This window comes from Leiobunum rupestre, chromosome 8 (genome assembly GCF_980474605.1).
Source record: "Leiobunum rupestre chromosome 8, qqLeiRupe1.1.hap1, whole genome shotgun sequence".
Taxonomy (NCBI): Eukaryota; Metazoa; Arthropoda; class Arachnida; order Opiliones; family Sclerosomatidae; genus Leiobunum; species Leiobunum rupestre.
Window position 1 is genome coordinate 11,126,997 of NC_143391.1, and position 263,640 is coordinate 11,390,636.

Sequence of the window (263,640 nt, forward strand, 5' to 3'; positions counted from 1 at the left end):
TTCCCTTTAAGCAGATTCAGCCACTTATTAGTTTTCCTCGTATCATTTTTGGTTTCCCTTTAAGCAGATTCTGCCACTTAGCTTTCCTCGTGTAATTTTTGGTTTCCCTTTAAGCAGATTCTGCCAATTAGCTTTCCTCGTGTCATTTTTGTTTCCCTTTAAACAGATTCAGCCACTAATTAGTTTTCCTCGTGTCATTTTCGGTTTCCCTTTAAGCAGATTCTGCCACTTATCTTTCCTCGTGTCATTTTTGGTTTCCCTTTCAGCAGATTCTGCCACTTAGTGTTCCTCGTGTGATTTTCGGTTTCCCTTTAAGTAGATTCTGCCACTTAGTTTTCCTCGTGTCATTTTCGGTTTCCCTTTAAGCAGATTCTGCCACTTAGTTTTCCTTCTGTCATTTTTGGTTTCACTTTAAGCAGATTCTGCCCCTTAGCTTTCCTCGTTTCATTTTTGGTTTTCCTATAAGCAGATTCAGCCACTAATTAGTTTTCCTCGTGTCATTTTCGGTTTCCCTTTAAGCAGATTCTGCCAGGTTAGCTTTCCTCGTGTAATTTTTGGTTTCCCTTTATGCAGATTCAGCCACTTATTAGTTTTCCTCGTATCATTTTCGGTTTCCCTTTAAGCAGATTCTGCCACTTAGCTTTCCTCGTGTCATTTTTGGTTTCCCTTTAAGCAGATTCTGCCAATTAGCTTTCCTCGTGTCATTTTTGTTTCCCTTTAAACAGATTCAGCCACTAATTAGTTTTCCTCGTGTCATTTTCGGTTTCCCTTTAAGCAGATTCTGCCACTTATCTTTCCTCGTGTCATTTTTGGTTTCCCTTTCAGCAGATTCTGCCACTTAGTTTTCCTCGTGTCATTTTTGTTTCCCTTTAAGCAGATTCTGCCACTTAGCTTTCCTCGTGTCATTTTCGGTTTCCCTTTAAGCAGATTCAGCCACTAATTAGTTTTCCTCGTGTCATTTTCGGTTTCCCTTTAAGTAGATTCTGCCACTTAGTTTTCCTCGTGTCATTTTCGGTTTCCCTTTAAGCAGATTATCTCACTTAGCTTTCCTCGTGTCATTTTCGGTTTTCCTTTAAGCAGATTCTGCCACTTAGTTTTCCTTCTGTCATTTTTGGTTTCCCTTTAAGCAGATTCTGCCACTTAGCTTTCCTCGTGTCATTTTCGGTTTCCCTTTAAGCAGATTCTGCCACTTATCTTTCCTCGTGTCATTTTTGGTTTCCCTTTAAGCAGATTCTGCCGCTATTAGGTTTCCTCGTGTCAATTTTGGTTACCCTTTAAGCAGATTCAGCCACTAATTAGTTTTCCTCGTGTCATTTTTGGTTTCCCTTTAAGCAGATTCAGCCACTAATTAGTTTTACTCGTGTCATTTTCGGTTTCCCTTTAAGCAGATTCTGCCACTTAGTTTTCCTCGTGTCATTTTCGGTTTCCCTTTAAGCAGATTCTGCCACTTAGCTTTCCTCGTGTCATTTTTGGTTTCCCTTTAAGCAGATTCTGCCAATTAGCTTTCCTAGTGTCATTTTTGTTTCCCTTTAAACAGATTCAGCCACTAATTTGTTTTCCTCGTGTCATTTTCGGTTTCCCTTTAAGCAGATTCTGCCACTTAGCTTTCCTCGTGTCATTTTCGGTTTCCCTTTAAGCAGATTCAGCCACTAATTAGTTTTCCTCGTGTCATTTTCGGTTTCCCTTTAAGTAGATTCTGCCACTTAGGTTTCCTCGTGTCATTTTTGGTTTCCCTTTAAGCAGATTCTGCCCCTTAGCTTTCCTCGTGTCATTTTCGGTTTCCCTTTAAGCAGATTCTGCCACTTAGCTTTCCTCGGTCATTTTCGGTTTCCCTTTAAGCAGATTCTGCCACTTAGTTTTCCTTCTGTCATTTTTGGTTTCCCTTTAAGCAGATTCTTCCCCTTAGCTTTCCTCGTGTCATTTTCGGTTCCCTTTAAGCAGATTCTGCCACTTATCTTTCCTCGTAACATTTTTGGTTTCCCTTTAAGCAGATTCAGCCACTAATTAGTTTTCCTCGTGTCATTTTCGGTTTCCCTTTAAGCAGATTCTGCCACTTAGCTTTCCTCGTGTCATTTTTGGTTTCCCTTTAAGCAGATTCAGCCACTAATTAGTTTTCCTCGTGTCATTTTCGGTTTCCCTTTAAGCAGATTCTGCCACTTAGCTTTCCTCGTGTCATTTTCGGTTTCCCTTTAAGCAGATTCAGCCACTAATTAGTTTTCCTCGCGTCATTTTCGGTTTCCCTTTAAGCAGATTCTGCCACTTAGCTTTCCTCGTGTCATTTTTGTTTCCCTTTAAACAGATTCAGCCACTAATTAGTTTTCCTCGTGTCATTTTCGGTTTCCCTTTAAGCAGATTCTGCCACTTAGTTTTCCTTTTGTCATTTTCGATTTCCCTTTAAGTATATTCTGCCACTTAGATTTCCTCGTGTCATTTTTGGTTTCCCTTTAAGCAGATTCAGCCACTAATTAGTTTTCCTCGTGTCATTTTCGGTTTCCCTTTAAGTAGATTCTGCCACTTAGTTTTCCTCGTGTCATTTTCGGTTTCCCTTTAAGCAGATTCTGCCACTTAGCTTTCCTCGTGTCATTTTTGGTTTCCCTTTAAGCAGATTCTGCCAATTAGCTTTCCTAGTGTCATTTTTGTTTCCCTTTAAACAGATTCAGCCACTGATTTGTTTTCCTCGTGTCATTTTCGGTTTCCCTTTAAGCAGATTCAGCCACTAATTAGTTTTCCTCGTGTCATTTTTGGTTTCCCTTTAAGCAGATTCAGCCACTAATTAGTTTTACTCGTGTCATTTTCGGTTTCCCTTTAAGCAGATTCTGCCACTTAGTTTTCCTCGTGTCATTTTCGGTTTCCCTTTAAGCAGATTCTGCCACTTAGCTTTCCTCGTGTCATTTTTGGTTTCCCTTTAAGCAGATTCTGCCAATTAGCTTTCCTAGTGTCATTTTTGTTTCCCTTTAAACAGATTCAGCCACTAATTTGTTTTCCTCGTGTCATTTTCGGTTTCCCTTTAAGCAGATTCTGCCACTTAGCTTTCCTCGTGTCATTTTCGGTTTCCCTTTAAGCAGATTCAGCCACTAATTAGTTTTCCTCGTGTCATTTTCGGTTTCCCTTTAAGTAGATTCTGCCACTTAGGTTTCCTCGTGTCATTTTTGGTTTCCCTTTAAGCAGATTCTGCCCCTTAGCTTTCCTCGTGTCATTTTCGGTTTCCCTTTAAGCAGATTCTGCCACTTAGCTTTCCTCGGTCATTTTCGGTTTCCCTTTAAGCAGATTCTGCCACTTAGTTTTCCTTCTGTCATTTTTGGTTTCCCTTTAAGCAGATTCTTCCCCTTAGCTTTCCTCGTGTCTATTTCGGTTCCCTTTAAGCAGATTCTGCCACTTATCTTTCCTCGTAACATTTTTGGTTTCCCTTTAAGCAGATTCAGCCACTAATTAGTTTTCCTCGTGTCATTTTCGGTTTCCCTTTAAGCAGATTCTGCCACTTAGCTTTCCTCGTGTCATTTTTGGTTTCCCTTTAAGCAGATTCAGCCACTAATTAGTTTTCCTCGTGTCATTTTCGGTTTCCCTTTAAGCAGATTCTGCCACTTAGCTTTCCTCGTGTCATTTTCGGTTTCCCTTTAAGCAGATTCAGCCACTAATTAGTTTTCCTCGCGTCATTTTCGGTTTCCCTTTAAGCAGATTCTGCCACTTAGCTTTCCTCGTGTCATTTTTGTTTCCCTTTAAACAGATTCAGCCACTAATTAGTTTTCCTCGTGTCATTTTCGGTTTCCCTTTAAGCAGATTCTGCCACTTAGTTTTCCTTTTGTCATTTTCGATTTCCCTTTAAGTATATTCTGCCACTTAGATTTCCTCGTGTCATTTTTGGTTTCCCTTTAAGCAGATTCAGCCACTAATTAGTTTTCCTCGTGTCATTTTCGGTTTCCCTTTAAGTAGATTCTGCCACTTAGTTTTCCTCGTGTCATTTTCGGTTTCCCTTTAAGCAGATTCTGCCACTTAGCTTTCCTCGTGTCATTTTTGGTTTCCCTTTAAGCAGATTCTGCCAATTAGCTTTCCTAGTGTCATTTTTGTTTCCCTTTAAACAGATTCAGCCACTGATTTGTTTTCCTCGTGTCATTTTCGGTTTCCCTTTAAGCAGATTCTGCCACTTAGCTTTCCTCGTGTCATTTTCGGTTTCCCTTTAAGCAGATTCTGCCACTTAGTTTTCCTTCTGTCATTTTTGGTTTCACTTTAAGCAGATTCTGCCCCTTAGCTTTCCTCGTGTCATTTTTGGTTTCCCTTTCAGCAGATTCTGCCACTTAGTTTTCCTCGTGTCATTTTTGTTTCCCTTTAAGCAGATTCTGCCACTTAGCTTTCCTCGTGTCATTTTCGGTTTCCCTTTAAGTAGATTCTGCCACTTAGTTTTCCTCGTGTCATTTTCGGTTTCCCTTTAAGCAGATTCTGCCACTTAGTTTTCCTTCTGTCATTTTTGGTTTCACTTTAAGTAGATTCTGCCCCTTAGCTTTCCTCGTGTCATTTTCGGTTTCCCTTTAAGCAGATTCTGCCACTTAGCTTTCCTCGTGTCATTTTTGGTTTCCCTTTAAGCAGATTCTGCCACTTAGTTTTCCTTCTGTCATTTTTGGTTTCCCTATAAGCAGATTCAGCCACTAATTAGTTTTCCTCGTGTCTTTTTCGGTTTCCCTTTAAGCAGATTCTGCCACTTAGCTTTCCTCGTGTAATTTTTGGTTTCCCTTTAAGCAGATTCAGCCACTTATTAGTTTTCCTCGTATCATTTTTGGTTTCCCTTTAAGCAGATTCTGCCACTTAGTTTTCCTTCTGTCATTTTTGGTTTCCCTATAAGCAGATTCAGCCACTAATTAGTTTTCCTCGTGTCATTTTCGGTTTCCCTTTAAGCAGATTCTGCCACTTATCTTTCCTCGTGTCATTTTTGGTTTCCCTTTCAGCAGATTCTGCCACTTAGTGTTCCTCGTGTGATTTTCGGTTTCCCTTTAAGTAGATTCTGCCACTTAGTTTTCCTCGTGTCATTTTCGGTTTCCCTTTAAGCAGATTCTGCCACTTAGTTTTCCTTCTGTCATTTTTGGTTTCACTTTAAGCAGATTCTGCCCCTTAGCTTTCCTCGTGTCATTTTCGGTTTCCCTTTAAGCAGATTCTGCCCCTTAGCTTTCCTCGTGTCATTTTCGGTTTCCCTTTAAGCAGATTCTGCCACTTAGCTTTCCTCGTGTCATTTTCGTTTTCCCTTTAAGCAGATTCTGCCACTTAGTTTTCCTTCTGTCATTTTTGTTTCCCTTTAAACAGATTCAGCCACTAATTAGTTTTCCTCGTGTCATTTTCGGTTTCCCTTTAAGCAGATTCTGCCACTTATCTTTCCTCGTGTCATTTTTGGTTTCCCTTTCAGCAGATTCTGCCACTTAGTGTTCCTCGTGTGATTTTCGGTTTCCCTTTAAGTAGATTCTGCCACTTAGTTTTCCTCGTGTCATTTTCGGTTTCCCTTTAAGCAGATTCTGCCACTTAGTTTTCCTTCTGTCATTTTTGGTTTCACTTTAAGCAGATTCTGCCCCTTAGCTTTCCTCGTGTCATTTTCGGTTTCCCTTTAAGCAGATTCTGCCCCTTAGCTTTCCTCGTGTCATTTTCGGTTTCCCTTTAAGCAGATTCTGCCACTTAGCTTTCCTCGTGTCATTTTCGTTTTCCCTTTAAGCAGATTCTGCCACTTAGTTTTCCTTCTGTCATTTTTGGTTTCACTTTAAGCAGATTCTGCCCCTTAGCTTTCCTCGTTTCATTTTTGGTTTTCCTATAAGCAGATTCAGCCACTAATTAGTTTTCCTCGTGTCATTTTCGGTTTCCCTTTAAGCAGATTCTGCCAGGTTAGCTTTCCTCGTGTAATTTTTGGTTTCCCTTTATGCAGATTCAGCCACTTATTAGTTTTCCTCGTATCATTTTCGGTTTCCCTTTAAGCAGATTCTGCCACTTAGCTTTCCTCGTGTCATTTTTGGTTTCCCTTTAAGCAGATTCTGCCAATTAGCTTTCCTCGTGTCATTTTTGTTTCCCTTTAAACAGATTCAGCCACTAATTAGTTTTCCTCGTGTCATTTTCGGTTTCCCTTTAAGCAGATTCTGCCACTTATCTTTCCTCGTGTCATTTTTGGTTTCCCTTTCAGCAGATTCTGCCACTTAGTTTTCCTCGTGTCATTTTTGTTTCCCTTTAAGCAGATTCTGCCACTTAGCTTTCCTCGTGTCATTTTCGGTTTCCCTTTAAGCAGATTCAGCCACTAATTAGTTTTCCTCGTGTCATTTTCGGTTTCCCTTTAAGTAGATTCTGCCACTTAGTTTTCCTCGTGTCATTTTCGGTTTCCCTTTAAGCAGATTATCTCACTTAGCTTTCCTCGTGTCATTTTCGGTTTTCCTTTAAGCAGATTCTGCCACTTAGTTTTCCTTCTGTCATTTTTGGTTTCCCTTTAAGCAGATTCTGCCACTTAGCTTTCCTCGTGTCATTTTCGGTTTCCCTTTAAGCAGATTCTGCCACTTATCTTTCCTCGTGTCATTTTTGGTTTCCCTTTAAGCAGATTCTGCCGCTATTAGGTTTCCTCGTGTCAATTTTGGTTACCCTTTAAGCAGATTCAGCCACTAATTAGTTTTCCTCGTGTCATTTTTGGTTTCCCTTTAAGCAGATTCAGCCACTAATTAGTTTTACTCGTGTCATTTTCGGTTTCCCTTTAAGCAGATTCTGCCACTTAGTTTTCCTCGTGTCATTTTCGGTTTCCCTTTAAGCAGATTCTGCCACTTAGCTTTCCTCGTGTCATTTTTGGTTTCCCTTTAAGCAGATTCTGCCAATTAGCTTTCCTAGTGTCATTTTTGTTTCCCTTTAAACAGATTCAGCCACTAATTAGTTTTCCTCGTGTCATTTTCGGTTTCCCTTTAAGTAGATTCTGCCACTTAGGTTTCCTCGTGTCATTTTTGGTTTCCCTTTAAGCAGATTCTGCCCCTTAGCTTTCCTCGTGTCATTTTCGGTTTCCCTTTAAGCAGATTCTGCCACTTAGCTTTCCTCGGTCATTTTCGGTTTCCCTTTAAGCAGATTCTGCCACTTAGTTTTCCTTCTGTCATTTTTGGTTTCCCTTTAAGCAGATTCTTCCCCTTAGCTTTCCTCGTGTCATTTTCGGTTCCCTTTAAGCAGATTCTGCCACTTATCTTTCCTCGTAACATTTTTGGTTTCCCTTTAAGCAGATTCAGCCACTAATTAGTTTTCCTCGTGTCATTTTCGGTTTCCCTTTAAGCAGATTCTGCCACTTAGCTTTCCTCGTGTCATTTTTGGTTTCCCTTTAAGCAGATTCAGCCACTAATTAGTTTTCCTCGCGTCATTTTCGGTTTCCCTTTAAGCAGATTCTGCCACTTAGCTTTCCTCGTGTCATTTTTGTTTCCCTTTAAACAGATTCAGCCACTAATTAGTTTTCCTCGTGTCATTTTCGGTTTCCCTTTAAGCAGATTCTGCCACTTAGCTTTCCTCGTGTCATTTTCGGTTTCCCTTTAAGCAGATTCAGCCAATTAGCTTTCCTCGTGTCATTTTTGTTTCCCTTTAAACAGATTCAGCCACTAATTAGTTTTCCTCGCGTCATTTTCGGTTTCCCTTTAAGCAGATTCTGCCACTTAGCTTTCCTCGTGTCATTTTTGGTTTCCCTTTAAGCAGGTTCAGCCACTAATTAGTTTTCCACGTGTCATTTTCGGTTTCCCATTAAACAGATTCTGCCACTTAGCTTTCCTCGTGTCATTTTTGGTTTCCCTTTAAGCAGATTCAGCCACTAATTAGTTTTCCTCGTGTCATTTTCGGTTTCCCTTTAAGTAGATTCTGCCACTTAGTTTTCCTCGTGTCATTTTCGGTTTCCCTTTAAGCAGATTCAGCCACTAATTAGTTTTCCTCGTGTCATTTTTGGTTTCCCTTTAAGCAGATTCTGCCACTTAGCTTTCCTCGTGTCATTTTTGGTTTCCCTTTAAGCAGATTCAGCCACTAATTAGTTTTCCTCGTGTCATTTTTGGTTTCCCTTTAAGCAGATTCTGCCACTTAGCTTTCCTCGTGTCATTTTCGGTTTCCCTTTAAGCAGATTCTGCCACTTAGTTTTCCTTCTGTCATTTTTGGTTTCCCTTTAAGCAGATTCAGCCCCTTAGCTTTCCTCGTGTCATTTTCAGTTTCCCTTTAAGCAGATTCTGCCACTTAGCTTTCCTCGTGTCATTTTCGGTTTCCCTTTAAGCAGATTCTGCCACTTAGTTTTCCTTCTGTCATTTTTGGTTTCCCTTTAAGCAGATTCAGCCCCTTAGCTTTCCTCGTGTCATTTTCAGTTTCCCTTTAAGCAGATTCTGCCACTTATCTTTCCTCGTGTCATTTTTGGTTTCCCTTTAAGCAGATTCAGCCACTAATTAGTTTTCCTCGTGTCATTTTCGGTTTCCCTTTAAGTAGATTAACAATTGCCTCTATTTTTGGACGGAAGCGCTGGATTGGGCTACAGCGCCACCAAGTGTTTCCGAATGGAATAATAGAATATGCCATTACATCGTACAAAGTTTGGATTTCTTTAAAGCCCCCTTCATATTCTTAGTCCATGGTGTATTCCTATTCTTTTAGTTATCTTGCTTATTTAACGACATTGTGGTTTCTCAAACACGGTTTTATAGCCCTTTTAATACTTTCTTCTTAAGTTGGTTTAAGTATTACTGAAAGTTTTTTTTAATTTCGCAAATAGCGTTTCCGTCAAAAGAGTTTAATCCTAAGACAATCATGAGTAGATTATTTTGCAGGGGCTCGTTTCTCTTGGGTGATAGTTAAAGTGTAGCTTAGTAAATCTTAACGGCTTGTATTCTTCTTTACTTTGAACAATTTGGTTCTTATTGTGAAACAAATTTTCGTATTTTTGGGTGAACTTCGATATAATCAGGACTTGACCTTCACTCGCCAAGAAAATCAATAGATCTAGTTGCTGTTAGCGTCGAAATGAAATAAAAAAACATCCTTTAGGATCGAGGAGAGAGGGTGAGAAAGAGAGAAGGGAAAGCGCTCCAGATTGTGAAGGTAGCGGGACCGTGGCTTCTTGGATGAGATATGCCGCGCTAGTCTAAGTTGTTCTTGCACTAGGGGCAGTTATCCTGGCTTAGAAGACGCGGCGCGTCTGGCGCACGCTTTGAAAGATGAAAGCCCTAATGACCCGATTCGGCGGCGATTCGTGTTCCTCCAAAAGAGACCAGGATGTGGAACGCTGCCTCCATTCACCAAATAAATCAGCCGCCTTGTTACACTCCTTTACTTTGGGCCAAAGAAGGGCTAATTACCGAAACCCTCCGTAACTCGCCACTCTTTGACCAGAGTTTCGGAAGTATAATCTATATAGGATCGCTGGTTCGCGTTTTTTGCTCAGTCAGTCAGGTGATTAGCCCTTTTCGCACAATCTAATATATCATTTAACTAAGTTTGTGATTCGAGCTCTATAGGTTTCCTCTTTTCAATCGCTCTTTGCATGTTGTACTTGAGAATTATCGCTATTGATTTTTTGTACCAAATTTAGTCTCTCTATGACCTTAGTTAGTCACATATTTGTGCATTTATACGTGATTCAGTCTAACTTTGACCTGTAGCCACGGTCAAAATGTGGTTTGAAACCAGTTTCAAGGCGAAGTTCCCTCAATATTATGGTTCAAAACTGCCATTCCAAACCAATTTAAACGGGCTTTTAAGGTATACCCAATTTAGTCTAACTTTAACCCTAGTTAGTTAAAAAAATTGTATTTATACATGCTTTTGCCTAACTTTATTTGGTCCAATATTTGTGTATTTATACCAGATTAAGTCTGACTTTGATCACAGCAGATCACATATTTGTGCATTTATACCCTATTTATTATGATTGGACCTTAGTTATTCACATATTTGTGTACAAATACGCTATTTAAAATGAATCGACCTTAGTTATTCACATATTTGTGTATTTATACGCTATTTAAAATGATTGGACCTTAGTTATTTGCATATTTGTGTATTTATACGCTATTTAATATAATTTGACATTAGTTATTTACATATTTTTGTATTTATTCACGATTTAGTCTGACTTTGACCTTAGTTAGACATATGTACTTGCGATTTATTCGATCTATGATCATAGCTAATCACATATTTACGTTGAAATTATCAACTGGTATGATTTCCATAGCAACAAACGATACGGTATGAGAATCCCATTTATTGGGCAGATGGTTCTTGAAATACAGAATATTGCGTTGTGACCACGTTATTTTCGTCGATAAACGTTTTTTTTTCCCTGGGCAGAGTTATACAAATTGAGCAAATTTAATCTAAGCTTCGTTCTTAATTAGTTGGCCCCAATTTCATATTGTTAGATGGTCTGCAAGCATTCCCCCAATTAAAACGCTCGTAATTCAATTATTTCGGACGAGAAAACGCTAATTATATATTCTGAGTAAAACCTTGCTCGTTTTGGCTGCCGCCAGCGGCCAATTCCGAATCTAATTCCACTTCCCCGATACTAATCGGGGCATTGCTCGCTCCGGATTTCAAATCATTCCAGGCCCCTTTCCATTTTGTCGCCCCCTTGTTCAGTTACTGTTTTTCTAAATACGAAAGGTAGGCCACCTTTTCTTTTGTAAAAACGCCACGACGCAAAATTTCCCCGTTAAGCCTTTGGCAAAAAAAATAGCGACGATGAGTGTCGACACAAAACAAAATGTGAAAAGCTTTGTTTTCACTAGCACGCGTAATAATGTATTTCTCGCTACGCGCAAAATAACGTTTGCAAGCCCCAAAGTGACGTGCCTTTACGCATACTGGTGGAAACCAAGGCTTAGGCGAAACGGTAATATTTTGTGTCCAAGTTTTGGATTTTTTTCCTTAGTGAAATATATCTTTCATATTTTTATTCCGCAGAACATTAGGGGTCATACAAAACCTTAAGTTTATTGTATTACAAGATCAAGCGATACAGTTTATAGTATACGATTTGGTATCTTTTCCGAATTTCTTAATATCCGAAGGGTGTTGTTCCCATCTCCGAAAAATAATTGCTTTTTGCACTCCTTATTTACGTTATTTTTTAATTCACATCTATGTACTAAATCTTGCATAGTATAGTAAGGAATATTAATACAAATATATTTTTCGAATATTAGAATAGACGAATAATATTGAAGCCTAACTTCAACTAACGTAATCTAACTCAACCCAAACTAAACTATAATTAAAATAAATAAAACCAACCTAACTTAATCCAACTTAGCCCATCTTAAGCTAACCTATTTTAATCAATATTATTGTAATCCAACTTAACCAACTCAATTTAGCCAAAGCCAACTTAACCCAACCCAACCTAACCCGACCCAACACAAACTAACCTTATCTATCCTAACCTAACCCAACTCAATCTAGCCCAAGCCAATTTAACCCAACCTAAACCCGACGCAACATAAGCTAAACTTATCTATCGTAACCCAACCCATCCTAACCCATCCCAACCTCACCAAATCTAACCCAACCTAATCTAAAGAAAACTAACGTAACGCAGCCCAACATATTCTAATGCAACCAACCCCAATCTAACCGAATGTAATCAAACCAATTCAAACCCAACATACCGAAACTTATCTAATATAACCCAGCGCAGCATAATCTAACCTAACAGAAACCTCATTTAAGACAACATTGTAATACCTAACCAAATTTAAACCTACTTAACCCAACCCGGAACTAGGACGGTTCGGTGCAGGAAAATTGGCTGCTGGAATATTCGTTGCCGGAAAATTCGGTGATAGGAATATTCGCTGACAGAATATTAGGTGCGCTTTGAGCGGAAAATTCGGTGCTTCAAAAACCAATTAATCTAAAATTAGCTCTTATCATGACGTTAAATAACTATAAAAAATAATTCAATAACTATAAAAAAAATAAGTCAATAACTATAAAAAAATAAGTCAATAACTATAAAAAATAATTCAATAACCAAAAATAAATAACTCGATAACTATAAAAAATTATTCAATAACTATAAAAAAATTTCAATGACTATAAAAATAATTCAATAACTATAAAAAAGTTTTCAATAACTATAAAAAAATTTTCAATAACTATAAAAAATTATTCAATAACAAAAATAAATAATTCAATAACAAAATTAAATAATTCAATAACTATAAAAAATTATTCAATAATTATATACAAATATGCAATAACAAAAATAAATAATTCAATAACTATAAAACGTATTACACTGACGGATAATTTTCAGTTCTTATCATGGCCCAAATAGCCTGCTATCATCCAAGCTTGTGGAAATTTCTCAATGCATTACAAAGGGAAGAGGCTATTTCGGTAATGAGGCTTCTACAATTGCGAACGAGCTTAATTGAACCAGTGAATATCGTCTACCCGAAATGTTCTGAACGTTTGAAAATCTTGGTAAACCGATTAGACGACGCATCGTGTATTGAAACGAACCATGCATCTTTTTGAAATTTTTTGTTATTTAAAAATGAAAATAAAATTGAGTTTCGAGCATTTGCAACATTTGGAATAATGCTACTACCCCATATTCCATACTATAATTATTGAGATTTCGAATTCTCCTAAATGACCAACTTTGTAACGTGTAAATTTTGTAGTTCACCACGAGATAAATCTAAAATAGACTTACCACAGTGGTACAATATAACTATGGCGGATAACTTATATTATTACAAAAAGTTTTTTTAAATTTTATTTTTATGATAAAAGCATGATTTTAATTACAGTTCTGTGTATTTTAAAATTTTAATTTTCAGTTATCACTAGTTGCAATTTCTCGTTCTATAAAACCATGTTCCAGAACCATTCCGTTAAGCAAGAACTAACGCTTTGACAACAATGCTCAACGGGAGATGTCGCCACTGCGTGGAAAGAAAGGCGCTGCTTTTAAAACCTTTATTTATTTGTTGCTAATTGTAGTATTATTATTATGTACTTCTAGTCAGGCTTATTTTTACAATAAAAAACTTGTACGTTACAAACTTTCCTATTTGCATACGCGAGAATTAATCTTGAGCATCATGTGTACTTTGAACAAGAGCCCTTGATCTCGCGCCACATTTACTTCTTTATTGTGTTCGTTTTTTGTATTTCACGCCCTTTTAGCTTCATTTAGGCCTTAGCTCTTTTTGGCCCCCAACCTTTGCTGACAACAACGAAAAATGTTCGAGACAGAGAACGAGGCTTAATGTTTCTTGGTTGTTGACTTAAAGCCTGATTGCAAAGCATCTTCTATTTCGGTCATTTTCGACCCCCCCCCCCCCCCCCGCTCGATCTAACTTGGCCAAAAGCGACAACGTTGCGAGTAAATTAACAACCACCCTCTTCCCTTTCTGAACTTTCTAGCTCGCAATCAGATCAATGTTTGCCGAAAATCTTTATTACACTCAAAAACTAAAAATCCTTCGGTACAGGTCCAATTCAAATACAACGGCGATCCCGTGAAATGAAAAAGAATAAAAAGGGTTCCGTGCATAATTTGTAATTGGTCCCCCTATTTAGTAGATATAGAATTCGAAAATTAGGTTATTTAAAGTAAGCAAAATCTGGGAATCCAGTGACGTTATTGGAAAGCTTAAAGGGCCAAAGAATCATTTGAATTATGAGTTGAGCTCAAACGTGTTTTGAGACGCGCGAAGGTATCCCTGAGTCACGTGATGGACGGGGAGGAGCTACCCAAAATTTGGTCCGAATTTTTCAAACAATCTTTAGTTACCCTGTAACGTTTCAACTTGAGCTAACGAAACGTCTGTAAAGCATTATTCAAGCCTATAGACATTCCCGTTCGAACGTCGAGTGCTTATACTCTTTAATATAAAATTACTAACTAATAAACTGTCTAAAATACTGTCTAAAATTGTCTAAAAAAACTTCTGTATTTTTCCATTACCAGCTCGCAATCTCATTAGCTAACGTTGAACACACGCAAAAAACAAAATTGAGGAGAAAATTAGAATCACGCCAGATAAGCTGTCTCCAAAAACCTATTTGGGGAATTTCTTTTCAGACACTCGCTTTCATTGTGGAACTACGTTCTCATAAATCTAAAATAGGCCTTCAGCATCCCATCTTATTTCGAGCAACGCTCGAAGAGCTTAAGTCAGTTTAATTCATTCGCGGATAAAATTTACAAATCATACGGAGATACTTGTATACAAACTAAACAAGTTTCAAAGAAATACGAATTTCTCCATTATTCGGTTTTTCGTATTTATCACTTTCGGGGGTCCCACCGTATGACACGAGAGTATACTTACACTCTCTTAGAAAAACGTGCGTTTGAAGTTTTCGAGACAAAACGAATAGTTTATCGCGGAGGGGAGTGGCTGTTAGTACGCGGTTTCTGGAAAACCATCCTTCTTACGGAGACCCAGAAAAATGACTCTTTTGTCAAACCGGCCAACAAAGTTTTTGCCTAAAGGCCGTATTCTCTTCTCGCTGTTTTCAATCGATATGTAGTACGAGATATCCATCTTCTATATTTTCTTACTCGAATATTTAGTATGGGAATTTTGAAGTACCCCTTTTTAGGAACTATATTTAAATATACTCTGCATGTTCCTCAAATATTTGCCGCGACCTCTTTATCACACTGACAAGTTAGGACTTTTTTAAACTTTTTAAAAAGTGTTTTTTTAAAGTATCAGGTTTATTGTGAGACCCCTTTACCGTTAATTGTGTTTATGTTTGTTACAGTTAAAACAGTGTAACACACCTGAGAGCGTTTTGAAATAATCTTGATCTTTCAATAATTTTCTACCTTTCGCGTTAGTCTGGGAAGCGAGTAATTCTCCACATCAAAAAATGTGCTCCAGATTTCTGATTTTCCGATATTTCCATTGTAGTGCGGTCTTTCCTGTGATTTATTTCGTTATTTTTAAAATATTTACAATATTATCTATATTTATAATATTTCTCACCTAGATCCGTACTTTCTCAAAATTTAAGATATTTATGTATATTTTCCAAAATTAAAATTTAAGATATTTATGTATATTTTCCAAAATTAAAATTTAAGATATTTATGTATATTTTCCAAAATTAAAATTTAAGATATTTATGTATATTTTCCAAAATTAAAATTTAAGATATTTATGTATATTTTCCAAAATTAAAATTTAAGATATTTATGTATATTTTCCAAAATTAAAATTTAAGATATTTATGTATATTTTCCAAAATTAAAATTTAAGATATTTATGTATATTTTCCAAAATTAAAATTTAAGATATTTATGTATATTTTCCAAAATTAAAATTTAAGATATTTATGTATATTTTCCAAAATTAAAATTTAAGATATTTATGTATATTTTCCAAAATAAAAATTTAAGATATTTATGTATATTTTCCAAAATTAAAATTTAAGATATTTATGTATATTTTCCAAAATTAAAATTTAAGATATTTATGTATATTTTCCAAAATTAAAATTTAAGATATTTATGTATATTTTCCAAAATTAAAATTTAAGATATTTATGTATATTTTCCAAAATTAAAATTTAAGATATTTATGTATATTTTCCAAAATTAAAATTTAAGATATTTATGTATATTTTCCAAAATTAAAATTTAAGATATTTATGTATATTTTCCAAAATTAAAATTTAAGAAATTTATGTATATTTTCCAAAATTAAAATTTAAGATATTTATGTATATTTTCCAAAATTAAAATTTAAGATATTTATGTATATTTTCCAAAATTAAAATTTAAGATATTTATGTATATTTTCCAAAATTAAAATTTAAGATATTTATGTATATTTTCCAAAATTAAAATTTAAGATATTTATGTATATTTTCCAAAATTAAAATTTTTCTCAATATTTATATTTTCCTTTTTTGTTCATATTAACAATATTTCTCACCTATTTCCATTCTTTCTTAATTTTTCGAAAACTTTCTGATATTTCTCGATTTACCCCAAAATTTTTAATTTTTCTTAATATTCATATTTCCTATATTTCTTAAAATTTATGATATTTCCCATATTTCTCAAAATTTAAGATATTTCCCATATTTCTCAATATTTATGATATTTCCCATATTTCTCAAAATTTACGATATTTCCCATATTTTTCAATATTTATGATATTTCCCATATTTCTCAAAATTTACCATATTTCCCATATTTCTCAAAATTTACGATATTTCCCATGTTCCTTAATATTAATGACATTTACCAGAAGAAATATTTCTGCGCATTTCTTGAGATTTTTTTATATTTTCCGTATTTCTTGAGATTTCTTATATTTTCCGTATTTCTTGAAATTTCTTATATTTTCCGTATTTCTCAAATTTCCTATATTTCTAATCATAATCTCTATTTGTACATTACATTTCGCGAAGCCAGCCAAACGTTTTACAGCTTAATATTGATTAAGGCTGCGAAATAATAAATCGAATGATTTAAGTTAGATATAAATTATTTTGTACGCGAGAAGTTTGTAAAAATTCACGAGATAATGCTTTTTAAATCGTTGACCTATATACGAAAGTTTTATTTTTCTATCTTGTGTCGGCGCTGGCTGTTTCCAGCCCGCTTCAACCGAGTAACGCGAGAGACCGATCTGTAGTTCGCACTCGATCCGAGTCGAGCTTCGCGGCTATAGAGAGCGCTGTACAGCAATATTGGCCTATCTACCGCACTCTCGTCAGCCGTCCGCCGCAGCGCCACCGAAACGATACGTAAGATGGTAAAGTCGCTCGACGGAAGAATTACCAATTATAATTTTCCATACAAAAACGGCTCTCGCGACCAAAATGGTCTCGTTTGGATATCAACAAATAATAGAACCGCAGTTATTAAGATAATAGCTTCACATCCAATATTGCGTTTACATAATTCTCATAACACGAGGATGGGAGAGAAAAGCGTTATATTTTATTCATGTCAGGTTGAAGTCTCTCGCGAGGGAAGTTGCGTAGTCGATGCGAGAATACTCCATTAGTAGCGCCACACTCGAAAAAAAAGCGAGCGGAGAACGCGTTATCCACTGACGTAATATTTTTCGCCGGAAACAGGATAGGGAAAATAAATTAAAGGGGGCTTCTTTACGTACGTTCCCTACCCCCCGCCAACCTCCTCTTTCGCCCGCGGCGCTGTTGTCCTAGCCGCCGTCCGTAGCGGACCCGAAAGCCACGGTTGGGGAGATGCTCCCAACACCGAAAGAAAACGGGGGAAGAGGGTAGGCCGAAATACGGGGCGAGAGAGAGAGAGAGAAGGGAATGTAGTACGGAGCAAAGAAAATAGCTTTCGCGTTGGGGAGCGCCCCGAGAATATCTTGGCCAAAGTTCCGCTTCGCAGCGCCACCCCGCGACGGAAAACCCAAGCGTGACTTGAACGGGATCCAACATCCCATACTTCGCTTCCTTCACCATCCACCGCGCATGACATTCGGCTCTCTTCCCTCCTCCGTTCACCGGGTTCGCGTCTTTTTGGTGTAGTGGCGTTTGCCCCCCTCCTGGTTTGCCCTCTTTCTCTCTCTCCGAACATCTCTGGCGGAGCTGTTTCCGCGCCAGCATCTTCCAGCGCCGCATCCTCGCGTTATCCCAGTCAGTATCGGGATTCTCTCTCTACGCGAGTATTTTAAGTCAGACTGAGCTTCTTTCGCCACCGCCCCAAAACATTGTACGTTTTTGCGGCCTCATTTTCCGCTCTCTTTTAGCCTTTGTTTTTCCGCCCGTTTTATCGAAGAATCCGGTTTTTGTAATATCTATCGCGTAACGGTATCTTTTCAACGTCACCCGGGTTTACCAAACTATTTATCCGTCGTGATTCGAGTAGCCTAAAGTTATGATCTGTCAAATTATGTTCGATCGGTCTAGATAGCGTATTCGGTGAGAGTTTCGGTTAAATATCTCTCCCAGCGAAAGTCCTCCGTCTTTTACTGGCCGCCGCGCGCGTCTATACTTTAGCCAGCGTCTCGGGCCTTTTTCGTCTTACAAGAAGCCGTTCTTTCCCGTCTCTTGGTTCCCATCGAGGCGATGATGATGTCGTGGGCCAGACTTTAGTGGACGAAAGAGGAGAAGAAGACGTTCTTCTTTAGCTAGGAAGGAGACCAGTGATGCTCCCCGCGTTAACCACCAGCAGCGGCAGTGGCGGAAAAAGGGCGTCCAGCGATGCGGCGGGAGGTCATGCCAGAGGCGGATCGCCGGGATGGAGATCGCCGCCGCCAGGATATCACTTGGGCAAATTCTGGTTTCTCTTGGTTTGCTCGCAATTTTGGATCTTGATGCCGACGGTGGCTCCACTGCCAAGCATTCTCCGAATTGGTGAGCACCCGTGTCTTTTCTACCAAGCGCCTTAATTACCACCCTACCCCGTTACATCGCTTAAGCTTGTCCTCTGATAGAAATCTTATTACCAAAGTCCAAAATTTCATCCAGTCACCAGGGACCAGTTTCACCCTTTTAGGGCTCACAGCGTAGGATGTTAACTTGCTTATAGACTCTTTCCTCGAATTTCAATTTATTAATTTTCGCTTGATCTCGTTTCGACCCTAAAGGCTTCTCGTAAATTAATTATTTTCTTTTGTTACTATCCCCTTTTTTCAATAACATATTTTTTAGTTCACGGTGTTGTTTTTGTCGAGGGTTAGTTTTTCAATTTAATTTAATTTCTTTTTACATTCTATCCGAAGTACGTAACATTTTTCTGGCGAGATATAGATCCATCCAGGTTATCAAATTGAAACACCTAACTTTACTGGTTCTATGTAGTTTTTAATGAAATTTATTTTCCCGCCAAATCGTGTAAGCATACATTGACTCACGGCACAAAATTTACCGCGTGTTGTACTCCACTTCGTCAATTTAATTAATTTGGATAACCATATTTTACAGATTTTAATCATTTTAAAAAGTCGCTGCGTGAAGTATTTAGCGGGAGCTTGCGAAGGTTCCAAGAAAATAAAATAATACTATAAAACGGCAGATTAATATTTATCTTTAAGAGTTATGTTATATACTGGTTCTAAAACTAAGTGGCTTTAAACCTAATAGAGTATTGTAAGGGTATCAAAGTACTTTTCTAGTTCCAAGCAGTATCATAGTAAATTCTGTAAGTCTATTTTGTAGGCCAGACGCCTGTAAAAGTGTTTCACACGCCGAACATAGGTGATCAGGGTGAATAATCCCGTCGGGCGCATCCATAATACAGGGTGTTCCGGATAAATATGTCATAAATCTTCGGGCGTGTTCTTTGAGTCCTAATTAGAGATATGAGCCGGTAAAATTACGGTAAATTTATCGAGTGGTTTTACCGGTAAATTTACCAATTATTTTCATAAAGCAAAAAACTTCAAATAAAAGAAGAAACAATTACATTTTACATTTAACCAGAAATCCAAATAATTTTCCTGTTAAAGGCTCCGAATTCCCGGCACTGTGATTTTACGTTCCATACATTTAAATGTTTTTCTAAGGAGTTATCTAGGAGGTTTCTCTAAGTTTAATGTAACCTAAGGCTATGGTAAAATTAAAATACTATTTTAATAATTATTGTGACATCAAACTATTATTTTGATTAAATAAAAAAGTTAATGGTAAATTTACCGGTAAATTTACCGTTTTTATTTTTACCGGTAAATTCACATCACTAGTCCTAATGACTCAAAAATGTCCTATGAACATGGGTCTTAAAATGATTTGTTTCAGAGTCTTAGGCCCACAAAAACAGGGCCTCAAAACAACGAAATAGCCAGTAATGTGAGTTGAGGTATTCAGTCTTGAACCCAATTGTTACCGTTTATTATTAATTTTTTTAACGGTGAAGCGAAAAACACGATAGCAAATTCCAAAAGTTCATTATTGAATTAGCAGAAGTGTGCTAAATCCTATAATGGTTCTATTATAAAACTCTGAAAGAAATCATTTAGGACCCATGTTCAAAGGAAATTTGTGACTCATTAGAACCCAAAGAAAACGCCTTCAAATTTATGACATACTTATCCATTACCCCTGTATATTAAAGCATGCAATACCCTTTTCTTTACTATTATATATTAATTATATATTAAATATATATATATATATATATACATATATATATATATACATATATATATATATACATATATATATATATACATATATATATATACATATATATATATATACATATATATATATACATATATATATATATCCTGTTATTGACTACTATCCATTGAATATAAAGACATAACTACACTATTCGTTTTCATAATTAATAGATAAGTCAAAAATTAATCAAACATCATACTCTACATAATGTATATTTTTAAAGAAGTTAAGCCAGTGCAAGACAACGCTTAAGGTGAACGTGTAGGAGTGTAGGAGTGTAGGAGTGTATTCTGTAGTTTTTTTACACACAGACAGTTTAGCCTGAGAGTTCTTTCTAGGTGTTTTCCAGCTAAACTCCTCTATTTACGAGATTTTTACATGGCGTTAATTTTAATGAATTTTCCCCAAGTTTAATCTAAATCGAAATCTTGTTTAGGGGCACCAGAGAACTAATCCAATTTCAACTAAAACGCTGTAAAAATATTCAGATAGCTCACATTTTCTCTAATTTGTTACGTATTTCATTATTTTTTAATGAATCCCCGTTCGCTATATAATTCAGAGTAAATGCGAGAGGAGGTTTGAACCGACTGCGAGAGAAAAGAATTGTCCATATATTTTCTATCCAAAGTGTTGGCATAAAAGAGAAGACTCGGCATCAAATTTTTATCGCGTCCCTGGAGCGTCCAGTGGCCTCGTTAAACGGGAGCCGGAGCAGGAGGGAGGGCTGAAGTTGGCAGGACATCGAGTCCCTAGGCGTTATGGAGCTAAGCTGGAGCCGCGCGATATTTGGCAAAAGTTTCTCCTGGCGAGGTGCGAGACTGGGATATTTAGTTTTGGGGGCCTGGCCGCCCGGAGAAGGCCTTATGTTTCGACTCCCGCGATGGTCCCCCTTTTATATTTGGCCAAAGGAAAATCAATAAGGCATTTGTGTCTGACGCCCGAAGGGAAATTCTCCTCACCTGCACCTTCGTAACAAGCGACTTCTATCTCTCTCGCTCCGGGTCCCCGTGCTCCCCGCGGATGTCACTATAAAGCTACTTTCGACCATCTCGGAGCAACTCCGTGACGCTACCGTCCAGCCTCTTTTCGGGCTTTTGAAAAGGAAGGATGGAACACCGTTACGGATTTTCGTCATTCGTCTAAAAGTTATACGTCAGCTTCTTTCGACGTCGACTATTTTAATCCGCCTAACAAAGTTAATGGGCCAATAACGTCCCACGGAAGAGCCCGTGGGGCGTGCCGAGTTGACGAATCACGTTGTCCTACTTCGGAGGGATAAGGACATCGAGGTCGTTCGTAGCGGACAAAGTGGACAAGCGCCGGGCCATCCCGGATGTGGTGTTGGGTGAATCCGGTTTGACGCGCTAATTAGACCAAGACCTCATCGTCCCTCCCGCAGGCTTTTGCCCCATCTCTACGGCTCTCCCGTTCTGGACCTCGCTACGGGGAGTCGTGGAATCTAGTTGGAATTGGACGGATAAAATTGGTGGACGATGATAAGAGAGGCAGCGCGTACGCAACCCATTTGTCTTTGTTCGAGTGGGGCCCGCTGCGTGAGCCTATATACTCTGGCGTCATTAAACTCGATTCTTGTCTCCCGCTTGAAACCAATTTTCACCCTGAGCGATCACGTTTCCTCTCCAATACGCCGTTAAGACTATTTCACTCATTCCATTCGAGATTTTTAGCTAACCAAACGGTTTTCTACTATTATCAGTTTACATGGAACAAATAGTTATTCATAGAAGGTGAAAATAAGGTTATATATCTAACCTATTTATTTATTACCCTGATTATCATGGAGCGAGCAATGCATGCTGAACTAAATTATACCAGATAAATCGTAATGATGTGTTTGGTTTACACAAAGATAATTTCAAATCGTACCCTAGATTCGAATTCCCATTGACGGTTTTGTTACGAAGCGTTTACCCTTTACCGGCACGTGACCTCAGAAAAATCGGGCTCCATCGGTTGCGGTAAGGCGCAAACCATGGAGCGAATTTTTTTCTGATTTCCAGGGGGAAGTGGGTAAACGCTATCGGCAACGCGCGAGAGAGTGATTTCACATCTAGGGTACGAGTTTAAATTATCTTTGGTTTACATCTCGATGGAAAATGGTACTATCGCGTAGTTCTCTTAAAAGGACTATAACCTTAGAAGGAAAGGTCTCACTTCCGCTAAATACAAACACGTATCGCGATTTAGTATTGGCTGAAGATAGGTTATACTCCCTTTAAAGGGGGTTATAGTATATAAATAAAAACTTGTTGAAGTTAACGGTAATAGTTAGTGTAGGGAGCTGTTGGCTCGTACGCGTGGCATGCAGGGCTTGCCACCACCCTCCTACGCATTGTAACCCGGCCATCTAAATTAAAGGCTTCAAAAGTCGCTTGATGACTTAGGCCTAAGGTGGTGCCTTGGGTATTAGCCTAGCTGATTATTATTATTTATATTTCAATAAAAGGGAACAGATCTATTTTTCGGAAACAAAGATTAGAAAAGTTTTCTTTAAATTTTGCTATTCGTCTTTGGGGATTTAAATCAAAAGATACTCGAAACGCAAATTTTGAACCACGAACAAAATACTTTTCCAAAAAAGTTCCAAAATTAAATCCGCTGTTATTTAAAACAATGAAAACATACTTCCTTCAAAGAGTCTTTATAAAAGAGTCTACAATGAGGAATTTTCGAAGTTAAAATATACATCTTTAATCGCTCTACGTTGTCAGAACGAGCGGAAATTTTTCACAATAGAAATAAAAGATGAGGAAGAGAAAAGCTTTCGAACGAGAAGACCCAAAAATAAATCCTTCGGAAATACTCCGGCGAGAATTTTATAGTCAACCTCCCTCCGCTTCTCATCGTGGGAGGGTCGTAAGGAGGGGGGAAGCGATAGTTCAGGGGCCCGCTGTCATACGAGAGCGCGAGAGGTGGTTAAGACAAAAAAATAGAAAGAAATTGATAATGTTAGGAAAGAGTCGACTTGTCACGTTCCTCTTTTATGTTTCCTCTCTCGGATGAATTGATTTTTCACCCCCCGAGCCTCGTCTCTAGGTTAGGCATTTTGTGGAAGCAATTTGGAAGTTGAGAACCGCCCTCGACAGCCCCCTCGTTCTATATATCCTTTCTATATAATTTGATACCACCCCTGACGCGGCGGCGGCGGACCAAAATCTTTTAGGCGTTATTACTCTACGCGATATGAAGTTTCGGGGTTTTTTGAGGGGGCTGGGGTTGGGGTTTCAGGAGGGGGTCTAGATACACCTCCCCGCCCTTTCACCCACGCATCATTGGAGATCTTTTCGCTACCTAGTTTTCTCGGTTTAAGTATTCTTTGCCCGACCGTTTGGTCACCCAGGGGAGACCGCCTTCCGAAAAAGGAAAAAAAAAAAGTCGGCGTCTCCCTTTCCAGGTCATTTCCAAGACCACGTTTAAAACCTTGTTAGACGCGCGAGGATCGGAGCCAAGGCTCGCCGCTATAAAATACGACATCTCTTCGCTAGTACACCTTTCCCGCGTATAGCAGAAGCGCGCGACTAGTTCGGCTTCCTTGATTTAGTACGAGTCATTTACTTCATGAGGTTTTCGCCCCTTTTTTTATAGTTTCGGAAACTCACTCTTTTCCCCACCCCCCGAACTGCGGTGTAACGCTGCCCCTGTAACGAAAAGGTTAATGTTAGAGTCGTTTCCGTGCCTTTGAGGTTGGCTAAAAACAGTGGTAACTTTTAACCCGGTTCGGACTAGGAAGAAACTTTCTTAAGTTACTGTAAAATTTTAAATGTCTAGAGTTTGATCTTAAGGGATTTGGTTCCTTCGCCATACAGCGATATAATTCGATTGGGTCTTTTAGGTTTTACGGTTTTGAAATGGTTGAATTTTCCCAAGTTTCATCGACGTTCTCACGTTCCGAGTTGTACGTATACTTAACAAAACGAGAAACACGTGGTCTCCTTCCCATTAAAAATCCACTCGGGCTTAAGTACTTTTGGAACACGTTCCCGCAACGCCAAATAAAAAATACCGCTAGTGAAATTCCATCCGCCATGTCAAGTTCTCATGAGAGTTATTCGTTCTCGATGCTCGCGCAGTTCCAATGTATGGATATAAGTGACTGGATATATGATTATCTTTATTAATAGCTTTTATCAACTCGCTTTGGTACAATTCCGTAGTACATTTCACGGATATATTCCAAAATAAAACCTTTTAGGAATGAGCGGGTTAAGCTTTTTTTTAAATCGTATTATTTACATTCTTTCATTCTTAAACAAATAGATCAAAGTTTGATCTTAACCTTTACTTAGATGGTATACGGTAAAACTTGATAGCGTCGCTTTAGCGAAAGAAACACGAGTGTATGTAAAAGTAAAGGGAGCGTGTTCCTTCAAAGTGATCACGTTTAAAAAAAATCCTTTTCCTCCTTCCATGAAATCCCGAATCCCGTTACTTCACTTTGGTTCGCTTTATTGGACGGATCTGTTTGTCCAAGGCTTATACGAGTTGAACGGCGTTCTATCGACGACCGGAAAGAGAGTGTATAAGAGCTTATACAAAAAGCGAAGAGAATTTACGTCAAAGGTTGATGGATTCTTCGTGGAACTCCCCTTCCCCTCTTTCCCTTTTCCTTTATAGACTCTCTCTCACTCACTCTCTTTGTCCCGTATATAACATCACGCAAATACACCTTGAATATACTATATATCTATCTTTTGTCGAGGGAAAGTACGTCTCTTCATTGAGTCTTCTTTTTGTTCTTCTCCTCGGGTGTCAGGTGGCCTTTTCGATAGCGAAGATGACGAACAAGAGTACGCCTTCCGCGTCGCAGTTGACCGTATCAATATGGACCCGACGGTTCTGCCTCAGTCTCGGCTTCTCGCCCAACCCGACAAGCTTAGTAAAGACGACAGTTTTCGAGCCACGAAGAAAGGTAAATAAACCATCTTTTCCTTTGTCATCTTATAAGCCTGATATTCATCGGATTCCTATCTTAAATCTTTTACGTGGTTTGGCAAATTGTTTTAGAAAGCTTCTCAGAATAGGGGTTCGTTTACGACTAAATATGGTACCGTGACAGCCATATTACTTATTACCAAAAGTAAATGAGCCGAAGATATCAGATTGCTATACTCGCCATGTTGGAGGCGTTTTCCTTATGAAGTTACATTTCGACCTTGAATTGGAAATTTTGCACGGCCCTAGGCCGTAAAATTTTTTGTTTTTATGAAACTATTTTTATACATCGAAATAACTATACCCACAATTCCCAAGTGCAATTAATCGCGTCAAAAGATGGGGATGGAAATTAGCTTTTATTTGACTCGATTTTCTTATCATTTTCATAAGGCAAACGCCATCCGATTATGAGCGCTATTTCGATAACTTCGGTTCATTTACTTCTATTATTACAAAGTGGAGGTTTTGGCTCATTGGTTTAAAAAAATATTCCGAAAATATGCAGTTTAGAATAACAATATGTTATGAGTCTATTATAACGATAATTTTTATGTAAACTGACTTGTTAATAAAATGTTGTAAATTTTCCATATTAAAAGGTTAGTTTCCACTAGCCCGTATAATCAGGTAATATCAAGAGTGCCTTCGGGTAATGAAGAATATGGAATTATAACAGTCCCCCATCCTCACGTTTTTTTAATTCTCAAAATGGTTATCGAAAGCAGCCGAGGTGGGGGTTGAGTTTAGAATATCGACCTTTCCATATTCTTGGTGTTTAAATTAATTAATTGTATTTGAATTAATAGTATTTTGTATATGCCAAAGTTGAGTAACTGGGCGTGGAAATTAAGCTTTAGAATCTACACTATTTTCGTTTTTGTATTTTCCATTCAATGTATTTCTTAAAACAAATTAACAAGTGGTTTTGAAATAACACTTAAACTAAAGGCCATATACCTGATTATGAAGTTCACTAACTCGCCGCAGCCAAATTCGGCGCTGTACCTAATTTTCAGGAAACGATGGAGAAGAATCTCCATTTTAACATCATTTTTACTCGAGAGCAAGTCCTATAGAAAATTAAAACGCTTTCAAAATGAAAATTGATCTAATGAGCAATTATTGAATTAAACACTCGCTTCGTGTCTGTTGGTAATTATTTTAAAATTGGAGACCAAACCGCGTTTTTATTGTTATTTATCGCTATCAACGTAACCTGGTTGTTATTCTACCGTTAAAAAGAGATAAATATTGCAATTAACTCAGTAAAAATTAAAAGGTTGTTAACTAATCCTTCTTCATATAAGCAAGAATGTATTTATTTATATTTAGGAAGAATGATTATGTTGCGACAATCGCCGTGCACGTTGAACGCCTTTCCCCTGCCTCGCGCGGGGGGAAATACAAAACGTCACCGGCGATTGATTTCCATCGCGTTATGTGACGTAAATTTTAAGCAGCCAATGAAATACCGGGACTATTCGTTTTATTTTAAGCGGAGGAGCGTACTGGGGGGACCAACGGGTGGATTGAGAGAAAGGCTAAAAACCGTCTCGACATAGACATTCTCCCTAGGTATAAATAAATGCATTCTTGATATAAGCGTATAAATTAAAATGGTTTTCCACGGTCAGAATTATAATGTAAACAAAAATAATCCTTCTAACCAATAAAGTAAATATTAACGGTCATTTATTTTTAGAAGAAATTTGATTTTTCAAAATTACATCAACTGGTTTCTTTAAGGAAGGTTCTCATCTTGATCCTCAAACAAAACGAATCAGTTTGAAATCCCAGTACCGTCCTATAGTTATTCCAATTTAACAAGTCATGGAAGAAAATTGTCCAAACTTCCCGCCTAACTCTCGTTAGATCCGCCAGAACGACGTCCAAAGAAAGCTGTTCTAAAAACCAACTATAACGGAAAGAGTTGTCGTGGGTGGTTGGGGACGCTCTTTCGGACTCTTTTCTCTTTTTGGAGAGGAACCAACGACTTTTGTAAGGGTCTTGGGCGGTCCATTTCTGGAAGCGTTGACAAGACGGAAAATGCCCTTTTCATTCAACTCGAGCATCTTTAATTCATGCAGTCCTCTTCTTTAATCCCACACGCTACCCGTTCCCGCCTTCTCTTTTCTCCGTATTCTAGTAGCCGTGGTAGGATCCGTTAGATGGGGCTAAAATCACCCTCGATAAAAAAAAGCCTCCCTAATGCTTCCCGGGCGCGCGTGCGGGCTGACCGAAAATGAGCGCCCGTGCGGAGGACGCTATCTTAAAGGCGCAACTTCGTAACGGCGTATCCGTCCATTACCACGGCGTTCGGCTGCGTAACGAGAGATATAAGAAAGAAACGACATCAGGAGGAAGTTAGAAAGAGTGAGAGAAGGGAATTGATCATTTGACGAGCTTCTTACATTAATGCAAGCAGAACTGAAAAAGAGGAAAATTTGGCCGGGGTCAGATACTCGGTTGAGCGAAAAAAAGAACCGCCTTCCTAATATTATACCGGACGTATCCCCCCCCCCCCAGCCCTCAGTACGAAGAGAAGAGAGAACCGTCGCCTTCTCCCCACCACTCTCAAATTATCTCTTAGGCCCTTTACCCTCCCGGAGATCTCCCAGAATAAGAATGCCAACTAAGGATCTCTCCTCTCTCTAGGCACAGCTCTCCTCTCTAACTCTCTCCCTCGCTAGTTTTTGCTCTCGCTCCTCTTTTTCATCTTCCTCTTCCTTCCCCTTTTAGCTGGCGACGTTTTTTTCACCAGTCGTGGGATTGTGGAATGCGGGCCGTATATTTCGTCGCTGTTCTTTTTCATCCCAATTGCGTATAGCTCCTATTCTCGAACGGACTTTTCTATGGGGGCCTCTGGTGGCGGCGGCGGTGGCGGTCGTCTCCGCGCGCCTCTACCGACAGTAATTGACAATTGGCCCGCCCGAGTTTTAGGGAATCTTCCGCTGTATGGGGGTTGAAGTTTAGGATGGTTGCTCCGTCTCCATCTCTCTCGATGCTCTCCTCCACCCCTCCTTAGCATTTCCCTCTCATTTATCGACGCGGGCCCCCAAACTTCCCGAAGACGCTTATACGGCGCGCTCCTTCATTCGAGCTCGCTGCTTCCGCTTCCTCACCCCTCTCCGGTGGACCGCTCGATATTCGGGACCCGATTCCGCGCCCCCCTCCCGACGTCTCTTCAGGGTATGTTAAATTTTAGAGGTTTCGGGTACCTCTATACTGGTACGTACCGAAATATCCTCTCGTAGCTCAAGCGGCCTGGCCTATTCGAATAACCCCTATTATCGGGTCCTTAGTGCTTAAAGGCGACTCCGATGAGCCTTAAGAAAACACAAAGCCTCTCAGAGTCGAGCCAGATCCTAGAAAATGCGAAAGCGGCCTGCCCGGGGCTAAATTTGTCATTCCATCCTCTACCGCGCTTATAATTCCGGAGCGGGCTTAATCATTTTGGCCGGGGGTTTCCGCCACCGCGAGTTTAAGTCGATTGAACGAAATATAGAAATGTAATTGGCGTTTCCATGGCGATTATCTCTCGATTTGGCGGACTGAGGGAGCTCTCCATAGAGGGCGCCGCGACGTTTCCCTCCAGGAGCGACGTCGTAGCGGCTATAGAGATATCCCTTCGCCGATGGAGGCCGACAGAGATGGGATAAGCGGCGATTTGGGTTTTGAGCCTCCTCAGTCTCCGACATTCATTGGAATATAATGGATAAATATCTCCCTTCCTCAATTAGTCGCGGGTGAATGACTTCGGCGCCGCTTCTTTGCTTTGAAACTAAATTTTCTAAACACCGCAGCCTGCCTTTGCAAAGATCGGACGCCGCGAATTAGCCCCGTCCTTTTCAATTACGATAATAAAGTTGAGACGCGATAACTGTTGACCATGTCATCCATTTATATTCTTTTGTTAATATTAGTCAAATATATTTATAACTTTTGATCGCGTAATTTTCTATAAATTAGTTCTCATTTTGTTTGTCCTTTATTATAGCTTCGTAATAGGAAAAAGTTAATATAAATCGGGAAACTCAACCTTTTATTCAACGAATTCCTCTAAAATTAAATTTAAATTTAAATTTGCAAAATCTATTTATAAGTGAAAACCCTTAACATCTGGGCTAAATAATTAGGTATCAAAAATTAAACTGGAGAAAATCAGAATTTGTCATTATTTTACTTTTTTCCTTTCAATTGTAAATTATAACGTTGTTATTTTAAAAGATTGTTAATTTTAAGACATTCATTAATAAGAAGTGTCAGGTTGGAAAACCAAACTGAAAACAGTTCCCTTACTTCTTTATATGTTTAGTTTCAGGAAAAGTTCAATTTCATCCCCATCACCGAGATAATCCTCTGAGGAATTTTCTTTGCAACTTTTTTTTCGGATCCAAGGCAACGAAGAGCCCCCTAATATATTCGTTTACTATATACCTATTCCGGGACATGCACGGGCCTTTCGCTAGACGAGGGATAAAGCAGGAGGAGGGGTGGTAAATTCAACCTTGGGAGTTTGAAATTGAGAATTCGAGGAAAAGTTAAACGATGGAGCGGAGCTCTAGCCCCGGCTGGCTATACACCCAAAGTAATTTGGGGATCTTGGTGATGCGGAGTATGAACGAGTAGCTCCTTACACATCCGTCGTCGGTGTTGCCAGCAAAAAGGCCTCGAACGATATTTGACCCTCGGGCTGGTAGCGGGGAAGACGGTAAAGTTGGCGTTGTTTCCCAACTAGATAGGCGGAATTCTTTAAAAACTAAGAAAAATAACCCTTTAAATTTGGAGGCGAGCTTAGTTCCTTCGGAGCGACTCGTTATGAGCGCGCAAAAAGAGGCTTTAAACTGGGCGAAAAAAATTTGCGGCCTAAATCCTCCATGATAAATGAACAGCGTCCTCAAGCCAGATGGATTCTTTCTCCGCCCTCATCTACCAACGACCAGCTTGTAAAGTTAGAAAGTCTTCCAGTGGATGTCCCTGTAAAGGATACGTTGTTGCATCTATCAGCTAGTGGCTTTATACTTCACAATTCTCTTTCGCCCGAACGCGTCTTAGCTACACCATCTTCCTATAAGGACAATATTTTATTAACCGAAATATAGGATTTATAAGGAGGAAAGATAAGGAGAGCCAACACAGCTAATTCCTTGAAAGGTGCTGGTAGCACTGCTTAAATTATTTAATCGGAAAGATAACGATACTCTCCCAATTTATCAAATATTCGCTAAGTGGAGTGGCGGAGTGGTTAGCACTTTCACCTCGCAGCAAGAGAAACCGGGTTCGATCCCAGCTTATGACATTCTGTGAAAACTCGGAACGATTCCTTAGCAAGTTCTCTCCTTACTCGTTTAAGGGGTTTTCACTCGAGCTCTTCGGTTTGCCCTTCCATAAAAACTTGTGGAGGTTAACGGTAATAGTTAGTGTAGGGAACTGTTGGCTCGCTGAGCATGAAGCGTTTGTCTCTACCTTCCTACGCATTGTAACCCGGTCACCTGATTCAATGGCTTATAAAGACGCTTGATGAATTGGGTATTAGCCTAGCTAATTATTATTATTATTATTTTAATTGCCATCATCACATAAATAAATATTAAAAAGAACAACTGACTGTAAAAATAGAAGGCGCTAGCTTCGCTTTTCAAAAAGCGCCTTTCACATTTGGCTCTCCTTATTATACCTTTCAAGATGTTGTAGGTAGTATTGCTTGGGAATTTTTATTTTTATGATATAGTGAAACAGAAGGTTGTTTTATTTTTGCCCCACTTCTTGGAATAATAATCCGTAAGGCTCGGCTGTTAAAATTTTAGATTTACGTCTGTAGAAAAGCATTCCGGAGTGGAGAGGATTAATATAAATAGGTTGCTGCCAAATTCGGTGGAATCCGAAATTTTCGGCTGAATTGAGCAGCCGTCTCTTTCAATCCGCTAATAACCTTTCTTTCCAGGAAAAGATTTTACGTTTCATTCAGGTATGCTTTATTACGTTTGAAAGCGCGTGCCCAAAAATTATAACATAAATTAAAGGCGAGCTATTTTTGATAGATATTAATTCCGGTGGCCAAGAGGGACTATAATGGAATCGCCGTCTTCCATCGTTGTCGGCCTGAAACCATTTTATTTCTCGAGCGGGCCAGCGCGGTTTCGGGGCTGGTATAATTTACTCCGGAATAATGAAGGGCCTCCGAACCCTACACCGCCGAGAGAGCCAGTTCCGCTAAGGGCGAAATCGCGATTCGGGCCTCGGCCAATCTAGCCGACAGCGTTAGTTACAATTGATTCCTTCAGAGACTATTATTGTAAATCAAATGTGGCACGACTAAGAGAGAGAGAGAGAGAGAGAGAGAAAGGAGGGGGCGCAGCAGTGCAGCAGTCACCTCTACTCTATCCATTTGTCCGGGATATGTACTGGTATTTAAGGGACGCCTTCGGTAACTGAGAGGGTTCAGAGCGAGAACTGAGAAATCGAAAAGAGAACATTTGGCTTCGAAACTCCTCGGATGGCTTTTAAAAAGGAAAGGGGTTCTCCGTGTAGGGAAGGCCCGGCATTGAGCTCTACGGCCGATTGACTTCGAAACTCGGACGGACAAAGCTAGAAACCCCTCCTCGTGTTCGTTTCAACCGTCGCTTTGCCGGGCTGGCCCGAGAAATCGTTCCCTTTACAGCAACAGCTTAGCCTATATATGTATATATATATAGGAAGTGACGTCGAACGGCGATCGACAATTCGTACTAGTAAACGCGTCCGCAGACTGCGCCGTCGTTCGCCTTCGACTAAGTTGCGAGTTGAGCATTGTCCGTATTATAGGGGATGGATGGAACGATGTGACGGGGGATAAAGAGGGGGAAAAGAAGACGGGGAGCGAAGCGGGAAATCGATCGAGCAGGGGCGTTTTCGGGCCTGTTGTTGGCAATATGAAGAATGCTTAGACCTACGCTTAGCTTAGCTTTTTCGCCCGTTATATTCCTATTGGGGATTTTTATACTCGTTCTAGGTTTTTTGGCTTTTTTTGCCGTAGAAAAATGTTTCGACGCAGTTCCACTAGACTGCGCTTGCGTTTTGCTGGCACCATTTCTGGGAAGGCTAAAAAATATATTTATTCTATATTACGGATTAAAGTTCTTACTTTTCCCTTAAAGATGTACGATAAATCGGCAATTTATTTTATTAATTTTATAAACTCGGAGAACATTTTTTACATTTACATTTAAAATATGCTTTTGTCTTTAATATTACGATCCATCGTTTGAAAGCAAATTAACCCTCATTTGCAATTGGTTTTATAAAAGCTTATTTTTTGGTCTTACAAAAGGATTCGTCGTAGAGGGCGCTGGGGTGGCCGGAAAGAGGGAGTCTGCGCGCATCGCCGCCTTTCCAGACGCAATGCCGCGGTTTCAAACTAGATTCTGGCGATCCTTCGAAAGCAGCGCCGCGAGGCGGCTAGGGGAGAAAGTCTAGACTTATTAAGGGAATTTCTAATTTTAAAACTGTATTTTTTCCCTGCCTCCCACCGGTTTTGATATCGCGAGTTGAAATCAGTTTCCTATAAGGTATTAAATTTCCATTTATAGATATTAGAGGCGAGCCATCTTTCTTTCCCTCTTCTCTTATCTGCCAGTTTTCCCGCGATAGTCCGGCGATAATATTTGAAGGAAATTAATTTTAACTCCGACCGAGTTGGCCGGTGTTCGAAAGCCGTACCATTATCACAGTAATGCGACTACTTTTTAGCGGTTTCACCACTCCCCTCTTTTCCCAATCCTTTTTAAAAATGTCTAGTTTATTCCAGGCTAAAAGCCGATCGATGTACCTCGTATACAAAGGCGGGTGAGGGGTGAAATCTATTAGGGCGAACTATTATTCGAGCCTTTTATTTTGTTTCCTGGGAATATTACGTATAAGAGGCATATTTTCTTTCCCAGAAGTTCTTTTGGCTTTTTGCCATCAATAGAAGAGCTCTCTAATATTTTTACTCGAGGAATTTTTACGCTCCTTCGCTCTTAATGAAATTTGCGGGGCTCCGGCCGAAAGCGCGCCGTTAGTCGCGAGAAGAAAATATTTTCCAGAATAACCTAGTTTTACCTCCGCGGGGCAAAGAAATTGTTATTCCCGCACCGCCGCTAAACGTCAGGAAATGGAACGTTAGTGTTTCGCTATTAGAGAAAAGAGGCCGCTCCGTTATAACCTATGAGGAACGAGCTGCTGCATTCTATTACCCTTTTCCGCGCTGTTCCGGGACAGGCGCCATCTCTCGATCCTCCCACGCGTGAACTCGCCTCTGTTTAGTTTTGAAAATAATCGGAAATTATTTACCATGCTCCGGGGTCTTAAAGCTCAAATGTCTCGTAACATCCCTGGTCGTTCGTAACGTCCAAAACATTTACGGCCAAGGTGACGACTCCTTTAGAAAATAAAACATTGCTTTTTACACACGTTTTAAACCATCGGTAAATCGACTATTTTAATTTTATGTGCTCTTTCGATAATTTTATATTGGTGATATTTTTTAATTTTTTATATTATATTTTATTTTATTATAGTTTAGTATTTTTTTAGATAAAACTATATGTATTCTAGAATTTGTCCAGTTATATTTTTTAATTAACTCAAAACAGTTAATTTTGATAATTTTTATAACAATTTTATGATACTTAAAATTTAATTGAAAATAGAAAACATTTACGCATGGAAGAGTATTTATTTTAAAAACCTTTAATTATTAAGGTTGTCTAAAAACTTAGTTAATAAAGAGCCACGAGCTCGAAAGCTCCTATGTTTTCAGACAACCTTAATAATTAAAGGTTTTTAAAATAAATACTCTTCCATGTGTAAATGTTTTCTATTTTCAATTAAATTTTAAGTTATATCTCAACCATGGAAAATAATAATTTTTTGTATACATAATTTTATGATAATACTGTAAGATAAATACGATTTGATTGTTCTAAAGTAATCACTTAACTGAATACCGATTTATCATTAATAACTAAAGGCTGTACTCGCAAGTCAGTTTCATATGCCTGTAATCGAAGTACAGAATTTCAGGAAGTGGCTAGGCCATTTGATAAATGGATGAAGTTGTTTTATTTTGTAAAATTTAGTAACATAAAATCTGTTCACGGTACCTTTCCAATGTAGATCCTTTATAATTTTATAAAAAAATATTTAAAATTGGCGTTCTAACAAGGAGGCTACCCGAGGTGATTATCACGGATTATGTTGAAACTCGGGGATTAGGTAGACCTCATAGTAGATGAAAATTACCAAAGGGAAAAGTTGCAATGGGCTTTAGTTTTCCCATGGCAATCGAAAATGTTTTTGATCTCTCAAAACGAAAAATCTCCATTTAAAAAAGCATGGGATTTTCTCGGTTTCACTTACTTAAAAAATTTAAAAATTAAATTTTCAAAACTTACCCCAAAAAGATGAATTTGACCTATTTTGGGTAAAATTGATCAATTTTGGTTAAATTTTAACAAAATTTGGGTAACCGAGAAAATATCATGCTTTTTTTAAATGGAGAGGTCAAAATCATTTTCGGTTGCCATAGGAAAACTAAAGGCCATTGGAACTTTTAAGTTTGGCAATTTTCATACAACCATAAGGTCTGCCGAATCCTCGAGTTTCAACAAAATCCGTGATAATCACCTCGGGTAGTCTCCTTGTAAGTCACACTTTAGCGAGCATCATCGATACTTATAGATCCTAAAGATTGGACGTTTTTATATTTTTTAATATATTCTCAACACTTTTAAAGACGTAAAAACGGTTATTATGTAATATGCTTGTTTTCTGGTCGACTACTGAATTAATTAAAAGATTAGGTTTAAAAGCGCCGATGCTCTAACTCACCTCTGCATGCTAGGTTAGAGATGATTTATTTGAGCCTTATTCACTCAATACAGGGCGATTCTAAGGGAGTCAATATCCAATATGGTGGCAGAAAACGTTACTAAACATTGATATGACTTCCACTTTTAAAACCAAAAATTAAGGACTTCTTTCGTTGCAAATAAATCGGGCCAGAAAAATTAAATATGTATTTTCGTAATGCTTTATGAACAAAAAACATAGTGCGAAGCGAAATTTATACTATAGCATGTTTTTAAAATTATTATATTGTGGAAAATAATTTACATATTCCTACGCAGTGTAATTTACATATTCCTACACAGTGAAATTTACATATTCCTACGCAGTGTAATTTACATATTCCTACGCAGAGAAAAATACATATTCCTACGCAGTGTAATTTACATATTCATACGCAGAGAAAAATACATATTCCTACGCAGTGTAATTTATATATTCCTACGCAGTGTAATTTACATATTCATACGCAGTGTAATTTACATATTCCTACGCAGTGTAATTTAATATTCCTACGCAATGTAATTTGAACATTTCACATAATTATTAAAAGAAAAATTCCCGGTAAAAATTGAATGGTTTTGTGGGTAATTATCACACAACAGTATCCAAATCCAGCCTTACGAGGTATCTTATAAACTTCTAGTCGCAAATAATACAAATTCGATAGTATTTGTACAAAAAGTCCGCAATTCTGACGGGCAACACTTCAGTCAGTGGAATACGCATTACCGTCTCTCATCGAAGGCTCCGGGCTGAACCGCGAGACCATCCTCGAGTCTATGATAAGCTTTATCTCCTTTTTAAAGGATTTGCTCGGCCATTTTACTTCTTCCATCGCGTCAGTCTCGACTCGAACCGAGCTTGAATAGCGGGAAAGCCAAAGCGCCCCTTCTCCTTCCAAGACGGAAAATTACCAATTCAAATTGGCAAAAGGGGGGCTAGGTATATATTTTGTAAGGCGGGAATCTGTATTTTGATGGCGCGAGAAATCCGCCTTTGCCGATAGAGGCAGGCGGCTGTTTTGGAAATGGGCCTACTCTCTCTAAACTCTTTATGATGAAGCATTTTCGCACTTCATCGGACTCTTCACAAACTCTTATTTTCTTCTCCGCGTATCATCCGCCCTCGAAGCTCTTTCGCGCTTCATATAGTTCGTTGTTCGCGGCTCTTTCTTCGAAAAAAAAAGGCGAAAAAAAAACCGATCAGGTCGATTATGCTAAATAGAAATAAAAAAGTAAACATGATATGGCAATTCTTTCGTGTAACCATCATTATTTTAAACCTTTTCGCTTTAGCCGCTCCATTTCTTTATCGATTTCTATATCAGCTGATTTTATTCGCGAAATACGGGCTGGAGATTGTGACATTTATCTAATCTCGTACATATCTTATAGCCCATACTCTTGCTAATCTACTTTAGTTAATACTTTTTAGTTTAGAATTGGAAGTATTGTATGAAATTAGCCCAAGTTTCGGGGTCTTTGACTACGTCGGTAAGCCGCGCACACGCTTCTTTATTTGATCTAAGTCTGGCCACAAGTACACTCTTAAAAACGATGGGTTAAATGATTTTGGTAATTTCATTTATAACTACTTTTTGAGTCAAAAATAACCCAAAAGTAGTTGAAAATCTTGAAACGCAAAATTTGGGTTAAACAAAATTAGGTTGTTTTTAAGATAATATAATAGCAACCCAAAATTGGGTCATACTATCAAATTTAAAGTTCCCACGCGCCAAAGACGATATGAGCATCGAAAATGTGTCCATCGAACTTGTAGTCTTTGGAAGACTGGAAATTAAAAAATGTTGCGCCATTCTTGCATCGTTTCCATGAGTGCTAGAAAGGATTCTGAATTTTTGATTCTAAAGGTTTATAGAATATTTTTAATTTAATTTACTATTTATAATTTAAATTTTTCCAATATTTTACATTTATTTTCTTATGTTGTTGATATTTCAGCGGAAGAACGTAATGAGCTCCCTTGTTTAAATTTATTGCAAATTGCCAAGGCCCTACGATATTCTTTCCAGTGTGATCAAATTTCTAAACCAAATTAATTGTTAATTTATAACCCAAAATTGAGTCATATATTAACCATATTTTGGGTAACTTATAAATTTAACCCAATATTTTTATGAGTGTACACTCTTAAAAATATTGGGTTGTTTTTGACCCAAATTGGGTTGAATTTTTACCCATTGTTGGGTCAGAATTTAACCAAACAAAATATTAGCTTGTTTTAGATTTCACCCAAAAAGGGTTATTTTCATAACGCTATTTTGGGTTAAATTTATAAGTTACCCAAATATGGATTGAACATTAGCCCGAAATATGGTTAATAAATGACTAAATTTTGGGTTATAATTTAACAATTAATTGGGTTGTTTTTGTTTACCCATTGTTGGGTCAGTATTTAACCAAACAAAATATTGGGTGGTTTCGTTTGCACCCAAAATTGATTATTTTAATAACGATATTTTGGGTTAAATTTATAAGTTTCCCAAAATATGGTTAATATATGACTCGATTTTGGGTTATAAATTAACAATTAATTTGGTTGTATAAAAGTATGTCTTGAAATTATAAACCTTCCAATTTTATTCTTTGTACCTGCATGTCCTGTTAAGATTTTTTTCTATGGGGATATAAAGATGCCTATAAATTGACCACTCATTCAATTTTGTTTCCACAAAAACATCCATTTATAAATTTGATCACACTTGAAAGAATATCGTAGGGCCTTGGCAATTTGCAATAAATTTAAACGTGGGAGCTCATTACGTTCTTCCACTGAAATATCAACACAACATAAAAAATAAATTTAAAATATTGGAAAATTTTAAATTATAAATAGTAAATAAAAATAAAAATAATCTATACCTTTAGAATCAAAAATTAAGAATCCTTTCAAGCACCCATGGAAACGATGCAAGAATGGCGCAAATTTTTAATTTCCAGTCTTCCAAAGACTACAAGTTCGATGGACACATTTTCGATGCTCATATCGTCTTTGGCGCGTGGGAACTTTGAGTTCGATATAGTATTTACCCAATTTTGGGTTGTTATTATATTATCTTAAGAACAACCTAATTTTGTTTAACCCAAATTTTGCGTTTCAAGATTTTCAACTACATTTGGGTTATTTTTGACTCAAAAAGTAGTTATAAATGAAATAACCAAAATCATTAACCCAACGTTTTTAAGAGTGTAACGTAGAGAAATAACATTGACACCGAACGATATGTGAGGAGTCGTACATTTGCATTTCGGACAACAGGATTTTGGATTATGGGAAGAAAATTCTTGGATTTTGGATTTGGGGATTTTTACCGCAATTTTCTACTGGATTTTGGTCAATGTCAAACCCCTCGACGACATCGGTACAACGTTAAGCCAGCGGTTCCCTTTTTTTGTGTGGAACCCTAAATTATCCACCTAATTTTGGCGGAACCCCAACTCCCTTTTTTACTCATCTTAAAAGACTCTTGACACTAACAAAGATGGCCGCGCTGCGAATTCTCGGAACCCCTGTGACCCTTCCACCTTTTGGGAACCACTGCGCTTAGCGATTGCGTAATTGGAAGTTACTGAACAGGAACGTCGTCACTCTTAGTTGGCAGAATCACCACCGGGTTAGGTTTCAAATACGAAAATAACTATTTACAGAAACGAAGAGTTATAATAGCCTCCAATTTAATGTTTCGTGATTCGATAATTCATAATATATATTTTTCCAAAGTAAGTTTTAATTTTTACTGTTGGAAGCTTTTAAATTTTCGCTAGACTTTGGCTTCTCCGTGAGAAAGGATGACGGAGCATATTTGTCAGGTCGAAAGACTAATAACAACTTGTGTCACTCCCTGGACACGTTATGGTTTATGTTGTTATTGGCGAAACAGGCAACCATTAAAAAAATATCTGTTATGTCTACTCTGGTGCTATTTTTAACGTTCACGTGGCGTTTTCCCACGCTTTAAGCCACTATATACCCGCACACTTCATTTAAGTCTAGACATAAGCATATACTCGGCTAGACTTACTCTCTTCTACACTCGGTATGAATAAGAGGCTTCAGCGTTGTAATATTATTAATAAAACGAGTCTTCTTTTCTATGGCGCAGTTTGTAACTTGCTGAGTATGGGCGTAGCGGGCATCTTCGGCCCTCTGTCAGACGTGACGAGTATGCACGTCCAGTCAATTTGTGACGCTTTGGATGTACCGCACGTGGAGACTCGCTGGGATTTTCAACTACAAAGAGATGACCTGTCCATCAATTTGTTTCCTCGTCCCTCCGTTCTGGCCAGGGCTTACGTCGAGCTCGTCAAAGTCTGGGGCTGGAGGAGCTTCTGCGTCGTCTACGAGGAACACGAAGGTAACTCGCCGAGGACTCTCTTCACGCCCTAGTACCCCGCGCGTTGAGGGCTTGTACCGTCAACAACCCTCTCGTCATTATAGCTCCTTGTTTATCTAATCAAACTTGTACGGAAGACCAGTTTTCCAGAATATCTCGTTAATTACCTATCTGAAAGCTAAACTCGAGTCCTCGGGGCTTATAAATCGAACTAAACTACGTTTAAAAGGCTTTTCCACGATAAAAATATCCAGTAACATTGACAGACTTAAATATAAAACGAGCTATATGACTCATATCTAGGAACCTAAAGAAAAGCCGTTATACCGCGTGTGGCGTAGGTGCCCTCGAGCGTCCAAGCGCGGAGAATATAGTGTTTGAAGGGTTTATTCAACGCGCTACAATTCTTTCGCCTTTAACGACCCTCGAGCCACTCTCGGCTGATGCCCCTTTTCAGTCTATTTCTCGAGGCAGATTCGACACGACCAGCCCCTTCTGTCCTGCCGTGAATTGGCTGTAAAACTCGATCCTTACGATGAGGCGTTTTTTGAAACGGAAGGACGCCTTCGAAACTCTTCTAGACTAACTTTTAATAGCTTTTAAAAGGGTCTTTTCCCTTTATATATATTACGTCCTCGGAGCGGAATTTAATTTGTTGGGCGACATATTTTAGCCCCTTTCCCCGGAGACAACCCCCCCCCCCCTCGCGTTCGCTTGACCCAAAATCTTTATAAAGCGTTCGGTCGGCTCTATTACTTTGCCCGTTCGATATGTTTCGCGGAAAAGTGAGGCTTCTTCGCCTCATCCCTAAAGCGTCGCTAATGGCCAGAGCTTCCTTCGTTGTGTCTAAAAATAAATTAATTTCCCCCTTACACAAAGGAAAACATTTCGGGCGCGTTGTTCTTTACGCTTCCTACGAAGTCTAGACTAAACTAATCTATAGTTTCGTAGATCCGAGCGCACCCTGTTCAATTTTAAAAACGCTTGTGAAAAAGGTACGTTAGTATATTGACCTTAAAAGTCATCAATGTCGAGTATATTCAAGGTACCTATGTGTATTTTCAAAGGTTGAGCTTTTTCTGTAATAATAAATTACGATATCGTACTCTTAGAGTGATTATTCCGTGGCTTCTAAAACTTCTTTGTTAGATATACGAGGCTCTATTCTTAATGATTGCACTTTGCAAATACTTAGAGCTCAGAAACTGGGAAATGACCAATTTAACCAACTTTGAAATGGAGTTGTTCCATTTACATTTTCCAAAAATCGATATTAACTTTTTTTACCTATCCATTATCGTAATAGAAAATTTTGGGGTAGCACTGCCAGTAGCCCCGTTGCGTAACTACGGTTGAAAAACTTTCGTTTATTATTTAAGGTGTAGTTCGCTTACAAGATTTTTTCAAAGAAGCCCAGCAAAACAATTGGAGAATTCACATGTATCAATTCACGCCGGGCGAACCATACCGGGACCTCTTCTGGAAAATCAAACGCACCAGCGAATCCAACTTCGTTATCGACGTTAAAAGGGAAAACATATACACCGTCCTTAAACACGTAAGTTCTATTGACTATCCATATTTGTGTCAGTTAATTGTTCGTGTCCGATGTAACAACATTCAAATTTATGAATATCGCGAATCTTGAACAAAAAATCGAGACAGGAAAATTTTAATCTTTGCGCTTTTTCTTCATTCGAATTTTTCGAATATTAACCAATTTTTTTTTAAACCATATTCTTAAATTTTCTTTTACATTAAATATTTAAAAATTTACTTTCAATTGAAACCGTTTGATTTTGTTATTTTAATATTTTCTTATTTCTTATAATTTATCTTATATGGAGCATTCGAAAGATTCGAGATTAAAGGATTCGTATGATTTGAGAACCTTTAAGGTTTCGGATTACGATAGCAGAAAATTTTGAATTCGTGTCACCTGTAGTTCATACTTTTCCACCCATATTTGCTAATAGTGGTATTTTCCCGAACCTTATCGTGTCTTTTTTCAGGGGGGTCCCTGATTCGTGAATGAGTGAAATGGGGAGTTAAAATTAAATAAATATATATAGAATCTACCGGAAAGTCAATAGCTTATGATATATTTGAAATTTTCTCAAACGTTTTCATTTAAATTGTGGGTCATGGTGACACTCGATCCCTCTTTGAATTATTTATTTCGAGGGTCCCAGCATTTATTTTAAGGGTCAATGACCCCCGGATTGCCCCTAATTGCTAGTCTGTTTCCACCAAGAAATGCTTTTATATTCAATTTTGGTAGGTCGCGATAGTATTTGTCCACACGAGGGTTAACCTTTTGGGATTCTCCAACGGCATTATTCTTGGTTTTTGTCGTCTATTACTTTTTCGCTTCTACTATTTCGTGTAAGATATTTAGAAAATAGGTTTTATATCAAAAGTCAAAATTTAGGCCAGAGATTCCAACAGTAGACCGGTTTCGCCCTTTTGGGGCTCATCAGTACTGTGTAGGAACTGTGTCTATCCTAGGAAATCTGCCGATATCAGTAAAACTAATAAACATTCAGAGGGAGCAGTCCATTGCAACTTATAGTGAAATTCTTCACCAATTATTGCATATAAAATTAAGATATTTATATCAAAAGTCAAAATTTAGGCCAGAGATTCCAACAGTAGACATATAGGGCACTCTGAATGTTTAAATAGGTTTTGTCTATCAAAATTATTTATATCATTTAGAAAAAAGCAAAAGGCTTTAGCCGCTATTTCGATTTTTTTTAAAAACTAAGCAGACCACGGGTCAAAGGTTTCAATGCTCGCGCATCGGTGTAGACACGAATAACCCAATTTCATTGTTTGAATTTCAAATAGCTGAATATCTTCAGAATATTGTACACCGTAAAAATCGATCATCTACCGAAAAGTTGCGTGTTTGGTCCTCCTAAAAGATTTACCTACTTTTCCTGTTCACACTGATTATTTAATTACCAATTAGTTGTACAAAATTAATGTTATAGAATCTGAACGCATCTTTATATAGCCCCTTTCGCAAACAAGCCCTCAATTCTTTCTTAAGTAGACTAGATTAGTAAGTCATTTCTATCTCAATTGATTAAATGTCCGTCTTTAACTTGGCAACGTAAATGGCTAGTCTCTGAAAAATAAAAGGCGGGTAGAACCGTCGAAAATTGAGTGGGAAATCGGGTGGCCAATTTAAATATTTTCCCATCCGTCAAAGCGCTAAAATGGCGATAAAGAACAACTTCGAACAATAGCCGAGGGTGTTTTTCCTCGGTTGTTTTTCGTGTTTTTGTCAGGTGGTGCGCCGAGGTTTTTCTTCGGTTAATCGATCAGTTCATTTTTCGATCGATACTACGGGGTGATCGATCAAAGTGACGTGTCTCGGTAAGTTGATGGCGGCGGAGGAGGACTGCAGTGACGCTTCCCCCCCCCCCCCTCGCAGCCATTGCCATTCTGGCTGGATCGGAGTGGGCCTCTATCTTAAGAATTTTCGTTTTGTCGCCATCTTCCGGTGACGTCGAATTTCCCACGAAGAGGAAGCGTCAACGCTCCAATATCTAGGTTAATTACAGCCAGCCATCCCCGATCTGCTCTTAGATAGGATGGAGTTATCACTCGGTATCGAGTGATTTCTTCTAAATGCTTTAGGCCTTACTTTCTGATACCCCTCGTCGTCCGCTTCCTTGCCTCCGACCACCGTCCACTATCGCCTTTCCAGACACGTATAAAGGAATGTTAGCTACTGTCCTTTTTCTTCTTTTTTTTCATTTCCCGGGGGTCCGGGGTAAAAACGTGATTAGGTTTCGAACGTCTTGCTCTATATAAAAATGAAGATACAACTCTATACTCTCGGGGACCTTTGCCATCTCTTTCATTTCAAAGTGAAGTATCGTCATTTTCCGCAAAGATGTATCTCGCTCCATTTACACTCCAAAAACAAATAGATCTCCCTTTCTCTTTACCCTTACTTCTTAGAGAGGGTCGTACAACAATTTTCTTTCTACCCATTACGGAGCTTTTTAATATTAGCGAATCGTTAGTGTTCGTATAAATTGTAAAATAACTTTAAAATATAATTCTGAATTTAAAATTTTACATTTTTACAATTTCATTTGAATAATAACACGATCATTTCAAATTATACGCTTTTTAACTCGCATAGTTATGAACAACTTATAATAATTATCTGTCAATTTATTCAGCTGGAAGCTTAGAAACTCTTTCGCAATATTCAGTATTTTAAATTATACACTAAATATTATTCGAACCTTAGAGCATATTCGACGTAAATATGATTTGGTATTAAAGATTTCAAATATATCATTCGAAAGTATAAACTTTGTCGAGCTAGTAAGCTTATAGAGCGCTCTGATTAACTTCTCTATTTTATTTTATACTTAAGGATTTATATATTTTTTAAAGAATTGCGCTTTGCTTTAGCTTGTGCGAGAAATATTACTTTTTTATCCTATTAAAATAATAGATTATAAGAAACGAAGTCTATACAGGTAGTTGTGTTTTATTTTTGAACATGCATGTCTTTGATAAGTATTAGCGTTGTTTTCGCTGCTATTAATTAAATATAAAATAATCCTATTTGGACCAGATGAAAAAATGTTCATCTATTCATTTCATTTTTTATCCCGTCTCTACTTTTTCGGGGTAATCTTCTCTAATGAGATTATTTCGTGTTAAAATGTGTACGTACCTATCTCCAAAAGTAACGTATTCCACTACCCACTACTCTCTAATGGTTGGTGCAGAGATAAGCTCGTATATTATATTACTATTCACACGAGCCAACATTTTGCCAAACATTGCGAGTCGCAAAGAGAGTTGCTCCATGTGACTGGAGAAAGAATTTACAAAATGTTGGCTACCTTTTGTGACAAAGGCTTAGCGAAATATATTGATATCTAATTCTTATAGTACACATCCTTTTAATTAAACAAATCTAAATCCACTTAACTTGACAAATAGCAGCAACCTTTGATACAGTGTGTAAACGAAATTGAAACGAAAACTGTGAAATGTTGACCTTTGAATTAGCCTTCATTTAGCACTATTGAAAAGGTTGAGACAAACGTTTCGGTATTACTTTACTTTATCCATCAACTTAGTAAGTATCCAACTCGCTGTATATATAACCAAGAGTGTCAGCTAAAATATTACGTAAATACATTAGCAGAAATATATTATTGATATTATAACTATTGAAAGTGCGCGTTTGTTTGGTGAGCCAGTTCCGGACAATTCTCAATTACAATTAGTGTGGGTGTGGCTCCACAACGGCAATTGATCTTCAATACCGTTAATCTCATTATATAGTATACTTATTGTTGATCCCAATATCATTTATAAATATTAATTTATGCATATTTTTGCCACTTAATAATTCGCGCAATTATTCCCCACAACCTGGGGCGTTCATTTCCAATGGGCACTCGGTTCGGTTTGTTCAGCGAAGTAGCGACGTTGTGTTTGACATAAGAGGGTCGGGCTTGATTCGAATTGCCTTGCCTCGAAGGAAACCTACTAATTAGTCATCATAAACTTGTCGCTCGAGTTTCGATGCACTCACTTTGTTCGTAACCGAAATGAGCCTTGACTATAATCTGACCCTTAAAACCTCGCGATATCCTAGGAAGACAGACGTGTTCTCGGGAATATTTCGTCTACGGTTTCCATTATGATTGTTATACTCCTTATCTTCAGTCAAACTTGTACTCTGGAACCTAATTAGTTGAACGAAAAGGCTTTCAATATATTTCCACAGAAGCGTAATTAAGGACCCGTATCGTGTTTTAATGAAAATACGGTTACCCGTATATTGTTTTATTAAAAAAAAACAAATTTCCAATATATTTAAACTATTTTTGAAGTGAAAGGAAGCGTTCAAAATAATATTATAATAAAATTATATAATAAATAAGGGACCATTCGTAAATTATGTAATGTGAAAATCACCAACTCTCCTAACAAAAGCAGTGGCGTCACCAGGATTTCCAAACTGGTGGCGCTTAAGACGTAAGCACTGGTCAGAGCCATCCTATTGAGTGATATGGGGGATGGGTTGGGGCTCCCAAAAAGGTTTGTAAGGTTTAAACATTGAAGCCGGCTAAGAAAACTGAAAATTTTTATGCCCATTTTTAAGTTCGAAGAAACATTTCGCCAAGTAAATTGTAAAAATTCTGAATTTTAGGAGCCGCTTTTCGGAAATTTTAGGTGGCGCTTCAGAAATTTAACAGGTGGCTCAAGCGCCGCCTAAAACACCCTAGCGACGCCACTGAACAAAAGCGATAAGACAAATACCAACGTAAAAATTAACTAAGGGATTTAGTTGAATCTGCGATGCAAGATAGTTTTTTTTAATTTTTTAGGATGATTTTCTTCCGCAATATTGGCGGTATTTTAAATTTTTAGCTCTAATATTGTATGGTTATGGTGTGTGGTTTTTTCCGTTTATTTTTGAATGAAATGGAGTAGATATCCGATTAGTTTTTAGGCGATTGTAGCGAACGTGGGCAGTTTGAAAACAGTCGCGTATACCTTGTGCACGTCAAATATGTTATAAATAATTCTTAGATGAAAGAGGTGCCGATTTATAATACTATATGTTAGAAAATAACTCATAAGTACGTCTCAGTGTAACCTTTCCATAGAAATAAAATTCAACGAGACCTTGTTTCACAAGGAAATGCCTGAGTCATGTGTCGTAGGGGATGAGCTATGTGAAATTCGTCTGTGAACCTTTAAAGGGGCTGTGGTCATCATAAATAATTCTTATACTTGGCTTATAATAGGCTAATGATGTTATTAAGCAGGTTGGTAAAGCAAAACTTTTTTAGAAGTGGTGAAATTATCGTTTGAAAGCCGTCATTTTGTTTGTTTGCGTGCCACACTAGCAAAAAACGTACCAGTAGGCTAGTGGAGTCAATAGGTCCCTCAATTTAAAAAACAAGTAAGTTCTGGCACTAAAATATGACTTGTTGCGTAACATTTTTTTAACCCCTGTAACATTAAACAAAACTATCCTCTCATCTTTACGTTATTTCATTTGCAAATGACCCCTAAAATGTTAAATATTAATAGATCAATCGGATAAGTAGATTTTTGAAAAAGCGAATTTTAGTTAAATAATACTAATAATAATAATTATAGCTAGGCTAATACCTTCTACCATCTAGCTTGTATTTGATAACTCCAATAAAACACTCGTTATGACGGAAAGTAGACGATGTAATTCGAAGTTTTTGTGGTTTTAGTCTAGGTATTTTCTTCTTCTTCCCGGTATCGAAACTCAACAGTGACCATTCCCCGCCAAGAGTAAAAGTCAATTTCGCCGCGATCAATAAGAAAAGGTGCCTCTATATGGTGCCATGTTCTTTCGGCTTATATCATTTACAACTATTTTCCCCGGAAAAGGACTGTGCTATAGCGATTCCAGCTAAGTCAAAACCCAGTACGCCCATTACTTGTATAGACGGTGGAGGGAGGAGTGGAGAACGCGAGCCGAAAAGAAGCGTAGGCTCGCGAACGCGGACTTGAAAGAAGCGTAAACTGGCGAACGCGGACTTGAAAGAAGTCGTTGAAACTGACTTATTGGATCTTACTCTTCCGCCTCTGTTACTAAACAGAACGAGAATTTGAGGTCTTTTTCGCCCCCCTCTTCTCCTTGTGCCCATGCAAAAGGAGAAAAGAGCTGTCGTTCCAGCAGTTTTTACTTACTTCTTATTTTTAGTAAAATGAGGTGAATATTATTGGTTTGTGAAGTATGGCCAGGTCAAATAAGGACGCGGAAATATTTACATTGTACTGGAGTAGTATAAGGGCTATGGTGAAAATGGCTTTATATAATACCAGAAGTAACATAATAACTATAAGTATGACAAATAACCTAGATTAGAAAGTAGCTGATTTACACAGCTATCGCGCAATCCAGGTTTCGTTCAGCACAGAGTCCCCTAGTGTCTAAAATATTCCCAAATATAAATATACTAATTCCAAGGACGATGTGTTTATTGCCGATTTTCTTCAAAGTCGGGCGTAATGTAGACCTATATGAAATTTTCCAAAAGTAGACGTTGCACTACCCATTCGATTTGCCATAGCAACCAAAAATGTTTTTGACCACTTAAAACCAAATTTCCATTTGAAAAAGCATGGGATTTTCTTGGTTTCACAGGGTCCTAGCTACGAAATTTTCCTTTAAAAAATTGAACATCACGAAATGGGTAATTTAGACCACATTTAGGTAAATTTCATCAAGTTTGAGTAAATTGGAATTTTTTGGGTAAAATTGTAAGATATTTTGGGTAAAATAAGGAAAGAATCTAATTTTTGTTTAAAGTGGTCAAAAACATTCATTGAAACCATAGGAAGTGTCATACTTATAATTATTATTTTACTTATGATAATACTGTAAAAAATGGTCGTAGTTATTCAGTAATCACCCTTTAATAACTTCTAAATCGTTCTGTAATCACTCTGTTATTATTTTGTAATAACCCTGTAAAAACTAGAGGATCATTCTGTAATCACTGCAGTGGCGAATTAAGGACCAGGCCTATGGGCCCCCACCAACGGCAAACAAAATTTGTTTACTGAAAAATCAGTGGACTTTTACTTCACTGGTTTTGTAGTTAAAATTTCACTCATTGATGAAATCAATCGATTTGTCACTGATTCGGTTTAAGGGAAAAACATATCAGGCTTGTTGCTTATTATTTGAAAAATCATTATTCCCGTGACATAAGCTCAGCTTCGGGACACGCGAGTTTTGAGTTTTTACGCTTTCCTTACATAGGCCTCCACCAACTTAGTGCCTAAGGGGCCCACCTTCAGTAAATGCGGCACTGACTCACTGTTATATATGGACTAGATAACTGTTCAAGTACCCCTGGCCATTCTTGTTTTATCGTTTTCCTTATGGCCGCAGCCATCTCTACCGTAATGCTTATCCATTTTGAGAAAGTTTGAGAAACGACCGTTGTTTACTAAGAGACCCTCGCCTTTTTATGAAACGAACTTTTCGATCCATGAGAACGGGTCGTTTGGGATCTAGTGATGATGCTTTCGGTGTTGCCACAAATATTATACGAGTAAATATAATATATTTTGCAAAGACGCGCACGATAATGAGATTTTCTCTTGCTATTTCGTCCTGTAATACGGATGTAGAGATAGAGTTTGTCAACCTGCCTTTTACGCAAGCTGATCCAAGCAGAATGAATTGTGTTTATGAAAAGCGTGTGGTCGTAGGCGGGGAATTAGTTGGGAAAAGGCGTGTTTTCTGGATACAAAGTCATAAGCGAGGAATAAAATGGGCTTATTACGCTGACTCTTCAATACGTAGGAACCTTAATATTAGACAAGATAAGCCAGCCCTCAAAAACGTGGACGGATAACTTCCCCTACACGTTTCCCTTACAGGTTTTCCCTACAGATTTCCCCATAAACGTTTCCCCATTACACGTTTCCCCTACACGTTTAACCATACACGTTTCCCCTACATGTTTAATTATTACACGTTTCTCCATTACATGTTTTCCCATACACGTGACCCCATTACACGTTTCCCCAACACGTTTAACCATACACGTTTCCCCTACTTGTTTAATTATTACACGTTTCTCCATTACACGTTTTCCCATACACGTGACCCCATTATACGTTTTCCCTACACGTTTAACCATACACGTTTCCCCTACATGTTTAATTATTACACGTTTCTCCATTACACGTTTCCCCATACACGTTTAACCATACACGTTTCCAATGCATGTTTAATTATTACAAGTTTCCCCATACACGTTTCCCCATACACGTTTCCCCTACACATTTAACCATACACGTTTCCCCTACATGTTTAATAATTACACGTTTCTCCATTACACGTTTCCCCATACACGTTTCCCCTACCCGTTTAACCATACACATTTCCCCCTACACGTTTCCCCCTACACGTTTCGCAATTACACGTTTCCCGATGACACGTTTCCCCATTACACGTTTCCCCTACACGTTTCTCCATTAAAAGTTTCCCCCTATACGTTTCCCCATTACACGTTTCCCCCAACACGTTTCGCCATTACACGTTTCCCGATGACACGTTTACCCTTCATTTTTTCCCATACACGTTTCCCCATACAGGTTTCCCCTACACGTTTCCCCTAAACGTTTAACCATACACGTTTAACCATACACGTTTAACCATACACGTTTCCCCATTAAAAGTTTCCCCCTACACGTTTCGCCATTACACGTTTCCCCTACACGTTTCCCCTACACGTTTAACCATACACGTTTCCCCTACATGTTTAATTATTACACGTTTCTCCATTACACGTGACCCCATTACACGTTTCCCCTACACGTTTAACCATACACGTTTCCCCATTAAAAGTTTCCCCCTACACGTTTCCCCATTACACGTTCCCCCTACACGTTTCGCCATTACCCGTTTCCCCCTACACGTTTCGCCATTACACGTTTCCCGATGACACGTTTACCCTACATGTTTTCCCATACACGTTTCCCCATACACGTTTCCCCTACACGTTTCCCCTACACGTTTAACCATACACGTTTCCCCTACATGTTTAATTATTACACGTTTCTGCATTACACGTGACCCCATTACACGTTTCCCCTACACGTTTCCCCTACACGTTTCCCCATTAAAAATTTCCCCCTATATACGTTTCCCCATTACACGTTTCACCATACACGTTTCCAATACATGTTTAATTATTACAAGTTTCCCCATACACGTTTCCCCTACACATTTAACCATACACGTTTCCCCTACATGTTTAATTATTACACGTTTCTGCATTACACGTGACCCCATTACACGTTTCCCCTACACGTTTCCCCTACACGTTTCCCCATTAAAAATTTCCCCCTATATACGTTTCCCCATTACACGTTTCACCATACACGTTTCCAATACATGTTTAATTATTACAAGTTTCCCCATACACGTTTCCCCTACACATTTAACCATACACGTTTCCCCTACATGTTTAATAATTACACTTTTCTCCATTACACTTTTCCCCATACACGTTTCCCCTACCCGTTTAACCATACACGTTTAACCATACACATTTCCCCCTACACGTTTCCCCCTACACGTTTCGCAATTACACGTTTCCCGATGACACGTTTCCCCATACACGTTTCCCCTACACGTTTCCCCATTAAAAGTTTCCCCCTATACGTTTCCCCATTACACGTTTCCCCCTACACGTTTCCCCCTACACGTTTCCCCCTACACGTTTCGCCATTACACGTTTCCCGATGACACGTTTACCCTACATTTTTTCCCATACACGTTTCCCCATACAGGTTTCCCCTACACGTTTCCCCTACACGTTTAACCATACACGTTTAACCATACACGTTTCCCCATTAAAAGTTTCCCCCTACACGTTTCCCCATTACACGTTTCCCCATTACACGTTTCCCCATTACACGTTTCCCGATGACACGTTTACCCTACATGTTTTCCCATGCACGTTTCCCCTACACGTTTAACCATACACGTTTCCCCATTAAAAGTTTCCCCCTACACGTTTCGCCATTACACGTTTCCCGATGACACGTTTCCCCATTACACATTTCCCAATTACACGTTTCCCAATTACACGTTTCCCCTAGACGTTTCCTCATACACGTTTCCCCTACACGTTTCCCCTACACGTTTCCCCTACACATTTAACCATACACGTTTAACCATACACGTTTAACCATACACGTTTCCCCTACACGTTTCCCCTACACGTTTAACCATACACGTTTCCCCTACACGTTTCCCCTACACGTTTCCCCATTAAACGTTTCCCCCTATACGTTTCCCTATTACACGTTCCCCCTACACGTTTCGCCATTACACGTTTCCCCCTACACGTTTCGCCATTACACGTTTCCCGATGACACCTTTACCCTACATGTTTTCCCATACACGTTATCCCATACACGTTTCCCCATACACGTTTCCCCTACACGTTTCCCCTACACGTTTAACCATACACGTTTAACCATACACGTTTCCCCATTAAAAGTTTCCCCCTACACGTTTCGCCATTACACGTTTCCCCCTACACGTTTCGCCATTACACGTTTCCCGATGACACGTTTACCCTACATGTTTTCCCATACACGTTTCCCCATACACGTTTCCCCTACACGTTTCCCCTACACGTTTAACCATACACGTTTAACCATACACGTTTCCCCATTAAAAGTTTCCCCCAACACGTTTCCCCATTACACGTTTCCCCCTACACGTTTCGCCATTACACGTTTCCCGATGACACGTTTCCCCATTACACATTTCCCAATTACACTTTTCCCAATTACACGTTTCCCCTAGACGTTTCCTCATACACGTTTTCTCATACTCGTTTCGCCTACACGTTTTATAGCACTGGCTTAACCAATCTATTTACTACGCTTATACGCGGTAAAAGAATACGAAAACGATGAAACATAGCAGCTGTTTCCAATTTCATTGGCAGCAAATTACGTCATCGGATTCGCGGTTGCTTGATAAAATACTTGGCGTGGTGAGAGGACTTTGAGCCAATGCAAAACGGGAACTGTTGTTACGTTTAGTTACACGTGTATAAAACATATTTTACCTCTTAATTTTTATGTATTTTACTTCCAGGTTCAACAAGTAGGCATGATGACTGAAAATCACAGTTACTTAATTACTTCTTTGGTAAGTACGCTAATATAGAGTTATTAAGTGTTATCTAATTTATTTGGTCGTGTATTTTACTTTTTGATCGCAATCAGGATCTGCATACGATCGATCTTGAAGACTTTAAATACGGGAAGACCAACATTACGGGTTTCAGACTAGTCGACGAGGACAGCGCCGAGATGCAAAACTTCCTTTCCAACTACAGCGCCCATGCCTCTCGCGCGGGCAAACGACCCGGATTGTCAAAAAAACTCAGGGTGAGTCAAGCTCTTTCATTATTTAAGTCTTATTCACACTAGCCAACATTTCTGCTAAGCATTGTTGGTCAACACGAGTTGCGAACTAAGCTGCTCTGAATGAAGAATTTTCACAACGTGTTGGAAATACAAACGCTTTTGTTCGTCAACTTTTGAAGAACGGTCGGTTTTTCTGACTTAGGCTTGGTGCCAATTATTTAGATCAAAGACTTTTAGTTAACTTTCTTTTGATCGCGCGAAACGATATAATAATATTAAAATGAAATGCCTTTACTAATATAAATTGATATATTTGGTAGTAGAATTTTTTAAGACCGATGAGTAATTTACTTCGTCGGTTAAAGTATGAAATCTCGACAACGAAGTCGCGGACTATTTTGCGAACCCAAGTCGAAAAGTATGCTCACCATCAAAGTTGGGAAAAAATGTTGGCTAGTGTAATTATGCCTTTACTGTTTTTGCTTGATACCAAGGCCAATATAATTTCTTAATTCAAAGAATTACTAATCTCATAAGCAAATTAATTAATGGCTGTCCGTTTTAATGGTAATTAGCCGAGGGACAGGTCACTTCCATTTTGGGTGCGTCTTAATCCTAGTAAAATGATTAAATCAGGGTAATCAAGATTAAGAAATCTAATCAAGATTTAATCAATCTAATCAAGATTTAATCAATCTAATCAAGATTTGAACGAGATTTAATCTTTCTAATTACAATTTTATCTTTATGATCACGATTTAATCATTTTAATCAGATTTAATCATTTTAATCACGATTTAAACATAATCGGTCAAATCGAGATTTTATAATTAAAATCAAAACCAAAGTACGATAATTTATTATTGGTTATTGATGGTTCTATCGCAATTGTGTTTGATTCTAGTTCTAATTTGTAATCGCGATTTAATAATACCAGGAGACATGACTATCATACTAATCAAGATTTAATCGGTTCAATCAGGTTTAAACATTTTTAAGCATTTTTAATAATTTAATCATGATTAACATTATAGTCATGATTAAACGTGATTTAATCAATATAATCATTATTAAATTGAATTTAATCAAAATAATCACGATTCAATCGAATTTAATCTTTCGAGGGGTGCGTCGTTAATCAAGGAAGTGACCTGCCCCTCGCAATTAGCTCAACTCATTTGAAATCAATTCTGAGCTCTGAAAATATTTAATTTTACCGATGACATAGATACGTTATATCAAGAACCTATTTAGGGTTCTGAGAACGTACAAGTGATTTTTTCAAAAGAGGCAAGGAGTATTATCTAAACCATACCAAAAATGGCTATTCGAATTGAGCCATCTCTCACGGACTGGTTTTCAAATATTTTGTTGAAGCAATAATTGGGAATCTACCAACTATTTTCCTATTTATGATTAACCCAATCAATAGAATCGTTATAATCAACTTTGATTAAAGTTGCACGACTTAAAGGGGAACGGTCAAGCTTTAACCAGTTAGATAGCCCTATAGCCCATTAAAAAATATTGAGTGGTAAATTTTTAATAAAATAAAGAAATTTCGGCAAATCGAAAAGCGCGCGTCCGCCGCGACACCTGGTGAGAAGTCGCTGAGACAGAAAAACTACGTAAAAGCGCGCGCTGCTGAAGACGCAAAAAATTTGTTTTGCACGTGTAAGAGACTTAAGCCTAAATTGCGCGATTTTAAAAGTTAGGATAGTTCGCAAATCGCTCATACGGGGTTAGGGGCGATGGCGGCAGCCCCTAAGATGGCGTCGAAAATTCAAACCCAAACACCTGGCGTTATTTTTCGTTTCAACATTTTGGGCCAAAAGCTATTTTTTTTTCAAGACAAAAAAGGTACGTGTTAGTATATTGAACTTCTTGTTTATCTTTAGATACGGAAATAAGCCCATATTTGGAGAAGCTTGGCCGTTCCCCTTTAAGGTAGAAGAAAAATCGAACTTTTTCCTAAGATCGCGTTATATAATTGGGAAAATGGATAGTTTCCTTTTGAGAGAAGAGATTAGGAGTACATCATGGCCCCTGTCCTGGCAGGTATTTGTTTTCAGTAACCTACATCAGTTTCCTGCTTATATCAATAAGCTCCTTTGCGGAAATTACCTAGTGGATAAAAACGGAATTGGCCCTATTGGTCCGTAGCCGTGGTAGTGCCCTGACTCCTGAGGAAGATTACGCTCGTAATAATTAGTCAAACAATGTTGAGGACGAAATGCTAGGTTACTTCTGGTTAAGGAAGCTTGGAAATCCAAGCCTTACACGTGTTTCTCAAGACCAGCCGTCCATTCATTCGCAGTTTATCCTACCCGCTCGTTTCCCGGACAAGTGGGAGGAGGTTAGACGGTGTACGTCGAGCTTAAGAGTCTAATTAAAAAGCTATTACCCTCCGCTGGATTAGCGAGGTAATGGATGCCGCGCCGGAGAATTTGATTTTTCAAAAAGTACCGGCTCCTAATACGGCATCCCGTCGCGTATCCAGAGTATATATAGTCATCGAGGAGGAAATGAAATCTCTTCTCGGATGTAAGCGGGCCGCCATCGGTTGTAGGGAATAACTTCCATCCAGCTCAAGGAAATCCCGCTTCGTAAGAGGATTAAGGCGCGAGTTGAAAAGAGGGACTACGTGAGCCGCAGCTAGTGTTGGAAGGGATCGAAATTGGAATGCAAATTGCGTCTCAAGGTGTCCCTCGGAGATAGCGGATCGAAGCCAGCCACTGCAACGTCGATCGAAACGCTGAGAGAACATTCTTTTCTGGATCCCCCGTGTTCCGATTCCGCTTTCTATACGCTTTCATTTCCGGTCGAGGCTTCAATTTCGCCAACCGAGATATGTTGGCGCCCCCCCCCCCCCCGCCATACCCGTCATCCTTCTTCCTCCCCTAGCGCTTCTTTTTCTCATTCCCCATCTTCCATCTTTTATCCCCTTCCTCTCTTCTCTTCCCTCTCCGGTGCCTTATATCCGAATTCTCATCGATTTCTCATTGAAGAATTTGTAGAATTTCAACTATTTCTTTACCAACTTTTTAGGCCTCTATCTCTCGTGTAAACTGCGCTCAGCGCGTGGGAAGACTGTCTTTTTACACCGCTATTATTATTTGTTAGTAGCGGATGGTAGTGGCACCGCGCTAATCAAAGTTTTCCGTGGCTGGAAAGCTTTTCAAATACCTTTTCATCGTCTCCCGAGCCGGATGCGATTCCTCAATTGTGAACCGATTGGAATTTAAGCAATGTCCTTTCATTCTTTATAATGGTTATCCAACCTCCATTTTAATGTTTGGACAATACAATTTATTTCATTCACCCGATTTGTACGTCGAGTGATCAACAGATAATACCCGTTTATACGAAGAGTTTTTATTGCTCTAAATCAAGTTAAAGGGGGACGGCCAAGCTTTTCCAAATATGGCCTTATTTCCGTATCCAAAGATTAACAAGACGTTCAATATACTAACACGTAACTTTTTTGTCTTGAAAAAATAGCTTTTGGCCCAAAAAGTTGAAACGAAAAATAACGCCAGGTGTTTGGGTTTGAATTTTCGCCGCCATCTTAGGGGCTGCCACAGGCGCCCCTAACCCCGTATGAGCGATTTGCGAACTATCCTAACTTTAAAATTTAGGCTTAAGTCTCTTATAACTGGAACGCGCCGCGCGTGCGAAACAAATTTTTAACGTCTTCAGCAGCGCGCGCTTTTACGTTGTTTTTCTGTCTCACCGACTTCTCACCAGGTGTCGCGGCGGACGCGCGCTTTTCGATTTCCCGAAATTTCTTTATTTTATTAAAAATTAACCACTCAATATTTTTTGATGCGGTTTTCGCCATAAATTTTAGTTTTTAATGGGCTATAGGGCTATCTAACTGGTTAAAGCTTAACCGTTCCCCTTTAAAGTGGAATTTGCACATTTACAAGCGTTATATAGTCTAGTTTTCTTTTGTAAGGTGTCACCAGTGACGTTCCGATATGGGTGACGCTCAAAGCAAAAAACTGATTACTTACTTTAAATATAATATTTCGTGGTTCAAAAGGTCGTCACCCCTTGACAGTGGCACCTGGTACAACCTAGGAGCAACAGACACAAAGATAACGCAGCTAGCCTTTACCCTGAGCGTTTTACGGAAAGGGCGAAGACAATTTTCCTCTTCAGGCGGCAGCAGGCGCTGAAGCGTCTAAGCAATGAAAACTGTACACAAGAAAATGCACGACTTTTGACCGATGGCGATCTCTTTGTTTGGGGTGCTGTGTTTGTTGCTCCTAGGTACAATCTCCCCGCTGCAACCGGTTGGTACGCTTTTTGGGTTCCACTTTCTGTGGCCCTAACATTGTGTCACTTTTAAAATTTTCGTATAAAAAATAAAAAATGGATACACAGCCAAGCCAAGTTCGGCTTTTAACTTTTTAATTAAATAAGATTTTCTAGAAATAAAAAAAAATTATACAATACTTAATATCGCTTCAAAGTTCAGAAAAGTCAATTTATAGATAACTCAAAGTAAACCCGTTAAAGAGAATAAATTTAAAAATTATAAAAGGTAATATCACTCCAGAAATTAAAAATTATGAACGTTAATATCACTTCACAAATTAAAAATTAATAGCTGAATTTGTTTCCTTCAAAGATTTTATTAAGAATATATCCCTTTTTAACCGTAGATGGATATAAATACATTTACAAGTTTAAAAGTGCCAATTAAAACTACGTTTTGTGAAGAATGAAACACTTAGCTATATTTTATCTCGTCAAATAAAATGAATTTACAAAGTTGAACTATAAATGAAATAAGTGAATATTATTTGTCGGAAATTTTAGCCTCTTCCATTAAAAGGAGGACAGTATTTATTTAGTATATTTCGCCGCGCGTAGGTCGTGACTCGATTTCAATCTCGCAGATTAGTTCAAGAATAAGCTCGATTCTTTTCGCCTGTTCCGGGATTTCAAAGGGTAGTAAGAAGTGTAACCCTTTGACGTAATTTTACTCCAATTCCGTCATGGTGAATAGTAAAATCGCCGGGGTAAAAAGATTTAGAAATATTAATTGGACACTAAATATCTTTCTATGAAACTGAGGAATATTTTACAGAACGCTGTAATTTTCACCCATGAAACAGGCGAATATTTCGTTTTCGGATAAAAAAAATTACACTTTTAGTCCGAGAACAGGCTCAGGCGAAGTCTCCATATTTTTACTTATCTCTATGGTGGTGTATGAATACTTTTTGTCTACCTCTGAGCAATTTACGGACAACTTAGAGCTACAGTTTTGGTAGAAGTGAACATAAACTTAAATAGTGATGTAGCTTCCAGCGGCCATCTGTTATTCTGTCTAACAGTACCAAGAATTTTTCAACTTTATAAAAATCAGATTAACTCATTTTTTAAACCACATATAGATAACAGTTGCTGGTTGACAGTTATGTGGATAAACTTTAACTAAATTTATAGTGTTTCTTATCCGAGATATCAATTTAGAAAGTATATAAAAGGTAATGCTTTTTAGAAAAGCCGGTTTTGCCTAAAATTTAACACCCATATTCTAAAGGTTTTCTATAACTTACTAATAAGACAACGTTATATTGTTCTAAAAACTGTAGCGGATAACTGATTGATTAACCAATTTTTAAACTTAAAAAGGTGCTCAATTAAGAAATTCAGACAGATTTGATCTGATGAGACAAGAGGAAGAGAGTATGAATAGGTTTCTCTGCTATGGAATCTTTATAAAACCAAATATAATATTATAATATAGATTCGAGTTCTGAGAGCTTTTTGATTGACGGTCCTATCACGGCCAACTTTGATGACGCACCGTTCGTGTAACAGCGCGCCATTAAAGTTGGCCGTGGTCTTATCTTTAGTCGCTTACCATGGTAACTATGGAGTTCATATTTTCGGAGTTCCAACAGGAAGTTGGTAATGGCTATTGACTACTCGCGAACAGTTATTTCGAATCTAGGGTACTAAGTTCATATTATCTTTGATAAAACAAGAGTATAAGAATCAAATACAGATAATCCTTAACAGATAAACGAAAATTAATAGCTGTCCGGTTTGGCAGTTATTCGTGACGTTGTATTTTGCCCACCACGTGCTTTCTTATGAAAACCAACAATCTTGAATTTTTTGCGCCTGTGCAGTGTGCACGTGTTTCGACCAAATAATCCATTTTAACGAAACGACGACTTGTTTCTTTGCTTCGGATTCACGAAAAATTAGTCTGATTTGGACCTCATAATGTTTTAAAATGTTAGGCTTAATCTTTTCCATTAAGACCATTTATATTAAAGGCATTTAAATAAATAAAATATCTGTCCTCACTTTTTCTTTTTATTACATTTTGGAAAATAAACATCATTAAAGTACATGAAAAATAAATTACATCCTAATCCTTTTAAATACAACTATTGGCAATTTAAAATGCCATATTTTTGTCGGTTTTGACTGAAACCTAGTGGCCAAAATTATTGACCTAAAATGCTAGAAATTAATTGAAGAAATTTACCATGCTTGGGCTTTTATAACGATGCTATAAAATAATATGAATACAAAGTAGAAATATAAAATATTGATATCACGTCACAAGACAGAGCTTCACACGCAAGCTTAAAAAAAGTTAATTCTTATTGACTCTTTACTATCTAAAAGTACGAGACAGTGACGGTAAACGTATATAAAACCAATACCTACGTTATTAATAACGTAGGCATTGGTTTTATAGCGTATGGTTTGAGCTTTGTCCAGTATTACTTCACCTGATAAAATAAATTGTATAGCTTACAGTCCATAAAGATGTTTTCTTATTTAAAAACATTTAATCCCCCTGTTACAGTTTTAGTAAATATCTAATAAATTTGTCCAACATGAGCTTGCGAATATCATCGGCATTGTAAGAAGATAAATGCTTCCCTCGTAACGGATATATTATATATTTCTAGTAAACGTTAATTTATAATATAATATTAATAATTAATAAGTTATTTAATTTTATGTAAATATCCTAATCAGTGGCGTTAAGGCCGACTATGCAAAATGAAGTCATTTTTTCAAAAACCAAATCGAAGAAGTGAATCGGAAAACTTCTGAAATTTTAGGTCGCGCTTCAGAAATTTTTCACGTGGTTCAAGCACCGCCTAATACACCCTATCAACGCCACTAATCATATAATTTCTTTAAGGTTTTCCTTATTATCTTGTAATCAGTGTTGAGGTCTTCTTCCTGTCAATGAACTACAAATGAAATCAATGTTAGTTAAAATAGAAAATAGTGTTTCAATTGCTAAAGAACGTGTCGCTAAAAGACAAACAATGCGCGTAACCTATCGAGTAAGCGTAGTTTTGTTAACGAATGTTTTTCCCTCTCTTCTTTAGACGGAAACTGCTCTCATCTACGACGCCGTGCAGATGTTTGCCAAAGCTATCCAGGAGCTAGAAAAAAGTCGAACTATTGACTTTCCTCCGATCCAATGTGACGCTGGAATTCGGGGCTCCGACGGAACGAGCATACTCAACTTCATGAAATCGGTAAGTTGCCCACGAGTCTCTCATCCCGAGTAACTACATAATTCATTCCGAGCAAAACCGGATTCGACGCGCCCTATAGACCAGATCTCCCTCCGGGGTTGTCAGGCACGCGGCCCTGTTCAAGCACTCGTTCGATAAATGACTTACAAGATCCGAGAATTTAGTCTCTATAGCGTGATACCATTAGATTCCCGATTGCTCTAAGCCAACCTGGTTTTCGCTGAGCACCCCTCAACCCGCTCTCCAAAACGTTATATGAATGTATTCATTCTACCATGAATATCTATCTGTATCAATACCCTTAATAAACTGTGGGTCAAGTATGGGCGGAAGCCTACGCGTTTTAAACCAATGAAGAAACACGTGAAAGTGACGAAAACGTTGGCCGAAGAACGCTTCTACGAAAGGTTCCCGGGGTTTGGTTAACCGTTGAAGAAACTCGCTTGTAATTCTTGGAAAATTGACGGATTTTGAAATTACGTTTTAGAGCGCGACACTACAGGCACACAGCCTTCTTTGCGTGCTTTTTTGACCATAACATGTAGAGGTATTTTCACGCGCAAAATGAATTTTAAAAGCCGTAAATTACCTGCACAAGTAAGAAATTTGTTCATTACCATTCGCAAAGGTGCGTAATATTTATATTTGCACTTATTTTTACACAATCGACAAGATGTGTATTGAAATTTTACGAAATAAATATTTCGCTAATCCTTGCAATAAAACTTAGCCAGTTTCTAAAATTTGCGAAACAAAATCGATACGAGAATGAAGCCCCTCCAATGTTTGAACCAATGCAATATATATACACCTCTCTCGTACGAAGTAACGAAAGAACAATGTATAAATGCTATTATCATTGGTTAAAGAATTAGGTATATCATGAATGTATTAACTTCTACAATATATATACCTAATTCTTTAACGAATGATAATATAATTTATACATTGCTTTTTGTTACTTTACCATGGAGATATACCAACTCACGGTTAACTGAGTGTATTTCAACGTCAAATTTGTAACAGTTATACAATATTAACTATATTAAGTTAATTTGTGAATACGTGTGAAAACTAAAGAGAGCATTAATTTATCGTTATCGGAATCCATCTATATATTTAATGAAACCCAAGAACGAACGAAGTCCATTCCATCTCTTAAGTCGAAACATCGATTTCGTTATATTCGGTAAACAAGCCATGTAGCGTCGTATGTCGTATAAAGGCCTTATGGTGCCTAAATGAAAGCGGGAAGGGGGAAGAGTGAGTTTAGCTAGCTGGCTCGTGTCTTTTCTGTCGACCTAAACGCTGGAATTGGAAACTTTAATTAATTCTGGAGAATGGCAGTCGCGAAACGATAGGAGCGCGTTCAACGTAGAAGCATCAAGATGGGGCTGAACAACATCCAAAAATGGGTGGTAGGGTGCGGGAAGGGCCCGAAATGGCTCGAAGGACGTTTCGATTTTGCCTTCCCACCTCGCGCGTCCCACTGCGCCATTCTCAAAGGGAAAGAGAGAGCTGAAATTCGCTAGCCCCGACCTTTCGTCGTTTTCAAATTCGAGAGACAAACAAAAATTGTGAAACATTTAATTTTCAAGGAATATTTAGCTCCCACTCACGAGATTCCTAAATCGCCTTTCATTAAAATCTAATTAAAGATTATGCTGAACTAAACTGTTGTTTGACTAGGGCGAGGAAGATTTAGAGTAAACGAAGTAAACATTAATGTGTTGTCGCAGTTGCACTCGTCAAAATAAATTGGACACCGCCTACTGGTTTCATGAAATAATGAACTAAGGATATACGCTTCGCTAGGGTCTTCTAGCCTTCGCTAATAGAAGCAATTAAGGAATTTTTTCAAACGTAGCGTTATTTTTATCATGTTCGTACGAGGTTTTGCCAAACATCCATTTATTAACAGGATATTTTACAAGAAACGACGAAATGATTTCCTCGCAAAGTAATTGAGATTGTAAACTAAAATTTTGTTCACTCTAAACTCCGCTGAAAAGTAAAAAGACCGAAAACTTGGGAGCACGAAACTAAAATTTATTAGATAATATATTCAGTGCTATGGTCAAAAGGCTTTCAAGGTGAAAATAGATTTTAAGTCTTGAGTCTTAAGTTGTCTTTTCGCGCAATCCGAATGTAAAAAGTATTGAAACGAAAAGTTTGTTATTTCAGAACATTTCCCTTACACATAAAAACTCCTTGGCTTTTCTCCTAAATGTTAACAAATAAAGCTTTGTCACGACTTAAAGTACTTGGGCTGTTTAAGCTAAGAACGATGTTTCATTCACTCTGGTAATACATAATTCGTGACACAGGTCAAAATTCTAATTCGAACTTGACCACGACTTTCATACGGCATTGGTATTTGCATAGGGTATGGCATAAACTATATCAGGCCAGTGAGAAATACACCTATATTTAAAGGTTGGTAAGAATGTCCACCCACCCTGCAGAATTGAAATTTATATGAAACCCGATCTGTGGTGTTCTAGTTTTCGGTATATCTGATTTCAGGTGACGTGTAACGGAAAAGCAGAGGCACGAAAGACCAGAGTCTTCGTATAAATTCCTATTCCGCGGTGTGGGTCGATATTTTTATTCATCTTTTAATATATTTTACCTTCGTCACTGAACGTAAGACATAGAGTTCCACCTATAAACGAAAATTTTACGCAAATCAGTAAAATAGTTGTTAAGAGAAAGCTTTGAAGGAAAATTACCTTAAATGTCATAAATGTTTCAAAATTATATGTTTGAGATTTACGAAAAATTAAGCTAATGCTTAGAATGAACACTAGCGTTTTACTTTGATATTGGCCTACACTGCAAATAAATCGTTCACCTTTAGATCACTATTGTACACATTGGAAGCACATACATGTGATCTGTATATGTTCTACAAAGTGTTCCCATGTGTGCTTTTACGATCTCTGAGTGTTCACTCTTTTGAAAATATCGCTTATAAGTGATCTCGTTTCACCTATCCGTGATCTTAAAGTAATCGGGGTGCACTTAAAGAACGCATAACACATTAAGAACACTAGTAGCAATGGTTTGGTACACTAAATTATCACTTTGAGAACACCACGTTGTAAAATTTGCTACACCATATAATCTCTTTTCGAACACTTTAAATTTATATAATGCAAATTGGAACACTATGCGTAACATCTAATAGTTTATATATATCCTCTTAGCAGACGCTAAAGCTTGAGTGTCGCTGCGCCACCTAGTCTCATTTTGGTAGCGAATTGAAATTTCATACTTTTGTTTTATCCCCATTCGCTACTGAAAACTTTAGTTATTCCCCCTTTCGGCGGCCATCCAAAACATGTAGAGGATACAAATACGCAATGAAGTCCAAGCTACGAGAGCAGGGGACTTAGAAGACGATTGATACACGGTCATCCCACTTAGCAGAAGCTAAGCTTAAGCTTCTGCGTCGCTGGCGCCACCTAGGTTCGTTTCAGTATGGCTAACACACTTATTTTCAAACACGGACAGTAGGCGTTGACTCTTATTCCTGTTTTTCCACGCACGGCGTCTATAGGCCCCGTGCATGAAAAGAGTAGATACAAGTAAATTCAAAATCGTCTGCTTAACTTTTAATTTATCCAAGGACTATAGTGTAAACTTAATAAAGCAGATGAAAATGAGAGCCACATGTGGTATTTTCCCTCACTGCGGATAGCTATAATGTGGCCAGATATCTAATCTACGCCAGGGGCCTATTACTTTTAAATATTTATTTCCTAACACGGTGAGTAGGAGACAATATCGATAAAACCAAGATTGTTTTTAACAAATTCTCAAAATGTAATAAAGTTTTACATTTAACTAAAACTAAACCTTGACGTTGATAAATTTTACTGAACACTGAAAATTAGAATCTATAACAGCTCTTTTCGTGCTTGACCAAAATAATGCACTACATCAGCCCATTTGTAGAAGTGCCGTTCAATATTAGAGCACTAAAAGATCACCTGCGCAACAAAATTGGTTCACCTGTTCACTTATAGAAATAAGGAACCACTGCTGTTTAAGTGTTCTACTGTGTTTCCTGTGTGTTCTTTAATTGAACAAGTGAGCCAATTTTGTTGCGCAGGTGATCTTTTAGTGCTCTATTTCGAACTATTTCTGAAACACTTTCAGAATGCCAAAAAAGTACTACAAGATCACTCAGGAACACTAAAAACACACCTAAGAACACTTAAACAGTAGTGTTCTCTTATGTGTTTCCTAAGTGTGTTTTAAGTAAGCAAGTGAGCCAATTTTGTTGCGCTGGTGATCTTTTAGTGATCTACCTGTACACACTTTTGAATTGCTTAAAGAACGTATTATTCACGCTTGTAGATCACTACAGTACACTAGTTACACACACGAAGTACTATGTTCCAAATGTGATCTCTTGGTGTATAGTGATCCGATTTTGTTGCGCACTTTTAGCGTGCTTTTAGTGATTTACTAGTGAAACTTTTTTGCAGTGTACGTCAAATAGTCCAGAAGATAATACTTGATAAATATAACTTCACCATTTAGAGCCATAATCTCAATTTAATAATTTTTTATATTTAGATTAGATGACTTCCCTATATTACAAAAATTGTACCTTTGGGGATAACAGTGTGTTTTGTCGTCTGCGTTTCGTTTTGAATTTAAAACCATGAGGCAAACAACTAGAGCTCGGGGAACAGATAAATTAACCGCCAAAATTTCGATTAATCCTAAACATTTCTGTTAACTGTTTATTTATGGATATTATTCGGGCTATAAAACGATTTAATATGCAAAAAAATAAGTTTTTATTCCGAAAATTTTCGGCTATTGATTTAAAAAAAACCGAGCTTTACAAACAACGTCTCAAAGATTGAGTCTGAAATAACTAAATTTCATTGGTCGAAATCCTAATTGTTGAATATAACCACATAAATTGATCAGCTAAAGCCCAGTTCACACTATACAATTAATTGGGCCACTTAATTGAAACCAGCTAATTGTAAGCATAAAATTGTACAGTGTGAACAGAAAAATTGTAACCACTGTTCCAACTTTTTCTGTTCACACTGTACAATTTTCTTGCTTACAATTAGTTGGTTTCAATTAAGTGGCCCAATTAATTGTATAGTGTGAACTGGGCTTTAGAATTCGGATACACTTGGTGACCAAACTAGTTGTCTTTTAAACGACTCTTATAAATCCAATATATAAAAGGTTTCACGCATTGTCTGCCGTTCTTTAAGTTGCGATAAAGGTTTGAATTAACTTTTCGTTTTCAGACTACTATTCGTGGGTTGACTGGTGACGTCATGTTTGACTTGCAAGGTTACCGCTCTCATTTCTTCTTGGATTTAATGTTTCTAACGTCGAACGGCCTGACCAAAGTAAGAGTGCGAAATTCTAGCATGAACTTGCAATTCCGCAAACACTATCGATGTTGCGATAGATAGTTATATATCGCGTCTAATTTGGAAAAACTAATAGGCAATTTCTATTCACGGATAGATTGGAACTTGGAACTCTGAAACTGGTTTAAACATAACCAGTAACATTACCTCGGATTACTACACCTTCTTGCTGCGAAACAAGACCTTAATCGTAACCACGGCACTGGTAAGCTCAAATTTCACTATTTAATTATCCGTAATATTCCGTAACCATCGATCGGATTATATAACGTTATGAATTTCGTAAGAACATGCCGATAGAAAAGACGGTCCAACGTATATCATCACCATACGATCTTCTTATTTGACAATATTGACATAACCCGCACCATCACCCTTTGGAGAGAAAAAAAGCTATTAGAAAGAGCTTTCCGCCCACAACTACTTTGCGGCGTAAGATTGGGGAGGGAAGGTGATAAATATTTGCGTAGGCAGGTAGGCAACTTCCACGCCTGAGACCATCAACACGCCGATATAATGAAGGGGGCTTTGCAACGTCTAACGCGGCTCTCTTATTCGGTTTACTCGAGAAACTCGTAAATAATCCTTAGCCTTTATCCAATCAAGGTTCAAATGGCGCCTCTATCTGACGGGTTCAGACAAGCGTTCTCAAATATTTGACCACCAGCGTGGCGTACAGTAGGTGACTTGACGCGTAACCCTCTTTCGCCTTGTACGTTGAGATGACGAGAGTGTAGGTACACCGATGAATCAGGACGATTAAGGGAAGAAAGGATTCGGCCAGCCTCGGTTAATGAGTATAGATGCGGAAGAAATTGTAAGCGCCCTTCCGGATTATTGGAATGGTTTTTACGAGGTTTGAAGCTTAATATTGACGCCATCGGCGCAAGGCTGCAAGCAGAAACAGGCTGTATCGTATCGGCCTACGTACGCCGGTAATAAAGTACCGTAATGACCCGCGCGGAAGTTTCGATATGGCTCTTAATTCCCCCAATGGGATTTCTCTTTTGCCACTGCCTCGATTTCTTCTTGCCACCCTACCGACCAACCTCTTCTTCCCGTACATATGTATATATATATACCAGAGAATATGTTTCCCCGTAAAAACAATAAAGGCCCGACGAAGATAAGCCGATTCGTTTTGCGTCTCTCCCTTTCACTCTCCGTTTTCCTCTCCTCGAAGGAGAGCAATCGTTCTCCATAAGCGGGAAGACGAATAAGAAGAGAGAGTGGCGGCGTGTAGACCTCTCTCTCTCTCTCTCTCTCTCTCTCTCTCTCTCTCTCTCTCTCTCTCTCTCTCTCTCTCTCTCTCTCTCTCTCTCTCTCTCTCTCTCTCTCGTATGCTTTTGTGCTCTGGAATTGATCACCGGTCTGGCTAATGGCTAAAACTCCTTTTCGAAGAGAATGAAGAAGAGCGGAGAAGGAAGAAGGGGCGGGAAAGGGGTAAGAAGGACGAGAAAAAAATCATATTCCGGTGGAAAACGTTCAGCGGAAGCCTAAAAGAAGGCGGCGTATAACCATTATGGCCAAGATGAATGAAGAAATGGCGAAAGACGGTTAAATGATCCAAACTATTCATTCCGGGAACAGCACTCGCCCCTTCCTCCTTCGACTTGAATCATTTCCACGTTTCGCTTTATCGTGGACCTTAGTTAAAGGACGGACCTCAGGGCCGCCGGGGCCGAATTGAGGTTTTCTTTATTGGTTGAGTTGATTGGCCGCTGAACGATTGAAAATTTTCCAAATTGATAAGTTAGATGGTCTTTTGTAATTTCAAAGAGGACATCAGTCTCCATTCACGTTCAATTTGGAGCTGTTTAAAAAGAGCTAGGAGATACCGGTTCGCAAAATTACTCGAGCTTGTATTTCGACGATATAATTTCATTATTATTTTGGATGGTTATTAAGCTCATTATAAATCAAGAAACTAGCTCCCGAATCTGTGTCGGACACAACCTGTTTTAATCCGAAAGTAGCGGATCTAAACGATTCAGTTCCCCACTTTCGGGAACGCTAATAGATTACCAGGGTAGAAATATATGCCCTTGAGATAATGCGATTCTTTAATGGGCCGGCCATAAACGAGAAATCTTTCTTCGCGGCAGACTGTTCTAAATTGGTTCTCTAACGGTTGATAGCCATTCAATTTTTCCCGAAATTTGGCTCCCACTGTTCTTGGTAATAAAAAAATGTCTTCAAATTCAACGTAATAATGGAATCCAATTAACGTTTGCCAACCTCATTGCCGAGCAGACGAGTTTTCGACTTGATATAGGTCAATTCACTAGAAGAAATTTAATGAGAAATTACAAAACAAAGGAAGATTAAAATCACTTTTTTTCTTCACTTCTCGAACACTCTTTTACGGCAGTTTTTGGCCTTTTCGCGCGTGAATGGCGCTCATTTTCTTCTTAAAAAAGGCCGTTTATCTCTCGAGGGCGGAAACGGAAAGGGATCTAAATTAGTTTTTACCGCTCATTGTTCGCGATTACCTAATGCTCCGTAGATTAAACTTAGCCCCGGATCGGTTCCGCGTAAAATGTCAAAAGATCATCTTTAGCTCCGCATTCTTAAATGGGGCTTAAGTTTCCGTTGTAAAAACGTTTTTGCGCGAGCAGGGCTTTGGTACGTTTGTTCATTGCGGTACATGTATTTCGTATAAAAGGACCAACGATTACGGACTTTGGTTATGCTAAATCTCTAATCAGTTACGTCGGTACTTGCAAAGCCAGTGGCTCGTACACCTATTATACAGATCCCTCGTCCGTATCTCGACTGCGTAAATGCATTTATTTTAATGACGCCAGCGACGTTTTGACGCTGTATACGTTGACGATATCAAGACGCGTGTTTGGTTCATTGTCTCTCCCGTCTCTTTTCACAGAGTGACCCCTACACTATGCTCCGCGATTCAGCCGGTAAATTGACGGGAAACGAGCGATACGAGGGCTACAGCGTTGACCTGATAGACGAAGTCTCTAAGATTCTGGGATTTACGTACATTTTCAAAGAGGTGGACGATAGAAGCTACGGGAAAAAAGGTCCCAATGGAACCTGGAGCGGAATGATTGGAGAAGTTGTCAACGGGGTGCGTTCTCTTCAACTTTCTGTCAATCTTACCCTTTCTTTGTTTATATTGCACGCGTAGTTAATTGCTCGTTCGCGCTTTAATAAGCGACGTGTGACGGCTTTTTGACGCAATCTCTCGTCACTTTTACGCGTCCCTGGCAGACAGCCGATGTGGCCATCGCCGATTTAACCATAACGTCGATTCGGGAAGAGGCAGTCGACTTCACGATGCCATTTATGAACACTGGAATCAGCATTCTCTTCAAAAAGCCGACGCAGAAGGTCACCAGGCTCTTTTCTTTCCTCTCGCCGTTCTCGATGGAGGTCTGGATTTACGTCATCGGAGCGTACATCGGCGTCAGCGTCATCCTCTTCTTGGTCGGCCGGATGAGCCCCTACGAATGGGACAACCCTCACCCTTGTCGCCAAGAGAATCAAGTCCTGGAGAACAACTTCAACCTGATGAACAGCATGTGGTTCACCATCGGGTCCCTTATGCAGCAGGGATCCGATTTAGCACCCAAGTAAATGACGCCAGCCATATCAGTCGCAAATACAAACACTCTCTTTTTTCACTGTTGACTCTAAAAGCCTTTTCACACTACACGATGTTTTACAAAACTTTCTATTCCACAAATTGAACTAAAATCGGGTTGGACCTTCTTTCTTTATTTTAAGATTAGACCTTGGAAAAACGTTAAAAACGAACAGTAACGTATTTTATGTTTAATCAATTGAAGTCATTAGATTTCCAATTGAGATCATATCTCTCAAAAATAAATAAAAATATTATTAGATGACGATATTACATATATTAGCACGATTTTAATTACAATTAGCTTAATTGTCATTGTATTATTGCCACAGTGGATTTCATTTTATGGAATTTAGCATGGATTTAATTCATATTAATCAATTAAATTTAAAATGTTGGGTCACGTAGAATGGTCATACTATCCAATTATTTTAAATAATCTAACCACCAAAAATTCGTGTAGTGTGAAAAGAGCTAAATTTTTTTAATCATATAAATCCTTTTAATCCGTTCATTAACCCGACGATATTTTCTTCGTGGCATTATTTCCGCAGGGCCATGTCAACCCGGACGGTGGCTGGCATCTGGTATTTCTTTACCTTGATCATGATTTCTTCGTACACCGCCAATTTGGCCGCTTTCTTGACGGTCGAGAAGACCGTTTACCCGATCGAGAGCGCCGAGGATCTTTCCAAACAGGAAAAGATCGAATACGGCTGCTTGGGTGGAGGATCGACCGAACAATTTTTCAAAGTGAGCCTTATCCCACCGTCCTCTCCTCTTGTTCTTCTCTCATTTAATCGATCAATATTACCATTTAAATCCGGAGCCGTACTCGTCACGATGGCCTACTTTCTGACAAATTCCCCTTTAGGCGCCTGTTCCGCCAACTCGCGCAATTTGAGCACTCACACCAATTCAAATTGTCATACGCGTTCTAGTTTTTGATCATTTTATTTCTTACTTTCGCGTACGGTTGCCATAAATAAAATAAGGGCTCCCTAAAAAGCAAAATGAGATTCCCGAGAAAGTTCCAATTTGACGGAAGGAGGTATTCCCAAAGCGCCTGCCGGTAAGAGCAAAAATTTAAGAGAAGATGAAAGCCTAGAAAACAAATTTTTCTTGAAAATATTTCACTCCTATTTTCATAAGCGCGGCTGGGCTCGGTAAATACGATTTTTTTTTGGCTACACCAAACACCCACGCTTCGCGTCGCCTCCTTTTCTTTGAAGTTAGTTGCTGGAAGTGTTTATGAGCTGAATAACAGAGATAAAATTGAATTTCTTGTTTGGATTTTGGTGTTTTTAGACCATATACTGGGAAACCATTTCCTTTTTGCGCTATACGAAATCTTCGGAGGTTTATACGTACCAAAATTCAAATTGCACGTTTTTACTCGTTCCAACTGATATTGGAAAACTATATTTAAGTAGAACCGTATTAACGCGCTTCCTTCTGTGTTTACGTTGACACGAAGCCTTTAGGAAAAACAACGTCGTTCAACGTTCGTACTCGATAAATTTAGATGAATTTAGATCTTTCGATTAAACTTTAAGCATTTGAGTTTCCGATAAGCCGGAGTCTAATTATCGGAAAATGTTCGCCAAATTCTCCGTTTGTTTAGCGAAAGTCCGAAACTCCTCTCCATTCTTTATTCTATTACATTCTTGGTCATTTCGACTGACACTTTGGCTAGATGGCGATTTGGCACTTCCATTGACATTTCTCGAACTACTTAATGGTTATGGAGTTGGAAACTCGGCGACTTTTCTAGAGTGAGGGCGATAGACTGTCTTTGTTCGCGGCAATTTCCGACAAACAAAATCCCCATCGCTTCTAGATTCTCCAGACTCCGAGCTATATTTTGTTTGAAGAGAAAAGAGCGGCTTCGATCGGAATCGACTCCGAAACTCTTCCTTCCTTCCGCTTTCTCTTTCGATAAATCAGTCATTACTCGTCGATATCCGTTCTTTTTCAGCCCGCATCGGCCGACACTTAGATACGCCGAATATACGTTTCCGCTTTCAACTTATTTACATCGCTTATTTCCAGCTCGATCCACTCTGGCGTATCGCGAACTCCACGAAGATTTCGCCGGAAACCGTTCCCTCTCGATTTTGCTATTCTATTACTAAACTTTTTTTTATAAAGGCCATAATACTCCACGCTACTACCTTTCGGGGAGATCCTTTACCGTTAAGATTCTAGCGAAGAAAATGCGCGGAATGTGGCCGATATAAGTCTGTTTTCACCGCGTTACTAGAGAATAAGTAGGCCCCGCAGACTTCTCCCACGAGGAAAACGAAATCCTACCGAAGACGCGAAGAGCGGATCGATTCTTTAGTCACGCGAAAAGATTCACCGTCGGCTTAGTTTCGTCTTCCAGTTAGACACCGCTCCCAATCGTCAGTTTTACACCCTTACCATTGTACCTTTCCCGTTGCGGAGTTGCTACGGTCTACTACTAAGTTAGTTGCCTAAAAAGCTATACATCGTATAGTTCCTTCGAAATTTCATATCCCCGTTAGACGTTCTTCCCGAACGTCTATTTTCCACTCTCAACTCTCGCGCGTTTCCGGTTGCAGAGATGGTAAGGTCCACTGCTACGTTAGTCGTCTAAGAGACTATATATCGTGGAAAAATGGAGCTTCTATCTTCCCGTTGCTAAGGACGTTTTGCGGGAAATGATCAACTGACTGAGTATCAGTTTCGACGCAAGAATCCAAATGGTTCGGAGTTTTCCGTCGGGGTCTCCCTCTTTTCAAAAATGCCGGTGGGTCGGGATGTTGGAGGGCGAGGTGAGAAATGTTGTTGGTGAAAAATGATCTTCCTACGATGCGGAACGAAACGCTTCTACTTAATACCCATTTTCCCTTCCCCTTACGGTTTGCCATTTATAGTACGGCTCTCATTCGTCTAGGAGCCCCTTTCCGCGCCTTTTTTTATTTTTCCCTTTTATAAATTTGCTATCACTCCCCTGTTTTGTGCCGTCATGCCAGCGACCCCTTATTCCTCTAAATCGTTTCTTCCTAAGTACCAGAAGCAGACTGTCGAACGGAACTTTAGAGGCCTATTTCTGCTCGTTATTGTTTTTGAGTGATGGGTTCTTTGCCCGAGGGGGGGGCAATTCCGTTCTCGTATAGTCGAATTTACGACGATTGTATTTGGCCTAGGACTCTCAAATCCCCACGTACATGCGCATGTGGAAATTCATGGAGAAGAACAAGGACGTCTTCACCAGCTCCAACGAGGAAGGCCAGAAACGAGTTTTGGCCGGGGGCTACGCTTTCCTGATGGAATCCGCCAGTATCGAGTATCGAGTCGAAAGAAATTGTAATCTTACTCAGATTGGAGGTCTTTTGGACTCAAAAGCCTACGGAATAGCCACTCGGAAGAGTATGAACTTCTTTGTTGTTTTGCACGAGCATGTCCGTTTCGCGTAGCGCGATATCGTCGTACGCTAACGATCTTTGTCGTCTCGGGTGGGGTGGTGAAGATTCCGAATACCGGACGCCTCTGTCCAGCGCAATTCTGAAGCTTCAGGAGAACGGGATCTTGCATGATCTGAAAGAGAAATGGTGGAAGCAGAAGAAGGGAGGCGGCCAGTGCTCGGACGACTCGAAGAAGACGTCGAGCATCGTGACGGAGCTGGGCTTGGGCAACGTAGGCGGTGTCTTCGTCGTCCTTCTGTGCGGTCTCTTGTTGGCCATTATCGTGGCCGTCATGGAATTCCTATGGAAGGCCAGAAAACGGGCCTCAGAAGATAAAGTAAGAGCTGTAAGACCTCTTTTATCAGCTTACAGTGTGAGTACAAAATGTTCAGCCTTATCTCTTGATCTCCTCGAGTAGTTTTTTAGCAATTTGTGCCGCTCCTCGTGCATCCGTACCGCATCCGTTTGTGAGCGATATCTCCTTTGCAAGATTTATTTGATGTATATACACCGGCCATACTCTTGATATTAGCCGCCATCTGGTCTGCGGGTTTTAGGGGGTAGAGAGTGAAAGCCCCTTTCCCAATCTATTCAGTAGCGTGATCATTTTTCACTTGATTCCTTTGATCACTTTGATATCGATTGAAATCGGAGTAGTTTACGACTAAATGCCTCTTCGAACGATAAACTACGGATTAAGGGAATTATATTAAGCAACGTGGTTCAAAATCCGCGAAATTCTTTCGAAGAAGTATTTAAATTTTCAATTAGTGGTTGCCGAAAGTTTGTATTTGGAAATGGTTTGACTTTGTTTGAAATTTTCCCGTTTGGTTTTCCTCTGGGCACTTTGAAGTGTCCATTCGAAAGGTGTTTCTCATCACGTAACTGCTATTTCCAAACGTTATTCTTCGAGATGACGTTTTGCAGTTGAGCTTTAAATTATCGAATCCAACGAGCGAAACACCTTTCGAGCATCCTTTCTCGTGACATAAGTCGAACTAACTCGAGATTTTCTTGTCTGCTATCTTTTTTTCAAGGAGCCCCTCTGCAAAGAAATGTTCCGGGAGCTGAAATTCGCCCTGTCGTGCCGAAGTTCGACCAAACCAGCCCGCAAAGTCGACTCGGACAGCAACGGCGACTATCGCATCTCAACTTTACCCAGTTTTTCGACGGATTATTGATGACGTATCTACGCGGATTAAAAAGCGCGATACATATATAGAGAAGGTTTACCGCCAAAATTCGAAAGTATGACGCGAGAGAAAGGCGGGAAAGACGCATCAGTCACTAATTCCCCGAATATTCATATTCAAAATAATGGTGCTTTTATACGTATAAATAGAAAAAATTTAAAATACGCGTATACTTTCGTATACGTTCCAACGAGGTTCAAATACAGCTCACAGTTTTAGCGTATTTACCTTATAGAGATATTTATTCGTTTGGGGGGAAATGGATTTACAAATGAGGCCCAATTAGAATTGTTTCGGAGAAGGGAGATGGTAATCTCGTTAATCGCGTACAACTTTCCCCAAATTATCGCCGATGTAAATCTCCCCCACCCCTCATTTTTATTAATAATTACTCGATCTATTTTTTTCTATATCTTCGATTGTTGACGAAATGCAACTTCGGGGTGTTATACGCCATGATCCTTATCATTCCCGCGTATGAATAATATAAGGGTTGTACGGATAAGACGAAACGAAACAAGATTTTACTATATCACGTAATCGCGCTCTTAAAATCTGTAAAACACACTAACGTAACTTAACGGTTCTCTTCTAACTAGTTTGTAGCCGCGATTGTGGGAGTTTTAAACCGTAACGGTTATAGGATGAAGCTTATAAATCAGGTCAATTCGCTCGCTTTGTTTCAAAGGGTAGTTCACTAATACCTTTATACCAACCATTGGTGTGTTTTTCGAACCAAACGCGTAATCGAGTATTATTATTGCGTTGCATTATTTTAAACGTTTGTCGCCATTCGACTATTTCCCCACTGTTGAGATAATATCGAAATAGCAGCGGAATTGGAAAATACACCAATGGGATACCCCCTTTTATCGCTTAGGATATAGATTTAATATCACACTATTAAGTTTCTAATATATATAGATGACAAAGTCTTAACATTTAGTTTGTATAAAAGAAACTTTAGAATGCAATTGTATATTTTGAAATTATTTTTACTTAGTTGGGTTTTGTTTTCGTATATTTACAAAAGTTATACGTTCGGTTGAGTTTTCTATTTATAACCCCTCCTGACTCCCTAGATTTACGAGTAATATTTTTTATGGTCAGAACCCGGGTAAATACAAACAATATATAAATACGCGAATTTCTATGTAAGTAAAAAAACAAATATGTATATTTATCTCTTAAGATAAATAATCGAAGGTTCGAAGGTTTTTAATTTATAAAAAGCCTTAAGTAAAATCTATAAATCTTCTTAAAAACAATGTTAAGAATTCAATATCGTATATGACTCTTTTTCTTAACAAAAAAAGAACTAAAATTTTGCTCCAATTTAATTTTTAAAATCTTCATCAAATTATCGTTAGTGCAAAAAAACACAAAAACACCTAATAGAATCTTCTTGTCTATAATATCTATCGAACGTTTTATTATTGTTTCTGAAACATACCGTAATGCCAAGAATTATATAAATACTTGTATGTATAGAATTATATTTAAATGAAAAACTTTGAAAAATAACCCACCATCTTCACTTCAACAATATTTCTTGGCTTACCGCGCAGCCAGTAATATACCAGTTGTTGGAAGACAAGCTTTTAACCAAAAATCAAGAACTGGAACACATCCGTCCATATATGAAAAAAAACTTTAAAATAAACGTACAATTTCCAGACTGTAAAGACGTCAAAAAAGCTCATTCTATTACGATACTGAACATTCGATGTTTTATGGTGGGAAAGCTCGAATATTAATATATTTACTTCGATGGGGGGAAATAAACTATAATAACCAAAAACAAGTGTCAAAAAAATAACAACAATGTGTGTAGGAATTTTTGTGCCAAAAGCCACAAGTCTTGTCTCGTATAAATTACGTTTCTAAGTAGAAGGGAAATTTTACGTAATTTATTACTTTAGAGGGTTCAAATGTTTCGGGAATTATGAATAACAATAATATAATGGTTCATAAATTACTGGGAAAGTAATAAAATAAAAATGTTCCAGCTTTGGTTTATATGCCATTACGATGGATAACTATATAAAATCTCTACTCGTAATTTCGAGACAGAGACAAAAATGGTTGTAGACTTTTAATATTACTTTCTTGCGTATTAGGAACGGATGGTGGTATAAGGTAACCTATTATCAATATTTGAAGAGCCAAATAAAAGAATAAAATTTGTTGCGTTCTTTTTAATAATACAATGTCTGTTCCTTTATATTCACTTCAATTGGTTGTACTAAACCGGATCAGGCCTCCCTCATTTGCATGTATTAAACAGTATCAGGCTTCTTTCAGTGGTATTAAACTGGATCAGGCTTCATTTGGTTGTATTAAACTGGATCAGGCTTCATTTGGTTGTATTAAACTGGATCAGGCTTCATTTGGTTGTATTAAACTGGATCAGGCTTCATTTGGTTGTATTAAACTGGATCAGGCTTCATTTGGTTGTATTAAACTGGATCAGGCTTCATTTGGTTGTATTAAACTGGATCAGGCTTCATTTGGTTGTATTAAACTGGATCAGGCTTCATTTGGTTGTATTAAACTGGATCAGGCTTCATTTGGTTGTATTTAACTGGATCAGGCTTCATTTGGTTGTATTACACTGATCGGGCTTCATTTGGTAGTATTAATCTGATCGGGCATCATTTGGTGGTATTAAACTACATCAGGCGTCATTTGGTGGTATTAAACTGGTTAAGGCTTCATTTGGTTGTATTAAACTGGACCAGGATCGCTAATGAATAAACCGTCTAAAATCTAACAAATTTTAAAATAATTTGGGATAAAACGTTTCATTTGAATTGAGTACGATTTGGATTGGTGGTCGTCGTTGTCCTTGCGCATTCTGTAAGTTTATATTTGTATTACATGGATAGAATGTATTCGGGCTTATTGATTGGACTTTAATACGTTTAGTTTATTGAGCTGTATACGAGAGGCATGATGCTTTATCATATTTTTTGCCCTATTTATGATTGACCTTATAAAGGTGATTGCCGGTGTTAGAGTAATATATTCATTGATTCCAATTTAGTCTAATCATGTATCGACGGTACATGTATTCCAAATTTTACTTGGTATTTTTTCTCAACTATTAACATGATAACATTTCTGGAAAACGTTTAAGATCCCATTGCGTTTAAATTTAAAATCCGATCCAACATACAATCTTTAGAAAGGTTAACGTGTTTAATTTCTAATGTTTTTGATTCTACGTAATTGCTTTTACCAAAGTTCTATCGGTCGGAATATTTTTACTTAAAAGGATTAAAAACTCACCAGCACTTTATTTATTACGTGAAGCGTAACGTACCAATGGTTCCCATTTTTTATTGGTCAATATATGTTTGTGGTCCTTACTTTTAAGAGCTAGGGCTATGTAAGGTTATCGGTAAATATTGACCTAACTTAAATTAACGAAAACAATGCGAAAACTAGGCCTAGAAATCGATTCGCTTGTTTCACAGGTAAGGGAGAAGAATCCAAATGACGTAATGCGTAGTCAATGAAATTGGGAACCGTTGCTTCTCTTTTTTTCTGTGGAATTGTTCTTTCTGGCTACAGAATTACGAAAACGTGACGCTTTGTTGTAATACGTGATGAAACATCTAAATTTACATTTGATTAAACAATTATTTATAAATTGGATTTAAAATATGATAAACAGCTGGTAACTGTTTTAAAACCAACTTAACATTTTATAATATACTCGCTTAATGTATTTAAAATTGATTAGCATAATTAACAATTAACGCTATTAACAAAACTAGTCTCTAATTCATCTTTAGTCGCAAAATCCTATTCTTCGGTATTTTCTACTAAAAACTGTGATATCTGGCCTTGGTATAAGGAGAAAATCAATTCCTTTTAAATCCTTTAGAGTTGTAAGTTGGAAAATTTTCCGTGGAAAATAACCGAGGCCTTTGTTCCGTATTTTTCCGGGGAAAAAAAGGTTTTAATTCCATGATTAGACTAATATTGTTCGCAAATTTCAATTTCGCGGAATTTTTTCCTCTTTTTGTCAAATCCAAAAGTAAAACTAAACCTCTAGACTAATCTAGAATAAAAACCCTTATATAGTAATATATGTTCCATTTTTTTATTTTTCGGATTTACGGAAATATTTCCGCATTTAATTTTTCCGAAAAATTAACAACTCTAAATTCCTTGAGAACTTATATTTCTTATAAGGAAGGGAGATTTCACCGGTTTAAAATCTTCATCGTATAAAAAATTCCAACTTTTATTTTTACATTTTCTGTACAATATGGCCGAAGGTGTCACTCTTATAATTCGTGAAATAATTTACTACTACGGGCCGATTCCTTAACTCGCGACAAAATAAGCGAAAAAATATGTAATGCTAAATAGGAAGAACAATATTTTTGAAACGAACGAGTTGGTATAAAATATCTTTAGAGGACTAACATCCCTTTTGTCGGAATGACGTTCTAGCAATAGACATTTGATATAAATTCCACATCACACGCACGCTTCTCCAACACACTATGTTTTAGTATGTTTTTATATAAGCAAAATATACGCGCATTTTTTATTGAAAGAGAATGTTTCTTCTTAAAAAGGTCTTCATTATAATTGGCACAGGGTTTTGTTTTATTTTTCTTTTGTGAAACACGTCCTGGAATGTTTTTTTTATCGGGAATATAGATATTTATATATATATAAGGAGGAAAAAATTGTCAATTGGGAATATAGTTTCAAAACGAGCTGCCTCTTGGGTGTTTTCACTTCGATCAGATTATCTTCCAAATCGAAAGCTTATATTTTTTTATAATTTTATAATCGGAAACAATTTATATCGAAATTTCTACATAAATACTACAATTTTTTTTTATCTCGTCACTTTTAAAAATATCAGATGAATTTACCATTTTTACTTTACTCTAAAATCAATAATTTTAACCAGTATTTTTAATTTAAACAATGTTTAAAATCATTTCAATCACGCGACTTTAAATTATATAAAATATATTTTACTTTTATTTTAAAACATTGATACTCTAAATGTAAGCTTTATTAATCTTAACCCGCTGAATCCCGAAAAGTAGTTGGTATACGAAATACAATTGCGCAGACCTTCTGCCACGGCGTAACCAGGCAACGTGTTTATTGATTTTCGAGTAAAACCATAGACTAAGAAAACCATAGTAAATCCATCTTTACGTATATTCCTTAAAATTAAATAATATAGATTCAAATGGAAGAATAACGGTTATTTAATTTTTGCGTGCTCTTTTCTTTGAAATGGTGAAGTATATAGAATGGAGCGATTCTCGGCAATTAGAAGTTCTTTTTCTCCTTTTTCGTTTTCGCTCAACCCGGAACGAGCTTCGTTAAGAGTTCAAAGACATTTGACGCGCTTCAAGTCGAATTAAGATTCTGAACAGTCGAAGTGAATGGGTGATTTCCGCAGCTCGATCATCTGCATAATGCCGTTTTCTTGGGGGATGTCCAAGGGTGCCGGCACGTAGGTGGTTCCGGGAATGCACTTTGAGCAATGTCTTCTCAGCGCCGGCCTTTGACGCGAGGCGCGGCATCGAGCGGCGAAGCGAAGCTCCTCCGCCATCTCTGAACAGATAGATTGCTGGGTGGAACAAAATATGAGATTCTGCGTTCATTAGAATTTTTCTTACCATTACCATTACTTGTATGTTCACACGAGGGAGGACGATTAAAGGCTAACCCTTTTGGCCTATTAGGCTAGATGGGCTTAGCTAACTCTTTCGTTATCCACATTTGCACCTTGTTCTAAAGGAAATCAATACATTCCATTCGCCAGTCGTCGATCGATATCGCGTTTTTGTGGCAAATAACTTTGCGCTTATAGATATATATTCTACGCTCGCCAGCGAGCTCAACAAGTGGTTGAACGTCTTTTTTTTTCGATTCGTTAATACGTTTATAGCCCCACCATTAAGTCAAAGATATTGCCTCTAATTAAAACGTTATTACGGCGCCCTTATGAAAATTTTCTTGGGTTTTCTATAGAATATCATTAAGTGGTTTAAGGGGTAGTAAAGGTTTCTAAGTCTAGTGAAAAATTCTAGAGAATTTCTATAGACATTTTTAAAGACATTTCTTACTACAAGCTTAGTAAAATATTTCTATAGATTTCTTTAGAAAAATCTTTAGAAAATATTTTTAGGGCGTGAATTTTTTCTTTTGGTAGAAAAAACTAAGATATTTCATAATTTACCTTAATTACAATTTTGTGTTATTTTTATTGTGTTCTAAATGAAGTAAGTCTATTATCTTTGAAATGTTTAAAACGTTTTTCGGTAATATATTCGCTACACAGAATTGCGAATATTTGATAGCAATTGTCTAAAAATGGGAACCGATTGCATTGTTTTATAAGTTAGGTAAACCAAAAAACGGCAGCTTTTCTAGTTAATTTCCTTCTAGAACACAATTTATTAGAGCGAGAGCGTGTTCACTAATATTTCTAAAGATATTCTTTAGAAAAATATATGGGTATTTATAGAGAAAAACTTTATAAAATTCTATAGGAAAACCCAATATTTTTCTTTAGAAAAAGGGGCCAATATTCCGAAATATTCTTTAGAAAAATCTAAAGGAATTCTTTAAAAATTTATATTTAAATTTCCTTTAGAAAACCCAAGAAAATTTTCATAAGGGGGGGGCTCAATCATATTTTCATACGGGTATATTCGTAATGTTAAAGAAAGTGCTTATTTTACCCTATCTGATTGAGCGTTTCTTCTGGAGTTCCAACAGAATTCCATGATGGCCGTGAATACCGCGATGGCCAGTCCGCATAGGAGTACGACGAAGACTCCGCCGATGTTGTCCACTCCCAAAGCGTTGGCCTTTCCGTCTTTGGCTTTGTCGTCTCGGGTGCAGGACACTCCGGGGCTCTTCCACCATTTGTTGTACAGCATTTGAATCACTCCCTTCTCTTGAAGGTCGAGTATGGCCAGAGATATTCGGTCTCTCCACGGTGATCCTGCCAATGAATGACCGTTAGTGTAAAGGAAGCCGCGTAATGCGAGCAAATGCGTCGTTAAATACCAAATAATTAGGTCTATAATCTTGGGATATTATTGGAGTTGGCGGTTCTCCAACTGCATTGCACGTGACGTTTCTAATTGTTCGAGTAATTAGTTTTCGTGATACTTTTTGATTAATCAGACTTAGGCGGGTGGCTTCGGTGGGTGTATACATACATTGGTAATTACCCTGATTTATATAGCATTAACGGTTCTATACCCAAATAAGGGAAAAGAGAGCGGTCATTTATTGATTTGGACGGAAGGAAATAACAACCATTCAGTTCTAGGGAGAGTATGAAAAGATCCAAAATGTGTGAACAACAGAGTTTCGCCATCAATTTCAGAATCAAAGCTCTCGATAAAGAATTAGCTACAAATATTTAATCGTTCTAAAAACAGTTTCTTTATTTCAGCGCCATCTTTCGTTGCGCATTGTAGTCGTAACGTAGGCTTTGGTCTAACGAAATGAAGCTGGTCCAAAAACGGGCACTGTACTAAATATCTTTTGTCACGGAAACAAAATTGTAACTATAACTAACTGAAAAGTAAAACGTTGTAATATACATAATTACAATTATCACGAAAATAAAGTTTTAAGGAACAAATTTAGCCTGGTCACATTGTGTAACAAAAGCAGCGTTATTAAGTTCCACGACGATATTCCGTTGTTACTCGATTTGACATACATCTCTCTCGAAGGATGTTTATTCTAAACTTCGGATGCTGTTGACTTTGTGTACGCGCTAACGCGCAACAAACCGAAACGAAATGAACGGAAAACTCCTGGAGGGCTTAGAGAGACCTCTGTAAACTTGTAATTGGAGATTAACCTTGGTTTACGTAAACAATGAGATGACGCTAATTATTTATTCAATTTATCACTCTCTCCGTTGGTACCCCTGACTTTATAAATAAAAGTAAAAGTTGAAATGTTTTCAAGGAACCGCGGCTTAAACGAGTCTCCTAATTCTAAACTGTCGATATTTTCAGAATCACCTAATTTCTTCCTGAGTTATTGAGTTTTCCATATTCTGTACAAAAATTTTAGTTTTAGCTTTTACAAAGAAAATTATTCTATCGTAGAAAAGTTAGTTTAGAACAGATGTTATAGTAGCGAGCGTCGCTATTTCGATCCATCACTGTGGAAACGCCATCTCGCGAGCCTAGCGGAGAACAATTACCTCCATAATCGATACGAGTCTTTCCTTAGTCGCGGGGTCTTTCTCACTACCACTTTATTATTGAGCTAGCTAGACTATTTAATTAAAAGGAGGACGGACCTATCTTCGTTTAGGCCATTCAAAATGGCCAAAGAAAGGAGAGCCCAGCGCCAACGACGCTTCGGATAAATTTTAATTAACGATTCGCCCGAGTCAAGCGAAAACTAAAAGATCTATATTTTTACCGGTTTTTACCGCCATCATTTTTCATCCTTTTCATCCTGAGAAATAGCGTTTTATTCAATTAAGTCTAGGAACAGCCGGAACAGGGTCAAAGGGGACCGACCAATATAGGGCTTGGAGGGATCGCTTAAAGAGATTTGTCTTACCCATTGGCGTGGCGATGCCGTAACCTTTGGAATCCAAGAGACCACCGACTTGCGTCAAGTTACAGTTCCTCTGCACCATGTAGTCCAGCATGGTGGATTCCATCAAAAAGGCGTAGTTGCCATCCAAAACACGTTTGACGCCCTCGTTGTACGAGTTGACGAACACGGAAGGCCTTCCTTCCATGTAACGCCACATTTTCTGGTACGTCTCGATCTTCGAGTCCTGTCCACAATGATCGAATAAATGATAGGAACCAACGAATTAACGCGCCCATTTTTGAATATGCCTTTTAGCGGGCCTTCCTTTAATATCAATCAATATGTAAACACACGACTTTAGAGCTTTTTCGGGTTTAAGATCTCGAATGTGGTGTGAAATTTAGAAAAGTAATTTTTTACGTATACCTTGGGTCAATTTATACCAAGTGCTTTATCGCGTAAATTTGGTTTTTATTAATAAAAGGATTACAAGGAACCGTCTTCAGCCTTGCATTTTCTTTGAAGCGGCGCTGCCTACGTTATTATTAAGGCCGGTACACTAGAGATATCATAAAGGCCTAGGTATTCTTCTGCCAGTCACCCTTTAAATTCACTTTCCTTCCAAACAAATACCCTGGTGGTAGGCCAAAGTGTTCCGCTGTTGGCCTACCACCAGGGTATTTGTTTGGAAGGAAAGTAAATTTAAAGGGTGATAGGAAGAAGAAAACTTAGACCTTTAAGTTCAATTCTGCAATTCTGGCTTCTAGGCTCTCTCGTATTCGGACCCCATTGCATAGGCAACAAGGAGGTTTCAATAGTCAAGACCCACCAAAAAAAATATAACGCTTCAAATGTTAAACTATTGCACTAAATAAAATTCGTAATTTCCTTTTTTTAGCTTCGTTTAAGAAGTTAAATTCTCACAATTTAAAAAAAAAGAAAGGTGATGACACAGTTCATTAATTTAAATTGTTTCAATATAAATTGTTGTTTTATCTCAATGCTTGAGCCTATTTTTGGAAACCCCTTATTAAGTGTACAGATCTGAGTCATTGAAAGGACCACACCTACATTTGAAAACATTATGCCCGGATATACCACGTGGTAGCAGATTCGATCATATTCTGGAAACAAGAGCGTGAAACTGGTTAAATTCAAACACTTCTGTGTCCTTTTGTCGGGAGGCTTGCTTGCAACTACCCTTTTTAATAACGTAATCAACGGTAGCGATAAGAAATTTGAAATAAAAATAGGAAATGAAATAACGAGCCAACGATGTGAGATACTTAGCACGATATTAATTTTGAAATCATAGGAATTAGGAAAGCCAACGAAAATATTTAAAACCCGTATATTTTCTATGTGAAATCTTAAATTCAAGCCACCTTACGAAATCAAGCCTCATTGAAAATATTATTTAAAAATAGTATGGGTTACATTGTTGAATTTTATTCCCGAAATTTATTTTTAGTCTTAACATACAGTAGTAGTTCTATCGTAGATCACCTAAATCCTATTATATCATCCTTAATATAAATTTAAAGTTTCCTAGTTGTAGCGAAACATGCAGACAACTGACGTCAAATTTCCGAGAACTTACGCTAAAGGTTAATCTTCTATTAAATTATTAAGGGCAAGGGAGTGACGTTAAAGTATTGCTTAAATCTTCAAGAAAGAGGTCGAGTTTGAAAAAGAATGGTTTTTCCGAGTCATTTCTTCGCTAGCTAAAGCATTCGCGCTCGGAAGAAAAGCCCTCTTTAAGTGGACAATCCACTTGGCAATTTTTTTTGCCGCTTGAATGGAAATTTCCATTTAAGAGTTTCTATTCACGTCGTCCTATTCCCAGAACTTGGAAAAGAAAAGTATTTTCTCAAAGCATATTGACATTAATGAAAAGCTTTACTTCAAAAATTAATTAAAAACTTACACAACCGCGTAGAGTTCGTTGTTAGATAGGCTGCGTGTAGCCCCGAAATACATTGTAGTATGAACCACGTTTTTATTAAATGTTTTTAATTAATAGACCAATACACGTTTGATAAGGGATAGCATTATTTCACAGGGGTAACGCCATCGACGGTTGATTTTTAAATACCCAGTCTAACCAGATGGCACCGATAGCCGTTGATATTTTAAATAATCTAAAAACAGTGAAATTTATTAAATTTTTTGTGCTTCTTTTACATATAAATTTTTTTCCGAGTTGAACTTTCGTTCATAAGCTCTGTGCGTTGTTTTAATTCAGAAGTATAGCCACTTACCAACAAAGATTTAAATCGACTATGTGAAAGCTGACTGCAAGGTCAGCGTTAGGGCAATGCGAGTGAGGGCCCCGCACTTTGCAGCACTTTCCGGGGGCCCCAATTTCACTGTCAAACTATTTTTGGTCTCCTATTTCATCTCTTGCTGCCTAGGGCCCGGCACACAGAGCCGTATATAGGGGTATTGTTGCCCTTGCCGAATTGAGAACTTGGCACTCTCTCATATCGTTAAATATACACAAGGCAGAACTAAGGTAACTTTATCCAGTAAAACCTTAAAAGAGCACTCACCGATAGCACCATTCCGGAAATGCAAAGAGGAAATGTAGTGAAAAGGGGGGAAAGTCCTCGGACCTGGCAGAGAAAGAGCTAACAAACTCGCCTCTTAAGAGCCTACACTCTAAAAACTAAGGGTTTAAATTTAAACCATTAATGTGTATAAACTTTTTGTCCAAAATCCAATCCATCGAAGGATTTCATAAAAACCATTCTAAATTTAATTGGTTTAGTTCTAAACCATTTATATTTCCTGAGAATTTAACATTTATTTATTTGGTTTAATTTTAAACCATTACTGTAGCAATATAAAACGATTTATTTGATATTAGAGTTTAATAATGGCTTGTATATAAACCATTTTAAATATATTTATATGCTACTACAAATACCACAAATGTTTAAAGTTATACTCTTACTAATATGGCGAGATACCTTTACTGCGCTTCCAATAGCAGCTTAATGGTTTGTATTTGAACTCTTACTATACTGCCGGGAGACCTTTACTGCGCTTCCAATAGCAGCTTAATGGTTTGAATTTGAACTCTTACTAATATGGCGAGATACCTTTACTGCGCTTCCAATAGCAGCTTAATGGTTTGAATTTGAACTCTTACTATACTGCCGGGAGACCTTTACTGCGCTTCCAACAGCAGCTTAATGGTTTGAATTTGAACTCTTACTATACTGCTGGGAGACCTTTACTGCGCTTCCAATAGCAGCTTAATGGTTTGAAGTTAAACTCTTAGTATACTGCCGGGAGACCTTTACTGCGCTTTTGAAAACACAGTAATGGTTGTTCTGTTAGCATTATTTACCAGAAAACATATAGTAGATTGTACCCTAATTATTATTTAAATGTATATACCCAATTTAAAATACCGACCCCAATTGAGACAATTACCCAAAATTTGATATTTCCCCAAATTTAACCAGCTTTGTTTAAAAAAAAATTTAATAATTTCATAAGGGGACCCTTAGAATCTTCGATTTTGCCATGTTAATTTACATGGAGAAATATAATATTTTAGTTGTCAAAAACGTTTTCAGTTGCCATGGTAAAACTAAATCCCATCGCATTTTTCCCTTTGCGGTTTTTTAAGTTACATGAAGGTCTACTTAATCCCTAAATTTAAACAAAATCGGTGAGTTACACCTCGGGTAGTCTCCTTGCTAGTGTAAGGTAGGTGATGCTAATATAAACAACTTTAATCCTTATTATAATTAAATTTAATCCATTTAAATACAGAAACCTAAATTTAATAATTAACAAAAGAGGTAGGCTTATGTTAACCTAACGCTGCCACTAGAGGTGTCAACGAGCCGAGCAAACTCGCGAGGGCTCGCAACTCGACACGCTCAAAGTGTATCGAACCGAGTCGAGCTAAGAATAAATGAGTCGAGTGTCGAAGCGAGCAAAAACGTATCGAGTCGAGTTCTAGAGCTCGCTCGTTAATCAGCAGAAAACGAACCGTGTCACGAACCGAGCCTATGTCACATCGAGCGATCAACGAGTCGAGCTAGTTTCTTGGCGAGCGAGCAACGAGTCGAGCTAGTTTCGTGGCGAACAAGCAACGAGTCGAGCTAGTTTCGTGGCGAACAAGCAACGAGTCGAGCTAGTTTCCTGGCGAACGCATCGAAGTACGAGCTAAAAAGTTGGGCCCTGAAACGAATCAAGTGTCCTCACTTGAAAAAACCATTGGCTCGCTATTTAATAGCTCGAAAGCTTACTTTCTAAGGTTAAAGGAACGCATATCGTAACACCTTTCTAAAAATGGATATTAGGTTCATATTATTCTGTATTATATTTGAGGCATTCAAGGACGTTCTTTGGGGGTGGGTGCAACCAGGTGGTTGCTCAGAGATAATCATTAATGGTGATGAATATATAAAACTTTTTGTACATTATAGTTTGCCTTTATTTTAAACCTAGACAATAAACCGTTTAAACAAATGTGTTTTCCTGGAGCACTAAATTAAATGTATTCATTTCATTAGTGTAGCTTGCCTAAGCTAGGGTCGGACTTTGTACGTAAAGACTCAGGTGAAAGTTGCTGTAGTCAGCAGTAGGGTTTCAAACTGGGGCGGCAAAACTGCTTCTTGAGACCAGGGAAAAAGGGTGATCGCTAATTCGGCCTATAGGTCAGTGTGGTCTTGAATTTAGCGGCCTTAATTGACGTTTCTGTACATAACAAAGACCTTTAACGGTCTTATATCCTAACACGATTTACACAGTAATAGTTGATTGTTAAAATTATATTTAGACTTGGACAGTTCCTTTTTATTTTACTTATTGAAAACATTTTCTATGCATTTTTTTGTGGATTTCTACATTGCCTCATTGACTTGAACGTTACGCGTTAACTGTGCTTTTACTCGGTCTGCATTTGCACTGATTTAAAGTTCTAAATGTTTGTTGTTATTCATCAGTTCACTTTGAAATCACCCTTAAAGCTCATTCTAACTATCCAACTTTAGTCAGCTGACGAAATTAGGCAGACTAGTCAGCCTGACTTATTTTGCATTCACTCTAACCAACTGACACGTTTACATTACCCGCCTTGTTCGTCCGACAAAAATCTTTAAAGTTGTCAGCTGACTATTTGGATAGTGTGGATGGGCCTTTAAACTGTCTAGTTCGACGATAAGTTTTACTTTATTTTTTGGTGCTAGAATAAAAATTGTAAATAGCATTCTCGAGTGGTGACCAAGGTTTCAATTAAAATAGCCGCATTTATTATTGTTCGGGTAATTAATTTTAAAACATAAATTGACGGATTTTAAGTGGTTATTTATTTTCATAAACTCGCTCGGTACAACTATGTATTTTACACAAGTCGAACAGAACAATTTAAATCGGAAACTATTTTGAGCGAATATACAACTGTGTATATACACAGCCTTTTATTAGTTTTAGTGATATCGGTAGTTTTTCGAGAAAAGCCAGAAATCCTACACAGTACTGATGAACCACAAAAGGGCGAAACCGGTTTACGGTTGGATTCTCCGGCTGAAGTTTTGACTTTTAGACATTTTGAGCGAGTTATGCGGCGAGCGAGTCTTAAACGAGTCGAGCGCGACTAAAATAGGGTTCAGCGAGCTAAAACGCCACCCGAGTCGAACTCGAGCCGCGTCAGTTTTTTTCGAGCCTTTGTCGAACCGATCCATAAACGAGCTGAGCACATATCAAGTCGAGCCTAAGTCGAGCCTAAACCGAGTCGAGCCAAAGCCGAGTCGATCCTAAGCCGAGTCGAGCCTAAACCGAGTCGAGCCTAAACCGAGTCGAGCCTAAACCGAGTCGAGCCTAAACCGAGTCGAGCCTATACCGAGTCGAGCCTAAGCTGAGTTGAGCCTAAGCCGAGTCGAGCCTAAACCGAGTCTAGCCTAAACCGAGTCGAGCCTAAACCAAGCCGAGCCTAAACCGAGTCGAGCCTAAACCGAGTCGAGCTCGAAACTCGACTCTGCTCGCTCATTGACACCTCTAGCCGCCACCCACGATCCTTCAACGAATGTAGAAATCAAAATGCCACGGACATTAGGGAAAACTCAAGGGGGAGGATGCTGACGAAACATTTCAAGAAGGGGGGGGGACGAAGCTTCGATAAATAAAATTTCAAAAGGGGGATGCTGATGGAGGTCTTCTTCGTTTCGCCAAATCGACCTCGATTATACATTAACTATAAGCTATATTTGAATTAACATTTTCATTAGTTACGAAGAATGTTTTAATCACCCTGTACACTTAGAACACATTTACGTACAAAAAAAGCCTCACCAAGGAAAAACGTCAAAATTTACTTATTATATTATATTACTTTTGATAATACAGTATCCATACATTTAAATTTGTAACGCTTGTGGCATAACTATACAGTTTTCGTTTACTTATCTGTGTCATTACCATATAGTTTTCGTTTACTTATCTGTGTCATAACCATATAGTTTTCGTTTACTTATCTGTGTCATAACCATATAGTTTTCGTTTACTTATCTGTGTCATAACCATACAGTTATCGTATGCTTATTGTTGTTATGTTACTTTTGGTAATACGATACCATATGCACATCCTTCAATCCAACCATCACCTACTTAGAAATATAACTTTTGTAACGTCTGTGGCATAACCATACAGTTTTCGTATATAAAAGCCGGTACACATTCATCAATGGGAAAGATTTACCTCTGGTCATACGTTGAAAGTGACGCATAATGTTTCGATAAGTGCCACACTTACTTGTTATTTCTGGTCATACTTAATGGTCATGCTTTCAATGAAATTCAAATATTCCAGCATGCGTAAAAAAATCCACGTTTAACGCGAAATGACTAATTATTTAACTTTTTTTCTACGTGAGGCGCCACAAACAGGCGAAGTTTGTCCAATGCCGACCTTCTTTATAATTTCATTTTTCTCTCGATGGTTACCCAATAGTGGAAGAATAGTTTAGCCTCCCACCATTATACCGTGTTAATAGCACAATAATAGTTTATTTCTAATATAGTAGGAGTTTAACTATAAACCATTATGGTGTTTTCAACTTTATAGTAAAGGTTCCCCGCTGTTATATTAAAGGCTTACTTTTAAATCAGTATAGTGCTTTCAACAGCACAGTAAGGGTTACCCAATATTGGAAGAATAGTTTAGCTTCCCACCATTATGCTGATTTAAAGAGCACAATAATGGTTTATTTCAAATATAATAAGAGTTTAACTATAAACCATTATGGTGTTTTCAACTTTATAGTAAAGGTTTTCTGCCAGTATATTAAAGGCTTACTTTTAAACCAGTATAGTGCTTTCAACAGCACAGTAAGGGTTACCCAATATTGGAAGAATAGTTTAGCTTCCCACCATTATGCTGATTTAAATAGCACAATAATGGTTTATTTCAAATATAATAAGAGTTTAACTATAAACCATTATGGTGTTTTCAACTTTATAGTAAAGGTTTTCTGCCAGTATATTAAAGGCTTACTTTTAAACCAGTATAGTGCTTTCAACAGCACAGTAAGGGTTACCCAATATTGGAATAATAGTTTAGCTTCCCACCATTATGCTGATTTAAATAGCACAATAATGGTTTATTTCAAATATAATAAGAGTTTAACTATAAACCGTTATGGTGTTTTCAACTTTATAGTAAAGGTTTTCTGCCAGTATATTAAAGGCTTACTTTTAAACCAGTATAGTGCTTTCAACAGCACAGTAAGGGTTACCCAATATTGGAAGAATAGTTTAGCTTCCCACCATTATGCTGATTTAAATAGCACAATAATGGTTTATTTCAAATATAATAAGAGTTTATCTATAAAAGATTATGGTGTTTTCAACTTTATAGTAAAGGTTTCCTGCCAGTATATTAAAGGCTTACTTCAAAACCAGTATAGTGTTTTCAGCAGCACACTAAGGGTAACCCAAAAATGGAAGAATAGTTAAGCTTCCCACCATTATGCTGACTTAAATATCACAATAATGGTTTATTTCAAATATAAAAAGAGTTTACCTATAAAGCATTATGGTGTTTTCAACTTTATAGTAAAGGTTTCCTGCCAGTATATTAAAGGCTTACTTCAAAACCAGTATAGTGTTTTCAGCAGCACACTAAGGGTAACCCAAAAATGGAAGAATAGTTAAGCTTCCCACCATTATGCTGACTTAAATATCACAATAATGGTTTATTTCAAATATAAAAAGAGTTTACCTATAAAGCATTATGGTGTTTTCAACAGTATAATAAAGGCTTCCTGCTAGTATATTAAAGGCTTAAATTTAAACCAATATAGTGCTTTCAGCAGCACACTAAAGGCTACCCAATAATGGAAGAATTTTAACTATATTTATGGTTTAGAACCAGTACAGCAGGTAGTCCATTTATGGTTTAAAGTTGGTTTAATTATTTACAAACCATTATACATCCATAATTTTCGTCATTAATGGTATACAATTTCCATTTAAACCAATTATATGCCATATTTAAACCTGTAATTTTTAGAGTGTACTACGAACAGAGCCCACCCGCTCGTGCTTCGTCAAAACTTGACTAAATAATTTTCCAAATGGCCAGGAATAAATGAAGATATATTTAAAGAATAGATAACGGACGAGCATCGAAAATGAGCTGCCTTCCTTAGACAGATTATATCAACTTTGGAAAGCTGTCTAAAGTCCCAAAATTATTACGAAATGAATGGTCCTTTTGATCAGGAAAAGTCTTAAGTCCAGTTTCGTGAGAGGGCACATGGACCGAAGTTGCGGTCCTAGCTTGTAGCACTGGGTGAAAACTCGGAACAACTCCTTCCGAGTTGAGTTTGCAAGTAATATCCCTGTCTACTAAAGGGGTTTTCCGTCGTGTTCTTCCGTTTCTACTTTCCATAAAAACTCGCGGAAGTCTTAAAGCAATAGCTAGTGCAGGGATGCTAGTGGTTATCAGTGGCAGGGCCAGACACAACTCTCCCACGCGGTTTATATCCTGTATCGCTGTTTATAGGGCCTCAGGATTTTTGCAGGCTAGAAACATAGCTTTCTCCAGAAAAACTTAATGACCATATCCAAGATTTCCTATCTCTCGCGTAGTGCCCCTATGATGACACCAACACTTTAATGGATGTAGTTCCCAGGGTTAAGTCGTCGCTCCCCGTGGCCTCGGGATTTTCCACACCTCAAAACTCACTCTTCCGGCTTTATTGTTGTCGTAGTCCTGTGTATCAGAACTTATAAACTAAATCCTTCCAGACTTCATATTTATCTCTGGTGACCAGATTTTTCGGTCTTCAGCGATGGGAATTTCTAACAAGTGTCGAATTTAACATCTTTGGATTACCGGCGGTATTAAAAAGCGTGGGAAGAGCCTCTCGTAGATATGTTGCTAAAATTCTTGTTCTATCTGATCGTGAAAAGGTGAGGCTCCTCATGGTAGGCTCCAAAGAGGCCGGTACTTGTCTCAATGCCCTTCCATCGCCATCATAAGGAACTCATTTAAGCGATGACTCCTTTCGCATTGTCGGTCGTAGAATGGCTGCTCGTATCTGTGTGCCACACACGTGTAACTGCGGCACCCGGGTCGATTCTTATGGCACACATTGGCATAGTTACAAAAAGGCGCCGGTCAACTTTTTTGTCTTGGCAGTGAATAACATCTTGAAAAGCGCATTAGTGTTAAAATAAAATAAATAAATAATAATCAGCTAGACTAATACCCAAGGCAACACCTTAGGCCTAAGTCATCATGCGACTTTTGAAGCCCTTAATTCAGGTGGCCGGGTTACAATGCGTAGGAGGGTGGTGGCAAGCCCTGCATGCCACGAGATCGAGCCAACAGCTCCCTACACTAACTATTACCCTCGTTCCTTGAGTCCCTGGGCTTTCGTGAGCCGACAGAAAACGGGCAGATGACTTAACACTAAATTTATCTATAGCCCATTTGATTGCTAAACATTCACATTCTGTGACGGAATAGTTACGTTCCACCTCATTTAAGGCTCGACTAGCGTACTGTTTACCATCAACCGTCTGATTAAGAATACCGCCTAAACCCGAGTTTGAGGCGTCGGTATAAACGTCAAAGGGTTTAGTATAATCGGGTTGAACTAAAATTGGGGCTGAAGTAAGAGAATTTTTCAGGGTGTCAAAAGCTGTTTCATGCGCGGGGATCCATTGCCAAACCGCGTCTTTATGTAAAAGAGAGTGAAGAGGTTCCGCGATGGCGGTGAATTTTCGTGTGAACCGTCAGTAATAAGAAGCGACGCCTAAAAAACCACGCAATTGTTTTAAGGTTTTAGGAGAGCCTTTATCGCGAATAGCGGAAGTTTTAGCGGGGTCTACCGTCACACCTTTTTCATTTACGATATGCCCTAAAATAAGAGCTTCGGTTTTGCAAAAGTGGGTCTTACTAGCTTTAATTGTTAAACCAGCGTCGCCAAGGTTGGTAAACACTTTTCTAAGGGTAACCATACGCTCGTTAAAAGTTGACGAAATAATAATTATATCGTCAAGATAGGCGCTAACGCCCTCGTGACCTAAAGGAGCTAATAAATTATAGACCATTCGCTGAAAGGTCGCTAGAGCCGTGAAGAGGCCAAACATGAGCACCTCGGGGCGGAAAAGTCCCCTGTGCGTAACAAAAGCTGCCTTACCACGACTCTGGACATCAAGCGGAATTTGCCAATAACCGGAATTCATGTCCAGGGTTTTTAAGAAATCGAGGATATTGTCGATTCGAGGTAAGGGGTAAGAATCTTTTCTTGTTAAATTATTCAAATGGGTATAATCAATGCAAAGACGCACACCACCATCTTTCTTACCTACAAGTATACAGGGGAATTACAGGGTTCGATTAAATCTTCTTCGAGCATTTGGTTGATTATGTCGTAAATTTGATTACGCTTATGGGGGGTGTAAAGATATGGGGCGCGAGAAACTGGGTACGCGTCACCGGTATCTATATAGAGCGTTATAGTATTAGTAATGCCAGGGGTTTTGGAAAAAAGGTGTTTAAATTCGTAAACAAGGGCTTCCAGAACGCTAGTACGCTCCTCGTCAGTGATTTGTTCCAATGCAAGAGCTTTCTTAATGTCAGCTTCGTCGATTTCACAATCGACCGCGGAAACGCTAACCCAGGCTGAGGGGTGATCTAAAAAGTGACGACAGAAATATTGTTTCTTCGAGGGAGAGGAAAGTAAAGTAACACTCATTTCGGAACAATCTATAACCATACTCAAGGATTATAACAAATCCATACATAAAATACACGGAAATATTACATTTTCGACAAAGTAGACTATATGCGTTGTCTCCTTCCCTGGAAGACTAATGTTGGCGGTCCCATTACCAATAGAAGTAACCCGAGTTTTATTTGCTAAATTAATTCCTAATTTAACGCGTTTACTTTTATTGTGGATACTATTTAAAACTATTTCTCTAAATTTCTCGTCTATAAGAGTATAAGTTGAGCCTGGATCCACAAGAGCGAGACAAGGAGAATTATTAATGGAAATTTCTAATTTGGCTATAGTGGGCATTTTAGAATTTGGAATATTTCCACTTGGGAATCCGGCGCTACACGATGGGGATTTTAGTTTTGTCGCGGTGCAATAATAGGCGGGATTGACTATTTTGCTGAATTTCTGAACTGTCTGAACTGCTGAATTTAGAAGGAAACCTTCTATACATCCTATTACCTGAACTTTTTGACTATTTTGCTTAATGCTGAATTTCTGAACTCGAAATTTCAAATCGCTTCATTTCGGATTCTGTACGGTTTCTTTTCGGTTCTTTCTGAACTTTTTGACTATTTTGCTGAATGATAAATTTTTGAACTGTCTGAACTTCTTGACTATTTTGCTGAATGCGTTGTTGAAATTTTGAGTTAAGAAATTCAGCATTCAGCAAAATAATCAAAAATTTCAGACAGTTCAGATAATAGGATAATTCAGCAGTTCGGATAGTTCAGAACTTCAGCAAAATAGTCAATCCCATAATAGGCAGGTTGTTATGGGAGGCTCCCGGTGCCCCGTTTCCCGAAATGCGCGGGGGAGGTTGTTGAGCTGGTGTGCTAATTTGGTGTGCTAATTTGGGCAAGCGGGCCGGTTATGATTTGGCTCACCACAATGGTGGCATACGACGCCTCCACTACGGGGGCGATTAAAATGAGTGTTTCGCGCTTGAAAATTACTCTTGTTTCTAGTAAAGGTATTTTGGGGTTGATAAGTAGCACTATTTACAAAGGTTCAGTTATGATTATTCCCGCGGTATTGGGCATTCCCAGCGCCGTTAAGAGAATGGGAAATAGCTTGGGCCTTGCAATGGTCTTGATAATAGCCGCGGTCCCCACAACGAAAGCAAACAACATTTTTATGCGTTTTCGGGGCCTGTGTTTTGCAATGGTCGTTCCCCTACGGGAGGCTTTTGCCTGCTCGACTAAATCAGCCGTCACCACCCGGTCGCGCTGTGAATTTCAACGTCGCGAGGGCAACCCTAAGATCCGCGCTTACATTTCTTCGTATACACCTAATCTATGCTTCAACTGATAATGGAGTGGTCAATTCAGCCCCACTCTGACCTTAACCTAGGCTAAGGCGAAGAAGCCTAGTATTCGGGGTTGGAGAGTCGGTACATGTTGAAGGCGGTAGTAATTGTAACCCTTGGCTCTTTCGGTTGGGGTGGCTTGGTGCTGGCTCACGCCATTGGACACAAAATTAGCCAAGTTACCGGTGTGCCGAGATATGTTGAATTATTAATCCAAAGAGTCGGCGTTGCTGTTCAGCGATGTAACGTCGCTTCAATATTAAACAATTTATTATAATTTTTACTTAGGTTTACTATTTGTTTACTGTATACACACTAAGAATCAGAAGAACTTAGGTGTAACTTACATTTTGACCTTTATTAAAACCATACAGTTGAGTTAGCGCCAAATTTGAGTTGCTTGAAGTGGCGTAACTAGGCCAATTCCACCCAATGTGGTGCATTTAAGTCCACGCAATTGATATGGGCCGACAAGCTCGGCCACCCACCAACGGGTGAACTGTTAGTGACGTAATTTTAAAAGGGTCCCATTTTTCCTCTTTGCATTGGGGACCAATCTACGCCACTAGTTGCTGGTCAACATCATCTATTCACTGATTAAATTTCTCTAATAAATACAGTACATCATATAAGTGAATATTTAAGCGCTTAGATAATGTCTGAATGACAATCAGTTTTAGATTTTAGACTGAAAAATGGCGCCCCTTGCTATCCAGCAGTCGCCAGCCCCGCCAAGGCCTTGCTACCGCTTTGCCCGCACACTGTAACGCCAGGCCTGGCTGCCTGATTATTCAGGAATATCTCTGTCAACCTAGAAACATTTAAATCCTAAAGTCGGAAATTATTTTATTTGACAGTTATTAAACCAGATGACGCTAATTTGTCTATAGTTTTATAGAAAACATCAGTTTTAGTTTTTATTTTGGTAATAAATTAGTATTTATTCCTTTCCTGCCAGATCGTTTCAAATGGGGCCATCTATTATTCAAAATAGAATTAAAATAAAAGCTTATTTTTATTTATTTGTAAGCTATTTGAGATTTAGTCTATTGCTTACGTCTTTGAAGCAAAACCATGGCAACGCCAGTGCATTCTGTATAGCTCAATGTTTCTTAAATAATGATAACTAAACTCAAGATTTAGGAAAATAACGCGATTCTTTTAATCATTTTACACCCTGGTGAAGCTATCGTTGATTCTCGTTAAACTCCAGGCTCAGGGAAGGTTAAAAGAAAGAACGGCTTTTCTACCCTCTTCCACTCACTGATTATTTAATTTTGATAAAAACGATTTAATGATCTTGGTCGCTGTTTTCTTAAAACGCTCTACCTCGAGCGAGCTCTCCTTCAACGGCGCTGCCACCTTCAATTTCCCCTTCTTGATCCTAATGTGAAAAACATGTAAGTCCCCCGGACTTAATCTTTTCGCCGCCTCGAGCTAACCTCGAAAAGCTTTTGCATGTTTTTCAATAAATTTGCATCTGATTTTCCGAAACATTTAAAGTTTCTTTTTAAGTTAGTTTCTGGCATCTCGCTCTTTCTGGCATCGTGAGCCCTTCGCGTATCATTGCCCCCGTAATTTACTTAACGAATCCTTCGATCCGCGTTAGGTCCGTGCCATCCCTGTAAATAAGTTAAGAGGTCGTAGAAAAGCGCCTCTCACGGATAAGCTAAATTAATGGGATTTGTTTGTTCGCGACGAGCGTACGAAAAAAGGGGCCAATTTCATTGGATTTTTATTTCGATTATTTTTTTACCAAGACGCGGATGATCCAAAAAGGCCGGAATGATTAATAGTGGCGTTACATTCCTCGGCCAAAAATGCGAAATAACGAAGTCGGTTTTCGAGATAGAAAGGAGTCTATCGGTGGACGTTCGCGCTCGAAAATCGATGACCGCAGCGTGACTGCTAAACAAAATATCGCTATTGTTAAATTCTTATCGAATTGACTAAAAGTATTAGACGCGAAAGAAATGATAAAAAAGTATTTGGAAGGGCATCGGGTGTACGTGGAAAGACTGCTAAAACTACTCGTATTTATCGTATTTCCTCGCCAGCGTTATTCGACGCTCCCGATACGGGCTGCCGAGATATGAATTTTGTATTAGGTTCTCCGATTACCACTTGTATCGTATTCGCGTTACTTGATGTAGAAATTGAAGATATTTGATGGCGTTATATGAAACGCTTCGATTTTCCTCCGGACCGTCATTTGCTAATTCGAAGGAACCACACGTAACTGTTGAGGAAACTTGTGAAACGTGGTTTGATTTTGAAATGATTTTTGGTTCCATTTCTTTGCATTGTTCCTGGGTTAATTCAGCACTAACTACTACGACCTCTTTTTAATCATACATGGAGCCGGAATTATACAAAAATAAATGGATATATGTAATAAATTTCGTTTTGGTTAACACTATTGCTCGCACATTAGTACGCGAAGCCTCATAATCTTACACAAAGTAATTAACATCGTTATCAAAGTCACGTAGAGCTCACGTTACACCTTAAACCAAGGAAGTCTGGGTAATGTTTATAGCTATTTAATTTTCCCCTTTGGAAAACTTCCCTCCCCCAAGTCTAAGCAAGTTGGTTCGTAATTTCCTATTTTCCATCAAGCCCCAATCTCGCGTAGTTATTTTTGAAAAGACATTTCAATACTTTGGGCACCCAGATCGCTGTTTATAGATATTAGAGGCGAGGGAAGGGACGTTACCCTGAAGAAAGTCATGGTGGATCCTCCTTCCAAGGTGCCGTAGGCGATCTTGTTTTGCTCGGCCAAGTCCTCGACGCTTTCGATGGGAGTGATCATTCGTTCGACTGTCAGGAAAGCGGCCAAGTTGGCCGTATATGACGAGATGATGATGAGTGTGAAGAACCACCAGATGGCACCGATGATTCGCGTTGACGTGGCCTTGGGATTGACGTCGCAACCTAATCGGAAAACGAGCGACTTAGGCAACGGCATTTGTCATCGGAAAAGGACCCCTCCCTCTACAACTCGCCTTTGAATCGAGCAACCGAAACAAACCATTCAACCCCTCCCCCGAAAACCTGAAAGATTGTTTATCATTGCGGCTATTATTCGACGGCCAGAGAAGACGAGTCCTTTATCTTTTCTCATCGCACGCGCGCGTTCTTATTGATGAGGCCGTGTCCGACCTCGCGTCTTGCCCCGCGGTGCTTGGTCTCTCTAACTTAATAAAGTGTCGGTTCGTGCCTCCAAAGTTATCATCTCCGATTCTCTATCTCGTTCATTACGAAAGCCATACAAGGAGGCTCCCCCTCCAGGATGATATCGGATTACGCAGCTTGGATATATTCCGGGAAAAATGGATTTATGACCATCTTGATTATTTGTTACAAGCCCGGGATAGTATAGAAATTAATCACTTAACAACCCGTATATTGTCGAAACTCTTCGGTTATATCAGGAATTTATTTACGTTTCGATAAGAATAAGCTACCAGCAATATTTCATTGGACTTATTTTAATTTTTATGGGTGGAGCTTAGTATTACGTCATAGGGTAATCAAAATATTATATTATTTTGAATGTGGAACTAATAAAGACAATAACAAATAAATCAATATAAGTTTAACCAATTTTAACCGTTATTAGAAGACGGACCTTTGGCTTTGGTACTTAAAAATGTTAGCGTTTCGTAATTATGTAATACCTGTTACAATTTTCACTATTGGCAATTAAATCAATATTTAAGTCTTTAAAACCCGCGTTACGTAAAACTGATTTAATGAAACGTTGAGACAGTGTCGTAGCCAGAAATTCGTCAAGGGGGGTCGAAGTATGTAATGTTAAGAGGGGGTCGAGAAGTGGGTGGCAATTTAGTACAGTCAAAGGTAGGCCGAAGAGAGGGGGTCTAGACCCGGAATCCCCCCCCTTGCCTACGCCACAGCGTAAAGATAAATCCAGAGTTACCGGAAAACGGTTCTGTCGAAGGCGCGATATTTATCTAGTTAGACAACTTTCACTATGGCTCTGTAGTTTGTAGATGGCGTTCAAAAGGTAAAATTAAAAATAACGGACTGGGCTAGAGAGTACTTCATTCCAGCCGGACCCTATGTTACTTGTTTCAATCCAAACGCAAATATGGTTTGGTTTATATAGTATATAAAAGAGGTAGAGTAAAGATTCGTGCCTTGATGCATCAGAGTGACGATGGTGAACCAGAAGCTGTTAGCCAGACTGAATTGATTCTCGACGACGTCGTTTTCGTTGACGCAGGGATGCGGGTTGCGCCATTCGTAAGGGCTGAAGCGAGCCACGATGAACATGGTGGAGCTAACTAGAATGTAAGCGGCCAGAATGTACAGCCAGATGTCGACGGCCAAGGGACTCATGAACGAGAATAATCGGACGGGGAGACTCTTGGGAATCTTGAAGAGAATCCCGATGCCCAGGTTCATGAACGGCTTCGTGAAATGAATGACGCTCTCTCGGGCGTAGTTGATGGTCATCGGCGCCACCGCCAAGTCGGCGTTCTACGACAAAATGAAGAAAACAAACTCGTTATACGAGCTCACTGGAAAAACTTATTATTCGGAGAAATCTCGCTCGCCGGTCGTAAGCCTCGTTGGCTTTAGTGGTACGTGGTTTCTGGTAAACCGACTTTATATTATCTCGTTAAAAGTTTGGCACGAAATTTTTACGTAATTATAGAAGACGACTAAACTCGGAGGCAACTCGTTAAAAGAACTTCTACGAAGAGCGCTTTAATCGCGTACACGACCGTAACGAGTTCCAAAATTCAACCGTAGTTAAATGTAACTCGTTTTAAGATGAAAGTTGGCTTTATAACGCTAGTATAGCAACACGTTTAAAAGAAACCCAATGGGTTGTTTTCGAGTACCTCGTAAGAGTAGTCTCTGTTTTATTATCTACATTATCTCCGGGAAATAGATGTGAAATGTTAGTGTTTGTTTAATGGAGTCGTACGCCAGGCTGGTTCTCTTTATAGGAGCTGGATAACGCGGCCTATTTTCGACGCGAAAGCCGCAATCCAGCGTAAAGGAAATTAATTACGACACATACGGAAGAGCGGGAGCGAGAGAGACAGGAAAGAAAAAGTGCTCGATGGATTTGGGGAGGGTGGCCGGAATGTTCCGGAACAGCGGCGCTCGGTTAACACCTCAACATCGATTTCTGGAATTTTTATCCGCCCCGGGGAAGGAATGTCCTAAGATAACGCGAAACGCCGAGTGAAAGAGAGAGCGGATTGCGCGGGGAGGAACCGACAAAGTAATCGGAGCGAGCGGTACGGTTTCTTCCGGAGAATCAGGGGATGTCTTCTGTCGTCTCTCTCGCTTATTCCCGAAAGTCATACGGTTTTGAGTTACCCCGGGCCGCCGTCACCCAACCTAATCGGACCAGGATTAGAAGAGATGTTTTTTCGGGGCTCGGATAATTTCCTGTTACGGTTCCCTTCCGATCGACTAAAAGGAAGCCGCGGCTTTTGTTTGAGCGCGCGGCGGAGGGAGGGAGGGAACGCCGGACCTTGTCGATGATCTCTCGAACGAGTCCATTCCACTCGCGTGTCGTCGTGTTTTCGGCTCCGAATTTGCTGTCCGGTACCAAATAGAGTTCGTAGTTGAAATTCAAGAGTTCGGCGATCGCTTTCAAGAGGTCGATGCAGAAACCCTCGAAGCGGGCGTTCCCCGTTAGGTTGCTCTTCACCATCACGTACGGGTTTGCCTGTAAACGACCAATGAAAATCAACTGATACCTTTAGCGTTGAACCAATTTATAAATCAACCGCGACTCCTTAACGACCAGACGATAATCGAAGCTTACGAATAGACAACTATCATTAGTTTCGAATGTTTCCTAGGATAATAATAGGCAATCATAGACTATCCACTCTTAAAAAAGGGTGTATTTTCAAACCTTTAAGGGTTTTTTCTTGTCCCATATTTAACACCTTAACAAGTTTATTCTACACCTTAAAAAGCAGTTTTCCTTCTAGGGTGTTTATTTACACTGTTTGGGGTGCTTATGTCCTCCGTTTTGGTTCCTTTGTTAACAGTTTGTGGTATAAAACTATTCCCTTCAGGGTTATTATCTACTTCCTCTAGGGTACAAGACCACTCCTTTTAGGGTACCAAACGACTCCCTTCAGGGTGTTACACTACCCCCTTCAGGGTTCTACAATACTCCCTTAAGGGTGCTACAATACTCCCTTTAAAGTGTTAAAATACTCCTTTTAGGGTACTAAACTACTGCCTTAAGGGAGCTACACCCTTACGAGGTGTTAAATCACCTTATTTACGGGGTAATATAACACCATTTATACACCTTTTCAAGTGTTTAATTTGGGACAATAAAAATCCCTTTAGGACGTTTAAATGAACATTAAAGGGTGTTTTTTTACAGATATTTCACCCTTAATATACCATTAAAACACCCTTTTTTTAAGAGTGTATGGCTTCTTGTAATATCCACCTAACAAAGTTACTTGAACCATTAAAAAATTCACTAGACTGGGGTACTCTTAAAACAAAACCCTAAAAGGCATATTTGATAAAACAAATTTATTGTATTTGATTTAACTTTAGGACTCGTACGAGTTACAAAGATGTGTAACAGATTGGGTACTTAATTTTGTTTAAAAAGAGGTCCTCGCTTCCCTCTCCAGGGAAGATCGAGGGTAATAAATTAGAGGTGCTTAAAAAGAAAGAGAAACCCACGCGTATTATCGTGACCGCTTCCATCCACTTAGCCTTGTAGAGTGTCGTAGCCCCACGCGTAAGCGATTGACTCTACCAAAAAAGCGAGAAAAAATGGGACAAAAGTCCCCTTTCAAGGAGCGATTTGCTCACCATCAACCACTTCCGATTCTCAGACATCGAAGGCATAATAAATAAAACTAACGAAAATGGACCCCAGCGTATGTGGGTCAATAGGGGTCTACTCGATAGTGGGGGTGGGGGAGAAATGTCGAATGGGGGACATGACCACCAGTCCACCACTCATTTGTCTCTTCAAAATAAACTCTGACCTAAAAGCTATTCCTCTTAACGTCCTTTAAGCCCGCCCGTTTATTCTTTATCCCAGCCGCTCCTAAATTACTGTCTTACCAACACGATCAACTTCTGATTCGACGAAACGGCTCGACGTGAATAGTTGGAAGCCCACTGAAATTTCGGAACGTATCCGTGACTTATGTTCTTTTGCCAGAGATAACACTCGCGCGGTAAGGAGTTGCGTTTGGGGGGTTACTAGTATTAATGAGAGCTTCTTTTGTTACAAATCCAAATTGGCCAAACCCACGTAGAAGAATTTCGAACGCTTGGTTTGAGGGGGTGAGCAATTACCTCTAGTCGCTATATATTGATTTAGCAGAAACACATCATTACAGAGGAACGTGATCGGCCTTTGGCTTATCGTGGCTTAAGCCTTACAAATTCTTGATAGATAAAAGTATTTTTTTAAAGTGGCTTTTCTTTGGTTCAAAGATTTTTAATCCGTTTTACCTTAAAACTAAAGTTATTAGGAGATAAAATCCGTATATTCTAGGTTCCATTGAAATTGAAATGCTTTTAAATGATCTCGAGAACACGTGACTCACAGAGAAAATATAAAAATATAATTGCTGGAAAGTCTTGTAACATTTCCGCTTTGATAGGGGCTTCTGTGTAAGAATTTGTGGTCTATTTCATATTTCCAAAATGCAATTATTGATTAGTATAAAAAGATATATATATTTTAGCAAAAGAAAAATAATTTAATATAAAAATTATAGAAAGTAATTTTGTAAACCATTAAAAATTAAAAATTTGCCTAATTAAGGAACCACTTTTTCAATTCAAATCCAAGACTTTCTCCCCAACTTGGTTTTACTAAAAGTAGCTTACGGAGAATTCGTCGTAAGCCTAATTTATTTGAAACCTGCTTTATTATTTTTTTTTGGCTTTCAACGTTTTCAGTCAAAAGTTAAAAAAAACTGCATGTTCTGCTCTATCAACCGTATTAAAAATCTTTTTTTTAAATCAAACAAACTCTTGAAAGTATCCGTAAAAATCATTTCTAGGGCTCATGACTACGGGACTTCTCCGTCGGGATTTCGCAACATTTCAAAACTTCTCACGCATGGTCTAGCGTAACGGCTACTCTTATTATATGTTATTTTTCCCTTTCTAAAGACGCGGGGGAACTTTCTGGTTCAATCCGAAGCGGTTTATATTCGTTTCTATGTTTTTCTCGGAAATTAATCTATACTGAGCTGAAGCTGGGGATTTTTCAAAAAGCGCCTAGCCAGAGAAATAAGAAATTCTAAAACAAATTGATTGAGGGACCCCCATCTCCAATTTTTATCCTCCTTTTACTTTTGATTCTGATTCGGTTTCCTTTTTTTCATTTCTGGCGGCGCTATCTTTGCGTGCGCAGCTATAGTTCCTTTTTGATACGATTCTTTTCAGTTTTTCCCGAGGCGAATTTTGCGGGTTAATATGGAAAGTATAGCGCTTGTATAGATCTAGCTGCTTAGATTAAAATATATCGGACTGGGAAATAGGTTAGTCGTGCTTTCGGTCGGCAAAAAAAGCAGCGACGAATAGATTGCTTGCCTTGAGTTATCTTTGATTATCGTGAAAGATTTTTCCTGGCTACGATAACATTTCTTGTAATTATCTTCTGTCCCTTTAGAACGAAAAAATATTGCCCCTATCGTCGCACCTGGACCATAAGGAATACCGAGAGGACCTCGGGGGAGCTCATCATTTGTTTCTTATCTCGACCCTCCAATCAGTCCAATCGAAAGAAAGCAAATAAATGAATACTAAAAATAATATACCATATTATCCTTCCTATTATTTTTAAAGATTTTAATTTAATTTTTAATTTTTTTTTAGGTTTTATCCTTTTATTTTCAAAACATTTGGCCTACATACGCCTGTAGAAGTATTCAACACGCCCCACACCGATGTTCAGGGACAAGCTACCTACCGGGGTTTTGACCTATATTAGTTTAGTCAGGAAACTATATAGGTATACACTTGGAATGTCTAAGGAAGATTTTTACGGCCGTGATGAAGCTCGTAGAAATGGGCGTGTCTTGAAGCGGGAAAACTCACGAGAAAAACTCTATCGCCTCGCTACCCTAATTCGACGAAAACTCGTCATTAAGCCTAATCATGGTTATTATATTATTAGCTTACCTGATTATCTCTTTTATAACCATACAAATACCTGAAATTAGGTATCACTACGCTTCTTTCGCGAAGAACATTATAATTACTTCAAAATATTAAGTACGATAACAAATTGAGGTTTTTAAATCCATTGTTTTATAAGCCTTTTTTGAACGGGAAGATCGCCTATTTGTTACCATGACGACGCATTCTTTTCGCGTCAAACCTCGAGCCAATGAATTTGAAATGTCATGTTACGTCTTACACTTGACGTAGTTAAGCCCCGCCTTTTTCTCGACGCGCTTTCGTATCACCGTCCCAATGGAACCTTAGACATTCCAAGTGTATACCTCTATAGTTTCCTGGTTTAGTTTATCTCGAAAACGTACCTCGATGGTAGTAACTTTAAGGGATATGTTCAAGGCTCCAAATTCTTGAAAGGCGGCGTAGTTGGTGATATTTAATCCTTTTCCTTTGTGCCATTCACCAACCTGTATCAAAATAAAACGCTATAAATAAACGTTTCTTTTCCCGTCCTTGGGCTGGAGAAAAGGCGCCGGAATCTGTAGAATTTCGCCTGGATTGTAATTGTTAGGCATATATATCTATATTCTCGGCGTGGTGAAATTCCAACGTAGTACACCAGCGTAGCTTTTCAAACTCATTTATTAAGCGTTAATGCATTCTGCGGATTCTGGTCTCGGAATAATACGTTAACTATTTTTAATTTTTTTACTTTTTCCATTTCGTGCCTTCTTAATTTCAGTAAATCTAATTTGAAGGAGCTTCTGCGACCCTCTTTCAAATGAATCTTGCCAGTCAGTCCGTAGAATTCCACCTGAAAGGGGGATGAAATAGAGAGACCAATTTAGAGGGTGTGATAAAAGGATCTATTTATACGGTGGGAGACCTCTCGTAATAGACGGAGTGCGAGCCAGATTTGGGCCGCGTACGATTTAGATTTATGGAAAATCTTTACGGGCTCGTAACGCCTTTCGCTGGTATGTTTTTAATCATTGAGCGGCGCCTTTACATCGGCCGTATTTATTTATTTATAGGTTTCGGTGGCCAGTGTATCGAAGTCCCATCGGATTGGGCGGTTGACGGGGACTTGTTTTGAAAGGCGATTAAAACGAAGTTAAGCCTCGGAGATTTGAGTCGAAGCCTCATTAGGGCTGACTCCGTCGCTATACGAGAGATCTCGGTGCCGTGAATAGAGATAGGCCCTTGGAATGACGGGCTAAATGGAGGAGAGAGAGAAGCCATCGAAGCGAGCTTCTCACCGAATTGATGAAATTAAAAAGGCTACTTCCGCCGGTCCACGGGACTTCCTCGTCGCAAGAGGCATTAACGGGTCTTAGCGCCGAACTACGTTGTAAACCGTCGAGTCCCCAAGCGTAAGTTAGGACTGAGTCGTACATTAACGCTGGTTCAGTCTGTTCTCGTCCGTTTGCGAAAGAGAGACGGGGTCAAAATGGGACGACTGGAAAGGATTTAACCCCCCGAAGACTAGCGTCCCGGGTTTAGAGCCAAAGGCGGGAAAAAACACCCACGCGAACGACTTTATACTTTATCGCATTAATCAACGCTTCGTTAATTAGTTTCGAGTCGTTTGAATTTATCGCCCTTGACTCTACGGATATTCCTATAATAAGAACCACGCCAGAGCCGACTTACTTTAATGACGTGGGTTTTGTTGAGAATATGTTGTCCGATTGGCTGGAATATCTCCATATCGCGAAGTATTTGCTTGACGGAAGAGTTGGAAGTGTCTACTAGACGATAGGCGGTTATATTTACAAAATTATACAAAAAGTCTTCCAAGTTGAAAACTTCGATATCCTAAAATATCACAATTTATTATTAAGATCCTCAAAGGCTGGATTTTACTATAAGGTAAAAACGGCGCAACGGTGAGCCTTTGCGCAAAAAAATCCCTCATTGTATTTTTATTATTTACACTCACCGTCGTGGCGTTTTTTCTCTATTGAAAACCAGCCTTTATTCGATATTTCATCGGTTAAAGATCCAAATAACTCGATACTTACAAACGTCACGAAATGATAATAATATTTGTAGTCGTTCATTTGAACTTGTAATATCTGTGTGGATTAGGTTTTCGGGGAAAGAGGAGGAGTTGGTAAAGAAAATATAGTTGATCAATGACGCGCTCCCCGACGAAGGCGATCCGGAAAAAGGAATCGGGGGCTGTTGATACGGATCTTACCGATCTTAAAAAACGCGGCAGGTTATCTGGTTTGGTGTCTACTATGATGCTATAAATTCCCCTGGCTTTGACGTCGCGAAGAATATCTCTGAAGCTGTCCGCCGACGTCTTGCGGAAGAGGAAATGAATGTTCTTCGGTAAGGGTTGACGTACCAACTCTTGAAGACAAATGAGAGCTGCGCCAGGAATTGAAGGAAGACGTGGCGGAAGATATATCGGCGGCGGCGGAAAGAGGAGCGACGGGATTAGGAGGAGGGTTTAAAGAGAAAATCGGCCGTGTTAAAGACTCGTTCGACGCTAATTTCTTATTAAGTCGGGTTTCCCCGACCACCGTTTTTATCGGAGCGTCGGAGGAACCACTCGATCGCTCACCGGCGTCGTCCTCGTACAAAACGGCGATGCGAGTCCAATTGAGGAAAGTCACCAAGTCGAGCAGCGCCCTTCCGAGCACTTGAGGACTAGGATGGAGGTTGATGGAAAACTCTTTGATGTCCGGCTCTATGTCTAGTCTCATCTCTATGTGAGGAATGTCTAACGCGTCGCACAGCGACTGAATGTGATTGGCTAAGAGTGGGTCTTGAGGCCCGAAAATTGCGCTGGAGCCACCGTTGATTTGAATACAAGCTGCGTTCGAAAGAGAAAAACGGATTAATCACTCGTAACACTCGAGTTCGATATACACTGACATTTTAGATATAATACGAATATCGAGGGTAGCTTAAACGAATCTGTTCCATTGCGCCAAATCCCATTCGACCGAAAAAGCCACACTTTGACGGATTTAAGATTCGGTCTAATGGGATTGTCCCATTCGACCGAAAAACCCGCACTTCTCCGGGTTTAGGATTCGGTTTTATCCGTTTCAGCATCTGTCAGAACAGCATGCAGTGTTACCTAACCTAACCTAACCTAACCCAACCTAACCTAATGGAGTACAAAGAAAAACTATTTTTTTGCGGTCGCTCAATTGTGAATATGGCGTCGGTTGATTAGAAAAATACAAAACCCGCCTCTGGGCTAATTTCATCAAAAACATTGGCGGAATTCGGTCTAATGTGAATTCGGTCGAATGGGATTCGGCGCAATGGGAAGATACCGCTTAAAAGTACCCGAAATGGCGCGCTTACTGATAAGTCGGATAAATAACATTACGTTTTAGGTATGATCATAGGCAATCTAAAAGGTTGACCAATTTTTGATTCTTAGGTTGGGATATTTTATCGCGCGACATTTGAATTCACCACGAGCGTCTTCATTCCCAAACAGCTATACTCTCTCGAATGTTGAGTAGTCGGCGGCGTTCGCTTTGACTGCAAACGTGGCAATTTGCATCCCGAATTCGGACCGCCGATTTAACGACATTACGCTACTCGGACCCCTTGGCTGTTCCAAAGTCGGTTTACGGGGAGGGGTGAGCTAAAAGATTAAGGTCTCGAATCTTGCCTAGATAGGCGCGGTGGTCAGCGATGTTTGAAACGTCCCTGCTAAGGTTTTATCCCTTAGCCACGGAGCGCGCCGCCTACGAGGCGAAGCTAATGGTCCGAGTAAAACGGAATGGCCGGAAGCCAAAAAGGAAGTGAAAAAGACATTTAACTGAAAACTACGGAAATCTCTCTCTCTCTCTTCGCCGAAGATTCCCTCCTTTTTATAAAAGCTAAGCATTTTCTTTGGTTCTTCTGACTCGGATCTGGCTTAACTCGGGAAGAATTGGCAGAAGGAATCTTTATTCTCATTCGGCAGATGCGATTCGAGAAGGCTCTAATAGGGATTCCCAGGTGGGCGCGCTATTATAAGCCGAGAGTTCCATTTTAATCCGAGGGCGGGTGGGCATCCGCTCGATACTCCCTCGCGAATAATTTATATCCGAGTTTTCAGTGACACCGCGCGAGCGCCTTTTCCCCAAATTAATCGTGTTAGCCGATATTTAAACCCCCTTTTCGGGTACGCGAACGATCTCGGCCTTTCGGCGCACCCTTCTCTCGGGAAACTCTCCTCCGATTTATATTTGAGACGTTTGTAGAACACGCGTCTTTTGTCATCTTAAACGACGCCTTTCCTTACCACCGCCGCCGCCAACACCGGTTCACCACCTCCGAGTCCGACGCTATTAGGCCGGCCCGCGCGCTCTGGAACGTAGAAGGCCCGGTTTCTATTACTCCGAATTAACTTTGGCATTTGAGAATCGATTTCCGTTAATGCGCCGTGGTCTATACGTTTGACGGTTTCTGGAGCGGTCCGCTTGAATGTGCAGCGAGCTTTAATTTCCCTCGAAAGACCCAATCCGAGACGCGGGATCACCTTCATTAGACTCGCTTCCAAAGCACTCCTAATTTCGGATTCCACTCGTTGTTCGAGTATAAAATTCTTTCGGAAAAGACTATATATATATATATATATATATAAACGCTAATTCGATTTGGTTCCTTTGGAAAACTGAAACCACCTGTAACAGTTTTCGAATATTAATTATATCTACGCCACACGCGCCACCAAATGGATTTTTCTCAGGGAATGTCTTAAGGATAACTCTTTTCTATTCCTCGAGATCTCTCTCCCTAAAGAACTCCGCGAAGCCCACTTAAAATCGCGTAACACACCGTATACTGGCGAGTTGAGGCAAACCGCGAATTTGTGTAATGGCCGTCTACTCGAACCGTAAAGTTGACTAGCTCGTCGTAACACTCCGGAACGTATCCGGTGCCCCTTCAAGACTGGATACGAATCCGGGAGTATCGGAAGGCCTGGCGAATACGTTAAGGAATCGCTCCGGTGGCTTAAGAAAGAGACGTCGAGAGAACGAAAGAAGCCTAGGAGAGGAATGTTTAGCTAACCCGAAAAGTACTTGAATCGGAAAATCGCGTCACGTCTCTAGCAGCCTGCCAAGCCCTTCTCTTTTTTCGTCTCCCAGCACCACGAGCTCTTTATTTTCTTCTCCCCTCAGTCGTCCATTCTACTCGGGCCGTCGTACGGCGCAGCGTCTTCGCCTCTCCTCGCTTTATACGCTTTCTGTTTCCAACACGTTCTGGCGATATAGCTTCTTTCGCGGCGAAAATCACCGGACCAACGCTATTCCGTCTTTTCGGAGCGGTCAGCGTGAAATTTCGCTTCCCTCTTTCCTTATTTTGGCTTTCGCTATTTTTATTTCTCTTTTATATTCACCGCGAAACAATTGTTATTCGTAGGCCCAAAGAATAACAGTTTTAAGTTGTTTCCATTTACGTTATTGTTCAGACCCGCGCCACGGGAACTCGCGTCAATCCAACGATAGCTTTTCTTTCTTATTCGAATTAACAGAGGGATCGCTTTAGGAAGTGAGATTTTAGATTAAAATTGGTTAATAATTCATATTTTAAATCTCTTTTAAAATGCACCAAGATAAATCAAGAGGCAACTGTTTTTTTCAAACTAGGTACGTTTTGACAGGTTCTAAAGTAATTTATTATAGATACGGGGTGTTTCAAACAGTGGCGTAGCGTGTATTTCTTCCGCCCGGGGCAGACCCTAAATTTGCTGCCCCCTATTTTCGCAACTAAGCAAAAAATCGGTGAAAATTCTGTGGCACTCTGTTGCTCTGTTGATTGTTAAAGGATTCAAGTCGTTTAAAAATTAAAATTTTATTCTGCGTGTTTTTTGCAACGCGATTTTTTTATTGCAATGGTGAATAATAAATTTGTACCTCTTGTTCGATTGCCAAGATACCCAGATTTGTTAATCTCGACGTGCACATTGTAGACTTTTAATAATTTCTCATCACTTTTTCGGTCCACGATCTCGGCCAGCCGCGTTCGTTTCAATTTCCCAGGCCACTGGCCGCCCCCTACATTTAAGCCGCCCGGGGCCATGGCCCCCTTTTCCCCTCCCACGCTACGCCACTGGTTTCAAATGGTTATGTAAAAATTTTAAGGAATTGAGAAGTATGCCTGTTTTTTCCCATTTTCCTACGATGAGTTAAAAAAAGCGCCAGAGAGCTTCAAAGTGTGGCCTACTAGCCCCTGGAAGTAGGCCAAAACAAGCGCAAAACTGAGTGAGCGAAATGATTTTGGAGTATGTGTATTTTGCTTTCACGCGATAGCTGTTACTAAGATTCTATAATTGATAAACCTGTCGTTGAGTTAGGCATTGGTGTAATTATGTAACATATTTTTTTAAACAGGTTTTGAGCAGGTAACATTTGTTACCATTTTAAATAAAACACATGTAAAATATTTTTTTGTACAGAAAAGGCTTCGTATAAAATATATATTTTATAAATTTTAATAATAATCTTCTTCAACGTTTGACAAAGATCTTAGTGTAGTTTCAACAAGTCAAGCAATAAAATTTGGTAATTTTATACAATATTTCAACTAAATCAGCTTGAATTCAATTACGCTGTAGAAAATTTTAATAAATAATTATTTTATCGAGTCTTTACATGGTTACATTTTATAAATATGAGCCCATAACGCTGCCCACCTTTATTAATTTAAAATTACCTGCTAATGTAAATATTTTACGATATATTTTTTTAATATTACCTGAACTATTTTAAGTACCTCTATCACTTATTTTTAATGTTTTATAAACTGAAAATGGAATATTTAAAAAAGAGTAAGCGTATATTTGGCTTTACACATTTGGTACTGCAATAGGAAATAAAATAAAAAATTAATAGAAACCGGAAAAAAAAATATTCACCTTTGGAATCACGATATTGTTTTTAATTTCACGGTAACATTTTAGCTTCCCGTTGAGTTTTTAATTTGAACCATTTGAATCCCAGAGCCGTGGCCCGTCGTTTAAGCGAAATTGAGTTCTGGGGGGAAAATATAATCAATTTCTGGCCGACGAAAATGGAAAACTTTCTAATTAACATTTTCTTTGAAATCGCCGCGTGCTGCGCCTGGTTCGACTCCCTCCGTCCCTAATTGAATTTTCTCTCTGTCGATCCATTTCTCTCTCGCAAGATTTCTATTAAGAAAAGAGCCGCAAATTGCGATTCGTCAGATGAGAGCCTCGCCTCGCCGCTCAAAAATCTCTTCCGTCTGTCTTCAGTGGGAAAGATTTTAATTTGAAACTGAGAAAAAAATGCTCTAAACACAGAACCTTTCTTATATTTGCTCAGTGTTTCGCTTTTATTTCGATTCAAGAAATTAAAAACAGTCTTCACTATAAAATAAACACGTTTATATTTATCATGAATTCGTTAAAGTATTTAGTCATTTAGACGGGCGCTCTTGATTTAGGTCATCAAAATTGACGAAACAAACAACACACGAAAATGGGTTTTATTTACACGGTTGCACTCGAAACTCTGAAGTCTTATTTTAAAATCAAACAATATACGTATATATTATAATCAATAATTTATTCGGTGAAAAAAATATTATGCGGTATACCGCAGCAACTTCCACCAATTTCATCTTGTGATTCCGAGACGAAAAACCATTTCTACCGAGAAGGGGCGAAACCACTCTGTTATTATTGTTAAGTTTATACTGACGAGGAGACGACCCGAGGTGATAATCACCGATTTTGTTCAAACTCGGGTATAGTGTACACCTCCATGTCCCTTAAATAACCTGCAAGGGAAAAGTTGCGACGGGCTTTCGTTTAGCCATGGCCACCGAAAACGTTTTTGACAACATGATTTCGGATTATTCTATTGAAAATAACATGGGAATCTGAAGGATTTTTAGGGTCCCCCCCCCCCCCTGTGAAACCTTTTAAAAATTGAAAAATTTCGAAAATTTCAAAACCGTTAAAAATACATTTAAATTAATTTTAAAAATTTAATTTAATCAAGTTTAAGTGCAATTTGGTCAATTGGGGGACCCTTAAAATTCTTCAGATTCCCATGTTATTTTCAATGGAAATAATTCCAAATCATGTTGTCAAAAACGTTTTCAGTTGCCATGGCAAAACGAAAGCCCGTCGCAACTTTTCCCTTGCAGGTTTTTCAAGTTACACGGAGGTGTAAATTATACCCGACTTTGAACAAAATCGGTGATTATCACCTTGGGTCATCTCCTTGTGAGTGAATAAGGAACCAATATCTTGAGCTAACTTTGAAGGAACCTTAACTTTTTATTATCCGTTACATTCTGCCGCTTCTTTGGCGGGCTTCTCTTTATCACGTGTTCTTACCGTTATCATTTATACAAACAATAATACTGTAAGAGCCACCTGTCATATACATAGCAATGATGAAGTGAATATCTCCTCTTTGTAGTGCCAGTTCGTTTCATTAAAGGCGTTAACGAATGCGAATATCTTGGCCAACCATCTTGCGTGAACGTCAGTAAAGATTTCATATCAACATCGTGTTGAATTTTAGCCTTCATTCCAGCTTCACGGGAAGCAGACAATGTAGTTAAAGAGTGTAGAGCTGTGAAAGCGCCTTCGTGATATGAGGTGTCAACATCATTGGTCTGTGATGGCGCTCTTGAGACGGCATCATACATTTTAGGACCCGGATCAAAAACCAGTTGAGGGTCATATCGAACGAGGTGAAGTAGAAGGCACTGTAGCCGAGGAGATAGTGCATGAAATGAACGCTTGACTATAGCCACTAAGGGTTTATGACCCTGATGTAGAAGTTGAAATATTCATGGGCATAAACAATGGCTTAAAGGTAAAGTATATTGTAGTCAATAGAGAGCTTTTGGCAGTGAGACGAATTTGCCAAAAACTGAGGAAACATCTAGGACTGTAAAAATGGTGCAGCGGTGGGGAGCTTGAGATGAGAGTGCAGTAGGAATTCATTTAGGTAACGCAGATCCAGGCAAGTTCGTATAGTGCCATCAGGTTTAGGAACAATGACCACAGCATGAACCCAGTCAGTGGGCTCAGTGACAGCTTTGAAAATTTGCAGTTTCATCCAACGTTGAAGTTAAAATCGCAGGGGCTCACAATAAGCAAACGAAACACTTCGAATAGGAGCCGCAACCGGTACAGCGTTTGGTTTTAGTTTATTGTCATAAAGTCCCGGGAGACAGCCCACTGTTTCAAAGTCAGCTTGGAATTCATCGATGAGGCTTTGTGGAGTGTCACTAGTTTTTTCATAAATTTGCATATCCACAGGTAAAAGTTCAATGGAGTTGTGGAACAGTTTGTGGTATGAACTTTGAGATGAGACACTATCAATTCGCGTGACTAGCCCCAGAACAGCTGATGTGTCACACAGTAGCGGCGCTAAGGTTTTTTCACGGGTGGGCTAAATATTTTGTGGCCCCTAAGAATTTTGTGGCCCTTACCATTTTAGTTACCCCTTATAATTTGGTGGCAGCTGTGGCTTGCCCTCCAATATGTCTCTTATAGCTTCTACATATTTAAAAATTTGAAAATTTAACTCAAAGTATAAATTGCACTCTCTCTTTTTTTACTAAACTAGACAACAACCAACAAAGGATTGTCTCTTAACCTATTAGATAAATCTCTATTTATAGAGAGCAAGGCTAAATTTGTTAATCGATTTTCTTAAAATGATTCGAGTCTATTAAGTGTACTAAAACTACGCTCTGAAATAGTATTAGCAACAGGTATGCATAATACAATTTGGAAATATTTTACGAGATCTGGGAATGCCTGCTCGTATGTCAATAAATATTTATAGCAATCGGAAAAATTTTGCAAATTTTGAGGTTTAAGATATTCATTGGTTTCAAGCTGCGTTTGCAAACTTTCTGTGTTTATGTTTTCACCGCTTTTGGTACTAAATAACATTTTAGCAACGTTGACCTGATTGTTCAGAGACTCCATTTCAAAATTAAATCTTTTGTAGTTTTGACAAAACGCAGTAATTTTTTCAACGTTCAAAAACTCGCTCGAATTTGGGTCTGATGCGCAAAGTTCTTCATAAATAGAACAATTTTCTAACAATCTTTTTTTCATTTCTAATACGAATCTATCTAAAATTTCAAAATAAGTTGCTTTAAGTTGGTCACCAATAGTTTTGAACTCCGTTTCCCGACTTCCTATAGTACCCGTTATTATGGTACCTTTTAACCTTTTGTTTTGAATAATTTTTCTTTTCATGGGTACTTCGACGGAACTATTCTTTTCTGGTACTGGAATTTGATCGAATCTTTCGAATTTCGGTCTGTTTCTAACTTTTTTATTGTGGCACCGCAAATTGCTATGGCTTGAGTTATAACTACTTTTGGATTTTGCAAATATTCAGAAAACACATTTGTTACGCCTAAAATCTCATCTAATGCTACGACCATTAATAAAATGCTGAAATTTTGAAGCTGGGAATGGTACCCTCTACATTCGGCTGCTTCCTCAGATTTGCCACTTTCAATTAAGTTTTATAAAGCTAAAACTACAGCATTATATCTACTGGACCATCTAGTGTCACAACTCTGGGGTAATTTTAATATTACATCGTATTCAAGCTCTTTTTGGGCCTCTTGAAAATACTCACTTCGAAGTGACGAATTACTTTGAAATGTATAAATTGCCTGTAACAAACCAAGTGTTTCACGAATTATTGGTACATTCTTACAGGTATCCACCAAAACTAAATTTAGGCGATGGGCGTAACAGTGCACATATGGACACATCCCACCCACAGCATCCTTAATCCTAATGTTCACTCCCGACTTACTTCCACTCATTACACTCGCTCCGTCATATGTTTGCGCTGCACAGTTTGATATTTTTAACCCATTTGATAAAAGAATATTAATAATCGCGGAAGGTAAAGATTCAGCGTCAAATTTATGTAAATCAACAAAAGACAAAAACCTTTCAAGAACCTCTCCCTTAGTGGTGGTAAATCGAACACAAACACTTAGTTGTTCTACACCGCCTTTGTCCCTAGTTTCGTCAGCAATTATTGCGTAAAAACCACCCGAATCATTAATATCCTGAATAATCATTCTTTGAACAAGTGCACCACTAGTGTTAATAAGCTCGTTTTGTATTGATCCGTGGGTATATTTTGCTACATTGGGCATGCTATCTACTTTTTTCTTTAAGTCAGGTGAAATGCGCTTTAACAATTCTAGGATTTGTTTGAGCTAAGGCTCACGCTGGTTATACAAAGCGGGAACGAAATACTGATTGTGTACGAAATACTAATCGTTGATAACCGAAATTTTTTTTAACTCGGAAGATACAGAAGACACCATGTTAAGTTTATACCCAATATCTTGAGCTAACTTTGAAGTGACCTTTACTTTTTATTATCCGTTACATTCTGCCGCTTCTTTGGCGGGCGTCTCTTTATCACGTGTTCTTACGTCATATATCATGTGACAATTATCACAGGCTAATTTTCGTTAGAATATATACCTGAGTTGTATGTAAAACCTCAAATAAAGATGTCGGTTAAGGCCATGAAGTATGTGTACGCTTTCCGTCAAATAATTAAGTTGTCAAATATGCTTGGGTATAAATATTTGAAGGGGATAACTCGTAAAGGAAAGCTAGACTTTTGGAAGTTGAACTGAGATTAATTAGGTAAATTAAAAATCAATGTTTGCCTCATTTCTTTTAAGACTATTCTTTAAAGAAAAAACGCTCATTACTTCGAAGTTGAAAAAAGGGTAATTTTTTAATACAGCTGAGTGGGAAGAAGGGGACTTTCGTTAATTATTTCTTAGAAGCGCTTCCTCTGACTCATTCCGCAACTTAATTAAACCTCTCAGATATGCCGCTAAGTTTGTTTACGCTCCGATGAATCTGGCATCTCTCGCTTCTTTCTATTCGTTTAGATCTCATCCCTCATTACCGTTTGCGCTATCTTCATCGTGCCTCCCCCAAAAGCAACCCAGCCAGCGTCGCTGTTGAGAAATAGTTATCTTTTAGGACAAATCGTAAGACTTCTAAATTCATCTGAATCGTTTGTAATTTTGTTTGCGTTATATTTTATTATTCTTCCAATCTTCGCGATAAATCATTTGAGTCCTTGTTAAGACAATACCCAAAAATCTATAAAGCTCAAAGATGTTAAATGTTTAAAGAACGGAGAATTAAGATGGCTCGAAACGACCATAATAAAAAGAAGAACCGTAAACGTTTCGATTTCGTTTAGATGGGAAAACAAGCTGCATTTAGGCGTGACATCTGGTAGCGTATATACGTGAATTCTGTTACGAAAATGTCCATTTACCGCGAGACAATTCCCGTAAAAAACATTGGCGAAAGTTCTAAGCAGAGAGAGAAAGAGAGATCAGAGCGGCCTCCGCTGTTGAAGTAGCGCGGACGTATCTGGGCTGGCCGGTCAAGGCGATCGACCGAGAGAGAACGTATAGTGAAAATCTTAAAGGGGCCAGAGTGGAAATGTCCTTTTTCTCTGGCGGGATATTGGGGCAAAAGGAATTTTCGTCGTCGGCGAGGAGGAAGAAGGGGAAAGAGTTGGCGTAACTGCTCGCGGAACCTAATCGAATCCGTTGTCAGGTGAGCCATCTTCATTAAGAACGTGGCCCTTTCAGAGATCTCCCGGCCTCATCGCGGTCCCTCCCAAACCTTGTTGCGAGCCGGCGATGTCTTCTCGGTCATCCTCCATCCATTCTTTGACCTCCACCGCTAACCATCTTCATCCCGGATTCTTTGGCTGAATGTTTTCGTCTCGCTTGTTTCCTCTAATAGACCTTCGATTTCGTGTATAAAAATGACTGAACATGTCCGATGGAACTATTATTAATCGACAATAAGTATTCGTTGCTCCAGTATTTTACAGATATTTCGCGTTCATATCAATCTAGTGTGGTAAGTCAGGAAAGTTTCCGGAAAAGGACCTAGGCCTTTTTTCCGGAAAATTTTCCGTATTTTTCCGATAAAAATAAAAAAGTTTACATTCCATGATTAGTCTAATATATTTTTTGCAAATTTAAATAAAGAGGCATTTTCGCCTAATTTTTTCGAACCTAAAAGTAAAACTAAACCTTTAGACTAGTTTAAACTGGTTAACAATGTAACACTACTAATGTTTTGTAGTATGTTTACTGTTATTAGACATTTTATATCGATAAAAAGATAAATTCATTAAAAACCCTTAAAAAGTAATTTATGTTTAAATTTTTTATATTTCCGATTTGCGGAAATTTTTCTGGAAATTTTTCCGCATTTTATTTTTCCGGAAAATTAACAACTCTATATCAATCTCTTGGATTTACATTCATTTAGGAGTTAACGTTTATGTTATTTTATTCCCAAAAATGTCCATTAGTCCAAATAAAGCGTTTCAATACCACTTTAAAATGATAAAAGGACACCGTTTTCGCTTTGACAAAGATATACCTATTAGGGAAAATTTCGTCTTTGTCGTCGCTTTCGTTGATGTTATGAAAATGGACATTAGGAAGTGTCTTTCTGTTGAAGAAAAGGAGCTTCCTTATTGCTCACTCTCTGACGATGTCGTTCCGTTTTGTATTTTAAATTTGTTTTCCAGGCGTGAAATCCTTTAAATTTGTTTACTACATAAAATTGTAATTGTAGGGAAATATAGAACGCGCGTGCCAAAGGCGTAGTAAGGAGCTTCTGGTAGCTCGGGCATCTTTGTTCGTGATTAACGAGCATTTAGCGTCTTTTAGGGCAGCCATTAATAAGGATCGGCCCGCTCATTAATTACTTCCCACACGTTTTTATTCAACTCTAGCCGCGGCTTAAGCCCTTCACTCGCCGCTCAGACGACCGCTGCCCATCCAAAGGTTTATTGCCAAAAAGAAGTTTAATCAAACTAACCAGCCGCGAATAAGCTTCACTCGTTCTGAAAGAAAAACTTTGCAAATCCTCGCTTCGGGCTAATTTTTACAAATTGAACAAATATTTTTTACCTCTAGAAAATTAACTGCGCTACTCTAAAACATTTAAACGTATATGAAAACAATTATTGCTGTAACTAGGAGGGTTGAGTTTACGTTTAATAGTACTATAGTTAAATATCATGTGAGTGTAGCGAAAATAATTCATATCTCAAACACATCTATAATTTATCAGGATTATAACATAAGAAACATAATAATACTAAGTATGACACTTCTTATTGATTTAATGCTAATTTTCTGACCGAACCTTTTTCCGACACTGACATTCTCGTCAAGCTCCGACTTGGACTTGCACTTGTTATCGTCCTAGTATATTTCGCCTTAGGCATATTTAAACATTTGGAGGCTCTGCGCTGAGAACTAAACCTATATTCGGTGATAATCTTTCCTAATTGACATACATATTGTTATTATATTACTTATGGTTGTAATTATATTGTATTAAAAATTTAATTAAAGGTAAATATGTTTATAATATAATTATATTAGCTGGTTTTCCCGTCCTACGTCTGTCCAAGCAGAAGTGGAAAATATATGATTGAAACAGATCAACGCCGATGTTAAGAAACTATAAGAAGGAATTAATGAGGTAGAATATAAACTTGAGATAAACTAACTAAATTCTAAAAATAATTGTTAAATAAGACTAAAGTACGAAATATGCCTCGTGCGCAGTTTAAATTTTGATCATATGTATCGCCGCCTATCGTTAAAAAAGTCATCTGCTATATCTTAACATATTTAGTTTACGGATATTAAGGCCGATGGCGCTATATTTCCTTAGCTTGAAGCTTATATAAGGTTCAATTGGATTTGATAGTGATAAAAGATCACTGCACTTTTACAGATTGATGACGTCAACGCCTATTGAGTCATCCGTCCTGGATTATATTCTTTATCCCACGATATGTAGATTTGAGTTAGTTCTCTATACTTCATACAAGCTCTTTGGAATTAATAGGTTTTTCTATAAAGTTCTTCTTGTTTTAATGTTTATTTTACGTCAAGAAGCACGTGTTAGATTCACCAGGAATTATGGATTTTCTACTGTGCGTGCTACAGTTATTCTAATAAAGCTCGGTCTTGTGACGTAAGAGAAATATTTGGTATATATTTGTATTTTTAGTCCAATTTATAGAAACTAGGAGTAACAAACACAGCACCCCAAACAAGAAGAACGCAACCCGTCAAAATTTTAGAAGTCTTAGCCTAGTAATAATAATAATCAGCTAAGCTAATACCCAAGGCACCACCTTAAGCCTAAGTCATCTAGTGACTTTTAATGCCTTTAAACAGGTGACCGGTTTATAATGCGTAGGAGGGTGGTGGCAAGCCCTTCATGCCACCTAGGAGCAACAAACACAAGTAGAACGCAGCTAGCCTTTAAACACGCTAATGCAATGTTGAGTACAAATTTCATTGGGCCGGCCTTTACGCTGAACGTTTTACGGAACGAGGGAAGACAATTTCCAAATTTTACCCTTCCGACGGCAGCAGGAGCTAAAGCATTTAGACAAGGAAAAACGTACACAAGGAAATGCACGACTTTTGACGGGTTGCGTTCTCCTTGTGTGAGGTGCTGTGTTTGTGGCTCCTAAATGCCACGCGAACCAACAGTTCCCTACACTCACTATTACCGTTAACCTCGTGTTGAGAGAGTGGACATAATTTAGTGGGATTTGTAAATAGGCATTTCCATAAAATAACATGGTCCTCTTGTTTACTGTTTTTCCCCCACTTCTACAATGCTTCCCCAGCTGTCCCACTAAAGAGAGCTAATGAACTCGTCCGTAGGCCTCACTGCACTATCTCAAGACAAGCTAGGCAGTCGTAGCGCATTTATGGAAAGGGCTATTCAAAGTTAGAGCTCTCTCAGTCCTCTAACGAGAGAAGTTAATAAGAACTACCTGTGGGCTGTAATGCAATGAATGATGAAACACGTGAAAAAGTAGAAAAGTCTATAATGAAATGGGGAAAAAAGACACACTTTAAACAAATTTTAAGAAATTCTTTGAGCCAGTGGCGGATTCATATGGGGGTACAGAGGGCGCCCCCCCCCCCTTGACGCTTAAGCATGTGACTTGATGATTTGTATTACACCCATAGCTCAAGATGTCTTTTAGCGCCCCCCGCCTGAGTTTTTTCTGTATCCGCTACTGCTTGGAACATAAAATAACGATGTGAAATTTGGACCAGATAGATCTTCGAGGCAAAAACGACTTAACAATTAAATTTAAAAAATTCCAACGGTAAACCGGTTAGCTATATTTGGGGCTCATCAGTACCGTGTGGGCAATCTGGCATGCGACTAACACAAAGAAAAGAGAAGCTAAGTCTAATCATTAGGCCTATAATTTTCAAAACTATCGGTGGAAATTCTATTTGGTCCGAGTTTCGAGTCCTTATTTTATGCTCGAAAATCTATTGGTACGAGTAAGTTTTGTAATTTCTTTAAATTTGATTAGTTTAGCTTTATCATTCTATAGCGAGACAGACACAGAAGACGTCGGAAATCGAAAATAGATTTGTAATAAATTATATGAGTCTAATTGTGTATATATTATGATATTATTGAGTATATTGAATTGAAGGGAATTGAGTATGAAGTATGATTGTATTCTGTTATATTAAATTGTAGGTAAGTTACATGGAACGAAATTGTGAAATAAATTAAATTGAAGGTAAATGAGTATTGAGTAGATATTTAAAAGCGTATATAATGATAAACCTTTTAAAATATCAATAATTCTGGAAACTCCTGAAACGCTGAGTTTCCAGTAAAACTTAGTTTACAGATGGAATAAGCCTTTATGGAAATAGTATGGATAGTTGCGTAAATCTTTCAGCTATGGTTAACTATTCAATTATACTATGCTTTGTTATAAATAAGCGATGTATAATATAAAAAACTTTCCAACATTTGGTCGCAATTTCACAGAATTTTAACAATAAATTATATATATATATTTATATTATTTATTGATTGATATTCATTTGTGGATTTATAAAAGGCCTCGGCTCGAAACATCTCCAATAAATAAAATAAAAGTGTTTATACCATAAGAGTTTCTCCAGTTGGATTTTATAATTTATTATTAAAATTCTGTGAAACTGCGACCAAATGTTAGAAAGTTTTTTGTATTATACCAATAATACCAAGGTACTTAATAAGTTTAATATTTAGTTTTAACAACATTTGAATGAAAGAGAAAAATTACGACGAAATCGAAACATAAAATTTGATATTTTCCCTTTTAATTGTATTGATATTTGTAAAGAAATATTTGCATTCCTCAAACTGTCGGTGAAAGTAAGAATCTTCAACTTGAACGTTTTCATATTTTCCTATTTTAATTAGTTTATTCGGTTGAATAATTAATGCACCCTTTGGCGTTGATTTCCAGCGGCAGGTTCAACTTAAATTTCTTAAACTTACTTAAAAAAATAAAAATAAAGTAATTGAAATTAAATATTGAACTAGATGAAATATAAATAATGCGCGCTTGTTAAATTGCATACGTAAAATTCGTATTGGAAATTTATTTTTGTGTTTATAATATAAAGACATTGTTTCAAGTCGTTATCCGTAAATTTTACATTGCTTGACCTTTAATCTAATATATCGGAGGTAAAAATGAAAAATTCGAGGTTCGTCACGACATTTATCGCATTTTCATCTAACAATTAAAAAAGTGTTTAGCGAAATAGGTTTCGAAATGTCGTCACGGACGAAGCTCCATCTAGTCCAAGAGCCCATGACAAAATAAGCATGTGATAAGGTACACGATGGGTCAAGGTATTTTTTTAATTAGGTTAGTGATTTGTAACAAAGAACTGTTTGTCTTACGGGTCAAAGTAGGGGCTTTCCGGAAATACGAACCACATGACGTCACTTCCGGTAACTTTGAAAATTGATATGACCTGATATTGGTATCATTCAATTGGTCTCAACGTGCTCTTACGAAATATCGCTAAATTTACCTTCAAAACTGAACCAAACGGCGTATAAGACTAAAAAAGTAATTTTGTCTTATACATGTAAATTTGGGAGGGGCTCGAAATTAGTTTTTTAATCTTATACGCCTCTTGGTTCAGATTTGAATGTTAATTTAGCGATATTTGGTAAGAGCACGTTGAGATCAATCGAATGATACCAATATCAGGTCATATCAATTTTCAAGGTCACCGGAAGTGACGTCACGTGGTTCGTATTTCCGGAAAGCCCAAACTTGGACGCGTAAGACAAACAGTTCTTTGTTACAAATCACTAGCCTAATTTAAAAATACCTTGACCCATCGTGTACCTTATCACATGCTTATTTTGTCATGGGCTCTTGGACTAATCGGAGTAAACGGCGAGGAAGGCTCACTTCGAGCAAAAGTGACGTTCGTAAGCGGCGCAATTTGGAAAGCGTTATCCGTCGAATCGAAGCAAAGGGTCCCCCAAAACGCCTTCTCATTACACCCCGAGGACATCTTCAAAGGCATCGTTTGAACACTGGCCCTTGACGTCTAGTTTATTAAGTAGAGAGATGATTTATATATTACAATTAGGGCCGGATTATTGTCGCGAGCCAAATTTCTCCCGAACCTTTTAAGACGTTGCTCGCTGTCACTGATGGGGCGCGCTCTTTAATAACCCCTCATTTATAAAATGTTTCGTAATAAACAGACGTGAGTAATGACGCGGAACGCTTATTAATTGAAGCTTTTACTAAGATGACCGTTAGACGCTATCTCGGCCCGCTTTCGAGAACGAGGCGGATGATGATGGGCCCATTGGCCCGGAGAAAAGAAACATCCCTATACGAGATGCGAAGCCGCTAAAGCCCATCCAGGACCTTACATGTAGATTAAGTCGACGTTTTTCCTTCTTTCTCGGAGCCGTACAAAGAAAGGGGGCACCCAGAAAGTTTTTAATAGATGATCCATTGCTCCGAAACTTTTCCTACGAGTTAGGCCACCACTCGCCGAAAATACCGGAAGCTCTCGTTCCCTCCAAAGTGGCGCGACTAACTAACCACAAAGAGGAAACTCCTTTCTTCCTGCTGTCTCTCGGCAGTTAGCGATCTTTGTTGTACTCGGGAAGGGGTTCTTTTCCATTTAAGCTCGCTTTTCCTCTAAAGCGAGGCGTTCACCCTTAAAGATGAAGGGTACGAAATGGCTCGCGGGAAATAAACTTTCGGCAACACTGTCACCGTAAACCGTACGTTTTGATGGCGCTCAAATACCGTGATCTAAATTTAATGGGTCAAATCCCGAAGCGAGGCGGTGAATGGTGCACGCCAAGGAGACGCGGCCGTCGACTTCTACTCTATACCTTCTATCGGGCCATTATGTCAAACTTTTGGGATATTTTTTTTTTTATTTCTCTTCCTATGGCTTTGAAAACAAATAAGGTGGCTTTTCTATGAAGAGGCCGGTGCGTCGCGAAATGACGCGAATAGAATCAAGATTAATGATACGGCTCTTGTTTTGCACTTCGTCTATTCCCGCAAGCTTTAACATTGCAGCGTCTCTTTTTACAAGTAGATTTCTTTTCCTACAGTTACATCGTTCAGCGTAAGAGTTTTTTTTTGCTTTTACTATGTCTAGCTCTTTCGCGAAAAAAAACGCGGCGGTATGTAGCGAAGGAATGCAAAACGAACATCTGGACTCGAACTACAACCCCCATAGAATATATACTACTTTCTTCTTCCTTCGAATGTATGTTCTGTATTTTTTTTCCTTACTAGAAAACTGTATTTCACCCCTGGCGACGCCGAGAGGCACCTGTCCCCGGGCTTCTTGATATTTTCCATCCGGGATCTCATTTCCGAGTTTCTTTTATCTTCTTCTTCTATTTATTTTTTTCTAAGAATTCTAGGGTTATTTTTCAAAGCCTTAGAATTATTCTTCGTAGCCAGGGAGTTATATACTATTCTAATTTTCTATCGTTGACGGAGAATTTCGCTTAAATTAATTTTCCGCCATGATTTATGGTAGAGTGCGAAATACCACGCTTGTTATAAAAACATGACTTGAGTTTTGAAAATATTCCCTTTGGTATTTGATAAAAATATGAATAATTTACATTTGCAATCCGTAACCTTAAGAGTTAGGTCTTTGGCTTGATATAATTTCATTTTCCTTATTCACTATTAAAAGAGGTTGGAATTAAAAGCTTATTTCGTATTAACTGAAATGGAATGTAGATTCGGTACAAGATAGTAGAGTAGGTATGATCTCGGAGAATAATTCTCATTTTATAGATGAAAGTAATTATCCGAATAGTAGTTCAGATCCCCAAAAAAAAACGGTTTTTCGAGGAAATTCTCATTTTAATTCTTCATCCTAGCATAAAGTATTTCACCCTTCCTTAAATTTTACTTTACATTTAGTCTTTTTTAGTCCGAATGGATGGATAAATACCCAGACATTATAGAGAAAAGAGCGATACTTTACCGTAGGGAAAGGCTGTCCTTCGAGATCTGGGCATATACGAAGAATTCATACGTTCACTGTGTAGGCGGGCGACGCGGGTATAAAAATTGTACTTTTTAGTACTATTTTAGTGGTCTCTTTTGAGTGCCATGGTCTCGTGTAAAAAAATGCTAGAACTAAAACACGGTCGGGTGGCTGAACGCGAAATAAAGAGAAGGACGTCCGAGAGATGGCGCTGGGCGGAATCTTTTCTTAAAATGGGTCGGGCTCGGACACGCGTGCAAGTTGGAAGAGGGGGGAAGACTTTTCTATCCATTGTTCGACGTTAACGTTTCGCTTCCAGCGTCTGCCTTCTTTTCCCATCTTTCTTCATCCCTGTTCTCTCTCTCTCTCTCTCTCTCTCTCTCGCGTCATCTTCATCCTTTCCCGCCTTCCCAGAAAAGAAGAATTTCAAAACTTGGCTATGCATGACTTGTTGACGACATGCTAGTTTTTTGCCGGGTTCCGACGGGAAGAAAAGTTTTTATTCTATTTCCTTTTTTTCTGTTTAGGCCATCTTCCCATAGAGGGTATTATATAGTATTGGAATCGTTCTATTTTCGCTCCCTGGCTTTTGGCTGTCGCGATGTCTTGATAGCGCGATATGCATAAAAAAGCGGCCTGGGTTGACCGAGAAATAGTTCAGATAACGAAAGGGGTAAAAATCGGCCCCAAAAAATATGGGTGGCCGAACTAGAATGGTTTCTTTTCTTTTCTTTTTCGACGTAATTTCCTTTTACGACTGACTCCCTATGTTTGGCTCCGCACCATCCGTAGACACTGAACTGGAATGAAATAGCCCCAGTGATGAGAAATGACACGGACCAGACGTTTATCGCCCTCCTAAATTTAAACTCGGCCGACTTTCATCCGAAAAATTCGTTTATATTGATCAGATAAATGCGAGGCGTTTTTATCATCAATTCTGTTTTGTTAGGCACTGAATTTTACATGTTTTTAAATTTATGCGATTCCCTGGGAAGCACGTGGAAGTCTGAATTTCACGACTCTACTTACCTCGTTGGGCGATTAACGCGATTCTTTAAGCGGCCTAACTAGCTTTGGCTTAAGATGGGGGGTCCAAGAGTTTATGCCAGGCCATCCTAGGCAGAGAGCAATAGAGTTACTCTCTAAGACTAATATTGTTACGATATTTTGGGGACAAATAATTAGTAGGTATAATGTAAATAGTAAAATATAGGCCTATATCATACAGTTTCATAACATCTGGGAAAGAGTGTAATTGGTGAAGCTCGCTTGTTTCCGCTCTTGGTCAGCGGGTTTTTACCAGATAATATCACCTCATTTCTTAACAAAAGAAAGAAAGCCAAGGGTTTAAAATGTTTCTTTGTGTAGGACTATTTTGAAATGTATCGGGAAAGTTGGTTAGGTTCATTATATTGTATTTCGCGGAATTCCCTGGGATGGTAGTGACGTAGTTTTGGAAAGTTCTGGAAAGCAACGGACAAGAGTGTGTCGTGTGGTGGTGCAAGATAAAAAGTGAAAGAATCGAAGGACGCAAAAGTTGGAGTTTGGACATCCGATAAGAAGCTCGTCTTCCCGAGAAGTACTCCAACGACCAGAAGCTGGAAGTGTACGCCCCGCAGTCGCGAATAATTTAAATTAGTGCCGGCGAAAGCAGTGAAATACCGGACGATGTAATCTACCTCGCCGATGGAACGCCTCGTCCAGCCACCAGCTACGCTCCGTTGACGGGATTGACCCTGCCCTTACCAAAATTAAGACTGTATTTGTTGGTTTTAAAAAGACTGCCACAGTCCCAAATACATCCTTAAGTCAGATGTAATTCGTACATACTTTTATACTAAATTTAGATTTATTTTCGGTTGCACGATAGATATCAATTAAAGTATTAACTAAGTTTGTATAAACAAACTTCGCTAAGACGTTTTTAAATCTGCCACATTCCCAAGTACATCCTTAATTAAGTTTTTATTAAGTCTTAGATTTAAAATTTTATATTTACCAAACAAGTTCGCAAAAATAAAACTTGTCGAAGACTTTTTTGAAACTGTAAAATACAACCTTATTTAAGATTTATTTCAGCTCTGGGAGAGTCTTATTTAAGACTCCTAATAACGGTTAATTTCAGTTTAATTTAAGCCTGATATTCCTCCTCTAAATTTAGGCTTGTTTAAGATTAAATTTAAGCGTAAATTACTAGGGTTATTTTAAACTTATTACTAGCTGCCAATATAATATTAATTGTATTCTCAATTTTATGCAAAATAATGCATATTTTAGTCTCAACTTAAACTGCAAAAATAATGCATATGTAAGTCTCAATTTCAACTGCAAAAATAATGCATATGTAAGTCTCAATTTCAACTGTAAAAATAATGAATGTGTTAGTGTCAATTTAAACTGCATAAATAATGCACATTGTAATCTCAAATTTAACTGCCAAACTATTGCATATTTTAGTCTCAATTAACACCGCAAAAATGATAGCAAATCTGGCCTTCATTTAAATAATAATTTAATTTAATATCTTTCTAAATATTAGCTTCAAATCTATAAATGTATGTGTTGATAGCTTGAAAGCACATTTATTTCCTACCAAATTAGATACTCATTTAGAATAACTATAACAGTGGACTTAGAGCCAATAAAACCACACTCTTCAAGCCGTGAAACAATGTCGGTGAAATAACCTGCTATGCAAAACGGTCTCCAAATCAATGAGTGAACCAGCGCCGTCCATGGGAGCGGGATTTGATGGTCATCAGGGAGTCACGTTGCGGTTCTTCGCCTAGCACCTCAGGCCTCTCGACGCAACTACGTTTGGGACCTCAATAAGGTCAAAGGACGCCGACGTCAAATGGACTACACGAAGCCATAAGTATCGTTTCGAACTTCTTCGCCAATACGGTAACCGTAATTAAAACTTCGCGCCAGCCCTTCGGGTTAATTATGTTAATTTGTTTACTCGCGCAATAATTATCGCTTGCACTGGCCAGAATGCAATACTGTGTTGTTTAAGTTAGCTCATATGTTTTGGCCAGGATTAATTTTAAGTTAGTTTCAATGTTGGTTAGGATTAATTCGTTTAAAAATAAATATCTTAATTTCTTTGGTAATCTCTAATCCGTTTGGTTATTTCTTATATCGCTAAATAAAACCCCTAGACAATTTTAATTTTAATTTAAACAAAAACCCCTAGACAACTTTAATTTTAATTTAAGTATAATTTAAGTAAAACCCCTAGATACCATTTTAATATCTTAGGACCCTCACTAACCCCATCATAGAAGTTAAACGAGTACCCGGGCAATTTAATTTAATTGTAGCATAAAGGGTTGTATGTTGTATTTAAGTTTTGTTTTAAGGCCGTAATTAAGTCCCTAATATTTTTACGCTACAACAGCTGTGATTACTATGCGGCTCAAAGGTTTGAGCATCTCGGTATGCACCGGTTGGATACGTATGACTTCTTCAACATCCCCGCCAAGATGATTCTTAGCTTTGTGTCGTAAATAGGACATTTTACTTAAAGTCACAATCGACCTAGGGCCGAAGTACGCGGCTTTCCGCCCCTTTCAATAATAGTAATAATAATAAAAACTATATAACGTGCCTCGCGTGACCCTCACCAGCGAACCTCGCAACCCTTAATTGCATCGATTTGGAAATTCTAATTGAAACCATTAGCTATAGCTATCAGAGCTTGGTCTAACGCACTTAGTAGTCAGTATGTACGAAATGCGCTGTCAATCCCTTGACCCCATTGGGTTTTGTTTAAAAAAACTGTCTTCGCGGCGAGGAAATAGTAAATACGCTATCTGAGAGGGCATTAAGGGAGTGATTGGTGTATTTTCCACATTGATTCATGATGCTGGTTTTTGAAAAAGTGTATATAGAAACGTCACCTCACGGGTTTATTTATGATTCGACCATATCCGCTACAGATCATTAATATCTGATAATGGCGAAAAAGCGACACTGCGGCCCGCGACTATTGCTGGCTTCGCGTACGAGAGACTGACAACTGAGCAGGAGGGATTTTGAAAGATGGTTTTTCAGGCTGTGTCGCGGAGAAGAAACCTTTTCTTTCGCGAAAGAGACCATCATCCGTTATAGACCCACTTACCGGCCTATCAAATAGTTTGTTTTGCCACCGAGTACTAAAAAACCTCCTTATAAACTGACACTATATACTCTAAATGAGTTTCGTAGTGCTTCAAGATTAGAGAAAGGGTTTTAGATCCGTTCGGAATGCCCGTTTTTGATATGACGAAATGTGGCTTCATTTAATCTCCACTTCTTAAGAAGTCTGGAGCTTTCTTAATTCCGAATGATAACATTTCTAGGGGAAAGGAAAGTAAGCTTTGGAATTTTCCCTGGACTCTTATGGTTATCGCACTTCCGCTAATCAACAGATTAGAATTGAAGAATTGCCCCTTAATTCCACGTTAATTGTACCCGCTATCAGTGCTCTGGTCGCCAAAGATTCCCCGCTTCAGTGACGTGGCCAGGGAGGAGGGGTATCTGTCCCTCGAGATTTATGTGGTACGAGTTGAATTTTGATTAAGAAATGGTTTAGTAAATTTCGTTACATATAAGAGGTACCGATCTACCGTGTCTACAAATTATTTCATCTTTTAATATCTGTTGAAACGTTTTTATATTTCGGTTAAAGTATTTAGGCCACCAGTAAAATTAAATCTGTGGATAGCAAATACTACACCATGTATCATTTCTTACAATTATTAATTAATATTAAAAAAAATAATCATCCGTCAGATAGCGACATTTTAAAACCTTTTTAGCATGCGGTCGGGTTACAAGGCGTAGGAGGGTGGTGAAAATCTCTTAATGATACGCGAGCCAACAGCTCCCTACACTAACTATTACCGTTAACCGAGCTACAAGTTTTATTGAAGTGGGAAACCAAAGAACTTGAGGAAAAACTGCTTTATCTTGCAATCTCAACGCGGAATAAGATGTTCCTAGTTTTCACCGAGACCTGATTGGGTTTATTCATTTTAAAGTGAGCGATTTCTTGATCGCGTGACTATAGACTTTAACTGACCGCGCATAATTAAATTTATTCTTAATCATTTTTCGAAATTCCAGTAGCTGTAAACAAAATGATCCACCATTGAAATTTCTTAATTATGGGTGATAAATTCTGTAATATACGGAGATGTTCCTTACCCTGTTCAACTTTAATTGGGTATGTCGTGTAACTCTATTTTATTCGCGAAATTGATCTTTGCAAGCTTATTTTCAAAATAGGTTCATTCATTTTTGCTTCACGTTCGCCGAGTTAATTTACCGTATCTCGTTTAACTCGTTAATTCGGGAAGTCTCGGCATTATTTTTTGAGAACATCCACTAGATCTCCCTCAAACTATCTTGGCAACAACAAAACCAAGTAAACGGCACGATCTCGAGGGCCATTCCGTTTATTAATAGGAGCTGCACCGAGGGTTAGGAGATTTCCTCCATTTAAAATGTTTTTTCCCTTCATGGTTGACGAATTTCAAACGAGCAATTTTCTAGCTCTCTCGCAAGTACCCTTTTTAATCCGACGAAGCTTAATTTATCCTTCTCGACTTGAGTGAAAAGACAATCACCATGATTACCCAGCTACCACCTAATTCAACAATAGAAAAGCACCCCTTCCTAATAACATTGCAACGTTAAATAATTTAATGAGAATTGTTTAATAAATTCGACTCTGTCGAGTGTCGATGGAAGAAATTTAACGCGTAAATCCGCTATCAGTAAATGCCACTTCAAATACATTTTAATTATATTTAATTTCATATTTCAGATTACACAACGTATCGCTAGGACTGTTCACGAGCCGAGCTGAGTGAGCTTTTTGATAGCTCGGCTCGACTCGACTATAGCAACCTCTGGTGTATGAACCAGAGGTTCATAATAAGTATCCCTTACCAAAATGGGAGTCTTACTTTAGTCGCCAATTAGTCTCAATGTAGGATCAAGGATTTTTTAGTATTATGTAAGCTTTAAAAACTGAGACCAGAATTGTGGGTCCTAAATAAAATCTATTTTAGTCTCAATAAAAGAGTTTTATTATTATATATTGAAATGAAACTCATTTTAGTCTCAGTTAGGAAGACTCATTTCTGGAGACTTGAAAGAAGTTTATTTGAGAGTTAATTATGAGTTACAATATTATATTAAAATAAGAGTTATTTAAGACTTCACTTTAGTATCATATGGGGAGACTAATTTTTGGGGACTCGAAAGAGGCTTAATTGAGAGTTGATTATTAGTTACAATATTATATTAAAATAAGAGTTATTTAATCGTAGATGTTTAATTTGGCCATGGTTAGAATACTGATTAATTGGAAAAGTATATACGACGACGGATACTTCATGGCGTGTTTAAAATAAATTAAGAATAATTGTTTTATAAAAACATATTTTCTTTTATTTACATTGCGAGCTTTCGGGTACGAGACCCCTTGTCAAGCGTCATCACTCAGACGATTATACGGCTAGAGTATAATCGTCTGAGTGATGACGCTTGACAAGGGGTCTCGTACCCGAAAGCTCGCAATGTAAATAAAAGAAAATATGTTTTTATAAAACAATTATTCTTAATTTATTTTAAACACGCCATGAAGTATCCGTCGTCGTATATACTTTTCCAATTAATCAAGAGTTATTTAAGACTTCACTTTAGTATCATATGGGGAGACTAATTGTTTTGGACTTGAAAGAGGCTTAATTGAGAGTTGATTATGAGTTATAATATTAGATAATAATAAGAGTCATTTAAGACTTCACTTTAGTCTCATATTTGAAGACTCATATTTGGGGACTTGAAAGAGACTTAATTGAGAGTTTACTATGGGTTAGAATTTTAGATTAAAATAAGAGTCATTTAAGACTTCACTTAAGTAACATATGGGGAGACTAATTTTTGGGAACTTGAAAGAGGCTTAATTGAGAGTTGATTATGGGTTAGAATTTTAGATTAAAATAAGAGTCATTTAAGACTTCACTTTAGTCTCATATTTGAAAACTAATTTTTTGGGACTTGAAAGAGACTTAATTGAGAGTTTACTATGGGTTAGAATTTTAGATTAAAATAAGAGTCATTTAAGACTTCACTTAAGTCTCATATGGGGAGATTCATTTCTGGGGACTTGAGCGTTGCTTAGAGGTAACAATTTGAAGTGAAACTAAAAGTAATCGTAAATTTCATGTTAAACTTACGACTGGATCCTCTTATCTAGCTATTTTTGTCGTGTCATCTAAAATGAGTTTCGCTCACGTGCCGCGCAATTTATATAAAGAAATGTACATTTGCCCAAACAATACACCAAATATTTCATATGATCTACTGTACTATACTTTTAAATTATACTTTTAAAATTATATTGTAGTAAAGTCCAAACAACTGATCTGATTATGAGTTCAACTATACTGATCACTTAAGATTAATATTAAACAGGTAATGGATTTTCAACTTGAATCTGGAAGCTTGGTTACAAAATGGTCATACGGGATTGGCTGGCTTTATTTGGTTAAGCTAAACTTACTTGAAACCCTCACATACTTAAAATTAAAAAAAATTTAATGAAATAACAGTTTAAAATTTTTAAGTCTATTTACTAAATAATATACTTGAAATTCTTAAAATAGGACATTTCATTTCAAGTAAAATTATTTCTAAGTACGAGTGTGTAAAACAAATGAACTGGGTGAAAAATAGCCTAGCATCTAGCGCCATCCTTGAAGCCTGAAGATTTTAAAACTTGCAATCCAGCATGGCAGCTGAACAAAGTAGTTCATTATAAAATTAAATATTTAGAATGTAATTTTGTTTTTTCAAAGGACGCCCGAACGTAAAAACTACCTGCTATATAGCGATCGCCATGCAATAATTGGTGAAGAATTTCACTATAGATTGCAGTGAACTGCTCACATACAGGACACCCTGGATGTATATTAGTTTTACTGATATTGGCAGATTTCCAATTATTGCTAGAGTTAACCCTTACCAAAATCGTGACTGTCACATTTAGGCTTAAAAAGGTTTTATTTAAAGCTGCTACAGTTCCTAATACAGCCTCAAATTAGATTTAATTCATACTTATTCTGAGACTAATGAGAGTCTTAATTACGGTTGCAAAAATCTTGTAAAATCAAGTTTTAAATAAGTATGCAAGAATCAACACATTTAAGACTTAATTAAAGCTGCTACAGTTCCAAATACATCCTTATTGGTTACTTATTTCATACTTGTTTTGAGTTTAAATCAAGTCAAAGACTTGATTTAAACTCAAAACAAGTATGAAATAAGGATTGATGTATTTGGAACTGTGTCTTTAAGACTTGATTTAGACTCGAAACAAGTATGAAATAAGTAATAAATAAGGATGTATTTGGAACTGTCTCAGCTTAAATTAAGTCTTAAATGTGTTTATTCTTGTATGCTTATTTAAAACTTGATTTTACAAGATTTTTGCACCGTAATTAAGACTCAGAATAAGTATGAATTAAATCTGATTTAAGGCTGTATTTGGAACTGTGGCAGCTTTAAATAAAACTTTTTTAAGTTTAAAAGTGACAGTCACGATTTTGGTAAGGGATTCCATTTTTCATTGGTTTGGAGTTATGTTGAAGAACTACTTCAATAACTTCATTATCCTAGACATTTAAGAGATTAATTTCTCAAATTAAACAATTTTAACCAATATCGAATACGCTGGCGTATTTTTATCGTTTTAAGGTATTAGTTTAATGGGATTGCGAGGTTTTATTAGGCGGTCGAAATCCTTTTGAGAGCGAGGCCTCCTCTTGCAGCGCGAAGTGCCCTCTCGTCTTACGGTATTCGTTACATTACTCTTCATTAGTCGGTAATCGGGAAAAGCCCGCGTCTCTTAGGTCATATTCGTTTTGGGTCATCCGCGGCTCCGTCGACGTACCAAAGCCCGAGAAGCGCTGCCCTATTTCGACGCAGGCGGCGATTGGACTGCTGAAAGAGGAGTGTAATCCCAGTAGGTCCGAGTTCACGAGAAAACAATGGTTTCCGCTCCCCCCTCTCCTCGCCCCGTTTTCTGTTGTTTTTTTTTCCTTCCTTACCCCTCCTTTTACCTCTCCGGCGCTTCGCCTTCTTCGACTTCGATGGCGTTTGTTTCTAGTGACGACAGATGCCGGGTGTCCTGAGGGACAAACCCTCGCTGCGACCGAAAAGCTATTAATTAGGTTTTGTCGTCCGCCAACCAAAACTAACACGACCCCAGCTAAAAGAATTTTTGCTCCGTCACCTATCAACTAAGGATTATGCGAAAGCCCACTTTGAGTTTGTTTTAGTCGGTTTTATAGCTTCGTTGTTTGGGAACTCTTTATTCGATGATACTATTTATTCATTGGAGATCTAGGACGTCTAAGAACTATTTATCGGTGGGCTTCCATTTTACGGCTTTGATTACGCAAAGACCATCTATCTCAAGAGGGACATGTATCGCTGGTAGTAATTTAAATGTTTTTATGTCTCGAATGCGATGCGCCTTTCTCAACAGTGCGCCATATCACGGCAAGTAGAGGCACTTTTAAAGGTACAAAGACGAGCACGTTCGACAATAAAAAATGTATTGTACAAGCTGTCTTGCGCACGTTTTTTTATATTTATTACGTTAAGTAAAGAACTTTTACGCGCTAGTTTCTGTTTTCTGTAAAAAAGGCGTATCACTTTTAAGTCGGAAAATTATCGAGGTCTTTTTACCCGAAAACCTTCCGTATTTTTCTAAAAAAAGGTATTCATTCCATGATTAGCCTATAATATTGTTCGCAAATTTAAATTTCGCGGTATTTTCACCTCATTTTGTCGAATCCAAAGGTAAAACTAAACCTCTAGATTAACCTAGAATAAAAACCCTTCAAAAGTAATGTATGTTTAATTTTTTTTCCCGATTTGCGGGAAATTTTACTCATTTCATTTTTCCGGAAAATTAACAACTCTATACTTTGACAAACCTTTTTTCGATGTTGATGCAAGTCCTGTAACGCTTTTCTACTAGAAATATAGGCCTATAGGTGCCTAGCGTTGACATATACTACTAATATGATACTAGATTAAAATGGTTCGTAAGGACGCTAATGAATTATTAAGTAAGGACAAGTGTTGTCTACTATTTTAAACTTACGATTTATACATTTAATAAATTCTTCCTAGGTATACTTTCTTATAGTTTTCGTGGATAGAAATTAGCTTCTCGTTAGTCTCAGATGTCGTAATTCACGTTGATTATACCTTTTGATATATTAAAGTCCTTATTTTCAAAGAGGGGCTACGTTCTCCGATCTGTTAATGAAACTCGCGAGTTGAAAATATAATTAAACTGTACTTAGAAGAGGAAGCGAAAGGTGCGTATAGGAATCCTAGATAGACGACGATCTAATTAACGAATATTTGTTGCCCTCTTCGGGGGTTCTCTCTCTCATTAAAGGTGGAACTTTTAACCAATCGCGAAGGCAGTTTTCCTTCATCGAATCTTGCCCGCCGCATTCTCTGGCTCCAACGAACCTTCGCCTCTCGTGTATAACGATGTCAGGAACACTCTCTCGAGTTTAAACCATCGTATATAGGGTCATTATTCTATGTCTAAAGGAATATCTATAGTCGCCATCTATATTATCAGCTTCAACGGGTATGACCTTACCTCTAAAGGTATATTGATCGGCCGTTTTCAACGTTCACTTTTTGTTTTCAATTTATTTACACTATGAGACATCACAAAATTCTGCCCAAACGCCCCTCTGATAATATACTAGGTTGAAAAGCGGCTGCCTTAACTACGGCGATGGTTGTTGGCAAGCGGAAATCATAATGCAAATTTAGTCAAATAACAAGTTCGTTAATTTCAGAACATTTTCCTTTATAAGTAAAATTATGATAGAAGTTTGGGTTAGAAAACTGCGTTGAATGGAAAAATGCTACCATTCCCGCCCATTCCCGATGAAATAATATCCATTCCCGAACATTCCCGGTGAAATAATATCCATTCCCGAACATTCCCGGTGAAATAATGTCCATTCCCGAACATTCTCGGTGAAATAATATCCGTTCCTGAACATTCCCGATTAAATAATATCCATTCCCGAACATTCTCGGTGAAATAATATCCATTCCCGAACATTTTCGGTGAAATAATATCCATTCCCGAACATTATCGGTGAAATAATATACATTCCCGAACATTATCGGTGAAATAATATACATTCCCGAACATTCCCGTTTAAAAAATATCCATTCCCACCCATTTCCATTGAAAAAAATTCCATTCTCTTTGAAACAATATCAATTCCCGCCTATTCCCGTTGAAACAATATCCATTCCCACCCATTTACATTGCAAAAAATATCCATTCCCATCTCATTTCCGTTCAGATACTTCCAACCATTCCCATTACATTTAATATAACGTTTCATATTTCCACCAATTCCCTACTATTCCCGAAATTTCCATTAGCAATTCAAATCATTGCGAAAATCATTCCCGAACATTTCCGAACCCAAGATTACCTAACGGTAACCGCCCATTCGCACGGTTACCGTGGTTAATGGTGAAAACTCGATTCCTCGCAGCTCTCTATTTTAAGTATGTCAAAAATAAAAATGTTATTTAGATTTTTTTGCAATGAACTGAAAAAATTGATATTTATAATACGATATCATTTTTCACACGTGGCATATAAATTAATTAAATAAATCTTCCAGATATTGAAATCGAGCCACATTTAATAAACTATACTAGTTTTGCATACTCTCCTATTAAATTTTACCATATACCTGAGTAATCTTTCCAAACAAATATTTTGGGTCAGAGGTCAAATCATGTAAATTGGGCTTCATTCTTTCTATAAGCTAAATTTCACTCAATTCGGCTAGGTAAGTTTTGAGAACTAGAGTTTAAACTCAAATGCATCCGATATTGTATCGAGTTCACTTATTTAGCTCAGCTTGAAATTTATTGTCAAAAGATCAAATAATTTAGTAAAATACATTACTATTGGTTAATACGTTTCTGTAGCTTATAAGTCAAGCTCGGTCAAGCTGTATAAGATTTGTTACCAGCTAACAACCACCAAAATTTATTTCCAAAAATTTCATTATTTTACTAATAAGCCGAATAACAGGTAGTATATCATTATTTTACTAATTAGCCGAATAACAGGTAGTTTAGCTTATCCGAGCAATTCTAAAAACAATGAGTGCGTCCTAGTTTCCGAAAGTATAGTTGTCGATGTCGCCCCCTAGAGACTTGTCACCGTAGTATGACGCTGTATTGAAGCCATAGAATTCTCTTATTTTGATCTTCAGAATATATATTTTGAAGGGTCTTCGGTGTTGCCAAGAGTAAACGGGCATTTTTTGAAAGCGGTGCACCCGCCCCATCCACCCTCGCTCCTTAGCTCTTCGATAATAATAGAAAAACCTTTCCCTTCCTCTAAAAGAGTCAATAAAGATTCAAAGAAGAAAGAGGAGTGCGATCTTTCGCAAACTCTTCCCTGGCCGCCCTCCCTCCCTCAGCCTCCTGTTTCTTTAATCCATCCATTACAAGCACAATGAAAGTGACAAGAACAGAGAAGCCCATCGTACCCCTTCGGGCCACATTTTCCTTCAAATTTATTCTACGGCTTTCCTTATAACTCTCCCCCCCCCCCTCCCTACCTCAGTCTTCGATATCGGCCGCTTTTGCAACTTCCTGACCCGTACTTGGACGATAGGCATAACGGATGTATTACAGACTCTCATTCATCCCCGAAACTATGGTTTATATACCTTGAGGGTCTTGTATGGAAAAAAAATGCAACGAAGGCCAAGATACCACGTTCGCTTTCTACGATGCTTGTCTCTAACCCAAGATAAATTATTTCGCGGTACTAAACCAGCACCGCCGCGTATGCTAACCCTCACTATATTTATCATATTAATAGTTTTTTCATTTTATTTTCTAAAGCCAGTCTATATTTAGATTAGGTTTGGGCTATATTTAAATTCTCATTTCGTCGGGAGATTTTTACAATTTTTTTCGATTGAGTTCTTTTTAAATATCAAATTTAAAACTGGTTTTGAAAATATAATACGCAAAACATATTTTATCTCAATAGATCATAAACTCGATACTCGGTTTTCTACGTGTATTTATAAATCATGGATTAAACACTAAAGGATGTTCCTCGAGCGAAAAAACGCATAAATACTCTGTAACCTTGCCACCCAGCGGCGCAAGCCCGCAAACCGGAAATTGTTTTCTATCCAGGGGCAAACAAACATGCGTGCAATGACACTTCGTTTATATACTTACCAAAGATCTTTATTTTCGGATTTGAAGCTTTGCAGTTTCAACCTTTTCACTATATTTACTATTTGTAATTTTAAACGAAATTGAAGATTGATAAACGAAGCGTTTTTTGATCCAAGTGGTTATAACCTTCAACTAAAATAGCAGACGAAAATCACGAAATTACAAAACCCAGCGAAATTTAAAAAAAATACCAGATGGCGCTACAAAATCATATCCAGTGCCCCTAGGGGAGTTAAGCGCGGGGGGAGGAAACACGTTATGACCGAGCCAACGCGAACTCGGCTTTGAAATCTTAGCTTGTGGAACATCCTTCAGTGTTTAATCCATGTATAAATTATTTCATTTCAAGTATATTTTAACAAAGGAAATAAAGAATAAACTGTAGTTTCCAGGTTAAACTTTCGTGATAAACTTCCGGTTGATAATATTTAAATATACGAGGCCTGTTGGTAATATTACCGGAAGATTGTAGCCCTAACATAGCCCGAGATTAAATTTGTATTCCACTCTCTATTTTCTTTGTTTTTATCAAGGTTTTAACGGTACTTTCGCTTGGCTGTGTCCTATCTTTAATTTTGAAATCGCGTTGGGACTAATACGGTAACTAACGGGCGCTGTTACGTTATCGTGCGAGGCTCGCATTTAAATGAGATAATATTCGCTGGAAGCTTCGAATTTCTCTCGAAATATCTCGGCCAGGTGTAATATTTGCACCTTTAGAAATATACCAAATACGAGCCCCCTTTTCAATCTGGTCCTGGAATCTCGCTCCCTTTTATCTTGAGATATTTTTTTTTCCGGGGGTTCTTTCTGAAAAATGATCAAAGTTACGTTCTTAAGCTTCAAAGCGTTTACATTATTTAGCTGACTCCATCGCCTTTTTTTTTGACCGTCGCTTTCTACCTTGGAAAAAATGGAGACAAGAAGAACTCCCGAGATAGAAAACTGAATATTTCGCAACGCTATCTTTGGACACTTTTATTATAGCCTGTATTCCAAATTCTTAACCCTGACTCAGTCGTTGTAAAATTCATTAGTCATATACAGTATATTTCCTTATATTTTGATCCAAATCCGATTCGTTATTTAAATCACTGGTTCCTAGAACTTTGTAGCTCATCTGAAATTTTTTTATTATTTATAGCGTCATGACTATATAAATGTTCAAGTATTTTAATAGGAGATAACTGGCTAAAAAGAGTTAAGCTCCACGTCAAACCTAATTTCTTTTAAAAGTCCAAATATATTAAATCCGACGTGTTTTTGGTTCTAAAAACAAATGATTTTTGGAGACCCTCTGACCGTTGTGTTTTCCTAGATTTTCGTGTAAATAAACAAGGAAACAAAAATATATTTTTGTAATATGAATCGTGTACCCGTGTGTTTGCTCAGTTTGTTTATTGTTAGTAGTTATTTTAGTTTAAAGAGTAATTTAATATTTTTTATATTTTTGGAAATACTACTGAAATTAAATACTATTATAAATAATTATAATTGAAAAATACAGCAATTCCCAAATTCTTAGTTATTTTTTTGTAACGAGATGGCGTTGGGAGCCCAAAATGAATTAAAATGGAAAGATAATAAATTCGAGGAATTTAAGTAATATAAATTATTTGATATAAAACGCAGACAAAATGTTCAAACGGAAAATAAAATTAACAGAAAAAATTTATCTCGGCGGAAGCGAGATTCGAACTCACGCCCGATAGAATAACAGAGCGCGTCTTTAACCATTACACCGGCATCAACGTTATGGTCAAAAAGGAAAATATGTATAGATGTAAAAGCATCCAAGTCTTAGCGATGAAATTAACAACGAAATAGCCAGAAATAACCGAATTACAATTACATACAGGTCAAATCGTTAATTATTTTATTGCACAAACTCAATTTTCAACTAGATTTTGAAATATTTAGGAATTATCTTTAATGTTGACTAGAAACTAAACCCATTTTCCCTGAATGCTCGTATTTTCTCGACGAGGTTCGGCCATCTTTTTATATTTCATTTCTAGCCGGGAAGCCGAAAAACGCATGCGCGCAGTCGTGAAACGAATATCCTTCAACCTGTGTTGTCACGTTAATTTGCCGTTGTATAGGGCTCTTGATGATCTACACAACGCAAACTAAGAGGAATTTCCCCCGCTTGCCTACGTTTTTTCGCGTTCCCAATCATACCCGATCACACACACACACACACACACACACACACACACACACACACACTGCCTTCTATAATATTAGGCCTAGAAGTAAGAAAAAAAAGGGGGTGGCGGTAACGATTTTGAAATATCCGATAGAGGAAAGTGGGGGAAATTCAAACGTACGCGAAAAATTTAAATATTAATAGCGAAAATACACTTTAATAATGTCAACATTCAATTTATAGGACTTTAATTTCTCTTAACAAATAAAGAAAGAGATTTAGTAAAAAAAAATATTTAAAAATAAGTTTGGATCTTCTACAGGTTTTTTTAATCCATTAAAAAAATACATTTATTGTTTTGAAGCCACCAGTGACAGGAGACTGCTGATTGGCCGCAGCTGGTTAACCTTTTCTACCCCAAACCAAAAAAACCCAAGAGAGCGACATCTAGCGCGAAAATCATGTCAGTTTGAAAATGTCACTTAAAAAATCAACGTAGCTACGATTTCTAGGCCTTGTATTATAGAAGGCAGTGTTTAAACTATTCTTCATATTAGCTAATTAATAGGCCCATTAGTTATTTTTATACGTCAACATCATTATTAGTTACATAGTCTTTCCCTCCAAAGACACAAAGCGGCTATGAGAAAACAGTGCGAAGAACAGTCAACAGAATATCCTTCAATACAAATTATTGAATTTAGACGTTACATATATACTTATATATTTATATTATCCGAATAAGGGTTTGTTATTTAACTATTCTCTTGGAGGTGTTTATCCCCCTGCTGATATAAAGGAGTCACAGCTCGTTAAAAGGATGCTACAAGTAGCTATTTTGCTTTATTCCCATTCGACCGAATCCCATTCAAACGAACTTTTTTCAAAACCATCCCATTTGGCCGAATATAGCTAAATGTGCGGTTTTTGATTTATAAAATAAATAACTTGTTGAATGCAACCCAACCTAACTCGTTGGTTCTTATACAATATATATATAAAGAGCTTTATAATAGGTTTTTCTTTAAAATAAAACAATAAAAATTGGAAGTATAAAATGTTTTTATCTGCGTCAAAAGCGCAAAATATTAACAAAATATATTCCGAAGCGTCTCGCGACTGCAGCGCGTGCTTTCTACCTTCAAGAGCCAGTGAAGGTAGGTAAAACAATGTCACATGACCTCCCGTATTTAATAGAAACACCAGTCTTATTCCTAAAGTATCATTCAAGCAAAGTCCGCCATTGGGCTATGTTTTGAAATATTCGGGTGAATAGGCTTAAGCCGTTATTTTAGACAATTCCTCCTCCCCAGTGGCGTAGCTAGCATGGGTGACACCCGGGTCGGATATCATTGTATGCTACTTACTAGTCTCTAGTTTTTGCACGTTTTTATTTTTTTTAACGGTTGGGTTCCTCCCCCAAATCACACCCAAACGGTTGGCACCCGGGGCGGACCACCCCTGCCGCCCCCCCTAGCTACGCCACTGTTCCTCCCCCGGTCGAAAAGTTTTAATTATCTTCTGATACTGTCTCTAATGTTAAATTTTTACACAAGATCAACCGGTCACCACCAAAATTCTCCAATTTCCATGCGTAAGCAGATTATCGGAAACAAAATTATTTCATAATTACCGAAATAAAACATCTTCACCTCAAAATTAAGGACTATCCATCATCACACAATATCATAAAAGACCTAATAGGATGGCTAAAAGAGGCTAAAAAGGGGTTCTCCGGCAGCCAAATTCATCCCAACTTGCAATGTGGCCTAAAAATTCCACTTTGGTGTCTACTTTGAGGATCCGATTAGTTCGCAGCGATGCGGGGTGGACAAGATAGTTTTTGGTATGGCCAAATGGTCCAAGAGGGGCCCGTTGCCCCCAAAATTTTCGTCAACCAATTGGACCGTGTTTGGTGTTGTGCCCTATGGTAGGTTTCACGCTGAGTCGAATGAGACCACCCACAGGGCCGAATATGTACTGAATTAATTAGAAATCGGCTCGAGTTGGGTATCGTTTCTGTAGAATGTTTAAACGCTGAGTCAAATATATGACCCACCGCGGGTCGCTAGGACTAAAGGTTTCGGAGTTATGACCAAAAAAACATTCAAAAACGTGGTTGGACAACGTTGGAGGTTTAAATGCCAACTTTAGAACATTTTGAAAAAGCACCAATTATGTTCCACACATATTTCATTATAACTCGGAAACAAACGATTCATCCTACGGAATTTTGGTTGGTCTCATTGGATTAAGCACTAAACAGTTCGTAAAATCCGAAAGTATAGTCGCTCCTGGCCAAAATCTTGGTATAACCTTTCAATATTTAGTGAAATTTCGAAAAAAAAACACGTTTTTGAGTGTACTTTTGATCATAACTCCGAACCCTTTAGTCCTAGCGACCCATGGTGGGTCATATTCGACTCAAAGTTTAAACATTCTACAGAAACGATACCCTACTCGACCCGATTTCTAAATTACAATTTTTTTATTTTGTTTTGCATATTAGAGAAAAAACCACGTAATTCAATACAAATTTGGTCTCATTCGACTCAGCGTGAAAACTACCATCAAGTACAACACCAAACACGGTCCAATTCGTTGAACGTAAATTTCGGGGGCAACGGCCCCCTCTTGCCCCCTCTTTCCCCCTTTGCCCCCCAAAAACTATGTTGCCCAGCCCGCATTGCTACGGACTCATCTGATCCTCAAAGTAGACACGAAAGTGGAATTTTTAGGCCACATTGCAAGTCGGGACGAATTTTGCCGCTGAGTTACCCTCTTTTACCCGTACTATAATGTCTTGAATTTTATTGTAGACAAAGGCTCATTTCAACCATCTTTAGAAAACCTTGAAGTCAAACCTGTCATTATCAGGTTCTTTAGCTGTATTTACCGCATTAAAAAGGCTACTAATGCACACCCAAAACAATTATTTTAAGTATTTTCCTTCATAATCTAAAAAACTATTTTGAAAAAGTATATAAATTCTATCTTTGTAATAGAAAAAACGTATAAAACCATATAGTGGCCTAGATACGAGGGGCTAACCACTCTTAGAAAATCTGTACACCGGATTACGCTTAGATTAGCACTGCCAAAGGCAGGGACTTCAAAGATTACGCGTAATCCCATTAGTACAGTCAAAGGTACGGCTTTGTACACCGATTACGCGGAGTGATCAGCCCCTCGCCTAGATAGTACAAAGCCTATGCATGTAAATGAGAACGGCCAAGCTTTTCCAAATATGGCGTTATTTCCGTATCAAAAGATTAACAAGAAGTTCAATATACTAACACGTACCTTTTTTTTGTCTTGAAAAATAGCTTTTGGCCCAAAAAGTTGAAACGAAAAATAACGGCAGGTGTTTGGGTTTGAATTTTCGCCGCCATCTTAGGGGCTGCCGCCAGCGCCCCTAACCCCGTATGAGCGATTTGCGAACTATCCTAACTTTTAAATTTAGGCTTAGGTCTCTTATAACTGGAACGCGCCGCGCGTGAAAAACATATTTTTTGCGACTTCAGCCGCGCGCGCTTTTACGTTGTTTTTCTGTCTCACCGACTTATCACCAGGTGTCGCGGTGGACGCGCGCTTTTCGATTTCCCGAAATTTCTTTATTTTATTAAAAATTAACCACTCAATATTTTTGTATGCGGTTTTCGCCATAAATTTTAGTTTTTAATGGGCTATAGGGCTATCTAACTGGTTAAAGCTTGACCATTTCCCTTTAAGGATGCCAAGAGTGCCCACTTAAGGGTGTTTTATGGACTATAAGTGATGACCTATAGCCATGCACAGATGATCGGCGCAGTAAACTCGGAAGCTGTTGAACTGTTGATAGACCTCCGGTGGTATGGTCTCTGTTACTAGGTACACCGGGCTATAAATTCTGACACACTGTTGCTTGCCTGGGACGGAGGCGCTAGGCTTAATTTTTAGCCACGCTAAATATTTAAACAGATAAAAATTGTTTTTAAATAAATAACATTGTTTTCTGTGTCCATTTAGGCACAACTTTTAAAGCTTAACGGCTTCTCTGAAGCATATAAAACGAATATATTCTTATTGTAGGCTTTTGTAAATTTTTGTGTTAAGCCACGCCAGTAAGTTGTATGTATTTTTCTATCTCGGTGGCTATGTTAAAACAGTAAGTTTAATTCATTTAAAACAAAATGTTTTGTCTAAAACGTGATTTAAAATGTTTCAAGCATGTCGTTTAAAACTTGCCAACTTAAATTTAAAAGAAGCTTGTAATTTGAAAATGTCTTTCTAGAGGGTTTTCTTAGAAAGTTGTTGTTGTGTCTTGTCCTTCCATTTTTCAGTTTGGAAAACATTTTATAAGTTGCCGAAAAAATGTTTGAGATATAGGTTTATTCAGTTTCTTCTAATATGTAAGAAGGTTTTGGGCTCTTTTCTCATATTCGTTCCTTCGAAATCACGTTCCCGAATTCGTTTTTTACTTCACGTATCTTCAACAAGAAAACATTTCTCCGACAAATCTAGAGAAAAAGTATAGCTATCTTTTAGTTTTCTTATTAAACCAGGCTAAGACCGCACTACAAAACGCGTACGTGGAACTTTTCGGGTAAACAGTCTTTACTCAATTAAGTTACGTTTACGACCCTACACGCTCTCCCTTCGCGTTTTCTAGCTTAGGCTTAATCTGACTATTATCCAGTTCACACGGAATTTCATCGTTTGAAACTTTAAAAAAAGAAAATTTCAACAATAAAACCTAATTTATCCTTAAAGGGAATTTAACCTATTGGGAAGCACCTGTTTCAAATTTTGGTTGAAATATACTCTAAAGGTTGAATAGCCTGCATACGTACTATCATAAGTAACATAATAGCCAAAAGTATGTCAATTAGGAAAAATTATCACTGAACTGACGGAAAATAATACTTTGGATGTTTACAAAAACGAAATGTTTCGTACACTTATTGACATTTATTTTAATGCGATTGGACGTTTAATTTCCATTTTGGATAAGTGCCTAGTTGACTTTAAAATATTACTAGAGTTGTAAGTCGGAACATTTTTCGAAACATTACCGAAGGCTTTTTTTTCCGGTTTTTTCCGAAAAAAGTTTTCATTCCATGATTAGCCTAATAATGTTAACAATTTTAAATTTCACGGCATTTTCGCCTAATTTTGTCGAATCCAAAAGTAAAACTAAACCTCTAGACTAGTCTAGAATAAAAACCATGAAAAATAAATGTGTTTCAATTTTTTATTTTTCCGATTTGCGAAACATATTCCGCATTTAATTTTTCCGAAAAATTAACGGTATATTCCAATTCGGCTAAAATCCCATTCGACCAAAAGAATTTCAAAATAAAGTCCATTTGGCTGGTTTCGGTTCATTGGAATTTTATATTGTAAATACATTTTTAAATAGTTTTTCTGTGTAGAGACAATATTTAGGTTAGGTTAGGCTAGGTTAGGTTGGGTTCGGTTAGATTAGGTTGGGTTCGGTTAGATTAGGTTAGGTTAGGTTAGGTTGGGTTGGGTTGGGTTGGGTTGGTTTGTTTTGGGTTGGGTTGGGTTGGGTTGGGTTGGGTTGGGTTAGGTTGGGTTCGGTTAAGTTAATATTGGGTTGGACAATACTCGGTACGATATGGCTAGATTTAGTCCTCTAGGTCTTTTTTAATAGCAGAAACAGTGATTTCTTTGTTCAATGGCTAAGCAATAGAAGCAAAACCATAGTACTCACTAGAGACGCTAGGAATGGTAAGAGGCGGGCTTATGCTTAGCAATGATCTAAATAATTTTTATTCTCTATGGGAAGTGCCATAAAAGGATACAAATCCAATATAACTTTTCGTTGTATTTTTTTTGTGTTTTTCCTTAGTAAGTAAAACCAGCATTAAAAAGAATTTTGTGATCTAATAAACACTTCTGTACATGATTTTTGACGTCAATAAAGATCATTTTTGAAACACTACATTTCTATTGTCCGTAATATTGTATCGGCTTGCCACAGTACGCAATCATCGTAAAAGGTAAGTGGCAGAAAAAGTATGTTATACTTCCTATACATAATTAATAGACTCAACTCTCACTATTTCGAACTATTTTGAAAATGTTATCCTTATTACTACTTTATTAAATTTTTAATCGATAGCTTATATAGTCTACTAAATGGACGCCCCGTTGCGTTCCTATGTTGTGACGTTATTTTCCGAGCTATTTGCGTTATTAAAATAATAATAGTCATTCGTCGAACTACGCACGATCATTGTCAAAGGCTTTGACAATTTGCCTAATACTTCGTCCGAAATATAACTGTAATATTTCGCCCATAAGCGTCATTTAGGTAATGGAACAAACCCCTCCCCTCTCCGCTGGTCCATATATAATCACCACCGGCTCTTCCCGAGGCACGAATCGCCCCTGGCGGGAATTCCCGCAGCCAAACAGACGCTCTATCTGTTATAAGATAAACGATTTTATACTCCGCTCGCTAATTATTCGAATTTCTGTCCCTTGTAAAATGGTAGCTTTGCCCATTTTCTAGCTCCATCTATTTTCGAGTATTTTATTACTTCAGGTAGCTCAGTGACGTAGTCTACAACCTTACCACGATTCCATTAATCACTAATCTTAATTTGGAACGAATGGAATTTCTCGTCCATATTGTTTGGCTGTCTTTCTCCTTCCCACACTTCGCTTTATTTGCTTAAAATTTGCGAGAAGCAGTGGAGCTTGGCAAATAGGAAACCCCCACTCTGGAATTATAATACGCGCTCGATTGTGCTGGCTTCCACACCGATGTAAACAAAGTTGGATAGATATTCTATATTCAAGAAACGTGTCTATATAATTTCGCGTATTTTGAACACCAAATGAATACGTTCTACTCCTAAAACTTCTAATGAGGCGTCTAATTGTAAACGAACCATTGTTCGACTAAAATGCGGGTTTGGAATACAGGTTCAACTCGTTTGTTTACTATCCTGATTAGCTAGAATCTACCGTTTCTAATTGGCTTCGCAGCCACAGGCTTCATAAATTCCATTCGTCATTAGCTCTAAATTATACCACTAAGATTTAATCCACCGAGCAAACTTAATTTCAATTGCCTTAAATATCGAGAAAATGTAAACGAATTGTTCTAAGGAGGCCGTAAACAGCTAAATTATAAGATATTCATAATTTTCGGTTGATTGAATATTTAGAAACTTAAATGGAAAATCGTGAAATACGCATCGCGAAATAGAGTAATTAGATTTCAACATTGTCCATATTTCTCTAATGATTCCTCGAAAGGAAATTTTATTAAATTTTGATAGAAAATCGCGAATTTTTATGTCTAAGAAGAATTGGGTTTTTTTCTTATTATATCAGAAGTGTATTCTATCTCTTAACGTCTCCACATCAAGAAGTGTTTGAGTGTATCAGTCCCTTTTTTTAGGGTCTTTGTACTATACTCGGAAAGATAACCATATTATTAGCTCGGGAATATTCAAGGAATGAGAAACGTGCCTTAGCGACGAAATGGTTTTCACAGTTGCTCGTCGGCCAGGCGCGGATTGCCCCTATCGAAATGTAAATTGGCAAAAATTCCCTCAAGTTCTTTCTTCCATCTAAAATAAACCGAAGATCTAATGTTCGACGAACCCGTTTCTTAGGCAAATTTTTGAGATACGTTCCAAACCCTCCTCGCCTTATACGTTGAATAAAACATTCGTATTTTTAAAGAAGCGGTTCTTCTCTTTAGACGCCATTGGTACGTGGTACTCCAGCGGGCACAGCCGTTCTTCTTCCTCTCGCGAACGCTTTAAATGAAGGGAAAGATGGTTCGAGACTACCTCCCTTCCGATCTTACAATCGCCATCCATCTTACTCAAACTATACGCGAGGTCCGATCTCTTGTAAAGTAGCAATCGGGATTTGGAGCTTTTGACTAACGATTATACCGTCCTTTTATTAGTTAAACAGCATCGGATTTCACCAGTGACGTTTCTGGGTATACATTATTCTCGTTCCCCCTCGGGTCGGTCACACCGTCAATGTTTAATACGGGTTTAAGTTATTCAGAGTTGTGGAACCGAACCTTTATGCGGTGATTATAAGCTTCCAAATATGTCTAGCTTTAGATATTATGCAGTAGTTTTGAACGATTTTTATTTTATGTAGATTAAATTAGAATCGAAAATATTCGGTTTCGAACCTTTAGTATATAGTTTAAACACGCTATATTACAACCGTCAATAATTTATCACGAATCATTAGTAGTTTATATACGCTGTATTACAAAATAAAATAGTTCGGACAAGTGATTTGTTTCGATACCTACTTAAGGTAGAAATTAGAAATTTTTGTGATTAAGTAAATACACCGGGGGACATGGATTGGTGAAATTTCATCGTTTTCTGAAGATATTTTCGCACTTTGAGAATATGTAGAGCATCATCTGAAACCTACGAATACCTTGGTTTCGATGGGAAAAGACCAATTTATCACTGAAAAATGCGATTTAAAAAAATGACAAGTTGGGCAAGACAAAATAAACTTGTTTGATCCGGGAAAGAGATAGCTAAGATTCACGTATCATGGTATTCGGTTTTTATTAAAGACAATTACTTGTTTCAAATAAAAGCTTACAAAGTGGGTACAATTATACCCGCATCGGCTGCAACGCAGGCTTGAGCTCGGAAAATCATATCATCAAATGTACGATCTACCATTTCTGGTGTTACTTCTTGACAAGCAATTTCTATTATCCGGCGAAGTTTAGCTCTCATTTCAATAGGAGTTGCGTAAGCCGGTCTTTCTATGATAATTCCCCACAGAAAAACGTCTAGCGGTGTCAGATCGGGAGACTTTGCTGGCCAAAGAATTGGACCATTTCATCAGATCCATCCTTGAGGAAACTCGTTGGTCAGGAATTCAGTCACCTCTCTGTGATAATGTGGTGGGGCGCCATCTTACTGAAACCAAATTCATCGTCTTTCAGCCAAAGGAAGGTCGTCGATTGCATCTGCAAGCTCGTTCTGTAAAAAGCGCAAATAGCTCTGGCAGTTGAGATTTTGAGGCAAGAACACTCGACTAATCAAACGATTTTCTAAAAGTCCAACCAAAACATTAAAGCACTGGAACTGAACTTGGAGTTGATGTTCGAATCCCCAGTGAGGGTTTTCGTCCTGCCATAAGTGATTATTTTGATGCTTGAATGGTCCATCACTATATCAAGAATATTGGTCGGTGTAGAGAACATGACGCGTAAATTGGGGCTCGTCGTTGTGGAAGTCGTAACAAAAAGTGACTTCCATTTAAATACCAAAAATGTATAATTAGATGTTTCAAAATCCTTTTCCAAGTTTTTAATGGCTAAAAAACGTTCGCAACAAAAATAATGATTGAAATCTTAGATGAGTAAACTATTTTCCAGGATCAAACAAGTTCATTTTGGCTTGTCCAACTTTTCAATTTTTCAAGACGCGTTTTTCAGTGAAAAATAGGTATTTTTCTATCGAACCAAATTGATCTAGTACCTAGGGGTGAAAAAATAATTTTTCTAAAAGTGTGGAAATATTTTCAGGAAACTATGAAATTTCACCAATCAATGTCTGCCGGTGTATTTACGTAACCATAAAAATTTTAAATTTCTACCAAGAAATAATTTATTTAAACTAAGTTTATATAAATAAATTATTGTTTCTACCTTAAGTACTTTTCGTAAAAAATCACTTGTCCGAACAAATAAAACACCCTATATTACAACCATAAACAATTGGTTTCTTATCATGGGTTTCGAACAATTAGTATTTTATGTACACTATATTACAACCGTAAATAATGGGTTTCGAACAATTAGTATTTTATGTACACTATATTACAACCGTAAATAATGGGTTTCGAACAATTAGTATTTTATGTACACTATATTACAACCGTAAATAATTGGTTTCGAACAATTAGTATTTATGTACACTATATTACAACCGTAAATAATTGGTTTCGAACAAATTTGTATTTTATGTACACTATATTACAACCGTAAATAGTTGGTTTCGAACAATTAATATTATATGTACACTATATTACAACCGTAAATAATTGGTTTCGAACAATTAGTATTTTATGTACACTAAATTAAAACCGTAAATACTTCCATTCGAACAATTAGTATTTTATGTACATAATATTATAACAGCAAATATTTGGTTTCGACCAATTAGTAATTTATGTATAGATTATATTAAAACCGTAAATAATTGGTTTCGAACAATTAGTAATTTATGTATACACTATATTAAAATTTAAATAGTTAGTTTTGAACCATTAATATTTTATATTGTATTTTATACAACCGCAGTAATAGCTTACTCTGCAGATTTCTTTGTGTTCTTGACTTTTCTATCATTTTACTTTTATAACGATTCCTCATTTAAATTTTGATACATTTTGGATTGACCTACATACTCTGACATATCGAAGCAAGCGTAAGCGTTACGCTTCTTTTTACAAGGGACGAGCTGCGTTTTGGGTCCGAGTCAAATTCCCATTTTTAATAGTAAGTAGAATCCATATTTGGACTCAACCCAAGAAATGGTGTTTTTCTCATGGGAACATTGGGAACACGTATCGTTAATATCTTCTTCTTTTTAAGGGCAATGTGGATAAAACTTACTTTCCTTCGATACAGTTTTATTTCGGGAGATTTTTTTATAGTTTACTTCGCTACACATATTTTTTTCCATCTATAAAACCCGTGTAGGGTTTTTTTTAATATCAGTGATATTGGATTTTGAAGTTTGGAGTTTTTCTAATCGAAGCGTGCCGTGTTTAGAGCGATAAATTTTTACCGACAATCAACCTTTTCGTAACTCCCAGAAGCCAAACAAAAATAGATCAAGAAACACCATCCCTCAAAACACGGTCCAAATAGATATATTTGGCATAGCGGTGTACCGATACCCGCGCTGTATATTGGCTTACTTCTTTATAGCTGTAGTCACTGAGCAGCGGAAATGCTGCGAAATATAGCTCACAGCGTGGATGAGCGTAAAAAGTGGAAAGTTGCAAGTATGGGATTTTCCTAAGGTTTCTCCAATTGTTGATTTAGCCAGAAAGAACCAAGTGTACGAGACCCCTCTAGCCTTTGTTCCTTCGCCTGGTCTTAAGGCAAACTATAGGATTACGTCTCCGTTGTTCATTCTCGGGTTGCTGTTGGTTATAGTGCCAAGCCCCTTTTTTCATTTATTACCTTTACATTTTGGTCTCGTACATTCGCAACTTCGAAACGCAGACGGGCTTAACGGCTACCATAGGTCACTCTTTTATTGAGTGGTAATGGATAATCATTCTTTTATTTATTTACCATACAACGAATTCAGTTTTTCTGATAAAGTTTTAAGGGTTGATCTAGATGTATCTTTTTGAGTTCAATTGTTCTTAAAGGGAATAGAACCTAAGGTATTTCGTGTGGATAGAGGTCGGGGATGGTTAACTTTTATTCAATAGATAAAGCTCTCAAAATTATTCGTAAAACGTTTTGACCAAGTAATTTATATTTCTGTATTATCCGATTAATTTTTTGATAAATTTGTAAAATTAAACGGAAAAATGACGTTTTTTTCATCATTTTCCGAAATATTAACCGGTAAATTTCTTTGTTTAAATTTTCCCGAAAAAATCCATTTAATCATGGATAATGATTAACCGTCCTCAACCTCTAGGTGTGGAATACTTCCAATATTGGCAGCTCCCTTATATGCACTCTTAAAAAAAGGGTGTATTTTCAAACCTTTAAAGGTTTTTATTGTCCCATATTTAACACCTTAACAGGTTTATAAAGGATGTTATTCTACACCTTAAAAAGCAGTTCTCCAGCTAGGGTGTTTATTTACACTGTTTGGGGTGCTTATGTCCTCCGTTTTGGTTCCTTAATTTGTTAACAGTTTGTGGTATAAAACTATTCCCTTCAGGGTTATTATCTACTCCCTCTAGGGTACAAGACCACTCCTTTTAGGGTACCAAATGACTCCCTTCAGGGTGTTACACTACCCCCTTCAGGGTTCTACAATACTCCCTTTAAAGTTTTTAACTACTCCCTTTAAGGTTCTAAACTACTGCCTTAAAGGTGCTACAATACTCCCTTTAAAATGTTAAAATACTCCTTTTAGGGTACTAAACTACTGCCTTAAGGGAGCTACACCTTTACGAGGTGTTAAATCACTCAATTTATGGGGTAATATAACACCCTTTATGTCTTTAGGGCGTTTAAAATAACATTAAAGAGTGTTTTTTTACAGATATTACACCCTTAATTTACCATTAAAAAACCCTTTTTTTAACAGTGTGGCTTTAGATATTTCTGGCGCTAGTTGGTGAGTTCTTGCACAAATTGTTAGGGGTTTTCCATAGAGAATGCTTTGAGGCTATATTCCCTTTAAGAAATGTGATTTTTTTACGCACGTGGAAGCTTGAATTTGTTAAAAACTCTATAACCGCACAGTGAGATAACGTCTTCGGTTTTGTTTACTTCGGATCGAAAAAAGGCATTTCAAGCACACTTTCTTACCAAAGATAAAACAATTCTTAAACTAAAATATTTTAATTCATTGTTCTTATAATTAACCAATTACTAAGTATTAGACCACTCTAGAGATGATAAGGTACACTCCCTGATAAAATGTACTTCTTAAAACCTCCAGGTGTAAAGAATTTTATAAATCACTCAAGAGCTATAAACTCCTTAAGTGCGGGGGCGGGAGAGTATGATAAATAAAAAAACGTGATAGTAACGGAGGTGCGATAAAGGTACGAGTAGCGGGCGTTACGACACTTTAGGGGATTTGGCGACACGGCCCACCTCGTTTTCTCGCTTGTCAAAATGCGGGGGTGATAGCTGGGGGCAAATAACTGGGTGCCGTATAAGACCGTATGATTAACGGCATCGCGCGAAGTCTTTGATCTGTGGTTTTAGACAGAGTTGACTCCTTTTTTTTTGGTGGGACAGCGTAGATAATAGCGTATCATTCGTACCGAAATGACTCCGCCCGCGGGTTAAGTACGTGGACTGCCCTAAAGCGATATTCGGGTCTCGTTCCCACTTACGAAACATCGTTGCCGATTGATCCATCGAGTATATAACGAAATATCTCTGACCTTTCGTTTTCGACTCGGGTTTCTTTTCCAGCGCGGCCTTCAGGGGTATCATCTCGAGGGGCTTTATCTAGTCTAAACGATGGCTTTCCTTTTCGTCTGTATAACGATTCCGCCGCGGGATTGGTTTCGAGTGTACCAGTGGAAGATATATATATATATATATATATATATATGTCCGTACGCGTTTCGCCGTAAAAATGGAATCCAGCGAGCGGCCGCGTTTTAGTGTCGCAATAAAAGGCGAGTCGCCAGTCGAGTGATTACGCCTATGAACGAAGAAAATCGTAAAAAGGGAAAAAGTGACCCGGATGTTCTCTGGAAGATGGCGAGGACTCTAGCCGGGGGGACCACCTAGGTAATCGATGGAAAAAAGCGTCGCTCGTGTGAAGTGAAACAAGAGATGGCTGTGATTGAACGGAGGGAACTTTTCCCAGATGGACTTCCCCGGCCGCACGCGAGCCAGTGATTGGAAAAAGGACTGCACCGACTCCGATTCAGTCGCGTGTCCACCAGAGATTTGACTTCTTTCGAGAGCCTTTCCATTTTCTCGATGAGGAACTAGACCAAAAATCATTCCACCGAAGTGCCCTCGCTTCAACCGGAGATTTGTATAAAAGTCACCCGTGTACGAGAGGGCTATTTCGTGCGGAAAATTCCAAAGTTCCAAGTGCAGTTCGTTTTCTTTATTAGAAAGTGTGTCGTTTTGATTATAGTCGCTGTTTCATCGGCTTCATTTTTAAAGTATAAAAAACCCTTCTACGAAATTGAGTGGAGCTACCTTCTTTGATAAATTGTCGGAAGCGTTTTTCTGTCTAAAGCGTTTGTTGGTGATCACTGCGGGATGAAAATGATATCTTTTTCGTTTTCTTATTTATCCCCGATATATCGAATTATAGGCCAAGGCGTTTCTCTAGAAAACGCTTTTATATATAAAGTGGGATAGACATCTCCGCGAAGAAAGCTAAAAAGAGAAATCCATTATAGTCCTTATCGAGATTGACGTTATTTTTCGAAGTTACTCGTCTTTCAATTTGTCCATTTCTTTGTCAATTCAATCGAAAAACTATAGAAGCGAGGTACAATGGGAACGATGGGTTGGGGGTTTCCGCGAATCAATAGGCCCAACCGAGGGATTTCTGGTCCCTCGAAACTCCTTTTGGATCCTGAAACTCGACTCGGGGACTCTCTGTAAGGGTAACTGGACAGCTTAAGCGTTCAACGATAAAAAAAATGCCAGTGGTGAATGGGTGGTGTGTTGGAGAGGGGCGGTGTTGGGGCTAGCTAGGGTGCTTTTAGTGAAAATGTAATTTTGAAAAGAAATTCTTGTTGGTGTAAGAAACTATTTTAGAAAGGCCACGTCGCTTCCTCCGATGACGCTTAGATTGATTCGTTGTCACTAACAAGATACATTCTACATCCGCTTTCAAAATGTTTGCCCAGCATAGGCAAACCCAGAAACCTGAATTTTAAAATCCTCTTCACGTCTGTTTAGCTTCGCCTCTCGAATTACGAATATTTACCTTGTATTGTGTTTACCGTACGCCCATCTTACATTAGGATTGTTTTGTCTCGTAACTTCGGTAGAATGAGTAGATTTTATTACAGTACGTGAAATACGGCTTTGAAGTTGTCGAGTATTTAAAAACCCTCCCGAGGAGTGAACGAATGAAGACAATATCATTTGTTTCTACCATAAGTAACGTAATTAAAATAAGTATAATACTTTCGATTGTTTTAATTCAAATTTTCTGACCGGATCTTAAACATGTATTATCGTCCTTGTTAGCAGTTGTTAGTTTTTGTTGGTTAACCATAAAATCTCTATCTTTAGACAAATAATATTTTATTTTCAGTTTTAAATTATACACAATTGTACAGTGCATTGCGTCGCGCCAGAGTGCTCGGAATTGTTTATTCATTATCCACAAATTTTCCGATTATTTAAAAAACCTTGGTAAAAAGAATATCATTTTAACTTATTTAATTATGTTTTTTTACGCAACCAAGCATTTATTTGAATAAAAGTGGCATTATTTAAATAATTGTTTGTTTTATTTAAATAATAGGCTTATTCATTTTCGATTATTTAAACATTTTACAATTTGTATTCAACTATTGGTTATTTAAATAAATATTATTTAAATATCGCCGAGCTTATTTTATTCATGGATAAAAATTAATTGAATGCCCGTAAAGGTTTGGAAATCTGATCACTTGATTAAGCTTTAATTACCAATATGGAGATAGTGGTGCCATCTAAACTTTAAAATAGCAACTATATTTAAAGTAATATAATCCCCAACATAATGAAAATCAATTCGGTAGTAATTGTTGCGAATGGTCATATTTATGTTATTATGTTACTTCTGGTTCCACCTTCGAATTAGCTTTTTACGGAAAGGATGGATGAAGCTCTGCGGAGATAAGCCTATGAAGAAAAATAAATACGCTACAAGCGTTTGCGACGAAAATGATTTCTGTAATCAGTAAACATCAAAGTACGCGGTACACTCTTGAGAAATTTATTCAGAGGCAAACATGGTTTAGTGTACTGATTTTATCTTAAAAGCAATCAAAGAAGGGTATAGAATTTATATTTCAAGACGTATGGGGTTGCTTTCGGCTATTTGAGAGCAAATAGTAACGCACCAACGCGCCTTTGCGAAGGTAAATCATGTCTTGTTTGCTTTGTCTTTGTGTTTGTATAGGAGGAAAGGTACGCCCCTTTCATTATTCCTTGTTTACCTCGAAAACTCTTTACAAAAAATGTTCCTTAGAAATTTTATTTATTTATAAAGTGAAAATCGTATTCTTCGTAATCACGTTCGCGCATCGTCGTTAAGTTTGTCATAAACTTGTTCGTAGTCGAGAGACAAACGCTAAAGAACGGGGTGTCTATAAGTTAGCTACTTAATGTCGCTACCGTAAGAGCGAACCATTAAACTAACCCGAGTTAACGGCCCCGTGGTTTCGCTCGATTTTCGGGTTCGGAGGGTATAGTCTATGGGTTTTAATATACCGGAAAGTTTCGTGTCGCGCCTATATTTGGCCTCGCGCTATTGTTTTTTAAGCCACGCGCGGGAAACTACCGAGAGAGTAATAACCGAACGCCTTTTTTTACTTTTTCTCGTCGTTGTCTCTTTGCAGCTCTCTCCAGTTAGGCGAAAAACCAATTGTTGCGCCCCTATGGCCGACGACCAATCTTCCCAACAAGAAGACGGGAAAATGGGTTGCGCGAGGTAAACAGAGAAACCCTGTTTGATCCTACGCCTAGCTGTTGCTATAGCTCTGGTATACGCTTACCAGCTCTTTTTTTACAACGGCCATCAGCGTTATATACGCCCCTCTATATCTAACCCACTAGCGACGTTATTGGAATTCGGCTCCAATTTTCCCAGACGAAATTAAGTCTTGTTGACAGGGCGGCCCCTCTAATCCCGGCAAATGCTCCCTCGACATAACTCCCGCTAAAACGTACAGTGTCGACTGCCGCTCGCGAATTTAAATGGGGTCGCTCGAGACCCGGGCTCGGCTCGCTTTTAAGCCGAGCGATTTTCTAAATCTATCTAGTACGCTAGTAATATGTAAATTATTAAAGTAGTTTAAATCGTATCCAGAGGCTTTTCTCCCTGGTAATTCCTCGATTTTACAGGAACGAGAAACTTTGGTAAATTATAAATATATATTTTAAAACGCCGGCGAAGTTATTCTACGCGAAGTGCATCGGTGTGCGGGGAAAAGCTCGCTACCAGGTACTAAAAAACGTGGCACCAAATCGTAAAAACGAGTTATACGAATTTGATAGGAACTTTGGAAATAATGAGGCTCTATATATAATTTTCGTTAATGGTATCGATAAATTACAGTTAACGAGTTTTAATATAAATTTAGTAATAGGGAAATGTAAAACATTTTTAAGACGCGTCGTAAATTGCCGCAATAAAACTACTTTCGCGAAAATTGGTCCCTTTTTCGCGTAAATTTACGTTGCGAAACAAAAGTGACTAGCTCGTTTTGAATGGCCAGCGATTTACGGAATATAATGGCTCTCCTCATTAGACCGAATTTAGTTCGTTTTAAAACGAAATAAAAAGATGAATGCCGTAACAAAAATGGTATTCCTTCGGCGCCACCCATCGAATTAGCCGGAAGATAGTTCCTTAATTAAGCGGGTCCGGTTATCGGGTCTTTCCCCTCTCGTTGGGCTGCTTATCGGCCGCCTTTATTGTCCACGAGCCCCGAGTGACACCAGCGCGTGCTACGGCGAATCACGCCACCTACTAAGGATCATTACGCTATCGCCGTCACCTCCCGCTCACGACCACCCAATAATTGGGACACTTTTTCCTCCGTAAAAGTAGAATCTCTTCTATTATAGATGGCGCTGGAAGCCTTATAGCTAAGGCGGATAAAACCCTAGTCATTTGTCCTCCATCCCGCCGCGAAAGCCCCTCGAAAGGGTGGACGACCATTTTTTTCAGTTCATTCCCGCGAAAATTGACGGCCGTTTTACGGAACTTGACGCGGCCACCGAAAGTAAGACCCATTAGCCTTAATTTAGAAAATTTCTGTCTCGATATACTTTAGAGACTCTCTCCCTATTTTTACGAGCGGGATCAAGCCATTAAGGCTAGCCGCGCCTTTTCCAAACTTCACTTTTACCTAAATGTTTACCGTCACTACTACTATACTTGAAATTCCATCTATCTTCCATTCCCGATTGTAGCTCGGGTAATTTTATAACTACACAAGCGCCATTTCTAGATTCGCGGTAGATTTAACAGTCCAAAGCGCTTCGCTAATGAATAGTTCAGCAATGAAACTAGGGATGACGCCAGCTTTTACGGTAGCTTGTCGCCGTGACACGATGTGATTCGCTTATTGAAGAGCTTGTTAATATCTTAATTTTAACGAATGAACGCGCGAGCTCGCGGTTTGGTTATTATATTATCGCACCGTTTAAATTAATCCAATATCTAATCTAAGATTTTAATAACGAGTTGAAACGCTTCGAAATTAACAAGAGGCTTTTCGCTAAGAGGCGAATCATTGCGCCACTAGATCACGTTTTAATTTAATTACAATTACCACGTTTTGCGCTCTTTAGTCTCGAGAGATTTTCCAAAGTGAAAATAAAGGCCCTTCAGTCTTTGTCTCGGTACTTTCGGAGGAAAGATGCTCTTTGGAAAACTAATCAAAGAGAAGGCGAAACTTATATGTAAGAAAACTATAAGCCATTCTCAGAGCCCAATTTCGCCCCCGGAGAATTCATCTGGACGGCAATACGCAGATGCCGCGCCTCGATTAATGTTTACGTACAAAGCGTAGACTCCTTTATAGGATATCTATCGATTTCTGCCAATTTTCGCTTTTATACCGTTCTATTTGGAGGACTATTTGCGAGGCTATAGAGCCACCCTTTTTTTGGTAGCCATTACTTTCGCGCGCCTTTATAAACTTGACGGGTCAAATTACCCCTCACGGAAAACCCCTCGCCACCAATTTAAACTGACCGATATACTTTAAGACGAAATACGCGAAAGAGTTTCGATTTCTGGACTAGTAGTGGTGGAAGACAAGATATACCGGAATCCGTTTATCTCGTTTTTTTTAGGGTCCTAGACATTATATCTTCTTCTATTAGAGAAATGAAAAAAAGAGTTCAAATTACCGGCCTTCACTCCGCCTCTGCCATTTCCAGCGAGATTCATCCAGCGACTGAAAGGCAGTCCATTCTTCATTATTTACTGGTGACACGAAACTAAACATCCATTTGAAGACGGGGAAACTTTCATTTGGCCCTCTATCGGTGTTTTTCCGGCTCTTCTCCGTTATCGACTACTTTTACCGAATATCGGCGTCAGAGTGTAAAGAGCGTAGACTATACCCAGATTAAATCCTTCTATAGTTAAGTCGGGTAGCTTTTGACCACATTCCATTAATCCCACCCAACTTCTTCCGTCTCATCTAATTTTTTCCCACTTTCTTTTTCATCCCGTCCCAAAAGAGAAAGATCAAAAAGTGATCGAGCAAGCCCGCGATCGTAAGGCTGCTGGCTGATTGCGAATTTCTTAATTGATTAAGTTCTTATTCGGAACGCTCTATTATTTTCTGTGTTTGCGGATGGGGAGTCCAGTTACTTTATGACGCGAGCTTATCACGGACAAATGACTCGAGTCAAGAATGATTTCTTTCAAATTGAGATGAAAGAAGAAAAAAAAAAGGCAAAACAAATATTGTATTTCGACTCGAAGTGCGCGGTGCAAACTGTTTGACGGGTTGCCAGACTCTCTTTCGTCTCGTCATTGAGGATTTATTAGATTAAGAAGTCTGGATAGTTCTCTCGACATTGGTAACCACTCTGGCGACTAACTAAGTTAGCGGAGGTACATTTAGACGTTTATCGATATACCACAATCAGGGCGTCTATATTAAGCTCTGGAAACGCGGTTTTTTTACCCTGTGATATACAGGGTGTCTTTTTTTACTCGGAAAGGACGTTTTCTTTGTAAAAGTATTGTAGGTAGTTTTGAAATTTTGGGAGCACACGTTTAAAGTCGGTAACTATCTAATTTCTAAATTGCAGAAAAATTAAAAAAAGATTTGCATGTTTTTCAAAATTGTATGTTTTTACCGGTAGTTGATAGACGAAAACTTTAAATATAAAGTTGTAGAGCATACTCGAAAACGTACAAATTAAGTTGGTTCGGTTTTTACAAAGAAACAAGGTCATGAAAAATAACAAGTTTATCATGTTTTTTTATTTTTGAGCAAACTTATGGTGTCGGCCAAAGACCTTAGACACCAAGTTTGTCATGTTGGGAATTTACTTTGTGTGTGCCTATTTTGTAGCAGCACATTTCATTAGTAATTTTTCTGGAATTCAGAAATTAGATAGTTCCCAACTTAATGCGTATACACTGAAAATTTCTAAACTCTACCTATAATACTTTTTTCTAAAAACACCCTTTCCGAACAAAAACAGACTCCCTTTATAAGTGTGTCTTCGTGATGAGGCTTACCTTTTTTAGCGGCGTGGAAACTATCTTCTTTAGGCACGTACTGGATGTCGTAGATTAGCGTGGTGTTGGGAAGGACGGTTGGATCCTTGTTTATCCGAACCACGGCGTACTTGAAAGCCAGCTCCGTCGCGCTGTCTTTCTGATCTTCCGTGAATATCGCTCCTGCGGAAAGATACAAAAATTCAATAAATAAACACAAATATAATAACTATAATATTTATTTCGCAAACAATTTTTTGCCGCTTTGACACTAACATTTTCGCGTGTTTACAAAGACAAATTTAAAAATAAGATAATAAAAATTAGAAAAATTACGAAATATTTAACTTAAAACATACAAGACATAAGCAAATAAATTTAAATTAATAAGCTCAAGCAGGGAAAGTCAAGCTTCCATCATCATTCGCTCGTGGCGTGACCGTCTGGAAAGTAATAGAAAATCTTGTTGCGAGCGTATATCTTTCTACGATCATATACACCTCTCTTACAAATTACAGAATTAGCATGTTGAAGTTGGCCGTGATCAGAGATATTTTCATTCCAATTTCCAACTGTCCGTAGAATTATGATAAAATTTCAAGATAAGAATTATAGGCTTAACATCGTACCAACATGTTGAAGTTGGCTGTGATCAGAAATATTTTCATTCCAATTTCCAACTGTCCGTAGAATGAAGGTCAAATTTCGAGATAGAAATTATAGGCTTAACAACGCAACAATTACATGTTCAAGTTGGCCGTGATCATAGATATTTACATTCCAATTTCCAACTGCAGTCCGTAAATGGTAAAATTTCAAGATAAGAAACGTTATTTTTACTTTTAGACTTTTTATGATGCAAAAGATAACTTTAAAGGAATGCCGGCGCTTCTATTTTGCTGTTCCGCGTTCGTTGCTCGTAAATTATATAACATGCAAATGCAATTTAGGTTTTCCCAGAAGATTTTTTCTTCCGAGTTTTGTACGCCAACGAGACGTAGTTGTACTAGCCGCTGCCTATTCAGATGTCTCGTTATAGTTCGTTCTCTCTCCCTAAAGTCTCTCATTTCGAGAGAGAGGACCGCTTTTTTTTGCAGCGTATATCGATCCTAGATGTGTGTTCAACGTCGCGGTACAAAGAGATATAGTCTACGGTCCGTCAGGGTTAGAATGAAAAGGCACGATCTTAGTTTCGCGCGCGGACGACGATTTCAAGCGGGCTAGAACGAAATGGGTTATACGGAAGCAGTGATGGGCACTTTTGTTAAACAACCGCTCGCTCGTGTGAGATCCACTGGCTCTCGTGAAATTTTCACTGCTCTCTTTTTACTCTTTTTTGGGCAGTAAAGATTTTGCTCCTCTCTTTCGCTGTTTTTTGAGGGTAAAGATTTCACTCCTCTCTTTCGCTGTTTTTTGAGGGTAAAGATTTCGCTCCTCTCTTTCGCTGTTTTTTTAGGGTAAAGATTTTGCTCCTCTCTTTCGCTGTTTTTTTTAGGGTAAAGATTTCGCTCCTCTCTTTCGCTGTTTTTTGAGTGTAAAGATTTCGCTCCTCTCTTTCGCTGTTTTTTGAGTGTAAAGATTTTGCTCCTCTCTTTCGCTGTTTTTTTAGGGTAAAGATTTCGCTCCTCTCTTTCGCTGTTTTTTAGGGTAAAGATTTTGCTCCTCTCTTTCGCTGTTTTTTTAGGGTAAAGATTTCGCTCCTCTCTTTCGCTGTTTTTTTTAGGGTAAAGATTTTGCTCCTCTCTTTCGCTGTTTTTTGAGGATAAAGATTTCGCTCCTCTCTTTCGCTGTTTTTTGAGGGTAAAGATTTCGCTCCTCTCTTTCGCTGTTTTTTTGGGTAAAGATTTTGCTCCTCTCTTTCGCTGTTTTTTAAGGTAAAGATTTTGCTCCACTCTTTCGCTGTTTTTTGAGAAGTAAAGCTTTCGCTCCTCTGTTTTCGCATTTTTTGAGGGTATAGATTTCGCTCCTCGCTTTTCGCTCTTTTTTGAGCAGCGAAATTTTCACTCCTCATTTCCATTTTGCATTCTTTTAAAAAGATATTTAAACGTTTAATTGCGCTCAAAATCACAAAAACAGCTCAAAATGAGAGGAAGGTGTCCATCACTGTACGGAAGTTGGTTGACAAAAGAGAGAATATGGGACAATTGGAAGAATCTTCGCGCTACTACATCGCAGTTTGTTTTCTTTCTGCCTTACAACTCGTCTTCCTCGCTCCGACAAACTTCGAAATGAAAAAGTTCGGAGTGTAATGTATGAATGATTTATGGGACTTGGTTTTTCAGAGACTGAGGAAATTAATTCTCCCAGTTTGCCGTGACGGTCACTTTTTGAATCCATACCTTTTTCTTTCGCCTGTTTTCTCACTCACGTTCGATGCCGTCTTTTATCTTAGTTTTTCTCTGGAGATGAGCGTCGTCTATATACGTATTTACAGGGTGTTTCAAAAGGTTATGCAAAAATTCTAAGCAGTTGTAGGGGTGAGTTGAGAAGTATGCCTATTTTTTTCATTTTCCTACGATGGGTTAAAAGAGCGCCAGAGAGCTTCAAAATGTGGCCTACTCGCCCCTGGAAGTAGGCTGCAACAAGCGCTAACCAAACAGCAGGGACTTCAAATACTGTTTAAGTTTACTTTTTTACGCTGGTTACCTCGATTTTTTTACAAACTCCTTTTTTACCTATCACACGAATCCAAACCTTAATGTTCGCATTTCCCTGCTGCTTGGTTGCGCTTGTTACAGCCTACTTCCAGAGGCTAGTAGGCCACACTTTGAAGCTCTCTTACGCGCTTTTAACTCATCGTAGGAAAATGTTAACAAAAAGGCATACTTCTCAACTCACCCCCTTACAATTCCTTAACATTTTTGCATAACCGTTTGAAACACCCTGTATAGATTCGAAATTTACGAGATACACGAGTGAAAAAGTTTTGCTTTAAAGAGAAGCTTATTCGGCAGTGATCCAAATTTAAAATTTACGGTTGAAGGATTGGGGTCGATCTTTTTCTCAGACTTTTTAAATTTAGAAAAATATATAACTGGAGGGTGCGGGATAATACTGCAAGTTTGTTCTACATCATCATACAACATATTGAATATAAGCTTCTCTAGCGGTAATCTCTAAAAACCAATTTTCCTTATCTTAATAACATCGGCGCTCTCATTCACGAGTAGCCTCTTGAAAATCCTAAACTCCGTAGCGAAAAAACAATTGAGCTTTGCACTTTCTTGTTAAAAGTATTGTTTTTCCGTGGGTGGAAGAAGTGGCGAATTGCGGGGAGGGAACGAAAGCTCCTACTATTAAAACTCCATCTCCCATCGAGACCTTCCCCGAGTACTTGTACTTCTCTCGTATATAAGATATATTCGGTATCGGGTTTGTAGATCTTTTACTAGGATTCTCGAAAAATTGACCGTTCGATAAAAAGTTGGGTAAAACGTCGCTAATGATTGTTGTAGCCGCTAAAACGATTCTCGCGACCGATATCGAAATATTTCTTTTTTTAAAACGACCTCTCTTTGTCCGAATTTAAGCCGAATTTCGGAACTACGAGATGGTGGGGGGGGGGGGGGGGGGATGGAAGGATGGCGATACGTTACGGAGTTGCGAAAGGGATTTTATTATAAGTCGTTCTTTTTAACTTTCTTTTTTGTAGGCGGGGGTGTCGAAAGCCTAAATGGGACACCGAGAAAATCGTCGATAACCGCTTTTCGCCAAATAAAGCGAGAGATAAAAACGATCGTAGTCGGACGTCAGCGGCTTAAAATGGCTTTCGGCCAAAGCAGATGCGACTCCGCAGTGAGACGCTTCGTTTAAGGCTCGGACGAAGAATTCTATTTCGGAGATTGTCATCTACCAGCGAGAGAGGAAGAAAGAAGGTGGAAAAAAGACAAAACCGTCTTAGCCGCGCCGTTACCGCGGCCTCCATTTTCTTCGACGCCGTGGAAGCTTACAATGGCTTAGGTTCGCTGTCGTCTCCCAACCATAAATCTCAACATTTTATCTTTTAAACTTTATTTTGTACCAGCCAAAGTTGGAGCGGCCTTATAGGCGCTATAGAGGAAGGGGTAAGCTAAATGCTTCCACCTAGTCGATGTCACATCGTCATAAGCTCCGTCTCTATCCGCGGGTCTCTCCCGTCTTCTTCCCAAATCGTTGCGAAATACCCAGTGGGGCTTTTTCCCCGGAATATTTCAGTCGGGAGTGGCCAGCTCAAATTTTGGGAAAGCCGGGGCCGTTTTCTAAGGCCCCACGGTCATTAAGTTTAACATATATGTATTTCTTACGCGTATGGCCTATCAGGATGGATAAGGAGGCTGACTTTTCTTTCTCGACACTTCGTAGGCGATAACCCCATCCCCTTTTCGACTTCGATTAAGCCGTCTGAAACTGGCTCTTCCCCATTGATGTTTTTAAAGAACTATTTTACGTAGTTTTTATAGGTTTTGGTTCGAGGAAAAAGGACCGCTTTTGAATTTTATATCGTATTTTGTACTGTCGCTTTCTTCCGCAGCCGTTGGATTTAAAATATTATTACCAGTTTCAAGTAACGGTTGGGAAATAGCGGCTATGGACTTGACCCCGATATTTTGAAAGTAAATATTTTTAGCAGTTACTATTAAAGGCTCTGACAATTTTTGACATTTAAATTCGAGATGCATTTAGATGGTGTATGCGTAATTAATAATTCACGCGTAATCTAAATTTCTTTCCAATTCGTTTAAGAATTTAAAGGTTTAAATTTGAAAAGACGGGGTTCCGTTTGTCATATTTAAGAGCAATCGTGAATTCCAATAGAGTGCACTCTTATCCGAGTGGGTAAGTGAATTCTCTCGCAAAACGGTTAGCAATTGGAATTGAATTATTCGCCAAGGCCCAAAAAAGGGTTCTAAAGGCCCAGTTTCTCTCCGCGTCTTTCAAGTTTATTTGGCCCAACCGATATTTTTCTGGGTAGCAAAAAGTACATTGAAAGGGTAGGACGGAGAGTCTCGCAAAAACAAAATAAAGAGAAGTGGCGTCCAGCTTTTTGCCTGGTCCATTCGGGTTCCTTCCCAGCTAAGTTTTATTGTATAACCGGTTCACCTGAGACTCGGCATTCGAGGATGATTTATTCATGATTTTTAAATCCCGTTCGATCCGATTTGGAGTAAGCCTATCCGTCGTTGGTCCATGCCTCCTCCGATCCCTTTTCGCCTCGCCCTGCCGCGTCTTCCATTCCCTTTCCGTGCCCTCTTTCTTATATTGAAACGATTGACAGCTTCCAGGCGCTTTTGTCGAAAATATGGAAGCGAGCGCATTCCGAACGCCCTGGGAAGCAGATCGCGAACGAACCCGAAAGGCTTTAAAACGCCATAAACGAGCCACGGCTTCCCTCCGCGATCCGCATCTCGCTGGCGCTATATACGCGTTTATACAGCTCTGGAAACGCCCAAAGCGAAGTTGAGACCACGACCCCGAAGAGTTTGCCAGCAATTTGTTTTCCTATTGTTGTGGAAGAAAGAGTCCTCTCTCCAGAAGAGAGTTCGCGTTTCGAATATGAAATGCCGTTAGTGTTCCTCCGTACCAATATCGCCGAAGTACCCACTTTAACACTACAGCCCTTAGAAACGCCATTGTCCGTATTCCGCAAAACTTTGTACGCGACTCAAGTATATTGTAAGGAATTTGCTCTTCTATTACCATCGCTGGGAGGAAGAGCCGTAAACGCCGACACTACAGAGGCCGACCACTTTAGGAAGGATGTTGTCCCTTACTTCCTATATTCGTTCGAATAACTCGAGTCATATTCTCCGTCATAACGGAATACCGTATAGTCGGCCTCCTGTCGCTCTCCTTTGAGCCGGTCATCTTCGCTAATTGTTATAATAGTTTTAAAGGCGGAGAGCGAATTTTGTGGAAAATGGGTTCGGTCTTCCTTTAATAGTTTAAATTGATTACGATATAGTTGGGGAAACGGAGCCTTCGGCGCGCGAACTTCTCTTCCCTTTCTCTTATGAATGTTTAATATCTCTCCTTCGTTTGTTCCGATTATCGGTGCAAGCGAGCCGCGTCTCTTCATCCGAATTCCCTTCTATGTGTACAATCCTAATTATTACGAGCCAAGGCGGCGATTCGCGTCGAGAAAACGCCCCGCCACTCCTTTAATACCGGAGTTTATACGCTTATTAGAACATAAATTTTACCGGCTTAATAAAATTTTCCAGAATAAATTCGCGTTGGCGTTTAAATTAAAGACCGATTTTCATTTCACGGCCTAAAATTATTGAGGTTTAATTCTTAGGTTTAAAGGAGCGGGATTTTAAACGTAATAGGCGGAACAATAAAGTCAATGGGTAATGGAAGAAAAGGGCTCACGTGACTAATTAACGTCTTTCTATAAAATGCGGTGGTTTACCGGGATTTTGGAGTAGGGTTAGAAGAGTAACGCTATGACGTCATTTTACTCCGATTCTGTGTTGACGAATAGTTCGAATCAGAGTAAAAACCAGGGACGTCATTTGGGTAGGGCAAGGGGGGGGCATTGGCCTTTTTAGCAGATAAATTCTGGCTAGCAGACGACAAAATCCAATTTACACCCTTACACCTGCTTTTCAGAAGGAGTAATCATAATAATAATAATAATAATAATAATCAGCTAGGCTAATACCCAAGTCATCTAGCGACTTATAATGCCGTTAAACAGGTGGCCGGGTTACAATGAGTAAATAATGTAGCCCTAATTCTCCGGAACAAGCGAGTAGCTAGGCTCATAATCAGCTAGGCTAATACCCAAGGCACCACCTTAGGCCTAAGTCATCATGCGACTTTTGAAGCCCTTAATTCAGAGTAGTTATCATCCCCTTAACAGGCGAATAAAACGTTTGAGGGTAAAAAGAAACCACCTTATGTTAGTTTCTTCGTGTGCTCATTTTTTCTTTCAGGACGTGTTTGAAGATGCGTGTAGTGGTTTTTCTTTAGCATTTTAAAAAGTTGGCAAGACCACAAGAACTTTATAGTTTCGCCTATTCGCTTTAAATCTATTTCGATCCGACTTAAGAAGATACATTTTAATTACCCATGAAATTTTTATTATAAATGCTTAGGATTCTGAATAAGAATGATTCGAATTGTTCATTGTCATTTAATGTAATAATGTATTCGGCAGTGGTGTAGTCTGGCCAGGGCGTCGCCCAGTGCTTTTTTCAAAGGCAGGGCGCCGCCCCGCCTTGGTTTTTCCATTTTGCCAGGGTGCGCCCTGCCTCTTTTTTCAACTTGCCAGGGCTCGCCTTGCTTCTGTTTCGTAAATCATTTTTCTCAAATAAATGGTGTGTGAATTTATTATAAATTTTGCCCGCATAAAAATACCATAACAATTTCAAATAGTTACTTCGATCACGCTAAAATTCGAAGTTGGACGTACATTTATAGCGGCTGGTATGGCCAACTTCGATTACGCGCGAAATCGAAGTTGGCAGTACCCAGGTAGCGCCCTGGTTCTTTTTTTTAGGACTAGACCACTGGTATTCGGGCTAACAACGATTAAGTGTCCAGAGGCTTGGTACAACGAATGCTAGCGCCGCATTGAGGCGTGGTTTTTTCCAGGAATCACAAAAATAACTGTTCTTTTCGCTCTAACACATTATTTATTATAATATATTATAGATATATTGTTCAATTTTAAAATAAAACCTCAGAATCTCGAGTGCAATAGTGAAAATAAAAACTCCTTTTTGTCCTTTTTGATGACCGTTATCAGGAGCGCCGGTCTAAATGAATTAATACTTACAAAGGAGACTACCCGAGGTGGTTATCACCGATTTTGTTGAAACTCGGGGTTAAGTAGACCTTATGGTAGTATGAAAATTTCCAAAGGGAAAAGTTGCAATGGGCTTTGGTTTTCCTATGGCAACCGAAAATGTTTTTACCTCTCCATTTAAAAGAGCATGGGATTTTCTCGGTTACCCAAATTTTGTTAAAATTTAATCAAAATTGATCAATTTTACCCAAAATAGGTCAAATTTATCTTTTTAAGTTTTGAAAATATAATATTTTTAATTTTTTTAAGTAAGTAAGTACCCTGTGAAACCGAGAAAATCCCATGCTTTTTCAAATGGAGATTTTTTGTTTTGAGAGATCAGAAACATTTTCGGTTGCCATGGGAAAACTAAAGCCCATTGTCTCTTTTCCCTTTGGGAATTTTCATACTACCATAAGGTCTACCTAACCTTCGAGTTTCAACAAAATCGGTGATAGCCACCTCGGGTAGTCTCCTGTTAGAAGTCTGGATTCCAAAGAGGCGTGGTTTTCTTCCGGGAATCACGATGCTAACAGTACGTGGCCCGTATATTCTCCGTTCACGCCGAGTACATTCTTGATGTAATTTATTCCTAATTACTTACTTTCTCAGGTAATTCCGTACGCGGTACATGGCGAATAAAGTTCCTTTTGTTGTTAAAAAAAGCCTATCGCGTAAAAGTGGATTATTCTGCGAAATAAGGTACTTTTTTTTAAGAGTGAATGGAAAGGATTTTTCACGAGTTCTTTCTATTCATAGTATCGCTCGTTCATTTGACGCCAGTACCGCGTTGGAGGGAAAGGCGTCGAGAGGTGTCCGCGAAAATGGGACTGAGAGGAGCGGATGGCACGGATATAAAATTAAAGGATGGGTTTCCCATTTCACGGGATCTTAATTAGCTTTCGCTAGAAGTCAACCGAAAAGTCGGCAAGCCAATTAGGAAAAGTGCCGTGCCAGACCTGGCCTTCTTCGTGGATTTAAGCTCATCCTGCCCTATCTCTCTCTTGACAGTCAAACCCTCTTAATCTACTCTAGGCCACTATACGCTGCCTACGGCGAGAGTCGGCCCCCGCGTGCCTTTCTACACTAAGAATTTCATTCCGACCTCTATTTAATTAACATACGTTTCGTGGCCTTTTATGTTAGTGTATACTCGTGTATCTCGCGTAAAATTGTCTCTCTCTTTCCAATTCGAGACTTAAGTGCTACATTATAGCGGTGCATATCATATGTCATTTTATTTCGTGTTTCGTGCAGTTGAGAGGATGTTTCGATCTTATTCAACGTATTTCCTATTTAGGTCTGCTACCATTTTGGTGGAATATATCGGTTTGAAGTACCTTTTCATCACTAAAACTTAAATTAATACGTTTTACAAAATTTAAATAATGAAGATTTGATTATGTAATGATTATTTGTCTCCTGGGAACAGTGCAAGGTATTTGGCTACAACAAATAATTTGATCGAATAACAAATCGAATATTTGATTCGTCAAATCGAGTAGGCCTTGAAAGTATTGACGAATATTCGATTTTCAAGATCAGATCAAATAGTCGTATATTCGAAAAGTCGGTAGAATATATTTGATAGTAGTTTGCGAATAGCCGTCAGGCCATTTGAAGACAACGCGAGAGATAGTGATGCATGGTGTTGTAATGCTCAGTCAGCTGTTAGGTCTCTTATAGGATATATTATTGATCCTGTATGTTTTGGAATGTCCTAAAACTGAAATCCAAATACGTCATATTATTTCGTATTTGAAATATCTTTTCGCCGCGTTTTAACAATAACAAATATGCGACGTTTTAAATATTTTGAGTTGGTATTTGACGTGGCCAGAAACCAAATATTTGATATTCGAATCGATACCCACAAATGGTATTGGCACATCTCTAATGCAAATTATCTAGTGTTATAAGTAAAAAATTTCCGTATTTTTCCGAAAAAAAGTTTTTATTCCATGATTAGTCTAATATATTGTTTGCAAATTTAAATAAAGCGTCATTTTCGCCTAATTTTTTCTATACTAGTTTAAACTGATTAACAATGTTTTGTAGTGTGTTTACTGTTATTAGATATTTTATATAGATAAATAGATAAAAACATCAAAAACCATTAAAAAGTAATTTATATTTAAATTTTTTATTTTTCCGATTTGCGGAAAATTTTCAGGAAATTATTCCGCATTTCATTTTACCGGACAATTAACAACTCTAAAATTTTCACTTGGTAACGTTTGGCTGAAACGTTTTGAAATTTAGCATGCTTATTATCAAAAATGGCCTTGTTTCTTCTGAATTAAATCAAATTGAATTAAAACATTAATTTAAATCGTGATTTAAATCAAGTGATTTTTTTAAAAAATCATTGATTTAGATCAATGTATTTATGAAAATGTATGAAAGTAGCTTGTTTAGAAATTTAAATTCTGAGAAAATGCAATTAAATTTCATTATTAATTAAAAATTCAATTTAATAAAGATTAATTTAAACTATTGTTTAAGTTATCGCTGCAGTCAAATTATTTCTTTTTCATTCTTTCACATTTATAAGCAATGTTGCTTGTGCGTGATCAAGTAACAGGTGGCCGGGTTACAATGCGTAGGAGGGTGGTGGCAAGCCCTTCATGCCACGCGAGCCAACCGTCAGCTCCCTACACTTACTATTATCGTTAACCTCAGCAAGTTTTTATGGGAAGGGGAAACCGAAGATCTCGAGGGAAAACCCCTTTAACCAGTGGGGAGATAACTTACAAACTCTACGCAGAAAGAGTGGTTCCGGATTTTCATCCAGTGCCACTATCGGGGATCGAACCCGGCTCCTCTTGCTGCGAGGCGAAAGTGCTAACCACTCCGCCACCCCAATAGTCCTTTCCATAAAATAAGCTTCGCTCGCTGAACTTGTTTTTATGTAGCTCGTTCGTCACGAAATACTTAGCAGTTCAGTTCAATTCAGGCTTAAAAACAGAGTGCCTCGTTGAATTTACTTTTATATCCAGGGCTTTTCGTAGTAAAACGTCATCAATACCTCGCTCGTGACACAGCAGCAACTTCAAAACAAGTAGGGTAATGTTACTTTATAGAAAGGCCTATTTGTCAGGAAACACAAATTAAAACTCAATAAAATCAAAGAAATTAATTAAAAGCCATAAAAATACGATTTACAGGGGTATGGGCTGTTTTTGACGTATTTTTCGAGCAATCGTAATTAGTATCAGAATCTATTAAAACTTGTATTATGTTTATAGAGAAACCCTCCGAATGTTTAGTAGCGTATTTTACCACCAGATGGTTAAGGACTCCCTCTGCTAAGTGCTATATTAAGTAGAGTAATGCTCAACTGAATGCTCTCTAACCAGAAGTGAGTAAGAACTTGCACGCTTCTAAACGAAAAGCCGCCAAAAAGTTGTTACGTGATTTGATGTGTTGAAAAAACAAAATCTAATAAGCGATGTAAGTATAGATAACGATAGCAAAAGAGTGACTTAAATGCCTTTTTGAAATAATTGTTTTAAAATAATTAATGATATAAATTGGAAATTATTACCCAGATAACAAAATAAAACAAACCATATCCACCTTACACTATTCTCATAATAATGGATAGGAAAATTGTGAAATATGTAGGGTGTTGAGTTCAATCGTCAAGTTTAAGATAATAATAACTATGGTCAGAAGAAAATAGGGGGAAGTACGTTTCTGTATGAAAACCAGACTCGCGGCAAAGAAATTCAAATTTAGCCAATCAGAGAGAGGAAAAATATCGTTCGAAATTTCCGTAGTGGTGCCATCCAATGGTCATAAAACGAACTAGTGACTATTTACTTGGCGAAAAACGTCGAGAGACTCGAGACAGATTGTCTGATCGAGTTTACAGTTTCGTGTACTGTTATGGTACTTAATTTAGTTAATTAAGAATTAATAAGAGTGTCCAATGTAATTTTTTTGATCGAGTTAAAAGAGACCAGATTTGCCAAACCAGTTTTAAAGGTAACTAGTTTGAAATTTTGACAAACACTAGCGAACAATTAAGCCTTGGCGTTGCTAGCTGGCTGCCAGTACATGTAGTGAATAGTGATGACAAAACTCAAACAGCTAACAAGACTGGTGATAAAAATGTCTACGAACATTCAACTATGCAAACTATTGGATTCATTGGGGCATTTACCAAAATCAAATGGGACTAACGAAAGCTTTGCGCAGCCAGATATGTATCTTCAAAAACTTTAAACCTAGACTCGGGTGAAACTTCATGTTTACATCTAAATTTTGAATACATATAATTAAATTTCTAAAGATAAGTTAAATTTTTTCAAAAACATTGTTAAAAATACTAGCAATTGAACAAATCCGTAAGCCTTAGAGAGGCAGATGAGAAACTGACGACACGAACTGTAACCCACAAAATAGTTTTGCCATTTTACTAACATCATTAAGCAGTTGGTGTAACCATCCGCGGTTTCGCGCCAAAACCGCTCTCTAAAATATGGCGCGAAAAAATCGAGAAAGTGACGCCTCGCGAAATTTCCTAAGAAACGTAATTAATAATAAAAAAATTGTTCAGAACAAATTCTAGAAGACGTATCCTGGATTTATTACAAAAAAATGCAAAATATACAAAATCTCTTAGTGAAAGATTTGACTAATCTTGTATATAAGTTAAAAGTCGAATCCTTACGCACTATCTGATTTTTCTTTTCGTCAACGCATGCAGAAACGTTTCGCGATATCCGATTTTCAAAAACTAGAAACCGCAGCAAAAAAACGGCGCAGTATCTAATGAGATCCGCGCTCTACGTGCCTACGAAAGCAATCGAGAAATTCCCCAAAGCCAGCTTCCACGAGTTATAGACTCGTACTGAAACTGTACCGTTGTATAGATCGAGATTTTTTGACTTTGGAACTCTTAAAAGGCCAAGAAAAGGAAATGAAAGGAAAGAACACTTATTGTAACCGGACTATAGAGCTCCGTGGCCCTTTCGAAACGTACTTTTGACCTTTTTCCATTCTGTCTGAACAATTTTTTTGGCTGAGAGAAAAAACTGAGGGCTGGGGTGTATTGTTGGAGAAACGAACGGTCTGGCCGAGGAGGGTGACCGCGTCCCAAAATGGTCAGGTGTCAGAAAAAGCGCGCTTCACATCCCGGACATTTTTGCCTGGATCCCTCTGACAGATGGCGTTTTACCCTTTCACGCCATCGGGAAAAGCCATTTTTATATATTAGGCCGTTTCTATACGGGAGTATAGTGGAGCGCCTCAACCCGCTATTGGAATGACGGCCACTGGTCTGTCTCGTTAATCCGGCGTATATTTCTCTAAAGGGAATTTATTTTTCGCTTCCTGCCAGGGACAAAGTAAGACGTAACTTCTTGTTCGTTCCTTTACTTTATCGGACGCGCTGGGTATTTCCGTTTCAGGACGCCGTCCTAATCCGGGGGGCTTCTAAGGTTTCCTCGTATAATCTTTTCTCCTAGTAGGCTTTGCCTGATTTTCGTTACTTCATTTTTTGTCTTTTCTCTCTCTCTCTCTCCCCCTCCCTTTCGTTGGACGAGGATTTGTGACAGGAAATTTCTTCGTTGGCTGACTTTGAATCAAGCTCGAACCCGCGCCACCAGAGACCAGAGAGAGATGGCCGGAGGAAACGCCACCTGGAAGGCCTTTAACGTCGCGATATTTATCAACTTGGTCAATAAACCGGTTTGTAGTCTTTGATGGGGCTCGATTTACAGTGTCCCGTTAGTACTGTACCTTTTCCCTCGCCTTCGACAAACTATCCGGTAAATGACGCGTTTCGGTTCGATATGAACGCCACGTCCGCGCGACAAGGCTTAACCAATCTTTGATTTTCTTTGAGGTAGAGAAACGGAAATTATTTTCCACACCCACAAGCCCATTATTTTCAATTTTGTTCGAAATGGACGTGTTTTACCTATATATTCTCACTTTTATATTTTCATTAATAGAAAATACAAGTTGGGAAGGCTACAATGAATATCTTGGACTCGTCATTAAGAAAATTACGAAGCGACGTAAACTAGTATAATTAATTTATTCATCAATTACAATGAATATATGAATCTGCCAAATATCAAAAGCTTCTTTGGTGGCTTCAAGCAGCATATCTACGGCTTGCTCGATGAGATCTCTTACCGTCCAAGCAAGTTCCTCGTCAAATGAAATGGAATTCCTTTTAGACACTTCTTTAGCCCTCACTGTATCAGTAGCTTCTGACAATTCCGAAATTTCCAAGCTCTGGTGTTTCCTCGTAATATTAAATTCATTTTCCAAAACTTCTCGCGCTATACATCGGAAGCTATACGCTCAAGGCTCCCTTCACTGAGAGAAGAAACTGTAGAATTTACAGAAATATTTTACAGCACCCGTTCTGTATTTTTTTAATACAGTACTGTACTGTTTAAATTACTATATTCATGAAATATTTACAGTATAAATTACAGGATGTTTATAGGTATTTAAAATGCAGGGGCTTCATGTAGTATTTATCGTTGAATAGTAATATATACATACATTTTCAGTATATATTACAATTTGTTTTACAGTATAAATTACAGGATGTTTTTAGGTATTTAAAATACAGGGGCTTCATGTAGTATTTTTCGTTGAATTGTAATATATATATATATACATTTTCAGTACATATTACTTTTTGTTTATAGTAAAAATTAGAGGTTAGTTTCAGATATTTGTAATAAAGGACAGCCATGTAGTTTCTATGATAGAAATGTTATATATGTACATATTTGTTCAATACATATTACTATGTATTTACAGTAAAAAATTAAGACGTTTTAAGTTATTTAAAATACAGGTAGTTCCTGTAGTTATTGTGGTCGAAGTTGAATTTCTACCAAACAGTAATAATCCATAAAAATTCATTATTTGTTGTAAATCAACTAATATTAAGAAAAGATTTTTAGTGACATCTCGTAAAAGCACCAATGGAGTCATATTTTTAATTACCCATCAAATGAAAACAAATTAATATTTATACATTTAAATGCAAATTCATCGCGTTAGTGTTTGTGGTTTGAACTAAGTTTAATACGTGTCTGGATTCCGAGCCAATGAGTTGCATTACTATGTTGTGCGCGGGTTTATCTCTCTTGCTTTGGACTCTAGTTCTGCTGGAGCTTATTGGTATATATTTAGCAAATTTGTGGAATATTTTTTACAATTAAAGTACCTTATTGGTTAAAATTTAATTACGGAAATGTTTAGTGTACATAAGCTTAATTTTAAAGGGTAGTAAGAACAAATCAAATATATAATATTTCCTGGCTATATTACCGCAGTTTTTAAATTCCGTAAAATTTACAGGCGTGTTAGAAATTTTAATTATTATTTCAATTGTATACAATACAATGATTCTGGTTGAAAATTTTATTATGAGCTATTTGTATAAATTACAGGAATCTCATGTAAAAGATATTTACGAAACTTTCTCTATAAAATACAGAACATTCCTGGCTACTGTGCGTCCAGGAGTTCCATGTAATTTCTACGCAATAGTTTTATCTCAGTGTTCACTGTATCAAAGGGGCTTCGTCAAAGGCTCTCTTCACTGAATCAATGTAGCTACTTTGAGGCTCTCTTCACTGTATCAAAATAGCTACTTTGAGGCTCTCTTCACTGTATCAAAATAGCTACTTTGAGGCTCTCTTCACTGTATCAAAATAGCTACTTTGAGGCTCTCTTCACTGTATCAAATTAGCTACTTTGAGGCTCTCTTCGCTGTTTCAAAATAGCTTCGTCCAAAGGCTCTCTTCACTGTATTAAAAGGGCTACTTTGAGGCTCACTTCACTGTATCAAAGGGGCTTCGTACAAGGATCTCTGGATTGTACCAAATTAGCTACTTTGAGGCTCTCTTTACTGTATCAAAAAGTCTTCGTCCAAAGGCTCTCTTCACTGTATTAACTATTAAAAGGGCTACTTTGAGGCTCACTTCACTGTATCAAAGGGCTTCGTACAAGGCTCTCTGGACTGTATCAAATTAGCTACTTTGAGGCTCTCTTCACTGTATCAAAAAGGCTTCGTCCAAAGGCTCTCTTCACTGTATTAAAAGGGCTACTTTGTGGCTCACTTCACTGTACCAAAGGGCTTCGTACAAGGCTATCTGGACTGTTTCAAATTAGCTACTTTGAAAATCTCTTCATTGTGTCAAAAAGCTTCGTTCAAAGCTTCGATCACCACATAATAAGCTTGTTGATTGCGTTCGGTCTCGGTTCAAGCTTCCTTTCTCCTTACGAAAGCTTCCTTCCCGGCCTTCATGGTCATTACTAGCGCATACTTCGGCAAATCAAAATCCATTCCGTAAGCAATTTCTTGAATGGCTATTTCACCTCTTCCTGTAAACCAGCGACACCTATTCCTAGAAAGTTATCGGTAGACATTTCGACAATAACGTTTTGAAAGATAATTTCGATTTTAGACCACGTCCGACGGGAAATCAACCGCGACAATAGATGTTTCTATACGTAAGAGCTACCTGAAAACTTTATAGAAAGGCCTATTAATAACCCAGATAATAACGACGTTGTAATAGCGGAAAACATTGCCATATCAAAATCGTAAATCAGTCACCAAATATTACCAAATAGGTTTGTATAATAATTATAATTATGAAAAGTCCGAAGCAATTTAGCCTTTTTGTAAACGTAAGTTTGCTTCGAACTTATAAAAATGTGAATTTAAACCCAATTCAGGTTCAAACTTTAAAGGGACAGAAAGTAAAAAGTAATAGTTATAGAAATTAAAAAGTAAAAAAAGTAATAGTTATAGAAATTAAAAAGTAAAAAAAGTAATAGTTATAGAAATTAAAAAGTAAAAAAAGTAATAGTTATAGAAATTAAAAAGTAATAGTTATAGAAATTAAAAAGTTACAGTTATAGAAATTAAAAAGTAATAGTTATAGAAATTAAAAAGTACTAGTTATAGAAATTAAAAATTAATAGTTAAGGAAATTAAAAAATAATAGTTATGGAAATTTAAAAATAATAGTTATGGAAATTTAAAAATAATAGTTATGTAAATTTAAAAATAATAGTTATGTTTTCTTCCTAAAAGCTTTTTGAAAAATCAGCGGGAGCCTGCGAAGGTACATGTTTCATGCGCTTGGTCATCCCCTGCACCCACATGTAAATAATTAAAAAAAAGTTTTTAAATGTTCTTTTACTTGCATGTTAAACGAAAAAAACCATATTTAATCTTTCATTTTGTTACATTTTAATTTAATTTTATAATTGCATTCGTTCCCGCTTTGTACCGGTTAAAGAAACTTTGCCTTACGCATGTTGAGACTTTGTAACTGGATCCCCCAGTACACAAAAGGTGAAAATAAAACGTTTTACCAGCAGTAAAGGACGATGAATTGTTATCTCGTAAAAGAGATATCATACATTTCTGATTTGATCAATCGATATGAAATTGATCAAGTCCCAATTCAACGTATAATGTAATGTTATTTTTGCCAGAATTTCGCATGGTAACCGACAAACACAACTAATAAGATTCACTTTCCCTTTCTGTGGTGTATATCTTATTAATTCGTTAATTTATCTAAAATAATTTATTTGTTTCTTATTAAATTCATAATATGGCTAACAACAAGTTATTTTCTAAATTTATTTTATTTTTTAATGAATATCGACCAGAAAAATGAACTTCCCTATACCAATTTTATTTCGATTGATCTAATCTATACGTTTATGGAAATGTTCGTATTAGAATAAAATAATTAATAATGAAATATAATTATAAGTTCTAAACATCACTTTGAAAAAATAATATATATGAGAGTCATTCCATATGAAATCGACCAGTCGAAAAAATGCCTAATATTTAATTTTAATAATATTTTTTCTACAAATACATTAGGTTAAGAAACTAAGTTTCTCAAATTTTGAGTCTTGAAAAAAATGTTTTTTTCGAAATATAACTTTTTTCAAAAAAAGAAATTTTTGGCTTTTCAATACGAAATTTTGAATATATTCAAATATATTTTGAACCAATTCACCGAAATTAATGAAACTTCACATTTTAGGCATAAAAGAAGAGTTGAACATGAATCTGAATTCCAAATTTAAAAATAATATTTTTTATTTGAAATATTTGAATATTCGGGGGGGTCATGGCTGGTCGCGATTTGCGACGCGTACTCCACCTTCAAAAAATCTGATTTTTTTTATTTTTCTTATAATGGGGTAAGAAGTCTTTTAAAAACATGATTGGAAGGTATTATTTTTTAAACGCGAGAAAAAAATAAAAACGTAGCGGGTCACGGCTGGCCGTGATTTACGACCTCTCACGGCTGGCCGTGATTTACGACTTGAACACCACCTTCGAAAAAAAAATATATTCTGTTTGCCTAACCAGTTTATAAAAATAATTTAACAATCACAAAATTATTTTTATAAACTAGTTAGGTAAACAGAATATATATTTTTTTCGAAGGTGGTGTTCAAGTCGTAAATCACGGCCAACCGTGAGAGGTCGTAAATACGGCCAGCCGTGACCCGCGAATATTCAAATATCGATAAAATTGATTTTAAAAAAAAAACACGTTTTTATTTTTTTCTCGCGTTTAAAAAATAATACCATCCAATTATGTTTTTAAAAGACTTCTTACCCCATTAAAAGAAAAAAAATTATATTTCGAAAAAAAAAAATTTTTCGAGACTCAAAATTTGAGAAACTTAGTTTCTTAACCTAATGTATTTGTAGAAAAAAAATTATTAAAATTAAAAATTAGGCATTTTTCCGCCTGGTCGAATTCACACGGAATGACTCCCATATATATTTTTTTGAGATCAACTTACTTATATATATATTATATATATAATGTGGACTACGTTATTATAAGGCTCGTGCAAGTCTACCGACAAGGGATGTACATTTTAACGACAAGACACCTTTCTTCTTAATTTCTGGGAATAACACTTCGTAAAGGAAGCTAAAAATCTTAAATTAATTACAGCCCAATGTTTTAATGCAAAAGGTCTTATTTCTTGAAACCTTGTTGTTGCGAAGTATATGTATAAATAATGATAATAAATTTTTAGAGTTTCTCCCAATCCTTTTTACGCTCGAAGAATAAAATGATTTCGATATCTCATTAGCTTCCTAAAACAGACGTATTCCGACGTGGTTAAAGCACGCGCCGATGTTTGGGAAAAACTCGACTTTGATGCGCGTGGATTGTTTCAACACTTTTATGGGCAATATAAGTTCTTTCTTGCCATTTCCTAGTGGCCAAAATTGTCGGAATAAAATGCCAGAAATGACGAAGATTTCAAATAAGAAAAACCATTTCATATAGTAAAAATGCATAGTAGTTTCTTATGAAATTTTGACTTATGTATACATTCAGAAATGTTCATATGACCGAAATTATATTGGTTTTATCCTATATTTCCTATATTCATAGCGACTTTATGCAATTTTCTTTCTGAATTGGATTTCAATAAAGATTGGAACCCAACAACACATATATCATTTCATATTTTTCTAGAAAGGCATAGATAGAGAATTGAGACAATGGAAGGCACGGATTCAAAGACATTTAGTTTCCTATGTGGCCTATCTTTGGACATTACATTGCAACTCCTTTTTCAGATATCCTGGAATTTCTCGAATGTATTCATTTCTACCATTAGATAGTTTGGATGGAAACTACTTCGTTATTATGACGTTGCTCACGTGCTGCCGCTCAAAACTGTTTTGATGGGCAACGTTTTAAAACTTGTCTATTTTTATTGCCAAGCTTAGTGCGAAATTAATTCCGTAAATTTTTAATTTGCCTCTTTTCGATAAAACAAAAATAGTTAAATATATTATCCGTTATTACCTTTATATATGATTTTCAGCTGATTTTGTAGTAGTAGAGGTATTTTGCTAAGAATTACGAGTAACGGTTATCGCTGGTTAAAATGCGCAATCTTTGAAATGTTTTGTAAATCCAGTCGTAGACATTAATTTGACTCCTGATTGCCTTAAGTCATTACTTAAAACGCAGAAAGACACGGCCCATCCTAGCCCTAGATGGTAGAAATGGTTCGAATTCATGATAAAAATGAATACATTCATACTTTATACTATTAAATCGTATATTTCGATATTTAAAACCCACAAACTCCTATAAATCGATCATTTTATCTTATTAACATTTTTATTTGGTAATTGCTAGATATATTTGTATGTAACGAAGGATTTTATAAATATTCAAAATTTCATTGATCATCACTAATTTTTCATTTCAATTCAATATTTTTAATTTTGGAGAATTCCACGGTCAACTGAGTTAGCTCTGAAATAGTTGTCTCAAAGTGCGGATCACTTGGAGGCTGTAGCTTGGGTTTGACCTTAACGGGTAATTGCTTTATATCTGTCCAGGTGCGCTAGTCCCCGTTCGACCACGGTATCTGTGGTAATTTTCCACGCTATCCTTGATTTCCAAAAATCCCTCTTTACTTTTAAAATTCATCAGGCCGAAGGTTGCCAAGTATCATTGCATAGAAACGTTGCCAAGTTGTTGTATATATATATAGTTTTAAATTGGTGTATATGGTTGATTCTGAAGCGAAAACTCCAAAAAAAGGATAATAAGTTATTTTTTGTACCAAAAAATATATATCCGGAAGCAACATTCCTGAAGTGCCCAAAACAGTCAACTCGTCATACTGGGGTACGTTCAGTAACAGTCAACGGAAAAAAAACCCGATGAATTTATATTATCCACCGATGAGCTTTTTCGTCATAAGTTGCTGAACGCTTTTATTCAGTCATCGGTGTTTTTTTAAAATGGCGTTGAATTTATAGTAGTTAGTCAATCATCGGAAAAACCGGCTCTTGAAGCCGATGACTTCGGTGAGCAACCGATGACCATCATGACGTCAAAACCGGAAACGCGAAAAAGCGTACAGTAGGAAACCGATGTCAGAGATTACTAATCGGTGAGTCCGATGAGCGCTGCTGAACGTACCCCTGAACTCGCTTCATCTAAATCTATAAAAGAACAAGATGACACAGCCACAATAGTAGCGTCTTCCTCCCCTTTGATTAAAAACTGAGGCTCAGCACTGGCATAGGTAGATAGAGAGATCTAATACCAATCGAATGACGCCCGAATGAAATTTATATCGAGTGCCGTTGAAGATAATTCGTCGATTCCCGGGGACCTATACGCCGTAGTCCTATTTTCATCCAGATTTTGGGATTATCAATTTTCTCTATGGTGAACACGATTTTTACGAATGTCAGGGAGTATAACCTTTTAAGGTATTTGGGGCAATACATAATTCCCTCCCCTCATTTTTCTAACCACGTGTTATACGTAGTGTGAAATACAGTGATTTTTGAGGAATTATCCCACTAAAAGTATCCCCGCTTTAATTTCTCATAACTATACTAAAACGCCTTTCGTGAATCTGTAACCACGTACCTCATTATTAAGAAATTGTATTTGAATAAATATCCAAATTATAATGAAAATAATTAATTTGTAGCTCAGATATTGTAGTTTATATGTTCATTAAAGGTGCATTTAAAAAAAGAAACACTAAATATGAAACAATAAAGGATTCAAGTGAGAAAACCTCTTCAGGGCGGGCACGCTTCCTCAAATAGAAGAATTGGGTGTTTCTACTATTGTTCTAGACTAGCGCCATGAGCGAGAAGAGAGAGAAGCTATGGCGCACCCTACCAAACAAGGAGTGTTCACCTCCCTTTAATAATGAGTTCTTCGGTTTCCCCTTCCATAAAAACTTGTTGAGGTTAACGGTAATAGTTAGTGTAGGGAGCTGTTGGCTCGATCGCGTGGCATGCAGGGCTTGCCACCACCCTACTACGCATTGTAACCCGGCCACCTGAATTAAAGGCTTCAAAAGTCGCTTGACGACTTAGGCCTAAGGTGGTGCCTTGAGTATTAGCCTAGCTGATTATTATTATTATTATTACCATAGAGTTAGGATTTTCATTTGCTAATTTATGAATTTAACCATCTTAATAAATACATATACTTTGGCAACCTCCGTACTCGATGTATTACCTCATACCCCTAGACACCCTTTTATATTTATTGGCGAATACCTGAGATTATTATTGTTGTAGCGGGGAATGGGTTTCCCACAGTAAGACGTACGTAATGACGTAATGTAAAGCAACTATATAGTATTATTTACGTCAGTTTTTAATATCAACCCACAAAATATTCTGAAAGCTCCGGAACACGGTGTCTAGGAAAATGTTATATCTTAATTTAGAAATTGATAGAGAAGTAGTACAGGTACGATCCATCCCTCTCTAAGTTAGAGGAATGGATTGATGGTACGACCCTTCTTTGTTTTTCACATACTCTATCCACCGCAGTGTGATTGGCACCTAGGAGCAAAAACACAAGGAGATCGCAGCTAGCCTTTAAACACGCTTACGCAGTGTTGTGTACAAATTTCATTAGACGAGCCTTTTCGCTGAACGTTTTTCTGGCGGGGTGGAAGACAATTTCCGAATTTTCCCCTTCCGACGGCAGCAGGTGCTAAAGCATCTAACCAATGAAAAATGTACGCAATAAAATGCACGATTTTTGACGGGTTGCGTTATCCTTGTGTGGGCTGATGTGTGTGTTGCTCCTAGTTGGCACAACGTTTTCTTTGCGCCCTTCGACATAAACCAGGAGTTCCCCTGGAAATGTAAAAAAAGAAATCCTCGTTTTGGATATTGACTGGCGCGTATCTTTTTCATAAGCAACACCAAGCGCGCGCGAGAGAGAGAGAGAGAGAGAGAGAGAGAGAGAGAGAGAGAGAGAGAGATAGCGAGAGAGAGAGCGATAGAGATATCCTATATAAAAGCCTGTGAAGATTCGAGAGAGGTCGAATCGAATCCTGGGAAGCTAGCAAAGAGACAAAGACGGAGAATGAAGAGAGAGAGTGAGAGTTCATCGGCGTGCAAATCTTCACTTGATCGCCTTAGAAAAGAAGGGAGAAAATTCCCCATTCCAACTTCCGCGACTGAGTCGGAATTTGCTTGGGAATCCTTCCCAGAGGAAATGATAACGGCGTACTTCCGGAGCCGTTGGTCCGCGTCCGTAACCCCCTCCCGGCCAACCTGGCTCTACGACGTCCCGCAACGCGCTCCCGGGAGATGCTGATATTCAGCGCGAATATTTCGGCTTGAGGGATTTTGGGATGAAAATACGATGTAGAGAGAGACTGGCTCTAAGCAATTTCGTGAGGTGTATTTTTGTTCTTTCAATTAAGGGATTGTGTTCCCTAAAAACACGGGGCTTTTATATCGACGACCCGCGAGAACCATTAGGATTGTTATCTATCCGAGTTTTCATGAAATAACCATAGCTGTCAGAAAACCTTAAGCTCTAACCCCACAAATGTTTCCGAGAAGATTATTTCTCACGGACCCTTCTCCGGTAACTAGATGTGACTTATGTATATCGCGAATTTAATGGTATTAGAAAAACCTTCTTTTTTTATTTAAAGGGTATATTTTTTTGGTCAGGTGAACTTTTGACCTTTTTTGTCGTAATTTGTTTTAGCGTACCTCATTCCGAGAAAAAACTCGACGTGAAAAAGTACCTTCGCGGTAAACACACACTTTCTCTTTCCGGGCAAACACGCCGAGAAGAAAAAGAATGGAAAGCGAAGATATAAAAATTCGTACGTTTACGGTTAGAATTGCCACCTTCAATTTTATCCATTACATTTCGCGGCGAGGGTATATATGGGACGGGGGAGAAGAATGGCAGAATAGTAGCTTAGCGCGCTCATTCTTGTCTACGATGCCACTTTCGATCCACTCCGAGTGGCCCGAAACGTACAAAGTTTTTTTCGCGAGCTCGTTTAGTTCTCGGCGTACACGAGGCCCAGAGAATGACGGGGGAGGAAGAGGGGATAAAATACAACAGGGACCCTTGGGATATCACTCTTCTCCAATTTTTTTTCCTTGGCTACCTCGTACTGAGGACGGTAGCTGAGGCGTTTCTCCGCCAATTACCTGAGTCTTCTTAGGCCTTTTGATGCCCGGCCAAAAATCACGTCCGCGAACTGTACGGATGTCTTTGATCGGCTCTCTGCGGCATATCTTAACGGTGGAGCTAACATTTTTGGAGGTTGAAATGAGCGGTTAAACTTGGTTGCTCCCTTAAATGTATTACGCAAAAGTCTAGACTAACTTGATGGACTCTGAGCACGAATTTTAGCGAAATTGCAACGAAAAATACACTAAGCCCTTCTTTATGGTATAGGTACCGGTGTATTACTCAGGCTGGTTTGATGATTGGATTACGGTATATACGCTCTAGATAGTTTCCTATTAAATCAAGTAACTTTTAACGCTGATAAATTCAGTTGTTATGAAAATTGCACGATTATGTAATATTGGCTTAGATGTAGTTTAAGATACGAACATTGAACTTGTTTAAGAATTCAACTAAATTAATCATGAGTTTTTTTTCTTCAAAGTTTCCAGACAATCAAAGAATTGATGAAAACTAAGCCTAGTTTAATGTCACCCTTTGTTCTTTAGACAGAACTAAATTATTAACATCACGACGGCTATGTTTCGAGTCTAAACATTTATATTATTCAGCCTACAGATTTCGCGGCAGTCCAAAATAGCGAGATTTATAATCGTATACGAGCGCCGGTGCTCTATGTCAAACGAGTAAACCATATCCGTTCATATATCACCGCGTATTAAAATACAGCGTAAAAATTTATTCTTTCGAGCCTGGCGGCGCTTTCCCGAGCTTCAGCGTTTCCTCGCAGTTCCGGGAAATAAGACGGCACCGGAATAGAAAGTTTGATTAAGACTGAAGGTTGAAATATTTAAATTTCGCCCAAGGGGGAGGGTGTGAAAGAAAAATGAGGTTTTGGTTGCGCGGTTTATACCGCAATTTGAAATTTTAATACCCAACTGCGAGATTTATAGTCATTTAGTAAAAGCTTTATGATCTATTCCGTGACCCTTCGGAGTAGCCCCCGTTAGGTTCTACCGTGCTTTAACGGGGGAAAAAATTTCGATATGGCCGTACTTTTCGATTCCTCGCGCGTAGGGTGGCCCGGAGAAGCGCTCTGAATGGCTTCCATCTGCATGGATGCTTACGCGAATCATTCTCCGTGCCAGCGCGCGCTTAACTTCCTCCCCCTCCTGCGCGGGGGCTTCTCCCCCAATACGTTCATTCTTTATCTTCTCCTCGCGTGAATGCTTTTAAGATTTCCTTTTTCGCTAAGTCGACTCGACTCCTTTCTCCTTTTTTTTTCGGTCCGGGGAATTTCTTCATCGCGTGCACGCGGGACGGGTTTCTGGCTTTTCTCCCCCGTCCTTAGGACACGTTCCCTCTTATTTACCTCGATTTGTATCTATTTAGAGGCGTTCGCCTTTGACAGAATTTCCATTAAAAGACGCCGCGACCACCTCCTTCTTTCCTTAGAACGAGGGGAGGGGAAAATAATGGTCGTAGTCGCTTTCTCCGCAAGCCACCCGTCGCCGCCTCCTTTGGATATTTATACGGTTTTACGGGTGATCGCTCTAGCCCAATTTCTACTACTTTTCACACTCGATGGCGGGGCGGCCTAGTCGAAAGCTGACCTCCCTCAGACGGCGTTTGTTGGCTAAATAAATGAAAGAGCCCCGTGAGAGGTTACTGGGTTTTGAATACCGCGTCCCAGCGATGGAAGGATTATTTTTGCTCCGTTTGGGTGGGGAAATTTGCCGCCTTTTGTACGTTGATTAGCCGTTTGAGACGAGCAGACTCTATTTAGGTCGGGCTCCGAGTCGAAGGATTGGCAATTAATTTAGTCCTGAGCTCACGCTTCAGCCTATTCCAGTAGTAGTCGACGAGCTGGCGGGGTAAACAGTTTCCATTCGAGTGCCCACCTCCTGATTATCCAGCCTCTGAAGTTCCACGTAACTGACCATCGTGTGAGCGTCAACACCTGAATCTACCAATTTAGACTCATTTCAAGTCAATTAGGACTAGGTTGACTTGTTTCGACTGAGTATCGTTAGTATTAGAAACCTACTTACGATATTTTTAAATTAAGTATATACCAGAATGAATTTACTTGTTCTTTGGGAGAATTACTTAAGGCTGGTTCACACGGGCAGTGTTTTCCAGATTTTCTCTATTTTCTCGTTTTACCACCTTTTCTCGTTGTTCTGGCGCACGGGACAACGACTGTTCGCACGAACAAAATTTGCCGGATTTTTCCGCCGCTCGCGCTGCAGATATACGAGAAAATGGAGGAAAAAAAAATTGAAATATCTCTACTTTATTTCCCGGTTTTTTGAAGTACGTTGAGCTCGACCAATCAGCGAGCGTTACGCTTTCACATGATATAGTGAGTGATTTTGAAAGTCTTTAAATGTAGACTTACAAATTGTTATGTCTATCACGTGACGGCATAAGGCTCGCTGATTGGTCTAGTCGAATGCGCCTCAAAAATGTTCCTCCGTTTTTTCGTTTACCGCCAGCGCTCGTGGCGGTAAAATTGGCCCGTGTGTACAAATGTTTACCCGTGTGCCAGAGCAACGGGAAAAGGCGGTAAGACTAGAAAATAGAGAAAACCAGGAAAACACTGACTGTGTGAACTAGCCTTAAGTGTAGACCAGCGGTTCCAAACGTTGTTCCGCGGAAGGGTCACAGGGGTTCCGAGAATTGTTTGTGTCAAGAGTCTTTTAAGATAAGTAAAAAAAATTAGTTGGGGTTCCGCCAGAAATAGGTGGGTAATTTAGGGTTCCATAGTATAAAAAATGGGAACCGCTGGTGTATGCGATTTTAGCGTTGTTCCCAATCCACCTCACGGTCTTAGGAGTCAATTATATCTGCCACTATCTCATTAAATAACTAAACCTTACAGTGGTGACGGGGAAAACCCGTGGATCGTTTCAACAAAGTAATTTATCCTAAAAATAAATAAATTCTTCGCATACGCGGGGATAATATAACGAATCAATAAATTCAGTCTTTACCAATTCTTAAACACCCTATCCACTTAAGTCTTCTGGAATTTTCATCTCTTTTTAAACCAATTTAGTGCACCTTACCCCCGATGTTTAAGTTTCTTCTCTGAGAATGAGAATGAGAAGGCGGTTGTTAATAAGGTGCTGGGAATGGGTGGCGTGTCAAATCGAAACATTGTCCGCTTCCTTTTCTTCTTGTATTTATGTGTACGGTTGTTCGTAAGAAAAGAATGCTGAGCTAACGAAACCGAATTAATTTAGTCTCGTTTCTTTCTTTTACCCGAACCTAGAGAAGGGGGCTGGAAATACTTGTCCTTTCTCTTCTAATGCGCGCTCGATTGCTAATTGCGTTTCGCGTATGAGCTAGTAGCGCGGAAGCGAACTACTTAATGAGCGACTGCCCTCTACTGGTTGATGATGGTGACTGCGTCCGACATTATTGACAGCGGAGTAGGGGCGGGGAGACGCGCGCTAGAGTAACTTAAACCGAATAGCGAGGATACTTGGTGGGAAGATAAGACCGCCACTCTGTTTAGTTTTGGTTACTACGCCGCTAAGCTAATATTGACGCGGGGTGACTACGTGAATCTATCAATTACCCATAGCGCGGTTTACTTTATTTTATAGACCGTTTTCTCCGAATTTTGACACTTTATTTCGGCACTTGGGGGAGCTATCAAATTAATTTCCACATTCTCGAATTTCATTGTTTCCTTCGTTTCACGTTTTACCGAATCAATTTATTTTTACTTTAGGTTGGCTCGTCGCTCGCTTTGTCTTCCGTGGCTTTGGGACCTGGTAGCAGCGTCCTCGCGAGACCTCTTCGTCGAGACGCGAATGATTGCGGGGCCTGGCTCGTCTCGCTCTTTAAACAACGCTCGTGCCGACCCAAATATATTTCTTCTTCGACTGGAGGAGGAAAGATTTCTTCTCGTTGCGGTCAAATATTTAAACAGCGGAACGGCGGAGCTAGAGACGGCTCGGATTCGTTCTGCCAATTTCCAAGAATTCGCTCTTTGCTCCCAAGAAAGTTTCAATCCTCTTTTTATTCGAAATTGAAAGCTCAAATACGATTCCCAAATAAAGAAGGCAAAAAAAATTATAAAGAATTTTAAGGATACGTAATATTAATCAAGTTATAACCATCAAACGATCGTTATTTATGGAAATTAAATTTAGATGGGTCATTACTCTAATAAAATAATCGTTTCGGAAAATGGTTTTTCGTCTTTTCTTAATTTTATGGTAATACGGCGTTCTCTATTCTGGTGATTGAATAGAGTATTGACGAAAGATAAACATAATTTTTTCCTGACAATGCAAATGATTTACATCATGTTTTATCAGAAGTTCATAAAAATTTAAGTATTCAACTGCCGTTTCGGTGTAAAGGAGCCCATGCAGATGCGCCCTAATGTACCAAGTCAACCAGGCATTTTTTCTCCCCCTTTTCGGCTTTCCGTTGCTATGCAACGCGTTTTGAAATTTTTAATGTTTAGGCTTAGTTTCTCTTTTAGATATAACAGTCGCCAGCCAGATTTCCCGCACGGTACTGATGAGTTCCAAATAGAACGAAACCGGTCTACCGTTGGAATTTCTGGCTATTTTATTTAGTTTTTTTATGTAGTTTATTACTCGAAGATCTATTTGATCCGAGATTCGCGTCTTTTTGTTTGCTCGAAGACCTATTGGTACGAGTTATTAGTAAGTGTTTTAATTTCTTCAAATTTGTTTAGGGTTTAGCTATATTATCCCTTTTAATTATGGACTTATCTACTTTTCGCGTATTTTATCAGCGATTTTTAATGCCTTAATTCAGATGGCCGGGTTGAACTCGTTAGGAGGGTGGTGGTAAGCCCTTCATGCGCCACGAGCCACCAGCTCCCTACACTCACTTTTACCATTAATCTCAATTACCAATCACGTAATGGAAAAATGTATGGCAACCAATGAAAACATAAACTTAAAAAAAAATTGCCACAAGCGAACAGGACAAAAACGAAACACGTCAGTCGCAACCACAAGTTTGACTCCATTTCGATTCGCTTCACCATATTTACTAATTTTTGATTTTTAAAGATGACACCGTTCAAAGTTGAATACTTCTATCTCAACAAACTCTTTGCTAAATTAATTTACCATTACAAGTCAACCAACATTTTTAAACTCTTTCTGGGGTTTTATCCTTTTTTATAACGGACTTTTCTACTTATTCTCTTTTCGTGACAAGAGACTTTCTCAAACTCATCTCTTACATTGTAAGATGAAGTTGAACACCTGAGCGAATTGTTTAAAAAATATATAGAACTTCCTTCTTTTTCTTTTGTAAATAGCGGTTCTATAGAGTCAAAAAATATTCGTAGAGCTATCTTCAAACAGTTTCGATCTTCCGCTTTAACGAGCGAAGCGCTCCCGATTTTCAAAATGTCCAGTTTCCACCCGAAATAGTCTGTTTCTAATGGTTTTCCACCGCGCTAACGGTTTTCGTACGAAGCTCCAGTTGGTACTCTTCAAAAAACTAATGGATTTGGTACCACTGTAGTATCGAAACTGTATATTTCCCTTACGGAGAAGAGATTATATAGCGCGAGTTGGTGCTTAAAAATAATACTGGCATACCCCGACGCGCTTGTTACTTTCATAAAGCTCTTGATCGCGGTTTGCAGCAGCCCGGAAAATATCACCAATGCTTCCAAAAAATGTTTCCTCCGTTTTAAAGTGATTATTGATCACGGCTGCGAACAAAAACTACTCTTTTACGCCTCAAACAAAATAAATAAATAAACAGTTTCGCATTTTTTCACCTACCAAATCTGAGTAGATGTTTTAAAATTTGTCTTTCAAAAACTTAACAATTTCTTTCTCACGTGTTTTATACGTCGTCGTAGTGTAGTATTTTATGTTTCCTATGACGTTATTCTCAACGTTAAAAATTTCAACTTTGCTTTTCTCGAATGCGGATGCTCAAGCCCACAAAATCATGATCATTATAACCTAAATGACAATGATAATAATTCATATTTCATACTGTTCCAACCTTATCTGAACGCATCATCATTTTGGTCCGTTAGTATTAACTTATCCCAAAGATTACTAATTTTTGTCCGTTATTTAATTATCCAGCAAGAATTTCTACAAATTCTTGCTGGATGCTACTCGGTTTTTATTTCCATTTTCGGTTTTAAATCGTCGTTTGCTATCTCAGTAACCAAGTGCGTAACTTTGTTCTTACCAAAATAAGTTAACCGATAATTAAAAAACGGATTAAATAGCCGAAGCAGCGCCTGTAGAAGTGTTCAACCCGCAGCACTCGGGTGTACTAGGAGAAGTTCCGAGGCTGGATCACGTCTGAGGCTGGATCACGTCTGAGGCTTCCACCCTGTATACGCGTCTACTAAGTAGAATGAAAACAATTTGATAAAAGCCTTTAAAGTATTAGGGAGAGACGAAAAAATTTAACCTCTATTTTTTAGTCTAGTTCATTTTAATCTCCATTTATCCCTCATTTTTTTCGTCCCAAACAAGTTCGTAATACGGTGGCTATACACATTACCACAACGTCTAAAAACTAGGTTTATTTCAAAGTCAAATTAACGGTATTGCGTATATAGACGACGACGGGCTAGTAACCGAATTATAGTACAGTGCTTCAAGTCCTACGAACTACGCTAATCTTAAAAGGAACCCTTACAAATTTTTGAGATATTTTAATTTACATAATTTATCGATTATTTTTTAAGGATAGAGGAGAGATTGAAAATCGTAACGGGATGGGTTGCCTCATAGCGAAAGAACTTAAGTTGTTTGCATAATCAAAGCTCGAAAGATAAAAAAATCGTGAGGAGGGAGTGGGGAGGGGCACGTAAAACCGCTTGATTTATTTTTATCGGTCCTTCGCTAGCGGTATAAAAGCTACCGGAAGAAAGCTATTTAAAACATCTGGTTGCCTCTTTTTCTTCCATAGGCGGACTATTCTTCAGCCCCTTATTTTTTATGGAAACCTACTTCACTGCAACATTTAATGATAGGCAAGAAAGGAACGGCAATAGAAAAGATCAAATTCCGGTATAGTTAGCCGGGATGAGGGCTCTGGTTCCTTGGGGAACCTTGCACGTGAGACTAGTTAATTTTGGGCCTTATCTAAGAAGCCCTGAGCCGGTTTATTCGCGGAAAATAGTAAGTCTTTACATCTTCTTATAGAATAAGCTTCGAACATGGTTTTGGAAATATTTATTAGTCGCTACACCTTTCCGATATCTGTGAGTAGGAAGATATATTAGAAAATATCTCGCATATTTAGTTAGTCTTGACATGGTGTTCCTTTTTGATACAGAATTTGTTTCGTATGTCAGTGACTACACGAAGTTGTTTAGACAAAATACGATTTATTTACATGATGAAGGCAGGTACAGAAATGGATATCGTAGAAATAAAAACATGAGTATTTATAAGGCTAGTATTGCGCAATACAGAGGGGATAAATAAACACCGATAACGTTATCTTTAGATAAGACTAACCTATGACCTGACATCACATCCCCTTTTGTTTTTAATTCTTTTACAATTTAATATTTAATTGAACAACCATATCTTTCGGTTGGTTTCGATACTCTCCCACTTCGAGTAATTGTCCGATCGTTCGAAGACTTCGGCGTTGGTTGTTGGTTACTTGCTGACTCGTTGCTTGAGTGCTGTCGTGATTCGGCGATTCGCTGGACTGGGTTGATCGCTGGCTGATTTTGCTGAAGGCATTTATCTGGTACAGGATTCTGAATAGGTTCGGCGATTTGTGACTGAACTGGAACCACGCTACCAAGACCTGGCTCAGTGGCGACGTTCTCTGGACCGATGCTTGAAGAGTAGTTTACGGGATCGACTGTACTCTTCTGATTATCGTCTGGCAAAGCGATGAGATGGAGTCGATTTCTTCGGATTGTTCCTGAAGTTGTCCCAACTACGTACGATCGAGGCTCGTCGGCTTTTCTTACTACTGCCCCTTCTCTCCGCAAGTCTGTTATCCATACTCTTTGTCCGTCTTCGAGTTCGGATAACTCTTGGACTGCGTGGCGGCGATCAAAGTTTCTTTTCTGGGTATTTTTCTGGACGATATGTTTCTCCTGTAGCGTCGCTGCGGGCGGAATGGAGGGTACCAACATGGACGGTGTGTTCGGAAGTGTAGTTCGTAGCCGTCTGTTCATAAGCATTTCGGCGGGACTGAATCCATTGGTTGTTGGTGTTGAGCGGTAGACCAGTAGTCCCAAGGAAATGTCGTTTGTTTTCTTTAATAAAGATTTTGAGATTTTGACAGCGGCTTCAGCGAATCCGTTGCTCTGGGGATATCTCGGACTACTTGTAATAGAGAGGAATCCATACATCTTGGCGAAAGAGGCGAATTCGTTGGTTTTTTGTCGCTGCCAGGTTACTACCGTTGTCACTTCGGACTACTTCAGGAACACCGTGTCTCGAGAATACTTCTTTGCAGATCTCAACGACAATTTTCGTGGTTTGATTCTTCATCTGGTAAAGTTCAAGAAATTTTGAGTAATAGTCAAAAAGTACAAGGTACCATTTTCCGGCGTGATGCAACATATCCATAGCTATGACTTGCCACGGACGGTCGGGTAGGTCGGATGGTAAAAGTGGTTCTCGATGATTTTGAGATTCTTTTAGACATTTTTCGCAACTTCGGACTTTTTCTTGGATCTCCTGTGATATTCCTGGCCACCAGACGGATTGCTTGGCTCTTTCACGACATTTCACGATCCCTAGGTGACCTTCATGGATGCGTGCCATTATGTCCTTTTGCATGGAAATAGGTATAATTAATCGACTTCCCTTCATCAGGATACCATCCTGGATTGTAATTTCGTCTCGATGGGCAAAGTACTTGATACAAGTGCTATGAAGGTGCTTCTTATCCGGCCATCCATGGGCTAGGTAACGTCGTAGGATCAGACATGTAGCATCTTCCTGTTGCCCCCGGAGCAATTCGGCGAGTTTAGTATCGGACACGGGTAGGTTCGTCATTACCAATTGAATATGAGCGGAAAGCTCATGCTGCAGTTCGTTATCATTGACATCTTTGAGAGGCGCTCTTGATAGCGCATCAGCTGTGACTAAAAACTTCCCCGGCGTATATATCACTTTATATGAATAACGCATCATGCGAAGTCTCAGACGTTGAAGCCTAGGTGAGAGGTCATCCAATTGCTTCGACTGGAGTATAGTGACGAGGGGTTGATGATCAGTTTCCAATATAAATGTGATTCCAGTAACGAAATCCTCAAAGGGTTTACACGCCCAGGTCAATGCGTATGCCTCCTTCTCAATTTGGGCGTATCTTTGCTCTGTAGGTGAAAAGGTTTTTGAAGCGTAGGCTATTACCTTGTGGGTACCATCGGTCTGTTCTTGCTTCAGAAATGCACCGATCCCATAGCTCGAGGCGTCGGCAGATACGGTAGTAGGTTTCTGTGGGTCAAAGACACCCAAGATTGGCTTGTTTGTTAAGGTAGTTTTCAAGTATTTAAAGGCTTTTTCTTGACCTGGACCCCATACCCAGCTGTTATTCTTACTAAGTAGGCTGGTTAACGGCTGAAGTTGCTCGGCCATGCACGGAATGAACTTCCCAAGGTAGTTCGCCATTCCCAACAGTCGGCGTAGCTCTGGGACATCGGATGGTGGTTCCATCTCAGTAATCGCACGGACCTTCTCGTCATCGGGTTGAATACCGGAACTATCTATTATATGGCCCAGGAACTTAACTCTGGTCACTCCGAATTCACACTTCTTGTTGAGTGTGATTCCGTTTGCCGCCAGTCTCTCGAGGACCATTTTCAAATTCTTGTCGTGTTCTTCGACGTTTTTACCCCATACAATGATATCATCTTGCATACAGATGGCGTTACTGATTCCTTCGATGCAGGTGGACATTTGACTTTGATAGTGCTCAGAGGCTGACGTTAAACCAAACGGTAAGCAATTGCAACAGTACCTTCCGAATGGGGTGATAAAAGTAGTTAATGGTATGGATTCAAGATGCAATGGTACTTGCCAATATCCGGAGTTGCAATCCAGCTTAGAGAAGACCTGCGCCCCGGCCAATCGTCCAAGCATATGATCGACCGCTGGAATCTGATAGATCTCTCTTTGAACATGATTATTGCGTGCCGTGAAATCCACACAGATGCGCAACTCTCCTGAATCTTTCATCACCACCACCATCGGGGCACACCAATCCGTAGCTTCTTCGATTTTGCTGATAACTCCCAGTTCAGTCATGCGCTTTAGTTCCTTTTCTACTCTCGTCAATAGCGGTATCGCAACTCTCCTTGACGTCGTTATCGCATACGGTGTGGCTCCCGGTTTTAGTTTTATCTTGTATTGGCGCTTAACTCGGCCAAGTCCAGTAAATAGTTTCGGGTACTCTTCCATTGGTCTGACGGTTGACAATTCTGTTAGTTGCACTTCGTCGACGCGTTGAACGATTCGAAGACCTTCACTGGCGTCGAGGCTCAGCAGTGGAATTAGCTATCCAGCTACTACGTAAAGCTGGTCGTGTATTACAATGTTCTTGTTTGATAATCGTGCTTCGACCATGCCTTTGCAATGGAGCATAGTCTTTCCCGGCCCAAATAGACGTCGGTCAGGTTTCTTCAATGGTAAATCTTGAAGAAAATCATTATAAATTTGCTCTGATATAACACATACGTCAGCGCCTGTATCGATCTTGAATCGTATTTCCACTCCATTTACTCCGATGTCTATCATCCAACCTCGTACCGGCTTTGTATTTGTGATTTCACCCAGGAAAACGTCTGACGTCAACGCTCCGACTCTGCTGGACATTGCTTCCGTGGTGACCTCGCGGGCTGCAGATCCCAAACATACTCGCTCATAATGGCCCATCTTCTTGCATTTTCGGCAGACTGCCTTGTGCGCTGGGCAATTTTCTCGATTATGTCTCTCGAGTTTTCCGCATTTCTTGCAAGATGGTAAATAAGAATTACTAGAGCTTTTATTTGGAAGACTTGCCTGTCCGATGTGTCGGAGGTTTTTCGACGGCTTCTGGTTTCTTCGTGAGCTGGGTTGTCCCCGTAATCGGTCAATAGAGGCGGTTGGTCCATTACTGAAGTTTGAACCATGTAGAGCTTGTTGCTGTCTTCTAACCTGTTCCGCTTGACGGGCTGTGGATATGGCCTTCTCTAGCGTCAGGGTACCATCTAGCTGCATCTTCTCCGATAGCGCTTTATCTCGTACTCCTACGACTATACGGTCTCTCAGAAGTTCATCTTGTAGCGTGCCATAGTTGCATTTCTCGATCTGAGCTCGGTAAGCTGTTATGAATTCTTCCACTGGCTCTCCGTCTTGCTGGATTCTTGAATTGAAAGTCGCCCTTTCGTAAATCGCATTCCTACGTATAACGAAATGATCTTCAAATTTCTGTTCGACCATGGAATAGTTTTCCTTTTCCGCGTCAGTTGCGAAGGTAAACGAAATGAAGATGTCGTCCGCCTTGTCTCCCATCATGTATATCAATGCGTTGACCTGTTCCTCGCCCGACTTGGAGCTTAAACCAGACGCTATGCGAAAACGCTGGAATCTCCGTTTCCATTTCGGCCAGTCGTTAGGACATGAGAAGTCAAATGGCTTCGGTGGAAGGACGTGAAAAGAAGTTGGCGCTTGTCCTGGTACTGCAGCAAGTGCGTCGTTCGGCATCGCTGTTGACTGTCTAACGGCGGGTTAAGTTAGAATACTATAATTTTAACTTACGGACTGAAAGCGAAAGTTCGACGATTCTGACACCATGTTTCGTATGTCAGTGACTACACGAAGTTGTTTAGACAAAATACGATTTATTTACATGATGAAGGCAGGTACAGAAATGGATATCGTAGAAATAAAAACATGAGTATTTATAAGGCTAGTATTGCGTAATACAGAGGGGATAAATAAACACCGATAACGTTATCTTTAGATAAGACTAACCTATGACCTGACATCACAGAATTTACGGTGGTATATTGTGTTTTAGCGGTACAGCGACTCGAGTTTTATCACTCTTTTAAACCTTTATACCCGTTGTCTTAAAATGGGTCTGAATTTCATTCGCCTTTTAATGGATAATCGTGCTTGCTTTGGCAGTAAATTTAGCGGAATTTTATAGCTTATAGCGTTTGCTATTCGCCTACGTTCTATTTTAGCTGCAGTGATTCCAGAAAACAAAATTTACTTCCGAAGGCGCTTAATTTCTAGTCCAGCATTAATAAAATCTTCCTTCATAAAATATAAATTTGATTTCTTTATATTTTAGTTTGAAATTTTTAATTCGGAACCTAAATATAATTTTCTATAAAATGTGATTTTTTCCTGTTAATGGGTTCTACGTCACTAGTCGTAGCTATTATAAAAATTCTAAGCTTGGTATTTTAAAAGCCGCGTGACAATCACGACACCGATAAAATCCTTTTTATAATTCGACATTTATTTATTTTTTCATTTTATGGAAACACTTCTTACTCTTATTATGAAATATCAAAAATATAAAATTTCGCAATATCCAGGAAAATCTGTGCATCGGGTGATCCATTTTTAGCTTTTGAAATATCTTCCGAGATGAGTTAGAACTGTAAAGTCAGTATACGTGAACTTAGAAGACAAATGCATTACGCCCTACCCCCTTTCTCTACCGGAAAAAAGAAATATTTGAAATAGTTCCGGCTATAAGGGAAGAAGTTACGAACTTTTTTATTATTATTTCCGAACGAAATGATTTATGTATGAAGTTTACAAATGTGATTCGCCTTTTTCTTTTTCCTTATACTTATACTTTTAGTATTTGCCCTTAAAGACAAAGCAAATCAGTTCTCTTCCCAGATGCCCGAAATAATCATATATTTACAATCTTCTTTTTTCTTGAAATTTTCCACATTCGTGTATTGTTTAAGTCGTTTAGTAGCTTTTTCCGTGATTGAATAGATTAGACATTAAAGCGGGTTTTATATTTAAATTAATGTTAAAATTGCTTAATGCATTGGCGATTTAGACGTGGTGGTCTATATTAACCTCGTCACTTATCGAGCGAACATTAAGCGACGATAGATATCGTCTACCGCAATATGCAACACGCGTTGTATGATTAATTTGTCATTTGCCATATAGCAACAGGTTACAGTATATAACAAGAACCCATATACGTTAACTTGACCTGGTAAGCACCCTAAAGAGAGTAGAAAGTAAATGGAAAAATTATCCTCTAACACACATAAATAGCGCCCATCACAAGTTGCTTCTGATAAATATGGTGATATATAATATATATACATAAAGTTTATATTTTTGGAATTTCAATTACATATAGTGCTTCCAAGCGATTCTCAGATAACAGTTGCGTTATCTGAACCGCGGAAATAATTGTGACAAATCATATATCAAATAATCTGCATTTACGCTCAAATATTATCATATCAGTTAATTTCGGTCCAAATGCAAATCCGAAATTATTATCTGCATTTTAGTAAACCGATATATTTCAGATTTCAGATTTCAGATGCTTCAGTTATAAATTTTACCTATCCTCTATTAAAATTTTAATTTCTGTTTATTTTGATTTGCTTTACAAAAATAATATATATTTATATACTAAACGTAAAAGCTAATTGAATCTGATGAGATGAATTATAGCAGATAAGTTCAGATCGGTTACATGAGATAATGAATCACATACGATTTGAAATCGAGTTTTGGGTGAGAGGAATGCCAAAGATGAACCCGATCTGGCCAATTGTTTATTTTCAAATATACCTGAGAATTACTACCTGAACAACCGGATCAAGTTGTCGTTGGTAACACTAATTAGATATCATCTAAAGGTCACAATCAGTTCTGGTTGTAGAAATGTCAAATTCGTTGATATGGAATTTTATAGTACCTTTAAGAACTTCCTTTGTGATTCTATCTTTTACCCAAAAACAGCAAAATCGAAATTATTAATGAAGAAAAAGGCCCGAGTTTAACGATAAAATGTTAAAATAACTTTAATGCGATCTTGCAAGGTTTTACACCAGCCTTCGTTTTAAGCCGTTGCTATAAATTATCCATTCCTATTACTTCGGGGTTTAATTAGTCCGGAATTCCGGATGCGGCTTTCCCGGAATGCATTGAGCGTTGGGTTCGTAGTATGTAACCTAAAATCAAATTGTACTTCAAACTAGCTACTTTTGTGGTTTCCGCTCGCGCTTCTACATTTATTTAACGAAATCGTTAATAATGAACGCTTGAAAACTAATCGCATTTATAGGAGTATACTTACAATGTGGCCAAATAAGATTAGTTTTAATATTAACCTCTTAGAACTAATACGGTACAGTTTTTAACAAATAGAGAAATATTGCAAATTCAACAGAAAATTTATACCCGGCCCTCGGTAATTGGCTTCATAAGTCAATAGTTGACTTAGAACTGTGTGGTTCCTTGGTTATTAGCTTATCTGATTATTATTATTATTATTATTAATATTATTATTATTTAACGAAATTTTGTCTATTTATTATTGAAAATAAGTAGAATTAGAAGCCATATTATGGAATTTAAATAGTGAGCTACTCGAAAATATTACGAAATATATTCATAAAAAAATAAAAATTGGGCAAATATTACATAGTCAAAAGCAACTCCCGATTTTTTAAACGGATACAATAATAAGTATAAAATTGTATAAAAACTCTACGGATAAAGGCATATTTGGTGCAATGGTGCTATAGATTTTACGGATAGAAAGAGTAAAACACTCACCTATTTTGACTTTGTTGAAGTGTTTGGGTGACCTTTGCCCGTTTCCGTTAGTCCAAGATACAATTAATATGGAAAGGGTCAGATAGCCAAATATCTGTGACAAGAATCTGCCCGAAATCGCCTTTAACAACATGGTGATTGTCCGTGGCATTACCATCCGAACGAGTTCTACCGTATTCTGAACAGCCTACCGATAAAGGAATAAAAAAATCCTGTCCGAATTTCGGTGGATGAAGATATTGTCTTATTTATAGGTTCTGTTTTTATTTTCTATCTGGCAAAGGGGAACCGAAAGCGGATGAAACGAGCGCCGACACGAGGTGAGAGGGCCGAGTCCTAGCGCACATGGTCGCGGCAGAGACGGCTTCACGGCACTACCCCGATAGTCGCCGCGCGCTTCTCTCTCCCTCTTCGTCTCTTGTAGCGGAATCTTCGCTTCCTGGTCCAGAAGATGGGGAGCAATTTTTCGAGATGCCGTGTGCGCGCCGCGCCGAATCCTGTCACCTCTAGATGGCGCTACGGGGTGGCGGCGGCCCACCGTGTATCGCCGCTTCCAATGGATGTACGGATTACTCTTCTCCTACACACTTTTTCCCCTTTGTTTAATACTTCGTTTTACCAGCTCGCGTACATCCAGAGGTGTCTCTTTTTGTCCCGTTTTCAGTCGGTACCTTCGAGAGCCACCTCGACGCGCCAAATTGCCTATAATGCGTTCCCATTTTCGAAGTATAGATTTAAACATATCACTTTTTTTCTCTCTCCATACCCTCTCCTCCTTCCCCTTTATTCACCTTTTATAGATGTTTTCATTCTTATTTTTTTTTTTTTTTGAATTTTCTCCAATCCTCTTACTCTCCTCTATCTCCCCTTCTCCGGCTGCGTCGCGGCTCTGTAAAAGCAGAGAGAGAGAGAGAGAGAGAGAGAGAGAGGGAATAGTGCCTGAAGAGGCCCGGGGACTTGTTTGGACGACGACACTTCAAAATTGTTTTCTTACGTTTTTTCTCCCGTCACTTCTTTTCCTTCGCTGATAATTTCGTTTCTTCCAAAAGTGTTCATTTTTATGGAAAAAAAATTTCAACCACTACATAGATATCAATTTGTCACTAAAAAGGGGTTGATACGGGGCGTGGTTTATTATACAAAATTTCAGTGAAATTCGCTAGCTTCTGTGTGCAATCATCATTATATATTTTAAAAAGTTACAAGGAAATCTAAAACTTATCAAATTAATAAATAAATAAATAAATAAATAATATATTTATTGTATATTATTATTATTATATTATTATTGATTTAACAAGTATTTTTATTTGAGATTTATTTATAGAACTCTTAACTAGTGTAAAAGATGTAGTGATATAGATTTCATGTGTGTATATATATTTATATATTTATTTCGCATGTACCACCTCTTTTATTTGTACTCCGTGTGTATCAACTTGCTGATACCTAACGTATTGTTTTGATGCACAATAAACAACCGTTTCATATTTCGTTTCATATTTATTGTATATTATTATTATTATTATATTTATTGTATATTATTATTATTATATTTATTGTAGATTATTATTATTTTTATACTTATCGTAGATTATTATTATTTTTTTACTTATTGTATGTTATTATTATAATATTATATTTATTGTATATTATTATTATTATATTTATTGTATATTATTATTAATATTATATTTATTGTATTTTATTATTAATATTATATTTATTGTATAGTATTATTATAATTATATTTATTGTATATTATTATTATGATAATTATTATTATTATTATATTTATTGTATATTATTATTAATGTATATGTTTGATAAATATATTATTATGATACAATAATAACATAAAACTCAGATGAAATAAGACATAAATTAGGAACTAATTAAAAACCATATTATATCATAGTATAATTTAAAATTTGAAAGGTTTTACCAGCCATGGCTTTAGAATTTAAAATAAAAATATATAAATTTTAGCCATGAAGTATCCAGTCTTTTTATTAGGTAATTTTATTTTATTTTAAATATCATAGTATATTTGTAAATTATTTATATATACAAAAACAATTTATCTACAGATGCTATACATAGTTTATTAAATTATTACCTATTTGTGTTATGGTTAATTTATCAGTTCCAAAATAGTCCGTAAAGATTTGAACCAAAACCAAGAAACCGACTATTTCATTCCACTCATTCCTTTCGGAAGAAAAAGACAAAATATCGATTTTTTATATAATCATCGCGAAGTTTCAGAAGAATCGACTTCCAATAGTGTGTTTTTTTGTGGGAGTGCCCTCCCCATCTGGCCACTTCGGACTGCGGCGCTTTTCCGCCAAGCCAATCCGATCACTTTCAGATAATTAAAACGATTCTAAATGATTAATGACGGCCCATTTATAGATTCCCTTTATTTATCGACCAACGCAACAAACCCTTCTCATCGCGTGCTGCGTGCGAAGCCAATTTGTTCCTCGAAAAAAATGCTTTCTTACGTTTTCTTAATATTATCTTTTAATGTTTTTATTGCGTTCTAAATACTCGTAATTGCACTTTTGGTCTCTTTTTTACGGGAAAATTGTCGAAATTCCAATATGATAAAATTTAATTATAGCTTAATTAACATAATACTGTTTAGGCCCGGTATAAATAATTTTAATATTTTTATAAAGATTTATTCGAGTCCGATATAATTTTACGTCCCATTTTATTTTTACTGTCAACAAAACCCACAATTTTATGGAAATTTTAAGTATTTATCGAGTTTAAGCTATTATATTATTTCATTTTCCGCGTATTCTCATAGATATTGTCTAGTGAAAAAGCCAATGTTTTATTAATGCGGATTCATGTAGTCGAAGAGAGTTTCATTCGCGGAAACCTAGATGTCGCTTTTAGCTGATATTGGCTTAAGCAATCAATTTCTCGGGTCTAGAGATATTTCGGAAAATTGGCTTTTGGGCAAATCTCTCTTCGCCTACGAACGCGTTGTTCTATTAGGGAATTTCAATTTCCAAAAATTACTTTGTTTAGAATTTTGATTATAGGTGGGTTTTGTAAACTTGTTCCCCTTTTAATTTATCATATTGTTTAATGTTGTCCTAAAGATTAATCTCCGGATGCTTACCAAGACAAACATACGCGAATTAACCCTTGGGCTCAATATTTTAACCATCACACTCGACTAATATTTTGCGCTAGCACGTACTATTATTTATCAAACATGATTAAAGTCAGAATATACTTTGGTACAAGTTTCCAACGTAAAATTGTTTAAAGTATAATTTTAAGTTTCGAAATTCTTATCGTTTGTTTCATATTCGCAGAATATTTATATTGTTTACTTATTACCATATTAATTAAGTAAATGCAAATTTTCTTCTAAGAAATAGTTTTAAATAGAATATCTTAACTACCTCGCGTACACTCCAAATTGTTTTAAATAAAATAAACGAAACTTTTTTTTAAATCCAGTAAAATAGTTTCCTCTTTTTCCTGATAGATGGCGCTCGCAGTCCAGGTCTTGTGTCTCAAGGAAAAGCCCACTTCTTATAAAGGAATTCTTCGCTAAGGAATAGTTAACGGCGGGATCCGCGTTTTAGCTCACATCCTTCCGGGTGCGCGATAATATTCTTGAATAAACGAACCTCGCGAAGTAGGTAAACGGATAACAACACTACTGGGCGTTTAACCCCTTTCTTTACTCTGGCGCCTGAGCAATCTTTATCGCAATCAAGCCCCATCCCCCTATCGCGCTCTATGAAATAACATTTGCCTTTCTTATCTGTATCTCGCGTGCTGGCAGAGTTCGATCGTTAAAAGACAAAGAAAACATCTGCCTGAAATTTTATTTCTCGAAAACTCTCAATAAGTGAACCCCAATCTTTTCGCGAACTAATTATCCCCAATTTTTAATTGGCCTTAATCTCAGTATGATAGAAAGAAAGGAAGAGAGATTTAAAGTTAAGTTTTTGTAAGATTTTGGAGTTTCTGGTAAAACAAACTATAGGTACAACGGGTAATTAGACAAAGTCTCGGGTACAAAGTAACTCTATCTATAGGAAACAGTAACATTATGGGGTCTCTCCAAACACGCTGAGGAATCGAGTATCGCTGTTTATAGACGAGGTTTTGGTAAATATATTCGAGGACAATTAGTAGGGCTTTAATTCCGCATTAGACGTTTGCGCTTTAAGCGGGCGGAAGGTCCTTCGTTCTGGCCAACCATCGATTTTCAAATAATGAGCGAAGAGGCATATTGTGACGCCTATTCCACGAATCGAATCGAAGTGGGTGGCTCTCCCGGTGCAACGCCGATTTTGATACTGGAAGCTCTAGAATTATCATACGGCAACGATTTAGATACGGTGAAGGAAAACGTCTTTGCGGGTATACAGTGTTTCAAGCTCTCTTCATTCGCTTTCACTGGCGGCATAGAAAGCTAATGAGAAATCTCCCCGAAAGTGGCGCTATTTGGAACGCGCCTATTTATAAAGTCTATATACTTACTCGGTACATAGATTAAAATGTAAAGATGTTTGTACGTACCTTGGGACCCCTTCCTACGATTAACATGCGCATATATTTCTGGTAATTAAACACGTTTATTTACGGAAACTCTGTCGAAATTTAAATTTATACCGCATATTGTGTATCTATATGTACGTATAAACGCCGCTATAGCTCCCTCTAAAATCGGTTAGTCGTTTTCGAAATTCGAGTGATTGAAATTTTCTACCAAAATTCATTCTGCAACGTGTTAAAATTAGAAAGTGTGTTTCGTAAATTTTATTTCGAAAAAAATCGAAAGTATCCTTTTTAGAAATTGATATTTACCAAGATTTAATGGTCTTTTCCCTAAAGTCGACTTTAATAAGCCGAGGTGTATATTATAACCGAAATAAAAAGCTTCCCCAGACTCTCGTAGATACTTTGAACTTGCAGAAACTCCCATTTGATTCGACTCACCTTAAGAAACTAAACTAAATATGCATATAGTAAACATTCACGAAATTTCCGCGGTTCACTTGCCTTTAAAAGTAGAATGTAAAGACTAAAGACTGTACAAGGAGAAGGGTTTTCCTTCTTTATAAAATAGTTTCTCGAAAGATCTTTCTGGCTGTTGCGGCAGGTGGTTTCTCGGGACGCGGCTGGTTTTGGTGGTGGGGAACGTCAGGAATTCGGGCGGGCTTAAGTGTGATTGCCTTCTCCACGCTTCGGCGACTGCCCGATCTAACCAATAGCTGCCCTCCGAAACGATTCCGAACTTCTTTGACTTTTAATTCCTTTTCGATTAGTGACTTGGGTTTTAATTCCTTTTCAATTAGTGGCTTTGATTTCTCCATCGATTTGAACGTCCATTTTTCCCTACCAAAACAAGCGCATAGACCACACAGATAACCGACTTTAGCCTTTCTTCGAAACATGTGTCAAAGAGAGTGTAAATCTTGCGAGATATTACAAAAAAACGTAAGGCTTAATTTTGAAATAGAAAAACTCTTTAAAAAGCTGCACGCGCAAATAATCGCGTATGCCCCGTAAAAAACGTGAACATTAATAGCGTTTTCCATTTGTCTGCTCTTGAGCACTCTAGATCGCTCTGATCAACATTTTATGTTCCAATTGTGTGCTCGGATCTGCTCCGATCAAGTTTCGCGTGTTCCATTTCGCGCTCTCGGGTGCTCCGAGAGCGCCCAAAACCGATCTACCGATTTCGACAGATCAACGGAACGAGATCGAGATCGGAGCAAATTTTCGTGTGTTCCTTTTAGATTTTTTGGCAAAATGGCAGACCAAGACGTGAAAATTCAAATTACGAAAAACAACAAAGCGCGGGAATATGTTCATGGAATGTTCCATTTGCGGTTTTACTCTAGTCGATTGGGGTGAGATCTATGACGTCAGAGACAGATTCAGAGCGAATCTTGAGCAATCAAATGGAAAACGCTATAAAATATGATAATATACTTGTGACTTAACGTTGTCTACGTTAGTATAAAGGCCCAGGCACACCAAATTTTCATTTCTAACATTTTAGTTCTGCGGTGTGTCAAAATTTTAAGAATTCTTCTCTTGATAGTGAGAATTCTCACTTTTCAAAATTTTGAAAAGTGAGAATTCTCACTTGTCAAAATTTGGACGGTCCTTCTCGCAGGAAGTGACGCAATCTCTTCTCACGAGTTCTCTTGAGATAAAGTGAGAATGCCTCCGTACATACTTACTTGGTCAAAAAGGGGGATAAATTGTATAAATGGCAGCTATTATTATAGTCGGTTTATTTGATGCTGAAGAAAATAAACAGTATGATATTTTTGTGGACGAAAATTAATTTCAGAGAAAACCGAATGTTAAGTTATTTTCCGATGAAATATTTATTTTTAAATTATAAATAAAATGTTTTTACCCTTCATATATTGTCGTGAAATCGTGTAAAAATAAAAATTTTTGTCAAACAACGTTCGTGGCATTTTCGTAAGCCGCCATCTTTAGAAGAGTTCTAACGGGGAGCAAAATTCTCACGAAGAACTCCTCGTAAGAGAAGAATTGCTTCTTAGAATTTTGTTGCGCCCCTGGACACTAGAGTTTATCGTATTTGAACCCCGTTGCCTAGGTAATGACAAGGTTTAAAAATGTGCCTTAAAAATATGTCGTTGCAAACTGTTGCACTATAACAAAATTTGGCTTCTTTTATAAAGTTAAATTCCCAGAATTTATTTAATTTCATTAATTAAACGCCCACCTTGAGTAAATTCATAACGAACTGCGTGAAAACCTCTTATTAGATCAGATCGGGCCTTTATAATAACGTTGGCAACGGACTTAAAATAGAAATGATTTTCAATTTTGATTTCTAAAAACCCACTCATTATCCAAGTAATCCTTCGAAAGCAAAAGACTAACGATATGACCCTAATATTATATTATCTTAATTTAACAAAAAATAAATAATATGTAATACTATCAATTTTTTTATTTATTTTAATATTAACTAAATATTAAACTAAGCTAAACAAAACACGGCGAAAAGCTAGGCTTAACAATCGATTCGCGAATTTCCGAGACCACGGAAATGAAATCCCGTGACAGCCAATAGTATGGTCTAGATGGCAAAGACATTTTAATCATATATTGGTTTCCGTATTTTTATACCCGTTTCTAAATCACCATATAATCGTTAAGTTAAGGTAGAAGAAACCACCTATGGACAGTGCGAAGGATGATAAAATACGCGGAAAAGTAGATTAGTCCATAATTAAAAGGGATAATCCTATTTTTATGTTTTTTATGTAGTTTATTACTCGAAGATCTATTTGATCCGAAATTCGCGTTTTTTGTTTTCTCGAAGAACTATTGGTACGAGTTATTAGTAAGTTTTTTAATTTCTTCAAATTTGTTTAGGATTTAGCTATATTATCCCTTTTAATTATGGACTAATCTTCTTTTTCGCGTATTTTATCAAATAATCGTAAATTAGCATTTCTATCGACGCTCGATTCGTGAGTTCTGTGAATAGTAAGCTTGTACGGAATGAAATATTCCTTGCTACGTTCCTAATGAAAAATATCGAAAGGGATCTTCGTACCGAGGGAGCAGGAATCGAGGGGTCCGACATTCTAAGAAATTATGTACACTTTCTAAGAAATTCGAATGCAGCCTGGATTTCTTCGAAATCCGTAGATTTTTTCAAAATCTTGAAAACCGGAAAGAAATCTAGAAATCCGACGATAAATCCTGACATCCGAAGAGAAATACCAAAATCCGGGACAAAAGTTATAAAGGCCTAGGTTTTCTTCTGCCTGTCACCCTTTAAATTTTTTTCTTCCAAACAAATACCCTGGGGGTAATAAAAAACACGAAAAAGTAGATTAGTCCATAATTAAAAGGGATAATATAGCTAAATCCTAAACAAATTTGAAGAAATTAAAAAAACTTACTAATAACTCGTACCAATAGGTCTTCGAGCAAACAAAAAGACGCGAATCTCGGATCAAATAGATCTTCGAGTAATAAACTACATAAAAAAACTAAATAAAATAGCCAGCAATTCCTACGGTAGATCGGTTTCGTTCTATTTGGAAGTCATCAGTACCGTGCGGGAAATCTGGCTGGCGACTGTCAAATCTAAAAGATAAACTAAGCCTAAACATTAAAAATTTCAAAATGCGTTGCATATAGAAACGGAAAGCCGAAAAGGGGGGAGTGTGGTGGAGAATAGTATATACGATAAGTTAAGTTATGAGTTCCAAATAGAACGAAACCGGTCTACCGTTGGAATTTCTGGCTATTTTATTTATTTTTAATTTAGTTTATTACTCGAAGATCTATTTGATCCGAGTTTCGCGTTTTTTGTTTGCTCGAGGACCTATTGGTACGAGTTATTAGTAAGTTTTTTAATTTCTTCAAATTTGTTTAGGATTTAGCTATATTATCCCTTTTAATTATGGACTAATCTACTTTTTCGTGTTTTTATCATCCATCTCACAGTCCATAGGTGGTTTCTTATAACTTAACTTATCGTATACCCTGGGGGTAGGCCTACGTGTTATGCTGTTGGCCTACCACCAGGGTATTTGTTTGGAAGGAAAGCAAATTTAAAGGGTGACAGTAAGAAGAAAACCGAGGCCTTTAAGAAATCCGAAAGCCGACAAGAAATCTTGAAATCCAGCGTTAAATCGTGAAATCCTACGATAAATCTCGAAATCCGACGAGATATTCCGAAATCCGGGTCAAAAGTTAAAAAATCCCACAAGAAATCTTGAAATCCAGCGTAAAATCCCGGATTTGAAAATCCCGTACACATTTTTGCTAAATGTCCGACCCCTCGGCGCGAATCAAATCAAAGAGACTTAATTAGAAATGTTTACTGCGCTCGTCTTTTAATTAACTTTATCTATTACTAGTGCCCCTCCCTCTATGTACTGTTTGTAGAAGGAATTCTTCTACAAAAGTACAGTTCCGTAAAAACAATGTTACTATGGTGGTGAAGGGGGGATCATTATCTCAAACTCTCGCGTCTCTCTAATTGTTTTTACGAAGTAGCAATTAAACTCGGCAGCTCGATGCAATTTAAGGCGAGTTCATCTCCCTTCGGATGTGAAGCTCGCTCCCGAAAGCTCTCTTCACTTCCTAAGGATAAATAACCTCTTTGGAACTCTCTTTTTGTCAGTCGCGCGAGTGGGGCCCGAGTCTATGTTGGATGCGAAAAGGAATTCGGGACTCTGGCGAACTCTAATTTGCTTGAAGTAAAGCCGCGTCGATGTGCTTAGGGCGCTAGGCCCCCAGATATCTATTATTTGTTTATCCTCTAGAAACGAGTGAGAAATTGAGGCAATTCGGCTTGTTTACCGAGTAAACTTTCCCGGGACCCAGTCCTAATTCCAGTAGCCAATCCTTATTTACAGCCGAGTCGGATTCTTACCACGCGTACCGGCAATTATTAGGTCTATCTAGCCCGAGTTCCGCTGATGAATTAGCGGAGAACTGCGGCCCTTCTTCCCGCCGTATTTGTCAACCCTGGGGTTTTACGAAGACGGCCGACCTTTTATCGCTTCGTGAAACTTGTCCGTTAGTCACGTCCACCTAATTATACAAGCGATTTTTATCACATCCTTTTCAGGGTGAGTGGCTCTCGATTTCGCGAGAGATACCAGGGAAGCATTACGTTAATTGCGCGAAGAATTTTAAGGCGAGTTGAAAAAGAAAGAGTGATACCCATTCTTGGCCATCAAGCTAAAATCCATTAATACGATCAAGCCCTTTAACTCGAAATTGGGCTTGGCTACAAAGAAATTTCAAACTGGTCCGTAACTGTCTAACTTATCGCCGGGATTTAGGGAAAATGTGGCGAGTATAGGGTACGATATTTTACGGAACGGCAGCTTTTGCAAAACGGGAGTGATTTTTGCGCCGACTCGAACGAGAAGGCGGAGAGTGTCGACAAGCGAGCGTGAAAGTTAATTTGGGGAATAAACTCTCCTTAATTATTCTGGCATTTCGTTACGGGCCGTTAAGGCGACGGATGGTGGGGAGTGAAGTTTAGGAACCTGGCTAATAGAAAGACAATAACCGAACCCGGCCGTCCAAGGCGACTTCGTAACGCTACCCGGTCGCGTCTGGCCTGGAAGTAGGGCTTGATAAGGTCACTTAGTAGTCGGTAGGTGGGTCGCTTAATTCGTCCATTTTCCCGCCTCCCTTTTTCCGCTCCGCTTTACGAGTGGCCATGCACCGGGGCTGTAGCGCGTCGCTTTTCAAATGAGTCGCTTTATTCTAGTTGATTTCGGCGCCTCCGCTATCGTTGATGACGGCCATTTTTCGAAACAAGCGGAGGCTTTTTCCCGCCTTCAAACTGCGTCCGAAGAGTTGGCGACTTGGCGCGCTCTCTAATATATTTCTTTGTCGGGGTGGCCGGCCCCGCAGCCGAAAGTGAGTCGTAAGCGGCTGACCATAACGGGCTACCAACTGTAGTTATCTTCACGGATGGCGGACTCGCAGGACCATAAACGGGTCCCGCTGTCCTTCCCGTAAATGTCCGCTATCTCTCTCCTCTTCCTCCTCTCGCCTCTGGAACCTCCGGTAAAGCGGCGGCCATAAAGCTCGCGCCTTCCTCCTGACCACTCTCTTTCCTTCACTCTTTCCGCGGGCATCCCGCGCACCAGATAACGGAGGGAGGGGGCTACTTAATGATCCTTGCCGATATCGAAAACTTTGGTGTTAATGCTCGACCTCGTGGGCTTCGCTCTGTCCAGAACACAACACTTATTCGAACCCTTCTCCCCGCTGGCCACCCATCGGTCCGTCACCCGGCCATCACGATTTAATCGAAAAAAGAAAGTGGGGCTGCCTGTAGAGATTGAGATTAACACTTTTACCCGTCGTTGTTTTATTTTTGCTCGTTCCCGCTTTCGCTGATAAAGGAATCGGAAACTCGTCGATTTCTTTTCAACACGACTCTTTTCGTGTCGATGGTAGGGGTTTTACTTTCAATCTGATCTTTCCGTTATTGTTTACAAGCTCCTCGCATCTCGCTAATTAACGTTCGGACCCTCCGGAAGACTATATAGGATACTTACTATCAACTCCGTACGCCATTCAGCCGTCAATGGTTCCAAACCAAGAATTTCATTTAGTTTTTTCGGAGTTATTTTAGGTGGGATTCGCTCGTCGTTTTTGTGACGCCTTTATGATTTGAAATAGCGGACGTTGTTGGTGGAGACAAAGATGGGTTGGAGAATTGGACGAGCGCGGCGGAGAATGGAGGAGAGAGCGCCGAGCTTGGAGGTCCGGATGAAGGAAATTTGAATCCTCTTCCTCGCACCCCTTCATAATGTAATGAGCGGGGAACTTTCTAATTTGCCTTAACGAATAACCCAACTTCCGTCATATGAAAGAGTAATTAGCATAGCTCCTCGTTTAGAGTCTAGTAATAAGCTTTACCGACTAAAAAGCTCGTTTCGGCTTTAACAGGAGCGTTTTTTTGGCGTGTTAGATGGAGATGCTTGAGCGATGGACCTTTAAAAGGATTTTTCGCTACTCGCTGTACTCGATTATTACTTTTACCAGAAGTTTATAATGTGATTTCTCAGGACCGAGGAACTTTTCAACGGAAGCGATTTTACCACGTGCACACCGCATCATGGCTCAAAATCTATTACGTTTATTACTCCATCTAACAATGTAAATAGTAATAAAATAACCCGTAGGGAAATTTACTTATATAAAACATTTTTTGAAAAGTCAGCGAGACCTTGCGAAGGCAGATGTTAATAATAATAATAATCACTTTATTTGGCATTTCAACTGTGTTTCACATAATTGGGGTGCAGTCTTTATTAAGAATTTTAAGCCCAGTTAATACAGAAATAAGGATATTGTTAAAATTTGGTTAACTAACAAACAAACAAACAAGAAAAAATAAAAGAAAAATAAATTAAATTAAATAACAAAAATGTAAAAAAAAATAAAAAACAATTTGGAATCCAAAAAAAGACAGATCAAAATATTACAGTGGTAACATTATATAAATAAAATTTAGAACGAAATCTCTCGCAATTTTCTTAAAACTTGCTTGAGTTTTTATGTGGTCTATTTGTAATGAATTAAACAAGTTTACACCTTTATGAAAAACGGAATGCATTCTATTGCTTAGTTTTGATAGTGTTATTAAAAGGAAATTTTTTTTCGAAGATCATATAGGATTATAGGGTATAATTGATGTTGAAATTAAATTCGTTATGAGTTTCATTGTCTATAGATTTATAGATAAATACCAATGAACTGTAGTTGATAATTTGTGATATTGTTAAAAGGTTTGGCGATTGAAATATTGAAATGGTTGGGCCTGTATGTTCGTAAATACCTTTTTTATCAATTGTACGATTAATTCGTTTTTGTAGCAGAAATAGTCGATTATTATTGCTTCGACTTGTATTGCCCCAAAATAAATGTGCCGTAGTTTAAATATTAATAAATTAGTAGTAGAGGTTTCGCATGATTTCCTTACTAAATATTAAACGGTTACGTGCAATAATATATATACTCGAAGTAATTATTTTGGCAACGTAGTCCACGTGTTTCGACCAAGTAAGTAGTTCATCCATGGATAGTAGATTTTAGAGGATCGGTAAAAAGCCTGGTTTTTAGCCCCCGTAAACCAATAACACTAAGGGAGTCGCCCAAGGTTATTTGAAAAAAAAAAACAAGTATCGCTAAGAGTGGACGATACTGTTCGAAAAAAGATAAAAGATAAACACAAAGTACATTTTAACGCCAAAAGGTATTTTTTCGCGTTTTTATAGATTAAATATGATATACTAAATATCAGTTGATAGTTTTTATTGAATTAAAAAACCAAAATTAAATTTCTTAACAATATCAACCGCATTAGATTGCCATTTTGAAATTTTAAGATCACGTGGTACAAACGACCTTGCAAGACTCCCTCGGAGTCTCTCGAGCTGATTGATACGCAGAGAGAAATAAAATGCACTGTGGAAGGGTATCGAAAACCTGTCCTCTTAATTTACTGTCCATGGTTCATCGAACCACAGACCCAAATATTTATAGTGGGAGGTTCGTTCTAGCATATTTGTGTGTGTGTTTTTTTTAGAAGCTCGTTATGAGCGATTGTAACGGGTGGGACAATTCAGTCCGCTCGTCCATTTGATTAATCAGGTGTGAGATATGTGTTACGGCCACGCCAGCGGGGGGATACTTAGGGACAGGGTTGGGGCACCCGTGGCGGAAGTATGACAACCACCTGTTGGGAGATAATAATAATAATAATAATAATCAGCTAGGCTAATACCCAAGGCACCACCTTAGGCCTAAGTCATCATGCGACTTTTGAAGCCCTTAATTCAGGTGGCCGGGTTACAATGCGTAGGAGGGTGGTGGCAAGCCCTGCATGCCACGAGATCGAGCCAACAGCTCCCTACACTAACTATTACCGTTAACCTAGACAAGTTTTTAAGGAAGGGGAAACCGAAGAATTCGGGGGGATTAGTGGTCGTCCTCACACGGCCATCCACAAACTCTGCCTCCCGGACGCCTGGGATTACAGGAGTGAGCCACTACTCCCGGCACGTTCTAGCATATGTCAGTCAATTTCTACATTAATATTTGGGTTGCTCATTATTTTTTTATTGGAAATGTAGATACATACTGTTTTAGATTTATTTAGTTCGAGTTTATTACTTTTTAGCCAGATATTAATACTATTTAAATTTTCCTTTGGGAGATAGATACTTATTATATATTTCTACTTTTACGGATTGGTTGGTTCATACTTTACTATACTCGAAATCACTGTTACCTGGGGCAGTAAATTGGTCGGCATTTAACAATAATACTCATACGCGGAACTTCAGTAACTGATCAGTAGATGGCGTTAATCGTCGTACAGGAAAATCAACTTGCTAATTTACATAGAAAACTCAATGATTTTCTGTCCAATCGCTAGTCTTTGGTTATGTATTATTTTAAAACAGTGTTGACATGTCCTTTTTAACGAAGAAACCGTTGTTACGACCAATGACAATGGTCGAGATAGTGAGGTCACCGTGTTACTTTAAATTTGAATTTTAGGTAAAAAATGTATTTATTTAAATAGTAAATATTTTACATGCTCTTTTACGTTTGTAGGTTATTTTGGTGTCAATCAATAATTCAAACTTTACTCTCAGCAAACATTTCTAAAGAGCAATCGCTATCTTTGGGGGATTATATTTCCGGAGGACGTAGAAAAATCCCTGCCTTTGGTAGTGTACCCAGGTAACAGTGATTTCGAGTAGCTCTAACACTTGTACAGGTCTATGGTCTTCTTTAAATTTGTGGAAGTTTCAAAGTTCACGTCTTTCGAGATACATTAATAAAAACAAACTGGCTCGGAATTTCGAGTAAGGATTCGCGTCACTTCTCGGAGAGGCTAAAAGGTCACAAATATCTAAGGGCGGGGGTGGGGGGTGGGGGTCGGGTGATATTAAGAGTGGCGTGTGGCTCCCTGTTTAGTCGCGTCAGGTCACGGATATTTCCGTTAACGCGAAGAGACATTCCGCTGCCCGGACTCGGACGCCAACGAACAGAAAATAATAAGTAAAAAAACGATCGCGGGGGCCACGCTCCGTGCGCTGCAGTGAAGTTTCCATCGGGGTGACCGCTTGATTTAGTAGACGAGGGAAGGGTATAACAATGGTTCCATCGTTCCGGATTTCTTGGGCCCGGAATAGAGGCCTAGGGGCTTTTAGCGAGAGTCAAGGAGAAATCATCCCCCCCGGCGGGCACAAACGTAACTAACGAGTTCTACAACAAATCGTCCTGCGTGACTGCGGGGTCTCGCCAGTTTCTTTCCTCCTTTTCTTTGTCTCAGGCCAGCTCGAGTTGAGCCACTCAGCCCAGCTCGCCCGATGCCTATATTCATCGTCGTTTTCTCTTTCGCTTTCGGCCGAGTTTTGTTTTTCCTCTATCTAAGATGTCCTTTTTTCGGACGTTACAAAATTGTTTTGTGGCGTCCCACATTTTGCTATTTAAAATGTACTACAGTCAAAGTAAATTTTTAAATTTCAAAGTAACTTAAGGTACGTTCACACTATGGCTCTAGTCAAACAATTTTCGTATCTACACTACAAATAAATCGTTCACCTTTAGATCACTATTGTACACATTGGAAGCACATACATGTGATCTGTATATGTTCTACAAAGTGTTCCCATGTGTGCTTTTACGATCTCTGAGTGTTCTCTCTTTTGAAAATATCGCTTATAAGTGATCTCGTCTCACCTATATCAGTGATCTTAAAGTGATCAGGGTGCACTTAAAGAACGCATAACACATTTAGAACACTAGTATCTATGGTTTGGTACACTAAATTATAACTTTGAGAACACTACGTTGTAAAATTTGCTTCATCACATAATCTCTTTTCGAACACTTTCAATTTAGTCTTTCCTTTTTTAAAACAAAAACGTATAAAATAAGTGATATGTTAAAAAAAATAAAATTAAAAAAAACTTTTAAAATTTAATTGTTTCTAATTTTCATAAAAAAGTGTTTTTTTTTTTACAAATTGCCAAAATGTAAAAATTTTTACATTTAACTGAAACTATACCTTGACGTTGATAAATTTTACGGAACATTGAAAATTAGAATCTATAACAGCTCTTTATGTGCTTGACCAAAATAATGCACTACATCAGCCCATTTGTAGAAGTGCCGTTCAATATTAGAGCACTAAATCATCACCCGCGAAACAAAATTGACTCACCTGTTCACTTAAAGAAATAAGGGAACACTGCTGTTTAGGTGTTCCACTGTGTTTCCTGTGTTTGTTTTCTTTAATTAAACAAGTGAGCCAATTTTTTTGCGCAGGTGATCTTTTAGTGATCCACCTGTACACACTTTTGAATTGCTTAAAGAACGTATTATTCACGCTTGTAGTTCAATATTGTACACTAGTTACACACCATATGTAATATGTTCCAAATGTGATCTCTTGGTGTATAGTGATCCGGTTTTGTTGCGCACTTTTAGCGTGCTTTTAGTGATTTACTAGTGAACCTTTTTTTGCAGTGTAAGGTAATTGCGTAATGGGAATACGAAAGTTTGTTCATTTTTGAGTGTATTGCAGCGACCAAACTTAAATTTTGATGCAAATATAAACTTAGATATAAGTCCAAACACAAGTGATATGTTTTCGTGTTGAACCCTATTTGTTATTTCTATCTTATTGTTTTGTTGTTGATGTCTATAAATAAGTGACAATTAAGTTATAAGAAGAAAAACTTTATCTACAGAAAAAGCTTGCTATAACATAAGGAGAGGCTGAATAACGTGGGAAATGGTAAAACTGAAATAACGTGGGAAATGTTAAAACTTAAATAAGGTGGGAAATGTTAAAACTTAAATAACGTGTAAAATGGTAAAACTGAAATAACGTGGAAACTGCAGAAACTGGAATAACGTGGAAATTACCAAACCCGGAATAACATGAACAGTATAGTTAAGAAAGTTACGATAACGATTTCAGTACATACCAACTCATAATTTCCCGTCGTGATTAGCTAGAGCGCGGGGGGTTCGGAGAGCGGCCACCCCCCGTAAAGCATAGTTTAGATATTGTACATTGAGTGATCTCTCCCTATAATGTTTTACTTTATTTAGTTTCCACGTTATTCCATTCTTGGTACTTACGACGTTATTCCGGTCTTGGTACTTTCCACGTTATTCCAGTTCCTGACTTTTAAACGTTATTCCTATTCCACGTTATTCCGGTTCTACGTTATTCCAGGTTTTAAATTTTCCACGTAATTCCGCTTCCACGTTTTTCCGATTTTATGCTATTCAAATTCCACGTTATTCCAGTTTTTAGATTTTCAACGTTATTCCTATTCCACGTTTTCCCTATTTTACGCTATTCCAATTCCACGTTATTTCAGTTTTTACATTTTCCACGTAATTATTCCTCTTCCACGTTTTTTTCCGATTTTACGCTATTCCAATTCCACGTTATTCCAGTCTTGGTACTTTCCACGTTATTCCAGTGCCTGACTTTTAAACGTTATTCCTATTCCACGTTATTCCGGTTCCACGTTATTCCAGTTTTTATATTTTCAACGTTATTCCTCTTCCACGTTTTCCCGATTTTACGCTATTCCAATTCCACGTTATTCCAGTTTTTACATTTCCCACGTTTTTCCGATAATACGCTATTCCAATTCCACGTTATTCCAGTCTTGGTACTTTCCATGTTATTCCTATTCCACGTTATTCCGGTTCCACGTTATTCCAGTTTTTATATTTTCAACGTTATTCCTCTTCCACGTTTTTCTGATTTTACGCTATTCCAATTCCACATTATTCCAGTTTTTAAATTTTCCACGTTATTCCTCTTCCAAGTTTTTCCGATTTTACGCTATTCCAATTCCACGTTATTCCAGAACTTTTTTTACATTTCCCATGTTTTTCCGATTATACGCTATTCCAATTCCACGTTATTCCAGTTTTTATATTTTCAACGTTATTCCCATTCCACGTTTTTCCGATTTTACGCTATTCCAATTCCACATTATTCCAGTTTTTAAATTTTCCACGTTTTTCCGATTTTACGCTATTCCAATTCCACGTTATTCCAGTTTTTAAATTTTCCACGTTATTCCTCTTCCACGTTATTCCGATTTTAAGCTATTCCAATTCCCCGTTATTCCAGTTTTTACATTTCCCACGTTTTTCCGATTCCACGTTTTTCCGATTTTACGCTATTCCAATTCCACATTATTCCAGTTTTTAAATTTTCCACGTTATTCCAATTCCACGTTATTCCAGTTTTTAAATTTTCCAAGTTTTTCCGATTTAACGCTATTCCAATTCCACGTTATTCCAGTTTTTAAATTTTCCACGTTATTCCTATTCCACGTTTTTCCGATTTAACGCTATTCCAATTCCGCGTTATTCAGGCGATCCATACCATAATTATCATTTCCCTTTCTTTTCGACGTGTACCTTGAAAAAGTACAAAAAAATGCACTGAATATTATTAGAGAATAGTGTTCTATAACAAAAAAGTCTTTCGATAGCTTTATAAGTGTATCGGGATGGCGGTTCATATCCGTTTTGAGATGGACTCTCGGAATTTACGCTTCTATATAAATTTTAGTTTTCCTTTCAGCGCGTGGCCAATCTACTCGCTTTCTTTTCAACTGGTGTACCGTCGACTTTCTGCTTTTTCGCTTGTTATATCGAAAGGCCGTAAACTCCAGCCGGACCAAAGATAAAACGTCGCCCAGAAAACCTTCCCTAATACATTATTTTTTTGCGGCTATCGAATCTAGATGGCGTTAGTTCCTTCCTGGTTTTTACTCCGGCTCTTTCGTAAGCGATGTTAATAAAATAACGTCCTAGATTTTTCCTACGGCTCTTCACTTTATCCTTCCCAGTTCTTATTTTACGAGTTTACTTAAAATATCGGAAAGTTGAGAGTGATTCTGTCACACATCCCTTCCCTGTCGACCTCTTTTCGACCGTTCACTTTCGACGTCTGTATACGTTAAACGCTAAACTGACTTTAATCCCATCAGAGCCAAGTCACTTTATAAATCCCTCCGCGGTTTAGTTTGCTACCGACGAGCGATCTGATATCGAACCTTCGACTTTTCTTCCTTTTAAAACTATTTTCGTGATTAACTAAGGTCGTAAAACTAAGAATATCGTAAGTAGGGTAATATTTTCCAACGTTTGAGTGCCTTCAAAGTCGAGGTTACTTACCAGCATGTTGGATTCCGGTACTCGTCACTGTAGCGGTCTTTTTGATCCAGGTATATATTTAAGCCGTAACTCAATTGGTAATTTTGGTGGTAAATGGGCTTCGAGTATTATAAAAATGATTACTGGAAGACCATAAAAAGAGAGCCCGTACCATTTAAGACGAAGCTAACGCCATGGACAGTACTGGTAGGGAGAAGACTATTAGTTTTAGTTGGGCAGATAACGCTTTTAATCATGAAAACTGTGAGGCGTCGTCTCTCCGCGGCGCATTATCTTTTCCAAAACGTGGGAAAGCCGGTTGACTTTTACCTTCCCATTAAACATTTTTTATAGCTCTAGCCGTTAACCTAAAATCCCGTTGAGTTTCACTATAAATCACGCTTTCTTAATGGCTTTCCACTTTCATATATGCGTGAAACTAAAAGTTTCCACAAAAACGCGTATATCAAATTACGATTTAACTTTGAAACTTTTAAGCGAAGAATGAAAGTATATTGGCGCACGAAATTGTCCGAGATATCCCGGCTGTCCCCGTCCCCTCCTTAATCTCATTTTCGGGGCCCCTTAAGCCCTTAGTTCTATAACGGCGTATCCATTTGTTTCGACAAGTATAAACGTGATCCGAGTACTTCCAAAGTTTTAACCCCTCTAAAACTTTCCCTTCTTTCTCTTGAATAAGCCCGCTGATGAGAACCAAACTGGAACGTCTAGCTTGTCTCCGTCTCTTCCCGCGGGACGACGGACATTGTTCCGGCGACATATCTTAACCGTTATGGGTCCTGATGTTGAAAAAGCACTCCAGAGACTGTCCTTGTCTCGCGAGACATACGCTTGAGCTCGGGCTTAACGGGATAGCACTCTCGACCATCGGACAAGGGGTGAAGACTATAGGCGCCGTTGTTAATTCGTACCTCAAATACTTTCCGAGAGTACCGACTAGCTATCCGTAGTTGAGTGGACCAAGGCGCATTTTCAAGTCCCAGAAGTTATCTTCGCGTTGTTTTTTCGCAGGTTTTTTTTTGCCTAACGTTAGCACTTGTCATCAAGGCGTCAGCCCATAAATACCAACAAAATGACTCCCCTTTTCATCTTTTTATTGGATGACTTTTTCTTCTTATTCTTTCCATCCATCCCTCTTCTTCTTTTCTTTTTTCTTCCGCGAGGAATTTCCGAGCGCTTCTTTCTTAAGGCGTCCTCTTTACACCCCTTCGATTTCAGGAAAGTTTTTCATTGAGGCCAGCCAGCTCGAGTCTGAAGCTGGGAATCTTTTTGATGGCTCGCGTGGCCCACGGACTCTTTCTATCTTATTCATATTCGAAGGTTCCTTTTGTCGAAACGACTACGGCTGGGCTGAGGAACTGGTAAAATGGTTCCTCGCGAGTCTGTGACGGTCGGGTGGCGTAATTAATACGCTGGCCGCCTCTTCCCCGGAAAGGTTTATACGAAAAGGGAGAAATTTTCGGAACGGTGTCGAGAAGGAATTTCAGATATTTTTCCTTTCCTCGAATATTTTTGATTGCTTTCGTTGAAAGACGCGGGAGCTCCCGAGATGGAGCTGCGGAGCCTTCTTTCTCTTTCATTTCCTCGTTTCTTTGGGATTATGTGCCAGAGAGGGAATTATTATAAGGAGATTATTCGCTTTCTCCATTTCTATTCTGTGAACTATGGCTTCGGCTATTCCAGGAATGTTTCCCTTTCGCCAGGGTCCGGTATTAGTTTCGCAACTTTCGTTGCTATGGGAATTCTTTTAAACGCGTTATGGCTGCGCTAATTAGTAGCCTAACTGGTCGTTATTGTTTCGCTGTTTCTGATTGCGCCAAACGGATTTCTAGTTTGCATGAAAGAATTTTCAGTAAATGTCACGGTGCTATAACGAAATCAATCGTATAATAACAATAACTCGGTAAAAAGCGAATTTCCCCGTATCAGCGTTTTTTGGTCGTGCCTTTGGGTGTACTAAATTTATAAAGGAACATTTGGTTAAATCGAGTTTGAAGGCTATTCGCAACCAAATGTATCGCGTCAAAATCGTGGAATGTGAGGGAAATCAAATGGCAGCTTCATTTAACTACGTGCTACACATAATGTATAGAAAAAGGCGTTATCGGAGTTTTTATGTCAAATTCGTAGGTGGAATTGAGTCTTTGTGTTTAAAAGAATAGTAGTTCAATTTTTTACTAAAATGTTTAACTGTTATAGTCCCTAATTAACCTGGATAATAAATATTTTAAACAGCTTTTCCCATTTTGAATAGCAAAGGATTAATAGATGACTCCCCATTGGACAATATAAGTAAAAATTTTATTTAAAGATATTTTATGATAAATGTTTACAAAAAGGAACACTTTTTACAAATAAATATTTTCATTACCGACTTCAATTTTAATATGAGAAAACAAAACCATTGAAATTATCATATCAACTGAAATAAATGCCTTAAATAAATCATTGAATAACTGCTTTTAAATTATGATTCTCCAATGTCGATTTCCTGTTTTTAATGTGCCATTATTACTTGTATTTTCCAAAAATTAAAAACGGTGAATTGTTATGTTATTTAAAGTTTCATCGTTTTTAGTTAATGAACCTGGCACCTTTTGCCTATAGGTAGCACGAACGCTAATCTAATTTCGAATGTAACATGGTATTATTCGGAGAACCAAAACATCTCATTTAGGGGTATTATTACACTTATTTGAGTTTCCAAGTTACTGTACAGTGTATTTTTAAGTTACTATTTGGTTAATTTTAAGTTGAGATTAACCGTTGACAGAATGAGTCTGGCAACGTATAAAAAACGTTATTGTTTCCATAATAATCTACCAAATACTGACGTTACTATAGACAACGCAATTAAATCGTTATTATATGATGAGACGTTTAATGAACTGCTCTAAAACGTTGCAAACAACGACTAATAAACCTTCATATACCTATATTTGAAATATGGAATCCTACAGAGCAGTATATGTTTCTGGAAAAAACATCATGCAGGAACTATATATATACTTAATTATAAATTCTAGCAGGGTTACCCAGTATATCCCGGGGAACTTGGGTTGTTTGTGTACCCCATAAAATTCTTATTCATTCATCATGAAAATAGAACGCTGCAATAACTGTTTCCACGCATGGCACCGTACCCAATATAACTAACTACTTAATGACAATATTAACCAATTATACGTTGATTACATAATACTTTGCCTTTTATTATATGGCCTAGTGTCTGGTAGAAGGCTTTTAAAAAAAATTGCAATAATTTAAGCTTTTTCGTGTGTATGTCTAAATATTTAAGAAACTCGGTATTTTGGCTAAGACCAAAGTGTAGTATTTTGTATATAGCGGATATACCTAATTATTAAATAAATTCAATCATTTAAAGTTGTTTTGCCGACCGTAACCGTCGAAAAGCAAAGTCAAGGTACCATGAGATAGTATTCCAAATGTGGTCGACCTAAGTTGAAAACTGTAGATTCCTATAGCGGACAAACAAACAAACACTATTCTTTATATATTAAATAATTTATACCCCATGGCATATAAAGATAAATAAATTTAATTCACTTTTTCAAGTTACCGACTTTTAAATCGTTTTACACATGAAAACTGGTGAGTAAAAATAGTTAAAAAAACAAATTAAAACGTGAATTTCTATCTTAAAATCAACCGTTGATAAAATTAGTGAAAATTACGTTAATTTCAAGTGTATATATATGCTTAATTTTACACGTTAAAACTGGTGAATAAAAATAATAAGAAAACGAAATTTTAACGTGGATTTCCAGCTTAAAATCAACCGTTGATAAAATTAGTGAAAATGACTTTAATTTCAAGTGAATATTGATATTTACACAGGAAAAATGGTGAAAACCAGAAAACGTTATTTCAACGACCAAACGAAATATTATTCAAATAATAACGTTGATTTGCTACTTGGGTACTCTAGAGTATTTTACTTGTTTACTAATGTGGCCAGATACATGTAAAAGCGTCGGTTTTAGTGCAAATTTTACAAAACCTAAAGAAAACCAAGCTTAAATTGTACTCGTAACGTATTTATCAATTAAAAATAAACAATGATTTTCGTTCACTAATCACACCCTCTTCATCTATAATTTCTTCAACTTTAAAAAAATACAGCTATTAAGCACCATTTTCATGCTCGCTGGTAGCGGGTAAAAATCGTCAAAATCCGCTTCAGCCATACACTTTTTCACTTTCCGCGTCGATCTGTTTCAAACAGATATTTTAGCTTTATTTTCACGCTTGCGAGTGGCAGAAGCGAATTTTGACGATTTTTACCCACTACCAGCGAGCGTGAAAATGGGGCTTAAGAAAAGTCCGAAACACTCTAATAAGTTGTTAAATTCTTAAGCCTACTTTCAGTCGTTCTACTGGAGCCACACATCTTAGATCATATTGATTCCGCTTTGTGGAGCTTTTGAAACCTTTGTTCGCGATATTACAGAAATTGAACCTAAGACGTCAGATTATCCGAATAAATGACTTACAAGCAGCAGCTATTTCCATTTATTTCTTACTCCACCATCTTCTTTGAATATCTTTTCTGTATAAGTTAAATAGAAATGCTAACATTTGATTTTGCATTAAAATGGGTTCCGGAAGAATTACGGGTGCGTAAAGGGAGGAAATCGTGTTTGGAATTTTAGTTGATATTCGTGAATTGGGGTAGGTCCGACCTTTTTGGCATTCTATAAACACCATTTCCTAGAGAGAGAAAGAGGGGGAATGATAGAACGAAATAAGCTAGTTTCTGCCTGCTTTCTACGCTTTTGCTCCAAAAAAGAAATATGCCGGATCGCATTCCGTATATGAAGTGGAAATTTCTCCCCTTTTTATCGATAACGCTTTCAAATTCAATTTACATTTTAACTGTAGCTCCGAACTGTCGGAAAAAATTATCAGCGCTTTGGATAAAATGAAATTCAATTCTTATAGCAACCCAATTTTCGGAATATTTTGTTAGGTTACTTCTAATACCTTGATTAAGTATTCTTAGCGTTGAAACGGAATGAACAAAGAGCGGTGAATAAAAACCTCGAAGCCATGGTCTCAATCCAACGATTCCTTCCTTTTCGGATATTTTGCATTTTTATTAATTTAATTGTCATTCGATCCATTTACTGAAAAACACACCAAATGAGATTATTTTCCTTTGAGAAATTAAAATTTGTTTGTAAAAGATGCGAGTAAAATTGGATTAAAAGTAGTCTAGGCAAGATCAAATATAAATTTATTTGAAAAACCTGTAGACCTATTATCTTCGGTTTTGGTTGAGAAAAACACTGGTTTAAACTGCTTCCTATTCAAAAATCGTTTGCGTGGCCAACACGTTGTGGAAATATTCCCCCCATTCACTTGGATTAACTTGGTTGAACAAAGATGTTTTGCAAGAACTTCGGTTCGAGTGAAAGAATAAAAGTTCCTGTTCGTGAACTTATTTTCTCTAATATTCCTTTAAATGTAAATTTTCTTAATTCAGTTCGGGGAAAAAGTCGTTAAGAATTCCATAGCAGTTAGAGATAGCCGAATTTAATCCCAATAATCCAACCAAGAATTTCCAACACGATAACACTTTGGCAAACAACTTTTATTTTCCCTCTACTTTAATAGCTCTCAACAGCAGTTTCCTTTGTATCTGAAATTTTTGTACGGCACAGTGGCTAGTTTTAAAAACTACTGGAGGACGTAATAGGAAACGGGGATTGTGTCCATTGTCCAGTTTTATACGGGACAAGATCCCTTCGCCAGTAAAAGCTTTTTTCACGAAAATGGAGGTGCCTCAAATCCTGGGCAATATATGTACCCGCTACCTCTAAATAGAGATAGATTTCAGAGTACCAGGTCGGAGTCGGCTGGCCTCTTGTCAGAGTAGCTACAGCGTGGATTAAGGGGATGAAGAAAATTTCCTCTTCCTCAGTTAGTAATGCTTTTGCCACCAGCGTCTTAAAGCGCAAGAGAATATAATCCCTCCTCCCCCCGCCTTATACTTGGAAGTTATATAAGTTTGCTAAGACCACTCCATTGAGAGAAGAGATTAAGCTTCGCACGCCTAATACCGGCCGAGCTAGGCTTAAACACGTAGCCATATCTTTTTGCTATTAACTTCCTCGAAGTTTCCTTTTTATTTTATAAACAACCGTTTGATGAAAATGGATGGTACGTATAATACATAAGAAACGTATATATAGAATAACAGACTATATAATGTATAATATATAATATATAGAATAACAGACTATATAATGTATAATATATAATATATAGAATAACAGACTATATAATGTATAATATATAATATATAGAATAACAGACTATATAACGTATAATATATAATATATAGAATAACAGACTATATAATGTATAATATATAATATATAGAATAACAGACTATATAATGTATAATATATAATATATAGAATAACAGACTATATAATGTATAATATATAATATATAGAATAACAGACTATATAATGTATAATATATAATATATAGAATAACAGACTATATAATGTATAATATATAATATATAGAATAACAGACTATATAATGTATAATATATAATATATAGAATAACAGACTATATAATGTATAATATATAATATATAGAATAACAGACTATATAATGTATAATATATAATATATAGAATAACAGACTATATAATGTATAATATATAATATATAGAATAACAGACTATATAATGTATAATATATAATATATAGAATAACAGACTATATAATGTATAATATATAATATATAGAATAACAGACTATATAATATATAATATATGGAATAACAGACTATATAATGTATAATATATAATATATAGAATAACAGACTATATAATGTATAATATATAATATATAATATATAGAATAACAGACTATATAATGTATAATATATAATATATAATATATAGAATAACACACTATATAATGTATAATATATAATCTATAAAATATACTTGGAGCAAAAAAATCAAACTGGAAATGTAAAGTATGTAAAATGGAACTTGCTCAAGATGGGCAAAGACTCTGTAAGTCAACCTCCAGATTTATCTAGTGCAGTGGAAAATCCCTTATTAATTGCTATGATGATAAAAAATAAATAGTATAGCGACCAAATTAGATAAATTAGATGAAATTCAACAAACAATGCGCTACTTTGAACATACTATATACAATATTGCTCTGATCAATTGGTGTACTTTGAAGTCAAGGTCTCTGATATTATTAATGTAACTGCAAATGTGATCCAAGAAAATCAGATTCTTAAACAGAAAAACCTTGAGCTGGATAGAAGAGTAGATACATTAGAAGTACGAATGTTTGACATGGAACAAACACAGAAAAAGGACTGTCTAGAAATAACTGACTGGTTTTCCATATACCCCAAATGAAAACTTAAATCATATTGTATCAGAAATTTGTAACAATTATAATATTACTATTAATAAAATATATATAATATCTATTTATCGAAATTTTAAACCAATATGGTGTAATGCCTCAAATAATCAAAAATACCAGGTGCTATTTAGGTTAAGTTTAAGACTGTTGATCTTCGTACCAATCTATTTGATGCATTTCGAAAAAAGAAACTAGTTTTTTTTTTGCCAATGACATATTACCAACGCTGCCTAAAGACAAAGTATAATAAATGAGCTGTTATCTATTTTCAATAAAATATTATTATATGAATCTAAATTAGCTGCCAAATATGTCTAAAAATGGGTCGCCTGAGTAGGCTCGAAAATGATTAGTCTCGAATGTGAATAACACCGAAATATTGTACAAAGTGTACTAGTCTCGAATATGAATAACACCGAAATATTGTACAAAGTGTACTAGTCTCGAATATGAATAACACCGAAATATTGTACAAAGTGTACTAGTCTCGAATATGAATAACACCGAAATATTGTACAAAGTGTACTAGTCTCGAATATGAATAACACCGAAATATTGTACAAAGTGTACTAGTCTCGATTATGAATAACACCGAAATATTGTACAAAGTGTACTAGTCTCGAATATGAATAACACCGAAATATTGTACAAAGTGTACTAGTCTCGAATATGAATAACACCGAAATATTGTACAAAGTGTACTAGTCTCGAATATGAATAACACCGAAATATTGTACATGGTGTACTAGTCTCGAGTATGAATAACACCGAAATATTGAACCCTCATTAAAAACCACCTTCTCCAAGTCTGTCTAGCTGTGTAGGTTAAAAAATAAAGTGGTAACATATATTTGGTGATAAATTTGCATTAATTAAAGTTTTGTGTTGAACTTGCAGATTCATAGTTTTCAGAATTATATGTAAGGGAAGTTGCCATTAAATATAGTTGAAAATAGGCATTGTTAGTCTTTGTTCACCCATCGATTATGGTAAGAAATGGAAAATTTCCATTTAGAAAACTTTTTCAAATTTGAGTTTTAAATAAATGATAATGGTGCAGAGTATCAAAATTTCAAATTCAAATTTCAACAAGTTGTCTAAATGAAAATTTTCCATTTCTATTCCATAATCAATGGGTGAACACAGATTAACAATGCCTATTTTCAACTATATTGAATAACAACTTCATTTTCATTTAATTTTTAAAACTATGAATCTGCAAGTTCAACACAAAACTTTAATTAATTCAGATTTTTCACCAAATATATGTTAACACTTTATTTTTTAACCTACACAGCTAGTCAGACTTGGAGAAGGTTGTTTTTAATGAGGGTTCAATCGAGGGGTTATTCACTGTTGCAAAATTTTGTACACCTGATTTCAGATTTCACTTTTGATTTAACGTTATGAAAGCTACTGATTTGAAGTGCTTTCAGTGATTTCACTGCTGATTTGTACACCTGATTTCAAAAGTAGTTAACCCCTCGGGTTCAATTACAATTGAAAAAAAAAGCTTAAGCTTAGTTGAGATTTTAATACGCTGCACCCTATATCACTTATTTAAAAGCTCAAACAATTTTGTTTTTTCAAATGTGATTGAACCCTCACTAAAAACAACCTTCCCCGAGTCTGAATCGCTGGGTATGTTAAAATGAAAATGGTGAAATTGTTTTTGAGTTCAATAATTCTGGTTCAGTGTGAAAAATTTGCATAAATTAACGGTTATGCGTTGAACAATCTTCAGTGTTTTCAGAATTAAACTTAATGGAAATTGCCTTTAAATATATTTCAAAATAATCATTATCAGTCTGTGTCCACTTATTGATTATGGTAGGAGATGGGTAATTTTCATTTAGGTAGTTTTTTTTTAAATTTGAGTTTGAAATTTTGATACCCTATACCATTTATTTAAAAGCTCAAGCTATTTTTTTTCAAATGTGTTTCAACCCTCACTAAAAACAATCTTCCCCAAGTCTGACAGGCTGTGTAGGTAAAAAATGACATGGCTAAATATTTTTGGTTTCAATAGTTGTACTTCTGGGTAAAAATTTGCATTTATTAAAAGGTATCGTGTTGAACGGTCCCGGAGCTTCAGTGTTTTTAGAATTAAATGTAGGGGATTTTGCCTTTAAATATAGTTGAAAATAGACATTGTTAGACTGTGTTCACCAATTGGTTATGGTAGGAGATAGAAAACTTTCATTTAGACCACTTTTTCAAATTTGAGTTTGAAATAAATATGGTGCAGGGTATCAAAATTTAGAACTCAAATTTTAAAAAACTACCTAAATGAAAATTTCCCATCCCCTACCATAATCAATGAGTGAACACAGATTAACAATGCCTATTTTCAACTATATTTAAAAGCAACTTGAAAACACTGAACCTCTGTTCAACGCGATTACTTTAATTCATGCGAATTTTTCACACATAAATAAAACTATTGAATCCAAAACTATTTAACCACCTTTATTATTTCTCTAATTATAGTTAGTCAGTATTGGGTAAGGTTGTTTATAAGTGAGGGTGAAAATACTATTAGGGGTGCTATTTTTTAAACTTTTCCCGTATTTAGTTAAGCCTAGGCCATTTATTTATATGAAAAATACAATGCATATATTTACTCAACTTTAATGACTTCATTATTTACTCAAGTATTACTTAATTATTATGAAATTCTACTTACTTATTTGTTGTGATGATAATTTTATCTGCATGGAAATTTCTGGCCAAGTCCGATAGAGTGAACCACGACCTAACCGTTACTCTTTGAAAACCGCGATTAGCTATCTCAACAAGAGGGCAAGACATAGGTAATTTGGTATTAATATGTAACACAGGCGCTCCTTAAACGACCCGTTAGATGCAACATAGATGTTCCATGTTCCACAGATGTCCTATGGACATATAGAGTACGGATTAGACCATTTAGAGTACACGTTGAACATCTGTATTGCATTTGTAAATATGTAAATAGCATCTAAGTCATACATAATGAACATCTGTAAGACATATGAAGGCATTTTATGTGTTCAACCGATGTTTTTAGGTGCTCTTTAAATGTCATAAATATTTGCTGTGTAGACCTTACTTTTGTTAAAACTAAATATTCCATGAAAACATTACTTGTTTTCTAGATAACGATTTAAGATCTTTACCCTATCGTGTTAAATATTCGATCTCACCATGGTACGGGACATTTTCCGCCAAATAAATTAAATAATACTCGGTTAAATTATAATAAAATTTTCAATATGGAAAAATTAAAAATGTTACCCAGAAACAAATAGTAACGAAGCCCTTAAACCGTTTATAGATACTCTTAATTTTTATATAAATCTCGCTATAGTGAGAGTGTAGAACGGAAATGGTATACTAATATTATACATAAATAAAAAAACCATGCATGTATGATTCGAGGTATATAATCTCTATAACTAACTTAACCTATAATCTCTATAAACTAGCGAAATATTATGAGAAAAATATGTTAAAAGAACCATTGTATATACACCTTAAAAATAATTACTATAAATATCGCAATGACCTAAATGCTGTTATCAAGAATGCTAAAACGCAATATTTTAAACAATGTGCTGATAATTGTAATAATTATAAAAAATCTGGTGAGTTATCTATGAGGTGAGGTCTAAATCTATTTCAGATTCCAGTATTAAAACTTTATTTGACCAATTAAAAAACGAAACCATAAATACTACAAAACTCTCCAAAGAGTGCGAAAATATTTATAATGAATATTTTTTTAAAGTTGGCTTGAATATGGCGGATAAAATAGTTGAGGAAAACAACCTAGTTTCAGATATAGCAATAATAAATCGTTTTTTCTAACAATATATGGTTAATTTGACTTTTACTACTATAAAATTTCCTGATTATTTTAAACTGGCTATTCTATCTGGAAATAAATCCTTACCGAGTAAGTGTAGACCTTTATCGATCTTGTGCCACCTTTCAAAAGTATTTGAGAAGTGTGTTAAAATTAGAAAAGGTATGTTATCTAACAAAAAATTCTATAATATCCGAAAACCAGTATGGTTTCCAACAAGGTAGAAATACTGATGATGCACTCTATGAATTCACTAAAATATTTCTATGAATATTGATAACTCGAGTATCCGACTCGACTAAATTATTACCCGACTTGACTACTCGATGAAAAACCTTCGGTTACTCGATCACGAAAAGGCTCCACTAGTAGGTCTTAAAGGTCTAATAGGTGTTTCTATAAAATGAAACAATAAAAAATTAGAGTATAAAATGTTTTTATAGGCGTCCCGAGCGCGAGTTTTGCACGCGGGTTTCAGTTTCCGAAGGGTCTCGCGACTGCAGCGCGTGTTCTCTAACTTCAAGAGCTACAACTAAGTGACGTAGACAAAACATTGTCACATGACCTCCAATATTTTATAGAAACACCTATATTGTTTGAATATAAAACTTATTCTTCGGTACACTGAATAGTATTATGCTTTTAATTTAATTTAGAACCAACTTAACCTTTTTAAATCGAACAAATTTTATTTGTAGGTTCGAGAGTACACTCTACAATTTTCTCATTTAAACGTTTTGTCTGACGCCTTTCGGCGAAAAAAAATTATTTTTAGAAAACTACGAAATCTCTTCCTATTTTTCTGAAATTTACAAATTAAAAAGTAAATATAACCTGAAAATTTCGGAACTCTAGATTAAATCTAAATGAGAAAAATTCCCTGGCCAATCGCCCTGAGACACCCTGTAAAGATACAGTGCGGAAGCTTCAGCCGTGGTCCAGCCTCGGTACTTCTCCTAGTACAACAGAGTGCTGCGGGTGGAACACTTCTACAGGCGCTGCCTTGGCTATTTAATACGTTTTTTAATTATCCAGCTAGAATTTGTATAAATTCTAGCTGGATGTTTCTCGGTCTTTATTTTCCTTTACTGTTTTAAATCATCGTCTGCTACCGTGGAAACCAAGTGCGTAGCTTTGTTCTTACCATAATTAGTTAACCGATAATTAAATAACGGATTAAATGGCCGAAGTTGCGCCTATATAAGTGTTCACCCGCAGCACTCTGGTGTACTAAGAGAAGTAACGAGGCTGGACCATCCTGTATAACGTAATACATACATGTTCATAACTTATAATTTAGATAACATGATTATACATTATATATAATGTATTTTAATACATAAGATATATGAATACTAGATTATATATTAAGGATGTATAAGATTTATTTATTTATTATGTATACGTTGACATATTATTATTATAATTTTATATATATATATATATATATATATATATATATAAAAAATTATAATAATAATATGTCAACGTATACATAATAAATAAATAAATCTTATACATCCTTAATATATAATCTAGTATTCATATATCTTATGTATTAAAATACATTATATATAATTGTATATAATATATATCCGTATATATGTACGTATTTAAATCTACGGAATAGAATATTTAGAATCGCATTGACCTATTTGTAAAGTTGAGGGAGAATTGATTTTGAGATTTTTAAAGGCTGGCCTTTCGAACTTTTTGTTCTTGCTTTTTGGAAATTATTTTTGGCCAGCCTCGCTATCTGCAGTTATTGTCCCATCGATCGGGCAAGCCTATAGAGCTCTTCGATTTTTTAAGAGTAGACTGAAGGGAGGGTGGGAGTCCATTTTCCATTATTCTTAATCTCGTTCCAATTTAGGGCTCTCTGGCTGGCTGCGCTACTTTATCCTTGGCGTCCGGGGGCTGCGTGCCTCGCTTGGAAATCGAATACGTCCGAAATAGAAAATTAACGACAGAAGCATCAATTATACTCGCCTCCCCCACCCCAATTTCCCTGCTCTTTATGCTTCCAGCGCTGGGGATGTATCGCGGTATCGGACGAGTCTGGCAATGCTAAAAAGGACCCCTATGATAAAAGAGCCTATAAATGCGTAACCGAAGAACCTTTAAAATCATTTACGTTTTTTTTATCAGTGAAACGATAATTAATTCTAAATGAATTAATCGGATTAGATCAATTATCCGTTATTCGATGGTTAAGATTAATCGTTTATGAACCATAGAAGAATGACCAATTCAATATTAATGCACCCAAGATTACCACTTTTTGGTCTCTCGTTTATTTAGGTCTTTGTAGCTATTGACATATACCACATATGACCAAACGTATAGTCGATTTCACTATTACACCCGTTCCTTTTATTTTTAAAAAACGTTAAAATATATCACAAATGACTACTGGTCATTTCGTTGATTGCGAACAAAATATTATTTTATTCGAAGAACCCCCGGCAGCATTTCTCAAAAAGTAATTACTTTCAATTTCGTCTGTCAGTTGTTTGAAAATAGTCAAAACCAGATAAAGTTTCGCGTAATTACCTACATATTTAATACGTTTTCTAATTATCCCGCGGCGGGGCGCTTTTTCTAGGTATTAGCCCGTAATGCCAAAGTTAATTTCGCGTTTTCGGTCATAAAGATGTAACACAGTCGGGCGCGGATTATCCTAATGAGAAGAGCAAATACGAGCGGAGTAGGTGTCCTTTTGTCGCCTTCATCGGAGCGAAAGAAGACGAGCCGGTGCTAATAACGGAGGGCTGGTCGCGGCTTATCCGGCGTAGCGCCATTGCGGAATATGAAATTAGCCGTAGCGCGTAAAATTTCGGCACTCGTCTCTCAACGTTTTCGCACGAACAAACGATCGTCTTCGCTCCGTCGATTTTACCAAATTAACATCGCATCTAATTATTCGCGGGCCCTTTTCGATCTGTCCCTTTCTTCGTCTTTATTATTTCTTACAATGACCGGCCTCCGCGTCAATCGAGTTTCAACGCGGACCTCCCCTTATCCCCTCCTTCCTGGGGAACAGCGAGGTGAGTGGAGACGTCTTTCGCTATAGAATTTCGCGTTTCTTTTGTTATCTTTCGCGCGTCCAGCCTCATCCACTTAGAAACCTATATCGCCAAGGCGAAGAAAATTCGCGGAGAAAACTCGGATTAATATTCATGAGTTTGCGGGTGCTCTTCCGCTGTTCGAAATTTTAATTCAATAACGCTTTTATAAGGAACGGTCGGCCACGAATGGAAGAGGAACCCGCCCGCCCCCTTATACGTATACGGGGAGATTGTAACTATAGGCTTCCAAATTGGCTGGCGAGAGTCTTTACGCTTTATAGAAGAAGCGGGTGGTTTCTTCTTTGAAAGTAGCCGAAGCGGAAGGCGCTCTAGAGATAGGCTTTGAGCAGACCACCAAAGGTAAACTTCGGGATACGCTCTTCGCTTGGAAATTTAATATTTACTTAGGTAATTGGCAAGTAATACCCTTTTTTTTCTCGACCCAATTTTATATTCACTTAGAAAACCTGACTATACGCTCTCTCGCCGTTTTTTGGTAACTATCTATATAAAAGTTATAGACGGTTTCTTTTAATTTAAAAATATTTTGTTCTCTCATATGGACTTAAATTGGACTTTCCACTTCGATGACAAGATTTGTTTTTCAAAATATGATTTTGATTTTAATATATCTTTACGTGAACCGCTCGTATTAGAGGCGCGAGTTATGGGTAATCGATCGTACGCTGGCGCATCAATAACAACTAAATCTTGTTGACGCCGGGACTACAGTTTTTATTTTATATTATTTCTCAAATAAAGTTAACGAGTGATTTATAAAACTGGATCGAGAGACGGAGAAGTTTGTTTCGTTTTTACTGATTTCAATCCCCGAAACGATTCGGAACAATTCCCCTTCCGCGCCCTGGGATCCGCTCGAAAAGATACTTGGTTCCGACTCGAGGGGGGAAAGGGCGCCACGCTCGCTGGTAATCATTTTATATTTGTCGCGGGGCCCTGGCCCACGCTCTTTCAAATAAGGGCCCGTGATGGAAAGAGAGTGTGGAGTAAATGGCGTGAATCCCGAATGGATTTCCTTCGGCGAATGTCCACGTCATTCAATTCGCTCAAGTTCAAAGCCTTTTACTACTCGTTTAAATTCGCGCTCATTCGGAGCGTGCAGCGTTCAGAATCGCGCCTCGACCGAAAATCAGTATTAAGCCTAGATTCACGCAGTTCGTACTTTATCCGCACCTCAGTCGAACTACCAAGTTGACGTTTCAAATTGACGGTAATAACGCGATAACCTCTCGACCCCGATTCGCTCCGTTTTATTCACGCTATTTCTTTTCGAACGAGGAAAAAAGTAAAAGGGGGGGGGGGCGACGGGAGGGAACGTCTCTCTAAGTACGTTCATCCCTGGAATGAGTGTCCTTCGCAGACCCTCCAGGGACAAGATCTAGGTCCCCGCGAGTCCGTCTGGAGTCGTTCAATGACTTCTCTTTCGCGCAAACTCGCGGAAAAAGGGGTCAAAGTGTCCGAAGATTTTCGCTACCCGCCGATCTTTAACGTTACCCGACAAAAATTGCTTTGTTTCGTTCATTTGGGTCGTTTTATATCAAACTGCTGATTCGCAACTTTTTCCCACCGATTTTTATGGCTTTCAAGATTTCATCAATTTCTGGAAAATAGACGCTTAAATTATATCTAGAGAAAATGAAACGCAATTGGTTTTTTTTATAAGTACTTATATTTATAAACTAAAAGTTATTACAAAAAAGGACTTTTTAAAAGTACCATTTCTCGACTGGAAACTTTAATTTTAACGAGATTTCTCCGTACGTTTTCTCTCTCAAAGTATTCGAAATGAAATGTTTAAGAATAACATTTAGCACTCGCATCCATCACCGCTTGGAGTCTTCTATACATTATATCGTATTGTATTGAGTATCCTCTATATTATTGGCGCGCGGCGTAGCGCAGTAACACCTGTTATTGATAAGGTTCAAAAACGATCGTTCAAAATAAATCAACTGGCGCAAAACAAGATCGCTTTGTTTTCCGTTTTATCAATAAAGGAAGGATGGAACGAGTTCTCTTTGGTATTGTTTCTTTTCAGCCTTCCCTCCCCAGGATATAAAGTCTGGGTTTTTCCGGGTGTTTTATTTCTTCGAGATTTCGATTTAAAAAAGCACCCGTTGAAATTGCACGCCGCCAGATAGGACCATGAGATAAAAAATATATGGCCTACGTATAATACCGCACCCAGTCACTAAAAAATTTAAACTTCGTATACCGCTGTACGATATACCTGTTTTGAACTATAAGTTCGAGTTTCTTCCATTAGTGAGGTTAAGCATAGCCCTCTAGAAGTTTGAACAAAAACGTCGGGAGTCACGTCAACATATTAGACGTTTTACTTTCCCGTTTGTACTTCGGAGTCGAATATTTAACCATTTCAAGACGACGCCATATTTATGTCGAGCTTAAATAAAAATACTGATAATTATAGTTTTCCACCTCAACAAATCGAGCAGCGTACTTGTTAAAAAGCGTCAATACTTGTTGGAATTGAAGTACACCTTGTACAATTAAGACGAATCTGGCGAAATAAGTACGAGCATAGACTAAGGAAGGTTTCACAAGGACATTTCGCGCGCGAATTTATAACCATGTGAAGTCTCAGCACGGGATGGCGCCACGTATATCAAAATTCTGGTCTATGGTACGAGTATACAAAGAGATTCATTCGCGGTACACCCGGGCACACGAAGAAACAAATAATGGTATTTCGACAACACTCATACCCATACATAACGCCTGTTTTAGTATTGTTCAAACGACGTTTTTAATTTTTCGTGTACCCTTGGTTAGCGAAAGGTGTGCAATTTGTTAAAATTCAATTGTAAACGTACGTGATTGCGTTAGCCGGTGAGCTGAAAGCGTGCTTAATCGATTTTAAAAGAATGGTTCTGCTCGAACGTCGAGGTACTTCTAGAGCGCTTTGCTTAACCTCTGTAATGTTTATCTCGCTACAAGGATTGCAACAGTAGTTTTCTTTCCGTATAGCTGGAGCTGCACGAACGAAAATAAATTAGAGGATTCTCCGTTGCTAAAAAAAGTATTTCCACGAAGCCCGGACTAGTTTCCTGGGACTAGGTGATCTCTTGTTTGTTTTAAAATTTATCCAGCTTACGTGCTTGTGCTTGTGTGGATTTTAAGTTTCCCCACTGGGGATTTTCGGCTGCCACTTTTTGTTTTTCATTGCTGGTCTGTTTATTTTATTACGTTCGGGTGTGGCCAGTGTGTGAGTGTTGCGATCGAAAGAATTACACCGAGAACGAATTGGAATTTAATTTTCAAAATGAACAATGCCTCACTTTTATTTATAAGTGCGTCAAGTCATGTTTTAAAAATAATTTGACTTCTCGATTTATAAAAAGCTACACCCAATAGCGTTTGAAGCAGGCGGAGCTAGGCGATAAAGCGGACGATAACGACACTTATACGTTATCAACCGGACCTCAGTTACTTATGACGTCAGCGTACGCTTCTCTTTTGCTGAAAAAAGGACCACACTAATAGTTATTTTTAAAGTTGTGCGACTATTGAAATTGGCTAATTAACTTACAAGGAGAGTAAAGGATTATATAATTAGCGATTAAGTAGATAAGTCCATTATGAAAGGGATAATAAAGCTAAACCCTACAAATTTGACTTTACAAATTTAACTTTACAAGGAGAGTACCCGAGGTGTTTATTTCCGATTTTGTTCAAAGTCGGGCGTAATGTAGACCTATATGAGATATGAAATTTCCCAAAAGGAGACGTTGCACTACCCATTCGATTTGCAATGGCAACCGAAAATGTTTTTGATCGCTTAAAACAAAAAAATCTCCATTTAAAAAAACCTGGGATTTTCTCGGTTTCACAGGTCCTAGCTACGAAATTTTTTTTAACTTTGAAAATCACGAAATGTGTTATTTGAACCACATTTAGGTAAATTTCATCAAGTTTGGGTAAAAGTGAAACAATTTTTGGGTAAAATAAGTAAAAAATCTTATTTTTGTTTTAAGTGGTCAAAAACATTTTCGGTTGCCATGGCAAATCGAATGGGTAGTGCAACGTCTCCTTTTGGGAAATTTCATACCTTATTTAGGTCTACATTACGGCCGGCTTTGAACCAAATCGGAAATAAACACCTCGGGTACTCTCCTTGTTAGATAGATAATGATTAGGTCCGTTATTTCAGATTTTGCTCTCGTTCTGACAACGAGATACTAGATAGTCCATCCTGATAAGTGCCTACGGTATATTATAATATAACTCTAAACGTAAATTTTCTAAAATAAACTGTACGCGACAAATTTCAATTAAAATTTAGTCATTTATTTTGCATTCTTGTCATAAGGAACCAGCAAAACCTTCGCGTTGGAATACGAAAACGTCAGAAACACGGCTGGGCGCTTATCAGTTGAAAGAAAAGTAGTTTTAAATTAAGCGAATTAAATCCATTTGAATGCACGCGGTTCTTTGGAGCCTGCAGCTCGACTGATTGCCCCTTCTTTCAAATTATCCCCCCTACTCGCGAGGCTAAAAAAAATCCCCGGCCTTTTTCGAGACCAGCTCTAAAGGATAACCACCGTGCAATGAATTCCGATAAATTTAATCTATCCTAATTACCTCTTTCTTTCGTTGAGGAATAATAAAAAAAATCAAGTTGGCGGCAATGGAAGCACTGAACGGGTGGGTAAAACAAATTAAGCTTAATTATGAGCCGGCCTATTGCTTTGGTAAAAAGATTCCGCGGGACAGGGAGGAAAGTATGACCATGCTTGGAAGAGTAATTAGTCTTTTTGACCTGCAAAGAAAGAGAGAGCGTAGTCTTATACTTTTTGCTGGGGAAAAAAGTCCATTTTCCTTCTAAAACAGACTTTTAACGTATCTCCTTCACGACACGCTCCGTTTGAGAGCCATCCGAAACAGAAGTTTCCTTCTATACGTTGAACGACGGTAGAAGACCTTATACCGACTGCCACGAGCTTAATTCCCGCTGCTCGCGCGCTCATTTCGTGTGGCCTCTCAACCCGAGCCTCGAGGGACTAAAGGCCCAGCAAGTATAACGTTATAATTATTAAGGAAACCACGCTGTCTTCTTCGTCTTCATTTTTTCGAGTCCGAATTTCCTCAAGTCTTTTTTTCTTTTCCGGTTACTTCTTCGAGTCAGTCATTAAAAATGAATTTCGTCGTCTTTCGGGGCGCAATTATTTCTGTAACAAACAAAAAAAATCCGAGAAGATTGGGAAAAAAATGGCCTTAATATTTTACCTCAAAGTTCGGAGAAGAATGGGCGAAGGGTTTTCAATTTTGTAAGTAAAAATAATACTAGCAAAACTTCGCGAAAGAAAACAATTTCGTTTTAGGAAAATTTAATTTGCGTCGAATACGTTTTCTTACGAAAGGTAATTTCCAAGGGTGGATAATGGCCGAAATTTCATCAAACCCCCACCGAGCACCTACCGCGAGTTCACACGCGGTAAATTTAATTAATGAAACGAGTTCGGACATAATGTTTGATCGGCTGTTGACTTTGTTAAGCCGTAAGTAGCGCTTGAAAAATACTTAAATACATTAACTTAAAGGGTTACTTGGTTATCTTTTTTATCTAAGCCCCAGCGTCTTGTTTATTCACCGGTATAATATAATAAAGTGGTTTAGTCTCTACTTAGCGTATCTAATTTTTAGCATTCTACGCCGTTGAAGTGGGTAAAAAAAGCGACTCATTTGGCTTGATGAATGGACGTCATTGTCACGGGTTATCGCTAATGACAAAGCTATTAAACATAGTGCGCGACAAAACCATACACAAAGAAAAATCTTTTATTCAGCGCGCCGACGGCGTCTGGCGCAGTCGCCTTCCCCCTTTTGATATCTCGTTTTTAGCCTTCACTCTATATAATTACGCGTAGTGGGGTGTCTAATCCCAGTGATACGCCGGGGAGATCGATTAGAATTTGCCTAATTGAAATACGCTTTTGTTGTATCAAAAAGCCATCAAAGAAACTTATCTTTCCCTCCTTCTCCTTAATTTTTTCTTTAGTGGACGAGTTAGAGGCTGATGGGAGCTGCTTCCAAGAAATGCCGATGAATTCGATTTTGATCACTCCGCGGATAATTAATATTCATAAGGGATCCGTTCCTGCGCCAAAGATGCGATTTGAATGCGCCTTATAGTTTGCGAAACAAAGTATCGTAAACGCCATTTCGCGAAACAGGAAATTAGGAAATTCGTAAAACTCGATGCAACTTCGACTTACGTAGGAACCGAGGGGTCGGACATTTGTACAAAATACCGTACACTTCTCAAGAAATATCCGACGAAATCGCAAAATCTCTGACCGAATTTCAAAATCTCTGACCGAATTTCAAAATCTGTGACGAAATCGCAAAATCTTATGAAATCCCGAAATCTTTGACGAAATCGCGAAATCTCAGACGAAATCTTGGACGAAATCGCGAAATCTTAGACGAAGTCGCGAAATCTTATGAAATCGCGAAATCTTAGACGAAGTCGCGAAATCTTATGAAATCGCGAAATCTTATGAAATCGCGAAATCTTATGAAATCGTGAAATCTTTGACGAAATCGCATGAAATCGTGAAATCTTTGACGAAATCGCGAAATCTCTGACGAAATCGCGAAATCTTTGACGAAATCGCGAAATCTCAGACGAAATCGCGAAATCTGATGAAATTGCAAAATCGGATGAAATCGCGAAATCTCCGACGAAATCGCGAAATCACAGAGATTTCGAAATCCCGTACGCTTTTTTTGGGAATGTCCGACCCCTCGGTAGGAACGCTGCATTGATTAGAGAAGAAAGGCGCGTTAAATACCACCTGGTGCACAAAGTCTTGAGCTTTTTTATAGCCAGCCTGAACTCGCCTCGTACTTTTAGGCGTGTACCGGGCCTATATTTTAAGCCTACTCATCCTATCGCTTAATCCGCCACTGTTCACGAGTGAAGCTTTTGTTCGCCGTCTTCCAATTAAACGTTTCTGGCCAATTTAACCGTTTCTCTAATTTTTTCCCTCGTATATAAAAAGGGGTTTGAAACAATAAAATATGGTGATTTTTTTCCTGTTTGGTTCGGCCCCCCTCCCTTAATTCGATTGTCCCTCCATCCTTCGCGTAAGCCACCCTAAAAGAAGCGGGGAAAAAAGGAAAAAGTGTAGCGTAATCTTTTCCATCCGGCCGCCGCGAGGATCGTTATAATCATTTTTATAAGACGAAGAAGATGGAAATAAAAACGGATAATAAAAAAGAGGCCGCTAACTATTACACCAGCAGCTGAAGCCATATTGCGCAGACGCTCATCGATTACTCTCCCGACCGATGCCAGCCTCCTCTTTTAGTCCACCCGCTGGCCTCATCTACCTCGCCTCTGTACGGATTCTCATCTTCTACGGCATCCCTTCTTTCGCATCTTAGGGATTCGCTCTTGATGGAGAGCTTAAAGCGTGGCCAATTCTTGTTGTTCGATGAATGATGCGGTTTTCCACCGTCATACATCGCCCATAAACAAAAACGCCGAGGGCTCCTTCCATTCTTTCGCTTCACGGATCCTTCGCTCCACCATCATTTTTACCCTCCTATTCTCTTTCGCGCCATCTATCCAGCCTACGCACTTCTTTATAATCCTCGCGCGTCTTTCGTACGTATATATTCTAAACCCGTCAATTAGCTAAATTAGTGAAATTAACTCGATGCGTCTTTATTAGATAGGCGGATGGGTGGGTGGGTTGAAGTTTCATTTCTTCGTTGTCGTCTCCGCGAATTTCACGCTCCGGTGCTCCTACAGACTAGGCCTTATTTTCTCGGCGTACTGTTTGTTTTTAAAATGGGCCGTCTGCATTCTGTAAAGGGATCGCTGTTACGAGCACTTCCTATATAATTCTATTTGTTCTATGGCGTATTTATAAAACTTTCCCGTCTTGTTCGTAATCGCCTTTAATTAATAGTCTGGCTTATATTACGGCGGCGCGTTTACACACTTTATGATAAACATTTCTACACATTAATTTTGGATTAAATTTTACAAATTGCGATATCTTAATTATACGAGATTTTCGTTTCATTGACAGGGAATTTGATTAAGCACTTCCCTTCATCGATAATTTATTCGAAATTGGATATTAAATTTTAAAATTTACTGGGCGCTTGTAACCCAATATTTACGATGGGTAACTTTTCCTTGAACATTGGCGCTCCGCGTGTGGAACACTTTTACAGGCGTCTGGCCTATTTTAACTTACCGGATTGCAAAATTTTAAGTTTCTGGCTATTTTATTTAAATTAGTTTTTCACTCGAAGATCTATTTGGTAAGATTTTCGCGTCTTTATGTTTGCTCGAAGACCTATTGGTACGAGCTATTTGTAAGTTCTTAAATTTCTTCAAATTTGTTAAGGGTTTAGCTTTTTTATCCCTTTTTATAATGGACTAATCTACTTATTCGCTAATTTTATCATCCTTAGCAATATTGTATCCCACTTTGGTACGTGTCGAGTGGATGGTGAAAGAATCGTTTCTTTGTTGCTTATTTTCTGGTTTAGAGGAACCGAATGTAAGAAATATCGTGCGGAGATGGGGAAACGTCGATGCGCGAAGCAAATTGATTCGCGGTCAGAGTCTCCTCGGTCGGCGATAACTCAAAAAATCCCTCGTCATGATTTCCGCTTCTCTAGCCCTTTTTTATTTATCTTGTTTGGGTCTCACGCTTTCGATCGCCAAAACATTTTCTTCCGTTCACTATAGTGGCCCGCGAAAATATCTGGTCGTTCAGGACGGGCTCGAAATGGCGGGAGTGAAAAGGGAACGCCAGCCTTTCGTCTTCGTCGTTTAGGAAAATGTTGACTCGGGGAGGATTGGAGGTGGTACGAGGTGGACTGGCTCATTGGTAGGAGGCGAGGTTGAGGCTGAATATGGAAGTGATGGCTGAACTAGCTACCTGTGAAAAGAAAATGGGGATGATGGATCATCCGGCGCATTCGATTGGCCCGCAGCACGCGCTATTTACCGGGATGAAAGAGGACATAGATCTCTTCCCCACTCGCGCTCTTTATACTCTCCTCAGCCATTGGCAGCTCTTATCACCCTGGCTCTACGTTCCTCTCTTTTATATAACGCGTAGCTCGTGAATAACGATTAGTAAACGCTCGCTGAGTACAATTCGTAAACAGTCTAGCCCTTCACGTATTTATAGGACGAACCGACGGATCTCGAAAATGATTTAACGTCGTTGCATTTGCTATTTACAATTTGTACTTTCCCGATATAAATCAACGTGAAGCGTCTTCTTTTAATTTACAAACATACATTCTTCTCAAACTTTAGATAAAGAAGTGCAAATTTTTAACAAGCATTTTGCCGGTTTCAAGCACGAAATTGGGCAAAACTAGACCACCGTTGGAAATTCTGGCTATTTTATATACTTTTTAATTTGTTTTTGACTCGTAGATCTATTCGGTCCGAGTTTCCCATCTTTTATTTAATCTCAATGGCCTATTGGTGCGAGTAAGTTTTGTAATTTCTGTAATTATTTTAGGGTTTAATTTTTTTTTGCCAGCCGTATGTTTTATCATTTCTTTTCAAAATTAAATTACTAATGATATAATATACTTCGTAATACATGCCGTAACGCTAATTGTATTTCTTTGCGTATTAAATGTATTAACTATGTTTTACAAATAGAATATTACTCGTAAGTGTCTGGAACTTAAATTTTTCTTCGCATTAAATATAATGTCATATAATTCTTTTGCTAAAAGCGCTATCAGACAAAGGAATTTAAAACATTCCGTAAAATAGTTAACTTACGCTTCCCATTTGAAATGAATTAATTGGCTGTATAAATAATGGGGAAATTTGTAATTTTAATAATTTATGAATAGTTAATTTCGTTGTAAATGTCTAATAATTAACAGTTTGTTTACTTGAATAGGTGTTTTCATAAAATCCGGCTATGTTGTTTTCCCCCCGACAAGAATTGCCCCCTCAGTCATTGATGGCAGTTCAGTTCAGTACGTTCCAGTTCTAAGACCGTCGGTTATTTAATCATATTATAAGATGGTTAATTAACAATTCCCACGAACGTCATAAGTTAAATGTGTAATGAAAGCCAACTCTCTTAGTCTCCTATAATTGAGAATAAGTTCTTAAGCCTTGTCCTTCTGTCATTACACCTCTCTAACATCATGTGAGTTAAATTAGTACAATATCAAATAATAGAAATATGAGCTTTCAATTTCTCTCACATGATAATGTTTGAGAGGAGTACACAGTCTGAGTTACTTTTAAACTATATTTAATGGCAACTTCTCAAAAGACTATTTTGTTATCAAAGTGTGATATTATTTTGTTGAATTAAAATATTTTTAATCAAACTAAGTGTCTGAGCAATTATAAATGGTAATGAAAGCTAAACGCATTAAAAGTAGTGCTCCGCACCCTCCTGAGCTGCATAAATCTACGGAGGACTAATACCTTAAAATAAAACAAAATAATTAAATTTCTTTTGTAACCTAAACACATAAAACTTAACATATTTAAATCTTCAACACCTTTTAAAAAGGTAAGCATTTATACAATGTAAACACCACGATTTTAAACATGTTTTTAGCCTAAACGTAAGGGGTTCTTAACACGTTTAAAACTACAACATATTGACTTTAAACACGTTGATAACCTATACACTTAAGTTACTAAACATGTTTATTTATTTAACAGTGTTGGCTTAAACATGTTTAGGTTTCAGATGTGCATTTTGACGTTTACGAAAACGTTTAGATTCGAAACGTTGTTTTTTCTGTGTACTATTGGTTTTAACGTATCAAACGCCAATCACCACTAGCTTTTATTAAGCCTGGTGGCAGAAAGGAGCAATTCATAGATCCACCGTCAATATGGGAGGTCATACTCTCTTTAAAGCCGAAATGTTGTACCTTCATATTTTATATTTGGTTTTTCGTCTTTGTCTAAATATAAATCTTGGGGCGTGTGTTTCGCCATAATAAGCAACCTTTAAAGTCAGGAAATGGAAGAGCGAGCCCGACCGATCCTTTTCCATTTCCGCGTGCCTGTTTCGTTCGAAAATTGAGGATGACAACGTGTTTTTCCATCTCGTGAAAGGTATAAATATGTCTGAATAAACTCGGCCTCCGGGGCATTTGTATCTGGCGAAGAAGCCAGTCGACCCGTGAATAATTTTTTTCTCCTTTCCTTTTCGCTCTCGATCGCGATGAAAAAATGGTTAGCGTCAGCGATATAAGTATTCGCGCAGATTCGGATTCCAATTTGTAGGATCCGTCGGCGCGCGCTGTATGAGAGATGGTGAAGAAAGGAAAAAAGTTTAATCATCCGAAGTATGGTTCGACGGGAAATGAAAAATATAAATCATAGAATTGGGGAGTCACGACGACTCTCTCCTCCCGCGGATATGTTGATGGAATGCTTTCGCGCGTTTCACCCCCTCTCCTCTTTTTCCTCCTTTCGTCTATTACGGATAAAAATATGTACGCTTATAAGCCGCCGCTGAGGTCTAGTACAAAGGCGGTAGAAATAAGAACTAGAAAAAAAAGACATGAAAGGAACGCGGCTCGTATTTTTGAGAGGGCGCGCTCTATTTTGAATGTTGAGAGAAGAACGGAATCTTGTAATTTCCACTTTGTACAGTAAAAGCTTTTAGGGACTATGAAAATTTGTTTATCTCAGCCTGTTTCCGCCGTGTTTGCCACGCCATGATGGTCCTACACCAGTGATGGGCAAAGATGGTTTATTCTATTTCCTAGTAGCCAGTATAGGCTTTTCTTAGTGCCCGCGGTTATTTTGAGGCGTGGAAGATCCAAAGAGTGTACGTAGAGGTTCCGAAAGTTTAGAAACAAACTTCCTATTTTATAACTTGCACTCTATATGGTCACTATTTTCGGAAACAAAGCTATTTGTTTGCTCTATCGATTGCCCGCGGGAATTAGAACGAATATAGCTCGAATACCGTTTATTGTGAAATTCATTTAAAATACAATTTTTATTCAAACTATCTACTCCAAATTCAAAACCTGATAGTTTATCTTCGTAGCGTTCTAAGTAGTTCTTGAAAAACAATTTTTTTCCCTTTTCCCGCGGCAGAGATATTGAATAGGAATGGCAATAGTAAAAAGAAATTTCGGATTGAAGCTTGTAGATCTATTATTATTCAGTGGCTTTACAACCTTGCCATTGTATAAACATCATCTTGTGGAACACGAGGAGGGGTACTCAACCATTATTATGTGGCGTAAGAAGAGGGATCAGTGGATGGGAAAGAAAAGAAGAGCGAGAAGAAACCCCTTTTAGAATTTCGTTCCCCCCGCGTTCGGTTCTCGAGGCTGCTCTTTCACGGTCCGCCCCATCGACCCTTTCTCTCAATGACTATAGTTCACCTCTTTTTTCTTCCCATCGATTCCGCTCCCTCCTCATCATCTCTCTCTCTCTCTCTCTCGCTGCTTTTGCAGTAACGCTCATTTTTTAGCACGGTTCGCTTCCGAAATAGGCCCCAAAATGGGAACTCGAGGGAATCGTTCGTTTCCCAGTCCCGGAATGGGATTCCAGAAGTTTTCCGCTAGCCCTTCCCCGTTGCCTTCCCCTCTTTTATTTTCCGATTTCACGCGAATAACTCCTCCACGGCGTACATATTCGTCCGAGATTCGTATTTGGCCTTGTTTAAGGAATGCGCGAAGGAACCGCGATCCCCGCAGTGAAACGAGAATAAGGGGCTCTCACGAATTTGGCGTTGGGATGACCGCCGGAGAAAGATTTACTTGTCAATAGCTTTTACCGGTGGTTCATTCTCTTTTCCTATCACTCTAACTGGCATTAGGACGTTCTTTTTTATCCCTGGTTCCAGATTCAACTCTTTTCCGGATCACCTATCGGAATGTGAGCCCTAAATATCCGTCCTGATTTTTGCTGGACACCGATTTCACCTTCGTTCTCTCTCTGAGCTCAATGTTTTAGGGTACTTTGTCAGGGTGGGCACTTTTTGATAATAAAAATCCAATCACAATATTTATTATTTTATGGCATTTACTGGCTGCGTTCAATAACTCTCAACGGAGTATCTGAAAAATTATTTTCGTTCAGACTGTTGCTAACGTGAAGTAGGATCTTGTTGAACGCTTTTTACGCTTGTTGTAAAATTTGTAAAATATCGTCTGTGGCGGCGTCTGCAGCTAGCGTTATTCCGTGCTGCGACGTCACGTGACCGTTGAGCAAAGTAAAAACTTGCTAAAAAACGATGACTTTGTTATTCAAAACCGGAAGTCAAAATACCCGTTCAGTAAAAAACCGCTGACCGTTAAGCTCAGCTCTGAGCTTTTTTAGAGTTACCGAACGCAGCCACTGATTTTTGAACTATTAATAGCTCTTATTGATGGATAATTTGCATTTATAAACTGAAATGAACTGAAATATCTAATCAATTTAATAAATATTTAATATTTTACTTTTCTCAGATTTGCTTTGTATTGAAATTGTTTTAGAAACTTTTTATTTCTTCATTAAAATACATTGTGATTTAAATAAATAATTAAAAAAATTAATTTAAATCCTGATTTAAATAAGCTCAATATGTCGTTTACATTTTATTGTTTGGCTGGAGTTATGCTTTTACCTCTACCACTTTTACCATTCGTTATATACTCAAAAAATAATGTACGTAAATCGATTCTTGATATAGAAGAAATTAGACCGGTTAGGAGTGTAGATTGAACACAATAAAGCTACGTCTACACTATAGATCGGCAACACTTTTGGTCTCCCGTCTCCACTGGAAGGTTGAACCTCCAGTCTCCAGGTATCCAGTCTCCATCTCGACTTGAGGACTCCAGTCTCCATAGAAATCGCAGGTCTTCGGTCTCGGAGACAAACTGTAGGCCGGTGTTGCCGATGTATGATCGACCACACTTTTGATCTTAAGTCCTCCAGTCTCCTTTGAAAAGTTGGCCCTCTAGTCTCCGGTCCTCCAGTCTCTGGTCCTCCAGTCTCCACTGGAAGGTTGGGCCTCCAGTCTCCGGTCCTCCAGTCTCCACTTGAAAGTTGAACATCCAGTCTCCGGTCCTCCAGTCTCCACTTGAAAGTTGAACCTCTAATCTCCGGTCCTCCAGCCTCTGGTCCTCCAGTCTCCACTGGAAGGTTGGGCCTCCAGTCTCCGGTCCTCCAGTCTCCACTTGAAAGTTGAACATCCAGTCTCCGGTCCTCCAGTCTCCACTTGAAAGTTGAACCTCCAGTATCCGGTCCTCCAGTCTCCACTGGAAGGTTGGGCCTCCAGTATCTGGTCCTCCAGTCTCCACTGGAAGGTTGGGCCTCCAGTCTCCGGTCCTCCAGTCTCCACTGGAAGGTTGGGCCTCCAGTCTCCGGTCCTCCAGTCTCCACTGGAAGGTTGGGCCTCCAGTCTCCGGTCCTCCCGTCTCCACTGGAAGGTTGTGACTCCAGTCTCCATCGCGACTAGAAGCCTTTGGTCTATACTGGAAGGTTGTGACTCCAGTCTCCATCCCGACTAGAAGCCTTCGGTCTCCAGACCTCAACGCCTCCAGTGACCATAGAAATCACCGGTCCCTTACAAGTTTCTCCCACCTGTCTATCAATTACGTTCATTGTAATCCCACAAAATGAATAGAAGGGCGGTCTTTTTCTTACATTTGTTCCTCACAATGTTTTCATTTGATTTAAAATGATTGTCGTCCGCGTTAGGATGATCCGTGCCGTGTCAATTTTCATCCAAAGGCTTAAAATCTGTGACCAAAAATCAAAAAACGCTCTATATTTACTCTATATATAGAGAGATAGGAAGAATCTATTATTAATCATAGGCGTCAGGGAACGTTTTAAGCGCGGACATAAAAATAGGCTAGTCGAGCATCATCATCATCCATCATGGCCGAAGAAGCCCGAGAAGGATGTGGCCCTCCCACCGCGCCCGCACTTTTTCTTTAACTTTCAGAAAAGAAAAAAAATGTGATACTTTCAACAAGAGAACTTCATTCTGGGAACGCTCGTTTTTACTCAGGATCGTCAAGAGACAATTTCAGCTCCAATATAATGTACCTTCGCATTTTGTACATTGTAGTAAAGAGTTCCACCTCTTTCGTTATATACTCAGCTCTCCGGCGAAACTCTTTAAATGTGGAGCTAATACGGACTCTGGGCCCTTGCCTAAACTTTTAAGTTATTTTGACGGTTTTTTAGGTTTCGCTTCTGACTAGGAAGGAGTGGTCGCTTAATACTTTTTTTTCGAACGCATCCCGTCGATTACGTCTTATTTAAGAACACTTCCCTTTTTGAATAAGAAAGTCGGCCAACCCTTACTAGGAACTCTGTATACATATTATACCTTAAGGTGACTCGATGTTTATATAAATATTTTATAGCGGTCATTATTTTTTTTCCGAGATTGCTAAAGCGTATTAACTGGGCGAATGTCTACCTATAAACAAACGACGTTGGTGAGTTCGCCGGATGTCTAGGAAATGAGTGAAATGGTCCGCGCCTGCAGGTATAAACGAGACCCTGGGGATGGCGACTCGTCCTAACGTCTCGATATGCCCCGCTTGCCCTAATAACGGCGGCCCGGAGAAAGAGAAGCGGCTTCTTCCCCGAGCATTCCTCTCTGATTCGGAGACTTTCTGTTGGCCAATAGCCTTCTTTCTCTCCTTTTCTTGAGCCTCTTCTTTTCGTCTCGGCGAGGCCGTATTATATTAGTAATTGGAAGAAACACATTACGGACAACGAACGCGACGAAACCACGTCTCTCTCTCTTCTTTTAGCGGCCAGCCACGCAGCCGACGTAATCACGTTAAATCCCCTCAATCTACCCTCGCGTTGACCCTAATTACGCGTCACGTTGCTATGATTGATTCGGACAAATGTATCCGACTTTAAAGGTGATGAAGGAATCGCGGTAATTACGCGTAGCTGGCCATTTAATAACCCTAGACTCGAACATTATCGTGAAAATTGAAGTACAGCCCCATTTCATGCTCGCTGGTAGCGGGTAAAAATGGTCAAAATCCGCTTCAGCTATACACCTTTTCACTTTCCGCGTCGATCTGTTTCAAACAGATATTTTAGCTTTATTTTCACGCTTGCGAGTGGTGGAAGCGAATTTTGACGATTTTTATCCGCTACCAGCGAGCGTGAAAATGGGGCTTAAAACTACCAAATTAAGTCTTTGCGTTTATTGAAGCGAAGCTCCCTTCGTGGGTGGCCTAGCTCGGACATTTGTACAAAAGGAAAGGCAATCTTCGTACATTTATAAGTGTATTCGTAGCTCTTGAAAGAAAGGGAATATTCCCCCTTTCCTCCAATCCTCCTGTTGTGCCCATGGCTTCATTATTACCGAATCAAATGTTAGATTATCGGTTGCTTACGATCATGTCTATGCCCTAATGGAGCCCAAATTTTAAAATTCCCTCTGTGATATTTCATTGAATATTCAAATATTTAAACGCGTAATGATTATTTTCCACTAGCGTTCGTAAAGGTGCGTCACTTAACTCTGTGACGTAAGCAATACATGATAACGCGCTACAGGAAATCTTGGCTTTAAAGCCACATTTTTACGCTCGGTAAAAATACTTATAATCCGTTTCCAGTGAAATAATTTTCATTTTCCACGTCTATCTTATTTCAAGCAAATATTTTCCTTTTACCCTTGGCAAACCCACTGAATTTTCAAATATCCGCTACTAGTGTTAAATAATATTTTATCACTGGGAAGAAGCGGAAACCGATTTTGAGCTTTTAAACCTACGTACGCGTGAAATATATACATACATTTCGCGATTTTTAATGTATATATTCTACGCGCGCACACTTCAAAGCTTAGAATTTTTACCCTGGAGCGAAATACTTGTTAGATTAGGTATCTATACTTATTGTCAGTTGTCTATCTAGATGACTAGGTATAGAGGGATGAACTATCGCGTAGGCAAGCTGACATCGACTATATAGTGAATTCTCTGAATTGATTAATACTTATCACTCTCTTGCCTACTATAATACTGAATTAGGTTCCGTTGCTTCAGGCTACTATGAACCGAGGACGATAGTCGTAGTAATTAGATTGGCCTCGACCTTTATTTTCTCGAGAAGGAGAACTATAGCCCGAATTTTCTCGTTACATTAGGATCCCTATTTTCTGCGCCGGGTCTTTCACGGATTTTTTTATTATTATTATTATTATAGACGATGGAACCTCAGGTGTTTTATCGGGTTCCGTTCTGATCTATATATATATATATATATATATATATATATACTAGGCAGGACGCGTGAGTGGTCTGATTGGATGGCAACGAGTCTCTAAGGTGGGCCCCGCTTTCGCTCCTGTCTCCGGGTGTCGCATCGACCCAGGGCCGTGTTTCCCGGGCGAAGATCCGAGTCCACTCGCAGGCGCTCTCCAGAGAAGTTTCCATATGACACGGATGGCTGGCCCTCCTTGATTAACTTTAATTCTCTTTTGTAATTTAACGTTTTCTCGCGAACCGACCGATATATATCAGTAGAATCGAAGCGAGGAGGAATGGCAGATTTTTAGGAATGCAATCTTTAGTTTTCCAACGTTACGCGGACCCCCAGTTCCATCCCCTTTTCTTCATCGAGACTCTTTATTAGAGTGAGATGAGAGACGGAAAATGCTACTTTAATTACTTTTCTCTCCCCGGAAAGTTCGATTACTTACGGTTGATGCTAGGTTAAGATTTCGCTCCTCCGCACCAACCGAAATCGAAAGATAAGCCTCGGCGGTTTTGTAAGAAGACTTTTTCCCAATTATCTTTCTAAAAACAGTGACTCTACCAGTATTTATGGCTCTAGCTAATGTCGTTTCCAGAAGAATAAAGTAATTAAAATGTCATTCCCCTTTATCTCTGCTAGAACAGCTCACCGCCGCTTTAATCGCGAGAAAAAGCTCCTTATTTAGGATTTTAAGAGGTGTAGGCTAATACTTAAAATCAAGGATACTAACCCTACGTATTAAAACTAATAATCATAAAAATTAACAAGTTGCCAAGCTTGCCAAAGTATACCGCTCTTTGGAAGAAATTGCCCTTGGGCGTATTATCTACTGGACACGGCAGTCAACGATATTTCACCATATTCAAAGCTTCCTCCAGAAAAACCCAATACCCGTTCTATCCCAACCAGTAGAGTATTTTTTTATTATAATTATAATAAATATTACAAATGTTATTGCTTTAAACAAATTTCCAATATCAATAGAACAAAAACCAGCTTTAGACCCAAAACGTTAATAAATTAACAAAGCAACAAAATGAGAAATAGAAAATACGAAATTTTAAATTATTAGAACGTTCACGAAACGAAAAATATACTATTTTATAGACAAAAACCCACCCATTGTATTATAGATCTTAAACAATCAAATTTATATGGAAAAACAAAAGTTAAAGCGAAAACCAAAACTATAAGTGAAAGCACTAATAAAAACTGCGTGGGCTCATAACGACAACCCAACGAAGCCGATAAAAATCAATGCAAATAATAAATCGTAGACATGAATTATCCCCCACATTATCAACAAACAAGAAAAATAACAAATACAAAAATAGATAATAAAAACCCAACTAAATAACAAGATATTTAAAATACTTAGGAATCAAGAAAAAGTCAATCTTAATACCCACAGTAATAAACATTGTATTAACAGAAATATGCAACGTAAAATATATAATAATAACCCAATCGGACTACAAGGTAATTCAAATACTTAGAAATCCAGAAAATGTCAATCCATATAACCACGGTAATGAAAATTGTAATAGAAAAAACCAAAAACACCTTACCGTTAACAATTCCCGGCTTATAACGCACACAAAAAAAACCTTAACTGAATAGTGAAGGCTAAACAACAGCGTATATCTCAAAATATAAAACCAACGTAACCACATTAATGAAAATGTAACACACATTTAAAGCCGATAAGCAAAACGAAACAAGTTGGCAAGCCAAAATATACCTCTCCTCGGAAGAATGATCCCTAGTGGTATTAATTTCTCGACACGACCCCCAAAGATATCTCCGCAATTCAGAGTTATTTACGAAAAACGTATTCTCGGTTTAAACCCTGCCCGGTATAAAATTTTAATTTTAATTTAAATAATTGAGACGAAACAATCGAGTTTAATTTATTCAGAATATTATAAATTAAGTAGTTACAACAGCGAGTTAGACTTACTAAAACAATGCACAATTGAATTTAACCCTTTTTACAGTACATGTTTATCAGTTGAATATAATGCTAAGCAAATTTTAATGAAAGAAATATCTACAGATGGTAATTGTATTTTTCTCGCTTACGAAATACTTGCCGCATCTTTAACGCTCATTTTATTTCAACACTCGTAGACTTCCAGTTGACGTTGTGACACATACCGCATGAAAAAGACCAATGCCGTCCAATTTCCAATATCATATAATGACTCGCACACCCAGGAAATCATTGACTGCGTTAGAAATCGTAGATATCCAAATATCCACACCAAATATATTTACAAGAAGCAAAAACCTTACCATCAACAAAGCACAGAGAGCCTCTTGACTAACCGCCAGCTCTTAAAGCAATAAACGTTAAATTATCGTCTTTGAATTAACACAACTATATATAGGTCGTTAATAATACCCGTAAATAAATAACAAAAAACTAACACAGGGTCTACCCTTTAACCCTCTTATCTCGGCTGACAGCGCTAAAACAAGATTTAACCTTTAAAATTTCATTCGTAAAAAAACCAGATTAGGCCTTCATAAATTCATTAATAAAAAAAGACTTTATTACCTATTATGCTTACGATGTGTGTCTTAATTTCAGTGAACCTAAGCAGCTATCGGTGGTTCTGTGGTAGAGCGCTCGACTGCCAAGCCGAATGGTCTGGGTTCGAAACCTGGGTGGCGCATTTGTTTTTAATCAATAGAGAAACGCTAAATTAAAATTTCTTCGATGCAATAATTTCAATTTCAATTCTATTTCAATTAAACCAAAACTTCGTACTCTATTAAATACGCTTCCGATAAAGCTGAAGGTCTAATTTTCAAAAAGGCGTTACAAGTGTCGGTGGTTCTGTGGTAGAACGTCCGCGTGTCAAGCAGGAGGTCGCAAATTGATACTAAGACGAATACCGTGTACAACTGGTGGAAACCCTGTCATTGGACGTTGAGAGGTAGCATTACACTCAGCACTCGGTCCGCCCCAAAGTCATTAAGAAGAAATTGGAGAGAAAACGCCCATATAAACACAACAGACTCAACATGCACAACCATCAGGACACAAACGCAACAAATTCAACACTCACAACCTACGCATAAACATTACAAAAACGTAATACACCAAACTGTCACGACGGTGAGCGAAAAAACACCATCCAAACCAAACCGCAAATGAATCCGTTAACGCTCACCGTCACACGGTGGTTTTGCCAACCCTTCGAGAAACTGCGAACGCAGAGATCTCGAGAAACTGCGTACGCAGTGATTACACTTTGCACCGAAAATGCGAACGCGTTCGCAGCCCAGACCCACAGACACACAGACACACCCACCGACAGACACGGTGATTGTAATACCCCTCCTATGTCCCCTCGGAAAGGTAAAAACAAGTCGGCAAGCGTGCCAAAATATACCTCGCCTCGGAAGAATTTGCCTCAAAATAAATAAAACCAACGTAACCACATTAATGAAAATGTATCACACATTTAAAGCCGATAAGAAAACACGCAAAATAAATTACGAAGTTACGAGTTAAGTAAGTAAAACAAAACAAGAAGCAAAAACCTTACCATTAACAAAGCACAGAAATCCACTTGACTAAACGACAGCTCGTATATTAATAAACGTTAAACCAACCCCACCACATTAATACAACTATATCTAAGTCGATAAGAAAATACGTAAGTAAATAACAAAAAACTAAATAAGTGGACTACCCACGGGTTCTACCCTTTAACCATCTTATCTCTGCTGACTGCGCTAAAACAATATTTGACCTTTAAAATTTCATACATAAGAAATGTAGACTTTAAAAAGTATTAATATACTCTTCCGCTAAGCTGAGTTTATAATTTTCAATGAAGCGTAACACGTATCGGTGGTTCTGTGGTAGAACGTTCGCCTGTCATACAGGAGGATTCGGGTTCGAATCCCGCTCGATGCAATCGCAAGTTGATGCTAAGACGTACACCGTTAATTTTTGGTGGAAACCCTGCCAATTGGACGTTGAGACGTTTATCATAACCCTCAGCACTCGGTCCCAAAAGTCAAAGACGCTGGAGAAACGTTACACTACGCCCGATGACGAAAAGAGGGGATTTTGGAAAAATCTTTTCCCTTACTCCAAGAAACTGCGAACGCAATGATTACAGACCCACAGACCTACAGACACCATGATTGTAAAACCGCTCTTTGGTCCCCTCGAAGAGGTAAAAACCACTTTTACGTGTGAAAACTGAAGTATTTTTTTAAAATACTAGTTTCGAAGTCCTTCGGTTCCTTCATCAGGTGTGATATTCAAAGTTTACAGTCTACCCTTAGCGCCGCCACTGATTGTCACCGAAACAGTTGAAGTGCTGGTTGACGAAACCGTAGAAAGGCATAAACCATTATCCGATCCTTTTTTTGCTTTCTTCATTTTATAGAACATCTTTTCAATATCCCCCTTAATGGATCCCTTAATTAGTTCATAGTTTCATTTAATCTTTTTTTAATTTATAATGGTAAGTATTTATCGAATCCCATCTCCCTTTCCCTGTTCTTATTTTGTCGCCGACGAATATCAAAGCGGAACTGGAAAAATCAATTGGTTTATCGGGGAAAATGTCTCGCTTTGTGTTGGCGAATTGAAAGAGGTACGGGGCTGGGAGAAGGGGTCTGGATGAAACGAATAAAAACAAAAATTGTTCTTTATAGGCGAGACTTTCTTTTATCATACTACACAAAAAGCCTTTTCTCTTCCCGGCGCGCGAGACGAAAAAAAAACAAAGAGGAGAAAACGTCCCATTTGCTGTTCACTCTGATGTTTCTTTTCGAGCGAAAAATACCCCAAAGCAAAAATCGGGACTATGTTTCTCGTCGGGGGCAGAGGAGGAACGATGGATTATAGTCGCGGGTATCGGTTCGGATTGGCTGAATCAAAAAGAGATATATCCCACAGTTACGCGCCCGTACGTTAGACCTATTTGAAAGGTTGAGCCTTTGTTTCTCAAGAAAACGAGGGATTAATTAACGAGCGTTGAGTAACTTGAAAAATTATGATTGGTATCGTCCTAATACGATTTACGTAACCGCGGTGCGAATGAGTTTATCATTTGGTTTTCAATCTCGTTGAACTGTTAAAAGAAATTGCGTACTTTGAACCCTTTCCTACAGACCCAAAAACCAAAGTTTCGTAACGTCAATTGATGACAATATAGAAGGTATTAATTTTTATTTGGCCGCAGTTTGCTTACGCGGTGGAGCCCTTTGATGGTAAATATCGCAATGAAGCGACGCGCTATAAATCTGGGGCGCTCTTTTTCTCTCGGAGGCGACTTTATCTTTTTATCCAGCACGAGGGCATCTGCTGCGGGAAATTTATATCCTCTATTAGGGAGCGAATGTGGGAGGGAGGTACTGACCATTATGTTTTTTCTCTCGGGTACATCTCGCGGGCCATCCTCGTCCCGCCGTTATTAATGCGACCACTCTGGCACGATCCGAGAGAGAGAAACACTAGAATGAGAGAAAGGAAAGGGAAGGAAGAGCCTTCTACAACAAGGAACGGCGCGTTCTCTTTTTTCTTCTTCCGTTCCTCGCTGCACGTGTATAGATCCTTGAACCGCAAAAAAAAACTTAGAACTTGAGTTTACGTGATGGATTGAAGCGTTCTTCTTTTTACCCCTTCTCGGGCGTAGTTTTTCCAATCCCTTCTTCCGTACAGGCTATCGCTAACCCGCTCGGCCGAACCTCTATTGAAGTACCTAGCTACTCCGGGACAGGAGACGTCCATCTGTTTACTGTCCGAGCGTATAGGATCCCTTTCGGACCTTCTCTGCCCCGTACGCGTCGTCGCCCCGACAAGAAAGCCCCGCGACAAACTCATTGCCGTTAAGTGGTCGCGTTGCATCAAGAGCCTCTTCTCTTCCTCGACATAACAGGACCATTTTCTTTAGAACTGTCCACGATTTTTTTTGCTCGTTTTCGATGGATACCTGTTCGGACAATCGCGACAAATGATTTTTCTTTTTCGTTTTATCCAACGACTTTAAGGGGAAAAACATCGAATATACAGGGTGTTTCAAAATGTAATGCAAATATTTTAAGGAGTTGTAGGGGATGATTTGAGAAGTATGCCGGTTTTTATTTTTTCATTTTCCTACGATGAGTTAAAAGAGCGCCAGAGAGCTTCAAAATGTGGCCTGGAAGTAGGCTGCAACAAGCGCAAAACCAAGCAGCATAGATTTTAAATACTGTTTAAGTTTACTTTTCTACGCTGGTTACCTCGATTTGTTTGCAAACTCCTTTTTTACCTATCACACGAACCCAAACCTTAATATTCGCGTTTCCCTGCTGCTCGGTTTTGCGCGTGTTGCAGCCTACTTCCAGGGGTAGTAGGCCATAGTTTGAAGCTCGCTGGCGCTGTTTTAACTCATCGTTGGAAAATGGGGGAAAAACAGGCATACTTCTCAACTCACCCCCTACCACTCCTTAAAATTTTTGCATAACCTTTGAAACACCCTGTATAGAAGAGGAAGAGAAACTCTGGATTTGACCAAGCTTTAAAACGCTTCTCAGGGTTCTAGAGCTAGAGCACGGGGTACTTACTTACGCCCATTTAGCGGGTTTTATACCCTAACATGGCGTGCTATTTTCACTCGAAAATTGAATTGGGAGATCGACCTATAGATTAGGATTCAGGGTTGGCAAAATCTGTGTTGTTTTCAAAAAGAACAAAAACACAGTTTTTTATTGTTTAAAACACAATTCGTTGTTTGAAACAGTTTTTAATTTTAACTAAAAATAAACCATTGTTTTAAACTCTTCTTTATACTTACTTAGGGTGGGCAAGCAATAGATTTAGTAGCTCTCTACGCCATCGTAGCTGTACGCTACCTTATATGTGGGGTCGCGGAGTGGTTAGCTTTTTCGCCTCGCAGCAAGAGGAGCCGGGTTCGATCCCAGCTTGTGACACTGTGTGAAAACTCGGAACTACTCCTTCTGCGTTGAGTTTACAAGTTCTCGCCCCACTGGTTTAAGGGGTTTTCCCCCGACTTCTTCGGTTTGCCCTTCCATAAAAACTTGTCGAGGTTGAAGGCCTAGGTTTTCTTCTGCCAGTCCCCCTTTAAATTAGGCCAACATGTTCAGCGGTTGGCCTACCACCATTGTATTTGTGCTCCACTAAGTTAATTTAAAAGGGGACAGGCAGAAAAAAACCTAGGCCTTTAACGGTATAGTGTAGGGAGCTGTTGTCTCGCCACCCTCCTACGCATTGTAACCCGGCCACCGGGTTTAATGGCTTTAAAAGTCGCTTGATGACTTAGGCCTAAGGTGGTGCCTTGGGTATTAGCCTAGCTGATTATTAGTATTTTTATTATTTATCATATAGCTTACAGTAAAAAATATATTTTCGAATTTAAACAATTTAATCAAAGCCTGACATTTTAAGAATATACTTTGGCTCTTGGGCTAGGAGCAACAAACACAGGGAGAACGCAGCTAGCTTTTAAACACGCTAACTCAGTGTTGTGTACAAATTTTATTGGACGAACCTTTACGCTGAACGTTTTACGGGCAGGGATAAGTTAATTTCCGAATTTCCCCCTTCCGACGGCAGCAGGCGCTTAAGCGTTTAACCAATGAAAAATGTATACAAGAAAATGTACGACTTTTGACGGGCTGCGCACTCCTTGTGTTGGGTGTTGTGTTTGTTGCTCCTAGCTCTTGGGTAGACACGTTTTATAAGTTCCCGGACCCGGATAAGAACGTAGGCTAAGACAAATAAAATCCGTAAATTTAATAATCTGAAATATTTAAAAATCATAGAAGCATCTATAAATATATCCAGAAGTTTAGAATAAACTCCAGCTGCACGAAAAGTATATAACTCCCTGTTTAATTTGTTGGTTATTTAAAAGTAAATCTTACTGTTGTTTGATAGTCTGACGTATTATCTGAATCAGGATATTTTACTCTCCTTTTTGAATTATAATTACCACGTAAATGCGCTAGAAAAAGCAAAATGTTTGTTAATGGACATACTATTTTTGACTTATTCAAACTTGGACGACCACGAGTCACAACTCGTCAAAAGGATGTTAAATGAAAAAAAAGTAATAAATTAGATACTAACTCCCAAAATGATTATACTACAAGCTTCTCCTATAGTGTCTATAATTTTTTAATTTTAGGGAGTCATGAATATTCTATACAATGTGACTATGTGGCGTATAGAAAACTATATTACTTCACAACGTTACGAAAGACTTCAGGAATTTTATTCTAACAAAACCAGAATCTCTGAAGTTCAATAAAACAATATATATCGGCTTTAAAAGAGAGCCAATATCATAGACCTTTGAATCAAACTCTTTATCATCAACTCCTTTACCTTTCTTGTCGCAATAGCAATACACCAATCGAGCATTTTTTTAATCTAATTAACCTCATTACAAAAACTTGTAAGAATATGTAAAATCTTCCTTGAAAATATCATGTTTTAAACATATTGTGTGTTGTTTAAAACACTTGTTTTAAACATTTTGTTTAAAATTGGCCAACCCGGCTAGGACTAAGTCATGTAATATAATCCCCTATGCAAAGCCAAACTAGTACCCAAGGAACTACACAGGCTAGTGACTTGTTGAAGCCAATTACACTTGGCCGGGTTAATGTACCCTAAAATCGAATACATAGAGTTTTCCGATTGACGGTTTTGTATAGAATCGATTACCCACTTCGGGCACGTGACCTCCGAAAAATCGGCCGGCACCAGTGGCTTTAGTGCGCTATCTACAGTTGGTTATCATGGTAACTATGCAGCTATTTTTTTCGGAGTTCCGGCAGGACGTGGGTAAACGCTATTAACTACACGCTAGGCATTGATTACAAATCTAGGATATGAGGTTTATATTATCTTTGATAAGCCTAAGATACCCCGAGACGATAAACCGCCCCAATTTCTAGTCCTCTTATATATGGTCTATGGGAAAATTAAAACTATTTGAGACTACATGCTTTTTAATTTGCTTTCGCAGTTACTATACAATATTGTGTGTATGGGATATTGAATGACCGGTTTGTTTAAGTACCTAAAACCTGAGTATATGTTGTTATTGAAATAGAGCTTTGTATCGATTAGTATATGAAAATGAACCCTTTCATTTTTCAAATTTTTCTTTGGCCTTGATTGAGACCGCCTATAGAAATAGCTTCCATTTTCAATGCGCTGAAATATCCTTTCAGAAACGCGCAGCTCGAATTGTCACCCATTCAAAGGGCATCCATTCGCCGAATCTCTACTTGCAAGACGCGATAAATAACGATAGAAGACTTTCCCTTGTTTCCAGAACAAACTAGGTATCGTTCCCTTTACTTCTAGGATCATTTCCAATAAATATTAGGTCAGTATAACTTTACCAATTACTTGATAAAATTTTTATATTTAAGCCGAAAATTATAAAATCCAAAACTGACGATAGTTAATTTGTTGATTTGTTTGGTCACGTTCTCGACCATCCGTTTAAAGATGCTTTTACTTGATTGTCGAAAAGTAAAATATGTAAATTAGGCATTCGGAGTAGCGGTATAATTGTGAAGGAAATGTTGAACTAAGCCGAACTTAACCCATTAAGCGGTTCTTTCTTTGGGAGGGCGCGAATATCGCATTAACGCCGATTTTCGCTCTCCCGCTGATTAAATTGATAATTAACAACTCGCGTTAAGTGAGCAGTTTCTTCAGGGCTCAGAGCCTATCGAGACTCTCTATTCCGCGCATCGACTGAGAGAGATCGAGAGAGGAAAGTTATCTCGCTTTAATTATATCCGTCTAAACAGGCTCCGTTAGTGAATTTTCGTGTCTAGACTAGGAAAGCTATTATTAAATCCCGGAAGGGTCGTCCCTGAGTGCCACTAGGCAATGCCCCATCTGCCACCAATCCACTCCGCACCCTGCCGAAAGCGGAGGAGGCCTAAATGACCAACGGTTACCCTAGAGTAGTTTTCGTAGGCCTTTTAATTACAGGCGTACCATCTCGTATTATAGTCCACGTTCATCATTTTCGTTTGCTAGAGTATAAATGACAGTGGTTTAGTTCCGGCTGACTATTTCGGTACTTGGCTTTCCCCTGAGACCCTTCATTAACCACCACGGTTACAATGTGATAGCCCCTAATAAAAATATATCTTTGTTGGATTTTGGTTTCCGTAATGACCCTACCGTAAAACGTCGCGTGTTTGGGTAGTAAAATCTATGGATTATTTCCCACCGATAGGCGTATCACTACGCTACCGGGTGTCCTAATAATAACGCTGAAAAATTTAATCGTTATTTAATCATTTTTAATGTGAATACAGCCAAAGGTACAGATTTTATTTTAATCAGAAGAGAGTGGTCGTAGTGATTTGTCCCTCCTTTCCATAAAATTTTGTCTTTAATTTTAACTGGTAAAAATTAAGACGTGATGATCTTGGTTGAAATACGGTTCAATTAAGAATACGTTAGGAATATTTTCCGGCTTACCTCGTAATATTTTTATTTTGTAATCTATATTTTTCCGTTACACGTATTTTAATAAGAAAGCCTTTATTTTCTTTCGTAAATAGATGCCAATCTCAATGACGCTCCAGGACTGCGTGCGTAAAGCGTAAACGACGTCGCGTTTGCGAATTAATCCCGTATTATACGTATCTTCCGTCTGGGCGAACTCTTTCTGGATCGTATCTCTGCTAAATCCCGTTTCATCGAGTTCTTCATGGTCCGCTAACGAAGCTAAATGGGCGGAACCGCGAAAAGAATGGAGCCCCGCGATCTGCTGAATTTCAAGCTCGAATACTTATTAAATTAATGGAGACTCCTTAATTTTTGGGGACAAAAGGTGAGTTCAAATATTTCATTCTCCATTTTATCTTTTTTTTTTCATCGCTAGCGAAGTAAAATCGTAGAGTCTAAGGCCGGCCCCAAAATGTGAGGTCGGCCTAAAAATAGATTCGAGAAACGGGCGCAGTTTTAAGGGGAAAGCGTCGGAGCTCTTAAATGGAGTTAAAAAGGGAGAAGAGTGTTGGCTTCTCTAAAGTCCTCTTTCCGTTGTCTGGCCGCGGATGGGCTTCGGCTACGGGCCACCCATAAATCAAGAGCTTTTTCATAACTTGTTTTGATGGCTAGAAAGCTCCCAATAAATTTTGGAGCCCCGAGCCCCTTCCCGAACGTTAGACCCCCAACCTCGGAGCGGCTTTGGCCCTGGCGAGTCGAAGCTTGGCCTGATGCTCCCGTATTATATTTATAGTTTCTGTTCACTCACCCCCCCCCCCCAACCCTTCAAGCGTCGTCTCCCCCTCCCCCGGAGGGGGGATTCCTACGTACTCCGCACCACCATATAACTTACATAAGCCTAGTAGCGTTGCTACAGCTTGCGGTCCCCCTGATAAATTGTATCCACGATCTTGGCCTTCCCTATTTCTGAGAATTTTCTCCTTAACCAGCATTTCCTCTTTTTTAAAAAAGGGTCAAAGTTCCCCCGTTTATACAGTATGGCGCTGGTCTTCCTACGCCCTATCTGAATTTGCTACGTATTAACTTTTCCCTCGCTATTCTAGAGCGGAAATTTGGCATCTTTATTGGTTCAAACGAAACGGCTGATTCCCAAGAGAGGTATAGCAACCGTTAATTTCCGAGTTGTAAACTTGGTGACTTCCTAATTATCTCCGTTATTAGCACTTCGTATGTATATAATTATTTATTTTTTGACTAATTACGTCTCTAAAATACACAATATTCTCAATATACTTGAGTTCAAACTTTAAAAATTTAATAAGTGAAATAGACTATCCCGCAAATTTCGCCGAAAATTAATTAAGAAAGCGACTGTTTCTATCGAAGCTGAATTTCCTTTTTACGTAGATTCCTTATATTTTTAATTATCGGAAACTTTTCTTAAAGGTATACTAGCAACACTATACGACGAGCATAATGACAAGAAATAAAATTTATCCAGTTTGCAAATCTCCGTATAGGCTGAAAGGGACGAGTTATTTCAAACCGTTTGGCGGTAAATCGAAAATGAATTCTTTGGAAAGAATATAAACGCGAGGAATCCGCGCAATAAGTTTATTCTATTCTATTTCGAATAACAAGGCTAATAAAGCAAATCTTGTAGAGATCTTTCAAAACCGGAGGGAAAGTAAAATTAACGATCTCCAAACTCCATTTTACGCCCATCGCAGCGACGCTCTTTTCTCACGCCACCAAGATACGATCCATTTTAAGTTAAACCCTCCCCCACCTGATTTTGCATTCGTAAATTCCCACTGGGGGCGCTTTTAATATTCTTTGTTCGTGCCAACAAGAGTGGGGGGTAAGGGAGAAGCCCCCCCCTCCTCGCGCGAGAAGATCGGGAAAAGAGAAATAGTTTCGTTGAATCCTTAATCTAATTTATTTCGCTTCCGAGTTTTAAATCTCGATAACAAGCTTACTTACCAAATACCGAAACGGAGAGAGAGAGAATATACTATTGTTGAGAAACTTCGAATAATTCGAGTGGCTGTAATGGTCGAGTCGTTACGGTAATTTGAAACATTCGGGCGACGGTGGAAGTTGTATGGCGTGTTATTATATCGCAATAGACAAAAGATAGCAAAAATCAGGTCGCCCCTTATTTTTATCTCCCTTTTTTTCCCCGTAACCCTTTACAACGTCTGCTTTTTCGTGGGCGCTTGTACGAAAGTAAAAAGGCCAAAAAAAGTGCCCATTACTGTCCCGTGCTCCGCTACCGCGCTTGAATAACTATATTTGAAATGCCCCATTAGGTTTTGTAAATCGTCCTTTTTTTCCACGCGGGGACTCTCCCCAGGGGCTTTTTTCTCTATTACATCAAAAGGTATAAGATGCAGTTTTCCCCGAATAGCCAGTATTTATTTACGGCTATATAAGCGTCTATAAAGTACTCTTGTTTATCAACATAGTATAGTAGGTCATACTAATTTTCTAGCTGGCTGAAGCCGCCATTCTCTTCTATGACTCGTGCCTCCATCTAGGGTTTTTGTTCTATTTTAGCTCTTTTAAAAAGTGACTCCCATAGTCTTACGGCGAAGCGGAGACGTATCTTATTATAAACCGTATAGCGCAGACTTCACCCCTTTTCTTAGCGTCGACGGCGCCATCTGGTGATATTCGATCTTTACGGTGTCTATGGAATGAGCCCGCTCTAGTTTTTAAGCATAAAAGATTGGAACGCTAAAAAAACGGAATTTTTAAGCATTCAAACGTTTTTCACTCTCATCGCGTACACTTTTTTCTCCTAAAGAGGGATAAGAGAAAAATGATCGATGGACTTATGTTTTTCACTTCGCGATGAAACATAGCGTGTGCTTTTATCATTGAACTTTTAAGCCAAAAAATCATTTTTCTTTCTTTTAAGGTTGATACAATGTGATTATCAAAAACGGATGAAAAGGAGCCGGTAATGATCGTATTCAAAAGTTCCTGTTTGTCTGCGAGGAAATCCAAGGCTCTATTTTTTTTTATTAGGAGGTTTGACCTATATTTGGCCTACTAACGCCTGTAGAAGTGTTCTACTTGCGCTACTTCGGTGTTCAGGGACAAGCCAAACTACATTTCTGAGAGATATTCTTTTTAATTTAAATATTTATCCATAGCGCTATTGGATTTTAAATTTGAGCCTAGCACCGCCGATCCAACGCCGCCGTCGCCGATATTTTATCTGGCACCGAACCGCCGCCGCCGCCTATAAATTTTGTTCCCGCCGCCGAAATGTTTTGAGTTTTCCTACGTAACTATAGTGGGGAGGGGAGACTATTTCCCCTTGACGCCGACACCGCCGAAAAAAATCAACGGCGCCGAGGATTTTAGAAAACTCGGCGGGCCCGGGGCCGCCGGGTGTTATTTTCCAAACGCCGCCGCCAACCGAAATTAAATCGGCGCTGTGCTCAATTTTAGATTTAACGTTCTGTCTATAAACTGGTAAAATTAATAGCCACGGTTTTCTTTCGAAGTCCAACTGAGATTGTTTAACCTTCAAACTGTTACGATTCCCGTTTACGGTTTGTTGGCCGAGCTATTTGGGAAAGTTACCTCGTATTTCAACCGCTTAACGAAGCTGTTCGACGACCCCAATGTTTACGTATCAAGACGTGGCTATTTCCCCGAGCGTCGCGTACGGAATCGCGATCAACTTGGGGTATATAGTTTAAGGCGTTGAAAGTTACGGGACATTTACCTTAATTTTAATATAACAGCTTGAGTCAAGCTTTATATGGCATTATCCGAAATGACTTGGCACGAATGCCGCTTTTAAATGGGCTGCTATCAATTACGGTCTCGCAAAATTGAGGTTAACGAGGCTCATCGTTAACGTTTTCGCTTTGGAAATCCTTTCTGGAAAATTTTTATTTGACCCAGAGGACGAACCGAATCACGAAAACCTTGGAAGATTGTCTCCAGAGGGAGGGGGAAAAAAATAAACCATCGACTAAGTTTTTTTTTCAAGAAAAAATAAAAAGGCCGAAAACGTAAAAGATATTTTAAGAAAAATTAAAAACGATAAAGCATTTTCTGATAAACAGAGAAAAGCGATTTTTCATGACGGCTTTCCCTCTCTCCCATCGATTCAGAGCCACTCTTTCGCCCCTCTTTGACGCTTCGTCTTCGATCATATTCCAGTCTTCCAGCGGGGGTGACCACGAGGGTTATATAGAGTTATAAGGCGTTAGAAAATGGGCTGGCCAATAAACTGGACTTTTTTTATTCGATCCGCTGGTCTTTCTCTTAAACTCGAGTCAAATATGTAGATTTCTTTTTATATTCCTATCCGGCTTTCGCTAAGTATTTTATTCGCTCGCTCGCGTCGGGGCTTCTGTCCGTGTAAGTTCGACCTCCTACTCTGAAATTCCGATGAAGTCTTGTCCATCCTGCCCCGCTCCAGCCCTCTCGCCGGCCTCAACTGATTTCCCGGAATTTTTCTTCCGGGAGCTTTCCCTCCGTAACAGAGGGTCGCCTAGTAGCT

At 38.1% G+C, this 263,640-nt stretch overlaps 2 protein-coding genes and 1 long non-coding RNA gene across 6 annotated transcripts; 1 reads left to right on the plus strand and 2 right to left on the minus strand.

Moving 5' to 3' along the window:
* Nucleotides 1-17,254: 17,254 nt before the first annotated feature.
* On the plus strand, nt 17,255-75,565 carry LOC149932376 (glutamate receptor ionotropic, kainate 2-like). 2 transcript variants are annotated; one of them, XM_090157520.1, is made up of 15 exons: nt 17,255-18,318; nt 24,866-25,021; nt 39,041-39,292; nt 40,651-40,829; nt 51,948-52,001; nt 52,079-52,243; nt 59,605-59,757; nt 65,046-65,150; nt 65,272-65,379; nt 68,059-68,262; nt 68,406-68,767; nt 69,333-69,531; nt 71,952-72,174; nt 72,275-72,546; nt 73,247-75,565. In XM_090157520.1, the coding sequence occupies exons 1-15, from the start codon at nt 18,111-18,113 to the stop codon at nt 73,388-73,390; spliced, it is 2,784 nt and encodes a 927-aa protein (XP_090013646.1). In that variant the 5' UTR covers nt 17,255-18,110; the 3' UTR covers nt 73,391-75,565. The 2 variants fall into 2 exon arrangements, with proteins under 2 accessions (XP_090013646.1, XP_090013645.1); XM_090157519.1 differs by having other exon boundaries at nt 17,257-18,318; nt 72,275-72,555.
* Nucleotides 75,566-77,656: 2,091 nt separating this feature from the next.
* Nucleotides 77,657-198,732, minus strand: LOC149932377 (glutamate receptor ionotropic, kainate 2-like). Of its 3 annotated transcripts, none has more exons than XM_090157517.1 (15): nt 198,271-198,732; nt 159,740-159,901; nt 106,284-106,535; nt 105,912-106,087; nt 105,733-105,786; nt 105,362-105,526; nt 104,968-105,120; nt 104,421-104,522; nt 104,074-104,175; nt 100,053-100,250; nt 98,698-99,040; nt 97,254-97,471; nt 81,998-82,220; nt 80,137-80,402; nt 77,657-79,019 (listed from the first exon to the last, which is right to left on the minus strand). In XM_090157517.1, exons 1-15 carry the CDS (start codon nt 198,425-198,427, stop codon nt 78,807-78,809), a joined length of 2,784 nt encoding a protein of 927 aa, XP_090013643.1. In that variant the 5' UTR covers nt 198,428-198,732; the 3' UTR covers nt 77,657-78,806. The 3 variants fall into 3 exon arrangements, with proteins under 3 accessions (XP_090013643.1, XP_090013642.1, XP_090013644.1); XM_090157516.1 differs by having other exon boundaries at nt 77,657-79,043; XM_090157518.1 differs by lacking the exons at nt 159,740-159,901; nt 198,271-198,732 and adding an exon at nt 107,039-107,436 and having other exon boundaries at nt 77,657-79,043.
* Nucleotides 198,733-202,953: 4,221 nt separating this feature from the next.
* On the minus strand, nt 202,954-203,716 carry LOC149932378 (uncharacterized). Its single transcript, XR_016473119.1, has 3 exons — nt 203,314-203,716; nt 203,119-203,259; nt 202,954-203,031 (listed from the first exon to the last, which is right to left on the minus strand). It is a non-coding gene; the product is annotated as an uncharacterized LOC149932378 (long non-coding RNA).
* Nucleotides 203,717-263,640: the final 59,924 nt, after the last annotated feature.

Excerpts from the sequence above, each read along its gene's own strand:
- LOC149932376 (XM_090157519.1), top strand. The coding sequence starts at position 18,111 with ATGCTCCCCGCGTTAACCACCAGCAGCGGCAGTGGCGGAAAAAGGGCG. Across the intron at positions 25,022-39,040 it reads TTTTCGAGCCACGAAGAAAG|TTTGTAACTTGCTGAGTATG; the intron begins GTAAATAAACCA and ends TCTATGGCGCAG. Across the intron at positions 59,758-65,045 it reads TACTCAACTTCATGAAATCG|ACTACTATTCGTGGGTTGAC; the intron begins GTAAGTTGCCCA and ends TTTCGTTTTCAG.
- LOC149932377 (XM_090157516.1), bottom strand. The coding sequence starts at position 198,427 with ATGGTAATGCCACGGACAATCACCATGTTGTTAAAGGCGATTTCGGGC. Across the intron at positions 105,527-105,732 it reads ATTATCATTTCGTGACGTTT|GATATCGAAGTTTTCAACTT; the intron begins GTAAGTATCGAG and ends GTGATATTTTAG. Across the intron at positions 104,176-104,420 it reads GAAGGCACGAAATGGAAAAA|GTTGGTGAATGGCACAAAGG; the intron begins GTAAAAAAATTA and ends ATTTTGATACAG.